The sequence below is a fragment of the Megalopta genalis genome, chromosome 8 (assembly GCF_051020955.1).
Source record: "Megalopta genalis isolate 19385.01 chromosome 8, iyMegGena1_principal, whole genome shotgun sequence".
Taxonomy (NCBI): domain Eukaryota; kingdom Metazoa; phylum Arthropoda; class Insecta; order Hymenoptera; family Halictidae; genus Megalopta; species Megalopta genalis.
In genome coordinates, this window is record NC_135020.1 from 11,615,908 (window position 1) to 11,875,379 (window position 259,472).

The 259,472-nt window shown below is 41.9% G+C and overlaps 3 protein-coding genes and 1 long non-coding RNA gene across 8 annotated transcripts; 3 read left to right on the plus strand and 1 right to left on the minus strand.

The window, feature by feature from the left end:
* The first annotated feature begins 22,430 nt into the window (after positions 1-22,430).
* On the plus strand, positions 22,431-29,035 carry LOC117227837 (cuticle protein 8-like). The gene is made up of 3 exons (XM_033483358.2): positions 22,431-22,575; positions 24,661-24,898; positions 28,761-29,035. Exons 1-3 carry the CDS (start codon positions 22,564-22,566, stop codon positions 28,901-28,903), a joined length of 393 nt encoding a protein of 130 aa, XP_033339249.2. The 5' UTR covers positions 22,431-22,563; the 3' UTR covers positions 28,904-29,035.
* Positions 29,036-71,306: 42,271 nt separating this feature from the next.
* Positions 71,307-79,238, plus strand: LOC117227798 (uncharacterized). 2 transcript variants are annotated; one of them, XR_004492142.2, is made up of 3 exons: positions 71,307-71,465; positions 78,227-78,345; positions 78,646-79,238. It is a non-coding gene; the product is annotated as an uncharacterized LOC117227798 (long non-coding RNA). The 2 variants fall into 2 exon arrangements; XR_013033968.1 differs by lacking the exon at positions 71,307-71,465 and adding an exon at positions 75,981-76,132.
* A 6,090-nt stretch (positions 79,239-85,328) lies between these two features.
* Positions 85,329-112,462, plus strand: LOC117227752 (odorant receptor 13a-like). 2 transcript variants are annotated; one of them, XM_076524129.1, is made up of 7 exons: positions 85,329-86,904; positions 88,374-88,780; positions 90,064-90,163; positions 90,235-90,336; positions 90,401-90,559; positions 91,237-91,835; positions 111,017-112,462. In XM_076524129.1, the coding sequence occupies exons 1-6, from the start codon at positions 86,611-86,613 to the stop codon at positions 91,303-91,305; spliced, it is 1,131 nt and encodes a 376-aa protein (XP_076380244.1). In that variant the 5' UTR covers positions 85,329-86,610; the 3' UTR covers positions 91,306-91,835; positions 111,017-112,462. The 2 variants fall into 2 exon arrangements, with proteins under 2 accessions (XP_076380244.1, XP_076380243.1); XM_076524128.1 differs by lacking the exon at positions 111,017-112,462 and adding an exon at positions 92,547-92,825.
* Positions 95,036-225,980, minus strand: LOC117227839 (uncharacterized). Of its 3 annotated transcripts, none has more exons than XM_076524102.1 (7): positions 223,564-225,980; positions 190,612-190,653; positions 142,646-142,736; positions 140,717-140,846; positions 100,110-100,284; positions 99,538-99,789; positions 95,036-98,085 (listed from the first exon to the last, which is right to left on the minus strand). In XM_076524102.1, the coding sequence occupies exons 1-7, from the start codon at positions 224,027-224,029 to the stop codon at positions 97,922-97,924; spliced, it is 1,320 nt and encodes a 439-aa protein (XP_076380217.1). In that variant the 5' UTR covers positions 224,030-225,980; the 3' UTR covers positions 95,036-97,921. The 3 variants fall into 3 exon arrangements, with proteins under 3 accessions (XP_076380217.1, XP_076380219.1, XP_076380218.1); XM_076524104.1 differs by having other exon boundaries at positions 99,538-99,714; positions 223,564-225,979; XM_076524103.1 differs by having other exon boundaries at positions 140,717-140,840; positions 223,564-225,978.
* Positions 225,981-259,472: the final 33,492 nt, after the last annotated feature.

Genomic DNA, 259,472 nt, shown 5'->3' on the forward strand with positions numbered 1-259,472 from the left:
AATTAACGTGTGTTGCTTTTTAACGATAAGCAGACTGTATTTATTTAGATTCTTTGCCATTTTTATTATAATGTGGATGCTTGGATCGAGAAATTTACTCGATTGTTTTCTACGATAGAATCTTTACAATTTCAATGCATTCAAAACAAAATTGTGAAAATGATCATTTCGACCTGTGCCAGAGTCATTTTTGACTCATGCTGATATTCGTCTAGCATATATTTACGGTCCTCTCCACTCTTGCTCGCCATGACTCCGACACAGTAGACGAAGGATTAACTACAATTTCTCTCACAGCTACGTTGATTAGCGCTTCTTCGTCCTTAATAATCTTCCCAATGGAACCGGGCAATTTTCGTATTTTGCAAGCTCCCGTTCACTTTCGTTCCTAGTTATCGATAACAGCAGAAAATCAACTTTTGTTCGGATTATAAAATAATAACGAATAACGGATTACAATAATATATTATAATCTGATTATAATAATAACGATTATAAAATAATAACGAATATCGAGTAGATTATGTACGATATCTTCATCGCGTGTCCGACTCGTTATAGTAGCTTAAGGAGAAATTAATACACGGGCTTAAGCAGAAATTAATACACTAGTATTCTCAATTTTTTTTTTGTGTTTAAATCTTACAACTATCGAAAACACACAGAATTCCGTCGTAAGCGCGTAAAATCAGCCGGTGAATCGCAAAAGACACGGAAGCAAATATTGGACGTATTTCGCAGAAGCTGCTCTAACGAGACCACAAGGATAAGATAAAAGATAAGAGCCGCGAGCTAAGCTTCGGTAAGCTCGTTTCTAACGCAGCGCCGGCCAACTGAAATTACTGATGGGCTTCCGACGTCAAGATAGGGCTTCCAGCTGTACGATGCCAAAGGTTCCGGTTACGTAAATCACATCCAAGTTCACTTTCCAGCCTTGTCCAGGCGATTCCTATCTTGAGTGGTTCGTTAGGTTCCCCATTCGTCAAGCGGCATTGAACGCGCGCGGCCCGCGGAGCTCTAATAAATCGCGAATCATTTTCGCGCGTCTGCTGGCCCCCGCGAGTCGCTCGGTTATTTTGTAATATGGCGGGCCGGACCGACCGAGTGTGTCATGCTTTTGGAAAGGCAGCTCGCAGAAACGAACGAGCTGTCCCCCGCTGACAAACAGCCTAACATTAAAATCTATACCTATTGACGGAGTTTTGACGCGGCGAAACGCCGAGCGCGTTATTTATCGCGATCTGGCCGGTATCGCGTCAGCCCGCGATACAAAACGATCCGTGTCTCGGCTGGCTCGACTCATTTTTACTCCCATTCGAGGGACCTTTAGGCTCGAACGTGTGGAACAGACCGGAAATGTCCAATTCGAAACTTTTGTTTCGCTTTTATTCTTGTCGAAACTTGTCCGCGTTTACTTTATATATATATATATATATATATATATATATATATATATATATATATACGTATATATATATAGAGAGAGAAAAAAATGTTTACGTTGTTTCGTTGCAGAATGGAGGTACAGTCCGTGACAAAAACGCGGCCCGATATCAGATTGCAAACATCGGAGGCAAACAAGCAAACGTTTCGAACATTTTGTAAACATCGAGAACGCCGACAAACCAAAAAACCAACACAAAAGTTTTCCATTGTTATGAATATAATGAAATCATCGGCACGACGAACAACCGCCGTTTCGAACAATATATTTCGCAGAAATACACGGACGTGCAATTATGCGAGGCACGTTGCATTTCGGTCGGGAAAATACAGTAAATTCTTCCTAATCGACGCAAAGCGAGCTCTGCGATTCGTTTTTTATAGTTACCGATCGTCAACAATTATCAAAACGAGCCGCAAAGCTGGAATGATTTTAACCTCCTCCTCTTCCTAAATTGTTGGTAGTTTTGTTTTCAAGCTGAGCGTCAATTAGAGAGAAATTACAGTATATCGATGACGATTTTATAATTTACAGTTTGGTATAGCGCATATTTTCTGTACAAAAAGCCTTCGACAGCGTTGTTTCTGCTTCTCGAAGAAACGATCCGCGTTCCGCACGTTCCCGTTCGATTGTACCGCCGCTGCAGCCTTAATGAACAATTAATTGTATCAAGAACGACACCGTTAGGAGCAAGGATATTCCTATCTACAGAGTAAACTACGGCTTCAATTAATTCCATGGAGACGCACTCCGTAGAATTGTATGGGATGACTTAGAAGGTGTCAATACAATTTGCGAAAATTAATCATTAACCCATTGCACTATAATTATATTCACAGTTACGTTGCTTAGCATCTCTTCTTCTTGATAATTTCCCTGGTAGAACGAGACAATTGTTCTTTCTTCTATGTTCACTTCAATTCCCAAATTTCGATGAGAAAAGAATCAAATTTTGTTTTGCTTTGGGGGAAATAAATAATATTCGTATTTAGCACATTATACAGAGTTTTCCCATAAATGTTTCTCAATCCGAAAATGGGAGATTCCTGAGATCATTTGAAGTAACTTTCTCCTTAGCGAAAATGCGATCCGCGCCTTAGTTTATGAGTTATTAGCGAAAAACGCTGACCAATGGGAGGCGAGCTCTGACTGACGCGGGCGGCCGAGCCAATCAACGGAGCTGGGCTCCGCGCGCTCGTTGGATCGACGAGTTCGCCTAGCGCGAGGCGACCGAGCCAATGCGCGGACGACCGAGCTCGCCTCTCATTGGTCAGCGTTTTTCGTTAATAACTCGTAAACGAAGCCGCGGATCGCATTTTCGCTAAGGACAAAGTTGCTTCAAATGACCTCAGGAATCACCTCTTCCCGGCTGTTATCATAATCATGGGACATTCTTCATCGCGTGTTTGACTCGTTATTATACCTCAAGGGGTGATAACAAAGCAGTCTCGAAGTAAAATGGAATAATAATCTGCCTCGTCTTCGCAGATCGGCAAATTTGTTACGCTGCCATGCGTCGGCGAGAAGTTCGTTTATAAATCGGAACAAATAATTCCGTCTTCTCGCGAAACCGTGCACTCAAAGTGTTACGCATTAAAACGACCTAAGCACTGATTAAACGGCTCCCGTTCCCGGCGAACAGCGCAATCGCCGTCGGGTAATAAACTTTTGAACGAGAATTTATTAAAACTTCGAACGTTGTAACGGACGAAGCCGCCGCCGAGCCTGCGGAACGGCGGCTGCTCGGCATCAGGGATTTACAATGTTGCATTTCCACGAAATTCTTTCGACGAGAACGCATAATCGGATCTACGAACGGAAGAACGGAAAGCGGGCGCGTTTACCATCTGTTATTCTTTTCGGAAGACACATGCCGGAATCTCCGCGTATGTTGTTCCCGCGCCGCGGTTGCCGTTCCCCGACTATTATGCGTGCGAAATAATTATAAGAAGCCCTAGGACGACTGTATAAAATCGAGTTAGGCGGTTTACTTTTTTCGTTACTTTCATTGCAGCTTCGCCCGCGGCCGCGCCGCGGTAATCCGCTTTCAGCCGACGTGCGTGCATAAATGGGACGAAAAACGCGGGGGGAAACAACCGAGCGCATGAGAAATTCATGAAAGTGAATCCGATGGCAAACAATATGGGCAAGCGAGTCGTGCAAAAGGTGAAAAGAAATGCTCGACAAATACGAGGGCGTTTTACTTTGTTTACCTTGGAGCAACTCCAAAATATGGGCCTCCGGTCTGTATAAAGGTGCGCACAGAAAGAGGATCATAATTCTTCGGGGCTAGGGAGGCACTCGGAGTGAATCGGCAAAACGGACTGCGCGATCTCTTTAACGAAGAACCGCGTGCAGAATGGGTTTCGTAACCGTCGTCGACCGTTTCGAGATGAATTAATTGGCGGGAACGACGTGTGTAAATACATTGAATTATAATGTATTGACGAATGCTACGGTAAACAGATAAATCGAGGCAATACCGAAAACAAATACACTAATCGAACTTTGTTAAATTATTCCTGAGACTCTCTCGGTTTTGGGATATCTGGATATGATGCGAAACTAAAAGCTCTTTTTGACCAATTCGTAATCAATGTGTAGATAATCAATGCGTAAATCAATCGTTCGTAATCAAAGCGTAGAGATCGTGTAAATTGAACGAATTCGACATCAATTTTGGCAAAACTGGTTTCGACGTTTGTAATGTATTTTTAGTAGGAAAACGCAAATCTGAGAATACCAAGTCGTACTAAGACACGATTCTTCGAGCCGCGCGACTCGTTTTTGTAGAAACTCGGAGCAGACGGCAAAAAAAGGCAGTGGCCAGCATGCCACTAATATGATGCTAGGATGATAACGATGACTCAACTTTTATATTTCTAATTTTTTGCTGCGATTCGAATGCAATTAGGAAGTCACATGACACGATTCGAAGGCAATTCAGAGGCCACATGCAACTATTCGAAGGCAATTAGGATGCCACATGCCACGATTCGAAGGCAATTCGGAGGCCACATGTCCACTATTCGAAGGCAATTAGGAGGCCACATGCCATGATTCGAAGGCAATTCGGAGGCCACATACAGTAATTTCTCCATAAATACGATTATTCGAGCCTTGTGTCTCGTTCTTATAGTAGTTGACAATCGGTTACTATAAAAAGATATCTCCTCTTCACAAATTGTCCATTTTTGTGCGAAATCAGAGCGTGAATTAGAGAAAAATTACTGTTCCACGATTCGAAGGCATTTCGGAGGCTACATGCCACGATTCTACCTAGCTCACACCCAAACTTAGCATCGACGTAACAATAAATCACATAGGCGTAGGACTATCACAAGAAAATTCGCAGCAACCCGAAGTTTCCGGCAGAAATTACTATAACAATTGCTAATTAAATTATTATTCCCCAATGCGTGTTCTAAATACAGTAAATTCTCTCTAATTGTCCCTCAGATTGCGCACAAAAATGGACAATTTTGGAAGAGGAGATACGATTATTCGAGCCTCGCGGCTCCTTTTCATAGTTTTTAACAATCTTGTAACTGTAACATCGACGTAGCAATAAATTACATAAGCGTAGCACAGAGAAATTCACAGCAACCCGAAATTTGTCATTTCCACGAGAAATTACAATAACCGCTGATCTAAACTGGCCGCAAGAAACATAGAAATCACTTGCACAAGCTTCCAGCCAATAGCATGCGAGAAATGCAATCTTGCGAGCGTATCTACGGAATAAAGACCGATAAATTTCAGTGGCTCGCTTGTTGTTACGAGCAACGTCTTGCTCTAGCCGGCGTAAAGCCCGGAATAAAAGAAACCGCGTTCCATCGGCCGGATAGCATAATCGTATCTCCACTCAATGTATTCCGAGGAACGAGCCCGGCCGCGCCGGATTCCGCGAAACAATAGAAGCTCGGAGCACCCTTGCGCCGTCTTCATTCCGGTCGTTATCATTATCCCCACGTGGTTCAATTGCCAGGCAATTCTCGGCCGCGGGAGTGGCGCCCGGGCTCTGCCCGAAAGGGCGACCGCTCGAAATCTCGAAAAATTAAAAACACCTGCTTCCGGGGAACGCGTTACAGTCTCCGTCGGAAGGAGCCCGGCCGGCATTACCGTCGCGCCGTAGTTTCGAGCCGAGGTCCCGAGGAGATCTCGAGCGACGAGTCGAGAAGCTCGTTGAAAAGGGAACCCGGGGAATCGTTAAACGGTGCCGGTGGACCGAGAACGACGACGACAACGACGACGACGACGACGGCGAGTGTCCGACGAGGGCGATCGCGGCGACCCTCGGCGCCTCCTCCGATCCTCGTCGCGCCCTTTCCGCCTCGCGCTTCCCTTTTTCCTTCGGAGCGGAAAATGGACGCGGAAGAGTTGCGGCAACGGCGCGGCGCGCGCGGTCGTCCGCGACGCCGGACTACGCGCGAGTATCAATTACACGGCCGCCCCCGCGCCGGAGTTTTCCGGAAATTCGCGTAGTAAGTCAAGCTCGGGGACACGGTGGAACTACCCCGGAGGGCGAACAATGCCCAGAGGTCGGCCGCTCTCGCATTTGCATATGAATTGGGGGAGCCCCAGGCGGCAACCTCCAGCTCGCCACCTCCACAACCGCTTGCATCAGCCGCAGAGCACCGTTGCATCCAGCCTCCCCGGCCGCTTTCTCCGGCAGCCCGGAGCTGGCGAATGCCTAGCCTGGACCTAGCCGGGGGCCACGGAAAGTGGTGGGTGCGCACCACCGGCAGGTGGTTAACGGTCGTCCGCTAGATAGTTCAAATTACCACGACGTCGCCGACGAGTGGATACTTTGCTCGGCCTTATGGTCCTCCTCCTTCCTTCCCCCCGGCCCCTTTCGGCCCGTCCTTAGCCTGTTTGTTCGGGGTTCTTGCGACAGCCCCGAGGCCATCGTCGGGCTTGCATTACTCGTGGTTAATTGAGCCGCGATTACTCCTCGCTTTCTTCCTTCTTTCGCCGACCCCTTCGTTGCCAGAGGATTTTCGGGGTCCAAACCGCCCGGACGGTTCACTTTGAATGGAGACGGTTACTTAAAGGGGCTCTCTATCCAGTCCCGACGACCCGACAAATTGATTTTTCTTTCCTCGTTTCGATCGTCGCCGGCTACGAATTGTCTCGATGCCTTCGGTTCGCGTTAACACGTTCCGTGCCGAGCTTTTTTTACTCGAATCTTCACACTTTGATATTTTACTAAAACTTGATGTATTACGTGCAATTATTAATTCTCGTACACATAACAACGTAACAAAAACTTATCAACGCCCATTCTTGCGGTGGAAATTGATTCTTCGGTTCTAAATTTCTTGTAAACAATTTGTTCAGTTCACTAAGTAAACATGCAAGCGTGTACCATCGATGGTACACGTGGCACGGAACGTGTTAATAATGTCGCACAGTGATTTTTTAGGGGCTTCGAACGCGTGGCTTGAGATACGTTTTACGTTGACTTTGTGATCCAGTTAGGCTTTGCTTAGTTAGGAGCTGTTGTACGTTTTTGATTGTATTTAGCAATTTTTTCGACGTATATTTTACGGGACTGCTTTTAGAGACTGATGAAACGTGTTTTATCGAATTCCAATCGAATTTTCAAATACTAGAGTTGGGCAAAAGTTTATTCGGATGATGGATAAAAGATAAAGACTCGACGAATGCAATTTTATTCAACTCTGTCGAGTAAAGATTTATCTAGATACAAATTTAATTCAATAAAATTTTACTCGGCATCATCGAATAAATATTCAGTCGAATATTTTATCTCAAGAAAATGTTATTTCAAGATAAAAATGCATCCGAATAAAATTTTATTCGAATAAGTTTTCATTTGAATATGAAATGATACAAAATAAAGTATTTTCTCATAATTTGCCGATTTATTTCTTCCGTATTGCTTCTTTAAATTATTGGAATAAAAAGTTATTCGAACAAAGAATTATTCGAATGAAGGATTATATTCAAATGAAGAATTATTCGAAGAAAGAATTATTCCAATAAAGAATCATTGGAATAAAGGAATATTCGAATAAATATGAAATAATTTGTGACTAATAATGACTAATAATATGTGAATATAATAATATAAAATAATATAATAATATAAAATGACTAATCATTCGAATAAAATATTCGATTCGAAGGAATTCATTCTAATAATTATCTTTAAATAACAATTCGAGAATAATGTCCAACTCTATCAGAAACTACGATAACAATGATTATACTCTGAATCTACCAAACATAATTTCATAATTTCCGAAAGTTTGTAATTTGTAAATAAAACTACTTAATAATTCATTTAAACTATTCGATAATTTCGTTTGGAGTCATCGTACAGAAAAATTCTACCTAGATTCCTATTAGCACGATACAGAAATTACAAAATATTAACAGAAATTAAGAAATTGTCTACCATTGTATCAAGGTATACAATTATTCTCGGATCGAAGTCATATTTTCATCGAAGAAAATGCGAATAGAAGGCGAAATGAATAACTCGTGGGTCTGTCAACGAATTTGAAGCGTCCTTTTCTAAAATACACCAAACACCCCTGAAATCATCCTATATATCCAAGGTAGAACCTGAAACACGTTTCATTCGTGAATAAATGCTTCGACAACTTTCTACAGCCGCACGAACGCGTCTACAGACGAGATTCTATGTCCCTTCGTGGGAGCATTTTATAGGATTATTTTCGCGCAGACAATTCGCGCAGTTTACCGCCCCATTTTGCAATGCTGTTTACCCCGGCAAGCTCGATCCTCGAGTTACATAAAGTCAGTTCGGATGCATTGTTTGCTGGCCGGGAGTGGGACGGCACCGGGAACCCCTGAATCCGAAACGAATTAGATTTGAAGCATGGAGGAGCGCGATAAGAGAGATGGCCGTTTCAGATACATTTATTTCCCCGGGACGCGACAGTACGTGCGTCGATAGCGAAACTTCGAACGGTCTTTGAAATATCCGTGGAACAGGATTCCGGTGACAGTGGCAGAGTAGCCCCGGTGACTTTAAACGTTGAACGCTTTTAGTGCCCGGTAAATTCAGTCGACCTGGTAATGGCTGAATTATCTCTGACAGCTTTGCGACACCTCTTAAAGCGAATGGATAATATTCCATTCCCGTGGACGCGGGGGGTTTCACGCTCGGTTGACAAGAAAATATATTAAACGCCGGATCTCTTTCTCGTCCGCGTTTTCTCTCCGTCGTGGATCGCCTGCGCGACGCCGTGCCGCCGTAGAACCGGGCTTCCATCGGGGAGCAGCGCCAGAAATCGCCGTTTTATAAAACTTTAATGAGTTCCCCGTGTCTTCTACACGCGCCGCGAACTTATTCCATCGTGCCTTCCGTGCCCGATACGTGCCGCGACGACCACTGTACCACACTGTTCGTCCTCTGTACAGGCGAATTCAATCTGCTCGTTCACGATCGCGCCGCTACGAAAATATAATATGCATAGAAAATGAGCGACAACGTTCGCGACGTTCGCTTTTGTACGCGTGGAATATCTATCGGCCGCTTCTAACAGGCTCTGCAAATTGTTCGCGGAATGACACTGGAGTGGGTATTACTGCGGACGCCCCAAATACTGTGGTATTTTATAGAAGTAATAACATCTGACATTTTAGAGCTTGCAATCTTCTAATAATTGATGTAATAATTTTTTATGTGCTTAATATTGATTATTTATTATATGCAAGTAACTGCAATCGTAGTTTTCATTCATTTATTGACTTCTGATATTCGGAAACTTGTGAAAACGTTGAGTCTTACGAAATATTATAATAAACTATTATAATATTATAAATAAATATAATATAAATATAATATATATAATATAATATAATATAATATAATATAATATAATATAATATAATATAATATAATATAATATAATATAATATAATATAATATAATATAATATAATATAATATAATATAATATAATATAATATAATATAATATAATATAATATAATATAATATAATATAATATAATATAATATAATATAATATAATATAATATAATATAATATAATATAATATAATATAAATATAATATAATATAATATAATATAATATAAATATAATATAATATAATATAATATAATATAAATATAATATAATATAATATAATATAATATAAATATAATCTAAATTAATATTATAATAAACTATTCATTTTAACGTTAGTTTTAGGTAAAGTAATCATTACTTTGATAAAAAATCGACGTACACTGTCACTGTCATCAATTCTCAAATATTATTTTCTAACACAGTATTTGGCGCAATTACACAATATACAGTAAATTCTCCCTAATCGACGCTCAGATTGCGCACAAAAATGGACAATTTGGGAAAAGATGGTACGATCAATCGAGCCTTGCGGCTCATTTTTATAGACGTCGAATGCCAACAATTATAAAAACGAGCCGCAACGCTCGAATAATGATATCTCCTCTTTCCAAATCGGAGCGTCAATCAGAGAGAGAATTTACTGTACTTCTCGAAAAAGTTTCCGCTTCGTTATTTTTAAGATCTTGAACATTTCCAACAACATTTAATAAACTACACATTACTTACATCTCGTAAATCGAAGCCGATCTGCATCAAAAGCGTAATATTCGAGCAGCAGCAGCAGTTCTTTGTCCTCTAGAAAATGATTAACAACGAAGAATTCCCCTTAGAGCAAAAGCGGTAATAATGAAACAGCAATCCCGTTAAAAATACATCGTAACTCCGGCGACATGGACGCCGGTGAGCGAAGAAGGACTTCTTTATTTTCCAAAAACAGAATCCAAAATACGTGTACAAACAGAAAGTCGCTCGCGAGGAGCCGACGTCTAAGGCAGATGGTTCACCTTAAGATCAGGAAGGGATAACTCGTGTACAAGCGTTGTCAGTGCGAAAGAAGCGTTCGCTGTCTTCTTGTCACCGTTACACCGGGCTCGCGAATCCGTGTGACGCGGGACCATGAAGTAAATACAAGAGCGGCAGAGGGTGCGCCTAAGCTCCTTCATGCATATGCACTCCTCGGCAGCCCTCCGAGTCGCGGAGAGCCGCTTTAAAGACGATACACGCTCGCGCGTCTCCGGAGACGTGCACCGGCGGAATATGCAGAGAAGAGTTTATCATTCATTATTCGAGCACACTCCCGCACATACCCGTGGAATCCTGACGGTGATTACGTCAGTGAACCGTTCCGTGTATCGCCGTGTTCCGGATTCGTGCTTATCGTGTTCCCGCGCCAATGAAAAGGAATATGTACAAACGCGATTATTCCGGAAACAGCAGCTCCGGATGTTTTACTTAAAACTGGAGAGATCACGTGTCTTCAGCAGCATTCGGGACGTTCTTGAACGTGGCGGTACGAGGCGCGGGTTTAGGGGAAGGGTTTCCGCAAACATAACTATTCTTGATCCGTGAAGTGCTGAAAATGAAACGTAGAAATTTTCGCAACATCTAAGTACTGTAAATTCTTCCGAATTGACGATCAGATTTTACAGTAAAAATTCTTTTTAATCGACGGTCAGATTTTATGATAAATTTTCTCTAATTGATGCTCAAATTTTAGAGTAAATTCTATCTAATTGACGCTCAAATTTGACAGTAAATTCTCTCTAATTGGCGCTCAAATTTGACAGTAAATTCTCCCCAATTGACGCTCAAATTTTACAGTAAATTCTGCCTAATTGACGCTCAAATTTGACAGTAAATTCTCCCCAATTGACGCTCAAATTTTACAGTAAATTCTGCCTAATTGACGCTCAAATTTGACAATAAATTCTCCCCAATTGACGCTCAAATTTTACAGTAAATTCTGCCTAATTGACGCTCAAACTTTACAGTAAATTCTCCCTAATTGGCGCTCAAATTTTACAGTAAATTCTCCCTAATTGGCGCTCAAATTTTACAGTAAATTCTCCCTAATTGAAGCTCAAATTTTACAGTAAATTTTCCCTAATTGACGCTCAAATTTTACAGTAAATTCTCTCTAATTGACGCTCAAATTTTACAGTACATTCTACCTAATTGACGCTCAAATTTTACAGTAAATTCTCCCCAATTGACGCTGAAATTTTGCAATAAATTCTCCCTAATAGTCGCTCAAATTTTGCAGTAAATTCTTTCTAATTGTCACTCAAATTTTACAGTATATATCCCAATATTATAGAAATAATGAAAAAAGAAATATACAAGTATAGTCCTTTTCTAGTTTTCGTCTAAATATCAATAAAAATGTGAAAGTTACTTCGAGCTTATAATTATTCACAGTGCTGTAATCTCTGTACAATACCTCTTTCTGCGAGACACCCTGTATACTTGAAAACAAAAAACATAACAAAACATCATATCTTTACACCTTAATATTAGAAACAATAGAAAATAAAAATAAACAGATATGACATTTTTTTAATTCTTCGTTCAGATATCGGTAACAATGTAAAAGTTATTTCGAGTTTATAATTATGCACACCACTGTGTCCGAAGTCCTTGGGCTTCGAAAATTCAGCTAAACGTGATTAGGTTTACAAGTCGAAAGCGGGTGACCAATATCCAGAAAAGGTTTGAAAATAACGATGTGGCAGGAACGGGCCCCGATCGTCGTAGGTAAGCAGTTTTACTCGGTGATGGCCAATTACGAAGATTTGATGGAGCCAGGTGTACAATCAGGACGATCACCGGCACTAAACGCTCCTAAATTACTGGAAACTCGGAATTACCACATTCAATAAGAAAGTTGGACGTTGGCATCCACACTCGCCGTTCCCAGGAGCGCGATCCGAAGTTCCCGTTTGTCTTGCCGAAGCCTCGCGGAATCCCGTATCGAATCACGAAAGGCAAACAAAGCGACCGATTAAATCCTAACGACATGCGCCGGATAAGGAGAAAGGTGTGCGAGCGCGCGGATATTTCTTCGCCGAAACGAAACTGCAGCTCCGTGAGCTCCGGATAGCGTCAGATCGCAGTCTCGAGAGAAAGAGAGAGAGAGAGAGGGGGAGAGAGGAAGAGGCTGTAAACAGCGGACGATAATCCGACCCGGTTGTCCGTAACTTCGAGCGCCGCCACGAAAACCAATTAACCCGATGGCTCCGGCATGACCCAGGCGCCGGGCACTCGGCCCGTAATCGGGACACTTGGAAAATTAGGATGGGTCCGGAAAATGTTTCGGCTCGTTAACGAGGCTGATACCGACCGGGGAAGGGGGCAAATCTGTAAACGGCACCCGCCACCTTGGATTCTGAAGGGGCAGGCTATCGCTGGAGATCATCCAGCTTCTCAATTACGCCACTGTTGGCTAGATGCTTCCGAATTTCCTTCGTTCTTCTAATTGTCTTCGCGAACGAATCGCGTTAGTACAATTTTGGCAATTATTAACTGTGTGAGGAGCGTATTAACGGTGACCTGTCCAGCAAACGAACACTTGACCTCCATGTTTCTTAAAATGATCTTTATCTTTGATCGGTATCTTTTTATTACATTTTTGTCGTTTTGCCTTGAAGTTTACATGACCCAGAAGACAATTCTAGTATATTTGAATAATTTTCTTTTATAATGTGATATAACATTGAATGAAAAACACTACTGAAACTAGCAGTGACTTAATAAAATGCTTCCGAATTTCCTTCGTTCTTCTAATTGTCCTCGCGAACAAATCGCGTTAATACAATTTTGGCAATTATTAACTGTGTGATAAGTGATTTAGTATTAATTATCGGTGACCTGTCCAGCAAACGAACACTTGACTTCCATGTTTCTTAAAATGATCTTTATCTTTGATCAGTATCTTTTTATTACATTTTTATCGTTTTGCCTTGAAGTTCACATGTCCCAGAAGACAATTCTAATATATTTGACTAATTTTCTTTTATAATGTGATATAACATTGAATGAAAAAAACTACTGAAACTAGCAGTGAATGAACTAGCAGTGACTTAATAAAATGCTTCCGAATTTCCTTCGTTCTTCTAATTGTCCTCGCGAACAAATCGCGTTAGTACAATTTTGGCAATTATTAACTGTGTGAGAAGCGTATTAACGGTGACCTGTCCAGCAAACGAACACTTGACCTCCATGTTTCTTAAAATGATCTTTATCTTTGATCGGTATCTTTTTATTACATTTTTGTCGTTTTGCCTTGAAGTTCATATGTCCCAGAAGACAATTCTAGTATATTTGACTAATTTTCTTTTATAATGTGATATAACATTGAATGAAAAACACTACTGAAACTAGCAGTGAATGAACTAGCAGTGACTTAATAAAATCGATCAATTTTTAGAGAATAATATCTCCAATACATCTGCAAGTGTCTAATAGAAAATTTTAATATAAAAAAAGTATGATAACCGTGACCTTTTTACATAATAAGAACAGGTGCTGGGAATGCTTACATCGAATCTTGCAGAAAAGTCGTTTCTTATTATAATTATACAGATTTACCGATTTACACTTTTCTTTTACTGTACCTTATAAAATACCTTAGAATTCTCCACGTTTTTTAATAGCTTAAAACAATAGAAGATCAGAGCAGCGAACGAAGAACTCACTGCGAAGACCACGTTAATTTAAACACGAATTTCATTATATCGACAATATGACAAACATATTCGCGGATGACATTTTAAGAACTTTCTTGCGCAGTCGATTTTGGATTGTGCCCGGTATTGCAAAACTTTTTTGACGAAGTGATCGATGCCGAGTGCCTGGAAAAAGTCGCAGTTCCAAAGAAATCTCCGGGAACTGCTGTCACCGGCGTCCACAAGAAGAAGTAAAACTAGCAACGCCGCGGCGCATACGCAACTACGTGCCAACTGCTGCTGCTGCTGCTTTCACTGGTTCTAACGCCTTGACAGCTGCATCAATCGCGTACGAGTGACGCGATTTCTTGTCCAGATGCAAAAATGAATATTCACGGTAATACATCAAGCGAGAAAAATTCTGTCGAGGTTCCTTCGCGTGCCAGAAGGTAAACAAATCGGACCCCGACTAATTATGACGAATCTGAATTCTCTCGTTCTTGTTCGAATAAATTGATCTGCGAGGCACGGTGACCTCTTATGGTGGTAAATTACCACTGGACGCGTTCTGAAGCCAAGAAATTTTGCACTCGGCACGGTGCGTGAAATACTGAAGCGAACTAAGCGAGTCAAATTTAAGATAGTAAGAAGTTGAAAGCATTTAACCCTTTGCCCTACGACCACGGCTGGGAGACGTGGTGGAAAATTCGAGTCAGAAATGATTATCACGTCTGAGAAACGTGGTCAGATAATCGGGCCAAAAATGATTATCACGGCTGAGAGACGTGGTAAAAAAACGGGCCATAAATGATTATCACGTCTGAGAGACGTGGTCAAAAAAACAGGCCAAAAATTATTATCACGTCTCAAAGACATGTTGAAAAGTCAAGCTAGAAATGATTATCACGTCTCAAAGACGTGTTGAAAAGTCGAGCTAGAAATGATTATCACGTCTCAGAGTCGTGGTAAAAAAATCGGACCAAAATTGATTATCACGTCTGAGAGACGTGGTAAAAAATGGGGACAGAAACGAATTATCACGTCTGAGAGACGTGGTAAAAGATTCAGGTCGGAAATGATTATCACGTCTGAGAGACGTGGTCAAAAAATCGGGCCAGAAATGAGAGCCTTAGTGCGTCCGTTAGGCTCGTGTTTCGTTTTTTTGTTTTTCGTCACTTAATTGTTTTATCTATTTATTTTAAACTAGAACTAGGACTATTTTTTTCCTATCAAGATTTACAAAAAAAATCTTCTAAATTTTCGTATAAGCTTAGATAAGAAAGAGTTAAAAAACGAGAGCTTTTTTTATTTCCTTTTGTCATTCTGAGCAACAGCAAAATTTTAAAAAAGCATTCCAGTTATGATCTAGCAAACTGGTCGCTCTGTCATCTGAAAAAAATTCAAATCGTTCAGTCCAGTCTAAAAATTTATTAACGGGTGTCACTGTAAATACTATTTACATTCCGTAAAACATGTGCGATTGGCACACAACTTCAGACGTTCCACGCAACCGTGAAAATACTCGGCGTGTGTGACCGACCTTGTCGTTGTCTGTGATACACGTTATTCAAACATAAATCGTAGGTCAAAGTATCAAGGATATCGAATCAGTTTCTAACCGAGACGATCGAAGAACAAAATTTATCGCCAGCTGTCCACAACTGCTGCGGATAACTTTAACTCGTCGCGAAGATCCACACTTTATCCGCAACCATGCGTTTCGCGAATGCATCGCGAAGATCGTGCTCGAAGAATTCTCGAACACGTTTCGAAGGAACGGCGACGTTTTTCGAGGAGGTTCCTTCCTTCTGGAATCCTCGATCTCCTCGATTTCCATAGAATCGCTCGGAAGCGAACTCCGGCCGAGTTCGTGGAGACGCGCCGCGCGGGCGGGCCGCGTTCCCGAATCATCGCATCAAAAGTCAGCGAGGAAGTTCCGTCAACCTCTTGGCAGGTCTGCCGGTGTCGGCTGGGTGAAGTTGCGCCGAGGGTGTTTCGGTTGTTTTGAGATTCGAGGCGGCTGCGGGGATGGAGGTCAAGGAGGTATCCTGGATAGCGCGTGCTTGCTCTCGTCCCTGAAGCAGGGGGATAGATCGTGACCTATAAATGGCGGGTCGGATGTCGACGCCCCGAGAGCTGCGTTCCTGGCTCCCAGGAACGTCCAAAAGAAACGGAGATTGGAACGGCGTGCTGGAAGGCGGGCGCCGGAGGAACACGGGCACGAGCTGCGGATGCGCTTTGAAATTCGCGGGCAAACAGAACTATTCGTCTTTATCTGGCTGAAACAATCTCCTTGGAATCCATCCCTGGGATGCCCGGCGCATAGTCGTCCTCGGGGGGTGGTTCCGGCGGGCCACGGTTCGGGATAAGTGGTTTTCGTTATCAGGGTCGTCCGACAGATCAAATTTATAACGCCGCTGATTATGCCGCACGTATGTTCGCGCGGCGGTGTCGGTGTGTCAACCCTGTCGACGGCTCAACTCGTAACGTCTTGTCGTTTTAACCCTAATCTTGTGCTTCGATCCCTAGGAAACAGTTCTTCTAGATCAATCGGATGCGATCGAACTGCTTTGCAGATCAGTTTTCTACGTCGGTCGATCGATCGAACGTTGAGTTTTGCGAGTATTCTAAAGAGATTTGATTTCTTTCATAACTGAGACTTGTGGTCAGCGCTTCTTCATGTTTAACGCTGGATTTACGGAGCACAAGAAACGGCTGTTTTAGATTAATTTATAACACTATTTGTAACACTAAGGTATTTATTCTGATTTTTAACGAGTGTTAGTGTAACATTTGCTGTAAGTAACATGTGAATTGAATAAATAACTTATAAATGTATCTTTACGATATGAATGATCGTAAATTAAACAATTAGTGAGCCGTCATTTTGACGGGTTTCGTAAATCCAGTGTTAATCATTTTCCTGATAAAACGAGACAATTTTTGTTTCATATATAATATGTCTTCAGTTCCTTTCGTTCCTAGATTTTGATAACAAAAACATTAAATTTTGTTTCGATTTGCCTTTTGTACTGCGAGGAATTGAAATTGTCCACGAGCAAATTTTGCTTTCTCTGAGTATCCATTTTCTCTTTACGCTTTCAATTCGACTGTTTTATCAATAATTTCGCATTATAAACAAATATGTGGAGGAAGAATTATATTGCTCCAAAAGTTTATTTCATTAATGTCTAATGGACACAACACAACATGTTATAATCCTCTATGGCTTTCTTAGCTTAATTTTATTTTTGGTAACAATTATTGCATTCAATATTATTATAAGTATATTATTATACTTATAATAATAAGTATAATAATAATTATTATACTATACTAATATCAATATTATTATAGTTATACATATATATATATATATACTATAGTTATACTATATAATACTATCCAACATAATAATATAATAATAATATAATTATATATAATAATATAATATAATATAATTATATATAATAATATAATATAATATAATAATATACTATAATAATATCAAATAATAATATCAATATTATTGTAATATTATTATAGTATAACAATTATTATATTTTTTGGATATTACGTCTTCATTTATTATGTACTCGATGCTTTATACGTTCAGCTCGATTATATAATACATATATCGATTATATTATATTAAATTTAATCCTGTTCTTCTATATTAATAAAATACTGTTGAGTTCGAATCATATTATGAGATCATTTAGCACATAACTCTAACAACAATATTACAATAATATCCTCTTCATTAATTCAATGAAGATCGATATTTCCTTGTTTCGAGTTAGAAAAAAAAATCCTTTTTTATACTCGTATACAAAATTCAACTACATATAGAAGATTCTCAATATTTTTCTACAGTAATAAATTTCCTGCTAATACAATTAAAAACCTTGGAAATAATAAAAACTATCGATGAAGGGTTTTTTTGAAGAACAGCATTTTTGTCCTTTTGGGGATCGATGAAGAAATCGCAGAAATTCGAAGTTCTTCGAATGATTATTACATGACCGACGTCGCCGTCAGACATTCGTAGGCAACGGCGTAATGCTCTAAAGAGATTTTGTACGACTTCATCTTGCTATTCGAATTATTCGAAAGCGGTTCAGCACTCAAAGAGATCTAGGGATCAACTTGGTACTAGAACAAGGATAACGCAACGTTAATCTCTAAACTTATCCCCGGGGTTTCAGACTCTCCCCTCTATCCCCCAACCACCACCCTCCCATCCCTCAGCATGATATTACTTAGGAATCATTGTGACGTGTACGTAGCGTAGCTCTCGCTCTTGTGCTTCGCGTCTAGGCTTACAGAGGTCGAAGCCAAACAAGCATAGCTGATTCGATGTCTACAAAGGAGATAATAATTAATATCGCCGTGCACGAAACACGGTTATTCAGCGAGATTTCTTGTTTTTCCATGTACTGTCTCGAGCGTCGGGTCGTTAGCTATTCGGATCTTTGGAATTATCTGATAATAAGTGAAACCAATCGATTCCCAATATTAATTAATATTGACCCTGCCCCAAGGACCGAGCCAAATAAGGACTATTGAGCAGCGATCGCTTCAGACGTATATTGAGCTCTCAGCAAAATTTCGATTAATTGAAATAGTTAGAGCGTTTACGTCGACTCGTGTTGTGGGAATTAAAATAATTCGATATGGAGTTTTCAGTGGAACAGAACCGATCTGCAATTCATGAAAAATATTTCAATCCCGTTGATAGCATAGAACCGTTTCCTCTATCTTACTAGAGAAAGATAGATCACTAGACGCCACTAAAGAGATAGTGGCGATCACTAGACGCCACTAAAAGTAACTGACGCGTATTGTTCTATAAGAATGATAACGCCGAATTTATTTAGACTTTTCGTCGTTTTTATTGTTATGTATGCACGAATTGAGAAATCTATTCAATCGTTTCCTATGGAAGAGTTATTATTAGATTGATGCCTATGAAATGCCGGATTTTTAAATTAATATATAAAACTGCATATCATTTTTCAAAAGCTGTTTATTTAATCAAAATATACTGCATTTGCTTCAATACATTTTTCCCAACGAGATTTTAACGCACAGATGCCTGTCTTAAAGAAATTCTGATCTTTAGAATCGATAAACTCTGATACGGAATTTTTCTGGTTGTCTTCATTTTCATACCGTTTGACCCGTAAAAACTGTTCCAAATGTTTAAAAGAATGAAAGTCGGTTGGCGAAAGATCCGGCGAATAAGCTGGCTGCTGCAAAATTTCATATTTTAATTCATTTAATCTCGCAATTGTTTTGTACGACGTGTGCGGCCGAGCGTTGTCGCGGAGAAGTATCGGGCCACGCCGATTAACAAGCGATGGGCGTATAATTTTCAATTTTTCGTGCATTTCATCGATATACCGGCAGTACTTTTCGACTGTAATTGTCTCCCCGGTTCGAATGAACGAGTAGCGAATTACTCCGGTCACATTCGTTTCCACCGATGCTTTCGGAGCATCATTTTTCACGGACGTTTTGGATCTTCCACGCGGTTCATTTTGTAGGAAAAAATCACCGGACCGAAAATTTTCGAACCAACGCTGCACTTTTCGATCGTTAATTCTCCCCGAACGCCTGGTTTATATCGCGCGCAGCTTTTGCAGCATTATTACCAAGTTTATACTCATCAAAACAAATTACACGAATATCGGTTGAATTCATATCCTTACGAAATTCAAAACGAATAACAAAATGGAACACTTTCGAGAAAATCTTCTTCGTTGAAATGTGACTCTGGCAATGGACGGTGCGACTATAAACGAGGTTACGCCGAAAACAAAAGCATAACGAAAACAGGGTGACAAACGTTCGCATGTAAAGACATTTCATATGCGCCAACCTATTGTAATATCAACGATTGTAAAATATAAAAAAAAAAGTGAAATTGTTCGAAATATCGCGTACGGTAAGCATAGCGATAAAAATTCAAATATTTTGCACGTGAACGCTTGACAATGGAGCCACCAAAGATGAAAGTTCGTGAAGAGGCGAGCGATCAAGAGCCGGTTGAGAAACGCAGTTTCTAATCATCGCGAATAGTCACGGTTTAAAGGGTACCGGTAAAACGATTTCAACGGTCTGAAGTAAGACAGGGCGTTTCGTGGAACGCGCGGCAGCCCCATTAAGCCGTTCGAGAAGAATTACCAATCAATGCGCGAGCGCGGAGTGTCAACAGATCGGTATCGAAGGGTGGCAAACCGTGTCCAGAGTAACCGTGGAGCCGTTCTGTTCCTTTTATTTCGCGGGAGTGTCGCCGGCAAATCTTATTTAAGGCAGATTTATCGCCGGCCCAGCCTTGAGAGATCGAGCTAGGATATTACGCTAGACCCGGATGCGCCATTCACAATGCGACTCCTCGACTCAAAAAGTGTCATAACTCAAAAGCCGAGCGCCTCTTCGAGCACTTCCGCCGCTCCAGCACATCGTGTGCCAGAATACCGTCCTCCCCCTCGGCCCCCCTTGGCTCGTTTCTACGGCCGCGGTAACCGTTTCCCGTTGCCGAACCGACCCCCCTCCCACTCCGGGTGGGGGGATCTCAACAGTTTTTGTTAATAACAGGATGGTATCAAAAATTCCCCGAATGATCTTTCTTCCGCGGCACTAACGCCTCGACGATTGGATTTCTTGGCGCGCGGGAGACGTCGAAGATCGAACGCGATCGCTTTTTGTTGATCGCCGACCTGGAAACTGATCGGGGAGTATTATTAAACGTCATTCCGCCATCGGGGACTATCCGAGAACCCGGATCCGTTGGCGTTACTCGTTCAGAATGTTCAACTTATTGCGCGCGCGCGCGCCTTTGTTTGATTTGCGGTCAATTCTGCTAGAGCGGTATTAGTTTAGGTATTTAGCACAGATGGAGTGCGGTTAAATTCTCTCTAATTTTCCTTGATGATCGTGTATCCGCTTCCCAAATTGTCTGTTTTTGTTTACAAGCTGAAGAAAAATTGGGAAGAATTTATTGTAGATTTTTATGTAAAGTGACATTTGTATGTATCAGTTGCTAAAAATAGAAACTAAAAAGCACGTTTCTCTTCTCAGCTCCTCTTTGACAAGATTTTTATCGCATTCTAAGAAAGGATAAATAATATAAATATATAAGTACGAAAGCTAGTGACACCGTACAAAAAAATGTATAAATTTCATATAAGAGAAGCATCAGGTTAAATGCTTAATATAATGCTATATATAGATATAGGAATTATTATATTTATATAAAAATTGTACATATAATAAAATTATAATATATATTATTATTATAACAATATAATATATAATATAATTATAATAATATGTATTATAATTATAACAATATAATATATAATATAATTATAATAATATATATTATAATTATAACAATATAATATATAATATAATTATAATAATATATATTATAATTATAACAATATAATATATAATATAATTATAATAATATATATTATAATTATAACAATATAATATATAATATAATTATATAACTCATATTTATTTAATATATAACTCTTATATATATCTACATAAGAAGCGTAGAAATAACACTATCAGATTGCAACAATATAATATATAATATAATTATATAACACATATTTATTTAATATATAATATATAATATATATTAATATATAGCTCTTATATATATATATATATATATATATCTATATAAGAAGTGTAGAAATAACACCACCAGATTGCAGAATTTACACACATAAAAAGAATTCAACAACAAAAAGATTAAAAAGATCGAATAGCTTACCGATTTAATTGTCCGGCATAGAGACGTAGTTAAACATACATCTCGGATGTAACAACGACACCGTGGTAATATTAGCAATATTACAGTGGAACTCTGTCGCAACTACGAATTCATAGCCGCTAATGTAAGCTACGTTGTACGCGAATTACTCCGTGTCGCCGATGTTGCCTCGGTTTACGGTGCCCGGCCCCGTTGTTTCGTTTGACAGTTCCGTTCTTAAGCGACATTGGTCTCGGGACGTAACTCGAGGGGAAATGAAGCGTAGGATCGCGGCTCTGGACCAGAGCATCCAGAAAGAAAGTCGAGGCTGAGAGCACAATCTGGCGAACCTATCGAGCGTGACGGAGCGGCGAGGATCGTGATCGATAATCGTGTGTCGTCCGGCCCCGAAGAAACCCGGGCGACGTTTCCTGCGCTCTATTTTTTTCCCCCCCTCCGTCCCATTCCGCAACGAACTCCATTAGAGACCGGGATTGGCTAATGCGCGCTCGAGCGAGGAACTCGCGACGCTTTTTGCCGGGTCGGACCGCTTGAATAATTGTGTTTTGCAACGTCTGCACCGTCGGGAAGTTCCGGGCACGGGTCCAAAGAAGAATTAAGCAGAGGGAAACTTTTAAAGTGGACCTATAAAAGGGGCGACCCGGCGCACGCTGATCGTTCAGTTTTCGGACGATCGTTAGTCCCGCGTCGATCCGATCGATTTTTGTTCACCCCCGCCGAAATTCCTCCGTGTCCCCGTGTCTCTCCGATCGGCCGTGGGCACCGCGGACTCCGCCGTCGACTAGTGAAATGGCGTTTAAAGTGAGTGTACATCACGCGATTGACCATTCCTCATTTTTCTCCGGGACCGGTGACACGTGGGACCCGGTGTTCCCGAGCGGCCGGATCGATCAATCGTTTCGTGCCATTTAATTATCGGCCGGCGCGCCCGCTCGCGAAATCGTTCTGTCCCGTTCCAACGGAGCCTCCATCGATTCTCCGCAACGTCGGTTAATCACAATCACTTCGCCGAATTACGTTTCTACTTCTCCGGGGAAATTTTTCGAAAAATTCCGCCGCCCACGAAAACGTTCCCCTAAGTCGGTGAAATCGAACCGGCCGCGCCGGAGCGGCGCGATAAAGAAACTGTTTCTGCGCGCCATTAATACCGGAGCACGCCGAGGATATATTACCTACGATTCATCTGTTTTACACGTCGATTCGCGGCGCGCTCGGTCCAGCGGAGAACTAACAAAAGCGCTGCCGATCTTTCTTAACGCTAAACCTACCGCGGTCGAAATGACCGATTTTTTATTTTACGATACTACAAACTTTCGTGACTTATTATTTTCCATCCTCCATATGTTAAAGAATCCTTGTTTAATCATTTATATGCTTAATTAAATCAGAGAATTGCAAAGACACTGAATAAATTCCGACCAGAGCGACGAACCTCGACTAACCTCGTTTTTGTAATGAAAACGAGCCGCAAGGCTCGAATAATCGTATCTCCTCTTCCACAAATTGTCCATTTTTGTGCGCAATCTGAGCGCGAATTAAGGAGAAATTACTGTACGTGGTAGGTACTAAGTACGTGATCGCGTCGAATCGTGTTATGTAGTCTTCGAATTGCCTTCGAATCGTATTATGTGGTCTTTGAATTGCCTTCGAATCGTGTCATGTAGTATTCGAACTGCCTTCGAATCGTATTATGTGGTCTTTGAATTGCCTTCGAATCGTGTCATGTAGTCATCGAATTGCCTGCGAATCATGTCATATGATCTTCGAATCGTGTCACGTGGTCTCCAAATTGCCTTCGAATCGTGTCATATGGTCTTCGAATCGCCTTCGAATCGTGTCATATGGCCTTCGAATCGCCTTCGAATCGTGTCACGTGGTCTCCGAATTCCCTTTGAATCGTGTCATATGGTCTTCGAATCCTCTTCGAATCATGTCATATGGTCTTCGAATCTTGTCATACGGTCTTCGAATCGCCTTCGAATCGTGTCATATGGTCTTTGAATCGCCTTCGAATAGTGGCATGTGGCCTCCAAATTGCCTTCGAATAGTGTCATATGGTCTTTGAATCGCCTTCGAATAGTGGCATGTGGCCTCCAAATTGCCTTCGAATAGTGTCACGTGGTCTCTGAATTGCCTTCGAATCGTGTCATATGGTCTTCGAATCGTCTTCGAATCATGTCATATGGTCATCGAATCGCCTTCGAATTGTGTCATACGGTCTTCGAATCGTGTCTTATGGTCTTTGAATCGCCTTCGAATAGTGGCATGTGGCCTCCAAATTGCCTTCGAATAGTGTCACGTGGCCTCTGAATTGCCTTCGAATCGTGGCATATGGCGTCCTAATTGCCTTCGAATAGTGTCACGTGGTCTCTGAATTGCCTTCGAATCGTGTCACGTGGTCTTCGAATCGTCTTCGAATCATGTCATATGGTCTTCGAATCGCCTTCGAATCGTGTCACGTGGTCTCCGAATCGCTTTCGAATCGCGTTATGTGGTCTTCGAATCGCGAATAGTTTCGGCGAACGGAAAGTGAAACGGAAGTGCGCTAAATTCAAGCTTGCATTTTAACCGGGGAGAGCATCGATGACCAATATCTGTTTCACTGGCAATCGATAACCGCGGTTCGGCCCCGGCAATTGCGCTATAAGCCACCGGTCGAGCAGTGTTTCTTTCCCCCATTTTCCCCGGGGATGATCACCGGGTGGGGGGGGGGGGATGCTCTCCAACTTCTAACGAGGGAAACACCAAACATTCCTCATATTTGACTCCGGAACGGGACGTTGCCGCAAAACACCTTCAGAGTTAACTCTCTATCCAAATACTCTGTCCCGGCTTAAATTCCGCACTCCATCGCGGTGCAAACAACTAATGAACTATTTCTCGCAGTTCATCCTGCCGATTCTGGCTTTGTCGGTTTTGCGGGCCGGCCGGGCCGATGCCGGACACGCGCATTCTTTCCAACACTTTTACGGGCCGGTGTTGGGCGACGCTGAAGAGATCACTTGGACGGATAAACACGGCAACCATCATCACAACTATGTCGCGCATCCTCACTACGAGTACTCGTACGGCGTGGACGACCATCATACCGGCGATTTTCACGGCCAGAAGGAGCACAGGGACGGTAAGCTTGACGCGCAGACAGAACTAACGCGTTTAGTGTCGATTGGAAGCGTTGTACTTAAGCGAGAAAAGTGAGTCAAGTTGATGTGACTTGGTAAGATTTGGGGTAAATGTTATGAAAATTTTATAGAAAATATTAACTCCGAAATGCATAGAAGAGCGCACCGAGAAATACAAGTTTTATTTATTAAAAATGTTGAGAAAATAAACTTGCCTCAAATGTAGCCAGGAATGATACATTGTTGTTCGGTTCCACAGGATGTCCCGTAATTGTATTAAGAGGTGATTCTTCAGGTCATTTGAAGCAACTTTTTCCTTTACAAAAATTTTTTCCGAGGCACCGTTAACGAGTTATTAACGAAAAACACTGGCCAATGAGAGGCAAGCTCGAGTAGGCGCGAGGCAGCTGAGCCAATTAGCGCAACTGAGGCTTCGACGGCTCATTGGCTCGGCCGCCTCGCGCCAACTGATTCTCGCCTCTCACTGGTCAGTGTTTTTCGTTAATAACTCGTAAACGAAGCCGCGGATTGAATTTTCGCTAAGGAAAAAGTTGTTTCAAATGACCTCAGGAATCAGCCCTTTCTAGGTATTAACATAATTGTGGGACACCCTGTATAAGAATTGACACTAAATCTACCGAGTGATAAAAATGATTGACTTACATTGCTGAATAAGAATTACAAAACCGTATTTATTGAGACCATCCGCAATTTTTGCACAGTGTGTGTGTTTGAATTAAAAAGTTTACTCAATCGTTTTCGGTCAGTGAATCATCATAACATCCATAAGTTTAAAATGAAAAATGTGAAACTGGTCATTTTCATCATGGTAGATTTACTGTTAATTTTCCTTTCTGAAAAAATCGCCGAAGTAAACGAAGGTAAAAATGAAGCAACGTGATTTCCGTTTACGAAAGTATGCTGTTAATGCTCCTTGTTCAAGTTTTAAAAGTCTTTCGCGTCTTTATTTTCTATGATTATGGTCGGCACTTCAAGATCGAAATGATTGAATCGTGCCACGTTTGTTGCACAGCGATCGAAACGATGTTCTGAATGATGAAGTACAACTCGACGGATTTTTCCAAGTCCCGACATTCTTCCACGCTGTCTACGAAATTGCTTTAATTGGGATCAGGACATGTCCTATGTTAATGATGCTCGGATGTCAAACAGTTGAGAAGCTAGTTTGCCGGGAGTAGGTACTTTGATTAGGATTAATCAGTTGACTGTGTCCGTAGGGAATGTAGTTGCTGTAGACCCAATCTACCAGTGCCTAAATATATGTACATACACTTCCAAGAACTTTTCGCTATTCGAGATAGGAATCGTATAAACTGTGGCGATGCATTAATTGCTCTTGTTGCAGTAAGAAATTGTTGCTCGCTGTTGTTCATCGAACTGCGAAAACGGTTTTCACAGCTTCGCAACAATTCGCGTATTGGCAAACAAATTCGAAAGATTCAAAATTCGTACGAAATTTGACGTTTTTCTACGGTCGTTTCAACGAATGTATTTATATACCATACTACATTATACTATAGTATATACTATATATTCTACTGTATATCGTAATACAATATATATACTACTATATGTAGTAGTTCAATATATACATATTACTATATATAGTAGTACAATATATATACTACTATACATAATAGTACAATATATATACTACTACACATAATAGTACAATATATATACTACTACACATATATATATATATATATACTACTATACATAGTAGTACAATTATATACTACTATACATATAGTAATACAATATATATATACTACTATACATATAGTAGTACAATATATATACTACTATATATACTGTATATACTATATATACTATACTTTTCTCCATTCATACATGTTTCAAAATTTGCATTCGCCACACATTTGCAATAATTCTCATTCTAATCAAAATTTCCACTTAAAGTTACCATTCACATTTCCTATAAACCGCAAGAAAAACAGAAAGAAAAATAACGAAATCGAAAATAGTTTTTCTATTGCCTGTAGCATTCTTGGCGTTTCCGTCTACGGTGAAATCACCGTTTCCATGTCGCATTTAGGAGCAAACCCAGCCAAAATGGCGGTAGTTTCTCTCCCCTTCCCGAGGCTGTCCGTGGTTGTCTCCGCCGACATTCATCGTTCACGAGTCTCTTGTCAAATTAGTTTAAGTTCCCTAACGGACTTAAGAAGGTCGTAACGTTATGGGGGAGAAGTAATTACGGGTCGCGGATCACGGTTTTCGCAGGGGCTTCCTGATTTAACCGCGTCTGATTGCGGCGCCATTGAAGAGCTAATATCAAAGCCGACTGCCCTGTTAGAAGCTCTTCCTGGAGCACGGCACGTAATGCGCACGCCGCGAAGAAACGCACCCGGTTCCGCTAATTATTCCTCGAGCCGGAATCCCGAGCCGTTCGAAACAATTTGGAATACCGTGTCGCAGTTGACGAATCCGTTCCGCTTTGCCATGTTAATCCGCTAACTAGCAGTGCGTCGACTGCGAAAGCCATTCGGTTCGGAGACATTTCGCGAAATTTCTAACTGTACCGATCGATGATTTACAGAAATTCTGACGACAAATATTAACACTTTATCGTCCGGTCGTGGTTGAGGCTGCCACTCAGTAAGGACTGGCTTAGTCGCGCGCGCATTTGCTCCCAGTACCGGCTAAATTTTCGCTATTCATTGTGTTGTGCTTATTCCTTTAAAAATAATAATAAATAATAATAATTATTATAATTATAATTCATAAGGATATGGGGAGGTCAGCATACAGGAGGTCAGCTACTAACAAAACAGTAAAGAAGCGAAAACCGTCGATAGCTAAAAGTCGATTAATAGGCTATCGGTCGATAAGCATTGGCAATCGAAAAGCCGATTAATAGGCTAGCGATCGATAAACATTGGCAATCGAAAAGCCGATAAATAGGCTAGCGGTCGATAAAGTGTTAATATACTTTCGAACATTCCGTCTGGTCGCAGACGTTCGTGGAGCCATTGTTGTTAACACTAGATTTAACCCTTTGCACTCGGAGCCATTTTAACTGTAAATCTAAAATCATTTCTCTGACTTGTTGTACTTTCATTTTACAAGAGAAAGTGCACTTTACGCGTACGAAATTGAATCTCGTGATTCATGCAACGGTTACACTTTCAATAATATTTAAAATCTAAACTTTGATAATATAAAAATTATCTTAGAACGTGACGTAACAATTTTAGTGGTGCCTCGGAGTTCACCACTCGAGAGTGCAAAGGGTTAATATAATATTTAATTTAACATAATATTTTAACCCGGCAAAATGACGGGTCACCAGTTGTTTAATTTACGATTATCCATATCGTAAAGATACATTTACGAGTTATTTGTTCAATTTATACGTTACTTACGGCAAATGTTACAACGTTAACTGTTAAAAACCAGAATCAATGTCTTATTGTTACATTTTATATACTAGTATGAAACAGCTGTTCTTTGTGCTTAGCGTTCGCGACGCGAGTTTTACTATTTATTGTTATTATTATTAATTATTCACCTTCCGCAACGCTGTTGCGAGACCGCGGCGTTGAGACACGCACACCGCGACAGTCCAAATAACAATTGCATGGTTTTCATAATACCAGAGTATAGCGTGTAATATCCGCGCGGCTGTGCGAACTTGTAGCCATTTATAATCACGGAGGATATTTATGTAAACCCTGTATATCGCGAACGATTACGATCGTTCTATAGTTTCGGAAATACGGGCTGGTCGTTCGGCCAGCGGACAATACCCGGTCGGTAATTAAGTTCTCATTCTGGTTTCGCGGGGATCGTGATGTCATCCGAGCCATTTATTCTGCGCAGGCAAAGAAGTCATCGGCGAGTACACGGTGAAAGAACCCGGCGGCAACGTCAGAACCGTGAAGTATCACGCTGGAAAAGACGGATTTTTCGCTCACGTCCATAACAGCAACGGGATCGTCCACGAAGGAGGCCACCACCATTAAAAAAAAAAAACAACCGCCGCGATGCTTTATTCATAACCAAAGATGTCTTGTTATGCACCTGTTGTTCTTGTTACGCGACGCTGATTGTTCTTGTTTTTGTTCTACTGATTAAAGAACTGTTTTAGTATTCAATACCGTCTTACGGTTTCTTGATTTTTTTATGCAGAGCCAATGCTCATTTCTTGATCCTCATGAAATATGGATGTCTTACCTCCGGATAGCGACGCGAACCCTTATCGCGGCCCTCGGAAACCACGGTCAAATGTCTACGACGGTTTAAGATCGTTCCGACCGATTCGCGCGTTCACTAAATGCCGATCTGATGCCTGTTATCGATTGCCGCGCTAGCTTTAACGTAATTAATACAAATTAATAAATACCGCGCAGATTAAATCCCTCATCGATCATATGCGCTATGAGGTTACTGTCACGACCGACGGGGTACAGTAATTTCTTCCGAATTTGTGCACAGGTCGCGCACAAAAGTGGAGAATTTGAGAAGAGGAGATACGATTATTGGAGCATTATGACTCGATTTTTATAGTTGTTGACGATCGGTGACTATAAAAACTCGAATATCGTATCTTCTTTTTCTCAAATTGTGGCACGTTGCCTCCGAATTGCCTTCGAATCGTATCACGTGGTCTCCGAATTGCCTTCGAATCGTGTCATATGGCCTCCGAATTGTCTTCGAATCGTGTCATGTGGTCTTCGAATTGCCACGCGAACAAACTGAGGGACAATTAGAAAGAATTTACTCTATTTAGAAAACGCATCGGGAAATAATAATTTAATTAGAAATTGTTACAGTAATTTCTCCCGGAAATGACAAATTTCGGGTTGCTGTGAATTTCCCTATGCTGGTCCTACGCCTACGTAATTTATAGCTACGTCGATGTTATGGTTATCGATTGTCAACAACTGTAAAAACGAGCCGCGAGGCTCGAATAATCGTATCCCCTCTTCGCAAATTTACAACTGAGGGACAATAAGAGAGAATTTACTGTATTTAGAAAACGCATCCGTAAACAATAATTTAATTAGAAATGGTTACAGCAATTTCTCCCGGAAATACCTAATTTCGGGTTGCTGTGAATTTCCCTGGTCTAATCCTACGCATATGTAATTTATAGCTACGTCGATGCTATGGTCATCGATTATCAATAACTATAAAAACGAGCCGCGAGGCTCGAATAATCGTATCCCCTCTTCCCAAATTGTCCATTTCTGTTTACAAATTGTGGGACAATTAGAGAGAATTTACTGTATTTAGAAAACGCATCCGGAAACAATAACTCAATTAGAAATTATTACAGCAATTTCTCCCAGAAATGCCAAATTTCGGGTTGCTGTGAATTTCCCTGGTCTAACCCTACTCCTATGTAATTTATTACTACGTCGATGTAATATGTCTTCTCTTCCCAAATCATCCAATTTTGTGCACAATCCGAGCGAAAAATCAGGGAGAAATTGCTGCGTAATAAATAATTGAAAATTGAAACTGGCAACGATTAAACCAAAGTCGAACTCAGCTTGCAAACGACATTGCCTATTCGCGTTACAAGCGTTTACACAGTCAATGAAACATTTAACCTTGCATTCGATGTTGTAATTACCATTTCGCTTCAGCTTCCGGTTGATTCTCGGTGGTGTTTGGTTGAATTACGAGCGAACGATCAACTCGGCGGTCTTTTTGAAAGCGAATCGAATCCGGAGTTAGCGAATGTCTTCCCGCCGAGTCGAAGCGCGACGAATAACTTGGCCCGCGAACGAACGACAGCGGGAATTCGAACCGCGGGCGACACGCAACGGGTGAATTATTAAGCGGACGTACAAAATTATAATCGCGATGCGGCGCGGCGCACGGTTCACTCGGCGATTTATTTAGCTTATCAAAGAACGATAAATTCCGCGGATCATTGACTTCCGCGGCACGGAGGAAGCGCGACCGTTGCAACAGTTTTGCGACGTGATCCAGGGAACAACAACGCCCCGGCCGCAGATTCAATTTATTACGCCCTGTAATAATATCACAGCCGGATATTGTCCATCCCAAATTACTTGCCGCTTAGCCGCGAAGAGATTCGATCGCATAGAATTCGCGGGCCGGGCAAATTGAAAATCGATGCGCCGTCGACCGGCGTGCCCCCGGCCTGTGATTTCACCGTTGTTTTTAACGAAAGTGACGTTTACAGATTGACAATCCGACCGTCAGGGGCATATGGATCTCCCCCGTGATTACGTATCCAGGCTTACCGGAAACAACGACGGAGTCCCTCCCCCTCCCCCCCTCCATCCCCCGAAATAGCTTTGCTCCCGATATCGATCGGACGCGTTCCGAAATTAATGAGCCCTCCAACTTGAGCCACGATCCTCTTGCGTGAAATTCGTTTGCTTGTCTACTGCCGACAAACTGGCTACCAACGGTGGTAGAATAAATATGACCCCGAGATGATTTTTATAGTCGACATTCAGGCCAACCAGGGACATCTCGCTGTCGTTTTCGAAGCGTCAACGAAAATTTGCATGTCTGAGAATTCGCAATAGTTCATGCATCTATTATAATATAGTAACTATTATATATATTATATATATTATATATTATTATATTGTATTGTATTGCATTGTATTGTATTTGTATTGTATTTGTATTGTATTTGTATTGTATTTGTATTGTATTTCTATTGTATTTCTATTGTATTTCTATTGTATTTCTATTGTATTTCTATTGTATTTCTATTGTATTTCTATTGTATTTCTATTGTATTTCTATTGTATTTCTATTGTATTTCTATTGTATTTCTATTGTATTTCTATTGTATTTCTATTGTCTTCCTATTATATTTGTATTATATTTGTATTGAATTAGTATTGTATTTGTATTGTATTTGTATTGTATTTGTATTGTATTTGTATTGAATTAGTATTGCATTAGTATTGTATTTGTATTGAATATGTACTGTATTTGCATTGTATTTGCATTGCATTTGCATTGCATTTGCATTGCATTTGTATTGCATTTGCATTGTATTTGCATTGTATTTGCATTGTATTTGTATTATATTATATATGTATATATACTATATATACATTATATTATTATATATATTATTTATTATATATATTATATATTATATATACATATGTGTATGTATAATTATATTATATTATATATAATATATATAATATCATATATATAAATATTACATAATAACTATTATATTATATATTCAAGAACAGAGCCTTTCTCCCGAAACATTTTTCTCGCGAAATTCTCCGCACGAAATAAATTGCACACGCTAGAACACATTAAAAAACATAAGCGTCTCGATAACTTGCACAAATCGCACCGTACGATTATCAGTTTATTTCTGTTTTTTTTCCATTTAGAAAGATTAGTATACTATAGGCAATGTCTATAAAATTTTATCGAGAAAATGCAATTCGTTGAAATGAAATGAAAAGAAAACAAGAAGCTCGCGTCATCTATATCTTTTCAATCTAAGCTCGTAACGAAAAAACTTGAACGATCTTTTATATTATTTACCGTATACACAATTGTCTGAACCGCGTTTCAGGAACGATAATGTCGCGCGAGCGGAAAGAGGCAGCCTAATCGGCCGGCAAAGTCGAAGAAAGACCGGACGCGGTTGGAATCGCGCTCATTACCGACACGCGAACCTAAACGTAGCGGATCGATCCACGGCCTACACCTGAGTGAGACGCACTTAATTGCATTCGTGCACAATGCCTTACGGCCGACAATGTGCCCCGCGCACGTGTACATCCGCGGCGGTGTCACCGGCGGCGCACTAATTTCGTTCCCGGGGAAACGCATTGTGCGCCGCCTTGTCCGCCGTACGTTTAGGATAAAATACGCGACAAAAGAATCGCCCGGGGGCTGCCGGATATCGAACCGCGTTTCGTTGACGTTTACAACCAGTGTTCCACGGTAGTCATGCATTCTGACGAAACTGTACCCCACTTTTAGCTTCTTTCCCGTGTTTTGTTTTTTGTTTGTTTTGTTTTCGCTTTTGTCGGGCTTGTTGTTGTTGTATTGATTTCACGAAAAATCTATCGGATCGTGATACTTTTCACGGAATCCGATTGCAAACCTGCGCGACGTGTGTCGAAATAATAATGCATACCGACAATTCGAGAAACTTTTAAACTATGACAGTTTGTCACTCTGTTCTGAATTTACTCTCAGTTATCTTTGTAATTCTTATTATTCTTCTTAATATCTCTATATAATAATATTATAATATTATGTATTATAATAATATTCTTCTTCTTCTATTCTTATTATTAGTATCTTTGTAATTCTCATTATTCTTCTTAATATTTCTATATAATAATATTATAATATTATGTATTATAATAATATTCTTCTTCTTCTATTCTTATTATTAGTATCTTTGTAATTCTTATTATTCTTCTTAATATTTCTATATAATAATATTATATAATATTATGTATTATAATAATATTCTTCTTCTTCTATTCTTATTATTAGTATCTTTGTAATTCTTATTATTCTTCTTAATATTTCTATATAATAATATTATATAATATTATGTATTATAATAATATTCTTCTTCTTCTATTCTTATATTATAACATTGTATATTATAATAATATTCTTCTTCTTCTATTCTTATATTATAACATTGTATATTATAATAATATTCTTCTTCTTCTATTCTTATTATTCTTCTTAATATTTCTATATAATAATATTATATAATATTATGTATTATAATATTCTTCTTATTCTATTCTTATTATTAGTATTTTTGTAATTCTTATTATTCTTCTTAATATCTATATATAATAATATTATAACATTGTATATTATAATAATATTCTTCTTCTTCTATTCTTATTATTATGTAATTCTTATTATTAAATTATCAAGAACAAGGATTTAACGTATACACTGGAGAATGGAAGAATATTTTGTGTTTATTTTATTATTATTTTGTTGTTATTGTTATTATTATATTTGCGCTGAGTTTTCGTAGAGAAATTGAAAGGGCATTTGGCCCGTCGACGCTAAATTAATTAAATAAATAATCTAACAAAGACTTGGCGTCTTCGCACACATCGAATGAAATATAAATATTGACATATTCAAAAGTTAAAATAAACTGATGATCTCTATTTTTTTCACGTGTACACGTGTAATTAATGTAATTAATTTACGTGTTTTGATCCGTGTTATTTTTAACACACGTGTACACGAGTAATAAAAAAATTAATTAATCAAATTTTGTTACAACACATGTTGTTCATAATTCTATTAAAAACCAACATATGTTTCGAAGAAAATTATTCAAGTTTTTCTGTATATAACAATAATAACAATAATAAAATAACAATAATATATGCACGTGTACACGTGTATTGAAAATTACACGGATCATTACACGTGTAAATTAAGTACACGTGTACATAAATTACACATAGCCGAAACCAATTGAAAATCAACTCGGTCAACTGAGATTATTTTTGTAATCGAGGCTTCCTTGATCGACGCATGCACTTGAATACGGGCCGGGGAGAGGAGGGAGGGGGTGGTAACGATGCGGAAAACGCAATCGCGTAAAATATAAATGTTTGCAGCGCCGGCTGGCCGATCGTAAACTGGGCCGAATATGGCAAGAGTAGGCGGTAATTTCCCGTGCAGATAAAGAACGACAGTAAAAGGTTGTCATTAAATTGGGAATTCGATTTTTGATGCCCGGTACTCGATCGACAGCCGCGTCCACCGGTCTCTTTATTATTCATTCTCGATTATTCCGGCGCATCGTTTCATTTCGTTTCGTTTCGTCGGCTGATATCGGAAACCATTTTACGATCAACCGGAAAAGCGAGCCGCATGGCGCACAGTGGATCTGCATCGACTGATATAGTCAGATTTGGTCGATTTACACTGTTTTCTAACAGTCCACATGGATTTTAAATGTTAAGAAATTCGACCGTTTGTTTCGAAAGTGGTGTAAGTCTGTTTAAAAAAAGAGAAATAAGTGAGTGTGCAAATTTAGTGAAAACTTTTCATTTATAACTACTTAATAATTAATATCTTGAAAAATGCCAATGCTTTGTTCAATTGGAAATTGACCGATAAAAGAAACTACATTTAATTACCATTAATCATGAAAGTGCTGTAAGTAAGTTTGTATTATCTTGGTTAACATTTTGTTACAATAAACCAATAAATAAAAGACTTCGCATAATAAGCTTAACCTTAAATTTCAGTTACCTTTCTAGTCCATTGGGATAAATATTTTCCACGAAATTCCGAAAAAGCTACACATTGTTGTGCATTTTTCCTATGAAAAGGAATTATTTATTTCACGTCTGAACAAACTGAAATAAACAATTATATACTAATGTTTACTCTTAACACTAGAAAGACTGAAACTTAGTATATACCTATATTGCCCAAAAGCAGTCAAAATGACTGCATTGTGAAAGAATAACTAATGTGTAAAGAAATTTGTTTAAAATTAATTTTTAATATTTTTTTACATTACGTACAGTTATATAACAGGTTATCAGTAAATATTAACAATAAAAAAAATTTAAGATACGAATAACAAGTACTACTTTAGCTTATCGAGCAACTGCAACTTATCTAGTATATGCCCAAATCGACAATTTATCACGTACTTGTATGTTATCATGGTAATCGAAATTGTTTATTATTTTAAAGGTAATCGAAAAGAATGAAAAATGTTATTTCAATACAGAGCCGAAATGGCCATACTAGAAATTTACTCAATTCAATAATAGGAGTTATTTGATTATTTTAAATTTCCCAAGCAGTCAAAACGACTGCTTTTGGGCAATATAGGTATAACACATATACAGCGTGTCCCAAAAATGTCTAGCAATTCGAAAGTGGCGGGTTCCTCAGGGCATTCGAAGCAACTCTTACCTTTACAAAAATTTTCTCCGAGGCTTCGTTTACGAGTTATTAACGGAAAACAGTGACCAATGAGAGGCGAGCTCAGCTGGCGCGAGGCGACCGAGCCAATGAGTGGAACTGGGTTTCGTGCGCTGGTTGACTGGGCCGCCTCGCGTTAGCCATACTCGATTCTTATTGGTCGCTGTTTTTCGTTAATAACTCGTTAACGGTGCCTCGGAGAACATTTTTGTAAAGGAAGAAGTTGCTTCAAATGATCCGAGGAACCCGCCATTTCCGGATTGCGAGACATTTTTGGGACAGCCTGTATATACCGGAAATGAAGGAGGTAACTACAATTATTAATAAACGCATTTATATGTCACAAAATTCTGAGAAATTGTATCATTATATACATAATTCTTTTTTCCAATTGCAATAAAAAAGCAGTCGAAACGACTTCCTCGGGCAATCTAGTGTTAACAACCATACGGTCCTGGCAAGGGTTAAATCGACGATTCGTTCGAGCGGAATATTTCGGCGACGACACGCTGGTACGCGAGAGCGTAACACTTCTTAATTCGCGCATTTAGCAAAACACTGATACCGAGGCCGGATGTTTCGGGAACTCTCCGGCGGGTTTTCATTAAAATAGCTTCCAGCCACTCCATGGGGATTACTCGTGAGCGCACACCGCGAACAGTATAGAAAACGAGCGGAGAAGTGGATAAGCTTCTTAGTCTCCGCGGCGCGGCGTAGCGCGGAGCGGAGCGGAGCGAAGAGGCGCGGCGCCGGCGAGAAAAAGGCCGGAAATTAACAAGAATTGAAAGATGCGCGGCATAATTCAGCGGGCGAGTCCGGAGAGGCAGGAGCATAATAGTCGCGGCCGAGGCAGCCCGAGCTAATGAACGAGTAATATAGCTTAATGATAATTTCGCGTCAGCAAAATAGCTGCCGGAGGGATAATGCCGTAATGGCATCGCGCTGAAACAGTGACTCCCCGAATTAATTACTCGTTACTATTTAGACGGGCCGCTGATACGGGAGGCTTTAATTATGAAGCATATTGTTTTTCTGCGTCACGGCTCGATCACGCTACAAAGCCTCCGCCGATGCATTGTTCGCGCATACACAGCGTCAAATTGCGACACAGGATTTCACCCATCGACTCGTATTCTTCTCGATACGAAAACCCGATCGTTCGGTTATTTCCGTAAGAATCGCGGTTATTATTCCGCGAAAGCGTTCCGCGAAACGTTGATCATTTTTGTGACAACGGCTTCGTTCGGTGCGCAGATTTGCTCTGCGTAAAAGCAGAAAATGACAACGGCGAGGGAAGTGAAAAATTACGAATTTAAATGCGCCACGAACGAGGATTAAAGCCGGTACGTACGTGCCATTTGCGCGCGACTTTCGCGAGAGTATCGAAGCTCTCTGTTCTGTGCTCTTTGCATTATTATAATCCGTGCGTGAACGTTATCGGAAAACGTGCGACCGGTTTGACACGGCATTCGCGCGCAACGACGAACATCGCGGCGATAGTTTCGCGAGGAATTTTACATGAAAATCTTGTCGGCGAACCGCGATCGAAACAAAAAACGTATAGAACACGGCGAAACCAATTTCTTCGCCTGGAATTACTTCGATTCGACGGCTTCTCGAGTTCCCCGGGATTCGCGTTGTTCCGCGATCTAAATAAACCGGCTGCGAAACTAATGGACAATCGTGGCCGATAATTAATAGTGTACGTCCGTATTTGAGGGCCCATTGAAATTGGTTACCATTGTTCCACGGGCGTCCTTTGTTTTATCGGTTCCTTCGGCAGGACGGTTTTCCTGGTCCGGTTATCGTTGGGACCTTAGGCGAACTTATCGATGAATCTTTATCGGTGTGTAGCCGCGTAGCCAGCCGGAAAGCCAATGAGATGGAAAGCAACGGAGAACGAGGGGGAATGAATGCCCGGCCGCGTCGTCGCGGACTTGCCAACCTATTAAAATTGAATATCGGAGAGGGAAACTAATTTCTTCTATCCCGTCGATAGTACGGCTGATACAATTACCGATTCTTATTCCAGCCTCGGCCGAGGACTCGGGAACTTTCCGAGTCGAGGATCGAGGTGAATCGAAACTCCCTCCTTCGAACTCCCTACTCGCTTCGGGCCACTCGCGAAAATTCTTATCGGGACTTTCTATTCCGCGATGCTCCGTTAGCGCGTCGCTCCTGTTCACCGAACGAATGAAAGTGCATCAACGCAAGTGCAATCAACGCGAGTCGTCCTTTAAGACTTCTCGAAACGGGTGTATCAGGTTCGAGACTCGAATTTTTAGTACGAGTTGATTGGTCTTCGACTTTTTTAAGAAGATCCGATAATATTGCACGATAATGTTGTAAATGTTAGTTGAGATTTCAATTTAATGCGAAGTGTAAATGAAGAATGGAAAATTGGCAAATTCTTGTTTCTAGATGGAAGAAGATATTAGAGATATACTTGATTTTTAATTGGTATTGGTAATTTATGATAGAATTTTGTTCACGGCTACGTTGATTAACCGCGATGCTCCGTTAACGCATCGCTCCTGTTCACCGAACGAATGAAAGTGCATCAACGCAAGTGCAATCAACGCGAGTCGTCCTGTAAGACTTCTCGAAACGGGTGTATCAGGTTCGAGACTCGAATTTTTAGTACGAGTCGATTGGTCTTCGACTTTTTTAAGAAGATTCGATAATATTGCGCGATAATGTTGTAAATGTTAGTTGAGCTTTTAATTTAATGCGGAGTGTAAATGAAGAATGGAAAATTAGCAAATTCTTGTGTTTCTAGATGGAAGAAGATATTAGAGATATACTTGATTTTTAATTGGTATTGGTAATTTATGATAGAATTTTGTTCACGGCTACGTTGATTAACCGCGATGCTCCGTTAACGCGTCGCTCCTGTTTACCGAACGAATGAAAGTGCATCAACGCAAGTGCAGTCAACGCGAGTCGTCCTGTAAGACTTCTCGAAACCGGTGTACCAGGTTCGAGACTCGAATTTTTAGTACGAGTCGATTGACCTTCGACTTTTTTAAGAAGATCCGATAATATTGCGCGATAATGTTGTAAATGTTAGTTGAGATTTCAATTTAATGCGGAGTGTAAATGAAGAATGGAAAATTGGCAAATTCTTGTTTCTAGAAGGAAAAATGCGTTTTTTTTTAGAAATATACTCGATTTTTAATTGCTATTGCTAATTTATGATAGAATTTCGTTCACGGCTGCGTTGATTAGCAAAATTCTTCGTTGACAATAATTTCCCCCTGATAGAACGAGACGATTTTTGTTTCGTGCATATCTTCATTAATTTTAGTTTCTGCAGTGCGTCAACGGAGAAAATCGAATTTTGTTTCGGTTCGTAATTTAACCCTTTGCACTCGGACGGTGACTCTGGGGCACCGCTAAAATTTGTTGGATCACGTTCCAAGTTTGTTTTTATATTAACAAACAGTTTAGATGTCAAAAATTGTTAAAAGTGCAACCGTTGCGCGAGTCACAAGACTCGATTTCGTACGCGTAAAATGCATTTTGTCAAGGTTGAATGAAAATACTGTGAAGCAGAAGAATTATTTTAGATTTACAGTTAAAATAGCTTCGAGTGCAAAGGATTAATTTCGATTCATAACATTCATAATTAGCGGCTCATATTTGATGTAAATATCTCGAAACGACGACGCTACATATCGTCATGCTAAAAGTCAGAAAACACATTAATAAATTAATTATTTATCACGTATCGCAAACTATAGCGAAACTGTATCCTAATCTTGCAAATCACGTGCAACAACGCGTATAAATCACCCAGATCTGCGAAAGGCATTTTTTAAATTTGTTGTTATAGGTTCAGATAAAAAAGTTAAAAAACGAGAGTTTTTATCATTTTTTTTTGTCACTCCAAGTAACAGCAAAATTTAAAAAAAAAGCTCTTTGATCACCGTCTGGTAGACTAACAGGCTCACCTAACTCTACTAGACTCACCTAAAAAAGTTCAAGTAATTTAGACCACTTTGAAAAAAGCTACCGCGTTTTAAAAGGCGCACGCTCAATTCTGTAACGAACTGTAGCTATATAAATAGAGTGGCCTATTTTATGCCTGTTATATCTTTTTATCTTTTTATCCTTTATATCCCCGTTAATAAAATGAAGTACTGTCGCATTCGAGCTGTGCGCCATCAGGATAAAACAGTAATGGAACACCGCGTTAAATGTACACCTCCGAAATGCCATTCGCTCCAGAATGCAAAACAAAACAAGAAAAAAAAAAGAAAAGAAAAGAGAGAAGCAGAGCCTTTGAGAAAAACTGGTTTCGACGGCGGATCGCCGAATCGAATGCATTCGTACAGAACGGCTTCTGTTAGGCGGCTTTCGTGCTTCCGGGAGCCGCGATGGGATCCGATGACACCATGGAGCACATTTTGGGCCGACTGTAGCGCCGTGCTTTTACGACGCCTTTTTGACGCGCGGGGATCGAACGTCAACCCTACCGGGGTTGTAAGGCCCGGGCTTCACTTGTTTGAAGACGCGTCGGTTTTGTAATGGTTATCGGTCCGATTGACCGATTTCGAATGAATGAGCGATTGAGTTCCCGAGTCGAATGAGTCTCCGGTTGCGACGAGTGAGTCTCCGAACGATTGAGACTGTTTGACGCACGAGTGAGACTCCGGGTCGAGAATATATCTTTTTGAAGGAGACTGTAAGAATAATAATACTGCTACTAATGATTCCTCGCTTCGACTGCTCGCGTTTTTTATACCTTTTTCCCCACTTGAGATTCTTGAAGGAACCTCCACCTCCATGCCGGGATGCACTGATTGGTTTTCTCGAAAATTACGATTTCCCAATCAGCGTCCTCCGAACGTTTTCGTCACCACCCTCTCGTACCGTCCTGCACGGGCCTTGTCTTGAAGAGGGGTGCGACGCGTAATTGCGTGGTTGGGGAGGTCCTCTGGGCCTTGAGATGTCATCCCCGCGACGGTTGGGACTAACTTTCCCAAGACGCGTTCAAAAATCTCAAGTGTTATTGCGGGAGGTTTTTTCGGGCCTTTTGGATTTACGACACGTCGCGATCATTAGAAAAGACGGAGACACTGCCCGGATGTTCGGCAGCTGCCAAAAAAGGTCTCCGTCTCCTCAGATGACCCACGCTTGTCCGTGCCATAAACCCTTCGCGAGAGAGGTCTGCGGGAGGTTCTACGTGACGGAACACCGACCATTTCTTTCACTCTAGTTCCCGAAACACCCGGCGAACAGGATTCCGCGCAGACAGGTCGCGCGGAGAACGAGTTTTCCTAGCCAATCGACATCTATCCCTCGCGAGAACGTTTCACGGAGAGGATAATTCGCGTCGCGGCGTTGACGGCTGCTGTTTTGAAATCCAGTTACGGCTTGTTGCCGGAGAGCAAACGGGTCCCGTCCTTTCCGGCCAAAAGCGAGAGGAAACGCCGGCTGTTTACCAGGAACAAGAGCCGGGCCCCGGTGCGGATTCCGCACGGTGCGGAATCCGGACGTTCAATTTCGGCCGCGATAAAGAAAATAATGCACGCGCGGCCAGAAACTCGGCCCGCGCGTCACTCTTTTCCTCTTCGTCCGCGTTGCGGAACATCGCCGGAACGTCGTTTCTCGGCGCGAATAGGCGGCTGTAAATCAGCTTAAACGAACCTACGAGGCTGATGCTCCGCCGGTAACCTTGTTCCTTAAGGTCAAAGGAGCACAAGCCAGCAGCCCGCGTGTGAAAGGGATTCGCGAAAATCCCGGACACACCCCCGGTAATTTACAGCGGCGGCCCCGCGCGTGCGAGGAAATATTTATTCGTAAATTCCATTTTGCTTTACCGAATCGCGTGTTGCGGCGTTAGATTGCGTGTCCGCGGCCGGCGCGCAATTTTTAAACATTAATTAAGATTAATACTCGCGCCCTGTTGCCGCTGTATCCTCTCTCGTGCAGCGTAATTTTCGCTGATAATATCCCTGTAAACAGTGCTCGAGCGCGTTGAATACGTGTCGCCATTATTCTTTAAACTGCGCAGAGAATGCTCTCTGTGCTCTCTGGCTGTTTGCTTTGTAAATAACGCGATCTGCAGATGAATATCTGCCGTGGAAGCTCAACGGAACAGGAAGAACCGTAGCTGCAAGCTTCTGAACGTTCGTTCATGTTTTTAGAACGATTTATTTGTCAAGAATCTGTCTGATTTTTAATTGGCCAGTTATTCGACGTTCGTGGAAAAATCTTTGTCTCTTGCGAATACGTACATCTGCCAAATTTCACCCATTACCTGCCGCAATTCAAAAATACATAAAAAAAATTAAATTCAGGTTATTAGTTTCAATATGAAGTTTACAATGATTTAAATGAAAAAATACTTTCATAGAGCACGTGATATGATCTCGCTATTGTAACGCCTGTATTTTATTTAAAAGTTGCAGTTTTTAATAGAAAACATTTTAAAAAAGTGTTCCAAAAATGGGATATTGGCGGATAATAAGTTAAATGCGAATCGATTTGTTGACCGTTCAGCTGTTGCTAAAATGTATCGTAAAAGATAAGAACGACAATTTGTTCACACTGTATACATTAACACTGTAATAATTATTTTTCATTTGTTCGTTTCATTTCGTCAAAACTTAAACAATATATCACATTTTCATATTTCTGTTTTCTAATATATAGAAATATATATTATATTATATTATGGATTTCTGTAATAATATATAATAATATAATAATATAATATATCTATTATAATATATATTATATATTTTTAATATATTATATTATATTCTGTTATATTATATTATATTATATATTATATTATATTCTGTTATATTATATTATATTATATATTATACTATATTATTTCTAATATAGAAATATACAAATATAGACTTTTTCGTGGTTTTTGTTGAAATATCAATGAAAAATGTAAAACTTGCTTTGAGTTTATAATTATACACAGCACTGCAAGTGATCTACTTTAACCGAGTCATCCTGTATATTTAAAAATAAAAAACTTAACAAAATATCACATTTGTATATTTCTATATTAGAAATAACAGAAGATAGAAACATACAAATATAATAATTTGTCAAATTTTCGTTTAGATGTCAGGAATAATGTAATACTTACTTTGAGTCTGCAATTATGCACACCACTGTATATACGTCATAACACAAAATATTGTCGTTTCTCCAACTGGCCTAACTGAAACCCTCGCGTTCCGGTAACGGGGTCCCCAGAGACCTTTCTATTTGATTGACAGTGACGAAGCTGCGCGTGTTGGTAGTGGAACAGCGATAGGAGTCGCGAGCACCAGCGGTCGCGAGCAATAGTGGTATGGGTCGCGAAAGACCCCGTCATCGTACAGCGGATGACCGTACTGCGAGGGCTATATGAAAATCTTGTGGAACGGTTCGCGTCAGAAATTGCACAATCGTAAAAAATGAAACCGATATTCACCCACGAATATCTCACTTTTTTAAACATTTTTAACCAAGCTATTTCTATCACATGGCTCAAATGACCCGTCCTCAAAATGTCATATATTTTATGATGTATTTTCATAACAAAAAGCATAGCATTTACTATTTTTGTTTAGTTTGTGACGTTGCAAAAATTGCAGCGTCCTCCCGAAGTCACAATAAGTCACAACTTATTCGATTAAAAATATGAGAAAAATAAGAGGGAAAAGAAAGAGAAAAAATAAGAGAAAGAGAGATAATAAATCGTCCCCTTTTGTCCTCTATGTACATTTAAAATATTCTCCTGTTCGCCATTTGTATCTGAGGATTTGCATCCGTCCGTAGTTTCGCATGAGTCATCATGTTCTACAAGGTGTTTGAGAAAAAGTGGTTCAAGCGATTCTTCAGCCAAACTATTTACATTTTCTAATCTTTTGAAATGTATTGAATTTCTCGACGTTCTTCGAGGACGATTCTTGAGATAAGAGTTATCAACGCAATAATGAAATAAAAAAGATTATGACGCAATAGCAAAAATGATCTTATCACAGAATCTGCTACGCGGGTCAAATAACGCGTCGCGGTAGGTAGGTCAAGTCGCATATATTTCTCGATAAAAAAGAACATTAACAAAAGCGAGATAAATATTGAAAAATACATTCAACGCAAATTACAATAGAAGCCGTAAAGTCAAACAGCGTTCTGACAACGATGTACAGTGGCCCACAAAAGTGTTCGGACACCTTTTAAAACGCAATACCTATTTCTAAACTGAACCAAATGATCTGAATTTTTTTAAGATGATAGAGCGACTCGTCTGCTAGACGATGACTGAAAAGCTTTTTTTTCAATTTTGCTATTACTTGCAATGAAAAGTAAAAATTAAAAATTTTCGTTTTTTTAGATTTTTTATCTGAGCCTATAACGAAAACTTAAAAAATTCCTTTCGTAGATCTCAGTGAACCCAGAGTCAAGTTGAACTATTTTAGAAACTGCAAATTTTTTATAGTTTTTTATAATTTCAAAATCGTGATAAAACCGCGATTTTCGCGATCTTTGATTTGTCGTAATTCATAAAAACGTGAACCGATTTCGATAAAATTTTGAACATGCATATCATTTGCCGAGATCTACGAAAGACATTTTTGAAACTTTCGTTACAGGCTCAGGTAAAAAAGTTAATAAACGAGAGATTTTTGTCTTTTTTGTCATTCCAAGCTGTAGCAAAATTAAAAAAAAGAAAAAAGAAGCATTTCGCTCATCGTCTAGCAGACTAGTTCCTCCATCCTCCAAAAAGAAATCCAGGACATCGAGTTCAGTTTTAAAATAATGATTGCGTTTCGAAAGGTGTACGAACACTTTTGTCGGCCACTGTATGCAAGAAAATCTGCCAGAAAGTTTACAAAAGGGTCATTTGGCCCGTCGCGGTAGGTTCAGCGTTAAGTGACTGCATACATTTTAACACCGGCCGGCTCGGCGTCTTCGTTAAGGCCCCGTTGTTCTCGAAAACAAAAGGGTTAAATAAAAATCATGATATCCAGGCTCGTAGATTCATTGAAAGACGTTCAGCGTCCCCATTCAAACGCGTCGCGAGAGACGTTCGCGGCGAGCCATTGTCCGCTGATAATTTCTATACCGAATCTTGTCGCGAGCCTCTCGTTGTCACACTTTCGTTGCCACTTTGGAATCCCATTTATTTAGCAATTCTTCGGCGCCCGGTGCCTGTCCCCTTCGCGTGTTTTTTCTTCTTTTTTTTAGCCGAGCACGAGCAGGGAACAGTGGAGCGAAGATTTGTTTATAATGGAATGAAACGCTTTATTGTCCTCGGCCGACGCGGAATGACGGAGCTATGAAAGTTACACGCAATTCATCGTCCCTTTTTGCGCCCGTAATTCCGCTCCATCTCCGTGAACTTCCCATTCCAATTCCGCCCGTTCCATTTTTTCTCTCCCTCGTCCTGATAGCGCGCGCCTCCACGTGACACGCTAATGCTATACATTTTTGTTAAAAGGTTTATCGTCTAGCTGAAACCTCGTTCCGCCTGAGCTTCGTTTTAAACTAGCCTCGCTACTAAAGCACACGGTCGACTGTCACAAAGTATGGAAAAACTATCTTTTAATTGGGTCCGAATTAAATCGGGTTAGAGCGTATCTCGAGCTAGAATCGAGATTCTTCTTACGTAATTTTATTCTTACGCAACTCGTCTTGTTCTCTGTTTACGTATTTCCGCAGGATTCTCTTTCATTTTCCACTTCATTTGCTTTCGAACTCGAACACTTGGCTGAAGTTAATAATTCAGATGTAGACAAAGCTTTTGTGAACATTTTAATGACATATTTGATAATGTTACGTTTGGGCCAGGGATAAATTTCAGTCTATTTCTGTGAGCTACGTAATATGTACATCGATCAATAAGAGTCGCCTGTTTCTACATCGAAGAATAATCGTCTCAATTTGTTGAGACGCTAGTCAACAAAATGTACAGATTTTCTGTTTTCAAAATGTCTGATTTTCGGTAGATTCACAAATAAATACCCGAAGGCGATGTGCAAGAATCTTGTTCACAATTTCAAACCAGTTGCTGTATAAATTTAAAATTGTTTCACTTAAAAATCACACACTAATCCTAATGTCCCAAAAAAGTCATTCGATTTTAACAATAGATTTACCGTGCACTGCGAGCAAGTATAAAAATAACAAGTTTATAAGAATAATAACAAGACTAAATTCCTATAAAATTCTCGCCACTTCCGTCATAATGTATGCTTGTGGATTATGGTATTTATTCAATTATTTCTTGCAGGGTTAGAACAATTTAGAGAAAATATATATATACAGGATGTCTCGCTGTTACAAAGCGATATCTCCATTATCGTTAATGATACGCGGAAATGCTTGAGGAACAAATTATTTGGTTCAAAGGGACACATGTTGTGATGGAAATAATTTTTTTGTAAAGGTCACATTTTTTGAGATTTCAAGGTCATCGATGTTTTTTCAAATGCGATTACATATTTCTATCATTACATCACGATAGCTAAGATCAAGACGAATCTAATAACCTATAGTACCATGACCTTCATGTGACCTTGGGTACAAAAAATAAAGAAATTTGTATATAGGTTTTTATAGATTTTTATAGATTTATAGAAAATATTTCAGAGCAAATATGCGAGACGAGTCATTGTTATCGACACAGTAGCATTAGGGTTAAAGAACGTATAGCGCCATTTCCGACTGACTCTCTAACCATCCATAGGCGTTTCCTCGTTGAACTCGCAGAACCGGCTAAAATGCCCCGATTAATTCTGCGAATTAGAAAAGCACTCGAACTGCAGCAGTCGCAGTTTTTCCGCCGGCGAATACAGATAAGCGACGTTTTGCTTTCTAAACGGTCCCCGAAATTTCCTGTACGTCCGCCGGACATTAGCATCGGGCTGCAGCTAATGAACGTTATTGAAACAGGGGGGCTGCAGCAGCAGCAGCGGAGGGGGGGTCCGGCTTTCAGTGATCGCAAACAGGAAGTTCCAATTAGCGTACGTGTGCACGGTACTTTCGCGGGGTCCAGTGAACCAGCGATTAATGGAGACTTTTTCACGTGACGTCCCAGTCGAAATAAATCCGATTGGCAGCTCCGATTCGGGGCAACGGCTGGACACAGGCTTTCGTTCTCGATCGATCGACCGACCATCTCCGAGATAGGTACGCTGATGACTTCCTGTCCAGTTCACCCGGGGGGGTTGGGGGGTGGAGTTGGAGGCATCGTCGTTTGACATAGTTACATCGCCCTGAATGTCAGCCAGGAATGTCTCTCATCTCGCCGGAAGAACGGCCAATGCAATTTCGTATACTTTCCGCGTCGAACAGACGAAAACTACGAACACCTGCCCGCCGCGGTTTCGCCCGCCCGCCCTTCCCGTTTCTCCTCCACCATTTTGAAATTCAATACGCTCCCGTTTTAAGAGCGGCCGCTTGTTCGACGTTCGTACGGTATGGTATTTTTCCATACTGGAAAAAGAGCATCGCGCGCCCCCCGCGTTCGCAGCCCTGCAACGTTGCCCGAGGAGTTACATCAACAAGGAAAATATTCGAAATCGACTGGCCGAATACGGAGTTTACCTATTTCATCCGTTCATTTCGCGCGAGGGGATAGCTGCATCGGAAACGGAAATCGTTCCGGGAATACGTGGAGGAACAGTTTCTTCATTCGATGTCGGTGGAAAAAAAAAACGAAAAATTTAAAAGCATTACATATTTCCCATGGGAGTTCGAAGGTATACGCGAGGAACAGATGCGAATTCTTCGTGCAAACATAGGCGATGCTACACCGGGCTTGTTAGAAAATACAAGCTTTTGCTCGGAGCTGCATTAAAAAGTTAGCTGTGGCGCGTTCCGAAAAGACACTAAATATCTCGATAAGAAACTATATACTATACTACACAGAAAATTATACTAAAACCACCCATTGGTTGAGCGTCTTATTAACCAGTTAGCAGTGGCGACTTCTTTTCAAAGCGCGCACCAATAAGTGTCGCGAGAATCAAGCGACGACGAGTATACTCGTCGAACACAGAGTAAGTGTCGCTGTCAAAATATTGGATCAAAAGGACGGTTTTGTTTTATAAAATTGACAATTTCATTAGTAATATTTACTTATTCGCTTAACATTAACAAATACCGCATACATAATAAACGAAAAACGCAGGAGAAATCAAATACTTATAAAAGTTGAAAATTCAAATTGCTGCTGTAGAGTGGTATTCGACGAAGCAAGGAACGATACGTAATGGCGCTTTGCGCGTCGAACGCCAACATCGTGACTCTTTTCTAATCTTATTTTTATAACAATGTAAACACCCTCGCGTAGGATCGGCCTCAAAATATTCTAAACACCTTGAAATTTGAGAATATGTTTTCGTTTTCGCTAAAATTACAATTTAAATAGCCAATGGTCGCTACTTTTTACGCGCGACGCGTATACTCGTCGTGACACAAAATACTGCCGCTTCTCCGTGACGAGTATACTCGTCGAACACGGCTAACCGGTTAATTGGTTCGTCCTACCGATCGCTTACCCGTGCACAGCGCGACGGTCGTCTCCATCAAGGTCGAATTCAGACCCACACCCTCAACTTTCGTCGTCGACCCGCTTCCTCGCCAGTCGTTTCGTAACATCGTGCGAAAACAGTGTTTCCCTCGACCTGGAACTGGTGGAATAAAAATCCATTTCTTTTCTCCTTTCTGGTTGTCACTGTTATTTTCAATATATCTTCGTCGGCTGCGTTAACACTTGATTTACGGAACCCGTCAAAATGGCGGGTTGTGGTTAATTGTTTAATTTACGATTATTCATATCGTAAAGATACATTGATGAGTTATTTATTCAATTTATATGTTAGTTGCGCGGCAAATGTTACAATAACGCGTGTTAAAAATCAGAATAGATGTATTATTGTTACTTTTATAAACTAATATAAAGCAGCTGTTTTTGTGCTCCGTAAATCTAGCGTTAAAAACGATACGTATATACATATGTATACATATTTGGACGTACGAAATACTGCTATTTCTCTATGACGAGTATACTCGTCGAACACAGCTAACTGATTAAGTACAATAAAAACTGATTTCAACCCTCGTTCGCTATCGTGCCAATTTAACACGATTTCCACGGATACTGAAGGAATAATCTGTTCCGTAGATTTATTTATTTATTTATTAGTTCTAAACAACGTGAATAATGTTGTTAAAGCATATCAATGTTAAAGCATATCTCACCTTACCATAATTTTGCCTCCACAAAGAAGGAATTTACGAAATTAATTAGACAATGTTCCACCTTATCTATTTGTTATGATTAGGTGAATTTAATACAAAAGGATAAATTATGGTGTGGAAATGGAGGACGGATGAATGTTGAACGTATTTCGAAACACCGATAATTAATTGATAGTTGACAACGCAGAGAAATAGTATCGAAACGAAATGTTGAATTTCGAGCATACATTTTACGTGTTACGAAACGAAAATAACGTATTCGTATGGACGGTGCTGCATCAGAACGTATGTACATAGCGATTGCCACAATTTTTGGGGCGAAAATTTAGAACTAACGTACGTTCAAACTGTCAGACTTTTAAACTGAAATGCAGGAAATAAATTCTACAACTTTTCTGATATAATATTTCATCCGTCATTTCGCGCGATTCCGCGGGCTATAAATGCGGTGGATTCTAATTAATATTAATAGATTATACGTATTATTCGCGTAAATGCGGCATTATTTTCAGCAGCATAATGTACGCGACGTATGCCGGACTAGAAACTTTTTCGCGACGCTATCAACAAACGCGTACGCCGTCACGTAAATTCCGTCGTCGTCGCGCGCGTATTCTCGTTGGACCGTGGAATCCTTTTAGAAAAATTTAATGTTTTCCACGTTGTTGTTAAGAACATCTTGGAAATGCTTTTCCAGCTCCGCTGTGTGAAAGAAGATTTTTGCCGGTCATTCTTTTTTCATTTCATAAACCGATGGACGTGCTTTAATTTAACATATCCTTTATACGGAAGACGGCTTTTAAGAAGAAAGGACGGTTGAAAAGATTTTAAAGCCAATACTCATAAAATTTAAATTTCAACCCACCGCGTCCATGAATTTAAAAAATGTATTCAACCACTGCCGGCCGCGATAATCTCCGCGCGTCGCTACAGTCGTAAAAGAAAATATATCCAGATAGGAATTGTACAGTTATTTTATTGGTTTTTACGGGGCCGCGCAGCGTACACCGTGTCCTTATTGTGCCGTCGTTAATATCGGAAATTTTTATAAGGATATTCCGGTGACTATAAGAATTAAAAGTAGATAGACGAGTCGACCTTTTTAAGCGAACACGTTTTTACCATCCGCGGATCTACGTTACATATTCGCCTCAACGTCATTTGACCTTAACACTTCGCCCGCAGGAAACGTATTAATAGGCTCGTGAATGGATGAACTTTCTTGTCGTATAATTAGACTGCGAAGCTCCTTCATGCAACATCAAGTTTTTCTGTTTCATACATTAATTGCAACGTACATGAGCTCCATACACAATTTCTTAATTTTTTTTTGTTAAATTCTTCGAATGCATTTATTTATATTATTTACGCATAGCAATCGATCTTATCTCGCAATTATCCACACACGCGTTCTGTTCGCAATTACTTGCATTTTAGAATCTACTAAATACCTGTTTTGTTAAATTCTGTTTACGCGTTCTGTTATATTCGAACAAACTGAATTTTACTGGAATTTCTAAACTACTAATAATACTAGATAATTTAAAAACTAGATTATTTATCAGACACTTAAGTATCGGGAAGAATGAGCGTAGCTTTGGAGTAATTTCCGGAGCAAGCTGCGTAGTTCTGATGTCGCCAATATGTCGGCGTTCGCAATTAAAGGATCAAAGTACCATCTATTATTTTAACTTTGCAGTTCCAATTTCATTAATCAAATTTATTTAGACCTTGCGAGAATATGTATTAAACAGAAAGAAGAACATCCGAAGAATTAACCCTATAGCGACCCCCTGGGGTTGCCAGCGACCCTGAAAAAAAGATTTATTTTTCTGCAAAATCTTTTTGCAATATTTTTTTGCAAAATTTCTCTCCTAAAACATCGAGGTTCTCCTTATCCTCCTAACCCACGCCGTAATTTATGAAGGAATAAACAAAAGTTATTCTTTTAAATTTTGTGTACCTCGAGTTTTTATTCTTTTCTCATATTTTGAAAATAATAAACAATATCTCAGTTATTAAGATGTTATTTTAAATAGCCATAATCCACGAGATTACACAATTGTGCCAAGAAACGGATGGGAGTCGCTCTAAAATTGGAAACGCTGTTTCACTGTTTCCAGTTGATTAAAACAATCAACAGAAAGTGTTACACGCACGTTCGTCTGACTTCCATTGGAATTGTATTTCAATTTTCCCGATAATTTTTCAAAATCCGCAGCGAGACGAAACAGCGCGAATATTGGCGCCGGGTGGGTCCCGCGCAAGAAATCAAAACCGGCGGAAACCGCGGAGGGCTAATCGAATCATAGTGGACAACGAACTATCGTGCAACGAAGAAGAGAATTTCCTAGCGGTATCATGATCCGCGCGGCACGAACCCGAAATACGTTCGTCGCTAATTGTGGGTTATACAGCGAGGAACGAGAGGAGCTAGATCGGGCTCGCGCGGGTTTAAATAAATTATGGCTGAGCAGACGGGACAGAAAATCGATCCGCGTAGAATGAAAACGCGTCGGGGCCCCGATCTCGTGCGTCCGCCCCGGCGAAAACTCTGCCTTCGATCGTCGAACAGTCGACGGAAACGAAACCGTTGCGAACAAAGGGAATCGGACTCACGGTGTCGTGATTGCGCCTCGCATTTATAACGGGCCGGGCTGCGATTTCTCGACTTTCGACTTATCGATCCGCCAGCCGACAGGTTTAATTTTCTCCCGGCGTCACGCTTGTCCTGTCTTGGGCCCCCGGACATCCCGTAAATACGTTAACGTCCCGCAGGACTACGATTTATTTATTTATTTTTTGCTTTTTTTTGTTTTCTCACAAACGACAAGCGTCCATTGATATTTTCAGCGCGGCACGATATTGGAAACAGAAAGCGACAGCGCTCTTTTGACGCCACCGTATCGCGTTCGGTTCGTGCGAATCATCAAGCTTTTTCTCTCAGAGTTTGTATGATCAAATCAAAAGTACGTGGACAAAGTAATTTTTCGTATGTTAAAAGACGCCACTGTACTCAATCGCAACGCTGAGTTCGATCGCGATTCATTAACTATCGCCGACAAAATAAATTTTGATAGATGAATGTATAATTTATGTTTTAGTACACAAAACTTTGATAAAAGCGCTGGTATTGTTTATAAAAATGTAGAGAATTTTGATAATGTAGCAGGAGGAATGCTGGGAAATAATTAGAGCATAACAGAAAGCAGAGGATTAGTATGCAAGAAGGAAAAACATTTTGTTTGCTTTTAGCATAACTAAAGTATTCGAATTTAAGTATAATAACAGTTCCTTAAATTGATTTGAAAAATACTGAATTCAGAGATTTATCATTTACGACTTTATTGCTATATATATTTTTATAATATAATAATAATATATATTTTAGGACACCCTGTACATATATACAAAATTATGGTATTCCCTTGAAACGAGGGATTCCTGAGATGTTTCGAAGCAACTTTTTCCTTTACAACAATTTTCTCCGAGGCATCGTTAACGAATTATTCATAAAAAACACTGACCAATGAGGAGCGAGTTCGCTCAGTGCTAGCCGACCGGGCCAACGAGCGGAACCGAGCTCCGTGCGCTCGTTGGCCCGGCCACCACGCGCCAGTCAAGCTCGCCTCTCATTGGTCACCGTTTCTCGTTAATAACTCGTAAACGAAGCCGCGGATTGCAATTTCGCTAAGGAAAAAGTTACTTCAAATGATCTCAGGAACCCCTCATTTCCCGGAAGTACCATAATTTCGGGACACCCCGTATATCTGGCACAGTATTTTCGTCGTTCGAATAACCGACAGAGTTCGGCCGGAAGTCTGTGTCGGCGCGGGAGAGAAACGTGATTCGACGGAACGACCACGATGGGACTACGTGGAACTAATGGCGGGATCCGAGTCGGGTCGCAAAGATTAAAGGAGCATCGAAAGGGCGGCGGGAATAGAACGAGGGTCGAAGTCCCGTCCGCAAAGTGAAACAAATTGCCGCGAACGAGGCTCGGCCCGCCGACACAGTCGTTGATTTTCCCCCCTAATTCCTCCGCAGAGGAGTCGAGCAACTTTTTAAACTCGATCTTCGATTCCCCCCGTCGATTTCGTTTCGAATAATCCGTGCCGCGGTGCGGTGCGGCGCGGCGCCGCGGCAAGATTTCGTCCCGTGCTTCGTTCCCGGGCACCGCAATTTTCCGCTGGACGGGCTCCGCCGTGAGAAAAAGGATCGTTAAAAGCGCGCGATTTAAGCGAACGCCCGGGACGAGGGAGGGACACTCCGCGGTCGCCTTCGAAATCTAGATCGTGAAACAGTTTAATTCCCGCTTTTCCGCCGACGAAAACCTCGATAAGGCAATTAAAACTTCCGCGGCGTTCTCGGGCGATAAGCAAACCCGCAAACGAACAGGTAAACGGAAAATTCAAGTACGTGTAACGACATGACCGACTTCGGAGACTGCAATCATTTCCATTCCTTTTGAAATAGTAATTATGGTAATAGTAATAATAAAGATAATAATAAAAATGAAAATAATAGTAATAATAAAAATAATAATAAAAATGAAAATAATAATAAAAATAATAATAATAATAAAAATGAAAGTAATAATAAAAATAATAATAATAATGATAATAGTAGTAGTAGTAGTATTAAAAATAATAAAAATGGAAGTAATAATAAAAATAATAATAATAATGATAATAGTAGTAGTAGTAGTATTAAAAATAATACAAATGAAAGTAATAATAAAAATAATAATAATAATGATAATAGTAGCAGTAGTAGTATTAAAAATAATAATAAAAAGTAAAAATAAAAATAAAAATAATAATGATAAGAGGAGTAGTAGTAGTAGTATTAAAAATAATAATAAAAAGTAAAAATAAAAAAAAATAAAAAAAGTAATAATAAAATAACAATAATACTAATAATAAAAAATAATAATAATTTATTACATCAATGAGATGGACGCTTTGTTACAGAGAACATTATAATAGCGAGCATACGAGACAAAAATAAAAAGACAGAAAAGTATTAGTAACAAAATACCAACGAACAGAAATAGCATCTAACTGTCTATCTAATTGTAACAATAATAAGAAGATGATAATGAAACTGTCGCTGCGAATATGAGATTTAAATCAGTACTAATATTAGTATTACAAATTCATAGAAACAAGACCAAGAATAAGGTGAAACCATGGAGTCATGTGCATGAGAATGATCATTTTATCAAAAGTTTCTGGAGCACACAGAAGTTTGTTGAAAAGTTCGTTGGCATTCCAGCGAGAATTTCTGTAAATGTTTGCACGGGCCAGCAAGAAGCAAGACCCGAATCCACTTTGGGAAATTACCCGTAGATCATAAGGATCGTTCGGCCGCGGAACGCCTATACGTTTACATCAAAAGCCCGTTCTTCTTCTTCTTCTTTTTCTTCTTCTGCTTCTTCTTCCACGACAATCGCCCGTTCTCCCGATGCAACGCATTTTTGCCAAGACCGCGTCAGGCCGGTCTGGATTATTTATTGTAAAGTACGAGCGGAGTCGGACTCCGTGTTATTCACCGTTTACGTAACAGTTCAATTTATCGATCTATCGATGCTGCCCGGCAGTAAAAGTGCCCGGTTCGTTTCAGACGAGGTGAAACAAGATTACTGACCCGCCGGTTCATCAACGAATTGCGATCGATTGTTGTCAAGACGAAGTGGATTGTATTTTTCAGAAATTGAACGTCTCGTGTCGTTGCGCTGCTCTTAATTGCTAATGAACTCGTTCTTTAAAAGCACAATTTTTGTGAACGTTACTTTATAAGCAGTATTTTCATAAAGATTACTTTTATAAGCACTATTTTTATAAGCACTATTTTCATAAGCTCTGTTTTTATAAGCTCTATTTTCATAAAGATTATTTTTATAAGCACTATTTTTATAAGTACTATTTTTATAAGCACTATTTTTATAAGCACTATTTTTATAAGTACTATTTTTATAAATATTATTTTTATTAGCACTATTTTTATAAGCACTATTTTCATAAAGATTATTTTGATAAGCTCTATTTTTATAAGCACTATTTTGATAAGCTCTATTTTTATAAGCACTATTTGTATAAGCATTATTTTTATAAGCACTATTTCTATAAAGATTATTTTTATAAGCACTATTTGTATAAACATTATTTTTATAAGCACTATTTCTATAAATACTATTTTTACAACCGCATTCAAACCTTCACAAACTTTCCAAGATTCTCTTTAAAGGTGTCTATATTATCGTATAGACTCTCTTGAAAGCTGGATAATGCGTTATTGTACAACTTTCGCGGCACCGTTGCAAAACAAATTCCTTATACGCGAGATGAGCTACGAAGTTGTCTTACGCGTTCTGAAAAGCATTCCGGGTGTTAGCCAGATGAATGGCATCCTTAAGACAACACGATGGGACTACTACCGCGGCACGATTTATCAGCCTTCATCACGAAGTATGGTCTGGCGACCGCAGATAAGGGCAAAGGTGGGAACCTCTTTTAGAATATTTCAGCGGACTCCGAATTTATTCATTGGAAGGTATATTTTTCGGACTCCCAGCCGTATTCGTCGTTCGACTCGAAATAAATTCGCGGTTTTACCAGTGCGAATATTACCATCGCCGATCTGCGGTCAGTGCGGTTTAACTATTACCGTCCATGCGCCGCTATTAACATTCCACGAGATCATTGAACTATAACCATCCTGTTCGTCTTCGCAGCGTTTTAAACGCTTCGGTGATTCGGCCATGGATCGAGAATTCTATCCTATTAATTTTTAATTCTTGCAATGGACGCAGATCATTTTTCCCAATACAGTAACGTCTCCCTAACTGACGCTTAGATCGTGCAGAAAAATGGACAATTTGGGATTATTCCGGCTTTGCACCATGTTTTTATAATCGTTGACAATCGGTAACTATGATATTGACGTAGCAATGAATTACATAGACGTAGGATCAGACCAGGGAAATTCACGGCAACCCGAAATTTGGCATTTCCGGGAGAAATTGCTGTAACAATTTATAATTCAGTTATTATTTCCCGATGCGTTTTCTAAGTACAGTAAATTCTCTCTAATTGCCCCGCAGTTTGTAAACCGAAATGGACAATTTGGGAAGAGGGGATGCGATTATTCGAGCCTCGCCGCTCGTTTTTATAGTTGTTGACAATCGGTAACTATAACATCGACGCAGCGATAAATTACATAGGCGTGGGACCAGCACCCGGAAATTCACAGCAACCCGAAATTTGGCTTTTCCCTGGAAAAATTACTGTACGAATTTATAATTAAGTTATAATTTCCCGATGCGTTTTCTAAATACTGTAAATTCTCTCTGATTGTCCCTCAGTTTGTCCCTCGCTATAAAAACAAGTCGCAAGTTCGAATTCGCAAGGCTCATCTTCCCACATCGTCCATTTTAAGTGGACAATCCGAGCGTCAATTAGGGAGACATTACTGTAGTATGAAATCTTATATTTTTTTATGCGAAAGAAGCGCATCGTTCAGTTCGAAATCAAATTGTAACCATAAACCGGGGAATAACGCGATGAACCGTGCCCATATTAATTATGTATCATCCTCCTGTTCCGTTCTTTCTCGCGGAACAAAATCTCTACGATAATCACCCGCGAATTCTCAACGACACAGCGCGATCGTTCGGACATTTCCGCACCATAATTATCCGACAAGGATTTAATTGCCGTTCGGGTTACGAGCTCCGAATCGCGCGATCTCCGACGGTGTACTTACTTATTATCGGGATCGCCGGAGCTCTTTTCCGAATATTGATAGATCGTTTCACGATCGTGACAAGCTTCATTCCGCTTACTTCCGAGGAACACGGTGTCCGTCTCCGATAACGATCCGATAATGCACCGGCGGTAGGAGAGGACCGAATCTAAGGCCGGAAGTTCGAGATCTTAATCTACTTTTAATATCCTGCGACTGAGAGGTCTTGGTAGCTGCTCGACGATCGCCCGGGATCAACGGCAAGGAATGGAAAAGTTTGTTCGCTCGAATGTCGCAACGAGACGCCGCCGGTCCTTCATTTTCTCACGGAGATTGCGCTGGAAAAGAAAGGAAAACGCGCGCGCCAACGGAAACCACATCCGACCCAACGGGAATCGCGGCTACAGGGAAAAAGGGTTTGTCATCGTGGCGAACCCGCTGAACCCTCGACTGTCCTCCCGGCTCGGGCTCGGTCACGCTGAATTTACCGAAATTCGTCTTACTCCGGCAAGTCAATCTCTTTCTCTCTGACCGTTCAATTTTTCCTCGGCCAATCGTCTCCGAATGATAAAGAAACGCTAAAGACGCTTCAAGAAGAAGACAAAGAAAATTTGGTATAAATTCGGTATATTTTCGATCCGGATGATATCAGAATTTCTCTGGTCGAGCGAAACTGTGTTCGTTCTTCAATGCTTCATGCACTCTTTGTAAAATAGTAATACTGTTTGCAAATTATTATTTTTTTTCAATTTAAATGGAAATATATTTTTCCAGTTGAAATGATTATTTTCACATGTGTGTCATTCCAATGCTGTAAATTAATTTCTTAACTTGTTTTCGCTTGAATGCCAAGAACAGTTTGATGCAATTCAATTCTATCTTGGTTGAAGCTCTTCTTCGTGCATTGAAACTGAAACATTCTTGCAAATTTAATAATATTTGTACTGTTTAACTTTTGACCTCCGAGGAATTATAAGCGTGGGTATTACTGCGGACGCCCCAAATACTGTGGTATTTTATAAAAGTAATAAAATCTGATATTTTATAGTGTGCAATCTTCTAATAATTAATGTAATAATTTTCTATGTGCTTAATATTGATAATTTATGACATACAAGTAACAGCAATCGCAGTTTTAATTCATTTATTGACTTTTGATATTCGGAAGCTTATGGAAACGTTGAGTCTTAGTTTATAATATTATAATAAACTATTATAATATTATAAATAAATATAATATAAATATAATAAATATAATATAAACATAATATAAATATAATATAAATATAATAAACATAATATAAACATAATATAAATATAATATAAATATAATAAACATAATATAAACATAATATAAATATAATATAAATATAATAAATATAATATAAACATAATATAAATATAATCTAAATTAATATTATAATAAACTATCCATTTTAGCGTTAGTTTTAGGTAAAGTAATCCTTACTATAATAAAAAAAATCGACGTACACTGTCCCTATCACATGTCCTCAAATATTATTTACTAACTCAGTATTTGGCGCATAGTTTTTTACTATGCGCGTACATTACTGCGGTGCTTTATACTGATCTGCGTACCTTAACCTATACAGTACAGTACTCGGTGAGCCGGTGCGAACACGCTTGATCGTACCTAAACCTAATTTGTAAAGTGCTGCAGTGAGAATATCTTGATCCTAGAAATTGCAGCTGTGTGTGTACATTTAAAAGAAAATAGGTTATGTCACTTTGACACGCAGTAATCGGAACGTCCGCAGTATTTGGCTCGCAGTAATAGATATATAACCGCAGCAATATATGCACAGGTATAGTTTCTTTACGTTACGGTTTTCAATGAAATTTGCGCTTTCATTAAATATTCAGTAAATATTCGAGTTAAAGAATAATATGTATGGCTCGAGTTGTCAATTTATTGTCGTAAAAGGTCTTATTTTCTCTGTAAAAATTCGCCTTCTTTGAAAAACCGCAGTAGTACCTACACTTACCCTCTGTGCGTTGCATTTATTTACTCTGTGTCGTACATGCTTCTGAGCAGAACGATTAACCCTTTGCACTCGAATCCTAATTGACGCAAAATTTGAAATAGTATTTCCGACCCACGATTTTTCCATTTTCATCTTTCGCTCCCATTTTCCATCTCACGCATGCAATATCGAATATCGTGACCCATGCAACAGTTACGCTTCCAACAGCTCTTTAAACGTAAACAAATTTAATTGATACAATTATTTCGAGACATAACAATTTCTAATGGTAGTCGCCGCTCGAGCGAGAATGGTTGAACGAAACGTATATATAAAACGGGACAGAAACGAAAATAGTCAAATAGAATTCTCCCTAATTATCGCGGCCCAGATATGAAGAGAGCGGCCACCATTCGAACACACCGTTGTCACGGAAACGGACAAAGCCCGGCTATAGTTCGCCGCTGGAAAGTCCCTTTTATACCGAATAGGATCACGCGCAATTTGTTCAATCGGGCGCGCAATTAAAACGCTACGCTATTTGTTCCGTCGATGATTCCACGATTAAGAGCAACGTTGACTAATTACGCGGGCGGAGCGGAAGCCGATCGAGCCTGTGATTAATTATCCCGGCTAATGAATTTCACGCAAATAAATAGAATAATGCAGTGACAAGTTCGATTTTATGACCGCTACACCTGGAAACAGCCGTGATATATCGTTCGAACAGCGATATTTAAATCGATACTCCCAACGACGCGTTCAGTTCGCGCAGCGCGGAACTAAATGAACTCGATGATTAAATACTTTCGATATCAAACAGATGCACGCGTATGGAAAGCCCGTTTGGTTGGTAATAGCGGAGTGGAGAAAACGGGAGGGAGGAGGGGGGGGGAGGGACGTTAACTTCGTTTCGGGATAAAGTTTATCGCGTTCGTTAACTTCATCGCCGATCCGGCCAGCCGATCGACCGCGTCCGATTTTTCTTCGGGAAATCGGCGCGGACGATTCGCCCGTTCTAAAAATACTTTAACCGAGAAATTCCGCGCGTACTCGTTCTAATTATTTTCTCGTTAAGGAGCTACTTATTGTTCGGGAGCGGCGTGCCCGGCGCTTACACGATTCCACGGTTAACGCGATAACCGCTCTGTATCCATTCCCTAGAAACTTTGCCCTTTACGATCCTTAATTTGAATGTAAGTCGATGGTCGCGATAAGTTCTTATTTAATTCCTGCCTGCTCGCCGCCGGCAATGGACATTTCCAGGATGAATTATTGTGTTCGCGGCGCACCTAATATTCGCGAAATAATGTCGCAGTTTATTAAGACTTCGTGCGCTTTTAAAAGCGGTTACCGCGTCCCGTATATTTTCGCGTCTGTGCGCAGAAATCGTGCAGATGTAAGCTGATAGTAGATCAATTTTAATTGTCTATTTATCAATTTTTTATTTTTTTTTAATTATTGTATATACAAGTAAATATATAAGTAAACATATAAATATGTATAATTAAAATTGATCAACTATCAGTTTACATCTTCATGATATATATATTGAATTATTTATACCTTTGAACATATATATGTTCAAAGGTAAATAATTCAATTTATATATATAAATTATAATAATAATAATTTAAATTATTATTATTATTAATAATTTCAAATTATAATAATAATAATTTAAATTATTATTATTATTAATAATTTAAAATTATAATAATAATATATATATATATATATATATATATATATAAATTGAATTATTTATACATTTGAACATAGATATATTGAGTTATTTATACCTTTGAACATATACATATATATTGAATTATTTATACATTTGAACATAGATATATTGAGTTATTTATACCTTTGAACGTATACATATATATTGAATTATTTATACCTATGAACATATATATATTGAATTATTTATACCTTTGAATTATACCTTAAACATATATATAATTGTTATACATGTTGAAAGTAATCGTTGTACAATATCATCGCAACAACACTAAATGTAAAATTGTTCGATTTATAAACAACGTTTCGACAAGCATCTTATCCTTGAGTTCGAGACTACGCAAAAATTTCATTTAAACTGATAACACATTTTTCTCATCGGGATGCGTGAAACAGGCTCGCCTTATAATCGTTGTTTCGAAGGCAGCTCTATGGCAACTGTAATTTCCAATTTAATTTCCGTTTAGCGGCCGCACAGCGAACGCCGGCTGAAATGATTTATAATGTAACAGGCACGACAGTTTTGGCAGTAGATCCGACGCGTTCATTAATTTATCAAACCGCGAGCTGGTGTTAATGAAGCGGCTAACGGAATAATAATAACCGATTTGAATTACAATGATCGTAATTAATGAATCACTGAGTGGGCATTAGCGGTAGGAATAGCTGCCGTCTAATACCGGGATTGAACCGCACGGTAACATTACCCCCACCCCCACCCGCCCCCCTCCCGACGATCCCTTCTTTCCGTCCCTATCATTAGGGAGAACCCTTTCGTTGATATAATTTCGGTAACAGGATACTTTCGCAGCGTTCAATTCGCACAATGTGCCGAATGCGCGGCGCAGCATCGCTATAATACGGTGCTCAATGACATTAATAATGGCTAACCGTGCCGAGCGCTAAAATTGACTGATATGGGGTGCCTTGTTAGGGTTGCAAGATTTAATTTACTTCAATTTACTAATTTATTTGAATAAATTATTTATTGAAATATTATGAATATTATAAAATATTATGAATATTATAAAATATTATGAATATTATAAAATATTATGAATATTATAAAATATTATAAAATATTATGAATATTATGAAATATTATAAATATTATAAATACTATAAAATATTATTAACATTAATTTACTAATTTATTTAAATTTAATAAATTAGTAGGTAAATTTAAATTATCTAACTTGCTTTAATTTTATTTAATTTACTTTTGTTATTAACATCCATCTGAATGAAATTTGTTTAACGATTTCCATTGAAGTTATATTCATAATCTTAATGAGATTGTAGAATAAAAATGTTAAAATCGATATCCACTCTTCGCTATCAGCGTGAGATATCAACTCGAATAAATCTGCTTAAAATCAACATAAAATCTGCATAAAATCTACTTAAAAAAATAACGACATTTCCAAATTCTGCCAGATTCACTTACGAAGTATTTTGATTTGCCAAATATTTCGCAAAAGCTTCCACACTTCCACGCTTTGAAGTTCAATGCAGAAATTCGTTTTCATATTTTCTTAAAAAAAAAAAATGAGATTTTAAGAATATATTCTTCAAAGGCACACACTGTTTCTATCAAATTGACGAAACCGCCGCGGTTCGGAGAAGTCTATAAAAACAGTATTTTCCAAATTAACCGCCGCAGAGAAGCTTCTGTCTCGCAGCGATACGAAAGTCCTCGGATTCTTTTTAAACATCGGCCTTTGGTCTAAAGCAAATCCTTAAGGCAAGTGCGGCGTGGAAAATTAATCGGATTAAAAAAATGCAGCTGCTTTTGTTCAAACAACTTAAACGTGCTTGAAAAAAAAGGTCGTATTGTTACCGCGAAATGTCTCGAGCAGGTACTCACGCGAGTAAGAGTATCAAAGGTTGTAATTGTTCTTACGGACGAGTGTTGGCTCACGTGTGCAGCAGATAGAGGAACACCGATGAAACAATCGTGGCATGAAGAGAGCGCCACAAAGAAACACGGCCGCGTATTTCCCTGCGGATTATTCGGCCGAGTGGAAATTAAATTAAGACGCGAGATCTCCCGGTGTCTTAAAGCATTTCGTTCGTTTCCGACAGCTCAGCGACGCCTTCGACCGAACTTGGGAATTTCGCTGGTCCGATGAACATTCAATTTTTTACTCGAGCCTTGCAAACGAGACGCGTCGAGCTTCGACAAACCTTGTACAGTAACATCTCTCTAATTGACGCACAGATTGTTCACAGAAATGGACACTTTTGGAAGAGGAGACACGATTATTCGAGCCTTGCAACTCGTTTTTATAGTTACCAATTGTCAACAATTATAAAAAAAATGAGCTGCAAGGCTCGAATAATCGTATCGCCTCTTCCCAAACTGTCCATTTTTCTGCACAATCTGAGCGTCAGTTAGGGGGGCATTACTGTAGTCGGTCGTCTCGAATCTTTCGTTAACGTTTTGCAGTACTTCGACGAGTCCGACACGTCATGAAAATTTCTAGAATTAACTTATCAAGTATACACTATTTATTTAAAGTATAATATATAAGTATTAACTTAATAAGTTAATAAGTTATATATATATATATATATATATATATATATATATATATATATATTATTCTAAATAACTTAATAAGTTAATAAGTTATATATATATATATATATAATCTCTTGTCATCAATATTTAATCATTCGAGTATATTTAGGCACACAATGAGCATCCATTTTCTTCCCAATCAAAGAAATTATTGTAAGGATATATATGTAAGGATCGAGAATACAAAATCTGCGCTTTAATATTAAATCTACCAAGTTGGTCGAAATGACCTAGTTTCACATTTTTTCTTTTCATGGTGTCAGAATTCTTTAATACTAGATAAAGACTCTTTCATAGAAAATGGTTAAATAAATATGTTTCTTAATACAAACATTTTCATTAGGGCTCGGTAAATTTAGTGTTCATTCTAGGTTTACGCAGCATTAAAAATAGACATTTTATATTACTTTATGAAAGTAAAAATAATACATTTGTTCATATTCTTAGCGATTTTGTAATATTCCTCCCGAGTTACAAAATTGAATCAAATTCATCTTAAATGTATCTTTACAATCTCAACTTTAATTAAATTAAAAAAGTTATTTCCAACAATGCCTCAAATAATGCTGTAGTTGAAAAAAGAATACATTGTTCAAACATTGTCTATTATACAAACACTAAACCTCTCGATAAGAAACTATACTATACTATACAGAAAATTATACTAAAACCACCCATTGGTTGAGCGTTTTATTAACCAGTTAGCAGTGGCGTCTCCTTTCCAAAGCGCGCACCAATAAGTGTCGCAAAAATCAAGCGACGACGAGTATACTCGTCGAACACAGAGTAAGTGTCGCTGTCAAAATATTGGATCAAAAGGACGGTTTTGTTTTATAAAATTGACAATTTCATTAGTAATATTTACTTATTCGCTTAACATTAACAAATACCGCATACATAATAAACGAAAAACGCAGGAGAAATCAAATACTTATAAAAGTTGAAAATTCAAATTGCTGCTGTAGAGTGGTATTCGACGGAACGATACGTAATGGCGCTTTGCGCGTCGAACGCCAACATCGTGACTCTTTTCTAATCTTATTTTTATAACAATGTAAACACCCTCGCGTAGGATCGGTCTCAAAATATTCTAAACATCTTGAAATTTGAGAATATGTTTTCGTTTTCGCTAAAATTACAATTTAAATAGCCAATGGTCGCTACTTTTTACGCGCGACGAGTATACTCGTCGTGACACAAAATACTGCCGCTTCTCCGTGACGAGTATACTCGTCGAACACGGCTAGCCGGTTAATTGATTCGTCCTACCGATCGTTTACCCGTGCACAGCGCGACGGTCGTCTCCATCAAGGTCGAATTCAGACCCACACCCTCAACTTTCGTCGTCGACCCGCTTTCTCGCCAGTCGTTTCGTAACATCGTGTGGAAACAGTGTTTCCCTCGTCCCGGAACTGGTGGTATAAAAATCCATTTCTTTCCTCCTTTCTGGTTGCCACTGTTATCTTCAACATATCTTCGTCGGCTGCATTAAGACCGATACCTACATACATATTTTTTGTATGTACATATAATATACGTATATATGTATACATATATACGTACATATTCCCTCTCTTTCCGCGCGTTTCCACTCCATGCATATTCATCCAGGGGCAAACTGGATTTTCTTGGCGGCGCGCGGAAGTTCCCGCGGCAGAACGGGACAAAACTTTTTTCCCTGATGAAAGGACGCTCATCGCCTATATTACGCTCTGATGCAAGACCCGTGTACGCAATTTCTCTCCCGCTGGATTCGAAACTTCCGCACCTGCCTCTCTCGCGACCTGACTAGTCTTGTCTCGCCTCACGGGCGTCCTCCTCCTCATCCGCCTCCTCTCCGTTCAACCAGCATTTTGCCCCGGATTCCCGACTCTTTCCATCTGTTCCGATAATGAAGATTTCCTGCGACGTCTCCAGAGATGCCGCGGCTTCCAGAAAGACCAAGATCGCCGACAGGTACCGCGGCCCCACGGCGCACTCCGCGAAAATTCCAAATAATAAAATAGAAAATAATTGAAACCGAACGTTTGAAGCGGAATTAAAGCGTTTAAAGTCAATTTCAAACGGAAAATGCAATCATTCAGAAGTTGGAAGTTTATTAAATCACGTGTATTTGTAAAAGTTCAGAGTTAAATTACGGTTAAATTACAGTTGAATTACAGTTGAATTACAGTTGAATTACAGTTGAATTACAGTTAAATTCAAGTCTTGGTTGCCCTGTACGGAACATTAGTGTTCACTGCATCAACAAGGAGAAAGATCATCATACAGAGTGTCCCAAAAATGTCTCGCAATCCGAGAATGGGAGGTTCCTGAGGTAATTTGAAGTAAGTTTGTCCTTGGCGAAAATGCAATCCACGGCTTTGTTTACGAGTTATTAACGAAAAAGAGTGACCAATGAGAGGAGAGATATGCTGGCGCAATGCGGCCGAGCCAATGAGCGGAACTGGGCTTCGTGCGCTCATTGGCTCGACCGCCAAGCGCTAGGCGAGCTCGCCTCTCATTGGTCAGTGTTTTTCGTTAATAATTCATAAACGAAGCCACGGGTTGCATTTTCGCAAAGGAAAAGGTTACTTCAAATGATCCCAGGAGCTTCTCATTTCCGATTTGCGAGACATTCTTGGGACACCCTGTGGAAAGCTTCGTGTAAAAAGAAGAAGCTGTTATGTATACTTTATATTAATAAATAAATTTTCGTAATGAAATTAGCGTATATCTTGCTTTCTCTTCGCCAATTCTCTATAATATGATATCATTTTCTTAAAAAAAAAAGGATACTGGAAATATATCCTAACGAATATAAATATAAATCCGGCGAGAAATTGATTTTTCGAATGCACGAACAAAGAGATTTGATGTCGGATGAAACACGATCCGAGTTCGTATTTCATCCGGCCACTAAACCTTTAATCGGCCGACAGTTAAAAGGCTATTTACTCGGAGCAACATTTTACCGATCCCTGTTTTCATCATGGTTAAGCTAAAGTCGATTGTGTCCTATCCATTTCCTCATCGATTACCGGAGACGTAACGAGATCGGGAGCTTCCGATAGAAGAAGGACGCCCAGATTAGGAAGACAGCGACACAAAGCGGAATAAGACGTTCCGTCTGTCCAGCATCTCGGCGCTGTTTTAATTTTCGCCCGGTTCGGCGAGAACGGGGCAGCAGGGTGACGAACGGCATCAATTTAACCGTCGCTGGATGCTGCGAGCAGTCGCGGAGGGTGCTCGAACGCTGAAATAGTCCGAGTAGGTCAGCATCGTGTGCCTATTAGGCAATTTGTAACGTGATTCCGACAGTAATTCGTCCAGGTACCTGCTCTAGAGCGTGTCTCGATAGAGAATCGATCGCGTACGACTTGATAATATTCAATCACGATTTACGACCCGATAGTTCGAGGATCTTAATATTCTAACAGTAACTTAACACGTTTGATGTGACTCGCGATTACGTTATACGCGCTCCCAGGACATCGGCGTAAAGTCTTATTAATCGTTTTCCAAGCCATATTCGCCGCAACTTCACGATCGTCGCTGTTCGCTCGTTAGGGTCGGACGATTCTGATCTACGGGCCCGTCGGATCGCAATTCCCAGGTTTGAAAATGATTTACTTATACATATTGCACTCATTTGCGATATAAAACGGTTGGATTTAAAATAAAAAATAATTTTATTTGTTTATACACAAGAGATATTTGTCGTATCCTTCAATGCGCATGTTTTCTTCGATTTGAAAAATTTCCGTACGTTGTTAGTAGCCAAATCGTGATTAATACATGGACCGAATGCTGATAATTATCAACCGAGATACGATTTTAAAGATAATAATATGACAGTGGATATTCCTTGCGCAAATAAAAGTATTTAGGCAGAGGGTATAGTGCGATATTTAGACAAATTTAGCCATTTTCCGTTTCTACGTACTGTAAAACGTTTCGATTTCTTCTTATTGGCATCCTAACGAGAATTTCTTGAAAACGTAACATTCCAAATGGTCCAGAGTTATAATAAATAAGAGGTTATAACAAGTGAATAAATCGAATCGATAAACAATACACATGTTAGCAAATATTTTTTAGTAAACATTTTCCTCACAATGAGGAAAATGTGACTCACTCTGCTATGTGATTCTAATACACTCAGATGTGTAACTTTAGGGTGTCCCAAAAATGTCTGAGAGGGTTCCTCAGGTCATTTGAAGAAACTTTTTCCTTGGCGAAAATGCAATCCGCGGCTTCGTTTACGAGTTATTAACGAAAAACGGCGACCAATGAGAGACGAGCTCGCTTAGCGCTACGCGGCCGAGCCAATGAGGGGAACTGGGCTTCGTACGCTCGTTGGCTGGGCGGCCGCCCCGCGCCAGCCAAGCTCGCCTCTCATTGGTCACTGTTTTTCGTTAATAACTCGGAAACGAAGCCGCGGATTGCATTTTCGCTAAGGAAAAAGTTACATCAATTCACCTCAGGAACATGCTAAAATGTATATCATATATACATATGTCAAAATGTTATAAACGCGATCGAAATAAATTATAAAGTTACTGTAGATTAACGTAACCTAACAATAAATTTGATCGGTAAACAAAACACGCGTTAGTTAACAATAACGCGCCGTGTTCGTCGCAATCAAAAAAATGTGACTTACGACACTATGCGATTCTGAAAGAAGTTAACACTAGATTTGCAGAGCACAAAAAAACAACTGTTTTATATTAGTTTATAAAAGTAACAATAAGACGTTAATTCTGATTTTCAACAAACGTCATTGTAACATTTGCCGTAAGTAACGTATAAATTGAATAAATAACTCATCGACGTACCTTTACGATATGAATGATCGTAAATGAAAAAATTAGTGACCCGCCATTTTCACGGGTTCCGTAACATCTATTATTAAGAACAAGAAATCAGCGCTGACGTAGAATGTTCATCGAAGGTGCTCCAATTATTTTGTCCCTTGGTAGGGCATTTTGCGCGTCCCGCGAAACGGAGCGCCCGATTTTCCTTTCTTACCGTGGAAACGCGAAACTGTTCGCGTGCAGTTTCCAGCGGGAAACGCGGCCGTGGCTGGGCCGGAACCGGGGCCGGCCGAGAACAAAAAGAAAATCGAGTTGACCGATTCGTCGGTTATTCCATTAACTTTGGTCAGTGAGCGGTAACGAAGCGAGGTTCGGTTCAGGGTGCAATGTAAATTGGCGACGAAATGGAAAAAAAAAGGAAGGAAATCGATCGACGGAGGGTCAGAGGGGCGGCGAGGGGGAGGGGGATGAGGGGGCGGAGTGGCCTGGCGGCGGTAGTCGGCGTGTGTATGGAATTCCCGTTGATGTCCTTTGAGCCTTCAGCGGCGGATGAGAAGCAAAAAGTGCTGGAAACAGGTGTATCCCGGCCGCAGTTCCTGTTTTTCACCGTCCCGTGGCCTCCTCGTCCAGCGGCCGGCTCGCAGCCATCGGTTGGCCTCTGTCGTTGCGACGGGTCACCGTTTTTCCTTTTCATTTGAAAGCGGGGCGCAGAAATCGTTTCGACGCTGTCGATGAGACGCGTTTGAACGTCAAAAAGCGTGACTTATCGCAGTTATGGACGCGCTTTCCCGGGCCGTTTCATTGCGCGCGGGACATTGATATTTCACCGACCGCGGAGAATATTCCTGAGGACGACAAAAGATCGCGCGCGTCCTTCGCGGAGAAATCTGCAGCACGATCGTTCTGTGTCCTCCGCGGGCTTGACGTTTTATTTGCGAGAGGATTTATGTTCGCTCGATGATCACCCCGGGAGCTGCTCCTAAGGAGATTCCGTGCATTCTTGCAGTATTTCTGATAGGAGCCTTGGCGCGGTATCGCGGACTGTTGACAGTGAAATCGATATCGTAGATTGGTACCGTAAATACCGGGGAATCGTCGAGCCCTGGTTTCACCGAACCGTGGAATTCAAGCGTTCCCCGCGTCTTATGACGAAATTGCTCTTTCGAAGGATCCGTGAACCGTCCGCGAGATCCCTGCCGGCCGTGGAACAATTACGTTCCCAATTAAATGGCAATAATCGGCGATGATGCATCGGCCGATCCATCCTTCCGCGACCGGGACTCGTACGGTAGAACGTAAGGGCGACTACGCTCGCCGAAGAGGATTCCTTTGTTTGACTTCAATTTCTCGAGAAATAGAACTAGACAAATATTTGCTCCGCAGTCTGGCCAGTCGAAGGATCTGAAACTCTAATAAAGTAATTGCGTGTGGGACGGAACGGTACACCGGACGGCTTGAGCGGATACAATCGGTGATGGCACAAATAATAAATGTATTGCGAGAGCGTATTGGTTACTTCGATTGCCGATATACTTCAACCCTTAAATGCGCGACTTTTTTTGTTTATGATTTCTATTTATCGAGCTTTACTAAAAAATTAGGGTATAGTAAGGGAAAAATAAGAAAGAAAATTAAGTAGAAAGAAATTTAATTATAAAATAGAAAAGCAAATTATATAATATCTTTAATAAATGAAGAAGAGAAAAATAAAGAAGAAAATTATGTCTTTAGGAAAATAGCTTTTTATTACAAAATATATATGTATTTGTAAAATAAGATAATATATATAATATATAGTAAAATACATTTTGTAATAAAAAACTATTTTCCTAAAGATATAATTTTCTTCTGTATTTTTCTCTTCTTCTTTTTTATTTTCCTAAAAATATAATTTTCTTCTTTATTTTTCTCTTTTTCATTTATTAAAGATATAATTTGCGTTTTTATTCTATAATAAATACACACGATGCATTTAAGGGTAAAAAAACGATTGTCACTGAAATGAATTGCATGCGTCCATTAGTATCGGTGACAAATACATTTATATCAGTAACTACAAACAACATTTTTAACGATATCTTTGTCGTTACGATTTTAATCAAACGAAAATGTTAATGCTTTATTTGTAAGAAATCGAGTGAGACGAATCTGTCCAGTCAGGGCTGAATTACAAAAAAAACCGTACGGTGACACCACCCGACGGCGAAACGCGGAACCTGCCCATCGCGGAACGCTCGCCAGCTATTACAGTTCTCGCAAGCCCAATTGATCCTTGCCGGTTCGGTCGTATGTCACCGTATTGTTTGCGGCAAGGAAAATATGGGCGGAGACTTCAATACCAAATAAGATGTGAGCGCGCATTTCTCTCCGAACGTCGCGCGATTAATTTGTGCCAGCCCGCTCGTATATCAGAACGAACGCATTCGACAAGAAACGCGCTTGCCATCGCGAACAAATTTTCGATTTTGCAATATGGATATTACGTGTTTATTTCGTTATTTATTTAACGCTGGAAATATCGAATCTAAATTATCGCATCGAAACTGCTTATTTCATAATTATTGAAATCACGTAGACGACTTTGCGGGAAATAATAACAAAATGTTAGCATGAATATCGTGTAATTCAAATTGAATTAAATATTTGCACGAAATCTCGATAATTGCTGTTCCCTTTATTTTCAGAATGCAATGTAAACCAATCAATTTTAGGGCTCGACAGTTTCCATGCGAGCAAGTTCTTCTAAAGTACAAAATATACTTGGATCAGTGAAAAAATAATTATAAATTTGCTCAGCTCATTTTTTGATATTTCTTATTATAGAATAAAATTGTTGTTACCATAGTATCACGGTGAAACGGAAAATCAATTGTCGAACCGAAGATAGAGAAATAAATTTACCGATTTATTTAGCTGTATAAATCGAAACGAAGATCGAGATGTACGTAACTATCGCTTTCGAATTTGATGGCTGAACGCGGCAATTATCCCTGCACCGCCCTAACGAACTCCAACGATGCGGGAAAATTGAATTTTCCTAAGCGCGAATGTTTGCAAATTATGATCAGCACCCGTCAGCGTGATTTACCCGTAGATTCGTGTACTCGGCTCGGAATAAAGGAGGAGCGGCACATGGGAGACGGAAAGGCACGTTCTCATTCATGACCGCTAATATATTTGCCTCGACTCGCCATTGATTCGCGGGAGACTGCACCTGTGCGCCGAACGTAGCCGAACGCGTGCTCGGCATACGCTTCAAATATGTTGTCTACCGCTGACAAAATACCCACACTACTCCGGCTGTCATACGCGATAAAGTCTGACGTAGAACCTCGATCCGTCAATCGCCTGTTTTATCGCGGCCCGCGATACATCTCCTCAAGATAATACCGGTGAAACAGGGAAGACAGGTAGAAGCTTTTCGCAGTCGTGCATCAGTCATCGCGTCGACAAAATGTTTCCGCGAACCGTTCTGCTGCTTCTACTTTCTTGCGTTGCCAGCAGTCTGGCGTTGGAGCTCGTGGTATGTGCATATTAACCTTTCCTTCTCTCTGCAAACTCGCGCCGAGTTGTTAACGCTACACCTGCCGGCGCCGCCAAATGATCGCTTTTTAGACCTCGTGCGATATTTTTAAATTTAATGTTTCCCCTTTTCCCATCGGCTTGGTGCACGAGCTATGTACACTTGTTTAAATATATTACATATATTATATATATTAATATATTATTATACATATATATTATTACATATATAAGATATATTATATATATATATATATATTATTGCATATGAAAGATATATTTATATATAAATATATTATTATATATATTATTACATATATAAGATATACTTATATATTAATATATTATTATATATATTATTACATATATAAGATATACTTATACATTAATATATTATTATATTTATATATTGTTACATACATAAGATATATTTACATATTGTATACACGCTTATATACTCAACTTAGCATACAAATCTATAATATGCAGGGTGTCCCAAAATTATTGTACAAGCGAGAAATGAGGGATTCCTGAGGCTATTTGAAGTAACTTTTCCCTCAGCGAAAATGAAATCCGCGGCTTCGTTTGCGAGTTATTAACGAAAAACGGTGTCCAATGAGAGGTGAGGCGCTAAGCAGTCGAGCCAACGAGCGCACGAGGTCCAGTTCCGCTCATTGGCTCGGTCGCTTCATCACAATGTCAATCATAATAACTCATTAACGAAACCGCGGATTGCATTTTCGCTAAGGAAAAAGTTACTTCAAATGACCTCAGGAATCACCCTTCATCGGATGTTAACATAATTATGGGACCCCCTGTACAGCTACTTAATTCTTCAATATCTATCTGTCTTCTTCCTTCGTTTTTTCTGATAATCTTACGTTCCTTGCCATTATCTATCGCGAGCGGCTTTACGACCACTCGAAAAATGTATGAACTTTTATAACGATATCTGCACTGAAATCACAAACTTATCATCGTTATTAGTTTTCCAAGGACACCGTTATCCGATTGCGTTTTAGGCACAAGTAGCACGCTTACGCGTAGCACGTTTATTATTCATACAAAAAAAAATAGTTAAAATTTCGCTGAAATTGTCGAGCGAGAATTTTCAATTAAATTCAAAAGTAAACTTTCAGTAATTTTGTTTGTGCTCATAACAGCGCGTTTGCTGTGCGTGATCCGTATGCGCGTCATGATCATATTTGTTCATATTTAAAACTAGAACTATCGTGTGCTGACGGTGAATCGTTTGTATTTTAAATATGCGAGACAATTTCCATAATTATCGAGAAAAGAATATTTTTAGTTTGTATTGCTTTAAACGGAGAAACTTGGAACGCGTCACTTCGATATTGTGAACTGTATACTTTATTATTAACTATGCCTTCAAGTTACGCAAGAAATACCAAGAAAATGCATACAATATTTATAGAACATAATTGACGTTAGACAATAATTTCTTCTTACGTTTAGCTTGAAATATATTTTTAATGCTATCTTGCAGAACGATTGTGAACAGTAAAAAAAGTGAGAAATAACCAATTGTCAGCAATTGTAAAAACGAGTCGCGAGGCTCGAATAATCGTGTCTCCTCTTCCTAAATTGTTCATTTTTGTGCACAATCTCAGCGTCAATTACGGAGAATTTACTGTACTCTCGTCGTAATAGAAAATGTTGCCATTTCTCCGTGACGAGTATACTCGTCAGAGATAGCTAACTGGTCAACCACTTAGCTGAGCCAATCGTGTCTCCTCTTCCCAAATTGCCCACTTTTGTGCACAATCTGAGCGTCAATTACGGAGAATTTACTGTACACTCGTCGTAACAGAAAATGTTGCCATTTCTTCGTGACGAGTATACTCGTCGAAGATAGCTAACTGGTCAATCACTTAGCCGAGCCAATCGTGTCTCCACTTCCCAAATTGTCCACTTTTGTGCACAACCTTTGCGTCAATTTCGGAGAATTTACTGTACACTCGTCGCAACAGAAAATGTTGCCATTTCTTCGTGACGAGTATACTCGTCAGAGATAGCTAACTGGTCAACCACTTAGCTGCGTCGATCGTGTCTCCTCTTCCCAAATTGTCCATTTTTGTGCACAACCTTTGCGTCAATTTCGGAGAATTTACTGTACACTCGTCGCAACAGAAAATGTTGCCATTTCTTCGCGACGAGTATACTCGTCGAAGATAGCTAACTGGTCAATCACTTAGCCGAGCCAATCGTGTCTCCTCTTCCCAAATTGTCCACTTTTGTGCACAATCTGAGCACAATTCTTCCAATTAGGAAGAATCTCTGTACACTCGTGACAGAAATGTTTACAATCCGAGCGTCAATTAGAAAGCATTTATCGTACTCACAATTATAAACCGGTCGCAGGTGAACGATAGACAGCGTTCTCAAACGCGCGGCAATTCGGCTCGCGAGTGGCGCGGCGTGAACGCATGAATTGCAAGGGAATCGGAAACGCGAGCGCAGACGTTTCCCGGTTAAGCGTGCCAGGCAACGGTCCCCCCGGCAATTGGCGTTAAATTCGCAGTCGGCGATACCGTAGGCCCCCGTTGGGCGTCGAACGGTTACGAGTGAACGAACTTTAAACCGGAAGTTGCCCCGTTTTCAACGGAACCCCGTAACAATCGTGCGACGAGTGCCAGCTCGGCGGCGGCGGCGGGCTCGTAAACTAGCCCGCGCGGAAAGTCTCCGTGTGCCGTCGCGCGATTAAGCTGTTTACGCGGCCGATACCGCGTTTTCGGCTCGAGCAATCCTAACGAAGCAAGTTGAACAATAAGCCGGTCCGCCGTAGAGAAGCCGGAGCCTGTCCGCGGAAACTTTTAATGAGAATCCTCGAATGGTGGGGGAGGGAGGGGGACAGAAGGTGGACGGATAAGTCGACGATTTCGTCCGTAGAATCAGCTCGATTCCGCTGGGGAGCTCGGCCCCGAAAAATCGGCGAGCACCGCGGCGAGAACGACTGGCCTCGCCGTCCAAAGGGATCGTGCCTTATCTGGCCGTGCCTTACTAGCTTGGCTACCGGAATCCGGGCTTCGGCCCTTCCGTCGCACCGCCACGGCAAACATTCCCCGGGGATTAAATTTCTTCGCGGAGTGGGGACGGCTTTCTTTTTGAAGAGCGCCGGCGAATCCACTTGTAGCACCGAGAGGACTCCTTGTTGATTCAATTAAGAATTTCTTCGGCGCTCTCTTCTCTCCCATGAAAATTCCGGCCGCTCTGTTTCTCCGTTGACAAGATTCTCCGGCCTCCCTTATCGCCGTAAAAAATGCAGATCCCTCGGCTTTATCCGCCTACGGGGCTTAAGGATTCGGCGGTTCTTTTTTCTTTCTTTTTTTACGGCCCGAACCGGAAGTCCCTCGTTCCTTCGGACGGATTCTCTCGCATGGTGTTCCCCATGTTCAGTCTCTTATTGTCGCGGAGGAGATTTCGCGTATCTCGGTATTATAAACGAGCACGATGGCCGAGTTTGATAGGGCGCGGCGGGACGCGAGCCTCGAAGAAAGCGAGCCTTGGTCCGCTTGATTTAAAGGGACCGAACCTCTTCTTCCTCCGTGTCGCGCGTTCGAGGGAATGACCGAAGTTTTCTCCGGTTTAATTAATTTCTTGCTCGTCGAGGGCGAACCGGCGAGCCGCCGGGATTTTGTTTGACTAGTTAGCTCTCTCGCGTTCGGTTAAACAGAACAATGGGCTGGTTGGTTCCCGTGTCGGGAACGAGGACGAAGGAGGAGAGGGCGAATACGCCGCGCTCCCGGGAAACACGCGCCCAAAACTGGATTATAAAGTTCTGTTGTGTTATCACTGCTTAAGGGATTAACGCCTCCTTGCACGGCGCCCGGCCGGAATCCTAATCAGCCGTGCTGCTGTTCGAAACGCAAGCCAGGTTGCCCGGTTCTCGGCGAGGAGAGAGAAAAAAAACGGCTACACGGAATACGTGCACGACCGGTCGTCGATCAATGATTCGGCTGTCTTTCGATTTGCTCGCCTCGTTCTTTGCGGCAAGGAGAGACCAGACTACAGGGTGTCCCGGAATTATTGTACAAGCGTTCCTGAGGTGATTTGGAGTAACTTTTTCCTTTACACAAATTTTCCCCGAGGCGTCGTTAACGAGTTATTAACGGGAAACGATTGACCAATGAGAGGCCAGCCTGGCTGACGCGCGGCGGTCGAGCCAACGAGCGCGCGAAGCCCAGTTCCGCTCATTGGCTCGGCCGCTTAGGAGCTCGTCCCTCATTGGTCACGGTTTTTCGTTAATAACTCGTAAACGAAGCCGCGGATTGCATTTTCGTTAAGGAAAAAGTTACTTCAAATCACCTCAGTAACTCCCCGTTTCCCGCTTGTACGATAATTTTCGGACACCCTGTAGATTGCGGATCAATACGCGATATTTCTGTACTGAAGAAAATTCTGTTTGGTATTTGATAATGCGGTGCGAAGCCTTGGTGCTCTTATCGATCGCCAATAGATCGTTTCAGTGATTAATCGTGCTTCGTTTCGAGTGATTAGTTGTGTTGTTACACTTGCAGCGGATTGTGTTTATACGAATCCAATTTTAACGATGCCTGGTTAACCGAATTCCATCCGGGACCGTGTCCCTTTGTTCATATGAATGTGGACGCCAATTAAATGAAAAATCAGTCAATGATGGGAGACGAGGTGAATTCTTGTTATATGAAAAATCTGATTCTGTGGAGCAACTCTCGGTAGATTCATATAAATGGAATTTTATCGTATTTGGTGAAAACACGTTGGACAGAAATGCATATAAGCGAATGGTGCATAAAATATTTAGTTGAATCGGGAAACCGGAAATTGAGAAGTTAATCCTCTGTTACAGTCCGAATTTTGTATGAATATAAAAACGTTTATGTATCCTTGAAACCGGGAAATAGCAATGTTTGCGTATAAATGAACAACGAATCAACTTCGAAGAGATTGAATGTTCTCCGATGCGTTGAGTAAAATTTAAAAATCCTGGTTTATAATCTTCTGCATTATTTTTGCACCGTTGTGGCTAAACATGAAATTAGGCTAAACGCATAGCTATTTAATTTCTGGAGTACATTAAGCCACAGGGGGTTGAATATTGTATTTCAATAACTGAATGTGGATCTCCTTGTTATATGATCATATAATTGTAACACAATATAGCATAATATTGTTATATATTGAATCATAATATGATTCTATACTGTCTTTATAAATCACTCTGGTGTACCTTAGTCGCAAATATTGTGTCAGTAGTCGATCTTTGAATAGAAAAAAATTAAGCAGTGCGAGTGTTGACACTTATGGAAGAAGGATCTATGTCGCGCGCAACGTTGATACAGGATGTGTTGACGTCACGTGCGTCCCGCTATTGACACTTACCGCACTGACACGTTATTCCTTCTTATCTCTCATATTTTTGTTTTTAGCCTTGCAGCCGTGAAATTTGGACTTTGTTTACAGTTCTTCTATCTTACGTCACACATTTCTTTTTTCTATTCTCTCTCTCTCTCTCTCTCGCTCTCTCTCAATCTCTTCAGTGGAGAAACCTAAAATTGAAAATTTATTATATTACATTATATATATATATATATATATATATATATATATATATATATATATATATATATATATATATATATATATGTTATATTTTTTTACATTATATTACATTATACTAGATTACGTTATATTATATTACATCATACTACATTATATTATATTACACTGCATTACATTATATTACATTGCATTATATTATATTACATTGCATTACATTATATTACACTGCATTACATTATATTACATTGCATTATATTATATTACACTGCATTACATTATATTACACTGCATTACACTATATTACACTGCATTACATTATATTACATTACATTACATTGCATAACATTACATTACATTACATTGCCTTACATTACGTTACATTGCATTATATTGCATTACATTACGTTACATTACGTTACATTACGTTACATTGCATTACATTGCATTACACTGCATGTTATTGCATTACATTACGTTACATTACGTTACATTGCGTTACATTGCATTACATTACATTACATTACGTTGCGTTACATTGCGTTACATACGTTACATGACGTTACATTACGTTACATTATATTACATTACATTACATTAAATTACATTACGTTACATTATATTACATTAAATTACATTACGTTACATTATATTACATTATATTACATTATATTATAGCTGTTTCGTTGTTGTAATAAAATAAGTGGGTCTATGTTTTTGGAGACTATCCGAACAACCTATTAAATACAGTATAAACAGCAATAATTGTAAACCACGTTGTCATAGAAACTCGAAAATATAACATAGCTTAACAATTAGCTTTCGTTCCACCGATCTTCTTTATCTTTGATATTTCGCTATTCGCAATTGTAACTAGTAACAAGAAGTGGATCGTTCGGCATGCCGTAGATAGCATGCATACCGTTTGCATATTGTTTGCTTAGCATACGAAAATGAATAAACGTAATGCTCACAAAAGTCGGCAAAAAAACATAACCGTAGAAAAGTCGCAGAGCAATTGCGTTCGCATTGAAAATAAAACATTGGACTACGTTGCGAACAATTGCTGCGAAAAGACTGCAATTCTCGATTACACACGGAAAGCCCATAAGAGCCGTTACAGTCTAAAGTTTCCTGCAGCTTATTCTCGTAGGTCTTAACAACACACATGCGCGAACTAATTCATTACAATGCATTTTACAGGAGACCACGACCGAAGCCGGCAAATTAACCTCGCTGTCCGAAGTGGAAATTCTTCTATCAATAGCAGCGTGCGCGTTCGCTTCCATCGCAGTTGTAATCGTGCCAACGATGCTTTATTAGTAAGTACACTTTTACGAAATTGTTTTCGCCTGTTCCTCCATTCTTATCGTTCTTGCCGTAAACGTTCGCAGCACGCAAAACAAAAAGTTACCGTAATACGGTACGCTTTGTGTTAACGAAATACCGTGCCCCGAGAAATGATAAGATTAGCAGCACATATCAGCCGTGCTTTGGTTCAGGCTTTACCGGATCAATCCGCATCGTACATAAAGAAAATCTTGTCGTCGATTTCAAAATCGTTCGATCGAATTGAAAATACGTGTATCGCAATCGTTCAAGCTTTTGCATTATCTTTCCAGCAAATTCTGCGGCGCACAATTGCAACACGAAGACGACTCGCAAGACCGAAAACGTTTATCGATTTAATTATGCGAAACCGTCGATCCGATCGTAGAAGAATCGCTTCTTCGTTGTAAGCTAAAAAATGCTGAGAGCGTTGCGTTATCGTTACGATGTGAATCTAGGCACTTTTAGAACACGACTTTCAACCGATTAGAAGCTTCGAGAATGATAATAAATATAAACGAGCTGTTTCAAGCGAAAATGTTGTAAGCCAATTTGTTTGCTAGGTTAATTTAATGTTATTAAATCACGTTTAATTTAATATCTCATTTGATTTCTCGTTATTATTCGAAGTTAAAGCTTGAAAGTGGCTTACGTAAAACAGTTGCCACGATTATTTGCGTTATCGCATTTTACGAAACTTTTCATTCATCCTCTGTTATCCAGAAATTAACTTTTTCAACTTACATCGTTTCTGCTTTGAACGGCTCGAGTATGAAATTCCATGAGAATCTACGGTCGTCCGACTCCCGTATTTAATTTACAATTAATTTACCTCGACTGACATTGATATTCGATGAATAAAGAAATACGCTTTTTTAACGTGCAATATCTTTTATTACTCTTTGAAACTCGACCTATCAAACTCTAGAGCATAGTTCCCGTGTTATTCCATCCCGTATCGGGTATACCGAAAACAACGTCACTGATAAAATCGAAATTTCACTGGCATCGACTGGAAAGTTTAACGTTAAATTCCGAAACAAGCAGCACGTACGATTATCAATTTCATTGGTGGTTTCGAGAGCGGAGAGTACAGCGGTCGTCTCTAACCATCGTTATACAAAACTTTCTAGCCCCGTTACCCGTGCATCGTAAAATGTTGGGGGAAATTCCTGCGGCACGGTATCCTCTGCGCAGACATTAATATCGCCGGGAATAAAGAGCGGCAAACCGATCGTACGAGTTTTTACGTCTGACAGTTAACGATTTAGACAGATTTTATAAACTTCTGGAGTTTCGGAATAACAAGAGCGTTGCTGTACGGTAATTTCGCCCAGAGATGTTCGGAGGTCGGGAATTGAAACCGGCAGATCTGAGAATAATAAGTCGCGACTGTTCGAGTCTCGCGGCTCGTTTTTATAGAAATTGAGGGCAGACGGCTAAAAAGGCAGTGGCCTGCGTGCTGATATAGATTATTATGAATACATAGTAATGCTAGGACGAGAACGATGACTTAACTTTTTTATTTCTAATTTCTTGCCACGGTTCGAAGGCAATTCGGAGGCCACGTGACACGATTCCAAGGCAATTCCGAGGACACGTGACACGATTCGAAGGCAATTCGGAGGTCACGTGACATGATTCAAAGGGAATTCCGAGGATAAGTGACACGATTCGAAAGCAATTCGGAGGCCACGTGACACGATTCAAAGGCAATTCCGAGAATAAGTGATACGATTCAAAGGCAATTCCGAGGATAAGTGACACGATTCAAAGGCAATTCGAAGGCCACATGACAGGATTCGAAGGGAATTCCGAGGACACATGACACGATTCCAAGTCAATTCCGAGGACACGTAACACGATTCGAAGGCAATTCGGAGGACACGTGACACGATTCGAAGGCAATTCGGAGGCCACGTGCCGCGATTCAAAGGCAATTCGAAGGCCACATGCCATGATTCAAAAATTCGGAGGCCACATTACACGATTCGAAAGCAATTCGAAGCCCACATGACACGATTCGAAGGCAATTCGGAGGCCACATACCACGATTCGACGGTCATGTACCTATTACCTACCACATACAGTAAATTTTCTCTAATTGACGCCCGATTTGTGCACAAAAATGGACAATTTGGGAGAATGAGATACGATTATTGTTATATAATTACTATTTTTATAATTGTTGGCGATCGGTAACTATAAAAACGAGCCGCAAGGCTCGAATAATCGTGTCCCCTCTTCCTAAATTGTCCATTTTTGTGCACGATCTGAGCGTCAGTAAGGGAGACATTACTGTAGTGACAAGGAAGACTAAATTAAGGTCAAATTAAATGAAAATATAATATTTAAAACTTAAATTCCTTATACAGAACTAAAAAGAATGTTTGTTTTTAATGAATCTATCTCCTTGTTATAGGAGGGTTTCGTGTACTAATTATTACGATTTTGTTTTCATTCATCTCGACTAATGTACGACTTCGACAGTGATGAAACGCGTTCGAAAGAACGAGTTTATAAACATTGCAATCGAAATGGTTGACGATGCAAGAGTCAATGTCCAAGAAGGCAACATTTTTATCGAACAAAACGTGCAAGTTAATCGATCAATGTGCGAACACGATAGAATAATAAATATAACCGTGCCATCGTTCGTTTAAAATGACCGACGAATTAAGTGGAATTTCTGTGTTATTTCTGATTCTGGTATTTGCGACACCGAGTTTGGTTTTCGGCCTCTATAAACGGGGGTAGGGAAAGCTCTGTGTGAAAATTTCTCGCGCGACACGTTGTTCAAATCGAATGAAAAATTCCAATCGACTCCGGTCAATTCGAAAGGCAGATGCCAAGCCATCCAAGAAATTGGGGACCGCGCGTCGACTCCAGTCAAAAATCAATTTCCGATGCGATTAAAGCCCCGCGGATGAGCAGCGTGTTGCGTATCGGGCCGGGTATCCGATGAAACGTATCGGCGATTCCGTTGTTCGCGTGACGTCCACGGCAAACAAACGAGTCGGAATGCGAACCGTTTCCACCCGCGCCGTACCCCGTAATAATATGATAAATTCAGCCGATCAATTTGCTTCGGCCCCCGCGGATATTCCATTAAACGAAACACCCGGTTTAGCGCAAATAAACGTTCCGCACAGTGACGGACGACCACCGCTGGCCCACGTTTTTACATCTGTGTCGCGCGATTCCCGCGCAGTTTGCGAATTATTATGCAGTAGTAGCGTTAATAATACGACGCCGCGTGGCCGTAGTTTGCACGGTACACACCGTTATTCGGCTACATAAATGCTGCGCGTGGTCCGGGCTGGTTCTAGATAATCAAGGAGAATTTACTTTTCGTCGCGCATATTGAAACCAAACCGTATCGACGAGCAGTCTACAAACACACACGCACACACATACGAAAAAAAGCCGAGCAGGACGTTGCGCTTTTCGGTTATGCCAACGGTATTTCGTATCGATATATCCGGGGTTTACACGTTCACGTAGTTATTATAATTACCTGACGATCTACACGAACGCCACGCGGAATGCAAACGCGTGCTAGCTTTATTCTTCCTTTATTACAATTGATTATTGTCGAGCTTAATTCGATGCCGAGCTAAACTCGTGATGAGAATTTCGAACGGAACTCGTTGAACGCGAATGTGGTGTCGTGAAAATAAAACTGCGGCTCGGCAGCCGATCAGTGTGGAAGTCTATCAAAATTCGAACGGCGGACTCCTGGGTCCGTTCGGACCCGGACTGGAAGAATTCATACCGCGAGTGTCAAATTTCTGACAGCTAATTTCAATTTTCACATGTTCCGACGAAACCAACGTATCTGAAATGAATACCGTAACGATCAACTTGGATACGATTCTTTTTTTTGACGCTGGCAATAATAGCTTGGAAATTTTAGATTTCAAAAAAAGATTTTCGAAGATGGCGGTAATATAAATTCCGAAAATTAGGATATGTCGTCCACGGATTTTCGTACTTGATTCTTAGTTAAACAAGCACGATGCTATAGTTATTTTGCTGCCTTTTAACACCCAAGAAATATAGTTCAAATATTATTTCAGTTTTTTCAAATGGCACCAAAATGGTACCAGCGGCATACAACAGATTCTTAGTTAAATAAGCACAATGCTATAGTTATTTTGCTGCCTTTTAACACCCAAGAAATATAGTACAAATATTATTTCAGTTTTTTCAAATGGCACAAAAATGGTACCACCGGCATACAACAGATTCTTAGTTAAATAAGCACAATGTTACAGTTAGTTTGCTGTCTCTTAACACCCAAGAAATATAGTTCAAATGTTATTTCAGTTTTTTCAAATGGCACCAAAATGGTACCACCGACGTACAACAGATTCTTAGTTAAATAAGCACAATGCTATAGTTATTTTGCTGCCTTTTAACACCCAAGAAATATAGTACAAATATTATTTCAGTTTTTTCAAATGGCACAAAAATGGTACCACCGGCATACAACAGATTCTTAGTTAAATAAGCACAATGTTACAGTTAGTTTGCTGTCTCTTAACACCCAAGAAATATAGTTCAAATGTTATTTCAGTTTTTTCAAATGGCACCAAAATGGTACCACCGACATACAACAGATTCTTAGTTAAATAAGCACGATGCTATAGTTAGTTTGCTGACTTTTAACACCCAAGAAATGGGCCGTTTATTTTGAAAGTGGCACAAGTCACTTTACCGTAATGAAAAGTGGTAATTTTTCAATGTTTATACGAAATTATTTATACTGAGAAAAATATCAGTATCCTGAGATAACAAATACAAGTAAATCTTCTCGAAAGTTAGCATCCATATTTTTAGACGTGTTAAAACGCAAACCCTTAAATATATCGACTTAAAAACAAAGTGACTTATGCCACTTTCAAAATAAACGGCACAAATATAGTTCAAATGTTATTTCAGCTTTTTCAAATGGCACCAATTAACCCCTTAACGCGCAGAAACGTATTAACACGGGCGTGCAAAACCGGCCAAAATGTGCAGACCCGTATATATACGGTCGGCGTCGCAACTTATGTTATGTTACCTATATTAATTGAAAAACAGTACGATGGGTACAAAATTCGATCTGCAATGCGATTCAATATTCACTATAATTATTTATCCACTATTTTTATTGAATTTTTAGTAATTTTTGCATTTTTTTTACGTATTTATTGAAATTAAGGTCCAAATATGTATTTTCTTAGATAAAAAAAATTGATTTTTTTTGGTCGGTTTTTTTTTTTTAAATTGTGCATTAAGGGGTTAAAACGGTATCACCGGCATACAACGGATAATTTTTGCCGCCGGACGGCATAGTGTTAAAATACACGAATACATTTAGTCCTCGCGATATAATCGCAGTTTAAACGCGAACTACTCCTTCGCGAAGCGCGAACTCGTCGTAACAGAAAATATTGCCGCAAGTATACTCGTCGGAAACAGGTAACCGGCGAACGGCAGCCATAAGCGCTTTTGATAGCAGTCGCGAACGGCGTTCGAAAAAAGGAAAAAAAAAACACAAACATATTCGTATCGTCGCCGGGCGAGTAATCGCATGCTCGATATGGTTTTCGGCGCGATCGAGCGCACCGAAACCGTGTCTCATAAATTCGCGGCTGTCGCCGGGCATGCGGTACGGCCAGGCGTGACAGTATAACTCGTGTACATAAAACTCTTATAGCGTGAATGGCGATATAAAGTTTAATACGGCCTCGAACTTTCGCGGATTATGATCGAGAAGGCTTGTCTCGCTGGCGCGGGCCGAGCGTTTCCCCGGCTACGCTCCGTCGCCGCGCGGCGCGGCGCGTCGCGGCATCGCAAATTCGAAACGTTTCTTTAAGGCATGAGGACATCGGGGCTTTTATAACCGGCGAGAAGCTTACTCAGGAATTTTAGAGCTACTCACCGCGCGGCTCTCTTCCGTGGAAGTTGTAACTCCCCGGCGTTCGTATATATGGAAAGTTCCAGCCTGTAATTTCACTCGGCGCCGTCGTCGGCCAACGTGAAAATACACCGTCGGTCGTTCCGCCGCGTCGTCGACGCAATGCGATTTTTAGTTTCCGATTTCGTCGTCGCATTGCGCGCGTGAATCGATCCCGTCCCTGTCTAGAATGGAAGAAACGATCTCGCAGATGATGATCCAGTGATCGTCCATCGTTTCTCTTCGCTTGATAATAGCGCGCGATATCGATCGCCAGTATGTTCCCGTTGAACGGTAAGCACAATTTTATCATCTGCCGACAATACAGTGCTCGAACGGATTGGCAGACAGTCACTTGGCGCTCTGTGTTTATCTAGCTGTTGACATTATTTAGTCTGCAAGATAAACACGCACGCTCGAATTAGGTTCGCCGAAACACGTTCACGCCGGCACACGATGCTTCGAGCATAAAGGCGTACGAGGCTGAAATCATAGATTTCGAATTTTTTAGTTTTATTTAATTTAAGGAGCAGGTATGATAATCATTTTTTATAGGTAATATAATATAATTAGTATAATAATAATAATATAATATAATTAATATAATAATAATAATAATAATATAATTAATATAATAATAATAGTAAAATATGATCAATATTATGGTAATATAATATAATTTTATAGGTAAGATTAACCGATTTGTACATGAATAATATACGGTTCTGATAATAAAGATTGGGATTTATTTAATTACTTATTTTTAAGATTGAAAATGTTAATTTTGAACGAAATATGTAGTGCATTTATTTTCCGACTCGTTAAATGATTCGAAAATTTCTCTGAAAAAAAGAAAAATAGGATAGAAAGCAGAATATTGGTAGATTGTCGTAAGATTTTTTTTTACGAAATTATAAGAATTAAATTTAAAAAAATTATATATATATATATATATATATATATATATATATATATATATATGTATGTATATATATAATTATGGTTTAATTATTTTGTACGAAAGTTTACTTTGAAGAAACTAAGGCAATAATTGTGTATTTGTGTGAATGTGTACATATGCGTGTATATATATGCGTGGAACGCAGTAAAAAATTTCATCGGAAGAATTTCTTGAAATTGTTACATTCTCCTTGATTTGTTAACATTGTTAAAAGGAGAATTACGTTCCTATTCGACTTCTGTCTTTTGCAATTCAGGCAGACAACTTTTACTGTGCACACAAATCCGCGGTGTAATAATTACAGTTTTATTTTGACAAAACAACATTCTATAATAACAACAGACACATTCTATAGACAATAACATTTTATAGACAAGATAACATTCAACAACGACGATGTAGAATTGTAATCTGTTCAAAAAATATTGTTGAAGTTATAAAAAAAGTTTAGAGCTTTTGTAGATGATCATAAAAAATGCAGCGAACAAAGCTGTGAAACAAGAATGCAGTTTTAAGCAGAAGAGTATAAATAGATATTTGGATTGAAAAATTGAATGACAGGAATGCCGAATCTTCAAAGCATCAAAGTAAATTCTTCCTAATTTAGCTTGTAAACAAAAATGAAGAATTTAGGAATTATTCGAGTCTTCCCGCTTTTATAAATGTTGACAATAAAATATTATAAAATATTATAAAATATTATAACTATAAAAACGAGCCGCGAGGCTCGAACGATCGTATCTCCTCTTCTCAAATTATCCATTTTCGTTAACAAACCGAACGAAAATTGCGGAGAATTTACTGTGATATTTTAACCGGTTTCCCTTCCGAAACAAAGACACCCCGCTCTCTCCCCTATTCTACACTTTCTCCGAGTGTATTTTACCCTATCGTTTCCCCGTTCGGTTTTCAGCTTCCGCCAACAATTCAGCGTTTCTACGTTTCTACACGCACCCGCGTACCCCGACAGATTGAAGCCGAGCACTTTGCAACACGCTATCGAGATTGCATGAGTTCTACAAACTCAAGCGGCCTGTTCTCACGGGGCAATAAAATTATTACAAGCACCGATGAATCCTGATTGCATAGCGCCGGCAAGCGCGGCTTAACTTATTCACACGGCGCAACGTTCGATGAAATCGACAAATGAACGAGTAGCAGAAGTTCGCGTCGATGGCGGTGGGGTCCATTACCATTTCACGAGGGGATGTTGATTCCGAGAAGTTACGTTCTCGTTACCGGAAGTAGACGCGTAATCTCGGCTTAACAGTCCGATCCGCGAGGATTGCATGGACATCGGCGAAAAGACGGCCGGACGACACTGTCCATCGTTTTCCCAGTTCGTTCGGCATGGGATTCCGCGTGACACCGAGAATTGCGATCGCTTTCACGAAAGCCAGCGTCGCTCTGACGTGCGCCTGGCCACCGTCGCTGAGTGCGACGAAAGCTGAACTTTTGTTCTTCAAGGTGCTGTGGTGTGCCGCGTTCACCAGCTCGATCGGACTACTTTTGCCGTTGTTCAACGCGATTTGTGAGTACTACAACGAGCCTATCATTCTCGGGAAGAATGTGAGCCTCTTTGCGGCTGTGGCGCAAGTGACTATTAAAATGGTAGTGTGTCGGTTGATGCAACAGCGGTTTCGGGTAAGTCACTCGGGCAGCGATGCGTTGGACCAGATATGGGCAACCAACGGGCTGCGATCCTGATATGAGTGGCTACTTTGTTTGATTTTGCTCCGATCCATGGTAGTAGAAAGCGTCGTTATATCAGGTTGGTGCATATGAAATGCCGGATTTTCTTTACATGCGAACGTTTGTCTCGCTGTTTTCGTTGTGCTTTTGTTTTCGGCATAAACTCGTTTATAGTCGCACCGTTCATTGCCAGAGTCACGTTTCAATAAAGAAGATTTTCACAAAAGTGTTCAATTTCGTTATTTGTTTTGAATTTCGTAAGGATATGAATTCAACCGATATTCGTGTACTTTGTTTTGATGAGTATAAACTTGGTAATAATGCTGCAAAAGCTGCGCGCGATATAAACCAGGCGTTCGGGGAGAATTAACGATCGAAAAGTGCAGCGTTGGTTCGAAAATTTTCGATCCGGTGATTTTTCCCTAGAAAATGAACCGCGTGGAAGACCCAAAACGTCTCTGAAAAATGATGCTCCGAAAGCATTGGTGGAAACGAATGTGACCGGAGTAATTCGCTACTCGTTCCTTCGAACCGAGGAGACAATTACAGCCGAAATGTACTGTCGGTACATCGATGAAACGCACGAAAAATTGAAAATTATACGCCCATCGCTTGTTAATCGGCGTGGCCCGATACTTCTCCGCGACAACGCTCGGCCGCACACGTAGTACAAAACAATTGCGAGATTAAATGAATTAAAATATGAAATTTTGCAGCAGCCAGCGTATTCGCCGGATCTTTCGCCAACCGACTTTCATTCTTTTAAACGTTTAGAACAGTTTTTACGGGCTAAACGGTATGAAAATGAAGACAGTCTGAAAAATACCGTATCAGAGTTTATTGATTCTAAAGATCAGAATTTTTCTTTAAGACAGGCATCTGTGCATTGAAATCTCGTTGGGAAAAGCGTATCGAAGCGAATGGAGCATATTTTGAATAAATAAATAGCTTTTGAAAGAAGATACGCGGTTTTATATGTTCACTTAAAAATCCGACGTTTCATACGCACCAACCTAATAATATAAATCAATCAAATACGAAGTAGCAATTTGTTTGACCGCTTTTAACACTGTGACCACCGTGTCACCCATATATGGGTGACAGAATTGTTTACCGAGATTTGACAATTCATTTTCACGCTATTTTACCTTCTCGATTTTATTACGATTCATGTAAGAATTGACGTCGTACAGAGAATTGAGATATAATTGACGTCATACAATTTAACTTTTCAATTTTAATTTGTCTCTAAATCAAATACCTCAAGTTTGAGAAAATTTTGAAGTCGATGACGTGGCAGACACAGTGCATATTCGTGACAATTTATTTTCTTGAATAATTTGAATTTTGTCGAATTAATTTGCCCATGTCTGCGTCAAATTGTCGAGAAAGAAACAGATTCGGAGAGAACGCGTTTTCAGAGATTGTTCTTCGATCTGGAGACATTCTGCAAACACGCGACGGAGGAAGAAAACGTTGTTCTCCAGCGTCACGTGGACCGATATAAGTATAGTCACGGAATTTACACGGCGTGCTGCTTTCTCACATCTATTTTCGTGATATGCGGCCCGTTGTACTCGCCCCAGGATTTCCCCACGCACGCAAAGTACCCTTTTCCAGTGGAACACCAGCCCGTCAGAGGTATTATTTTTCTCCATCAAGCGCTAGTCGGCTTCCAGGCTTCCGCCGGAATGGCGATCGATGCTCAGATTGCACTTTTACTGCGGTTCGCAACGGCCAGGTTCGAGATCCTGGGAACACAATTGGACAGAGCGAGGTCTGAAAGCGAATTCAATGCCTGCATAGAGAAACATACGAGACTTCTGAGGTAAATGATGCACCGGTCTTATTTTAGGCTTCCAACGCACGCCAATGTACTCGCAATGTACTTACAGACATTCGGGACCCGAACCGAAGGTCGGATGTCCGATACAGATATCTGAAAATAATACATTACATCGCGGTTTAGTTTATTTGTTACAGTACAAAGCTATCTAGTACAATGTACAATAATTTCTCCCGGAAATGCTGTATTTCGGGTTGCTGTGAGTTTCCCTGTGCTAGTCCTACGCCTATGTAATTTATTGAAAAGATACTGAAATATATATATATATATATATATATATATATATATATATATATATATATATATATATATATATATATATATAAATAATGTCAAATTGCTATTATATAATATATTATTATTATATACTATTATATTAATATAATATGATATATTATTTATACATATACTAAAAAAAGGTACTCTTATCAGGTATCGAAAAAGAAATTCAATTACCATAGGCCAAGGTAATTAAAAAATTAATCAATTAAAAGAAAAAAAAATATCAGTAGGCTACGGATCTTTATGCAAGATAAAAATGGTCTAAGTTCATTGTAAGACATAAGTTAAATGAAATTATCTTTCCCCTTCTAATAATTGCAATAAGTTAAATATAATGTAACAATTACTTTTAAATCTCTTAGAGTCTTTAATTTTGTGTATCTTACCTATTAAATAATGCATAAAATAATGCAGAAATAATAATGCATAATAATGCATAAATGTACAAAATCCGATGTCTAAATAGCATAAACTAGCTAAAGGTAGACCAAGTGGACCCCTTCACTTGGTCTCCCCACCAGAGGGTGGGAAATCGTAGGGAAAACCACCTCAACAAATTGATTTTGCGGTTTCCACTCGGAGCGATATTTCGCGATTAATACACTTGTAATTACTAATTGCTTGATATTTATAACAATTCCTCTTGCCAGCGGTATCGTTCTACTGCATTGTGCTACTCCATCATCTAATATTTTAATGAAAACAACTGATAGAAAACAACTGATCAAAGCATGAATTTCTCGAAGTGTTTAAAGATTTAACGTTCATTATTTTCAGCTGTTTATTATTTATAATAATTCTTTTTACTAGCAGGGTTCCCTCGACTGTTCTATCGTCGAACGTTTGTAATAAGAATAATCAGTGAAACTCGAAATACAGAGTGATTTTAAAACACGATCGTTTTGAGAAGTATTTACGTCGATTTCGTTGTATAATAATATAAATAATATTTACGTTCGATTTTCACGCCGAACAAATTTCAGGTACACAAAGAGTATATATACGGCTGTGAAGTTCATAGTCTTAGCCACTGCGATAACGACAAATCTCGCAGTAATTTTCGGCAGCCTAAACCTAATTACCGTAAGTAATTAGAAACTCGCGTGTGCGCTCGACTTTCGTGAATATTTATGCAAATACAAACCGTTGAACAGAGACAGCCGTTAACCTTGAAAATTTTATACGCCCTCGTCGTGGTCAGCGCCAGCGGAGAACTCTTCGTGTATTCCTGGTCGGCCGACAGTTTGGTACAACAGGTAATGAAGCAAACGTATCAAAAGTTACACTCCGATCTTATTGTTTATTTGTACCTTTGTGAAGACTACATATACCGGCACGAAAGCTTACGATACAGATTGGTTCCAACTTGATGCCAAATTACAAAAGAAGATCTACTTCATGATATTCAGGTCTCAGAAATGTGAAGCAATTCAAATAAGCGGTTTACTACCACAAATTTCATTGTCCTATTATGCAAAGGTAGGTCCTTAAAAAATTATGATGTAATATTTCACTGTTACTTCTCTATTTTTGTTAAAAGTTTTGAAACGGCAAATTATAGTCAGGGACAAATATAGACGGTGTCCCAGAAAGGTCTCGTAATCCGGAATTGGGGGGTTCCTGAGGTCATTTGATGTAACTTTTTCCTTAGCGAAAATGCAATCCGCGGCTTCGTTTACGAGTTATTAGCGAAACACGCTGACCAATAAGAGGCGAGCTCGGATGACGCGAGGCGGCCGAGCCAATGCGCGGAACTGAAGCTTCGACCGCTCATTGGTTCGGCCGCCTCGCGCTGGGAGAACTCGCAGAGCCAACGAGCGCGCGAAGCCCAGTTCCGCTGATTGGCTCGGCCGTCTAGCGGCAGCCGAGCTCGCCTCTCATTGGTGATCGATTTTCGTTAATAACTCGTAAACGAAGCCGCAGGTTGCATTTTCGCAAATAGAAAAGTTACTTCAAATGACCTCAGGAACTCTCCATTTCCGGATTACGAGATATTTTTTGGACACTTTGTATGTGAACACTTAAAACTGAACTAAACGAGTTGAATTTTTTTTTTTAGTGCATTGTCCAGTGTTAAAAATGATATATCGTAACGTAAATGTTTGTAATATGCGACTCGAATCATTCAATTAACAACTATTTTCATTTGTTTTCAGTTTCTGTCCACAGCATTTTCTTACTTCACCACGTTACGTATAATAGTTGAAAAATCCAGCATCAGTTGAGATTCCAATTGATATATAAATTTAGTATATTTTAAATTAAAAATATACAATCTATTAAATTTCATAAATTCAAATTAAATTTAGTTTAATTTACATGTTTGCCAGTCAAAAGATGTAAATTATGAAGAACAATGAATGATACAAAATTGAATTGCTAAATTTCATAAATACAGGTTTCTAATTGGTAGTCAAACCTGATTTACATAAGTTCGTTAATTCAACCGACCAATCGCACTGTTCGGTGAAGAATCAGAGGGTGTGCGACCAGGTCGGCACCAGAAACGAGGTACTATAAGCACAGTTCACATCCACCGGGATTTATGGAAACCACTAAGTCAGGTCTGAAATGCCGATATCACTAGCAGCCCCTGGTTTTCTATGCCCTCTACAGTCTAGAACGAGAAATGCTGGAACCGCATCGAATTAATCGATGAATCTTGCTCAGGCGGTAAATGCTGGAAATAAATAATTGACGAAATACATCTGTAATTTTTGCATTACGCCAGTAGTTCTCCCTGAAGCCCCGAAATGTAAGTACCAATCACTCAAACCATTTTTATTGATATAAAAATTATTTTTACAATTTCTGAGTGCGGCGAGAGGTAGTTTCAACCCTAATCGATATGGTAGAAAATGATAATAGGATAGTATATTCAATTAGAATATATATACATAATTATGAGTATATACTAAAGTATATATATATATAGAAAAATTTGAAACCTTAGACAAGATATAAAATATAATCTATTTGTAATTATATTATATATATATAATCTATTTGTAATTATATTTTATATCTTGTCTAAGGTTTCAAATTTCTGTAAATCGTTGTACTACAAACGAGGTTTAAGAGTAGATTATCACCATAAAATTTCGTGTTATTGCATCTGAAATATCGTCATCGTAGAAATAATGTCCACAGACTTAGGATCCGTACAGACATTGCATCTTATAGACTTTTCTGTTTCAATTTTTGGGGGCTCTAGAGCGCTCTTACCATTTCGTGTCGCGATCAGCATTACCGACAGTTCACGAAAAACAGGCACGTTAGGAAGAAGCGAATATACTGTATATTTCATTTCTGCTGTACTAAAAATTTCATGCATCATTCCTACATTTATTAAAGAAATACGATATAGTGTAATTATTTCTGTGGACAGTCGAGCAATTATTTCTACCAATTATATAAGTAGCGATGGTACATACATAGCAACAGTTTTATATACTTTTTGTTGCAGATGAGTGTATTTACAACGTTAATAAATTTATCAGTTTTACAGTGCACAATTTTGCATAAGTTTTATATCCTTGTCAGGCCCAGAAAACCACTTCGGATCGACTAGGGACTTTCACGAGAGGTTGGAGACTTAATAACACGAAATTTCTGAAATAGTGCATAAAACGTGCTGTATAACCTACCAAAGAATTGCTGTTTTCATCTAAGCAATTGGTCACTTTCTACGGGTGTCAATTTTATCAATAAACAATGAATTTTGAATAAACAAATATATAAAGAAGTTCCTACTTCGTTCATGGCTGTCAAATATCACTTGGTATAAATACTCAAAAAATTATTATAATTATTATAAATACTCAATGTGCGATAGCTTAAAGTAAGGCTCGGAATGAGACTGCACGCAACATCGATGCCACAAGGGCTACGCCTCTCGGCTCTCGTCGCAGCGTCTCGCTCCCCTTCGGTTCAGCTGACCTCAGGCGCGTACCGTAGTAACTATTCGTGGCGCATTAGGGCGACACTCGTATCTATAGATTTCCACATCACCCATATCTTTACTTTTACAACGATGAAGCAACGATGTCGTGAACTAATATAAGGAACACAATTAAATTCCTATAAATTAATTATCAATGAACGCAGCATAATAATATCATTTATGATTAGAAAATGGTAAGACAAAAAAATATATATAAATCCTCATACTTTGTTTAAAAATCATACAATACATTTATTACTTTATTAAATTTACTCTATTTTACAATATTAAAGAGTTCATAATTTGCAGCTGTTAGCTCGTTATCATCCTCGACACAAAACACATTAGAATTTGCAACATTTTGATACCAAATGCCCGGATCTCACTGCGAGGAGATTCCTGCTTTAGAGACTTTGGCTTTCAAGTCAGAAAATACAAACGAGGTATACCGAATACTCGATCCTCGCTAAGATACTAAAATTTCTTAAATGTTAGTAACGGTGAACGCGACACAGAAATGATAATGGGCTTCGGAATTCACCAATATGTGATAAAAATTGACAAAAATTCACATTGGAGACTAGATTTACTTCTATACCTCGTCTGTGCTTTATCTACTCTTATAAATCGTCTTTAGTCCTCTATTATCATATGCGCACATCTTTCGCACGATGTCTGCTTCACCACAGATGTCGCCATAGTACCAAATAGTGGAATCATTTGACAATTTGATACGACTTTCTTGCAGAAATAAATTCAGCATTTTGCAAATAATTTATCGGAAGACATTTTTTTCGACGTTTGAATGTTTCACGAATGCAATGTAAATATAACAAATCGAATGTAACGCGATAAAATTGTAGGAGCTGTTATCAAGGTTCGTTATAAATTCCGGACGGGAGAAATTATTTTTATATCGGCGTATCTAAAAATTCTAGCCCTGCGGTAATTAATAAACTTTTAATTATTTTTTCGCGCGTCAGAAGGTCTTCTGTGCCGGACGGCATTATCGTTTGAAAGCAACGGAAAATTTTCGCGATACATCGAAGCCCATTATTCATTTTTTAAATGAGAGTTATTAAGTACTGTTCGACGGGACCTCTGAAATATCCAAGGGCATCATTACACGTAATTGTTGGCTTTAATGAAACAAAGCCTTGTCACGGTGGTAATATTCGGTCGTTACGATTTTCTTTGTCTCTTCAAAAGAAACGTAAAATCACGGCTGCGATGGAAAAGTCCGTAATTTCAGCGTGGTTAAAGCAATTATAATTGACTCGAACATTTCTGTTACAACTGGGCTTCAAGAATTAAATTGTGAATTCTTCTTCCGGACCGTTACGCTCGAAATGTCGGATTTTTCTACGTAGATTATTTTGTTACATCGACTCGACATTTTTATCCAAGATCCGTCGAATCTAAAATACGTTTTTCGCTAAAAATATGTTCTTCAGTTGTAAGACAATTAAAAAATGATTGGACACGAAATTAGTGTTTCTCGGATTATGTTATTAAAGAAATAATAATTTCTAACAAAGCAATCCTGTCGTAGAACAAATAAAATTGTCCTACAATTTTGCGCGTGTGAAAATGAAAGAAGATAATAAATAGGAAGTATGTGTTTCACACACTGTGTTTTTCTACTATCAGCATAACAATTAAAAATTGCGGAATTTATACATCTGTTTCAAACACTGTGTTTTTCTACTATCGGCATAATAATTAAATTGCGGAATTTATACATCTATGCCGAATGACAGTAAGTGAACATCGAAACAGTAGACGAATCCTAAAAATGTATAATTATCTACTTATTTAAAGCTGTAAACTATTTGACTCCTGCTCTGTGCAATTATTAAAAAACTATATATATAAATTATGCCCAAAGATCCGCAGTTTAGTAAAAAGCTTCGAGATAAAAGTCTACCCTTCGGTCGATTTCATTCGGTTACTCTAATCAAATTCGGGCGACCAAAGGAGAAATGATGGGTGCGAGATACAAGGCCAACACATTGTCGTTTTGTTCAGAAACTTTATTTATTACATACACTAGCCGACTACTATGCATGCGTTTGGGGCACTCGGATATAGGGAGTTCGCTTGAGATCCGAAGCGCGTTCTTACTTCTGTGTTCGTATGTTTTGCGCGTTGTATTTTACCTCGTGGCTCTGTGTGTGTGTGTGTGCGCGCGTGTAACGCGCGTGTGCGTCTCGAGTGTGTGTGCGCTCATGCGCGCGCGCGCGTGTGTGTATCTCACAAAACAACATCTTGGTGTTCGTAAACCACGCGTCGTTTCACCGTTGCCTCCGCGGAGCATGAATGTGGTACCTCGTCCCGTAATTGATTCATTTAAATTATAGTGCTTTATGTTACGTGTTTATAGTCCAGTGTGTCCAAGGCGAACGAAACCTTCTGCCAGCCGGTCCATCCCCGGTTGATCGACGGGACAGCGTCCCCAAAAATAACGTGCAAAAGTGACGCAAAATCGGAAGCAAGACTCCTTGGATACTCGCGGCACAGACCTCGAACGCGAACCGCAAAAGGGATTCGTCCGACTTAGCGTGCCTCTCGTAACCACATATATTCGCATTTTATATTTTCTTATATATATTTATATTTATATATATATATATACTTTGTATTTATATATTTATATACAGTGAGCGGGAGAGCCGGGTAACGACGGCGTCGCGGTTGGACAGCTCGCTGTCCAAGCGGAACAATAAAAATTACAAATCTCCGGTAGCCTGTCGCCGTCGTTCTTAGGCACCGTGCCGACCCGTTCGCGAGACTGTCCAGAAAATCGCGGGGGGGGAGCAACGAGACACGCGCGAGATCAAAATATTTTTACCGTACAATTTCCTAAGGTTCTCTCAATTAAATCGCCGTGCTCGGGATCGAAATCAGATTGCCAGCCGCGACTTTGGAAGATTCTTTGCTCCCCCCGCCGTCCCACCGGTCCAGTTCTAAATTAACGTCGAGCTCTCCGTTCGGCCGTCGAGACGCCGTTACCCCGCGACCACCGCCTCACGTAGGTGTATCCGTAAATAAAGTATAATGCCTTAACGAACTAGAACTTAATACCGACATATTGCACATTTGACAACAGTTACGTTCTTTCTTTAAGTACTTGTGTGGGGGGTATAGGAGGTCTCCGCTAATAAACATTTCGCAGTAACACACCGCGTCTCGCCAGGTCGCGAGATCATTGCTCTCTCTCTCACACACACACTCTCTCTTCCTCAATCTCTCTCTCTTTTCCTCTCTCTTTCTTTCTCTCTTTCGCACGCAACTCTCACGCAAAATCATTCACGCCTTATCGACGAAATAAATCCAGGATTCTCGCGCGCGTTCCCGCGGTTCGCCGCGGGAAACGTCCGCGGAGAACGTCGTTCCGCAGCGTTCGACGCAAAGGCAGCGTCCTCGAGGTCGAGTTCGATGTGACATCTCTAATTCGTTTCTCGTCCCACATAATCCACGGTGTGATTCGTTTAATTAGTCGTTCGTTGCAAGTCGTTCGGTGGTCTAAAAGGTGCGAATCTTCAGTCGCGATCGCGATCGCGCTCGTCGCCTTCATCGCGCCGGAACGCAGGCTCGCGACGCCATTGCGTGAATATTTAACGTTTAGATCGGCACCCGTGCAACGGCGCCTTCGTGTCCGAGCTGCGACTGGAGCTGCGAGAGCGAAGACGAATAAGAACGTGTCACGCTTTGCTCTAGCTTGCTTCGCTCTAGCTAGCTTTGCTCTAGCTTGCTTCGCTCTAGCTAGCTTCGCTCTAGCTAGCTTCGCTCTAGCTTGCTTCGATCTAGCTAGCTTCGCTCTAGCTAGCTTCGATCTAGCTAGCTTCGCTCTAACTTGCTTCGCTCTAGCTTGCTTCGCTCTAGCTTGCTTCGCTCTAGCTTGCTTCGCTCTAGTGTGCTCCGCTCTAGCTAGCTTCGCTTTAGCTTACTTCGCTCGAGCTAGCTTCGCTTTAGCTTGCTTCGCTCTAGCTTGCTTCGCTCTAGTCTTCGTTTCGCTCCGACTCGTCGCGGCTCCGTCACGAACGCGCCCTCTAACGCGCGATACGGATTGCGTGCGGCGTGCTCGACGCAGGCACGCGGTCTATCAAAGCGGCTACAGCTTTCTAATTAGTTATCGGGTCTCCGCGGGTCTCCTCGGGACGCGAGAGGACACGGTTCGCGATTCGGAGAGGAGGTTCGAGCGGGCGGAGGCGGTATCCTCGGTCCGCGATCGATGATCCGCCCCATTCGTGCCGGCCGTCCGTAGGCCACCGTTTCGTTGATGAGGACCGACTACTACGAAGCGTGTGATTCTCGTTGCTCGTTCCGTTCCCCGTTCCCCGTACCCCGTTGCCCGGGGCTCGGGAACAAGAAACGCGAAACGCGAGAACAGCGTAGGCCCAGCGCGATACTCGCGATCGCTTCGATGACGCCAGCCCGATCATGGCGGCGTGTTCGTTGTGCATGTAGTGTGCGCCGTTTGTACATTACCGGTAGGCAGCTCCACCAGACTGTTCTCTTTTTTTTTACCCTGATTCAGTCTCCGAGATTCGAATTCTGCCACGCGACACCCTCCGAGGGCGGCACCCCGGCGATTATTCCCCGTCCGGCTCTCTCTCTGACGGTCCCCGTCCGGCCCGATCCGTCCGGCCCAATCCGCCATCCTCTTCGAGGACTCGAGAAGACTCGACGCGCGTTTCACGCATCCCGGTGGACGCAACATTCGTCGACTATCTCGACCGGGATCGGCGAAAGACGCTGAAGACGAGGACCGAGGGTTACAGGTGCCGAACCGGTCGCCGAGTCCGCCGCGGTTCCTCAGCCGGAAGCAGACTGTCTCAGGTATCGCGAACGTTTCCCAGGTTGGTCGGCTCGCGGGAAACGAGGCGAAACGGTGATTAAACCGAGGCGTGCAGCGTGCTCGTCTGAGGACCTGCTGGATACGCCGCGCTGGTCGGCGCCGCCGTTGGCTGCAGGCTCAGCTGGAGCTGGTGCTGCTGCGCTTTCGCCCTCAGACAGGCGATGCTCTCGTTCCTCAGCTGCTCCGTGTCTTGGACGATCCCTGTGGAATTCGAGATTTCCTCCGATTAACATGCTGCGCCCGAGCGGATTCGGTTTTTGGGGGCTTTTTGAAGCTGGTAGGCGTCGATGGGCTCGTCCGACTGCTTAGATTGTGCACGAAAATGAATAATTTGGGAAGAGGAGGTACGATTAGTCGAGCCTTGCGGCTCGTTTTTATCATTGTTGACGATCGGTAGCTATAAGAATTAACTGCAAGACTCGAATAATCGGATCACTCTTTTCCTAAATCGTCCATTTCTGTGGACAATCTGAGCGTCAATTGGAGAGACATTACTGTAGTTCGATGATCTTTGAGCGAAGCAATAGGAGTTTGTATTTGTATGTTAGAGTAATGTCTCTCTAATTGACGCTCAGATTGTCCACAAAAATTTAGGACAATTTAGGAAGAGGAGATACGATTATTCGATCTCTGCGGTTCATTTTTATGGTTACGAATTTTGTCAATTACTATAAAAACGAGCTGCATGGCTCCTCGAATAATCGTATCTCCTCTTCACAAATTGTCCATTTTTGTGGCGACAATTAGGGAGACATTACTGTAGTTTGGGTACTGATTTCTGACCACTGTGTATTTTGTGTAATCCGTCGCGAGTGCGTGAAACGTATTCATTTGTCGCGAAGACACGTTTTTTGAGCTTGGTGCACGAATTCAATGTTCTTGGTATTTACAGTAAATTCTCTCTAATTTTCTTTCAGCTTGTAGAGAAAAATGGACAATTTGGAGGAGGTACGATTATTCGAATTATTCGAAAGCTTGTTTATATAAGCGTTGACAATCGACAACTATGAAAATGAGCCGCGAGGCTCGAACAATATCGCATCTCCTCTTCTCAAATCGTCCATTTTTGTTTACAAGCTGAAGGAAAATTGGAGAAAATTTGCAATATTTCGAGAGTTGAATCAGCATTTTTTCGAAGATATTCCACTGACAAAAAAATGTTCGAATTTAACAAAAAGATGTCATATCATCGAACCATGGATTTCTATACGACATCAAATTTTCTGTCAAAGTGATTTAAACTGAAGCACTTTAAGTTTAAATATTATCTAAACTTAAATTTTACACTACTGTAAATGTTGTACAGTTCTCGTAATTGTTATACAGTTGTACAATTGTTATACAAAATGTTATACAGTAAATGTATTCTGTAAATGTTATACGATTCTTACATTCGTATTTTACACAAGTGCTCTCAATAATTGTCTAACTATCATCTGTGAAATTACTTTACATAATTTTCTACGTAAATCGTCATGATTCGGAACGTTTTAAAAGGACAGAGTAGATTTCCCACGGTTCTTCCGGAGAATAATCGTCCGAATCGAGATCGCCGTCGTTCGACGTCTACCAGTTCCATCAAATCGAACAAAAGTTTCCCTTCGTTTTCGGGGCACTTTTTACGAAATAGTTTTAATTGGCTAAAAATGTTACCTGACGAGGAGGAAGGTCCTATACCATCCTGGCTTTCTTGTCCGCTCTCCGAGCTAGTCGGTCCGCCTTGGTGATGGCTGTGATGGGGGCTGCTTCCGCTTCCGTTGTGGTCATTTCCACTGTCCTCGCCGCCAGACTTGAGATGCTCCGCCGCTTCGATTGACTTCCGGTGCATCCCTGCGGGGCCACAGTCAATCAGTTCTTGATTATTTTCGATATCTTGACTAAAGCTGCTCGTCTTAGATGATTGAGCTGATACAGACGAACAGAAAAATAAAATCGAGATTTGCTCCTCTCTGCTCTGCTTTCATTTTTCTTTTCTTTTTTCTTTCGTTTCTTTTTATCTTTTGCACGCGCGATCATTAAGCGTTTGCTGGCTCCGCGCGCCTTCGATCATTTTTCAGCCTTTTTAATCGACGCAAAGCCATAAACAGATCCGACATTTGCGTTCTCGCATGCAATTTCGTCGTGCAATTCGAAGACTTTGTCCGAGCTCGGGTGTTGGAAGTTAGCAAAACTGAATGCGAAAATCGTTTGGAACGCCGGGAAATAATATTGTTGACGGCCCTTACCCAACAACCACGGCGCCACCGACTCGTTCTCCTTGGCGCTTTTCAGGATGGTTTCTGGAAGCGGCAAGGAGTGTCGCACCATTGCTCCGTAGAGCCCGTACTCCGCCATTATGGTGCTCCTGCCCCAGCATTTCTCGGTTTTGCGCCATTTTGCTCTCCGGTTTTGAAACCACACCTGCGACAAAAGAAACAGAAACGTGAAATATTATGCCATCGGTTCAAGCCATCTCGATTTAAGAGCTAGAATTTCGACGCGTACAATTTTCGATACGAAATTAAAACGAAAACTGCTGGATGATCCGTGGCATTTCGCTTAATTTTGCGGTTTCAAATAAAGAGTGTCCTATAATTATGTTAATACTCGGAAAAGGATGATTTCTGAGGTGATTTGAAGCAACTTTTTCCTTTGCGAAAATGCGATCCGAAGCTTGGTTCACGAGTTATTAACGAAAAACAGTGACCAATGAGAGGCGAGCTCCGGCCGGCGCGAGGCGGCCGAGCCAATGCGCGGAACTGAGGCTTCGACCGCTCATTGGCTCGCCCGCCTCGCGTCAGCTAATCCTCGCCTCGTATTGGTCACTGTTTTTCGTGAATATCTCGATAACGATGCCTCGGAGAAAATTTTTGTAAAGGAAAAAGTTAGTTCAAATTACCTCAGGAATCACCCTTTCTGGGTATTAACATAATTATGGAACACCTTGTATTTTATAATTACATGGGGTTTATCAACGTGCGCTTCTTTCATGCGAATCTGTTAATCTCTTCAATTTCTTACGCAATGTTTTTGTTCGGTGGATTTCTAGGACCAATGTATGCCATGCCGTTACACGAAAAGAACCATGTTTCATCTTTTTCAACACGGAAAGTAGCGTGCTCGCAGCATCTCCGGCCACGGTCTCGACTCACTTGCCCATTTAATGATCATTGTCTCCTAATTGGAACGCAATGGCGTGCGATCGGTTACGTGCACGCGGTTCCATGCCCGCTCATAGTTAACTATTACGCCTAAACGATCACCTTGGGGCTCGTTATCCCGTTTTTCGCGGTTCGCCGTCCCGTTCGGCTATTTGTTAACGATTCTGATCATCGGACCACCTAGGGCGGCGGCGCGTGCCGCTTCCTTGGGACGCGTTCCGACCCCCTCAAACGAGTTTCAACTTTAACGAGCTCGATTTCCAAGTTTCCCGCGCCACGAACTAACGCTAAGTAAACCAATCGTAACCGTGAAATTGGTCATTGTTACGTCGATCTTCGTCACCCGAATCTTTAGCCGCTCGGCACGTCAGCGCGTCCCCGAATCGATATCCGCCGACACTTTGCGCAACATTTTTAGTAGAAAGTTCTGCCCGTTCTTCGGTATAAATTTCGCGTTATTCTGCATGTTTAAAAATTAGTTCGATGTACTTGCGTAAAATTCTATTGGATGTTATTTGAAGTAGGAGCTTTTTCCTTAACACGTTCCTGTACCATTTATGGTACACGTTAAATTTGACGTTCGGGCCACGTGTACCATAAATGGTACACGCAGATATATTTATTTAATGCGCTGAAAATGTATATTTTATGACAAATTTAATTCTAAAATATATTTCCATCAGAATGAGACATTACAAAAAATGCAGTGTAGAAGAAAGCACATAAATTTGTTTAATTGTTATATATACCATAATTAATAATTACATGTAATTATTATAATAATATTATTGATATATAATTAATATTATAATAATATTATTATAATATATTGATATATAATTAACATTATAATAATATTACTACAATAATATTATACTGATATATAATTAATATTATAATAATATTGTTATAATAATATTACTATAACAATATTATAATATTATAATATTACATTTTCAAAGCAAGAGATGCAGAAAAATGGCTTGTTCGAGCAATTGCTGAAAAAATTCGCTACCAGCTTTTTCTTTCGCCTTCCCTCGATTTTTACTAAACAAATTCGAATAGAACAGCTTCTTCTCACTAACCGAGAAAGTTCGATCTCACTGACTTTTACAATCTAAACAAGTTAATTACTTATGGATCGATGATGTAATGAAAATTGTGTGATAATATATCAATCTTTAGTCAAAACATCAAATGGCCTGAAGGACAAGTCGCGCGGGACGTGTTAACCCTTTGCTATACTTTGACGAGTCCGTCTCGATTTCCATTAATAATCCATTACCATTTCATGTAATTTCCATTAATAATAGTCAAAATAAAATTCTATTCCCGTGCCATCGCTCGAATAAATTCTTTTCAATCCAAAAAATTACTACAACATCGTATTCGTCGTAACTGCGAAAAGAATGATACGACAAGTTGTTAAAAATCGACACCGCGTCTTTCGACGTCGACGTGAAAATGCATCGCAAACCGTTTTTAGAAATTCGACCGTATCGATATTTATCGAACGCGTACACAACATCCAACAGCCTTCGCAAAAATCAATCGGCGCGGCTGGCCGCGCGGAAAGTTCGAAAGACGCGTTCAGTTACGAGCCTCGCAATTCCTCGAATGAAAATCTACGTAGAACCGACGGTCGCGCACGGCAGCGGGAAATTTCCCGTGCGCAGAAGGATCGTCCGCCCAATACCGGCATCGAAAACGTTTCGCAACAGTTTCGTTCGACAGCAGCCAATCCGTCACGCGCGGGCCCCGACTCCTTCCGGCGGCCGGTGTACGTGATCGTCCGAGGATGTTATTTAAAAAGGCCTGCACACGCATCATTTGCGAGACGTGTGCATCGAGCGGGACATGGCGGGCTGTGCGGGGCTGGTTGGAGGATGCGGTGGAGGATGAGGAGGAGGAGGTGGTGCGCGGCCGGAGGCCAGGGCGTGTACCAATTTGTAGCAACAATGCTAAAGTCACCGGCAGAATTGGAACGTAATTCGAGTGAATGGGAACCCGTTGCCCTGTCAATTTGCGCTGCCACCCCGAAATTATCTTCCTCCTAGCCATCGAACGGGCCCGGCCATGTTTTTTTTCCTGCCCCGGCAGCCGGCGCGGCCCCCGCTTCCCCCTGCGAGCGTGTGCGGAAAACGCTCGTGGGCAAACGCTCGGTCGCTCCGTCGCGACGCGGAGACAAAGAATTTTCATTTCGCTGCGCGCGGGACGAGCGTCGCTCCGTCGCGTCGCGTCGCCTCGCGCCGCGTTCGACGGATGAAAGAAGCTCGAATAGATCCTTCAATTTTCTGCGGGTTGAAATCTTTGACACCGTCAATCCGCTCCGGACCGGGGGATCGCGTAATCGAACGTAATAGTCCGTCGTCCCCGGGAGGACGGAGAGCAGACGCGTCGAATGCGGAGGAATGAAAAGGGAATTGGAGGCCGCGCGGCGCGCGTCGCGGAAATGGTAATGGTCCCGCGGAACCGAGAGAATCCTGCAGGAAATCTCGCATTGATCGAGGACAGCCGTTCCCTATTCACTGACGCGCAAATCATTCTGCCGATCATAAAGCTGTTACTCGATTTCTGTGCGAGCCCGCGAGAGCATCGTTCCCGCGCGCGACCATCGTTCCGCGAAGACGCGAAACGATGAAGACGAGCTTAAACGGACTTACAGTGCGCAAAGTGATTCTGGTTTACTGCAGTGTGTGCTTCCGTCACCCCGTTCCCTTCGCGCACGATGTACGCGACCGTCTTCGGCGAATCATTGTCCTTCGGGGAACATTTTCCTACGAGCTGGTTACTTCGTATTTTTCGCGATCGCGTTACCCTTCGCGTTCCCTTCGCAGAGTATTCTCTATATTTTTTACGCGCGACGGAGATTATTCGCGTACCTTCCTGGTCAAAGTTCAGAGTATCATTCGAAAGTGACTCAAATATTAGGATGATGTATGTGAAATGACGGATTTACTTTAGATGCGAACGTTTGTCTCGCTGTTTTCGTTGTGCTTTTGTTTTCGGCGTAACCTCGTTTATAATTGTCCATTGCCAGAGTCACGTTTCAACAAAGAAGATTTTCGCAAAAGTATTCAATTTCGATATTTGTTTTGAATTTCGTAAGGATATGAATTCAACCGATATTCGTGTACTTTGTTTAAATGAGTATAAACTTGGTAATAATGCTGCGAAAGCTGCGCGCGATATAAACCAGGCGTTCGGGGAGAATTAACGATCGAAAAGTGCAGCGTTGGTTCGAAAATTTTCGGTCCGGTGATCTTTTCCTACAAAATGAACCGCGTGGAAGACCCAAAACGTCTGTGAAAAATGATGCTCCGAAAGCATCGGTGGAAACGAATGTAACCGGAGTAATTCGCTACTCGTTCCTTCGAACCGGGGAGACAATTACAGCCGAAAAGTACTGCCGGTACATCGATGAAACGCACGAAAAATTGAAAATTATACGCCCATCGCTTGTTAATCGGCGTGGCCCGATACTTCTCCGCGACAACGCTCGGCCGCACACGTCGTACAAAACAATTGCGAGATTAAATGAATTAAAATATGAAATTTTGCAGCAGCCAGCTTATTCGCCGGATCTTTCGCCAACCGACTTTCATTCTTTTAAACGTTTAGAACAGTTTTTACGGGCTAAACGGTATGAAAATGAAGACAGTCTGAAAAATTCCGTATCAGAGTTTATTGATTCTAAAGATCAGAATTTTTCTTTAAGACAGGCATCTGTGCATTGAAATCTCGTTGGGAAAAGCGTATTGAAGCGAATGGAGCATATTTTGATTAAATAAATAGCTTTTGAAGGAAGATACGCGGTTTTATAGGTTCACTTAAAAATCCGACGTTTCATACGCACCAACCTAATAATATAAATTAGTCAAATATGAAGTAGCAATTTGTTTGGCCGCTTTTAACGCTGTGACCGCCGCGTCACTCATATATGGGTGATAGAATAGAGAATTGTTTACCGAGATTTGACAATCCATTTTCACGCTATTTTCCTTCTCGATTTTATTACGATTCATCTAGGAATTGACGTCATAGAACTTAACTCTTCAATTTTAATTTGACTGAATCAAGTTTTGCATAGCTTTCGAAAAAAGCAATGCAGTTTCATATAATCACGTAAAAATCCGACATTTCATAGCCATCAACCTAACAGTATCTAAATACACGAGACTTCGTCATAGCCACTTTCCTATACAAAAACGTTCCCCTACATCGACCATAGAGACTGCAGAAGAGCAATCTCAAGGATCACACGTTTGCATCGATCGCTCAAAGAAGAAAGAAAAAGTGACGATCGCCTTCGTCGCGTTGTGTCACGTTTCCGATGCGTTTCGATGCGTCGTTCGTAATCGGTGCCCTTTACCGACCAATAATGCCTCGAGCAAGTTTAGAGCATCCTTCAAGGATGACTCAACGAAGCTGCGCCTATGCCTCCAAATATTCCGATGAAACCAGGCTCGTACAAAGAAAATATCAATCGACGCTACTTCGAGATGCTCGTTTAAGACAATAACCATTTTCGTGGACAAAGAACAGATCGCATTCGAGCAGAAAGCGAGCAAGGATCATGCGTTTTCCCCAGTAAAACAAAGAAGCGGAAAGGCGAGGATGGTTCGGCGCGAGGGTCGCCCGACATCGGCTGAGAAAACAGTGCCCGGAAGTAGTATCGCACCCTTTCGCGAGCGAGTCTCGGCGAAACGAGACGAGAGGAATCCTATAGAGAGAGGCACGGGCTCGGAGTTGGTGAAAGCTCCGGGTCCATCGCCAATGAGTCCTTTATAGCTGCTCGGGATCGGAAATCGCGTACCGGGATTATCCTTCGGCATCCTGGAATAGCTTGCCAAGAGACGGAGACACCGAAGCACGTCTAACAGAACTGATATATAGGCGTCGCAGCGAACGGGGTTGGGGGCAGGGTGGCCGGAAGGGCAGGGTGCCGGGGGTGGATTGCAGCGGAGGAAGCAGCGGTAGCAGCAACGCGGAGGAAGAGGATCCTTTATGGTGGCGTTCGTCGACTCGAAGGAGCGAGAACTCCGACGGTGGGCTTCTCGCCCTCCTTCTCCGCCGCCTCCGTCTCCACCACCTTCTCCTCCTCCACCTTCTTCGCCACCCTCCTCCAATCCCTCCCCTCGTCCTACCCATTCTCCGGCCCGCCACCCCCTTTATTGGCACACCCGGTATAATAAGGAGTGAGTTTGTATTTAGTCGGCCATGCGCAGTACTGGCTGTTGGCGTATCATCGATCAGACCGGCGACTGACTATTGGACCAAAACAAGAGGATGAGAATGGGAATGGGAATAAAGAGAGAGGGACAGCCGATATATAAAGTGCGACGGGGAGAGGCGGGAAAGTCGGCTGGGGGGACGGAGAGGGAAATAGAAAGAGAGCGAAATGGAGGGAGAGAACGCGAGAACGAAAGAGAGTGAGAAAGAGAGAGAGAGAGAGAGAGAGACGCGTTCGGCGATACTTCGGCGAGGGAGGAGGGCGCAGGGGGCGAGAGAAAGAGACTCTGAAGCGAATATACACTAGCGGCGTCCAAGTTAGACGGGCTGGTGTTGGTGTATAGAGGAGATACGCGAGGCGCGGTAAAGAGAGGGTGATGTCGGGCCGAGGGGGGTGGCGACGAGGGGCCCGCGGGTAGCTTCCTATGGATTACCAATACACCGATACACGGGGAGACACGGTCGCGGAGTCAGGGATAGCCAGCGATCAGACGGAAGAGACGACGGTGACAGTGGTTGAATAAGGTGGAGGGGGTGGATAGGGGCTAGGTTAGCCGGGGGAGAAGGAGAAGCCGATGAGAACGGGGGGTAGGGGTAGCCGGGTGAGGGAAAAGGAAGACAGAGCGACGCGGGGATAAAGAGAGGACGCGAGGCGACGGCACCCACCTGCCTGCTTCTTGCTGCAACACTCGAGCTCGATGCCAGCACGATGTATTGAAACTGAGGCTTGAAGAGTTGCCGTCAGGTACTAGCAGGACGAGGGTCCTCGAAGGTCTACCTAACCGAAAGCTTTTTGATTTTTCCGCCGTGAAGAGAGGCAGCCCGCGGGAACCACCCCGCGACGATACAAGACCAGACACCACGGCGAGAGAGACGCGTACACACGCTAAGCTGCCGCGCCGCTGGTGGAAACGGGATAGAACGAAATTGCCAGCTAGACGCGAGACAACGAGACCGTTATTTTTCTCTTAGCAGCTCGACCGACATTGTCTTTCGCAATCCGAGCATTCCCGCCGGACGGACGAGCTAAGAACCCCGCGCGATCCATCGGCGAACACTTTTACCCTCCCCCCTCACCGATCGTGGATCGCTAACACCTATACACGACCGCGCGCAAGGTGATACTGTCCCGAGGATAATTGGAGATCTCGTTACTCCACACCGGTAACTTCAATTTACGATCGACCGATAATGAGATATCGAGTTCTGCCGCCCCTGCTGCCGCGCCTATCCCCTAACCGCCCGCGTCCGCCCGATCCGCGCCAACCCTCCGCGGTCGTCAAAGCTCGGCCCGATACCGGGACGTATTAGATGCCTGTTACGTGCTTATTAAACGGTTTTCTTCGCTCCCGCGATTTACCGTCTCGCACATCCCAGCGATTTACGACCGGCTCTTTATTAACTCCCGCGTCTCCGCGTTGGAACGATCGGTCTTTCAAACGCGCAGGTACCGTGACAAAGTATTTAGACTATTTTTAGTTGTTTGAACCAATTATCGCGAAGCAGAAAATCAAACACTTTATTTGCTTTTATTAAACGTATGCACGATTATATCGCACAGGCGTTTGGATCGTGAATCGATGTATCGGTTCGTTTCGATGTCGGATTTTGATCTTGGAACATTGCGACTAAAAAGAACGCTCGGTTTAATACAAGAATAAAAGAACTACAGTAATGTCTCCCTAATTGACGCCGAAATTGTGCACAAGAATGGACAATTTGGGAAGAGGGGATAAGATTATTCGAGCCCCACAGCTCTCGTTCTGTTTCTTCCGGAAATACCATATTTCGGGTTGCTGTGAATTTCTCTGTTCTAAGTCCTACGCCTGTGTAATTTATTGCTACGTCGGAGCTAAATACAAGATACAGTAAATTCTCCGTAATTGACGCTCAGATTGTGCACAAGAATGGACAATTTGGGAAGAGGAGATACACGATTATTCGAGTCCTGCAGCTCGTTCTCACAATTGTTGATGATCGGTAACTATAAAGAGGAGCTCGAATAATCGTATCTCGTCATTCCAAATTGTCCAATTAGAGAGAATTTACTGTGTTCAGAAAACGCATCGGGAAATAATCGCTTTATTATAAATTGTTACAATAATTTCTCCTGGAAATGCCAAATTTCGGGTTGCTGTGAATTTCCCTGTGCTGATCCTACGCCTTGCGGTTTGTTTTTACAGTCTCGAATTGTCGACAACCATAAGAACGATCTGCAGGGCTCGAATAATCGTATCTTCTCTTCCCAAATTGTCCATTTTTGGGCGCAATCTGTGCGTCAATTATAGAAAATTTACGGTAATACTATGTATTATTTAATATGTATATAATTTGTATTATTCACCTATGTAATCCGGTAATTTTAGCATCGACTTAACAATAAATTACATAGGCGTAGAACTAGCACAGGGAAATTCAGAGAAACCCGAAATTTGGCATTTCCGGGGGGAGAAATTACTGTATCTCGCGGATATTTTCTTATCGAACCATTTCCTATCGTAACTATTACTGTACAGTAATGTCTCCCTATCATTTTTGTGGACAATTCGGGAACAGGAGATACGATTATTCGAGTCCTGCAGCTGGTTTTTATAGTTGTTGACTATAGTTAGTTAAGTTAGTTATTCAAGCCTATAAAAACGAACCGCAAGGCTTAGAACCGGCACAGGGAAATTCACAGCAACCCGAAATTTGGCATTTCCAGAAGAAATTATTGTAACAATTTATAACACAATATGTAAATCGATCAATAACCATAAAAGAAACGAGCCACAAGGCTGGAACAATCGTATCACCTCTCTCCCAAAATTGTCCGTTCTTGCGGACAATCGGAGCGTCAATTAGAGAGACATTACCGTAATCGGAACGGTCGAATCGGATGCAAGAAATTTCCGCAGCATTTCAATAACTCGCGTCGCATTAGGAGCACACTCCCCGAGTTCCCGCAGTGTCGTATATTCGTACAGATCATTTAATGCGACGTCGGCTGATCACCGGGCCGAATAATGGTTACAGTTTCCCACAAGCCGGCTCGGGGAACCAGTAAGCCAATTAATTTGTTCGATAAGTAACGCGCGCGTGCGGCGGGGACCTGCGAGGCCGCGTTAACCCCCGGGAAACGCATCACTTGTTTGCCGCGTAATGCGAGGACAAGCATGGTCGGCCGGGCTGGTCGGTCATCGCAAATAGTTAGGTACGCCGGGAGATTCAGCCGCAGGGATGGACCCCATGCTGCGAAGTGGCACGCGCCGGAACATCATTAGGTGGGACACTTGCTGGACGAACGGCGACCACGAGGGTCCTGAACGTTAATCATGACTCGGCCCCCGAGAGGAAAAGAAATTCGCGAGTGAATTAATATCGACTAGAAGCCGACGGACGTCCTTCCGAGTTCGCCGTGTTCGGGGAACGGGGACATTCCGTGCTATTTAGCAGCGAGATTAAAGTTTGCTTCTGATAATGCGAATGAATTATTGAGGGGGAGAGACGAACGAGATATTGATTTTTTGTATATCGAAGTTGATGCGTATTGAGTATTATGCTAGCGAAAGAAACGAGGTCTTTGTAATCGATTCGGTTGCTCCAATGAGAATACCGATTTGAAGCAGTTCGTTGACACGTTGAACGCCGCGCCGAAAATTAGTGTCGCAGCGACACATGAGCCGTTTATTTTGAAAGTGGCATAAGTCACTTTGTTTTCAAGTCGATATATTTAAGGGTTTGCGTTTTTCAACACGTTTAACAGTATAAATAATTTCATATAAACATTAAAAAATCACCACTCTTTTCATTACGGTAGAGTGACTTATGCCACTTTCAAAATAAACGGCTCGTATGGGCGACACTAATTTTTCTACAATTTTTGAACATTCGTTTTCATTGTAATATATATTTGTACAAACTGAATTTGACTAGGATGTTTCGGATGCGAAAGAGTTCTAATGGCATCCATCTATGATAAGTATTAATTTTCTAATTTCGGTTTAATTAATTATATTGCTTCGACTTTGTGGGAATTTTAGCGGTCGATTGTCGGCGCCGAACGTGTTAATAATGTACAAAATAGTGTTCGATATTAACGCTTCGACGAAAGCCTCAGGAGTTTCATCGAATTCGATTGATTTGAAATTGCAAAGCGAAGTTATATGACATGAGTTACTTTTTTACGCACTCTTATCTCTTGCGAATCTTAATAGAATCGAGAAACTGGAACGGATTATATATATATATAATTCATTTTCACGCTATATATATATATAGCGTGAAAATGAATTTTTAAATAATTCTGTGACTCACGTATGAGTGACGCGACAGTCAAAGAGTTAAAATCATTGGCATGATCTTATCGGCTGAAGAAATCGATCTTATCGAATAAAATAACAACGAAAGACATTATCTTCTGCTGGTGTGGCTTCACTCAGTCGCCATTTTTTTAAGTTACTACAACATTATTCAATGCTGAATCAGTTGATTTTATGTTTTCAATAACGCAACGTCGTTCAAATTTTGTCGCGAGTTGTACGCAAGAATTGATTTCTTGCACTTGTTTGCATTGCATTTGCATGCACATCGAATATACTGTAGTACATTTGCTTACATAGCAGTTCAATTAATAGACGAAACGAATTTTCTAATCATTTCAATGACATAAACACGTGAAAAATAAATGATACATGTTTAAGAATCTGCTCGGAGTTAATGACAATATCTATTTTCGAAGACAACTGTAAATATGCATTTTGTCTTTTGTATGTTGCTAGGTGCAGGACCTCTTCCATCTAATTTGTTTTTGAGATTTGCCGTGACGCCGTGACACGGCGTGCGTACGACGTCGTCGCTGATTAATCTTCCAAAACGGCTTGACACCTCCTTCAATACCGCCTACTGATCAGTTGATTAACAGTGAATCGCGTGATTGGGGTGATCGATTGTGTGGTATAGGGGTTAATGGGGAATTCGATGAAGCTGCTCTGCCAGCTTTGCGGCGATATTGAAATACTATTAGACGTGGTTTACACCGGGAACCTCCATATTAACGCTGTGATCATTCTAACTTGTAACGTTTCTTAGAAATGTCCAGGAACAAATGCATATTAGAATGGCTTTTCTAATTGTTCGATCGTATCGCGCTGCCTGCGCGTTGCCAGTTTTATATCACAGCCAACATTATATCACAGCGAAAGGTCCTTCGTTATTGCGACGTACTCGACAGCTTCAACTTAACGATAATGCGCGAACCACATCGTTTGTCTGAGATATATAGTAATGTCTCTCTTATTGACGCCCAGATTGCGCACGAAAAAGGACAATTTGGGAAGAGAAAATATGATTATTCGAGCTTTGCGGTTTATTTTTATAGTTATAAATTGTCCACAATTATAAAAACGCAAGGCTCGAATAATCGTATCTCCTTTTCTCAAATTATCCAATTTAGTGGACAATCTGAGCGTCAGTAAGGGAGACATTACTGTATAGAGCTTAACCCTTTGCACTCGAAGCCATTTTAACTGTAAATCTAAAATGATTTTTCCGACCTACGCTGTCTCTATTTTATATGACAGAGCGCATTTTATGCGCGTGAAATTGAGTCTTCTGACTTATACGACAGTTTATACTTTTAACAATTTTTCAAATCTAAATTTTCTTCATGTAGGAATTATTTTGGAATGTGATATAAGCACTTTTTAGAGGTGCCTCGGGGTCACCACTCGAGCGCAAAGGGTTAATTTTGCTTGGACTTTCGATTTTGCACGATCCGAAGTGTATGAGCAACGTAGTAGCTTAAAATTGTTTCTATTATACTAATTACCATATCTGTTTTGTTCGTTGCATCCTATTATTCTTAAATGTAATATAAATGTATAAATAACCCATGAATTTCTATTTAAGGTTCATGACTAAATACATTCGCTTTACTGTATAGCGAATAAACTTCATCTGTGATTTGAAAGCTTATAACAAGAACATTTTGCTTGGATTAGAAATTATAAGCAATTTAGTAGTATAAAATTGCTCCTATCATACTAACCACCATGTCTGTTTTGATTGTTGAACCCAACATTGAACGTGTGCATGTATCCTATTATTCTTACAAACACGTAATATAAATGTATAAATAACCTATAAATTACTATTTAAGATTTATTAACTAGACTAAGTACATTGACGTTACTGTACAGCGAATAAAACTCATCTGAGATTTGAAAGCTTGTAATAAAAAAGAGATTTTGCCTGGTCTAAAAATTAGAGATAGAAATTTTGCGTGCGTTCTCGCAAGACCGATCTCGCTACAGAACAATTAGGTCACTTATCACGTATCTCGGTAAAAGGTAAGTTATAAACTTTTCGTGCCACAATTACAATCGAAAGTTTCAATTTAGAACGTAACGAAGCTACTCGCCGCTCCGATTAAGTCTCGAAACAGTCAATCGAAGGAGATCCGAAAGCGCATCGCCTGATCTCCTCGAAAAGCCGTGCGACCCCGAAAAGTCGTATCCCGGCAATTCCTTTCCCATTTTCCTTAAACGGGACGACCGCGGACACATTAATTAATCTCCCATGCGGCTCCCACACAGACGCGTTCCCCGTTCCCCTCCCCCTCCCCACGTCTCGCCACGGTTTTCAGCACGCAGACGCCGGGCTTCGATAGCGTTTCATCGGCGGCGAGGGCGTGGCGAAACTTCGGCCCATGTTTCTAACTTAATTCGGTTAGTCGAGATTTATATCCGCATCCAGCCTGTATCCTCTTGTTCTCGTTTCGCCCTCCTGTCCGCCCGGCGGCGACCACCCCCGCCTCCGCCGGCACCGCCAGATTTCGCCGCGGCGCAATGGGGTTTATTAGAATTTATAAGCGGTCCCGGTTGACAATCCAGCAACGCCCAAATTGCTGGATATTCCGCGAGCCCGATACCCGTCGCGGAGCGCCTTATTTATTCGCCACCCGTTGGACCGGTGGGCGCGGGGGGACACCCGAGATGCGCGTTATTGGTCAATTTTTGGGGTGGAACGCGGCCAGCCGGAATTCATCGCTTTGTTTGCCGCCGGTTTTACGAGCTCCGCCCGGCCTCCTTTCGCTCCCGAAAATCATCGACCTAAGAAACCGGCCCGGTCCCCGCTCGAAATTGCCGGCTGACGCGTAAGCGTCGCGTAATTTGTGGGATCTCGCATGCGGAAACCGGCGGACCACTGGCTGACACGGATACAAGAATGAATTGCGGGACCCGTGACGGCGCGGTTCGTGCCCTCGCCTCGCCTCGCCTCGCCTCGCCTTCGGATGGAACGGTGAACGTCCGCGTCGATTGCGAATTGACCGAACGTTCGCGTTTTTTGCTCGCGTTCGCGGACGATTGTTCTATGATACGCAATCCGTGGATGCTAGCGCCGACTCTTGGCTTCCGGGTCTGGCAACGTTTCAGCGATGGACGGCGATAATGAATTCGCTTCTTTATTAAGGGCCCGATTATGATCTCGTGGATCCGGTAACGGTGGAAAACGGAATTGCAGAGTTTGTAAGACTGTGAATATTGATTAGACTTTCTTCGAGCAAAATGCATGTGTGCAGCATGTCCGGAATGGAAGGGAGGAGAGGATGAAACGGAACAGCAACAGTTTTTTTTTTCTTGGGAAAGAGGCGCGAATGATTTTGTATCGTACGCATAATCCTGTGCACACGTTATGGTTTACGTTACGATGCTTGACGGATTTCTAACGTCGATGTTTCATTTCCGACGTTTCGATATCGACGTTCGATAGATTTTCTTGAAATTCTATATATTAGAACAATTAGGTTATTTATCATGTGTCGTCTCTCTAGGTGGAAAGTAAGTTATAAACTTTTCGTTCGATAATTACAATTGAAAGTTTCAATTCGAAATATAACGAAGTTATTCGCCACTCTGATTAAATCTCCAAACGGTCGATCAAAGGAGATCCAAAATCATATCGAAGGAAAAGCCTCGAAAAGCTGGAGAGTCTGAAAAGTATTGTAGGTTCCTGGCAATTCGACGTTCAATTCATTTTTGTATACTTTGATTTCAAAAATTAATGCAGTAAATTCTCCCTAATCTTTCTTCAGCTTGTGATCAAAAATGAACAATTCGGGAAGAGGAGATACGATTCTTCGATATTATTCTTTCACCTCGATTTTATAATTGTTGACAATCGGTAACTGTAAACACGAATCGCGAGGCTCGAATAATCGTGTCTCCTCTTCCCAAATTGTCCATTTTTGTTTACAAACTGAGGGACGATTAGAGAGAATAGAAAACGCATCGGGAAATAATAACTTAATTATAAATTCGTGAAGTAATTTCTCCCGGAAATGCCAAATTTCGGGTTGCTGTGAATTTCCGTGAGCTAGCCCTACGCCTATGTAATTTATTGCTACGTCGATATTATAGTTACCGATTTCTTGCCATAACGATTACTGGGTTGATTTCGCATATGTCGCTGCGGATATTATATAATTCAGAGGAATTTGAATTTTTCCAATCTTGATTCGAAGATTTTTTTGTAACTTTTAGAAGGAACGTTTGAAAGTCTCTATGAGATAGAGCTATTGCGTTTGTTTCTGCAGGTCTTGTTTCTACAGTTCTTTATCTCACACTGAAGTGTAAATATTAAATATTTACTCAATTATCATAAAATTAGATGCGTTAAGACAGATCACTTCTGCATAGAATAGAATGGAATACCTAAGTACACACACACATACAAGGATGAATAGAAATATTTCTTAATACGTGTTTATTCTTTCTTGCGATAATTAGATTGCAGAATAAAATGTTAATTACCAAATCCTAGTTGCCTGTTCATCTGCGATTTTTGTTTCTAAAATAATAAAACCATCTTATTTTTTATATTTCCTGATTTTATATTATAGTTACATGTTAAAACATGTATTTACAATTTCATTCTCATACGAATTACACAAAATAAATCTATCCATTGTTCTGACTTTCTGGAATAACGTCAATTCCGGAGACAGATCAACCCGTTGCCTCGCGATATCGTGTCACGTCTTTCCAATGTAATTAAAATTCTACTTACGTGGCCTCGATAGATGCAAATCTTTCTCTCAGGAACGACGAACAACCGAAAACTTCGAGTCATCGTAGCTGCGAGAAAGGTCGCGGGTTAAATTGCGACGACGAGTGACGGATAAGGGTTATTAATTGCGGCAATGTTCGCAGCGCCGCGACGTTAACCGATCGAAAATATTGCTGGTGGATTCGCGCTGCCCCTACCATGTTTTTCGCGTCCCATGGGAATGTTATGGGGCCGCGCGCCACTTGTCAGTGTCCGTTCAGACAGCGAGAAGTCAGAGAGGGCCACCCTCGGCCCGTGAAGATCATTTAATCATTTGACGACGAGCGATAGAAAATTCATGAGCTTGACGCCCGGCACCGGCCGCAACCCCATTATAAGGGTCGCAGGGTCCACCGGCTATGGGATTCGAGGATGCACCATAGGCCTGCTTTTATGTGCGAACGATCGGTCGCTTCTTACGACCGGATTATGAACGTTCCCCCGTCGCGGGCCCCCTCTCGAGCAGCCGGGGGATTGTTGGTCGCTGAATCACGCGTGGAAATCCTATAATTCGACTTTAATTCGATCTGTCGGCAATTATGACGGCGAGGGCGGCGGCGAAGGGCGGAGAGGGGGGGGGGGGCAGGTCGGGGGGATGACCCGGTTCCGCGCCCGGAAAGTAATCGCGCTCAACGTTTCGAACCTTTTCGATCAATTAGTTCGACAAAAACTCGTCGAATCCGATTATCCGGAAACGCGTGGCATTGCCGCGTAATTGCGCGCCATTATACGTAAAAATGCTGCGAGTCGAAAAAAAAAGAAGAAAAAAACAGAAGAGGACCGACCGAACGAAATTATGCGTCCCAGCGAGCCGGCGTCCGTGTTTTCGGGCCGATTCACCATTTAGGTTTACCGACCCGTTGAAAATTTCTTTTGATCAGCCGACGATGCGTATTTTTACCGGGATACGTAATTTGATTTTTATTTTGTTTCCACGGGAAAACCGTTCGCCGTTCGGGCTCCGCTTCTACTTCGATAGCGCTTGCCTTTTCTCGTCGATTATACGCGAACCGGGGATTATTGGAAATTACATGCGAATTACTTAATCGAGTAATTCGACTAGGCCGAGGCGAGTTAACTAGTACTGTAGCGGCACGTGATTACACACCTCTTTTTACGAACGTTCTGTTGTCCCGGCCCTCCGGTCATTGAAGCGGGCTCGCTCAATACTTTCAATTTATTTCGTGTTTTAATAAGGTTGGGAAAGCTTGGACGCGCATGTTGCCGACGTCGCGCGTTAACTATTTTGCCTCTGTTAACAACGGTTCGATCGTTTTTACATAATAGTATGTTATTTTATAGTAATTACTAGATTAGACGTGCACGGATCGCGAGTTTATTCTATTTCGGTTCGAAAAATTTGGATTTCGAAAGTAAGCATCTTTTTTACATGTGTCGCAGTTCTAGAATTATAATTCAATGGCGAATAATCGGTGATTTTTAAACGATCGATTAAATAGCAATAGTTATTTATACTTTTAATAGATGCGACACATTTTTTACTGCTTAAATACTATGCTCTGAACAATGCGAACAGTGCAAATTATTCTGCTTTAACCCTAATCCCCAACGAGACGTAAGCGTGATTAACGCGCTTTTTATGAGAACGACAAGACTGAAATTATTTGTACTGTATACAAGCTTCATTATCGCATACGCTTGGATTGATTCAATCATTTCCTACAAAAGAGTTCTTGCAATTTCAACGCAATGGAATAAAATACGTGAAATTGATCGTTTCGACCGGCTTGGTAGGTTTAGCGTTTAACTTGTCTTACTTTGCTTCAGTTTTTCGTTTTCGAAGAAAGAATTCTGCAAATCTATTCTTGATCCTTCTATGTTGCAAAAATACAGAATGAACGTGATTAAATAGCTGTAATTTCTACCTAATTCGCGCTCAAATTGCGCACCAAAATGGACAATTTAGAAAGAGATGATGCGATTATTCGAGCCATGGACCTCGTTTTTATAATTGTTGTCAATCGGCAACTATAAAAATGAGCCGCGAACAATCGTATCTCCTCCTCCCAAAATTGTCCATTTTTGTTCACATGCTGAAGGAAAATTAGGGAGAATTTACTGTAACCGTAAGTTCAGCGTTAGATTCTATAGCCCTTAAAATGTATTTTGCAGTATTACCCGGTTCTTTTTCTATTTAATTTAGTGTTTAAGGTCTCATCGGCTCTCTTAGGCTATTAGAAACCACGTTGGAGGAGTATGAAATTAAATAAAATTGTTTGGTCTGCGATTATAACAAATGGTGAAATTCAACGTCTTTTAGAAAGGCTAACACTCTTTTGCACGAAGCTGCTGTTTGTAGCACTTCTGGGAAATTTGACAAACGATATTCTACCCTTTTCTGTCTGTATTTTTCACGATTGCTCAAAATATGCTCCACAGAGCTTCGAACATTGCAGAGTTCGCATTGTGCACTTATATGAAATACAAACGTAAGAATTGTATAACATTTACAGAACTGTATAACATTTTGTATAACAATTGTGTAACTGTATAACAATTACAAGAACTGTATAAAATTCACAGTAGCATAAAATTTTGGTACTGTCTGTGCTTCGATTTAAGACAATCGAACCATTGACTCGGAAAACTCCCAGTCGTCGTCAGTCATTTCGACGGAAAATTCGATGTATAAAGATTCACGGTTCGATGATACGACATCTTTTTGATATATTCAAACTTCTTCGGCCCGTGGAACATCATCTGCACGTGCTGATTCAACTTTCGAAACACAGTAATTTCTCCCTAATTCGCGCTCAGATTGCGCACAAAAATGTACAATTTGGGAAGAAGAGGCACGATTATTCGAGCCTCGCGCGACTCGTTTGTATAGTTACCAATTGTCAACAACTATGAAAACGAGACGCAAGGCTCTAATAATCGTATCTCCTGTTCCCGATTTTAGGGAGAAATTAGGGAGAAATCACTGTAGCGCGCAACTGGCTCGGAGCAATTAGGGAAGAGGAGATACGATTATTCGAGCTTTGCGGCTCGTTTTCATAGTTATCGATTGTCAAGAACTATAAAAACGAGCTCGAATAACTATATTTCCTCTTCTCAAATTGTCCATTCTCTTGTGCGTCATGTTACAAAGCAGCGGGAAATGAGCAGATAATTGCACAGCTACTAAACATTGAAAATCGGCAGGATTATCAAATCCGTATCGACATTCGGTAAGATCATAAAATCTTTACAAACATTCTAGTTCAAGGGACCATCATCTTTCATCTTTTCCGAGAGAGAGAGAGAGAGAGAGAGAGAGAGAGAGAGAGAGAGAGAGAGGGAGAAAGGGCGCGAGAGTAAGAGAGCGCGAGAGAGAGCGAGAGCGAGAGTAAGAGTGCGCGAGAGAGAGAACGAGAGTAAGAGACCGCGCGCGAGAGAGAGAACAAGAGTAAGAGAGCGCGAGTGCAAAAGATTCCCGACGATCGAAAAACCTTCGACTTTCCAAAAACCTGAACAAACGTTGCCCGTCGAGGCCGGCTGCCTCGACTTGGCTCGTCCCCCTCGCCCCCTCGCGGGTGCCGGTGATCCGTTTCCAGAAGAGTGATACATTCGCGTCGGCGGTAAGGACGGTCGGGGGAAAGAAAGAGGAGAGGAATAGGAAGAGGAAAAACAGAAAACAGCTCTCTGCGAGAGGTTATATATTTTTTTGTGAAACGCACTCTTCGCTCGGCAACAAAGGTCGTAAGCTCGTCCGCGCGGCTCGCTCGCGGATGTGTCCTCGGCTCGTGGCTGGCAACGAAAAGCCGAGAAAGCTCGTTGGATTTTAGACGCAATCAATTTAGGCCCCGTCTTTGTGCGCGTGCGAACGAACGAACGCGGCCGCGCGACGCGCTCTCCGCGTTCCCGCGGTTTCGCCACGGCTCGGCTTGGCTTCGCCCGGCACGGCTCGCCCCGGCTCGGTGTGGGTGCAAGTAAAGCTCATCCGAGGACACTGCGCTCTCGAGTATTTAATGCGTTCCGTAGCTTTGTAACCCCCTCTGGCGCGTAACACACACACACACGCACACACACACACACGCGGAACCCCCCTCTGTGCGTGGCCTCTCTGCGCGAGTGTGCGCTTGTGCGCGTGCATTGCTTTCCTGTCGCGGCCGTGGCCATCGAAAAGACAAAATCAATAATTGGGCACGGACCGGGGCCACGAAATTTCCAGCCGACGACGATCCCGCGGGCGCTGGCCTACCGCTCGACGATCTTTCGGCTTTTCGACGGTTCTTTCGCCGCCGGATCATCGGAAAATATGGTGGACGCGTCGGGTCATCTTGCACGTCGCGCATCCATTTTTACTCTGCTCGACGCATTTTATGGGGACATTGCGGCAAGCTGTAGAAATAGCAAGAGAAATTGAATCTGCGCGACTGATTTTCTGTGGAGACGAGACGATCGAGGAGAACACTTTACAGTAATGCACTCCCTAATTGACGCTCGGATTGTCCACAGAAATGGACAATTTGGGAAGAGGAGACACGATTGTTCGAGCCTTGTGGCTCGTTTTTTATGGTTATCGATTGTCATACTGGGTAGGATGCGTTGCATTTGTACACGGCGAATCATCGTGTGCGAAGCGCGTATGCAGTTTTGACACCCGATGCCGCACGAGTTTCGTGAAGCAGAGCAATGCCGCTGAAAAAAAGGGTGGGATTACGAAGGAATTCTGTACTTTGTATTGCTTCCGAGTAGTCAAATAATTGCTGCAGACGTATACACTGTGCTCAATGGGATCAATTAAGCGATGCAATTCTTTTTTATCGTGATAGCGTCAGGCTGGATGTGGCGAAAAAAAAACGTGTAAAAAGAATTACACGAATAACACGAATGTCCAAATAATTCCAAATAATTGTATGTCCTAATTTGATAGTAACGGCATTACGTCTTCGCCGAAAAGTGGAAAAGAGATGTGGAAACGCCTCTCTGGTTACATATTTGTATACCATGAAAATGAGTTTTTAATATCGCGATAAAAAACGGCATCAACTTGTATGCAAAATAAAAACTGTTCGTTTTCATTGTTTCATTCTCCCTTGAATTATTTCGAGTTCAAAATAATGCAGTAGTGTTTCGAAATTCCTCAATTGTTTTTACTGTTTTTTATTCGATTTACTCATTCTTGGCATAAATGCACGATATCGGCAGTCTGCTTATCACTAATACGTTGTCGGGTTAGCCGATAAGGGTGTATTTGCAGGCGATGAAGGGTAAAGAACGTCGATCAGAGCGATGCGTATAAATACATTCTATTGTTTTATCTGGGAGAGCTTAAGCTAGAACAACGAACATATATATTGCCGATCTTGGACATGATACAGTAATGTCTCTCTAATTGACGCTCAGATTGTCCACAAAAATGGACAATTTAGGAAGAGGAGATACGATTATTCGAGCCTTGCGGTTCATTTTTATAGTCACGAATTGTCAACAACCATAAAAAAAACGAGCTGCGAGGCTCGAACAATCGTTTCTCCTCTTCCCAAATTATCCATTTTCGTGGACAATCTGAGCGACAATTAGGGAGACATTACTGTAATAAATCGTCTCCAGAATCATCCATCTTTATGAAGTCAAAACTTGGAAATTCTAACTTTGTGTTTCGTTACTCAAGAGGAACTTTCGAGTTCGCCATTTGTTATTTCAGTTCAAAATTTCAAATCAACTTTAGTATTATCAATTTATATTATCAATTTAGCAATCTATCCATCTGTATACAAGATAGTCAAACTAATTCTTTCTTGTTTGATTTAGCATTAATTTCGTCACAAAATTCTCATATTCAAAGTTCCATGGTTCAATTGATTTCCGTTTGTGGTAGTTGAATATTTATAGGAAAAAGTTCGAGCTGTCATTCGAACAAACTGAAACTCGAGATAAAATATTCCATCTTAAATGATGAAATAGCGTCTATACGATCATCAAATTTGAAATGCCGAAACACTTGCGTTCGGAGCTTAAATGTTTAAATATTCCTTTCGCAGGATTTAAAGTCATAGACAGAAACTTAGTTGTTCACATTGGATCACTATGCGTCAATTTGCCGGTTTTTTTTTACGTTGAAAGTATTTAAAGAAACACTTTTTATCCTATCCTTTCTACGTGCACTAATTCAATGTACTTTTTTTTTTTTGGTTATTATTGTCAATCGATGTGTCAAGTCTCGGTAATATCGGTCCAAAATTCTTGCCATCCGTTCCTCGATGAACCCGCGTATCTCATAAAGGATTTTACATTTAAATCAATGACTATCACATCCTTCTCTCCTTCGCTTGATCACATAATTTGAGATCGAAGTCACCGTTGACGCTCTCCACCGGATCCTCGACGGCTCAACAAAAAGAAAGATATTCGTAATCCGTTAACGATGGTTCGACGCGAAAATATTTATTTTGCCCGACCGAGAGGGCCTAATTTCAGCGCCGAGACCGTTGTTTACACAGCGTTAGCACGGCCTTTAGAACGTGTTAACGTCTTCCCTAGCCACTCGAACTGTGGAGTCCTTCTCAGCCTTTTATCCAGGATATCCACCTGTCGTGCCTGGCCGGCGGAGAATTGAGTTTTTCAGAAAACGATGCGACGAGATCTTCAGAACCGAACTAACAGGCAACCTTTCAGGAATCGTATAATTCCGCTCTGTCCGCTGGTAATTCCTCGAACAAACAAATTTTCGCTCCTCTCGGTTTTTGTCCTCTCGAAATATTATCCAAGGAACGCCGTTCTATTTTCTATAATTAATCGTTTCTCTGTTCGAACCCTGGGGATAAAAATGAAATAGTCAAACATTTCTACGAATATTCTTTTACCTATGATTACTCAATTATTTGTTGTAAATGTAGAAAGTAGATTGGAACTTTATTGTTTATTCGTCATCGGCGAATTTTATGCGTTTATGACAATAACTATTGCGTGAACTGCAAAACTCTGAAAGCATTGAAAGAATTTAAGGACACTGTAACATTATTTTCAACTTTTCATTAGAATAATTGAAGGAAAAATGGCACTTGCGCAATAGCAATTTATGCTTGTTACGATTAGATCGGACAAATTTTATTTTGCATGAAGGTAGTCATAAAGATCTGGTCATCAGAATTTAAACAGATTGAAGACAAAACTTTCTATAAATGTTCTTTTCTCTATAATTCATCAATCTTCTTTTCGATCGTAGCAATTAAAGACTCGATCGTTCACTGCAGTGTCGTGAAAACTTGAAGAAATCGTAAACAGACCTTACCATAAATTCTCCCAAATTTTCCTTAAGCTTGTAAACAAAAATGACCAATCTGGAAAGAGAAGATATGACTATTCGAGCCTTATGGCTCGTATTTATAGTTATCGAATGTATAAAAAAAGATGTCATAATATCATCGAACCGTGGATCTCTATACATCAAATTTTCCGTCGAAATGACTGACGACGACTGGGAGTTTTCCGTGTCAATGGTTCGAATGTCGTAAATTGAAGCACAGACAGTACCAAAATTTCACGCTACTGTGAATGTTGTACAGTTCTTGTAATTGTTATACAGTTACACAATTGTTATACAAAATGTTATACAGTTCTGTAAATGTTATACAATTCTTACGTTTGCATTTCACATAAGTGCACAATGCGAACTCTGCAATGTTCGAAACTCTGTGGAGCATATTTTGAGCAACCGTGAAAAATACAGACAGAAATGGGTAGAACATCGTTTGCCAAATTTCCCAGAAGTGCTACAAACAGCAGCTTCGTGCAAAAGAGTGTTAGCCTTTCTAAAAGACGTCGAACTTCACCATTTGGTATAATCGCAGACCAAACAATTTTATTTAATTTCATACTCCTCCAACGTGGTTTCTAATAGCCTAAGAGAGCCGATGAGACCTTAAACACTAAATGAAAAAGAAAAAGAACTAGGTGATACTGCAAAATACATTTTAAGGGCTATAGAATCTAACGATGATCTTACGGTCGCAGTAAATTCTCCCTAATTTTCCTTCAGCTTGTGAACAAAAATGGACAATTTTGGGAGGAGGAGATACGATTGTTTGCGGCTGATTTTTATAGTTGCCGATTGACAACAATTATAAAAACGAGGTGCATGGCTCGAATAATCGCATCTCCTCTTCCCAAATTGTCCATCTTTGTGCGCAATTTGAGCGCGAATTAGGGAGAAATTACAGTTATTTAACCACGTTCGTTCTGTATTTTTGCAACATAGAAAAATCAATTTGCAGAATTCTTTCTTCGAAAACGAAAAACTGAAGCAAAGTAAGACAAGTTAAACGCTAAACCTACCAAGCCGGTTGAAACGATCAATTTCACGTATTTTATTTCATTGCGTTGAAATTGCAAGAACTCTTTTGTAGGAAATGATTGAATCAATCCAAGCGTATGCGATAATGAAGCTTGTATACAGTACAAATAATTTCAGTCTTGTCGTTCTCATAACATACAACAATTAGAAAAACGAGCCGCGAGGCTCGAATAATCGCATCTCCTCTTCCCAAATTGTCCCTTTTTGTTTGCCAGCTGAATTGATCGGTGGCTCGCAGGCAATCAGAAGTCGAAGAAACCGTAGTCAAAGTATTTCCCGCGAAACTACTTTGTCCTATAATTAATCGATTCGCAGTGCTAATGCTCGAGATGAAAATAGACCCGGGATCATCATATCCGGTGGGGCGTCAGTTGTTAAGCGGACAATAAACGGGCATTTCCATGAATTCGCCGTAGGAATGGTAATATCGCAGCATAATTTATGTCGACTTACGACGCGGGCCGCCTATTAAACATAAACACAAGCAGCGGGAAAACTCGTCCGGTGAAAATTCGCGGGTCATTTGAGCCGTTTCCGCGCCATTACCCTTTCTTAGTCAGGCTTCTTTGCGGGAGAGGACGAGCCACGATGAACGGAGAACCTCAAGAAGAGATCGAAGTCGAGCGGAAGAGGGTTGAAGAGGCCGGGGGCTGGGGGCGGGGAGGGGGGCCGCGAACGTAACTCGATTCCTCGTTACTTTCTTCTCGGCGCGCCGCGCGCGGTACGGCGCGGGTAGATTATATCCTCGAAACGAGCCAAACTTTCAGCTCTCTCCTCCCTTTCTTCCTGTTCATCGCTTGAAACGACCGGCCCAGGACCCTCGCTCCTCGCATCCAGTGATTTCATTCGGTGCGAACACGATGGACCATGTGGTTGAGCCCGCGCCCGCGCGGCCAAGCAGACGCCGACGCCGACACCGACGCTCGACGCTCGACGCTCGACGCTCGACGCTCGACGACGTCTTCTTCGCTATTGTCACGGGCCATTTTGGTAGCGGTCGAGAGGGAGGAAGAGGCGAACCGTTTTGTGCTTGTCGTCTCGCCTCGTCTCGCCTCGCCTCGCCTCGCCGGTTAATGCGCCACTCCCGCAGCAACGAATTGCGCGCGGAAACGAGAGAATTAAAAATGAAAATTCGTAATGCCGCCGGGGATTATGCTTCATTTCGCCGATTACTTTCCTTCTTGAAGCACGAGCGCTTAATTTTCTGCTTGTCCTCGCGAACGACACGAGTGTCGCCCGAAGACATTTCTCGGCCGGCCCGCGGGCTGATCTTTCGCGATTCTCAGACACCTTTTGATACCTTAATCGGTCTAAATACGGCACCAACCTGTCACCATCCTCCACCTTCTACTCTTCCTCCTCCTCTTCGGACAGATAAGTAACGAGGATTCCCAGTCGGTTCTTGGTAATTTCGTTCACTGGCGAGATTTAGGTGGATCACGTGGTTGTTTCGAATAAGAATGTGAGGAACACGATGATTTTTTTATAGTGTCTGCTAACCCTGTGTTCGAACACCTTTTTAGACGTGATAACTTTTTTAAAAAGCAGACCAAATGGCTTGAATTTTTCTTTTTAATGTTAAAGCTACCGGTATAGTTCAAAACGCGATAACTTCTTTAAAACTGGGACAAATGAATTGGATTTTTTTTTAATTGTTAAAGCTATCGGTATAATTCAAAACGCAGTAACTTTTTTAAAACTGGACGAAATGACTTGGATTTTGTTTAAATGTTAAAGATACAGGTCTATTAGAAACGGACCGAAATATATTTTCATAATTTTGCTATCACTTGGAATGATCTTGAGAAAAAAATGATAAAGTAAAATTTTTATCTTTTTATGAAAATTTATGAACGGTTATGAAAATTCTTCGAAGTACATATTTCTTAACCCTGACATAGTTAAGGGAGAGAGAAAAAATGTTCACAGAATTTCAAACACGTATTTTTGTTCGAACAATGTTTTTTTATAAATATTGTATATTATACTTTTTCAAATTCCTAAATGTATGATTTAACGGTATTATACATACTGAATGATCTTTGGTACTACATGATTCTCCCTTAAGCAGACCTTAACCTCTTACCTAGGGTTAACATCATATAAATAATAAGTATAAATAAATAGAAAAAACAATGACAAAAATTCCCAGTGTTTTTATAATTTCTGTAATTTAAAAATCAAACATCTGGAACCAGTCGTTCGATCGGCAATGACAAAAGCCTCTGTTCATAAATTAATGCTGCATATTGCGCAGCTATCGGTGAAATAATAACACTTAACGGACGGGTTGCTTTTTTCTCTGTCCTTTTCGGTTTTGGAGCATTTTTTAACAGAATTAAATAAACATGTATGTACGATTTCAAAGCGTTGCAGTTTCATTAAATCGACGCCATTTCTGATGAAATTTTACAAAGTAATTTATTCACGTATCTAGTATTAATAATATATTAATAAAGTTAAAAAAAAATTAATAATAATAAATAATGAATAAATAACAAACTAAATAATAATAAATAATAATATAAAAAATAATATATTAGTAAACCCTTTGCACTGGAGTGGTGATTCTGAGGCACCATTAAAATTTGTTGTATCACGTTCTAAGATCATTTTTATATTAACAAAGTCTAAATACAAAAAATTATTAAGAGCTTAACTGTTATGTGAGTCACAAGAGACAATTTCGTATGCATAAAATGCACTTTGTCATATAAAACAAAAATACTGCATATCAGAAAAATTATTTTAGATTTACAATTAAAACAGCTCCGAGTGCAAGAAGTTAATAAAGCATTGATAAAAATTCCAGCAAAAATGTAAATCCACTTGTCCCGTCCTGAGAAGCCAGAATGGAAAACCGTAAACCCACGCGGCCCGCGTCCTAGGAAGCCAGAATAGGGAAACGTAAATTTACGTGCCGGTATATTTCAGTGTTAACGTTTCGAATTTCAGTAAAATCGTTCGAAAGTTGCAACGTCGAAACCGTCTTTGTTCCCGGTGACAACGTTCGCATCCGTCTTTCGCGGTCGTAAGAAAAAGTATCTCCGGTTTACTGCCGGCAGAATCTTCCACATAATTCAGCAGCGACAGCGGACTATTTTTCCGGCGGTGAACGTCCGACCAAAGTAATCGAGGAATCGAGTATCTTTGTCGAGCGGTATCGAGTTCGAAACGAGCCTCTTATCCGGTTTTACGAGCGATGCTTTACGCGGCCGGCGACTGCCGGCACGGCGACGTCCCTCCTCGGAAATTCTCGAAAGGAACGCCATTTTGTTGGGCGCAGCCGGTTGTTCTTCCGGGATCAGCCGCGCGGCAACGCATGTATTAATGAACGAGTACGCGAGGCCCTGCAGCATTTATGCACTTACGTTTTCCTGCGGCATTCTCGCGCGCGGAACGTTTTCTTTCTGTCATAACGCGCGCCACGAGAGAAACTTCGTTTCCCTAAAACGACCGAATACATCGCTCGGCGAATGTTCCGCGCCACTTTCAGAATACTCCATAAAGTGCGCGGAAATCCGTGCATGCTGGCAGAGTCGCTAAAAACTTTGTACCACTCAAATCGAAGACCGCGAAGAAGAATCGCCGAGGCATCGATCTAATATTTTCCTCGACCTCGCACTAACTTCCCGGCAAGTTCTTACTTACATTCTAAAACTATGCATAGATCTGGATGAATTATCGCTTGCATCTTGAATCAGAGACTGCAATAACTGCTCCTGCAATTTTTCAGACCCGTTCGAAGCTCGAAACAATAAGAAATCAGGATGAAAGATGTTACGCTGGTTACTGAAAAATCAGCCGGCGGCTGGTTAAAGTCTCGTTCTGAAAATCGATGCTTTTTCCGCAAACTCTATAAAGTGCGCGGAAATCCGTGCATGCTGTTAGAGTCGCTAAAAACTTCGTACCACTCAAATCGAAGACCGCGAAGAAGAATCGCCGAGGCATGGATCCAATATTTTCCTCGATCTCGCACGAACTTCCCGGCAAGTTCTTACTTATATCGTAAACCTGTGCATAGATCTGGATGAATTATCGCTTGCATCTTGAATCAGAGACTGCAATAATTGCTCCTGCAATTTTTCAGACCCGTTCGAAGCTCGAAACAATAAGAAATCAGGATGAAAGACGTCACGCAGGCCACGTTACTGAAAAACCAGCCGGCGGATGGTTAAAGCCTCGTTCTGAAGATCGATGCTCTTTCCGCGAACTTTCTAGCCGAGAAGAATGCTTGATAATTGAAGCTTCGCTATCAAAAACAACGAGCATCGCCAGGCCCCTTGCAATGTAGCAACCTCGAATTAAATGTCTGCAACGAGAGCCCAGCAGAATCGAGCGTAGAACAACCGCTGAATTCAACGGCGGATTGGATCCTGGTGGACGTTTCGGCTCGACGAAGTTCGAGTCGCAGGATCGCGTCATTGGGCCCAATAACTGAACCGCTTTCGTGCGTATCAAGGGGTCGAGCGATGATCGTGCACGATCGAATGAAAATGTCGAAGACGCGAGGCGGCTCGCGCTTCCCTACCTGGCAGCTTGTTCTAACGAATATCCTCATTGGCGCCCGGACTGAAGCGGGGACTGACAATGGGGCCCTGTTGTCAGGAAGGGGGCTTCCTTCAGTGGAACCTTTGTCATGGAACATACGTGGAATCGTCCGAGCCGAGAACCCTCGACAGAGAGAGAGAGAGAGAGAGAGAGAGAGAGAGAGAGAGAGAGAGAGAGAGAGAGAAAGAGCGCGCCCCGTGGATGACTTGCGACTCGCGAGCCGCGTTCTTCGCTACTTGAAGTCAAATTTTTTCTCCTGCGAGCAACAGCCAGCCGGCCGGCTGGCTTTCCATTCGCTCCTCTCCTTTCCTCTCGCAACAATTGTGTGAGCCACGTTAAAATTCTTCGCTAATGGGCTGCTTACCGCTCGGATACGCGTGTTGTTTTTTCGGACGAGCCCGTGGGAGTCTCGGCCCTCATTACCCGGATAACTTCAACCGGGAAACGTCTGTCCGATGCACCACGATGATTCCTTTTCCTCGAACTATGCAGTGCCTGCTGGCTCTCGCTTGCCACGCTGTTTGCTACCTGCGCGATCTAACCGAATTTCGACCAGCGGATTCGTATATTCGAGGGCTTCGACGCTATGTCGATCGAGTCGCCGAAATTACTGGCGATCCTTTGATTTTGCGAGCGTTGAAATTATCGAGGCTCGCGTTTCTCGGGAGTTATTCATTCAGTCGCGGTTTCGGTGTTTATTAGAAGCGTGGATTAGTTGTTGCAATTGTATGGTGATCGTAATTCGAAAGAAAATCCTGGGAGAAACGAAAATACATGGCCAAGAGCGTATGCTACTTTATTTATATATTTAGTGTTGTTGCAATTATAAGATGATTATATTCAAAGATTTATGGTGAGACGATCTTTTAGGAAGAGATGAATTCGAAAGAAAATCCTGGGAGAAACGAAAATACATGGCCAAGAGCGTATGCTACTTTATATATATATTTAGTTGTTGCAATTATAAGGTGATTGTATTCAAAGATTTATGGTGACGATATTTTAGGAAAAGATGCGAAAGAAAATCCTGGGAGAAACGAAAGTACATGGCCAAGGGCGTAGGCTATTTTATTTATTTAAAAGTAAGGTATAAAGTAGCAGTTTTTAGGGTTATTTTCTATTGTTGAATCTTGTGATAATAGCAGAAATATTCAAACATAACCCTTTGCACTCGCGTGGCGTCTCCGAGGCGCTATTAAAAACTGTTACGTCACGTTTCAAAATAATTTTATTAATCAAATTTGCTTATATTTAAAGGACTGTCGAAAGCGTAATCGTAGCATGAGTCACAAGATTCAATTTCATATGTTATATGTTATATAATATATTTGTATATCACATAATATTACATTATATAATAATATAATACAATAATATATCATATAATATAATATTATACACCAATAGTATTACCATGGTTCAGAAAAACTATATTAAATTTTGCGTTGATTTGGCTTCGAGTGCAAAGGATTGAGATCTCGCGTAAAATCCTCTCGAAATATTTCTTTGTTGAAATTCATTATCGAATCTAAAGAACAAATGACAAATGTACCTAAAGGATCATCAGATTTATACATTGAGAAAACTAAACGCCGCATGTAATAAACATGTTTTTACTCTCGAGATATTATCGCTTAAAGTTCTGATCGCAAATTACTAGCGTTTCCTTGTTTTTTTTTTATATATATTTCCGAGCCTGTCGAATTTGTTTTCATGTTTCTTTTCTCACAAATACGTGAACTTTACATTCTATTGTCCGTTTATCTCTTCGAGGCACAGAATTTCAGAAAATAAAATAGACAATAGTTCGCACAGAAATATTGCTCTTTAAACTAAACAAAATTATTCACAAAGGAATCATACAATATAAAAACACACCAAAAATAATTATAACAATAATACAATTCAATTTATTGTTACAGCGTGGGACTTAAATATTTTGAAATGGGCCTAAAAATGTTCCATCGTGCGTCAAAAAAGTGGGACATTTTTAATCCCAGCGAGCCTCAAAGAGTTAACGAGTAAAACTGAAGTATCGAAGAAACGAGTAAACCGAAATTTTCTTGAAATTGTGACATCATTCCGCGTAATTGTCGAAAAAGTAATGCGACGCCGAAACTCTTTCGAAACTCGTAATTCGCGCAGAGAGGCCGTTCGAAAACCAGCGACGTCTCTTCGACGCTTAAATTCACACCGGTGATCAATTCATGATCGGCCGGCCTCGTGCCCTTGACAATGCAAAATAGCAAGATTAATTCGTTTCGAGCCGGAGCACGCGAGCAATCCCCGGCGCGGGCCGGCCGGGGCGCGTTGACACAGTGTAACGTTGCACGCGCGGGGTTCCCTCGCAAATCAAGCCACAAAAGGCACGGTCGACGTTCGATAAATCCGGGCCGCGTATTACCGAATTAAAATCGTGTATTCCTCGCAGGATTAGCGCGAGGAATCGCAGCTGGATAGGCGCGGTGCGCGCGATGGCAACGTCCGCCCAGAATGCAGCCGACGATTTATTAAGCGGGTGCACGCGCGCCGGCGACGCCGACGCTGACGCCGACGCCAACGCCAACGCCGCCGCGAAAATTAAACAGTAATTGAACAGTGATTCGTGGTGTCATTTTGTCCAAAACACTTGGGCTAGGTGGGACCCCCTTCGGCGTGCACGAATATCGATCCCGATGAAAGGACGTGTGGCGGGGCAGCCTGTAATTTTCGCACCCCCCCGTAAGAAGCCGTAACCCTCCGGCCGCCGAAATTACGTCCGTTTGTGAGCGATTCCGCGCGCCAATCAGACGCAGCCTCATTTCGCGAGCATGAGAGCGATCGCGATAACGAGTAGTCAAGTCGATCGGTCTTTGCTGTTTCCTATAGAGGGTGGATTCGGGAATCAGCCGCCCTCTCTTTTCGGTGCCTCTTTCACCAAGAAACCCGCAGACGGTGTCGGCGCGACGTAAGATGAAATAGCGTGAGTTAAATATTGCGTACAACCGGGAACGGGGCGGTTTTTTTTTCTAATAACCAGGCGACAGATCTTTGCGCGAAATAATAATTTGACGGATCCGGTCACGTGACCGGAGAGCAGACCGGGCAAGAACCGAGTAAACATTGTTACCCGATCTAAATAAGTCTAAGAAGATGTATAAGTGTGAACTTCTCTTCTGTTATTGTTTTCTATTTATGTCTTGCGGATTTTATACATTTGTGGGGAAAACGTGTAAATGAAACGTGGAATAGCGAACAAGTTAGAAGAAACTAAAAATGCTAGAAATGCTAATCACGACTTATTGAAATTATTTGAGAGAGATTCTACTTGGCTCTTGAGTCTTGCGACTGATGCAGACAATTTTCATTTTGCATAATGATCAGTTATATAATTATCATTATTATGTTAACAGAACATTATTTATACATAAATTATCTATATATAAATCTGTATTTAAATTATTTAAATATAAATAGACAATCTCTATGTGATCATAATGATTCGTTATATAATTATTATTATTATATTAACAGAACATTATCTGTACATAAATGATCTATATATAAGTCTATATTTAAATTATTTATATATAAATAGACAAACTCTATATAAATAATATAATAACAATATAAATATAATATAACAATATAATAATAATCCTTTGATACATCGTTCCGATAAATCTATTGAAAATAGTCTCTCGTCACTGGAAAACCTACGCCAATGTCTTAACACTGAACCAAGCGTTTAGTTCGTCAAAATAGCCTATTTCACAATTGTTAGTTCAGAGTTACTGAAATTATGGAGACTCTTTCATCGAAAATAATCGAATCGAATTTCTCGATACAAACACACGTTATAATAAAAATAGCGTAAGCTCTATCTAAATTCAGTATTATCAATCTTACAAAGAAACGCGCGTTAACGACTTCTGGTGCTCGATAAGTTTAATGTTAACATTATCGAGCGTCCAATGAACGCAAAATTTTCTTACTCAATTTCTCTTGTTCTTCCTTAATTTGTAACGTTGAACGCGAACGACTTTTTACGTCGGCCTAGAGGCTTTTATTGAAAATCCGAGGGCGGCGGATAAGTGTAACGCTTCTCGCTTTTCTTTTTCGGGGCCGCAGAGGATGCGCCACCGATTTAATCATTCCGCCGAGAAAAATGTCAGAGCCCACGGACAGAATCGACTGCGGGGAAGCGTAATTATATTGTCGCACGCGCGAATCGCATGCACAATTACGCGAGCAACCAGACCGGGGGTCTGCCGAAGACATTTCGATTAACTTCGCCGCGGGAGCGTTCCGGCCTTTCTTTCTTCGCATTGTCGGCCTTGGACGTGTAACATATAAAGCTTTCGGAAACGCGTATCGAGAGGAAGGCTAAACGGGGAGAATAAAACGGCGCTGCGATCCGATCGAGACGATTTCGAAATCGTTTTGGATCTCGTCGAACAGCTACGGCGGGTTAATCTTAAATTTCTTCGTTCGTGTTTCTGTAAATGACGAGAAAGATCGACTGTAATATTTTACTATTTTACGTTAAAATTATCGGATGCATGCTGGAAAAATGATCGCACAGAGCGTCGGCGAATATTTTCGCGAATATAAAGCGCGCGAGTTCTCTGAACAACAGCGAATTTGAATAGCGAATAATAGAATTTTCTGTGACAGCGAATATCGGCGAAATTATAGCGCGATGACCGTGACAATCTCCCGCTGTCGGATGATCAAAAATCAAAGAATCGAGGAAGCATCTTAGATTCTAATCTCTGGATATCCCGAGAGCGCCGAGCATTGTCGCAGGGGCTGAATGCCGTAGGAAAATTCTCGTCCGCCTTTGCGCACGACTTTCGGAAGTTTCTCATTTCGCCGGGACTCGAAGAAATATTCTTTGTGTCCTGTCTGCTCTCAGAAGAAGTCGCTTTTCTTTCGGCTTTCCCTGCCGCGGACTCTTTTCAAGCTCTATGCCTTTGTCCGCCTCGAAATGAGAAAGCTTCTTAATACCAGAAATCAACGAGCGGCCTCGTCAAAGACGATATTCCATTCTCGTTGCTCGAACGGGGCCGTTCTACAAGGGCAAATCTTCCGTACAGCGTGTCTTCTTGTACCATCGCGGGCTCGATCCCGCGATGGTTAAACGTGTTTCCACGCTGACGCGGCATGCGGCGAACTCAACGAGCATAACTAATTAATTCGTTCGGACCGCAATCGTGTCTGACCCATTCGTTTAATCAAGTAATAACACTTCGGCACGCGAGGCTCGACAGGCGGCCACTGTCGAACCGGGCCCCGGTCGGAGGCGTTAATTCCGTTCGATGGCGGAAACAGACCTTTCCGGTCTTCTGTTTACGAAATTTCGACGCCAATGGGTCGCGCCACCGGCTCGAAGAAATCGTTTCGCCGGCCGATATCGCCGCGGAACTTTCGTAGAATCAATTCGACGATCGCTGTTGGCAAGCGAACGTGCATTTTGTTGAGAAATTTTGCCACGAAAATGCAGAGGATGATTTCGAATGAAAATCAAGAGTACAAGTGCATTAGAAATTTCATCATTTTCGCGTTTCTTTCTCGTAATATAAACTTTCGATTCGAAGATTTCGCTCTCCGCGACTGTCTGGTTACGAATGTTCACGCATTTATGGCATATTCAGATCTTCAAAATGCGGAAGAATTTATAGATCGACAAGATCTAATAGCATTTTTATTTTATTTATTTTAGTTTTCAATTTTTTAGCGCACGAACGACGCTTTTCTTCAATTCTGATTTTCGTGAAACAACGAATGAAGATAAGAATTTGTACAAAGAATCGCAGACTATTAACAACATTTTCAGGTACGTTAAATACCATGAATTACTCGGACAGACAGACTGCCTAATAATAAACGAGCAAGTCTGACAAATGCAACGATTGTTGTAACACTCCCATCATCCGTTTCAATCTAAGAATTACGAATATGTCCTCTTGCGAATAAATCGTCTGCTAAATCGATCCAGGAATTAATTTCCACTGTAAACGAAGAGCTCGAGGTTCTCCGAACAAAATGAAATTCTCGCACACTCCTGAGAATCTCTTTCTATAGACCGTCGATCCATGAAAATCCGCAGCCGGTTCGTAACGTTCTCGGCAGCTTTTTACAGTGCGGAGCAACGAAACGGAAGTCGTCCATTAAAGTTAACGAGCAGAAACAGAATGTTCGCACGGTAAGCGAACAGAACCGCGCCGAGGATGTCCAAAATTTCTGGAAGACCGCGGACGGGCGCGGCGCCGTTAGCGGAACGATCCTCGGAGAGAATCGTGTCCGTGCATAATCTCTGATCACGGGCGACGAATCTCAAAGACGGCGGCCGATAATCTGGCCGTGGGTGCGCTCGGGGAGCGCATCAACCACCTCAAAATGCCTCTAATCGATATGAAAACTGGCCGGCCCGGCGGCCTTGATGGCTGTGGGGTCTGCGAGCAGCGCGGGCGTGCGCGCGCCAAACAAAACAATGGGAAAAGCGTGTGGAACAAGCGGCAGAAAGGGCTACAAAGAAATTAGAAAAGAAATAGGGGGTTGAATCGGCGGCAACGGCGGCGGCGGCGGCGGTTCGGGGGCGCGCAGGCTGAAACGGAGCAAGAACGAAGAAAGCTCTATGGTGAGACGGAGGCCAGATCGAGAAGCGGAAGGAGATTCACGGCGGAACGAATCGGACAGAGACGACGAAGAAGGGCGAAGGAGTGGTGGAGGGATATAGGAGGAGGTGGAGGAGGAGGAGGAGGAAGAGAAGGCAGAGAGGAGTAGGTAGAGGAGGAGGACAAGGTGGGAGAGTGACGAGGCGGTCGGAGAAGGAAGGCATGGGAGTCAAGGGGAGTGGGAGTTGAAAGAAGAGGTAGAGAAAAGACGAAGAAAGCCGGCACTCCCACACAAAAATATCACCGTTAACGATTACCAACCCCTCTTTTCGCCCCGCGCTCGTTATATTGTGTCCCCGCCGCGCGCGCAAATTTAGAAACAAAAGACGGGTGGAAGGCGCGGCCTGATTGGCCGACCGGTCCGCGACTCGTCTCTCTCATTGGCCCGCGGGACCGCACCCATCCTGCAATGGCCGCTTTGTCGTTTCACGCCGCCGCTACACTCTCTCAATCTCTCTCTCTCTCTCTCTCTCTCTCTCTCTCTCTCTCACTCCCTCTCTGTCTCTCTCTCTCTCTTCCGATCTCTCTCCCCTCTCGCTCGTTCTTTCTCTCTCCCTCTACAGCGTCGCGTGTACGCGCCTGTACGCTTCAGCCACGAACCTTCAACAACCCCGTGAAGCGCGACTCAACCGAACGCCCTTACCCCTTCCTCCATACGTCCCTCTTTCGTTCGTTTCTCTTTCTCTCTCTCTCTCTCTCTTTCTCTCTTTCTCTGCCTCCCTCCCACCATCGCTCGTTCACGCTCCGTCTTTTTTCCACCGCCACGTTCCTCTACCTATAACACGGACCGGTCTTCGTCGCTCCCGTTCCCGTCGTTTCTTCGCCACCCCTGGTGTCGCTTCCTCTAGCGGTTCCTTTACCACCTTTGCTTCGCGGCCCACTTCCACCCTGAAACCCCTTTCACCACCCTCGAATTATATCAAAATATAATCAGCGGCCTGTGTGCGAGCGAGCTGGTCATTCATGGACGGAAACGCGCGACTGTTTTAGTGCCCGGCCACCCCCACGTGTCCACGCTTCTACGCATTGATTAGGGGTTGGCTCGGATGTCTTCGTTTCGCGCTTTCTCGACGTCCGGACGCGATACAGTAAATTCTCTCTAATTGACGCTTAAATTCTGCACGAAAACGGACAATTTCGGAGGAGAGGATACGATTATTCAAGTCTTCTTGCGCGCCTCGTTTTTATAGTTGTTGAGAATCGGTAATTATGAAAACGAGGCGCAGGATTCAAATCAATCGTATCTCCACTTCCCAAATTGTTCCAATTGTTGTCCTCTTTCCATTTTTGTGGATAATCTGAGCGTCAATGAGAGAGACGTTGCTGCAGTAGGATTATTCTTTTTTAACTTTTACAGTCACTTGTTATTGTTTACTGTTCTTCGGTGTTTATTTTGCTCATTCGAGCCTGCGCGTCTTCCGTTTGAAATATTCGGATTTTCTTGTAATAACTAATTGTTGTTCTTAAGTATGCGATGTCGCGTAGTCCTGCTCCGGCGAGATTAAAGCTTTCTCCAACTCTCCTTCGTCTTATTAGCGCTATTAGTATCGCTGACAGCGCTGCGAATATTTTTCTTCTACCAGATACGTTGCTGAACTAGCCATCGAACACAATTTACAATCAACTGATGCCATTAACACTTTAATAGGCGCACGTCTACGCAGTCAAACATCGCCAGGGGCCGGCAATATTTATGTAAATTCGTGAAATAATTCAACATCTGCGAACATACGCGTAAAACAAAACAAAGCAACAATAACAACACATTTAACGCAACAAATTTAATATTTTTCCTTCGTGTGATAATTACTAAAGCATCACACACATGTGTGAGCGGCCATTAAAGTGTTAATAAAGCTATAAGTATAGTTCTTTCTCGCCATAGGTTCAATCAACATGCTGATTTAGTAATTCAGCTGCTCCCGTCTACGTTTTCTAAGACCGCGGATTTCTCAGATTCGTGAGAGAAATCAGAAAATGTTCAGAGATTCGACAGGTTAAAGTGATCTAAATGAAACGATCTACAAAACTGGCAGTCGCATAAAGATCGCCGGACAATCGGAATCAGCGAATCCGTCGATCCTCTTTCCAATTCCTCCGCGCACCCGCTCGTCCACGTTCTCCGCGTACGCTCAAACGTCCCTCGCGCCGCGTCGCTATCGACCCAAATTTCCTATTTTACATCGCAAACGAACTTCCAGAGCCACGGGCGACGAATTAATCCATCTATCTCTCTGGCCCTGTTATTCCGCGTCTACTAGCGATTTTTCTCCGCAGACGATCTCAATATGCGAGGCCTCGGACCGCACACATGTCGTTCGAGCGACACACGGGCGTGAAACCCGGAAGGAGAGAGACGTAAAGAGAGAGAAAAAGAGAGAGAGAGAGAGAGAGAGGGAGCGTGGCCGGCGGCGGGGGCTGAAGGGTGAATCGCGATGAGAGGAAAAGGAACGGGGGTTGAAACGGGGCGAGGGGGAAGCTTGTCCCGGGTCCGCCATGCGGAAACCTATCTCAGGCTAGTACTCCACCGGTCCGCGGTAACTAACCGTCAGCCGGGAAAATTCTCCCTTTTATGGTCGCGCCTTTTGGTCCTGCCACTCTCCACCCCCAACAATGTGCCACCGGCGTACCCCTACCCCCTACCCCTTTCATGTGCGACTGTTCTTTCGTCGCTTTGCACGACGCTGTCGATAATTCTGCGCGATATCGCTGCGGAATCGAGCGAGCCTGCGGCCGACTCGTCGCGCGGAAACGGCTAGCAATTAGCAGGATCTTGCTGCGAGCTATCGTTTCTGAAGGAATCGGAGGAATCTGGAGGAAGCTATCGTTCCAAGGAAAAATCGGAGCAGCGTTTTTCACGTTTCGGATCCGCCGGCAAACACGACGGAGAACGGAGAGAGTATCGTCGAATCGAGCGGGAAACGTCTCCGGCGTTTCCTTGAAATCGCGCGGCGGTGACAAGATTATAAGCGGAAGGACGCGCGAAGCGGCGTGTCGCGGCGACATCATTATCGCATTCTTCGGTCATCAGATCATAATATTATCCGGATTGAAAGGGGGCGCGGCGCGTCAAATAATTCATTGTATTGCCGCCGCATAATTTCGCGGAAACGTAACTAGAGCCGTCCGCTCGCTAATTGATAATAATTCCGTTTGACGAACCGGCGGCCGTTAAATCTGTTTGCAAAAAGCATCCCTCGTTAATATAATTTTCGAACGGCGTTATCGGCGACAGAACAACGGGCGCTTTAATTGCGCCGGAATATATCGAAGCTTTATATTTCCGATGGATTTATGTAGCCCGGCGATCGTCGTGAAAAGAGCGTGTAACGTTGTTAATTCTCGTTAACGGGCGGAATTACCGGCCGGCCGGGGGCAGACGGTGGCTAGGGGGGCGGGCGGGGACATAACGGCGGATTGCGGGGTTTAATAGCGAATTATGCGTTTCGAGGCAGAGCCTGCCTCGGCAAAATGTCCGCCGACTATTCGCCGTAACAAAGGCTTCAGCGCGGCGAGAAAATCAGTCCGGCATTTTTGTTCGCGTTATGCAGAATCCTTCTTCGAGAATTCGCGCGCCCGACGATTCCCGGCGAACCGACACGCGGAAGGAATCGCATTGTGCGGCCGTTTGTTTAATAGGCGAACGCTGTCCCGTCATTCGCAAACAAGCATTTTCGAACGCGCGCGACGCGATTTACCGCGGAAAATGGACCCATTTAATCGTGTCTACCGCGCGATCTGCTCTCCGCCATTACGATTCGCCGGGAAATGAATTTAACAAACTGCAAGAGCCGTACGCGGTTGCGTACCACTCTGGCCTTCCATTCTTCAATCCATATTTTCGTCATAAACAGCGGAACGCGAGCGTTAAATTACGCGAGCACTCTCAATTGCGCCGGCTGCTGTGCTGCCGCTGCTGCTCGACTCTTTCGATACGTAAACTAATCGATTCAATTCGGTACGAGCTACTCAGTTTCTGCATTTTTTTTGTTCGAATTTGTCCGAATAGTTCGTCGCGCGAGATGTTCGTTGATACTTTAACGCGTTTTAATCGTATAATTGAATGTAAATGGATGGCTGCTGACATTTTCATAAAAGTCTTAGTATTAATACTTGTTGTCTATAGAATTGTCTGAAATGATTTCACGTGAATGGAGACAGTGTAACTGTTGAAAGGGATCAAATGTTGCGAGTAATAAATATATTGTTATTTGTCAATATTTTGTTAGAAATTATTCTCAAATTATCACAGATAATATATGTTCGATATTTAGATAGTATCGAGACAGTCTTAGACTCGATCCTTATGTGATTTAAAAATGTAAAGCAGACATTTTCTAACTTTATCCAAAATTATACCTTTTATGCTTGAACTAACTAACGAATAAAAATGAGGTCTCGATGAAACGAAGTAACAAGGTATTTAGTCTGAATAATTGCTGTTACGATTATTAATCATATAATATAACAATAATACAATCCTTACATGATATTTAAAAATATAGAATAGACTCTCTCTAACTTTAACAAAAATTATATCTTTCAAGCTTGAACTAATTAAAGAATAAAAATAAAGTCTCGAGTATTTAGTCTGAATAATTGCTATCGCAATAAATAATAATATAATATAATAATATAATCCTTATATGATTTAAAAATATAGAACATACATCCTCCAACTTTATTCAAAATTATGCCTTTTATGCTTGAACTAACTAAAAAATAAAAATAAAGTCTCGATCAAGCGAAATAACCAGGTATTTAGTTTGAATAATTGCCGTCACAATTAATAATAATATAGTATAACGATAATAAAAAAATATAGAATGGACACCCTCTAACTTTAACAAAAACTATACCTTTCAAGCTTGAACTAACTAAAGAATAAAAATGAAATCTCGATCAAGCGAAATAACAATGTATTTGGTCTGAATAATTGCTATCGCAATAAGTAATAATATAATATAATAATATAATCCTTAAATGAATTAAAAATATAGAAAACATACATCCTTCAAGTTGAACAAAAATTATACTTTTTATGCTTGAACCGAAGAATAAAAACGAGCTCTCGATGGAACAAAATAGCAAGGTATTTAGCCTGAATAATTACTGTCGCAATTAATACATACGCGTGGCGTTTAGTGTTTCCCGTGGCACGTTTAACGTGACATTTCACACATTGTCATGACAGTCAACGCGGGCATTTGTTTCTTCGCGAAATTCCGACAGCAACGTTGATCGATCGAAAATTTCAATGTAACTCTTTACCCGTGTAATCTCCAGCCCCGGTCTTCTACGAATATTCTATATTATAAATTATCAACTATATTCAATATCATCAATTCATATATCATCAATTATATTAAAAATTATCAACACTCCTCCACTCGATTATATGAACAGCCGAATAAATAAATCACAAATAACACGTAGTAACAAAGTAATATATAACAAGCCTGGTACAAACAGCCACCGAAGAAAAATGCCAAATATTGTACGAAACGCACGAATTTGATGGCAACGCGTTTGCTCGCTGCCAATTTCGGCGACGTATTTCTGTATCGCGTCTCGATAAATGATTCGCGGTTCCGATTAGACGGACTAATAAGTTCGACGACCCCATTGAACGAATTGGCGGGGCCGTGAATGGAGGGGGAGGGAAACGAAGAAAGTATCCTTTGACTGGTTCGATCGGTTCACGGGGGTTCGTGAGCGGGGAAACACGATACCTCTGAGTTGCGAATTTCACAAGGCGATGGTGGCGGCGGTGGTGGTGGTGGTGGAGGTGGAGGGTATCGGGCCTCTCTGATTCGTAGGTCGCGAGGTCGGGTTTCATAGGTCTTTTGATTTTCGCTCACCTGTATCCTGTCTTCGGGCAGATCGGTTCGGAGACTGAGCATCTCGCGAGCATAGACGTCAGGATAATGGGCCTCTTTGAACGCTGCCTCCAGCTCCTCCAGCTGTTGCGACGTGAAGATCGTCCTGGAGCAACAACCGTATGAACCTAGTTATATGCCATTACAGTTTTTCCCTTAAACCTAGCATACACTCGTGGATCAACCGACAGAACTTATATCGTTCGCATACCGAGACTTTACTCGAAGGATTTGGGACACTCGCGAGTATTTTCATCGAATATCTCTGGATATCTGGCTTAATTAGAACAAAATTAATTCAGTAAAGATCATGGATAGTCTTCTCGATGAGCATAGAAAACAAATTGGACTGACCGAAGTGTCTTCGTATCGATTGAGCTCGATCGAGATCGATAATTTTGCAGGTACTCGTTTGTCCAAAACGTTAAGTAAAAATGTATCTTAAGTCCCGCGAACGGCGAATCGAAACACCCGATCGAATCGATTCGAACGGGATAATTATATTTTTAACGATCATTCGAGCCGAGGTCCGCCCGTCTGGCACGCAATTATTGGCGAGCCGTGATTGCGTTCGGATTGTCTGTCACTTCAAAATAGCTGAAAACTCGTTACCAGTCGACTCGGCGATTACACGATGAAAAGTCTGAAATGATACACACAGGCTGTAGCACGTAACTGTCGCCACGGTTTGCCAAGTATATCCGGTAATCTTAACGTTCTACGCGCTGTAGATCGTTGTTCAGAATGTATAATTGAACGTGAAGTACTTTTCGATATTTATAAAATCCAGGTTCGCTTCGAGGTTACGGTGATCCATCGAACAATAGCTTTTACAATGTGTTATTGGTGTTACCAATAACTTATTTACAATAAGCTATTACTTATTTACAATAAGTTATTGGTAATAGTTTCTCTCATAGTCTTCTCTCTTCTAATTCAACTCTTTGGGGCACAGAATTTCAGAAAATGAAATAGATCCTTGTTATATAGAGATTGTATCGCGTTTTAAATTAAAGAAAATTAGTATATTTTTATTGACACTAGATTTACGGAGCACAAAAGACATCTGTTTTACACTAATTTATTAAAGTAACAATAGGACATTTATTCTGATTTTGAACGAGCGTTATTGTAACATTTGCCGCGAGTAACGTACATAAATTATATAAATATCTAATATAATAAGTAAAATAAACAACAGAACTAATAGAATAAATAGCATATCTTCGCGATATGAATAATCGTAAATTAAAAAATTATTGACCCGTCATTTTGACGTATTTCGCAAATCTAGTGTTAACAAAGGAATCGCATAAAATATAAAAACATAAAGAAATAATAACAATTCAATTCAATTTCTTGTTACAGGCTGAGACTCAAATAGTCCAACCGTGCCACATTAGGTTCATGAATGCATCTATTGCAATATTCCAAGGTGAATTAAAAAATGTCCCACCATGCATTACCGTGCATCAAAAAGATGGGACGTTTTGAATCCCGCCGTGTCCCAAAGAGTTAAACGATTGAAAATTTCTTCGTTAACGTTCGCACGACATTTTTCTGTCGGATCACCGGAACAGGATAAGATGGAATGTAGCGATGACAGTCGCGTGCCATACTCTGCGCAGACATGCGTGGGTGCAAAAAGACGTTCATTATTCGGAAGAAAGTGACTCGCGATTATTATCGACGATCAAGAGAATAACGATGACGGGATTCTAGAGAACGGTTATCAATCATTTGCTCGCGCGTCCGTCGCGCTGACTTGGGCGTTGTATCTCTTTATGGAATGGCGCGAGCTGGGTGCTAATGGCGGCGCTTGGTCGCGTGCTTCGAAGGCAGAAGGAACGCGCGGCGCAGCGGGAACAGTCACGGGAAATCTCACGGTTGAAGTTCGTGTGAGATACTCACCTATGACGGCGCTTCTTCTTCTTCTTTTTGCTGAAACCGGAGAGACCGTCGACCGTGAAATCCTTTCCTGAATCTATGTTGTGCCCCACTCCTGCAACAGAACAGTCCGCGTTAGTGGTTCTCTTATGCATCCTGCGCGAGGATTTAATTTTACGATCAGAATAGCTATTCTTTGCGAGGCAACGTCTTTGCGAGGATATTTATAGCGTGCAGCAGTGTGTTCCTTGAACTTCAGTGTCGAACGAATGCTATTTTATTGTTTATTTTATTAACAGAAAATACGCGAAGGTGGTAGGATTTGGTGGATTTTTTTAAATTAGTCATATTAATCTCGCTCGTTATGAATTATTTCGCAGCTACGGAAACGATCGGACTCTTGTATAACTTTGATCTTTATGTTTCGTATTTTAGCTAAATATATTCTGCTATATTTTAGCAAAATCGTTAACGATTATCACAACAATTACTTATTATTCAATAAGTAATAATAATCTTTATGTTCTGTATTTTAGCTAAATATATTCTACTATATTTTAGCAAAATCGTTAACGATTATTACAACAATTATTTATTATTCAATAAGTAATAATAATCTTTATGTTCTGTATTTTAGCTAAATATATTCTACTATATTTTAGCAAAATCGTTAACGATTATTACATCAATTACTTATTATTCAATAAGTAATAATAATCTTTAGTTACATATATTCTACTATATTTTAGCAAAATCGTTAAAAATTATTGCATCAATTACTTATTATCCGATATTATTAATTATTATTCGATGTCCGAACATTTTTGTGAAAATATTATGCTCTATCATATCATAATACATTTTTGCACTATGTTGTACATTTAGTTGAAATATATTCAACATGAAGATCAATACAGATATAAATATAATGATCCGAATATTTTTGTGGCCGACTGTAGGTTAATTAGCGATAATGTTCTGAATTATAACGGGACAAGTAAGAAGATTATTATCTATAATAAGAATTATTTCTTGTATATCCTAATTTACTTTCATTCCTGTAGACATTATCAACGGAAGAATCAAATTTTGTTTCAATTTAGAAGAAAAATGAATAACATTTATATCTAGCAAATTATTTACGAAACCTTTGCCATAAATCTGACTCGTTATTATAGCGCAAGCGGCACAAATACCGCTGGTTACAAATTTCATTAAAACTCGCTTCAAGTTCTTATTAACCCTAGAAAGATAACCATATGACAACGTACGTAAAAGATAACCATACGCTTCAGAGGCGCATGCTTTTCTAAGGCGTCAATTTTATACTAACAATGGATATTTATTTAAGTTAATCTAGTCATTTTAAAGGTTTGGCATTATTGTAAAAATAAAATGCATTTATATTATATTTTTTTATATTTTAAGTAATTTTAAACTTAAATCACTAGACCTCTATGAAAAATTAACAAAAATCAACAGTCTTCGCAGGCGCCTCTGCGACGTAGGTTATCTTTCTCGGGTTAACGATGTTACCACAATTATTTGTTATCGAGAAATCTTCACTTTCCATCGCGAAATGAACAACTCGATCCTTGCGCTTTTATAAAATATACAAATATTCGACGCGCCAGTGCGCAGTGCGTTCGTAACTTGTTACCAAATGGATTTGATCAATTGTTGATCTCTAATTTGAGTTGATCTCTAATCAAATTCAAAAACGGTTCGATTCATTTATAATCTCTATAACATCTTCCATAGTTGCCTCCCGCGGCTATATTGGACGCGATCAGCAAAACAATTACTCGGCCAGCGGATAAAAGTATCCTCAAAATTTTCTAACGAGCACCAACGTTCGGATCGCCACGCACAATCTTTCGATTAACGATAGCCGGTGGAAGTACAAATTGGTGTTCCGAGTTCATTTTATTTCAGTTTTCATCGGCGGCCGAATTTTTTCCCTTCATTTTCTATCGGGCTCCATTTCAGTTGTACTCCGAGAAAGCCAACGCAGGTGAAATAATAGAATATTATGCAGGGGCGTATCCTCTTTCGCGCAAAAATCCGTCGCTGACGGCCGGCAACGCTCCATCGGGCAGGCAGCTCATTATTTCATAGCACTGGCTGTAATTGATAATTACACACGCCGCTTTGTTCGGGCCGCTCAAACACCTCGCGGATCAAATTACCCATTATACCTGACTTGCCAATGAATCGAGACCACGCGTACATCCCACGCAAATTATGCTGGCCGGATCCACGCGTTTTCGCCTCATCAATCCTCTCTTCCATTTAATTCCAATTAAACATATTTTTTCGGGAAGTTAGCGATCGATCGAACCGGGGCTCGTTTGTCCCCGGAATATTTAGCTAGCCGATATGTTTATCGCAGGCCTTTTTAACGCAAATGAAACGGATTTAACCTAGCGTTAGACGCTCGGTCTGTGCGATCACTATGTTCACGCATCGCTACAAAAAAAAGGTTTCCGTAAAACAGCGCGGTTGCAACGTGTTTCCGTTTATTGCCTAGCGATGCGGGCGTCGTCGCCTCGTTCCCTTCCCAATATTTATTAGCGACGGTATTTTCTATTTTTCTCGCGTTCCTTTCTCCGCGCGTTGGCGTTCGTTATCGTCGCGTTTATAACACCAGAATGATAATAATTAAACTGCTAACCGAGAGGATACGAGGATACGCGATCGATGCGACCGGCGCAATTATATTATTTTTAATTGAATACGGAAGGAGGATTCTCTGCGTGCAAGCTTTGCCAATTTCAAGCGGCCATTTCGAGGCTTTAAATCGTGTTTCGCCACGTCGAATCTGTTTGACAGCGCCTGCGAGATTTCGATAAGAATATTTTTTAGCAATTTCTTTTTATTTCTTTGTAAATAGCAAAGCGGTTTATCGGCTATTTAACAGCGAGCTAACGTAGCTAGCTGTTAGAAAATTATGAATTAGGCAAGACGACTGCCATCCGATAGTTAACAGGCTACAATTTTCGCATTACGGGCGGGCCATCGCTGAGCAGATTTGTTATTCGACATCTCGGAGAAAATGGCTGGAATATTTATTACCGATGGCAGTCCATCGACCTCTGGTTCGAGAGAGTAGTCTCAAACAGCGCGGAAACATTGAAAGAAAATCTATCTGCCACGGCGTTCTTGGCATCGCGGCTCTGCTAGGATTTCCAACTGAGGAGTCTGTTTCTCTTCTCGGCGATCGTTTGGGTTACATCATAAGAAAGAGATCTTTTCACATTCTTGCTCGTTTCTTGTTCATTCTAAGGCAAGAATCAATTTAATATTTTGATTTCATGACCAGACTGCGGAACTCGATGCGCTCATGCCATGAGCGAATTTGTGGAATACCAGAATGCAATTTATATTAATGATCTAGATTTTTGGATCATTAAATTATTATTGTATTCACGATCTAAATTTTTAGATTATTAAATTATTATTGTATTAATGATTTAAATTTTTAGATCATTAAATTATTATTGTATTAATGATCAAAATTTTTAAACCATTAAATTATTGTTGTATTAACGATTTAAATTTTTAGATCATTAAATTATTATTGTATTAACGACCTAAATTTTTAGATTATGAAATTATTATTGTATTAATGATCTAAATTTTTAGATCATTAAATTATTGTTGTATTCACGATCTAAATTTTTAAATCATTAAATTATTGTTGTATTAACGATCTAAATTTTTAGATCATTAAATTATTATTGTATTAACGATCTAAATTTTTAGATCATTAAATTATTATTGTATTAAAGATCTAAATTTTTAGATTACTAAATTATTATTGTATTAAGGATCTAAATTTCTAGATCATCAAATTATTATTGTATTAACGATCTAACTTTTTAAATCATTAAATTATTATTGTATTAACGATCTAAATTTTTAAATCATTAAATTATTGTTGTATTAACGATCTAAATTTTCAGATCATGAAATTATTATTGTATTAACGATCTAACTTTTTAGATCATTAAATTATTATTACATTAATGATCTAAATCCCGAACATTTTATACAACAAATTTGTACCAATCGTAACCAGCAAACATGAGCTATTGCAGTAATTTAACAACGAATTCACAATTTAAGTAAAAACTGATATTTCCCAGACGTTTGAACTAACGGTTGGAAGAGAACAGGATATTTTTACCATGTTCCGGCTAAAAATGAAATTAGATCAAGAAACGTAATAAATCGGTAAGCGACTTCAAAGTTCCACAGAGATATAAGGAATAATTTAGAACGAATAGATCGTCCCTTTCATTTCAATCTAAAGAAATTTGCCGCTGGAGGAAGGAAATATTCTCGCTTATTCGGCGTTCTACAAAAAACCCTGCGAAAAAAAGCAGGAATTTGCGTGAACATCCGCGATCTATTTATGCCGGAAAAAATGTCGAGACAACTTCGAGCGTTGCCATCTTAATTCATCCCGAAGCGCAACGAATACAAATCTAATCTTTCCGCTTGTTACCCGGTTGTTTCTTGTGAAAATCGAGGAACCGCAAAATCCGAGTATCGCGAATTGTTGCGGAGCGACGCGCGTGCGTCGAATAAATGGTAATTTTCCGCGCGGAGCGAGCAGAGGGCGCGGCGATTTAGAAAGGCTCGGCTGGGCGAGCGGGCGGGCAGGACCCGTGGCCCGAAAATAATTATCAATTATAAATTAATTTCGAATTAACGAGCGAGAAACCGGCTCCGTGGCGCGCGCGCCACGCTCCACAATGAAACCCTCTCTCCCCGGGGCTAACTCGTTACTACAGTTGTTGCTTGCGCCGGCAATCGGCTGGTGCCGGCACTACCGGCGGCTAATTAACTATTAATTAAGAGCTTAATTCCAATTATACGTGTCCTTCGACTAATTGGACCCCGAAACGCATTTCTGACGTCACACGCGTGCGAGCACCGCGCCGTTTCGCTCGCTCGTCCTACTTCTTCGATGGAAATCATTTCTACGCCAGCCCGAGAGAGCCTGCCTCTACCTGCTTGCGTGCCTGCACGGCTGCATGCCTGCATGCCCGGACTAAACATTAGCCCGCACCACACCTGTGGCAGCGCGTGTGCACACTCGCGCGCCTGTTTAACGCACCTCGTGCTCGGTTGAACCTCGTCGAAGGGGCGACTAGACGTTGCGAGCCGATTGCGAAAAGCTCCGAGCCAGTTGCTAGCTACAGTGATTCCTCTCTAAATCCTCCCTAATTCTCCCTAATTTCTCCCTAAATTCGGGAACAGGATATACGATTATTCGAGCCTTGCGTCTCGTTTTCATAGTTGTTGACAATCGGTAACTATAAAAACGAGTCGCAAGGCTCGAATAATCGTTCGCCTCTTCCCAAATTGTACATTTTTGTGCGCAATCTGAGCGCGAATTAGGGAGAAATTACCGTGTTTCGAAAGTTGAATCAGCACGTGCAGATGATGTTCCACGGACCGAAGAAGTTTGAATGTATCAAAAAGATGTCGTATCATCGAACCGTGAATCTTTATACATCGAATTTTCCGTCGAAATGACCGACGTCGACTGGGAGTTTCCCGTGTCAATGGTTCGATTGTCTTAAATCGAAGCACAGACAGTACCAAAATTTCACGCAACTGTGAATGTTATACAGTTCTTGTAATTGTTATACAGTTACACAATTGTTATACAAAATGTTATACAGTTCTGTAAATGTTATACAATTCTTACGATTGCATTTCACATAAGTGCACAATGCGAACTCTGCAATGTTCGAAACTCTGTGGAGCATATTTTGAGCAACCGTGAAAAATACAGACAGAAAAGGGTAGAACATCGTTTGCCAAATTTCCCAGAAGTGCTACAAACAGCAGCTTCGTGCAAAAGAGTGTTAGCCTTTCTGAAAGACGTCGAACTTCACCATTTGGTATAATCGCAGACCAAATAATTTTATTTAATTTCATACTCCTCCAACGTGGTTTCTAATAGCCTAAGAGAGCCGATGAGACCTTAAACACTAAATTAAATAGAAAAGGAACCGGGTAATACTGCAAAATACATTTTAAGGACTATAGAATCTAACGTTGATCTTATGGTTACAGTAAATTCTCTCTAATTTTCCTTCAGCTTGTGAACGAAAATGGACAATTTGGGAAGAGGAGATACGATTGTCCGAGCCTCGCGGCTCATTTTTATAGTTGCCGATTCTCAACAATTATAGAAACGAGGTGCAAGGCTCGAATAATCGAATCTCCTCTTTTCGAATTGTCCATTTTTGTGCGCAATCAGAGCGCGAATTAGGGAGAAATTATTGTATTTGCACGATTTCTGAGACTTTGGAGTTTGTCACATCGCGCAAACCGAGTTCCATTATTTTTTCGGAGGACTGCACAGTGGGCAGGAAAAAACGAAGACCCTTGCTGCAGAAAATTAGGTGCATTTTTAACTAACTTGCAAGCGTTAAATTCTGACAGTAGAACGGAACCCCTATTTTCACCGTTTTTGTTCAACATGCAATCGTAAAGATCAGATAAGATTATTTGAAACTATGATCGAAATTATACGTATATGAACATCGAGATACTCGATGAAACGATCTGCTCGCGTTAGGAAAGGTCGCTTTCAGACAATTCTAATTTCACGAACTCTCTCTCTCTCTCTCTCTCTCTCTCCTTTCTCTCTCGCGTTGATCGTTCACGAAATACGAATCTCGTCGATCCATGTCGGTCGGGAACCGCAAGGTAGAGCAATGTTATTGTGTTAATTTCAATTGAACGGGACCCGCAGCAACGGAAAATTGTTCCCGTTTTGTGTTAATTGTCGGCGTAGCTCCGTGAATTCGAAGTTTCATTCAATCGGTAGAAACATGCTGTAAGTTGGCGAGAATAAAAGTTGCACAGTGTAAATTACTCTGCCGTGAAGAGGGAAGCGGGGTGCTCAGTTCGCGAGGAAATACGACCGAAGCTAGTTTTCCGACCGCGTGGGCGTCGAAAAAAGGCAAAGAAGCCCGAAAAAAGAGTGAAAAGAAGGGGAATTCCGGCGAATTTCGAGGCGAGCAGCTACGTTCTGCCACGGCAGAGGACACACGGCTCGCGAGAATGACGAACGCTGCCTTCTAAAAACCATTGTTTGTTCTTAGTTGTCCGTCAATGGTACGCGCGTCCCACCCCCCTCGCTCTTGTTTTCATTGTGCTTTCCTGCTTTTTGGACATGGTTCCTCCGTGCGAAAAGACCGAGGGCTTTGCTGCCATTGATAGCACTCATTGGAAGGTAATAGAACGAGGTAGAGTGCTTGCAATGATGACAACGATAACGATTTAGGTTTTACGCAAATGTGACAGAAATGGATAAAAGGAAATATAATAAAATCAATGGAATTCAAGAATATATATATCAGTTTCGGTCTGTTAAAAGTATGAAGAAAGGAAACATATTTTTATTTTGAACCAGTTTATTACAATTGAGCTAGAAATGTTTACTTTGCATAAAAATCAAGTTGCGGAACGAAGTAACTGTACTGTCGTCACTAGCAGTGATTATTAAAAAGTAATAAGACGAAGAATATAGTGCTGATACATTAACAATGATAATAATTCTTAGATTGCAAATTTTGTGCACTTTTGACAGAACTTGATAAGAGAAAATATATATAAATAAGAAAAATAGGTGCATTTGAAAATATGTATTAATTTCTATTCGTTGAAACTGTGAACAAAGGAAACGCATATTTATTTCATCACTGCAGTTTGTTGCAATTGAGGCAATAGAACATTTTCACTGCGCATAAAGATCAAGTTTTCGAGCAATGTAAATGTACCGCTGTAACGATGAATTGATATTCTAATAATTCGTCTGCGCGTTTAATGTAACAAATAATAATATTACTATAATAAAATATTATTATATATTATATATATAGTATATCAAGTAATAACTATATATATAATAACTTGATATTACTATAATAATATACTATACTATACTGTAATAATAATTACTATAATAATAACATTATTATTATATCCTCACGAGAACTGCGAAAATCATCGAACAACTTAAATTGAAAAATTATTTTCATCGTGGCCAATAATACTATACAAATTTCCCAGAAAGTAACGAATATCCATGTCTCTTCAGCGGACGAATGGTACTCGTTCATAAATTCGCAACGCTTAATAAGAAGCGGCGCGAGAAAAAGTATATGACATCTTCATCTCGGACGCTCCGAAAATACTGCAAGCACACTAATACCGTGCCAACGAAAAATTCACGCAGAGACTAATATAACGCCTTCCTCGTCCGCGAGAATTTTACAAACACTCTATCAGCTCCTCGGCGATCTGCGCGCGCCTCGAGGGGGTGGCGGAATTTCCGCGGGGCTCTCGCCAAGACGAAGAACTTAATGAGGAAGCGTCGGTGGCATTCAGCCGATTCAGGCGAGCTGCCGGCTTAATTTTATCCAACATTTCTTAGACACGCTGCGCTCTAAGCCGCGTCTTCTTCGGTTCGCTTATCAAATGACTCTCGCTCTATTTATCAGGGCGCGTTCCAAAAGCGAACGGTTAATCGAACAACAGAACGGGAACAAGAGCGGATAAGGAGATCGGCCGTGCACGGCCGATATGTTCTTCCGGTGTTCTCCGGATCCTCGGTCCTTGTTTTTTTTCGGCAAACATCGGCAGAGACCGACGCGGAAAATAAATATTTGAGGCTCGCGGAGACTCGAAGACAACACGCGGAACTCGCGCGATCCATTGTTCTTCGAGATCGTAGAGAGGCCTCTTTACGCCACCCCGGCTGCGCGTTGCTTTCTGTACCCGGGTTTTTAAGTACGCTTATTTACCGGGAACCGTCGCCACGATCCCCGAAGAACCCGATCGCGAATTGCGGGCGCTAATCAGCCGAGGGAAACCGAGCTGCCGGCGCGTTGCGAGACTCCACGCTCCACAATTTCGCATTGTTCGATAGGTTATGACCCTTGTAAGAAATGGCAGTCGTCAGGAAGCTAATGTCAGCTCTGGCCGCAGTTTATTAGATGTTCCGTGCTATTTGACGTTTATTAGATGCCACGGAATTTATTTAACGACGATTTACGAGCAGGCGAAAAGACGGGGAAAATGTTATCGGATTGGCAGGAAAGTGATTTCGGTATTTCAATGTTAAATAAAAGTCAATTTTTTCTATACGAAAAATGAGCTTCAATCGGTTCACCTTTTTGCAATCTCTCGTATAATTATGTGATGATTCGATTCAATTATGACTTTGATTTTCGTCAAGTTTAGACGGTCGACCATCGAAGGTTGGTCATCTTTAAGGGAAAAATCTTCGGAAGGATATTTTTTGAACCAATTCTGACTACATGCGTTTTAACTTAAGCAATCGACGCCATAAACTCGACATATCTCTTTACGAGCCTCGGCCGCTTTCTTGCCTCCATGAAAATAAAAAAGTAAAATGTGACGAAAATGTTAAAGTTTTGCACTCGATGTTAAAATTGACAGAAAATCATCAGTTGTAAACAAAACTGAATTTGTTTCTATAGTAACAATGTATCGGAAATGTTCATTTTTCCACTCGATGTTAATATTGACAGAAAACTATCAGTTGTAAACAAAACTGAATTTGTTTCCATAGTAACAATGTGTCGAAAATGTTCATTTTTGCACTCGATGTTAAAATTGACAGCAAACTATCAATTGTAAACAAAACTACACGGAATTTGTTTCTATATTAATCTAAACGTGTCAACTACCAAAACTGAGGACAAAAAAATTATAACATTAACCCTTTGCACTCGAGTGGGGACACCGAGGCGCCACTGAGATAGTTGCATCACGTTCCAAGATAACTTTTTATATTATCAAAGTTCAGACTTCAGAAATCTGAATTAAAAATGTAACCGTTATACAAGTCACAAAACTCAATTTCATATGCACGAAGTGCACTTTGTCGTACAAAAAGGATACACCAGAAGTCAGAAAAATTATTTTAGATTTACGGTGAAAATCGCTTCGAGTGCAACGGTTTAAAGAACGAACGTCAACGCGACCATAACGCGAACCGAAATTACATTCTCACCGTTCCAATATTTACGCACATAGTGCAAATAAAGATGCTAATCTAGCCGCCACTGTTTCACAACTAAAACCGCGGACAATCGCTGCGACTCGAAGAAAATTCGTGCGGAACGAATCACGGCATAAACGCCCGAACTTCCGGCCGATGCTTCTTCGGTGTCCGCTTCTCCCGCTTTCCGCTTTCCCGGCCAAAGCGAGAACAAGTTAATACATCTTCCTCGGCCGCGATCCCTCCAGAGGTCCGCCAAAATTTGAATTCTCTCCCTCGGGAGGAAGCGAATGCCTCGCCGAGCAATATTTTTCTCGCGGAAATGAGATACAGCAGACCGGCGCGCGGGGACCGCGTTCCTGTCGCATGATCACGGGAGAAAAGAACGCCTAAGATCGATCGCAAAACGGTCGTAATTCACCGCGCGGTTGTTTTCGTCGTCGCGGCACCCGTTGGCCGCGCGAGAATGATCGATATTAGACGCGACAGGAAGCGTCGCGATGGCCTAAGGAGGCGACTGTAACCGAATCGATTAATCAAATCCAGTTAGCTATTACGGGACCAACGGGGAAACGCGTTTGCCCTCTGGCCCGCCTGTGTTCGGGGTGCGTCCAGGACACGTCCCCGTCCCTCCCTCACCCCGCCCACCCCGCTGTAATTTCTCCGTCTCTTTCTCGCCTCTCACTAATTCGTCCTGGATCTAATCCGTTCGTAGTGCCCTCGAATATCGTGGGATGTCGCGACCTCCCTCGGGACCTAAGGCCAAGGGAGAGAGATACACGTCGTATTTGCGCATACAGCCACTTCAGAACCAATTGTTTTTAATCTCCTCGACGGGAGAACCCGCAAGATTAAGACCGGATTCGACGGTGTCGCGGCGGCTCGCACGCCTCGAGCACGGCTCAAATGATTTATTGGATTGAATGCGGGGCGTCGCGGGGAGGCGTTGATTGGACGATTTGCTCTTGATTGGCAAGGGATATCTTGAGGATCTGGCCATTGAAGTTGCCGTTCGGCAGCGGAGTACATACTACTATCTCGTTCGGGAGATTTACGGTTTAAATGATCGATCGACGGACGATCATCGGACGTGAAATTCTCGAGCTCTTCGATCGCGAGGAGAAGTTTGTGGAAACGAAGGTAGCTTGAGAAAAGTTGAAAATAGAATGAGAAGCATTTTCACAGCTGCTGCGATTCGGGTTTAATATAACATCTTGCGGTCGTTTCGACGAGTACGACTCGTGATCGAGGTTTCGAATAATAATCTGTTAAGTATGAATGTTATTACACTTGTTGAAGTCGGAATAAAATGCTAGGAACGCAATTAATGTAACTCGTCTTTTTCTTTTAAGAGATTGTTATGATCGACGAAGTTTTATTCGTTGCAATTGTGACAAAAATGGTGTGCAAGGGATGAAACCGCCCTCAAAAGTACAGCCATCGAAGCTACGAAACAATTAGGGAAACGGAAACACCAGGTTATTTATTGCAATATTAATTAATAATAATGATAATAATAATTCAGAGTAATTATTTATTACAATATCTAATGATTGTGGCAGCTCGTCAAAAATAAATAATACCGGATACAATATCTTTCGAGTGTTTATTATACTCTTCTGCATATAAAATCCAAAAGATCTATGAATTTCTTATCTTTTTATAATCTAGAGTAATCTGTAATTACTCGATAAGTGAGAGACTCCTGGATTTCGAGGTGGGATCTGCACGACCAATCAGAATCGCGCTTTTCTCGCTGCGCGTTCCAAGATCTCGCTTGAGATCTCTCTCTCTCTCTCTCTCTCTCTCTCTCTCTCTCTCTCTGTTTACAAAAGCAACAATTTTATTGTAACCGAGGACTATCTAAAATATTTGACGACGATGCCTCGTTCTTCATTGGAATCAATTGTTGAACCTGCAGGCACCTGCATAAAAACTCTAGAAAATTCAAGAATAATAGAAACATCGCTCTTCGGTTCCTCGAAGAGTTTTCGTAACTATTTAACCCTTTGCACTCGAATGGCGAGGGGTTAGGGGAATAGCAAAGGGTTAAATAGTTACGAAAACTCTTCGAGGAACCGAAGAGCGATGTTTCTATTATTCGTGAATTATCGTAATCATTCGTGAATCGCCAGACAAAAATTGTTACGCCATTTTTGAAAATAATTGTAACAGTATCAGATTCGTTTATACTTAAAAAAAACTAACAAAATTGCAATTACTGTACTTGCCAGCAGGCACAATTTCGTACGCACGAATCGTATAATAATAAAAAAATCGTACAATACCGTCGATCGGAAAGCATGTTTCGGATCTCGAATTAAAATAGCTTCGACCACAAAGGGTTAACTACCTCGAGCAAACATTATCTCCACTCCCACGCATAATTGCGATTACCGTACACCTGGATAATAAGAACTGACATAAGTTATCTCGTTACGGTCTCGCTGTCTCAATTCGAAAGGAGCCCAATAAAACACGACAATAATTATAAAGTAAGGAAAGTAACTCTGAGTTCAACCATCACTTTCCACCAAATTGTCTCCCACTGTTCCCTCCTTGACCACCGTCTACCCGGGTGCTTAACGCCAAAAATCAGCTTCCAGAAATATTTCCCTCTCGGAAGCGCGGCGCGGCGGCGGTCGTTTCTCCGCGGCAGGCATCAAGCGATGAAACCATACACCCGAAACACAAAGTCAAGCGTCGGAGCGGCGCGGAGCGGGTGCTCGCCCCAACCAATTTCCACACCCCCGTTCGCCGCGATCATCTTGCAGGCGGTGGCGGCGGTGGCAGTGGCGTCGCGGTAACCGCTCGCGGTGCACAATCACCCGACAAAGTATCCCGCCGCCCCCCCCGCCCCCGATCGGCGATTAAAGGAAGAAATCCGGCGGCATCAGAGAAAACTTTGTGGTCGCCTCTGGACCAGGAGCGCGGACTTTGTGCGTACACACATACACACGGTAAAGGAGTAAGAGAGTGCGAGAGAGAGAGAGAGAGAGAGAGAGAGAGAGAGGCACCGGGAGTAGCAAACCGGCTCTCGAAACACCCTCTCGCGCGAAAACAGTGGTAGTTTCCCCGCTAAATATATTCGCGCCATGCGTACGTACACTCGGAAACACGTCGGGGTTGTTTCAAGCGTGTGCTCGCACCGGCGAGTGTGCGAGCTTGCGCGCGAACGCGCGCGCACACGCTGCCGGAGTCGGCGATTACACGAAGATTCCATCGCGCGTCCTCCTCGCGACCGGTCGTTTACGCGAGTGTGTGTATATGTGCGCGCGGCTCGTCGAGAAGTCGAGGAAACTTGCTTGTGTGTGCATGCGTGTGTGTATGTGTGACGCGGCTGTGCGAGTACGAGCGCTCGTGGAGCATCGCGGAGAGGGTGGCGAGCGAGAGACGACGGTGGTGGTGGTGGTGGTGGTGGTGGTGGTGGTGGTTGCGAGTTGCTGTTCCTAAGCGAGGGTGTGCGCGATGCTGTCGGGTTCCAGGGTGGTTACACAGGGGTGGTTGCCATCGGTGTGTGTTGGTGGCAGGCCGGTTACCAGGCAACCGGCAATAAAGGAGCCTGGATAGCCAATGGCGGCTCTCAATACACCCCTTCGTCTAACACGGCTTGTTTTCCGTGCTTAAGAGCGAGACAGAAGGAGCTTTTGCTTTAGTAGCTGTTAAGACCTTAAACCCGTGGCCTTGCCTTGCCTTGCCTTGCCTTCGCTGGCTGACTGCCTTGCGCCAGACTGCTCGCACCTAATAGAAACCTCTTAGAACCCGCCGGCCCGTGTTTCTTCGATAATTGATATTCTAATCCTGCCCGATGCCGGCCGGGAACGCCCGAACCACGAGGAATCGCATTCACCGCACGGCCCTGAATTGTCTTCCGCGTTTCATTCGGATCGTGAAGGCGGGCCGACGAAACGTTGTGATCGACAGTGCGAGATTTGATCGAAGCGATCTTAATTAGTTGCGCGATTTTTGGCCCCTTCTCTACCGAACGATGTAATTAATCTATAGTAAATTCTCTATAATTGACGCTCAGATTGCAGACGAAAGTGGACAATATGAGAAGAAGAGATACGATTATTGGATTGTTTCGACAACTATAAGGAAGAGCTTGCTAAGTAGGAGAAACTAAGTAGGAGCATTTCGATTGTAATCAGTTTTTAGAGGAAAAAGAAATATGTATTTATTGTGCGCCTACATTGTCTTGAATACTTGAATATTAACGTCGAGAGAACATAATTGTGTTCCGACTTGAAAGATTTGAATAACATCCGTACCTAACAGATTATTACTAAAAATCTTCATCGGGAGTTGAACTCGTCAAAATATGGCAAGGGGTTAAAATTATCTTCGATCTAGCCAGTATCAATTTGGTTGATGAACTGTCTTTGCAATTTTAGTACAGGTCTCTGTTTCTGATATGCTGAAACTAAAATATTGCAGTAACGAGCGCGCGAACATGGATCTTCGAAGATCTTGTTATTTTTTTAAATCAGTTCGAATTAACTTCGTCTTAAGTAATAAATAAGTGAACAAAAAGTTGAACAAACTTCACACGATTGTTGAACCCTAAATATCACGATATTTAATTACTTACCTTCCCAATACAGAAAATTCTCCCTAATTTTCCTTCAGATTGTAAACAAAAATGGACAAATTGGGAAGAGAAGATACGATTATTCGATCCCTGCACCGCGTTTTCATAATTATTGACAATCGGCAAAAATGAGCCGCGAGATTCGAAAAATCGTACTTTCTATTCCCAAATTGTCCATTTTTGTGCACAATCTGAGCGCCAATTCGAGAGAATTTACTCTATTTGGATTTTGCTGGAGGCTGAACTTTGTTTCATGCGCTAGATATCGCAACGGAATTTGCTGATGGAACGATGGAAGGTAATCTTTCGGCTAGAATATTTCAGATTGAATTGTTAATTCGGTTCGTTTCAGTGTCGAACGTTTAGCATTTCCTGAGAGATTTATAATTTGGTGGCGATGTAACGTCGAGGAATTTAGAGCGATGGTCCGACCAAAGATATCTACTATGGTAGAAATTCCATTTGTCCGAACCTGTCAAGGGACAGCACGATTCAGATGACTATGGCGCTCGAATAATAGTTCGAATAGTTCTAGTGATTCTGGTTAGTCGGGATCAGACAGCTGCGGTTCGAACCGACGAGATCCTCCTCGATAGTTCGTCGATGCATCGTCAACCGATTGGTCCGACGATTTTTCAGTCGTAAATGTTTGAAGCAAGCGTATATAACATGAAATTTGTGCATGTATTATGCGCAGATTATTGTTCATTAAAAGCATGTACAGTGAGCAACGTTCGAATTTCAATCGATAAAAGTTCGACGAAAACAACATCGAATTTCCAAACAAGTCTTTGCCTTCCAGTTCTTTTCAATTTTCATCGTTTGCCAGATGACATTTTTCCACTTTAGTTAATTTGTAGTACTTACCACTTAGATTACAATAAAAAAAGTCAAACAAATGGTCTACTAAATATGAATGTTGCTCATTGATTCTAAATTGACATGTTTGATTCATTCGTTATGAAAATCTCGCAATGAAAATAAATGAAGATTTGTAGGAAACAAAAATTGACTCTCGTTCTATCGGAGAAATCTACTTCGTTCAATTTAAACAGACCCATATTCATCGCCTCGCATTCGTCATTGTTTTTCGCGAATAATTCGTAAACAAAGCCACGGATTGCATTTTCGCTAAGGAAAACGTTACATCAAATGACCTCAGGAACTCCTCATCTCTCAGAAATGCGATAATTTTGGGACACCCTGTGTATTCCACGGATCAGTAAAGTCATAACATTATAACCAAATAAGCGTTCCGTTATCCGAACAATTACGTTCGTTCAACCAGTTCGAATCGCAACACATCAACGAAAGACACTATAATAAAATTATAATAACTATAATGAAAACTATGATAAATCACGAAATACCTCAGAGTACCATTTGAAAGTTCAGATTCTTCGAAGTCAGTTCTAAAGAAAAGTACAGCAACAACGCCGCAAAAACAGAAATTCCACTTCACGAATCGATTAAACTACTTCGTCTTCGAAAAAAAGGATTCCGCCGATTGTTGGAAGCGTAACCAGGCCCAAGGGGGAGGAGGGCGAAAAATGCGAACAAAAAGTCCGAGCTAATAATACAGATAAGCAAACGCGGGCCGAACGTACTCGGCCCACAATCGCAAATTTTCCGCGCGCTGTTTGTTCAGTGTCCTCGACACCCTCCGCATCTGGTCCTGCGACCCGCAACTCGTCGAAATTGTGTCCAGCTGGACGCCGGACACGGACGGGACCGGGAGCTGGAAGCTCGCTGGAAGACCGTCCCGCGGCGCGGCGAAGGGGGCGAGCGGAACACACGAGGAGTTTACATCGAGCAAATGGAAACGCGCGAAGTGTTACGAGCTAGGAGGATGGCGAGGGTGGGTCGGAACGTCGTCACGTTGTTACACAGTGGCCCGTGTGTATGGTGTCCCAAGGGGAGGGCGAAGGTAGCACGTAGCACACCCCTGGGACGTCTTCCGCCGTCACTTGTCCGTATTAAACCAGGGTACTAATCTCGAAATTTAATTTGAAAATCTTTTCATGGCGCAGTTTCTCCCTCTCACCGCCATCTAGCCCTCTCTCTCTCTCTTTCTCTCTCTCTCTCTCTCTCTCTCGCTCTCTCTCTATCTCTCTTCAGCTCTCCGAGCTCGTCCCCTGGCCGTGCCCGCCTCTATGCACCGCGAAGACGTTTTAAACCCAGCGAATTACCCGGGCCTTTGTGCGTCGTAATTGAAAATTCGTTTCCGCCCCTTTTCGCGGACCGGAGAACGAACGGATAAATGCCCTTTCGTGGATTCATCGAGAAATTACCTCGTCGCCCGGTGAATGAGACGACTCGTCTTGGCCTCGCTCCGCGAGACGCGGTTTCCTCGCCTCCTCCTCCGTCGACGACGACGACGACGATTCCGGCTGCCATTTTATAAGGAGAACTACGTAAATGCGAGCCAGCCCGTGAAAGCAGCCGGATGATTAACGAGACAAATGCTAGTTTACCCGGCTGTTCCAGTGACGTTTCACCAGACCGAGTTAGGTTTGCGGCTGTACCAGACTGCTGCGGCATCGCGGACTGCTTCCGCTGCTGCAGAGATTTTACTATTAATCGATTCTATCTGGACTACGTTATTACGTTTTCGAAATTCCGCCGGAAAGTTATTTGGAAGCTCGGCGATATTCTTGATGGTTGTTGATATTTATAGTGTAATTATGGTGGATTTACAGTGGATTTCTGTGTAAAATTCGTGCTGATTACAAGACACTGGGGCGACTGGACATCGATTTCGTACTTGAATCGTTTCAATGGGTTCGATGTGATGCAACAACATTTTTAAATTCTTTCAATGTTATTCTATTAAATTTCTTTGCCCTCGAATGGCGACTCTGAGGCGTCGCTAGAAATTGTTATACTATTTTTCTAAATAATTGTAACAGTATCAGATTCGTTTATATTTTTAAAAAACTGTTAAAATTGCAAGCATTGTACTTGTCAATAAGCTCAAGTTCATGTGAATAAATCGTATGAAATCATGTAAAATGGAAATACTGTAGATCAGAAAACATTTCTTGGATTTCGAATTAAAATAGCTTCGACTGCAGAGGGTTAATTCGTATTCGATCTATCAAATTTTTGTCATAAATGCTGAAAATTCGCGGTCCAATTGGAACACGTGTGATACCACGTTCGAACAGATCCTTAATTAATCTAAACGTTTTAAAATGTTCCGATTCTGCTTGCGAAGATTTTGCGATGCGCATCCAATGATTTAAAAAGAACTCGAATAACACAAAATTACTTAACCTGAAAATTGTGTGCATACGCAAATTTTTAACCAAAAGTTAGATTAATACTCGAAATAGTAAAATGTTCAACAAATTCCAATCTCTTGAGCTGTAATTTCCAGGCAGGGTTGAAAAGTTATTTTTGGATCTTAACCCTTCGCGGACGAGGACTTTCTAAAGCATCAATAATACAATCCTCATAGAATTAGATTATCTATCGAAGACTTAAATAATGGGAAAAATGAATAATATATCTTGATCTACTTTTCTGTACATCATCGAATTACTTGCAACTTCTGAAACAAGATGCATAGTCCTGATGTCGTCAGTACGTCGACATTCGTCCTCAAAGGGTTAATCTCTATAAATTACACAAGATCCGTAAAAAAAATCTGAATAAACTATGTGAGCAAAAACCTACAGCGCGATTATATAAATAACGCTGTTTCTCATCCGCTCGATCCCATTCTTGTAAACAAAATATACGCTTCCCAGCATTGCTCGAAGCAGAGAGAACTATCTTTTTATACGAGCGATATTAATTTACACGGAGAAGATCCTTAGCAACTGGACTGCACGGCTTTTTAAGGGCCCCGGTAGAATGCCGGTGCACTTGAAAGATGCATCAGGCCGGGAATTATTTATCGAGCGCGTGAAACATGTAACGCGGTCGTTTACATAGCCGAAAGGGCGAATGGAGCGTATCCGAGTGCAGTCGATGCTTGGATACATCCCGGGGGATGTTTCGGTAGATTAGGGACCCTCAACGCCGGGTAGTTTTGCTGCGCCATGTAACACGCTGTAAAACACTTGTAACAGACCGGCGGCAGCTTAGGGTAAGCTGCTAATGCTTCCACGATGTTTTCGGGGTCGAATTAATTTGGCCGGTTCGATCGTTTACCCTCTGGAGAATCGACCGATTCGCTTCGTGTGTTTCGCATTGCTCCGCGCTTTTTATTCTCCTCGATACTCTCCTTTCTTTTTTTCACGTTAATTCGATACGTATCGATCCGTGTGCCCGTGGCCCATTCCGTGTGCGCGTACACGGCACGTGTACGACAGATCTGAAATTATGTAATTTCAGTGACGAGCTTTTTTTCAGCAGCGTTTCTGTCGTATTTTTTGTATTTTTGTTCGTTGCGGTAATTATATTTACTCTCTAAAATGTTCCGAGTTTATTAACCCTTTGCAGTCGAAGCCATTTTAACTTGAAATTCGAAATAGTTTTTTTTCCATTTTCTTCAAATTAGTGCATTTTATACTTGCGAAAGTGAATTTTGTGCTACACATTTTACAGTTTTCTTTGAATACAATCAAATTCGACAATGTTAAAATTACTTTGAAACATTATATTAACAATTTTTAATGCCGCCTCAGAGTCACCACCCGAGTGCAAAGGGTTAATGGAAATAAATACATCGTTGCGGACATTTGTACTTTAAATATTCTTGGTAGGTCATAAATAGAATTATTATGACAATAATAGCAATTTTTTCACTTTGCGCGTTTGTTTCTGTATTCTGTTCCGTTTTCTTCTTGTCTGTTCGACAGTGTCATCGCTTTCTGTTCCAAATTTGTAACAAAAAAGGGTTCGTCTCGTTAGAACATCGAAACAAATAAATAGATGAAAAATATTGCATGAAAACTCTGCGGACTTCAAGCATTTGTAATAAAAGTGACGAGAGCGAACGAAACATAAATGTCGCAAAACATTTAAGAATGCCATTATTTTATTTTTATTTTATTTCTCCTTTATTTTATTTCCATTTCATTTCTATTTTATTTTCGATTCGTGCAAATTCTGCAAATATCAAATCCATTTTATTTAACTTCGACCACCGTTTCGGACAATTTTGATTTTTTACAAAAATCCACCGTCTCTGTACACGAAGTAACGTAGCCGTTACACCAATCCATACTTCGCAGTCGATAAATCCGCGAAAGCGTTTCTCCGTTAAAACGACACGCCGCGAAAGAATCCGGCCTTCGGTTCCCGACCGAACTTCACAAAATCCTCGTCCGCGTTTTGCAATCCGTGAATATTTCCGCGCGCGTGCACCGGCGTGTACGCGTACAAAAGACAGCAATCGCGTCGAACGCGGTCCAGGATCGGGCAGAACCGCGATATTTTTCCCGGGAGGGGGAGGGGGGAGGAGATATCGGTTGAAAGTGTCTGAATGGAGGGCGATAATTATTTTGGCCACAGTTTTCGTGGCCCCGTCAGTGTTAACGAAGACGAATAATTAACGTTCAACGGGCGGGTCTCGTCGGCGCGACGTCGCGGTGGGCGGGCGGGCATTCTTCTAAGCATCAGGAATTACGTTGTTTCTCGTGCCGTCGATTCGCCCGGTATAATACGGCCGGTAATTAAGTTCTCGGTAAAACCAGCACCCGGGGGCCGGTTATTTCGCGGGAACCTCGGCCGGCTTAATCACGATCACCGCGAAACATGTTCCATCGATCCCGGATTCTCGCGATCGGAGGCCTGCCGGTACCCCTTGAGCGGCGATAATTAATGAATAGGACGAGGCCGTGGTAGGAAACGGAATCGCCGGATTAAGGGAGAAAGGGGCCGAGAGAAAGAGAGAAGAGGGAGAAGAGAGGGAGAGCGCGCGAGAGAGAGCGCGAGTGCAAAAACGCGAGAGTAAGAGAGCGCGAGTGCAAAAGCGCGAGAGAGAGCGCGAGTGCAAAAGCGCGAGAGTAACAGAGCGCGAGTGCAAAAGCGTGAGAGAGAGAGCGCGAGTGCAAAAGCGCGAGAGAGAGCGCGCGAGTGCAAAAGCGTGAGAGAGAGAGCGCGAGTGCAAAAGCGCGAGAGTAAGAGAGCGCGAGTGCAAAAGCGCGAGAGAGAGCGCGCGAGTGCAAAAGCGTGAGAGAGAGCGCGCGAGTGCAAAAGCGTGAGAGAGAGAGAGAGAGCGCGAGTGCAAAAGCGCGAGAGTAAGAGAGCGCGAGTGTAAAAGCGCGAGAGAGAGCGCGCGAGTGCAAAAGCGTGAGAGAGAGAGCGCGCGAGTGCAAAAGCGTGAGAGAGAGAGAGAGCGCGAGTGCAAAAGCGCGAGAGTAACAGAGCGCGAGTGTAAAAGCGTGAGAGAGAGCGCGCGAGTGCAAAAGCGCGAGAGAGAGCGCGCGAGTGCAAAAGCGTGAGAGAGAGCGCGCGAGTGCAAAAGCGTGAGAGAGAGAGAGAGAGCGCGAGTGCAAAAGCGCGAGAGTAAGAGAGCGCGAGTGTAAAAGCGCGAGAGAGAGCGCGCGAGTGCAAAAGCGTGAGAGAGAGAGAGAGAGAGCGCGCGAGTGCAAAAGCGTGAGAGAGAGAGAGAGAGCGCGAGTGCAAAAGCGTGACAGAGAGAGCGCGAGTGCAAAAGCGCGAGTGCAAAAGCTCGAGAGTAAGAGAGCGCGAGTGCAAAAGCGCGAGAGGAAGAGAGCGCGAGTGCAAAAGCGCGCGCGAGAGAGAGAAAGATGAGAGAGAGGAAGACGGAGAGAGAGGAAGACGGAATAACGAATTCGTGGGCGTATTTCTCGGAAGCGCGCGCTTCTCGACTCTTTCACCGTCGACTACCCGGGCTTCTTTTTGCTTTCGCACCTCGTGGTCAGGAACGTGTTTTCACGCGCGTCTCGAACCATTCTCCGTTGCGGCGCGGTGGCCATGCTCGTAATTCGACCCCTCTACGAATGGTGTGAATATTATGATGTCCGGGCATTCAGGTGCCAGCCGGGCACAATGGCCGAAGTGTTGATTGCCCGAAAACAACGCGTTTTTTTTACCACCGAGTCTCCGCACTTTGTTCGATGCTCTGTGTGCCACTGCTCCTCTTGTGGGATGCTCAAGGTCCACGTCGTCGTCGTCGTCGTCGTCGTCCTCGTCGTCGCCGCCGCTTGTCCGCCGAGCAACGAGAGCTCTATCGATTGCACCGGCCGGTTTCTTCGGGCTCCTCCTCGACGTAAACAGACGGGGAACGGAAACGAGGGACCTGGACCGCAGAATGGTCTGCTAAACGTTCGAGTCTAAGGACGAAGCTTCCAGCTAGATTGTGTGCCTATGTATCATGAATCGATGAGCGCTCGAAGATTCAGGCTTTTGGCTGTCTACAATGTGTGCAGGCAATATTAGAAAAGAAAGTAAAGATGCTCGGTATCGTCGAAGAACGTTTGGACAACTACAAAGGAACTGAAGAAGTTATGTCATAGTTAGGAGAAACCAGATTGTTTATAGCGAATTTGTATAGTAGCTTAAGAAGCCTGGATAAAGAAGATAATGCAAAAATGTAATGCAAGATTGTTGTATATATAATATGTTATCCCACGAACCCCGTTAATTGTTATTAAGCAGATGCGACATTAAATGAATGAAATTAATAACAAAATATATATGTGCAGATTTTAATTGCAAGAGTAGCTCAGTGCCGATCATTGTAACGCTGACAATGCTGCAGCTAACCAACGAGTCTATTGGATTCGCGAGAAACTAGGGTGCGGCGAAGAGTATTTTATTTATTTTATTATTATTTATTGACAATAGAGCCACTGGCTGGTACACTTTTGTCCTTTGCTGAAGAATCCAAGGTTTTAGTGTAATTTTCGTTCCAAATGAATCTCTCTCTTGCATTACCAATCGTCCAAAAAATTTTCTTCCAATATCACACCTCGCGAAAATATTGGTTAAAAAATGTCTGTTCATCTGCGAAGAGTTCAATTTCCTTGATCTAATCAATATGAGCTGTTCATTATGAGCTAGTCAATTCATTTGTTCAGTTCTAGATTTTGTTAGACGTTAAGGCTAACCCAACTTGACAGTGTCAAGAAATGGACCAAAAATTCCATTTGGAACTGACGAACACTTCATGACATAATTCCTCAAAAAAAGGTTCAAATTGGTTCGATTAAAGCGTAATCGTAACACTTTACGAAGAAAGAGCACAGTTCCAGATTGTTATAAATTCATCACGAGAAATCAGGACTCTCGGCCGCGCCCTGCAGGAGGTCGCGTCCATAATTCCCAGAAATTTTCCAGGACCGTTATTGAATCGCCGGGTATAATAGAACCAGCTCCGCAGAACCTGGTCGACGTCCCGGCAGGCTCTACCTGGCGCAAGCTCGGCTTGCAGCGGGCAGCGGAGCTTGGTTCAGCAGGAACGTCGGATGGCAGGGCGTCGCGGTGCCATTCACGCGTCCAATTAATACTGAAATTGCAGCTATCAGGCGGCGCATTAGGCACTTCCGTGTGATTAACGCGAGCGTTCCACGGGCGCGGAGCTTTCAAAGTCTCGAAAAGCCTCGAACCGGTTGAAAGGAAAGTATGGCATCGAGACAACGGTGCCTCTCTGCGAGTTCGCCGCCTCGCGTTTCGCTCCGGCTTCGCTAAATTACATTAAACACTCCAGGAGCGGGACCGTGGCGGCGCTCGCGCTCGATCTCATACGAAACGTATAATTACGTGTCCTCGCAGAAAATTCAAGAGGGTTAGAGGAGCCGTAGGACGCGGTTTTTAGCGAATCGCGCATCTCGCGGGCGCGAGGGACGAGAACAAGCGGCGGCGGGGGAGGAGGGAAACGGAGCGAAATAGCAAGGGTGAGAGCGAGATAGAGATAGAAAGAGAGAGAGAAAGAGAGAGAGAGAGAGGCGAATAGGAGAGCGGACGGAGCGAGCCGCCGCCTTGGCAATTCCCAAAATAAATTCACTTCCAGCACGTGTGCGGTGCAACTACGGGCCGTCCCTTATGTAATATACCGACAGAGAAAAAGACCGGGGGAATAGATGAACAGAGACATCTGACTAGCGAGAGATATCGCTAGACAGAGGGAGCCGTGGAAAGTGTCACGCACACATGGAAGCGCTAAAGGCTCGAAAGAGAGAAAGAAACTGTCGGTGGATAGTTACAGCCGGATGAATAGAGAGAAAGAGAGAGAGAGAGCGATGGCGGAGGAGAGGGCGCACACCCCCATAGCCTAGCTACCCCTTTCGACTGGGCAGTGCCGGCATAAGTCAGGAATTCCTGGCACGCGGTATATTGCGCGGGGGTGGAGGCCCGGCGGTTATAAGCTATAGTCTCCGGCGTGGCATGGCATGCACAGCCATTTACTTCATTATGTCATTAAGCTTAATGGCCCTGGCCCTAACACGGCTCTAGACTATAGCCACTTCTACAGTTCGTCCCCATTAACTCCTCTCTCTCACGACCTCGCCGCCGCCCTCCCACACCCACCGTACGCCTCCTGTCCACCCACCCACACACACCCGCCCGGCCTCCGGTTCTGCCTCCGCCCGCCCCGGCAGGCTCTACTCTCTCTCCTGTCTGCTGGCATCCTCGTGAAACCAGCCACGGGGGCTCGCAATGAGCATCGACTTTACGCCGATGACCGGCTGAAATTGCCGTTGCCGGCGGCATCCTGGAAAATTTACTCCGGCGACCACGCGGCCAGCCCGCCCCGCCGGGCACGTCGATTCCGAGAGGACCCGTTACTGCGAGTTTATTCCCGCGGACAGGGACGAAGAGGGCTGTGCTCCGCCACCCCGAGGGACGCTTCCAGCTCCGTGCGAAGACTGACAACGCTTTCATCCGACCGACGGCGCTCTGCTACTTTCTTTTTCATCTTCATCTCGGAATCAAGATCGAACGACGCTTTCTTGCCGCACGCTTTTTGCTTTTTGTTTCGGCTGGCTTCTTGTGGGCCTGCGTGATCCGAGACGATGATTGCTGGTTTTATGAACGATGGCTCTCGCTCGTTCGTGATCGGTGTACTTACTGACGCTCAAATTGTCCACGAAAATTGACGATTTGGAAAGAGGAGATACGATTGTTTGAGCTTCGCGGCTCGTTTTCATAGTTACCGATTGTCAACGACTACAAAAACGAGCCGCAAGGCTCGAATAATCGTATCTTTTCCTGCCAAATTGTCCATTTTTTCTGCACAATCTGAGCGTCAATTCGGGAGAACTTACGGTATTGTCTCGACTTTTCATTCGAAAAGTATTTTCTCTGTTTATCTGCTGGGAGTAATATCAATTATTATATTAACCCTTTGCACTCGAAGCCATTTTAACTGTAAATCTAAATGAATCTCTCTGACTTACGGTATTTCCATTTTACACGATAAAGTGCATTTTGAATATGAAATTGAGTCTCGTGACTCGTACAACAGTTAGACTTTCGACAATTTTTTTTATATCCAAGCTTCGATCATGTAAAAATAATGTTGGAATGCGACGTGACAATTTTCTGTAACGTTCTACATTGCAGCGAACTTGTAGTAAACTTTTCAGAATACAAGCTCAACGCTCCAAATCTGAGTTAATTTATAATTACCGATGAAAACAGTAATGTATAACAATCTTGATATTTTCAACGAAGAACGTGCAAAAATTACAAGGCTAACTTGAAAAAAGAGACATCGCTGTACATTGATTGACGCGAGCAGCTTCGCATTCGTTGCGCCCGACGACGATAATCACAGATTAACGTTGATTTATAGAATTTTCATTTGGTCGGCGTGAAGTTCTCTCATTCCACGGAGTGTCTTACGGTCATTGGACCGAGAGGGTTGGGAAGGAGATCGGCATCGAGACGGTTCACTCACCGGTCCCGATGCGAATTCCGGGTTCGCGCGAGCTCATTGTCGGGACGGATCCGCGGGAATAGATTTCACGCTGATGGCCCGATAAAATTGCCGGCAACATCGCGTAAAATTTACGGTATTCATAAGGCTAGCGCGATCATGTGCGTGGCAGCGGCGCCGAACCAGTTTCCTCCGTGCAACCCCTTTCCAAATCCGCGCTCGATGGAGACGCGAGGGTCGCAAACTTGTTACAGCACTGCTTGGGGTTCTAATAATTGGAGAGCGCCGGGCGTTCTGTCACTTCTGCCCAAAAATGAGGTGACTTATCCAGAACGGAGACAGACGACCGTTTAAATAACAATGAAATTTGTAATCGCGCTCACACACGCACACACACATCCTATAGAACCTATAGAACTTATTCTTTAAGTTGTTAATTTGTATCATTGCTAGACTCCGGATTTTATACAATTATGCAGTTAGGGTTAAATTGGGTAAATGAAATGAACAGTTATGACGACATCGGAAGAATTTATGAATTTTATTGTATTGTTTTGAATTTATCGAGACTATTAAACGAACAAGTGCATCTTTGTTCGAATCCTGTTCTGTATACCTAATGCAGACAAGTTTTATTGTACGTAAAAATCCGCATTCTAATTATTGCGTACTGAAAAATGTTCTAGGTACAGTGTCCCACAAAAGTGTTCGTACACCGTTTAAAATGCAATAACTTTTTTGAAACTGGACCAAGTAACTTGGATATTTTTTACATGATAGCAAGACTAATTAACTAGATGATGACTAAAATGCCTTTATTTAATTTTGCTATTACTTGGGATTACTAAAAAAAATAAATAAATACTCTCGTCTTTTTAACTTTTTTATCGAAGTCTGTAATAAAAATATAAAAAATGCCTCTCGCAGTTAAATTTTCAATTATGGAATCAGTTGACGTTGTCGAATTACGTTGTTAACAAATTAAAGGCGGCAAAAGTCGCAGTTTTATCATGACTTGGACCAAAAACTGGAAAGGCAATTTTTTATATTGTTATTACAGGCTCAGATAAAAAAGTTAAAAAACGAAAGTTTCTTATCTTTTATTTTGTCATCCCAAATAATAGCAAAATTAAAAAAAGGCATTTTGGTCATCATCTAGAAGATTATTCCCTTTATCATCTAAAACAAAAATTCAAGTCATTTAGTTGACTTTTAAAAAAGTTATTACGTTTTAGAAGATGTGGGAACGCTTTCGTGTGACACCGTTCATCTAATTAGGAAATGAAAATCCTGTAATTAGCAATTACTGTATACAGTATTTTATTTTGTAACAGTTCGGATCAATCTATTGCCGAAACGATTTTAAATCCACGCGTTTTCCGCCCGTTTCTATGTACGCGCTCAAAATTTCACATTAATTTGTTCCCTAATGAAAGACAAAACATAACATTCAGTATGGCCGCCGTTTTCCCTTCAGCGGATTGAAACGTGTTTCGTTAATAAACGATGTCGAACATGGCAGAAAACGCGCGTAAAATTGAACCGTTTGAGAGGAGGTCTTATTAATTTGCATAATTTCGCGTTTAGAGAGGGTCGTTCCTCGTTCGAATCGATTCAGTGACGCGGATTAACAACGCGGCGCTGGCACGCTTTGAAAATAGACCGGCTAAACATCGGGAATTAAATGAAAAGCTGGGGAGGGGGTGGGGGGCTACGCCCGGAAATTGTTTCGCGAATGAGTAATTTCATAATTATTCGCCGAGTGGCGGTCTGTGTTCGATTCAATAATACGGGCTACGCGAATCGCTCAATGACGCAATTAATTGTCCTACGACTGCGAAGAACTCCGCGGATCTTCGTGCGAATCGTATTTCGCGTTTCCGGTATTGATCGTTGGAGGATCCGCGGCCGATCGAATCGCGTCGGATTCCATCGAACTTGTCGTCATCGTCGTTATCGTCGTTGTCGTCGTCGTCGTTGGGAACGATTTCCATGGGGATCCGGCGTGAATCTTGTTTTAATTCGACCACGAGGACCGGCAGCCTGCTCGAGACACATGCAACGCTTCAGGAAAGTGTTGACTGCCGGCTGTTTTCGAAGTAACCCAATATTTTTGTAGCCGAACTACATATTTTGTTCGCTGGCGCCAGACAAACTTACGTCCGCACATGTCGACCTAAATTTAGTCGACGACACGCTGCTCCTCGCCCCTGTCCCGGCTGTCACCGCGAAACTTTTGTTGCCGAGTTCGCTCCATCGAAAGTTCCGAACACGTCCGTTCTCTATATTCTTGTCCTAATAGCGACACTGGACAGGAAATAATTAAGTAATCACCGGCGCCGCTCGCTCGCTCGCTCGCTCGCACGCCATTCGTAAATGAGCACCATGTTTTCGTACAAACTAATTTCGAACAACGTGACACGCAATAACCGCTCTTCCTTCGACGGTATTAATAACCGCCGGCTGAAGAGTGGACAGAGAAGATGACCGCGCTGCAATTTATACGATCTATCGTCTTGCACGATCGTAATGGATCGGTTTGATCAACTTTTCTCAGGAGTGTCTTACCGAGAAGTAAGATAAGTCGGATAAGTGTCGTTAGGTTCCTTCTTTTAAAAATATACTGCAACGAGAGTCTGAGGAGAGTTTAGTGATTTCTCTGCAATTCATCAATTTTCTTTTCGATCGTTCACTGCAGTCTCATGAGAACTTGAAGAAATCAGACGTTTTCACAAATACAGTAAGTTCTCCCGAATTTTCCTTCAGATTGTGCACAAAAATAGACAATTTGAGAAGCGCAGATACGATTATTCGAGCTTTGCACCTCGTTTTTATAATTTCTGACGATCAGTAACTATAAAAACGAGCAATAACCAGTTCCTAAATTGTCCATTTTTCTCTCTCCTTCTGTCCTCTGTCCAAATTGTCCATTTTTTCCACAATCTGAGCGTCAATTAGGGAGAATTTACTGCACCTCTAGACCATAATCTGGACCGAGAAATGTCCCGGCTCATAATTTTCATGCGAACGGCGCGAGGACTTGTAAAAATTCAGGGTGTCGTGTAAGGCAACGCGAAGAGTAATGGATTCCGATGGTAGAACACGAAGGAACGCGCAGGACAATGGAAGTAGTATACCGGCGAGGAGGGTGCGAGGAGGAACGAGGAACGTTCGAACGGTCTCGCGCGAAGTTCGGATTCGTAAATGGAGGCATTATTTGAAGCACCAGGAAGTTCTCTAATCTTGACAAAGGACGTCGACGGAGGAACGGAGACGAAGTGACTTAACGATCGGTCGGACAAACCTCCTCAACGTCTCGTTGATTCCCCTCAAGGTCGACGAGAAGAGTCTAATTGTCCCCTCCAGGAGAGAGACTTGGCAACCTTTCAAATTTCTTTGCTTACAAATTCATAAGGTACCCGGGAAATACACCTCCTTGAAGGAGATTTATTGAAATTAGTGCAATTAGCGGGCTCCGCCGGTTTCGGGGTACGGGGGCCGCGGCGACGTTTCGTAATATCGACCCTTGCATCGATTACTGTATTATTAACAACGTGATCTACTTCAATGCCCACTCGTTCGATCGAGAAACTAATTACGCGGGTACGAAGTATGATATTTTTAGGGGACGCGGCAGCATCCAGTCTCGTTCTGTAAAGAATGCAACGATACAAGATAGCATAGATCTACGAAACTCTGTTTGCAATTATAGTAAATTATTTCTAATTTTCCTTGAGCTTGTAAACAAAAATGGACAATTTGAGAAGAGGAGATACGATTTTCGAGCGCCATAGTCATCTGAATCGTGCTGTCCCTTGACAGGTTCGGACAAATGGAATTTCTACCATGGTAGATATCTTTGGTCGGACCATCGCTCTAAATTCCTCGACGTTACATCGCCACCAAATTATAAATCTCTCAGGAAATGCTAAACGTTCGACACTGAAACGAACCGAATTAACAATTCAATCTGAAATATTCTAGCCGAAAGATTACCTTCCATCGTTCCATCAGCAAATTCCGTTGCGATATCTAGCGCATGAAACAAAGTTCAGCCTGCAGCAAAATCCAAATAGAGTAAATTATCTCGAATTGACGCTCAGATTGTGCACAAAAATGGACAATTTGGGAATAGAAGGTACGATTTTTCGAGTCTCGCGGCTCATTTTTGCCGATTGTCAATAATTATGAAAACGCGGTGCAGGGATCGAATAATCGTATCTTCTCTTCCCAATTTGTTCATTTTTGTTTACAATCTGAAGGAAAATTAGGGAGAATTTTCTGTATTGGGAAGGTAAGTGATTAAATATCGTGATATTTAGGGTTCAACAATCGTGTGAAGTTTGTTCAACTTTTTGTTCATTTATTTATTACTTAAGACGATGTTACATACTTAAGAATTCTAATTCAATTATAGATTCAGAAATTGTTTCTTTATTTATACGCGGCCTTATTCACATATTTAAGCATTCGATGAAGTGTATATACAGTCCTGTTTATACGTATTAGATCGTTATACCTACACATAAAGAACGAAGTAAATTCGAACTGATTTTAAAAAATAACAAGATCTTCGAAGATCCATGTTCGTGCGTTCGTTACTGCAATATTTTAGTTTCAGCATATCAGAAACAGAGACCTGTACTAAATTGCAAAGACAGTTCATCAACCAAATTGATACTGGCTAGAGCGAAGATAATTTTAACCCCTTGCCATATTTTGACGAGTTCAACTCCCGATGAAGATTTTTAGTAATAATCTGTTAGGTACGGATGTTATTCTAATCTTTCAAGTCGGAATACAATTCTGTTCTCTCGACGTCAATATTCAAGTATTCAAGACATTGTAGGCGCGCAATAAATACATATTTCTTTTTCCTTTAAAAACTGATTACAATCGAAAAGCTCCTACTTAGCAAGCTCCTCCTTATAGTTGTCGAAACAATCCAATAATCGTATCCCTTCTTCCCATATCGTCCACTTTCGTCTGCAATCTGAGCGTCAATTAGGGAGAATTTACTGTAATTTAATTACATCGTTCGGTAGAGAAGGGACCAAAGATCGCGTCGATCAATAAATACATATTTCTTTCTCTTCTAAAAACTGATTACAATCGAAAAGCTCCTACTCGTTCTAATTCTGAAGAAAATAGTACAACAAGCGGTCAATAAATATTTTAAAGCATGACGATGACAATGTTTCAAAAAGCGATGTCTGCTCCAATAAAATGTAACTGTCCCTCTTTGTACAAATACTTCTGCCCGCGCTACGATGTAAACAGAACTGGATCGCCAGCAGAATCAGAACGATCGCGAGCCACCTCCATCAGCAGCAGGGGCAGGAAGTTCGTCGTCGATTCCGCAGGACAGAGCGGAGCGATGTCTTTAATTGAAAGGACGCGTGAACGGGCCGGTGGCGAGGCCTGCTAGGCTGTCTTTGAAAGGTAGAACCATAAGAAATTTAATCCAGAAGAGCTCTCACATCCTCAACACCCCGTTTCAAACCGGCACCATTGTCTTTCTCATTTCAACCGACCCATCGGCGCCGGTTCGAAAGAAAAACGCTCGCGTGTAACCCCCGTCGCGTCGCGGCCTCGCGACAAATCCGCTCGGCGGAGGTTGCTGCTGCCGGTATATCCGCGCGTTCCTTCGCCGTTAGTTCTTATCCGTCCTCTGTGTCTCTGCCGCGCGCCGAATCTCTCCGTCCCGTTCGCACCGCCGCGAACCGGAGCGGAGCCGAGCCGAGCCGAAAGAGGAGAAAGAGAGCGCGCGCCGGTCGTCGTCCCATCCACGGGGCTCCGACGCTCGCCCTCTTCCGCTCAATGGAACGCGCGCCCATCGTGGAAAATCGCACCGGTGAAAAGGTGTGAATCTCCGGCCCTCGAAAAAAAGGACGACAATGCCCGCTGCTGGCGTCGCACAATGACGCCTCTAAACCCACAATGTAGCCACTGTATCTGCAGGAACGAGCGAGCGAGCGAACGGCAGCGGCAGCAACGCCGGCGACAGCAGCAGCGAGAGGGCCTCTCCTCGCGCGCCACCCCCGCGACCTACCCCCTTTTCATCGGCACAATCCTGCCGCAAGGAGTCGAGGATGCCTGGATGTACTCGAAAGCACATTTTTCAGCCGCATAATATTTATTCGTCCGCTAGCCGTGTATCGCTTTAAAGTGGCGACGGGTGAGACCGAAAAATCCCGCGCCACCTCTGGGCGCCCCTCGGTCGGCGGACAAGGTGAAAGGGGGCGAAAGGGGTCCCCGGGCGACGGAGGATCCCAGGAAGAAAGGAGATCGATCGAATAGAAATTTCTACCGATCCCGCGAGCTGAGAAAAATAGAACTGTACCACGACTGCTGGTACTACCACCACCACCACGCCCATTCCTGTCAAAATATTTCCTGACGAGACGAATCAACCCCCTGTTTTCCTTTTCCCCTCCCCTGCACGACGGTTTCCTCCTGCCTCGCACCCGAGTTTCCATCCCATTCGAATCATTCTCGAACTGCACAACAACCGATCCCTCCCCGCCTTCCGAAAGGGTTACCTTCGAAATTTCTGCACGACCTGTGCGCGAGTGTGTGTGCGCGCGCGCGCGAGCCGAGCCTGTCGGTGTGTTAATCGGTGTGCCGTCGCATGCACGGCACTCGTGGCGCGGCACTGATCATTGTTCATTGTGCAGCGCCGGCCTCGCAGGACATGGCGTCCTGCCATTCGAGCCGCTTTTTGTCGGGACCAGCTGAGTCAAAATGGCCTCCGAACGGTGACGTCACGATTTCACGTGCTACGCACGCAATAGGTACACGCATCGATCCCGACTACTTCGGGGGCCGACCAATGGGTACCTAGGAAGCGTAATCGAGCCAAGACACGTAGCTCGTCGAAGAGGTACGTTTCGAGTCGAGGTTTCGTTCTGTTCTTCTTGTTCGTTTGGACTTCTCGGCGGTGCGGATTGATGACGTTGACGCTGGATCTACTCGTCGAGTGGTCCAGTGAGTCTTGACTGATGATTTTAAATAAATTCTCGCTAATCGACCCTCAGCTTGTAAATAAAAATGATAGAAACTATAAGAACTACTACACTGATAACTATATAAATAATAACTGTATAAGTAATGAACTACTAAAAACTAATAAATAATTCTCCTCATCCTAATCGATCCTCAGCTTGTAAATAAAAATGATAGAAACTATAAAAACTACTAATCTGATAATTATATAAATAATAACTGTATAAATAATAAACTATTAAAAATTAATAAATAATTCTTCTCTTCCTAATCGATCCTCAGCTTGTAAATAAAAATGATAGAAACTATAAAAACTACTAAACTGATAACTATATGAATAATAACTGTATAAGTAATAAACTACTAAAAACTAATAAATAGTCGTATCGCCTCTTCCCAAATTGTCCATTTTTGTTTCCAAGCTGAGGGTCAATTAGGGAGAATTTACTATAATATTTGATAAGAAAATGTTTCCAAAACTTTCCATCTTTATGTTTCGATTAGGTAAACTGGTATTTCGCGCGGAAAATGTTCTCCTTCCCTTGCAGAAAACGAAAGGTAAACGGAAATTTATCTCTCCCCTCGATAATTTAACCCTTTGCACTCGACCGGCGACTGTGAAGCGACGCTAGAAATTGCTACACTATTCTCGAAAGAGTTTTCACGTTATTAAATTTGTCTGTATTCGATAAATTGTCGAATAATAGAGAAGCTTTCTGTAAAGTAAGATAAAATAAAATATAAAACCGATCGTATCGAATGGAAATGCTGTAGGTTGAAAGAAACGTCTTCATTTTGGCATTAAAATAGTCTCGAGCGCAAAGGGTTGAGTTGTTTCAAGACAACGTTCTCATGTTCTTATATTCGTTTGATGTTTTTTTCCTCTTGCTGCTTTAACTAATCATTTGTCTCGTAAATGATCTTTCTGTGGATCTTTTGGTGAAAACAATATGTACCGCAGCAGCTGCGAAAAATAAGAACAATCATTTTATTCAGTTAAAAGTAATACGTGTATAAATACTCTTCGAGCCCTTTTAATCTTTCTGCTATGGTCAGTTATAGTTATCCATTTCTGCCACAAGTAAAACAGTGAGAATTTATGCATTGAATCAATGATTCACGTGGAGAACTTGTGAACATTGCTAATGAAATATGCAACCGACTTCAGAGATGATCGTACAATTTATTTTAAAATACGAGAAAAGCGATGGCTCTCTTAGTGTGACCACAGTATATAAATCATCGAAACTATTCCTGCCAATATTAATTACCGATAATTACCCAATCCTAAACGTGACTAACGTATATTGTTTTATAACAATGACAAGATTGGCTTTATTTCAACTTCCTCCGATTTTTATTATAATATATGCTCGAATGAAGAAGTTCACGTAAAGATCTCTGACAAAAACGTTTTTATAGTATCAGGAATTGTGAATGAAAAAATGAGAAACCAGTCATTTCGACTGGTTAAGTGACAATGTTAGTGTTAAGTAACAATAAATATTTCTAAGCTTAACAATCTTAGATTGTTGAATCACTATTATCGATTAAAAGTAAACGATTCATGATGCATTCATTTCAAAAACGCAATGCCCTTGTACAGAGAGATTTGGAAAGTTCTATTGTTTGCGTCTATTAAAAGAACCGCGCTATAATACTGTGTTATAAACAACAATAAATATTTCTAAGCTTAACAATCTTAGATTCTTGAATCACTATCGTCGATTAAAAGTAAACGATTCGTGATGGATTCATTTCAAAAACGCAATGCCCTTGTGCAGAGAGATTTGGAAAGTTCTATTGTTTGCGTCTATTAAAAGACCCGCTCTATAATACTGTGTTATAAACAACAATAAATATTTCTAAGCTTAACAATCTTAGATTCTTGAATCACTATCGTCGATTAAAAGTAAACGATTCATGATGCATTCATTTCAAAAACGCAATGCCCTTGTACAGAGAGATTTGGAAAGTTCTATTGTTTGCGTCTATTAAAAGAACCGCGCTATAATACTGTGTTATAAACAACAATAAATATTTCTAAGCTTAACAATCTTAGATTCTTGAATCACTATCGTCGATTAAAAGTAAACGATTCGTGATGGATTCATTTCAAAAACGCAATGCCCTTGTGCAGAGAGATTTGGAAAGTTCTATTGTTTGCGTCTATTAAAAGAACCGCGCTATAATACTGTGTTATAAACAACAATAAATATTTCCAAGCTTAACAATCTAAAATTGTTGAATCACTATCGTCGATTAAAAGTAAAGGATTGAAGATGCATTCATTTCACAAACGCAATGCCCTTGTGCAGAGAGATTTGGAAAGTTCTATTGTTTGCGTCTATTAAAAGAACCGCGCAATAATACTTTCATCGAAGCACCCTTTCACTGGGATCTGGCTCGCTGACCACAGCAACGACTTTAAGCTCGAACCGCGAATAGGCTGCCGCTAACGATCGAAACGGATAGGTCGATCCGCGAGGTCCTTTCGCGAAAGTGTCCGCCGCGAAATTCTCGATCCTATTATACGCGTCCAAGGATTTCCTTTCGCGCGCACGCGTTTCGCGTTAATTACAGTGCTAATGAGCTCCAGCGAGTAATCAAAGCAAATGTTTCATGACACGAGCGAGCAAACCGTTTGACGGCTTTGCCTTTCTGTCGTCTGGCCTTCGTTTGCCGGCCACCTTTTCCTTCGGGCTGCCTATTTCTGTCAGTTCGCTCTTCTGAAACTTCGTTTCCGCCATCGCGGTGTGCTCGCCGCCGTTTTTCGATCGCGTTTCCCATCGGAAGGAACGCCTAAGCCCTCCGCGGCGAGAGCCGGGGCTCTCCGTATTCCGCGCGTGTTCTCGCTCTCGCGGCACACCGGCGAGTTTTATTTCCGTTCGCACGCTCGGATCGGAATGCGATCCGCCGGTATGTTTTTTGATTACAATTCATCCGCCGTGTTTACCCTGCACCCGTTGCTACTGGCTCGCGCACAGACAAACCGCTGCTCCAGGCACTGACTGTTACTAATTAAGGGCGGTTTCAGTACGCGTGTTAATTCTTAATTAATATCTTTGTTGCCTCCTCCGACGTGGCAGCCCTCGGCACCCATTTCTCGCTCGCTCGTTCGTCTCTCCTTCTCGCGGCCTTTCTCTCACCCCCTGGCCACTCTCTCTCTCTCTCTCTCGCACCCTCTCGCGCCCCTTGCCCTCTCTCTCTCTCTCTCTCTCTCTCTCTCTCTCTCTCTGTTTCTATCGCACACTTTATTTTGCGCTTCTTCTCTCTCCACCACCATCACCACCATTCTCGCTTTTCCCTCCTTTTCCGACCAGCATCGACGCGTCTCTGTTCCACCTGTTTTTCATCCTTCTACTCTCCAGCCATCAGCCCCTCCCTCTCCTCCTCCACCTCATCGCCCCGTCCCTCTTTAGCGACACCCCAGCTACACATCGTCCACCCACTTCGCTTCTGGAGTCTCTCGAATGAAAGGAGATGTATGGGAACACACGCGCATCCGAGCCACTATGATAGGTACAATCGGTCACGAGTGACGAAAGAGAGGTGAAAAGAAAGGGAGAAAGGGAAACGGAGAAAGAAAGCGAGAAAGAAGCGCGCGGAGGAGTCCGGGCTCCTACGATTTACCGCTCTCCCGCGGAGGATCTCTTTCGCGAGAAGCCGAGGAATCGCTGGTTAACCTCTTTGTCCGCTCACCCTCGCGGCGAGAAGCAGGCGAACAATTCCGCGCGATCTGGTAAATTGTTTTTCGCTCTTTTCCGTCTCATAGACCGGGAGCTTGGAAAGCCACCGACTGAAACGATGTCGCTCGCTCGCCCGCTCGCGTGTTCGAGATCCCTGCCGCCGCTGAAATGACGCCAAGTCGATGCACTAGCTAGCCCCAATTTACGCTCCACTTCTGTGTCCTATTGCAATCCGGATTCTTTTCTTTTTCTTTTTTCTTTTTCTTTTTAGCGAAACGTCTCGTGTCTTGTCGTCGCGAAGACCATGATTTTTTCATTCGTTTGCTGATACTGTGCGGTTATGAAGTTTGTTGTTGGCTGTGGCGATTTTTCTGAAATTTATTCTACACGCGTTTGCACATTTGATGACGTATTTTGATCGGTTTGATCTGTTATATTGTAATAGTATGTATCTGTATAAGAGTTTTTTTTCGGAATCCAGTGTAACATATATTTATCATCGGAGATCAATACTTGAGGAAAATGATAACAATTTTTATGTATTTGTACGAACTGCAATATCATATTATTAGATATTATATATATTGCATATATGTTATATACATATACTGTATATTGTATTTGTATTTGTACATATTATATATATTGTATATTGTATTTGTATTTATATATTTTATATATTATATATATATATTGAATATTGTATGTATATTATATATGTATATGTATATGTTATATGAATATGTTATTATTATGTACATTAATTAATGAATGATTTGATCAGAGTCACAGTGAAGTAACTCACATTTTCTAAAAATTGTAACTTCTATTTTGAAATGTAATTTACACATGCCAAAATGTTAAAAAGACAGGCGAAGTAACTAAAAAAGATATTACAAATTAACTTAACTACAAATTAACCTTATCGATGAATTCGATCAGTAAACAATGCACACGTGAATAAACGATAACACTCGCAACGATGAAAATGCCACTCGAACAATCGATAAAAGACGCAAGCTAATGAAATAACAATGCCAATATTCGGTGTGGAAAAAATATAAATAAAATATAGCGCGTGGAAGGTATCGCGCATTGTGCGAGCGGATCATCGGGAACGATGACTTCCGTTTCACTGAGAGAGAGAGAGAGGGAGAGAGAGTTTTCGTGGTAAATAATCGAGTAGTTCGGATAAGAAGTCTCTCCCAGGCGATGGCAAATTCGAGACCCAAGGTTCGGTCCACGCTTGGAAAACTTTCTTCTGTTCGGTCAGGGGATTTCACCGGCAAATACTCTTCAATCGTAATAGCCAGCGGGGGCCCTCGAGATCTCGAACGAGCCTCGCGCGTACTATTTCGCGAATAGTCAACAACGTTCGACTCCGCATTGAGCGGTGGCGCTCTTTGAAATGGAGCCCTTTACGACAAAAATGTCTGTAAAGCTCCCGAGTCGAGCGGCTCTATTAATCAACCGCCGGTTCCTTCGTGCCTGAATGCACTTCGTTTTTCAGGGAGGAAAAATACTCTCCAGTTTTCCTTCTCCCTCCCCGCGCCGCCCCTCCCTGATTTTCATTCCGTTCCGTCTCGCCTTTGTCCTAGTTCTTTTTTTCTTCTTCTCTAGTTCCATTCGACGACTCTAATACGTACGCCGACGTCTCCCGATTATTTTCATTGGTCTTTAACTGTATCGGGGCGATCCCGATTCTTTTTTGCGGCGCATGAAACCGCCCCGTGATACCTGCAGCGATTGCTATTAATATTCGGAACAATTTCTGGAAGAGAAACACGTTCTTCACTGACTTGTATATATTTTACTTGTATGTATACATATTTATATTATTATATTTATATATATAGATATATAGATATATATATATATATATAGTAATATAAATATAATATAAATCTATATCTATATATCTATATATATATATAAATATAATAATATAAATATAATATGTATAAATTTATATCTATATATCTATATATATAAATCTAATAATATAAATATTATATCTATATATCTATATATATAAATCTAATAATATAAATATTATATATATATTATTGTTTTTTGTGACTGAAACATTCCAGATACTGAAAACAAAATTGGTACATTATCACTAGAATTACCAAACCAGTCAAAATGACTGCATACTGATTTTGTTCCATTACAATCCATGATATTATAAAAACATTTTCATCAGAAATTTTTACCCGAATTTTTCTTCGTTCAGGGATTATAATACAAATCGTAGGAACTTTAAATAAATTCAATCTTCTCGTTGTTATAAAACAATGTATATTAATTGCGTTTAGGGCTCGGTAGTTCTACTTTTAAAATAGTACTAAACGATGCAACGCGACTTTATCAAATAACAGATTATTAACACTAGATTTACGGAGCACAATAAGACATTTATTCTGATTTTGAACAAATGTCATTGTAACATTTGCCGTAAGTAACGTATATAAATCGAATAAATAGCTCATAAATGTACCTTTACGATACGAATAATCGTAAATTAAAAAACTAGCGACCCGTCATTTTGACGGGTTCCGTAAATCCAGTGTTAAAGGAGTTTATGTTCAAGCTCACATTTCACCGGTTCGCCTTCACACTGGCAAGACGGTCAGAGGTTTCATTATTCATTCGAGACTAGAGTGATTAGGTCAATCAGCAGCAAGAGAATGTACCGCAAGAAGTTGCGAGACGTTTCTGATCTTGTTTCGGCGGCGCGATGCAGAGGACAGAACCGAAGCAGAACGATCTAAGGCGTTTACAGAAGACGGTCCTTCCTCCGCTTTCCTCCGCCTTTCTCAATTTCGTGATTCCCTTCCGGTTTGTTGGGAGAAGCAGGCTTGTCTCGGCCGTTTCTTTTCACGGAGGAAATTTCCAGCGAACGGTGAAATCGATACAGCGGGAAATGAGGTGATTGGATCGGACACCGGAGATGCCTCGTAAAGGCTGAAGGATTCAGGAGGCACGAGATATTCCGACGACGGTGGTCCTGGGTTATTTATGTCGATACCAAAGGTTCGTAGATCATGCTGGCAATAAGGGAGTCTCCGAGGATTTCCGACGCGGTGACTTGCATTTCGCAAATGGAATCTGAGAACCCAGTTTCTGTTACAATTCCACAATATTCTATGCTTTCTAAATTATGCTGAGCTACGACCAAGACACTGTAATAATATTTACATAGTCTGTAACGACTATGTTGGTTATACAGTAAATTCTGCCCAATTTGCCGATTGTCAACAATTATAAAAACAAGGCTCAAATAATCGTATCTCCGCTTCCAAAATCGTCCATTTTTGTGCGCGATCTGAGCGCGAATTATATATATATATAAGGAAATATTACTGTACATTCAAAGAAGAAAGCATCAATTCGAGAGTTTGCAAATATATATTTAATACGCTAAATTCCAAAAGTGCTAGCAAGCAAATATATTTAGGAAAAAAAGCGTCGATTCAAGGGTTCGCAAGAGTATTTTTAATACAATACATTAAATTCTCCCTAATTGACGCTCAGCTTGTACACAAAAATAAACTATTTAGGAAGAGGAGATACGATTATTCGAGTCTCGTGGATCTTTTTTACAGTTGTTGACAATCGGTAACTATAAGACTGGCGTAGCAATAAATTACATAGACGTAGCACAGGGAAATTCACAGCAACCCGAAATTTTGCATTTCCAGGAAAAATTACTGTAACAATTTATAATGAAATTATTATTTCCCGATGCGTTTTCTAAATACAGTAAATTCTCTCTAATTGGACAATTTGGAATGAAGAGATACGATTATTCGAGCTCGTCTTTATAGTTACCGATTGTCAACAATTATAAAAACAAGCCACAAGGCTCAAATAATCGTATCTCCTCTTCCCAAATTTTTCATTTTTGTTTACAAGCTGAAGGAAAATTAGGGAGAATTTGCTATACTTACCAGCCGAAATAAATATTTTCTCCATCGATTGCAAAAATAATTTGAATTATTTTCAAATGATACGACCAAATTCTTATATTCTCCATTTGTCCAGCAATTTCTCCCGAATTCGCGCTCAGAAACGAAAAAAAATTAAAAAAATGATTATTCGAGGCTTGCGACTCGTTTTTATCGTTGTTCACAATCGGTAACTATAAAAACGAGTCGCAAGGCTCGATTAATCGTATCTCCGCTTCCAAAATCGTCCGTTCTTGTGCGCGATCTGAGCGCGAATTAGGGAGAAATTACTGTACTTTCGCTGGGAATTGCGCGAAATTGGGATTTCATATTACGCGAACGCGACAACCCAAGATTTTCCGTGAAAACGCGACTCGGAACGGTCTCGACGTCATAATTACTTCGAGGCGAAGACAATCGAACGAGTTAGACTCCGAATAATTAGGATCCATTGACGGCGATAATTCAATTCTTCGAGTGATTCGATCCGGTGAAAAAACGGGGTGAGATTTTCCGTGATTAATTCGATTACGTTGATCAGTCGGCCGTAATCGAGTTGCTGCACCCAATTGAGTGTCTTCCTGTTTCCGGACCATTGTCTCTGGTTAATTGTAATTTCAATTAATTCAAGTATTAGGCGGCTCGAGACGTGCAGCAACGTTCGAGACGGCGGCTCGCGATCACGCTCGGTGGAAATTTTCATTGCCAGGGAAAAATTTGCAGAACGGCCGGCGAACCGGCGAAATATTTTGCGAGAAGAAAAATTCACGTCTCGTTGCCCGCGAAGTTTAACTAACCGGAGGTCTACGCAACAATTCCATTCCACTGGCACTCGAGCACTGAATTTTCACGGGAACCGCTCCGCTGGAGACACTTTTCGCCCTTACATGCCGAAATCCATCTCGTTCAAAGAGAAAAATTTCCGGTACAATATTCGGCGCCCCTGTGTTACGTACCGTTGCCAGTTTCCCGGCAGATTTTTTCGATAGTGCTGCAACGCGCGTTGCACACAAACAGAACGATCACTATGAAAAAAAAAACAAGGTTTTTCGCGCAAAAGTATCGAAGCATGACCCGCAACGCAAAGCGTTCCGAAATTCGCAAGAACAGTTTAATCCCTCGCAGCGACGTTTCGAGTAATCGATAGCAGATCATTTTTTTATAGTGTCTTTGTATTTTTACAATTTTAAATATCATTATTTAAAATTGCTTCGACAGACGATAATTGTTCCTTTAAATGTTACACTGCGTTTGATAATCGCAATTCACTCGTACAGGACAATTTTAGCGAAGCACGCTAATTTCAACAACAGTGGAAATTGATCCAGAATTGTTTAATACCGGTAGAATAACATGGCGCAATATATTATTAACTAATAACTAACCAATCTATAATTGGTACTATAATTAACCGGCTATAAGCAACCAATCACAGTCAAATAATCGGTAGTCGGTTTAAAATTTAGACGGCAAAATAGAAAGAGCATCATCGAAACCACTCCACTATTCGTATCGATCATTAAATGGAAGAGGTACGTTAACCTAAACGTTAATAGACTCGTAATGAAAATTGCGTGTATAAACTATCTACTAAATACGAACGTTTCGATATTCGTGTCTTCTAAATTCAACCAAAATTTGATCATCCTGTTATCAAAATCAAGAATTTTACTCTGAGATCAAGATATTTAATAAAACCTCCGTACCAGAATTATCTGTTATATAAATACTTTTTACATGCAATCGGCTCAATTTATGGCAACCTATATGCAACCGATTTACCGCGCAAATTAATAAAGATAATATAGAGATAAAATCTTATAAATCAAAATAAAAAATCTTAAAATATTATAAAGACAAAATCTCGCATTGTGATTAAACAACCGTTGTAATATTTGGGTATTTATGTCACTCTTCTTAGCCTGGATAATCGAGGTTCTACTGTAGAGGAGATAAAAGTTGCCTCGTTCTGTTGCAGAAATTATTATAAACGAGATAGTGTTAACACTAGATTTACGGAACTCGTCAAAATGACGGGTCATTAATTGTTTAGTTTACGATTATTCGTGTCGTAAAGATACATTTATCAGTTATTTATTCAATTTATATGTTACGTATAGCAGATGTTACTTGTGTTGAAAATCAGAATAAACGTCTCATTGTTACTTTTATAAACCACTATAAAACAGCTGTCGTTTTCGTGCTCCGTGAATCTAGCGTTAATCAAGAGAGACAGCTGCGAAGAAAATAGTAGCGCAAGAAAATAGTTAAACATTCGCGATCCTCGAGGCCACGCATCAATGCGAGTGAAATAAACGCCGGAGTTAATAACCGGCCTGTCGAGGATCGTACGTTTGACGAAACGAGTAGCCGGCACTGACACGGGGCGAATTCTCCGATATTATGTTGGCAGGATCTGTTCTATTCCATTTTATAGCCGGGGTCGTCCCCGTCGTCGCGGAGGCCATTTTCTTCAGGGGCCACCGTGCAGTATAATTGACATCGCGTCAGCTCGTAAACCGAGGCTGAAGGAAAGTAGGGTACCCTCCTCGCGGAAAACAGGTCCTTCACAGAGAAGGCTCCCTTGCTCCGTGTTTCGCCGGGTCTCCAATTTTCCAGCCGGCTTTTCTGAGCGGAGCTAGTACCACCCCCGGGGGCCGTGCCAGTCTCCTTTTGCTCCCAGAATCCTCCGGTATTTTCCTTTGCCGGCAAATTGGACTATTACGGCGGCGTGTCCTCGCGAAAACCGCGTATTTTCTCTCTTCCTTCTGTCGGCCGTCCCTCTGCCCCCTTCTCGCCAACCCCGAGAAACCCTCCGACCCCCCCTCTTCCGCCGTCCCCTCCTCCCCCCCATTTCTCCGACTCGAAGGTACCCTTTTCCACGTCCCACGACACAGGTCCTCTTACCTAGCGGCTCAAAGTGGCGCGCAGTTGTTAAAACAACCAATTCTGTCGGAAAGCTGCTCGTTACGGACGCCTCTCGTCCTCCACGGAATCCTTCGTAATCCTGATGGCAAACCGTTCGTTTCCCTGCTGACGCAACGAAAACGCCGGCCAATAAAATCCCTCTATTCCGCGGCGCCGCGCTCACGGCGCGGCACCCACGTCCCATCGCTCTCGGTTTGATAAACGCAGTTTCCGTCTCGTCTTGCCCGTTTCGCGACGAATCGAGCTAGAAAATGACGGTTCAATCAATTATGCCCCGGCGTTCTCTGTTTAACGTTATCTTCCGGCTCGATTTTGTCTATCAGCTTCTTTACTCGACGATCGATTTAGTTCTGCCGCTTTTTATTCGAAACGCGTATCAAGAACTACAGTAACTTCTCTCTAATTCGCGCTCGGATTGCGCACAAAATTGGACAATTTGGGAAGAGGAGATACGTTTGTTCGAGCCTTGCGGCTCGTTTTTATGGTTGCTGATTATCAACAGTTATAAAAACGAGGTGCACGTCCCGCCGCTCTCGTTTTGATAAACGCAGTTTCCGTCTCGTTTTGCCCGTTTCGCGACGAACCGAGCTAGAAAATGACGGTTCAATCAATTATGCCCCGGCGTTCTCTGTTTAACGTTATCTTCCGGCTCGATTTTGTCTATCAGCTTCTTTACTCGACGATCGATTTAATTCTGCCGCTTTTTATTCGAAACGCGTATCAAGAACTACAGTAACTTCTCTCTAATTCGCGCTCGGATTGCGCACAAAATTGGACAATTTGGGAAGAGGAGATACGTTTGTTCGAGCCTTGCGGCTCGTTTTTATGGTTGCTGATTATCAACAGTTATAAAAACGAGGTGCACGTCCCGCCGCTCTCGGTTTGATAAACGCAGTTTCCGTCTCGTTTTGCCCGTTTCGCGACGAACCGAGCTAGAAAATGACGGTTCAATCAATTATGCCCCGGCGTTCTCTGTTTAACGTTATCTTCCGGCTCGATCTTGTCTATCAGCTTCCTTACTTGACGATCGATTTAGTTCTACCGCTTTTTATTCGAAAAATAATCAAGTATCAAGAACTACAGTAATTTTTCCCTAATTCGCGCTCGGATTGCACACAAAAATGGACAATTTGGGAAGAAAAGATATTCCAGAGATTATCCGAGCCTTGCGGCTCGTTTTCATGGTTGTCGATTATCAACAAAACGAAGTGCACGGCTCGAATAATCGTATCTCCTCTTCCCAAATTGTCCATTTTCTTTTTTTTTGCCCAATCAAAGCGCGAATTAGCGAGAAATTACTGGACCGTGGAAACTTCTATTTATATTTATTGTGATTGTTTTCTGCGATTTACTGGAATAAAATATTGCAATCTACAAGTTCTATATTCTTAGATGAAAACGCAAGATTTTGTTTTGCAGCAATACTGGCTAAGCAATCTTTGATTGATGGTTAAACGTCGACGATGATCGTAATTCACGTACTCGTGTAGGACAACTTTAGTGAAGCACAGTAATTTCTACAACAGTAGAAACTGATCCAGAATTGTTTAATACCGATAGAATAACGTGGCGCAATATATTATTAACTAATAATTAACCAATCTATAATTGCTATTATAATTAACCATCTATAATTAACAGGATGCTCTTAACACGAATGTATATAATGCACGCTGCGATCAGTGTAAAAAAGCAGTTCGACCAGCACGTCGTTTCATTTTATGCAGAAAATATAAAAGGAACATTTTCTAAATGTGTTTTTCTTTATTAACTACCCACTATTTTTTTATTGATTTATTACGATAGTGTCAATTTGACACACGAGGGTCACATTAATCTGGCAAATGACGGCCGAATGATGGTCAATACTCGAACGACGGACTCGGAGACAATTGGGACTCGAATCGTAAAAATTGATATTTTAATGTCAAATTTTTAACACCCAATTTCAATACTTAGACGTTTACATTTCCTACAGCAAATTCTGTAGAAAACTTAACATATCTAGGAGGAATACTACAAAAAACATGTTGACAAAAAAATTGATAAATAAAGTGATAAATAATCCTAAGTATGCCTAGTTATATTTTATCAGAAAGATCCGCCGTTCGAGGGTTAAATGAAATGAACAACATCCGCATCCAGCGTGAATCGATTCTGTTCAAAAGCTTGATAAATAAACGCGTATCTTACAACATGAAGGAAAAAGCCTAAAATTCTGTTATGTTATCGAAAATGATCGAAATGTTATCAGCAGTGACTAAATAGAACAAAAGCGTTCGTTCCACTTGCATGCCCGCGTTCTACCGAAGATTCCGTTCCTGGATTCGAGCGCAACGTCGAAACAGCTCCGCTGTGATCGACGATCCAGCGGGGCAGGAAGAGACTGCACACGACGCCGAAAATTCGTCCCTAATTGACGGTGTCTCGAACACAATTGCTCGAGTTCGAGGGATCCCCGTGCACCGTGAGGCGATTTAAAATTTAGCGTGGTAGGCGTGCACGCGGAATCGTGTTTCGGGAAAAGGAAAGTCTCCCGTTACCGATTAGCGTCCGACCAGGGGGAGAGGGTGTGGTCGTCGGCCCCGATTTCTCGAAATATTTTGACAAGAAACTTAATATCGCCGCCCCGCTCGACCCGGAAAACTTGAGACCACGCGAAATTATACACGGCTGCTCGTACCTGAACCGAAGAGACTCTCTCTCTCTCTCTCTCTCTCTCTCTCTCTCTCTCTCTCTCTCTCTCTCTCCCCCTCCGTGATCCTATTTCCACCGTTTCCCGACCGCGAACGCGCCACGGACGTCGAGGGTGCACGACAGGGAAAACTGCGTGACGTCGAGAGGAACGCGGCCCCGAGTGTGCCCGGCGCAGCGCCATTAGACGCGAAGGTCATCCACAGTAATCATTTTCAACCTGTCGTCCCTTGTTTCGAGCGACATCGCTTTGCGGGTCGGGCAGGCGGCGCTTAATGGCTCGGAAAAATCGGAATCATCGCCGGTATGAATACGTAATCAGTTTTTTCCGCTCATCCTTCCCCGCATGACGTCATCGCGCTCGAGATATAGAGGGTGTCCCAAAAATCTCACGCAATCTGAAAATGGCGGGTTCCTCGGATCATTTGAAGCAGCTTCTTCCTTTACGAAAGTTTTCTCCGAGGCACCGTTAACGAGTTATTAACGAAAAACAGTGACCAATGAGAGGCGAGCTCGGCTGGCGCGAGGCGATCGAGCCAATGAGCGGAACTGGGCTTCGTGCGCTGGTTGGCTGGACCGCCTCGCGTCAGCCGTACTCGATTCTTATTGGTCACTGTTTTTCGTTAATAACTCGTTAACGGTGCCTCGGAGAACATTTTCGTAAAGGAAGAAGTTGCTTCAAATGATCCGAGGAACCCGCTATTTCCAGATTGAGAGACATTTTTGGGACACCCTGTATATTATAACTCGGCGATGACCGACTGGGGCGAGCGTCGCGAGATTTCTCTCCCTGTTCGAACGCTGGCGTCCAGCGACGTCGAACGAACGCGGTCGAACAGCTTTAAACGCGGCGTTTCGCGCTGATTAATTCGCTCGAGTCGGTTTATCGCGTCGTCTACGACATTGTGTTAGAAACTCGGGGACCCGGTGCACCGGCGCCGCGAAGTAGTCCACTTTGACTGCTTCCGTGATTCGTGTGAAACTACTTTCGTCGCGTGAAATTCAGACGTGGTCGCGAATTCTTTGTTTCGTTTGCTCCTTACATGAATCTCGCGGACGATGAAATAGTAACAGCGGAACAAACTTTGCAATTATTGTTCAACGTATTTAACACTAGATTTGCGGAGCCCTTCGAAACGACGGGTTAATGATTTTTTGATTTTCGATCGTTCGTATCGTAAAGATACGTTTATGAGTTACTTAGTCAATTTATATGCGTTATTAACCCGTCAAAATGACGGGTCACTAATTCTTTAATTTACGATTATTCATATCGTAAAGGTTATTTATTCAATTTATATGTTTTTACGGCAAATTACTTGCGGCAAATGTTACAACAAAACTTGCTAAAAATCAGAATAAATGTCCTATTGTTGCTTTCATGAGCTCATATGAAACAGCTGTTCTTTTGCTCCGTAAATCTAGTGTCAAAAAGCCGATTGAACTGCATTTATTCAAGTATTTACAATACTTTAGTTATTACAACTTCTAGACTGCGTAATTTTATGTGCTCTGTCTAAGCTATAATAATTTAAACTCTACTATGCAAAATCGTCGAAAATCAAATTAAAGGAATCGTACTTCTTTCATGCATCATTTTAGCAAATTGCAGGTGAAAAGTCTATGGTATAATTTCTGCTAGCATTTAATATAGCAAATGTTTCTAAATATTCATCTACCGAATCTCAAAATGAGAATTTCTTCGCTGACGATTTTTATCAAGGATTTATATCGCGTTCGTGTAAATTCTATACAAAATTTAGGAGCTTTATTTAACAGAGCTTTTATTTTTACTTTATTTAATCAGCAGTAAAGGTCCGGCGACTTTGCTCCGCGTGTAACCAAAGATAACAGTTTCTTTGGGTTTAAAAGGGTCGACGGGGATTATAGTAAAGTACAGTATCGTTCGCGAGTACGTTGGATCCGTGATAAATATCAGGAGTAGACTGCGGCGACGAACTCGAGCGAAAAGCACGTCGTAACCGCTGCACGGTCGTTTGCGCGACTTTATGGATTCGTCCCGTAAAATTCTAAAAAGTGATCTTTCTCTCGCCGGATGAAATGGACGCAGTTCCTCGCTTCCGTGCGATGCCGCTGAAACGACTCATCGCAACGAATGAACACGACAATAGGATTTGCTCGCGGTCCCGTGCCAATAAATTTCAAGAAATTTGGAAATCACTGCACCTCTCTTATCTCTGTCGCATTAAACGTCGCCCGCGCTACGTTTGTTTACTTGAAATTGCATTTTATACACTGTTGGACATGGAATTCTTACCTGGACTAGGATTTGAGAAGGAGCCCTTCGACTGAGAGAATCCTGGAACAGAAAATGCAGTTTCTTTACTGTAGAATTTTTGATAATTGTCTCGCTTTTGGTGAGCGAATTTTTTCTGCGTTGTTCGACGCCAATGACGCACGGTGACAGCAGACATTTTTGGCGTAATTTTACGTAAGTCTGTGATTGTGTTGAATATTAGATAAAATAATAAACATAATAATATATAATACAAAAATATAATATATATTATATATATTATATATTATAAATATTATATATCATATTATATTATGAGTATTATAATATATATCATACATATTATAAATATTATAATATATATATATCATACATATTATAAATATTATAATATATATCATACATATTATAAATATTATGTATCATATTATATTATAAATATTATATATATTATATATATAATATAATAATAAATAAGATCGGCGCATCGCAGTAACAGCTTAATTAATTACTCAGATAACACGCCGTGAAAGAGTGATTAACATTTTCAGTGACGCGCAAGTGGTGTCATAAAATGGCGTGCGGATATTTCTATCATTTTCGACCGCGCAAACATCTCGGTCGGAGCGGCTGAAAAATTTTTAATTGACCACGAAAACAGTAACTCGCAATGCCCGGCTGGCAGCCCCGGCTCAAATTACATTTGCAAATATTCATCGCAATAATTATCCGTCGTTATAACGAATGCAGGCTCCGAAACAAATTGCATGGGGAGTAAAAAAAAAAAGGAACGGAAAAGCGTATATCGCGAAATGAAATTTCATCTAAAAATTAACTAGAATTCAGGGAAACGCGCTTCGAAGGGGGGTGGCGGTGGTGGCACGCGGGCTGCCTCGACGCTCGACCCTGATTAACGGCTCCGCGAAATTAACTCGACAATTATTTCATTAGCGCCTAGTAAGACATTTTTCATCCAGTCTCAATGGGCTTTCGGATCCGCGGAGAAAGAGCGAGAAGGATGGCGCGTGCGGCAGTAGGAGGGGGACACGTGTTCCCGTGCGCTATAGCTTGCGCCGAATGCACTACCCTTAATGACTCGACGAGAATTAACTGTAATTTAATTAATTAAAATCTCGCGTAAAAAAAGCGCCGGAGCTTCTGTCGCTCGCGGGACTAGACGTGACCCAGGTCACCTCGTTAGAATGATTATCAGGAGAACTCGAAACTATCTTTTACGCTCGCGAGTTAATTTCGAATCGATCTTCCACGCGTTCCACTGCGGGGATAATGAATATTTTAAGCAACGCACTTTACAAACGCCATCGCAGCCGCTACGGTTTTTCTAATAATTGATATCGTAAAATGCAATTTGCAAGACTTTTCTTCGTCATGGTGCCGTTGGAAGCAGTAAATTGACGCTAGATTTACGGAGCACAAAAGCAGCTGTTTTATATTTGTTAATAAAAGTAACAGTAAGATATTTATTCTGATTTTTCACAAGTGTTATTGTAACATATTGTAACATTTGTAATATATTGTAACATTATTGTGACGTATAAATTGAATAAATAACTCGTAAATGTAGCTTCACGATACGAATAATCGTAAATTAACAAATTAGTGACCCATCATTATGACGGGTTCCGTAAATCTAGTGTTAAAACAACAATAAGAGACCGTTGTTCATTCTTTACGTTTTTGCTCCAAAGAACAACGAAAAAGCAACAAATACTAAACTTTATGAAATTTTAACTATTCTTCGTTGTCTCAAGTTTAATGTTGATATCACAGATAATAAGGTTTCGCATGGATCAATTAATTTTCATTTTTGTCTCAAGAATATTCCGTTACCAGTACAAAACAAAAAACGATTTCGTTCATATCGATCAACGCTTCGCAATGTACAGTAATGTCTCCCTAATTGTCGCCCAAATTGTGCAAAAAAATGAATGGATTACACAAAATACACAGTCGTCAGAAATCAGTACCCAAAATACAGTAATGTCTCTCCAATTGACGCCACAAAAATGTACAATTTGTGAAGAGGAGATACGATTATTCGAGCCTTACGGCTCGTTTTTATAATTGTTGTCAATTGGTAACTATAAAAATTAACTGCAAGGCTCGAATAATCGTATCTTCTCTTCCAAAATTGTCCATTTTTGTGCACAATCTGAGCGTCAATTAGGGAGACATTATTGTAACTAGCTTACTACAGTAAATTCTCTACAATTGTCGCTCAGCTCGTAAACAAAACTGGACAATTTGGGAAGAGGAGATGCGATTATTCGAGCCTTGCGGCTCGTTTTTATAATTGTTGATAATTCGTAGCTATAAACTGTTAATATAATATAACTGTCAATCGGTAACCATAAAAATTAACTGCAAGGCTCGAATAATCGTATCTTCTCTTCCAAAATTGTCCATTTTTGTGCACAATCTGAGCGTCAATTAGGGAGACATTATTGTAACTAGCTTACTACAGTAAATTCTCTACAATTGTTGCTCAGCTCGTAAACAAAACTGGACAATTTGGGAAGAGGAGATGCGATTCTTCGAGCCTTGCGGCTCGTTTTTATAATTGTTCATAATTCGTAGCTATAAACTGTCAATATAATATAACTGTCAATCGGTAACCATAAAAATTAACTGCAAGGCACGAATAATCGCATCTTCTCTTCCAAAATTGTCCATTTTTGTGCACAATCTGAGCGTCAATTAGGGAGACTTCACTGTACCGAGTTCTAATTCATCGAAACAAACAGTCTCTGACAGAATCGTTCTTGGTCAATATTTCTCGAACATACAGTAATGTCTCCCTAATTGACGCTCAGATTGTGAAGAAAAATGGACAATTTTGGGGAGATATATATTATATATATAATATATATATATATATATATATTATTATTATTATTATATATATTATTGGGGAGATATATATTATATATAATTGTTGACAATTCGTATCTATAAAAACAAACCGCAAGGCTCGAATAAACATATCTCCTCTTCCCAAATTGTCCATTTCAGTGGACAATCTGAGCGTCAATTACAGAGACACTACTGTATTACCGCGCAAGATCAACGTTGGACAACAGAAATAACGCAACGAAACCACGTATCCGAGAAAAAATTGATTTCCCGACCGAGATCGGTAATAAACCGGCGGCGCAGCGTTTGCTCGTAGCGGGTTGCATCGATACCGTGTCACCGATAATTCGCCGGATAATAGGGAGTGTAACAAAAAGCGTGGTAAACGTCGCCGGTGCCGCGATCATTACGTTCCCATAATTTCCGCGCAACGGGTGACAAGCCCGCGAGGCATTCATCACGGCGAACAACAGCGATATTCGTAATTAGAGGCAATTTTGAAAACCTGCTGGTATCCTTGGTGGGCGCAGACGTTCGTTCGGTCTCACTCGTTAGCTCCGCCGCGGATTTAATTGCCCAGCGCGAGCACGACGCAACAAATCCGCCCGTTAATCGCGCGACCGGATTCTGAATCCACTTTGTGGACGTGGTTCCCCGGCTTGCCGACGTGTCTGTGCACGAATACACACGCGCCCGATCCCGTACACATATACGAGCACGGACACGCAAGCACACGCGCACCTACACGCGAGCCTGCACACGTACGGGCAGGGCTCGCGCAAAAAAAAGAAAAATACACGCGCACACGTAGGTGATATTTTTTAGCTCGTTTCCTGAAAAAGTCGACCGACGTCGTCCCGGTCGTCAGACAGCCGGATCCTTTCATGGGGCGTAAGCAGCACGCGGAATCACGTCTATTAAGACGTTCCGCCGTTTCCCGTCCTCTAATAAACTCGTCCAGCGTCGTAGCGACCGCGCGGGGGTTGAAAAACAGGGGTTGAAAAAGATTCCCGCATTTCTAAGAAGGTTAGGGTCTCGTTCCCGGTCGACGGAGCGATAAAGAGCGGGCCGGGCGGCTCGGCGCGCGGGCGTGCGAGACGCGAAGTTCGCGCTTTCCGGAACGTGGCCGGGCCATGCTCGTGTGTGGTTGTAGTTGTATAGTCGCAGTTGTAGTTGTAGTTTGCGTGGGCTGCCGGCTACCGGGAGCGGCGGGACTCCACCCTCAAACGACTTTAACGAGCCGCGCCGTCTTAAAATGGGGATGCCGAGCTTGCGCCGAGTTTGCGCGTTTGTTTGATAAATTAACCCAGAAAAGTATGCTCCAACGTCGGAACACTTAACAAGCCTTAGAACCGTGCCGCGGCGAATATGGAGCACGGTTTCGGCGATACCTTAATACAGATTCACGCGGCAAAAACGATTTCTCCGCCGGCTACGAGACCGAGCGGGAAGGGCAAGAGTGACGCCCGCTGACGTTTCGTTTCGATGCAGTCGTTCCCTTAATCGCGCGCCAAACTTTAGCTATATTTTATGTATACTCACCCAGTGGATATTTCTCCCTGATTCGCGCTCAGATTTCGCGCAAATATTGACGATCTGGGAAGAGGAGATACGATTATTCGTATATACGTTTTTGTAGTTACCGATTGTCAACGATTATAAGAACGTGTCGCAAGAGTCGAATAATCGTATCTCCTGTTTCCAAATCGTCGACAAAAATGATAGGGAGACATTACTGTACAGTAATGTTCGCACAGATTGTCCACAAAAATGGTCAATTTGGGAAGAGAAGATACGATTATTCGAGCCCTGCAGCTCGTTCTTATATAGTTGTTGACAATTCGAGACTATAAAAACGAACCGCAAGACGTAGGACCAACACAGGCAAATTCACAGCAACCCGAAATTTGGCATTTCCAGGAGAAATTGCTTAAAACGAGACGCAAGGCTCGAATAATCGTTTCCTTTCTACCCAAATTGTCCATCTTTGTGCGGAATCTGAGCGCAAATTAGGGAGAAATTACTGTGGTGACAAATGGAGAGTATAAAAATCTGGTCGTATTATTTGAAAATAATTTAAATTATTTTTGCAATCGATGGAGAAAATATTTATTTTGGCTGGTAAGTATAGTAAATTCTCCCTAATTTTCCTTCAGCTTGTGAACAAAAATGAAGAATTTGGGAAGATGAGATACGATTATTTGAGCCTTGCGGCTCGTTTTTATAGTTGTTGACAATCGGTAACTATAAAGACGAGCTCGAATAATCGTATCTCTTCATTCCAAATTGTCCAATTAAAGAGAATTTACTGTATTTAGAAAACGCATCGTGAAATGATAATTTCATTATAAATTGTTACAGTAATTTCTCCTATAAATGCCAAATTTCGAGTTACTGTGAATTTCCCTGTGCTACGCCTATGTAATTTATTGCTACGTCGGTGTTATAGTTACCGATTGTCAACAACTGTGAAAAAGATCCACGAGGCTCGAATAATCGTATCTTCTCTGCCTAAATAGTCCATTTTTGTGTACAAGCTGAGTGTCAATTAGAGAGAATTTACTGTAATGTATTAAAAATACTCTTGCAAATCCTTGCTAGCACTTTTGGAATTTAGCGTATTAAAAATATATTTGCAAACCCTCGAATTCATGCTTTCTTGTTTGAATTTACAGTAATTCTTCCTCAATTCGCGCTCAGATTGCACACAAAAATGGACAATTTCGGCAGACAAGATACGATTATTCGAGCCTTGCGTTTCGTTTTTATAGTTATTGACAATAGGTAACTATAGTTAGTGTTCTATCATAAACAAAAGAACAGAAATTCTGTCTTCATATTTAAATGGACTGTAAATTCGAAAAGAATGCAATTAACAGTTCCTGCCTGGTCATCAACAAACTGCGGATTTTTAGCATTTGGTAACTGCACTGCGGATTTTATGCATTTATGAGAGAAACGGTAACGTTAAATGCAAAATCGGAAGAACGTCGGGAGAGAATAAAATTACACGGGCGCGTTATTTTCAAATAATTAAAACTATCAAGAGAAAAGATACATTTTCTCAGCGAACTCTTATCTCTTAAAATTGCCGGAGAAAAACTTATATTGTGTCCAAATTATTTATATCTTGACTAAAGCGATCAAGTAAAGTTTAAAACAGCGTGAGAATTAGAAGAATTTATTAAAATTAAAGAAAGAAATGAATAACTATAGGGCCCCTTGGAATTTGTAGGCAGAAAATTTTCATTTCGCGTTAAGATCCGCGGTCTAATCTTTCGGACTTCCTAATTAAATAATGTCCTGCACACCAACGGACCAAAATTTCGAACGTTTCCAGAATCGATCGTCGAAAGTCTGCCGATCGTCGCCGAGTGTTCCGTGTTGAAATCCATCCGCAGTTGTTCACTTGAAGGTACAGGAACGAAACGCGTGTCATGGGGCATTATGATCCCCATCGGTGTTCCGCTTTTCCCCGGGTTCCTCCCTTCCCGGGAACGTGAAACTTAAACCCCAATCCGCGTCCACGGGTGAAAAGGTTTCAGATTTTTTGAAAACCCTGACAATACCGTCCACGGGCCGCGCCGCTGGTGACAAGACATGGGCCTCTCCATTGAGAAAAATCCACTTCCTAGGTCTCGTGTTACCCGGCGTATTTTGACAAGATCTCATTGTCGTCGCACGGCTAAGCCCTATTGACTCTATTATGGGCCTATTAGTATTATGGTGGGATTTGTGGTTACTCCTTGAAAGACGTCCTTGCCCGGTCCGCCCTCCTCCACGGGCCTCTTTCTTGCCCCCACCCTACCACCCCTCGAAACCGAACGCTTCCATTCAGGACACGCCACGGACGCGGATCCCCCGTGATCCGTTCAGCGTGCAATTTTCCTCGACGCAGAGTCGAGTCAGCGAGAGCGTCGATTACACGCTCGTTTCCGCCATTTGTCACCTGGATTTCACGGAGACGCGATCCCGTTCGACGACCGACACCTCCCGTCGCGTGCACGAAATTATACCATCGGGTTCCTTTCCGAGTTTGTTCCGTTCTGCTGCGGCATCGTCGGGCACGGTTTCGTTTCAAATCGAATTTCAACTTACTTAATAAATAGCCGATTCTCTCCCAATAGTTCGAGGATTTAGGGGAACATGTTTCCACGGAATTAAACGCCCCTAACAATTACCGTCGACGCGAGGAAAACGAAACGAACAAATCGCTCACAGTTGCCGCCTTACACGCGCTAATGCACATTCTATAGTAAAGTGTGTGTATCATTTTTGGTAGTGCATGATCCACTAGGAGAGTGGTTTTTATAATGCATACGATCGTGTTTGCTCATTGGTAGAAGAAGTGTTCTATTAATCGCAAGGGACAAAGAAAACTTTGAGAGAAGATTCTCGGTATTTTAAGATTTTTAGATTCCAATTAAACGGAACGAATCTTCTGAACAACTATAAGTACAGGTAAGTACTTCTATTACACGGCAGAACTTTTCTATTATCCCAATCAATTGCAAAACTAAAGGAAATTCTTTTTACGTATTCTCTAGCAAACTATTCGGACTAACATTTCAAAAAAAATCAAGCGATTTGGACCAATTTAGAACGAGTTGTTCTTTTTGAAAAGCTGTCGATATATATAGTAAATTCTCCCTAATTGACGCTCAGATTGTACACAAAAATGGACAATATGGAAAGATTGCTGGAATAATCGTATCTCCTCTTCCCAAATTGTCCATTTTTGTGCGCGATTTGAGCGCAAATTAGGGAGAAATTATTGTACATGAGACCCAGAGCTAGTACAAAAGTTCTGTAAACTTATTAAAAACAAATATTTTCTTTTCAAATTCCATATAAGAAACTTAACTTTTAAAAACGAAAAAAAACAAAAATATTATTTTTATTTAATGTAGCCTTAATTTAATCAATTTCTTTCTTTCTGTAACCTTGATTTAATAAATCACCTTCACTTTCTGAACCTTCTCCATTCAGACTTTTTGCACCTTCTATCCTCTTTAAAAAAATCTGTAATTTTATTTAGTTTGCTGGTTCTTACAAGGTCATTGTAGATTTCATGGTACCAAGATAGACAATTTTGCAGCTTTCTTTTGGATTTTCGGCTTCTTTCAACGGAAGGGTTTATATTTATATACCCTTAATTATAATAATTATATTTGTATGTAAAGGCACTATAGTTCGTTATTCCTTCCCGTCATTATTTTAAGGTAATTTAGTTTTTGAATATGAATATGAATACAGTAATGTCAACCTAACTGACGCTTGGATTGTACACAAAAATGGACAATTTGGGAAAAGGAGATACGATTATTCGAGCCTTGCGTCTCGTTTTTTACGGTCATTGACATTCGGTAAGTATAAAAACGAGGTACAAGCCTCGAATAATCGCATCTCCTCTTCCAAAATTGTCCATTTCTGTGGACAATCCGAGCGTCAATTAGAGAGACATTACTGTATGAGTATGAGTATGAGTATGAGTATGAGTATGAGTATGAGTATGAGTATGAGTATGAGTATGAATATGAATATGAATATAACAAAAATCATGTTATCCAATGTTACAGAAGTATGTGAAGTACAAAGGTTTTCGCAATTTTCCTATCGTGTTAGAGCGAAACCGTGTTATAGAATGCCATATTGTAGAAAGGCTACCTGTACTAAGTATGCAGATTATTGAGGTTTTCAGCTTCAATCCACACCCCTTCGATGAAATAATCACTAAGTACGAGCTACGTAAATTGCAACTATCTCCATCGAGAGAGCTTACTCGACACTCTGTCGCGCACAGAGGTCCACTTTTAACGCTAGAGCTACCTTTCGAGATTACTCGCTGCACAACGACTGTTTCTGATTTATCCATGCGCATGCTATAATAATAGTCCATCGAAATCCAGCTAAATGGGCTCCTGTAACTTCTATATAAGAGTACACAAGCCGTTCGGCAGGTCTACTGTTAAAGTGTACTCTGTTCGCGTTCCGGCTCAGCGATCACCGACCACAGATTTTAATTAATCAACCGAGCAGTAATAACAAATTATTGTGACTGGCCAGGCCACAGTATAGCCACTGGAGCACCGAGAGCAACACCCTCTCTCGCAGGGACTGTTGACGAAATGTAGCCGGATGAATTGCATCGCTGCCTTTCAATCGATGCATCCGGTCACGGTGTTCAACTTGTTCTTTCGCTTTGTTCTTTTAGACATTTCGAGATACTTTGTTTGATGATAACAAACTCCGTTGGCTAAACCGAATGGAATGATTCCGGAACGGAATCAAATGAATTGCATCAGTTTTCGAGCACAGTTCGTTCGAAATACAGAAAACATGTCTCGCAATACGGAAATGTGGGGTAGTTGAGGTCATTCCAAGTATCCTTTCCCTTTGCGAAAATGCAATCTGCGGCTTTGTTTACGAGTTATTAACGTAAAACGCTGACCAATGACAGGCGAGCTCGCCTAGCGCTTGGCGGCCGAGCCAATGAGCACACGAAGCTCAGTTCCGCTGATTGGCTCGGCCGCCTTGCGCCAGTATATCTCTCACCTCTCATTGGTCACGCTTTTTCGTTAATAACTCGTAAACAAAGCCGTGGATTTCATTTTCGCCAAGGACAAACTTACTTCAAATTGCCTCAGGAACCTCACATTCTTGGATTGCGAGACATTTTTCAGACACCCTGCAGTGTTCGTTCTGGAATAGTGTGACGAGAACTGTAGACCAAGGCTCCCGGGGCTCTGTAATCCTAGAGGAGGCGGATTAGGTAGTAGTTAGGCAGGTATGTCCCGCGGCCAATGATGCCCGCACTCACAAATAAGCCTCACCCTTCGCGTGGCTTCGGTCTTAGAAAGTCGTGGAGAGTGACCTGAACGAGAAAGATCAGCCGGGCAATGTCTCGCTTGCGAAGTGTAGCCTGTGTAAGCCCCGCCGGAGATCCTTCTGTCCCATTCTGTGACATTTAACCGAGGCACTTGACTCTTCTGGCCGCGCGAAACCGAGTTCTTCAAACGTCGGCACAGAGAGGTCATCGTTTTAGCGGAGCTTTTGATTTAACAGGCGAGTGCCGTAGAGCATGATGAAATACAGTTTCGAGACATTTGCAACGATTCGAGCACTTCTTTGTGTTATCTCTTTCGGCTGGTATTGATTGCTGGCTGCGAAGACGCTGTCTGTATGCAAAGCAGAGGATTCTTTCGTACATTCTTAATGGATGCGCACGAAAATAAGTATAATAATACAACTAATACACTAGGTGATATACTTCGTTACAATATAAAATAGTGAAGCTTATGAGGATCGTGCAGTGTATTCGCCTGGAGTAGTAATTAGTATTAGTATTCCGTAGTGAACGAGTTTATAGTGCGTGTAATGAATCGGATAATTATAACTATAGCAATGTCTCCCTAATTGACGCTCAGATTGTCCATAAAAATGTGACAATTTTGGAAGAGGAGATACGATTATTCGAGTCCTATTCGTTCTTATAGTTGTTGACGATCGATTTTGTTTAACTATACAGAGGAGCTCGAGTAATCGTATCTCGTCATTCCAAATTGTCTAATTAGAGAGAATTTACTGTATTTAGAAAACGCATCGGGAAACAATCATTTTATTATAAATTGTTACAGTAATTTCTCCTGGAAATGCCAAATTTCGAGTTGCTGTGAATTTCCCTGTGTTGGTCCTACGCCTTGCGGTTCATTTTTAGTCTCGAATTGTCAACAACTATAAGAACGAACTGCAGGGCTCGAATAATCGTGTCTTCTATTCTGAAATTGACCATTTTCGTGGACAATCTGTGCGTCAATTAGAGAGACATTACTGCACAGTAATGTCTCCCTAACATTTTTGTGGACGATTTGGGAAGAGGAGATACGATTATTCTTGCGGCACGTTTTTATAATTGTTGACATTTCGAGATTATAAAAACGAACCGCAAGACTCGGATAATCGTATCTCCTCTTCCTAAATTGTCCACTTTTGTGGAGGCTACCTCCAGGCTTGCCAGCATACAGATACCTTTCCCGTGACTACCTGATCCGTCCCGATTTGTATATACAGTAAATTACAGCAAATTCTCCCTAATTGTCGCTCAGATTGTACACAAGATGGACGAAGTTGAGAAAAGTAGATACGATTATTCGAGCCTCGCGTTTCTCTAGTTACCGATTGTCAACAACTATAACAACAATCCGAAGGCTCGTATAATCGTTCCTTCTCTTCCCATTGTCAATTGTTCCATCCGTATTTCTATTGTTTCTTAACCCTTAGTGCTCCGTTGGCTCAGGTACGGAGGCATCGCTCATTTGTTCAGTAATTCGCAGCATTAATTATTGACGGAGACGCGAATAATTAAATTCATACATTCTCTATAAACCTCTACGACACAATAAATATAAGAAAACGCGGTCGCATTTGCAACATCGAAAGATTTTAGTCGATCAACTCGTGGGAGATTTTCGTCCAGATAGAACAACAGTTTCTATATCAATCTTTGAAATCAGATTGAACAGAAAACTTCATGTAATCGAGAAAGATGCGAAGAGGGAGCATGACGTGTGTTCTAGAAATGATAAAAATCGGTGGCAGCCGTCAAAGCAGTGATTACTGTGACACTCGTTCAAGTGAACCCAGAATTCCCAAATAGGAAATTCCCAAATAGGGAATTGTTTTCAAAATTTCAACCCAAATTCTGTTGAATCTAACGTTGATCAAGATCGCTATCGATAAAACCAGTCGTCGATCAATACAAACGATTAATACGATCAGTGACCGACCGCGAACTATCGAGTTCAGCGGACCAGGACGCGACACATACACACACACACTCACACGCACAGAAGACACGGTGTGCGACGATAGAACTATCGTCGCGGCGAGTTTCCAAATTAGACGAAAGAACCGCGAGACGAGTAATTAGCCCTCGCGAGAACGGCTGGCTGCGGTCCCTGTGTGTTCTCGATGCCCCGGGGCCGGGTAACGAGCACTCGGTAATCGGCCCCGGTGACTCGACGACAAATAATTACCGGGCGTAAATAGCAAAAAGAAGGAGCTTCTACGCGGCGGCTGATGAAAAGAGAGCGGGTCGCGGCCGGGATAAAAACAAAAAAAAAAATAAGCTCTATCTCGAGATCGGTGTCGCGACGGTGTGTACGTCGCCCGTGCACATAGATAGATACGGATAGTCGTGTTCGGCACACGGTGTCTCGCGCGGAGACGCGGGCGAGCGCGCGCGCGCGCACGCACTCGTGGCTCCGAAGAGCTCCGAGCACGAGAGAAGCTACTACCTTCTCTCGTTTTCCAAGTCGCGAGAGCAAGCATCGCGGAATGAGCTGCTACTTAGAGAGAACGGGTGGAAACGCATTCACCGGCACGCAATCAAGTCTCCTCGTGGCTTGCCCGGCCGCTCTGTGTACGTATCTGTCCCTCTCTATGTGTGCGTGTGTGGACACCGAGCGTGCTTCTCGCCGGCGCGCGCGCGCGCGATCTCGCTCTCGCTCGCGCTCGCGTTCGCGTTCGCGCGCGTACGTACGCGCGTGTGAAGTCGCGCGTTCCCGTGCCCATTCATACACAGCGCCGGGCAAGATTTGCTTCGCGACACCTCTCCGGAGCGAGAAAGCGAGAAAGATCGGCGACCGGGACGGCGGGAGCGAGAGGCGAATGCGCGGGGCGACGACGCCGAGGGAAAGAAGAGCAAGAAGTCGGGGTGAGAGGAACGAGTAGAGAGGAACAGGGAGAGAGAGAGAGAGAGAGAGAGAGAGAGAGAGAGAGAGAGAGAACGAGTCTGAGAGAGAAAGGGAAAACGGAGGACTACGCGGCGCGTACCGTGTGTTTGAGGCGTGAATTCATGTATGCTCGCGAAGCACTCTTCACCGGGGACAATCGAGGTGTTGGACTGGAAATCCATACCAATTTGAGCGACTTACGGTCGTTCGCTTGAAAGCACGGTACACGCCACCGACGGTACACACGCATCGCGCGCACACAACCGCCCGGCCTGCATGCACGCGCGTTTACAAGCGCATCGAAGCCGAACCGAGCGAACGCGAGCGCGCGCGAGCCGCCGAACGGTTTCGGGGCTTCGACGTGTCCACCCTGAAAAATGGCACGCTGACACGTTCGATGCCCTCTCGATTGTACATGCGAGCGATACTGTTCTTCGTCGAAATCCAAAAATTTACTTCCATCGTGCTGGATTTTGGTGGATCATCAATTTTCGGGTTCAGGATTCGTTCGGTGGATAATTTACGTCGCCGATGCATGGAATCTTTGGCGAGCGAATCGCAGAGTATTAATCTGAATTATTAGTTGGGCTGAAGAGAAATTTGAGATCGAACGACGAGTGGAAATGTAGATGGTACAGTAAATTCTGCTTCATTTTTCTAAGGCTTGTGAGCAAAGGTGGACAATTTGGGAAGAGGAGATTATTTGGGCCTCGCGGTTACTTTTTATAGTTGCCTACTTTTTATAGTACTATAAAAACGAGGCGCAAGGCTCGGATAATTATATCTGCTTTTCTCAAATTGTCCGGTTTTGTTTAGAAGTTGATGAAAAATCGAGGAGAATTTAGTATTATTTATTATTCATGTTTTGCTCTATTATCACTAGATTTACGGAACCCGTAAAAATGACGCTAATTTTTTGATTTACGATTGCAATTCATATCGTGAAGATACACTTATGAGTTATTTATTCAATTTATATGTTGCTTACGACAAACGTTGCAATAACACTTTATAAAGATCAGAATAAGTGTTTCATTGTTACTTTTATAAACTAATATAAAACAGATGTTTTTTACGCTCCGTAAATCTAGTGTTAAACCTGCAAAGTGCACATTATATTCGATTTCGAAACACAGTTCTTGAAGACGATGATAATTTTGAAAATTTTGTACAGAATTCGAGTTCGCCCGAAATTCTCTTTCGCCTAATCATCGAAGAAGTGTTCGTGGTATTCGGTCGAAGTGTAACCAGTGTCCATTTATCCTTTCGGTTTGAAGAATGTCTGTGTACAGTGAATTCTATTTTTTTCTAATTTTCCTTCAATTTTCAGATAAAAATGGAGAATTTCGAAAGAGGAGATACGATTATTCGAGCATCGCAGCTAATTTTGTCAACGATTATAAAAACTGCAGATGCAAAACTCGAATAATCGTATCTTTCGAATCCCAAATTGTCCATTTTTGTTTGCAAGCTGAAGGAAAATTGGAAAAAATTTACTATATCCCTTAGTTTTTAATTGCTTTCGAAGTGAAAAGAGACCTTGATCGGTGACTCGTAGGCAATCGGAAGTCGAACAAACCAATTAATCGATTCACTGTGCTAATGCTAGAGGTGAAAATAGACCTGTACACCTCCAAAGACTGGATCAGTATGTGCACGATCATGATAAATGGAAGTTCAGTTGCAAAGAACGTATACGACGGTGATAGTAAAATAGATGGTCGATCTTTATGAACGCGCATGTTTCACTATCCCTGAGAATGGAAATAGCCACGCTTTCATATCTTTGGACAAGTATCCATCATTAGACTGCGGATTTTATGCACTTACAACCGACTATAAATGGTACCAAGTTTAGCGTTAATTATAGATGCTTTCCTATCGATATTGTCGATTGTATTAACTGTAAGCGTAATCATGAGTATGAGAACTTGGATCATGTTTCGTGGCAATGTCGACGATACGAGTCGCATAAAGCCAGTCTAATTAATGGCTTGCTTAAAATTACGTTCTTTCTACCCCTTAAAGCTGACATGTTCTTCATCGAACGAAACATTCACGCGTATCTTCTCCTTCTCGAAAGACTGCAATCTTTGCACATAATTTTGTTCAATTTTACAGAAATGTGTTCACACATTTCTTTCTCGTTTTCTCTAGTTTTCGATATAAAAAGAAATAACTGTTACCAAAACAGGAGATCTGATTCAAGTTTCACTGTTTCTGATCAATTTCACTGTTTATTCCACAATCTTTTCCACGTTAATTTCGACGTAACTGTAATTAGCCAGAATTCAAGTTTCAGTCAGAGTTAGATAAATGAAAAAAAAAAAACAAGAATTATACAATCTTCAGCGACACGTTGAATTCGCAACGAATCGCTGGCAAGCGCGTCGTTGCGTCGAGAATATCTAACATCATCGGTTACTAATCCCTGCATCCGTCGTCTCTGCCGTATGACTCGATAATTCAGATTGCCTATAAGTCTGCCTGGGTCGATCAAATTAGTAGACGACAGTCTTTGAGCGGAATCCTCTCGGTACGCTCGCAGCAGTTTAATCCGGCGAGGCGATTAGACCGAGCAGAGGTTCCCGCGAGTCTCGGAGCAGGTTAAACGGTTCGCTTCGTTGCTGTTTTCCGAAGGCAACAGACTCGGTGTACAGTTTGAAGGGTACACGTCGCGCGAAGTGGATCGAAACGCGACATATTAACTGACATATCCCGTACTATTATTCGCGGACAATGCCGTGCCGAGATTGAAGCGACGCTAGAGCGAAACGCGTATTCATCCGGAAGGGAATTAATGGCATCGAATCGCACAAAAGTGATCGCGCTCCCGACCGCGCCGCCCAAGTGGACGTTAATTAAGGAAACTAAGAAATTTTCGCGTGCGCAAGAATGGGGAAGTCCTCGTTATTGCGCGCGAGCACAATCGGGTCTTAGTATAAAACGGTCTGATCCAGACGTATAAACAGGTATCGTCATCCTCGACCGAGGCGAGAGTGCCAGTGTGTGAAAAGGGTGTCGAGGATGCATCAACGTTCCATTCGCAATTCAGGTGTCCCATTTGCGACTTTTTCACGTTTCTTCAGAGATCCATTTACCGCGTTTCACAGCCGCGAACTTCTAATTGAAATTTGTACGAACTTTAAAATTCTTTATTCATCCTTCGAATAGGCGATGCGCGCGGGTGAATGCGTGCCGCTCGCTCCCCCCCCTTCCCCCTACCCCGGCCGTGTCACGATTTTTTCAATATAAAAAGAAGACGAAGACGCGAAGAAGAAGGCTCGTTCAATGACCCTATCAGAATGATCTCGCGCGTCCTCCGTGTCCAAAGTCAACGATTCGGCATTGTCTCGACACTCGACCGCGCCGCGGCGACCGTAATCCGAAAGAAGAAAGCGACGCAGCGAGATTTACACTAGAATTTCTGAAGGGACCCCGGCGCACGGGGGGACAAAAGAGGCTCGTCGAGAGGAGCGTTATATTCGCCTTCTACTTTCCCGCCGGAGTGTGAAATTAGTTACATGCACGCCGGAGGAAAGAGACGTGATGCAGCATAGCGCCGAGACCGCGTAAGCGACTTGAAGCTGGAGAGGCCGTGGCGTATTTTCAATTACCCTGACCCACTGACGCACTGCTTTGACATGCAGCTTTAACCACCGTCGAGTCCGCGATACGTTCTATCCAGCCATCCACGGAAATCTCGGCGGTTCGCGCTGCGATCGGGATTTCGAACGTCGGCCCTTTATCGACCGACGAAGAAAGCGAACGAGCTATTTTTCGTGCTTCGGCCATCGTCCGCGCCCTAAAATCCGAGCACCCAAGTATATATCCGGCAGCGGCTGACATCCGAGTGAAAGTCAGAGCCGGTTCGGATCCTCGGTAACTTCAATTACGGTCAATTTCCCTTCATTTTCATCGAGCATCGAGCATCGATCGCCCGGACGGTTCTCGGACGCGACGCGACGCGGCGCGGCGCGGCGCGACGGGGAGATCCACTAATCGTCACCCACTAATTAGCGATCCTCTAACAAACTGGTAGTACCGCGATTGGCAGAAACGGTGGCCGGAAACTCTGCGGAATATCGGGGCGGAGAAACTTTCCCGGGAACTGTACGAGAGCCCTGGGCCACGGTAATGGACATAGTTTGCCGGTAATGTCCGAGACTAATTCCCGTGTTATTTCATTAACGTCCCGCAGCCTCCCGAGGGGTTAGGCAGCCAGCCTCGACCGCTACCATCGGCGTAACACACCACGCCGCCGACTACAACGACAGCCGAGGACTCGGGAGCCCCCCCGAAAGGGGCTTGTATTAGGCGCGTGTCAAAGGGTGAAAATTTACGAGGTGAGTAGTGGGCGCGAAAAGGCCGATTGATAGTCGCCTATCTATATACACGGCACGAGTAGGGTGCGCTCTGACTGCTGCCACGGCCCTGAACGAGCTCCGATCCCGTGCTCAGAAATAAATGCATAATGCAGAAGAAGTTTTTTGTTGGGCTCGCTTAATTGGCGTCCTCCAATTCTGATGAGCCTCGCATGTAACAAGACGGACTAATATTCGATACGTAGTTTTCTTCAACGATCATCGTTCGTAATTGGGCGGGGGACGGTGGTTATCCTGGAAATTGGGGCTGCGCATTGCAAATTGCAGCTGGGGGGAGCCTGACCAAATTTGAAAGATTCTTCGAAGAAGAACATCGCGCAGGAAAGTTGACGGAATTTTTAAAGATGACGCGAGCTACGAGCGATTTCTCCCTAATTCGCGCTCGGATTCAGCACGGAAATCGAGAATTTGTTCACAGAAATGGACAATCTGGGAAGTGGAGATACGATTATTCGAGTACTGCGTCTAGTTTTTTTATAGTTGTTGACAATCGGTGACTATAATCGTGTCTTCTCTTCCCAAATTGTACACTTTTTGTGCGCAATCTGAGCGCGAATTAGGGAGAAATCACTGTACTTATTTGTACATCAGTTTCGTCGCCTTCGAAGCAGGCCCCATTCGAGGCAAAAAACATACGACGACGCTTCACCCGGTCTTCGAAACAGTTCGGAAACGTTGAAGAAGGTATCGGCTCGTAACGCCTTCCCAGAGCTGATAAATTGAGTTTACGAAATGGGAAAATGTCGCGTGGGGGCATATTCGGTGAATACAGTGTTCGATCGACGACGCTTGTTGAATTTGTGGCAAAAAGCTCGCGAACCGAGGAGTATTATCGTGGTGCAAAATCTAAGAATTGCTTCGCTCTGATAACATTCTTTACAGTCCGTTTGTCTATCCGGAGGAATTCTGAATGAACAATACCATGATAATCGAAGAAAAAAGTGAGAATTGCTTTAATTTCTACCAATTACGACGTGTTTACGATAAAAATTCGATGCAAGAAACGATAGAAATGCACAAATTCAGATTAAGAACATTTTGCTCTATAGGTTTTTTCATTGTAAAAGTCGCAGAAAATATTTAAGATTGACTGACATAAATCCATTATTTGATGGATCACTATCAAACTCAGCATGACAACCGAGTTACACTGGTGCCTATTTAACAAAAAATTGTTTCAATAAATGTACCGTGAGTCATTTATTCTACACGATGTACATACAATGGCACACAAAAATGTTTACATACCTTTTAAAACGCGATAACTATTTTAAAACTGAATTAAATAACTTGAATTTTGTTTAGATGACAGAGGGTCTGGTTTACTGGACGATGACTGAAATGCTTTTTCTTTTTAATTTTACTATCGCTTGGAATGACAAGAAAATAAAAAAAGAGCGTTTCTAATTTTTCCTTTTCATTCCAAGTAATAGCAAAATAAAAAAAAAGAGCTTTTTAGCCACCGTCTAGTAGACTAGTTCCTCTATCGTCTAAAAGAATTCAAATCATTTAGTTCAGTTTTGAAAAAGTTATTACGTTTTAAAAGGTGTAGGAATACTTTCGTGAGCCACTGTACACTAGATGAGGCGCATAATCTGTATACTGCTTTTTTATCGGTTAATTTCAATATAAATCAAAGGAAGTTCGACTTGCACTATATTATATTATATTAATATAATATAATATATAAAATTTATATAATATATTATATAAATATAATATAATAATATAAATATATAATATAAAATAATATAATATAATATATAGTATAAAATAAAATAAAATAATATAATATAGTATAATATAAAATAAAATAAAATAATATAATATAGTATAATATAAAATAATATAAAATAATATAAAATAATGTAATATAATATAGTATAGTATAAAATAAAATAAAATAAAATAAAATAAAATAATATAATATAAAAAATCTGTGAGAAAGTAAAGTTTGCTCATCACAAAGATCATTGCGCAATGTTAGCATCCGCAGTGATTAACACGGATAGAATGAACTATGAACCGGCGGATTCGCCGGCACGCAGACATTCGTTAGCGGACTTTGTGTTGCGAGGAGAAAGAAAATTGCGTTCCGAATTTGTTACGCATTAACGAGACGATTTTTGTAGCGAACGCGTAACAACGTACCGCGGCGGCGAATCGACCAGAATTAGTTCAACTTTGCGGTTTGCAAAATTTTATTTGTTGTTGATTACCGTTGTGCGCGCCTCGGCAATCGCGCGTGTTCTAACTCGCGTACGAGAACGCAGAAGCGCGCAACGCACGCGTGCGTGCGTGCGTGCGTGCGTGTTGCCTTGAAATAATGCCTCGGAAAGTTTACGCTATGGTGAAACATGCTTACCCAGCCTGTTAGCGCGCATGACTTCCGCGGGGGTGGTAGATCGATACCGTTTGTCTGTCGATAATCGTGCCCGTCGACGGATTTTCCATTGAACAGCGGACACGGTGCAACGCACCGCGAAATTAAATAATTGAGTAACGATCACGCGTAGGCGATAGACACTACGATTTTCGACGTGCCGACGCGACGCGGCGCGGCGCGCCGCGGCGCTCCGCGTCGATCTTGCGCGCCCGTTTCCGGTCGTTCGTTTCGCTGTGAAACGCCGTGTTTGTTAACTAATTGCTACCAGGTAAGGGCTACGGTTTCACTGTTTCATACCAAATCAGACCACTCGGGAGAACCGTCTATTGTAACACAAATTGCTTTTATGTGTTATTTCCACAAAACGCTTCTCACTTTTCGCGAACACTGTGCAATGAAGTTGACATCATCGTTGGATTTTTTTAATCGTTCGCGAATCTGGGGCACCGCTGAAAACACCGTTGTAGACGCATTTTGAAGTAATTTTGTTTGTTTAGGTTCCAAAACAGCTGAATGTTTGAGCGTCGCATCGATCGCGAGGCTCGACTTTATGAGCATAGAATGTAATAAATTATATAACATGAAAATATTGTAGGTTAAAAAAATTATTTTAGATTCAAAGTTAAAGCAGCTTCGAGTGCAAAGGGTTAAACCATCTAGAATCTACAAATTCTTATTTCTGTGGATTATTATATATATAATATTGTATATATATAGATTATTATTATATATAATTATTGTATATATAATATAATATTATATATATAAATTATTATATATAATAATAATAATAATTATTATTATTAAATATGATTATATATATTATATATATTATTATATAAGCTCATATCGCCAACCAGAATATTCTTAACAATAAATATAGGACACAACGTCATAAATATTTAACAACGCAAACGTCACATTATGTCTCCGCAAAGTTCCCTAAGTTGTCCCTAGAGTATTAATTATCTGCAGATTTCTGTCACATGAAATAATTTTTAGAAGCTATCAATATCACTTAATATACGTACACAATATTTTCAGACGCTAAAAATGTTCGCACTCGTCTTGTTCGCACGAGCAGCGAATCGAGTAAAAACGTACGAGGTGTAAGTGACAAGTGGACCGTCGTATATCTGATACGTCGATGCGCGGAGCAAATCAATTTTCTTACTCGGATAGCCATTTCGTATTTTCCATTGGCAATCGGCCGGAAGATCGGGCACAGGGTGGAGATTTCCCCCGTGTTCCCCGGATTGGTTTGTTCGAGCGGATTACGCGATTAGACGATTAGTGGACGGAGGGTCGTATGATTGACACCGCGACCGGAGCGTAATGAGAGAAAATCATTTCTGACCGGTTCGAGAGAACGTTTGCGGTCAGCCGAACGATGGGAAAACGAGGGATACCTTCCGTTCCCGCACATGCTCGTCTCGCGCGATTCGTTCGGCTGGTTGAAATTGTACGAATCTCGTTGCACCGAACCGTCGAATATATATACTGTATAATAATTGCAGTAAAGTTGATAATTAACCGGAGTTGACGATAATAAACTCGTCGGTGGATTGTGGCCTTTCATTCGCGACGAACGTCAATGACGATCCGCGGTCGACGAAACACGTTTTATACAACGACGCGCGATGTTTGTGAACGCAGCGATGTTCAGCATGCCGCATAGAAAATGAAAATCTTCTAGGCATGATAAATGAGATTAGTGGAACAATGGGGACAAAACTGAGACAATTAGTTGGCGTAAATTAAAATAATTCTCGCGATAATTCTATGCGCGGAAACAACGTCATTTCTGTGACAGCTTTCACAGAGGAGAAATTCTAAGATTTTTTTATCTGCTTTTGTTGGAGAAACGCTTTTCACCGGCGTCGTTGAACAAGGATCCGCGGGTAGAACTAAGTAAGTCGAGGCACGCGAAGAGGGCACCAGTCGTAAAAGAGAGAGAGGAAGAGAGAGAAAGAGAAAGAAACAAGAAGAGGGTGAAAGGAAGAGAGGAAAAGAGAGAGTGTGCGAAAGAGAGGAAGAAAGAGAGTGAGAAAGAAAAAAAAGAGAGATAGAGAGAGAAAAAGAGAGAGAGAAAGATAGAGAGAGAAAGAGAGAGAGAGAGTGGAAGAAATAGAGAAAAAAAGAGAGAGTGGAAGAAATAGAGAAAAAGAGAGAGAGCGGAAGAAATAGAAAAAAAGAGAGAGAATGGAAGAAATAGAGAAAAAGAGAGAAAGAGAGAGAGAGAGAGAGAGAATGAGAGACAGACAGAAAGAAATCGAGAGAAAGAGAGAGAGAGAGAGAGAATGAGAGACAGAGAATATCACTGTGAGGGTGCGTGCAGGTGAATCGTGACGTGTTTAAAAAAAAAGAAAAAGGTGAAAAGAAAAAAGGAAGAAGGGGAAAAAATGAGGGAGGCGTCTCTCCGCGCCGAGAGTCTGAATTTTCCTACTTCTGACGGTGAGCACGCCCTGGCAGTGTTATCCAATTATTCTAAGTTGTTAAGGCGAGTTAGGGCGCTTAAGGGACTAAATTAAGACATTCCGCGCGACAAATCTCCCAAGAATCTCAATTAACTTCTCCCCGGGGGTGCCGGTACTTTAATTAACTGTTTAATTTCGTTTAATTTGCATTCGCAATTGCATAAGCCACCGAGCCAGCTGGCGGTCCTGCAATACTTTCGGGACAGATCAATTAACTGTCGCGGATGCATATTCGACACGTCTCTCGAAATCCGCTACGATTTTCGGACACATGCGAGTCAGTTGCCTTCCCAAGCAACGATATACTCCCACATAGTATAAAGTTCTTGCAACGAAGTTCTTCATTGCCAACACACATGTGAAAAATCGACTTCATTCGTGTAATTCGAAAAATTGCGTATACAGGAAACTTTTTACTTTTTCTTGTAACTTTTATATTAAGATGTATAGATGTAAGTACAGCGCGGATTTTTGTGCAAAATGAAAATTGTCCAAGTTAATCGCAGGAAACATAAAAATTCGATGAAAATGTCTTTTCATTTTTAATAATATTGTAATAAATTGAGAATAATTTAATAATACCTCTTACATCATTCCATTGTCTTTTTGTTTGGTATTTGGCCTAATCGTTTCCGTCACAAATGTATAAAATTCACAGTCAAAATAAAATTTCTCTAGTCGAAACAAGCACGAAGTTTTCACGAAATGTATCTTTCACGACGCTGGTAATAAAATACAGGCAAACGAAATATTTCTCAACGTATTTATTTCTCAAAAATTGTCTGAATTCGAGTGTTCTTAATAGAAATTTCTAGAAGCAACATAATCAGTTTCTAAACTAAACCCTACACCGCAGATTTTTACAATTCTAATTTCGCAACAACAACAACAACAATGAAGCAAACGATCATTTTCCCTCTCAAAAAATATCCCTTATCCCAAGTAGTCGAAATAGTCGATTGCAAATCTCGTAAATGCGCCGAAAAAATTCGCAGTCCACTAATTAAAACCATCTCGGACCCGAGCGAATTCTTCGGCGAGGGGAAGAAGAGAGCTTGCGGCGAGGAGTCGGCAAGATTTCGGCAGCGCTGATCGAATCCGAAGCGTCTCGCCGCTACAAAATGTCTTCCGTCTCGGCAAAGGATTGAAACCGCTCCGGGCGGTCTCCGGCTCGGCCCCGCGGTATCAATAGCTCGCGGCAAAGGGGTAATTTGAATTGCATCGGGTCTCTCGCGTGTACACGTGATCGCGCAAAATCGTGGCGCGTAAACGCGACGACGGCGCGGCGCGGCGCGGCTCGACGGTCCGATACCGCGGCGCGGGAGCGGAGGGCCTGTCGGCTGGGTGTTCTTGTTCGCGAGTCTCTTACCCGGGTCCGCAGCCACTTTCCCGGAAACAAAGCCCGGCGAATTCATAATCCGCTAATTTGTTCAAGATTTTTCGCTCGAGTGCCGTCGCTTGCTTTGTCGCGAATCCATCGTTGAGGCCGGGCGCGCGTGGGGGCTCGCGTTCAAGCCGCTTTGAAGTACTAATCAGTATCGACCTGCGCCTACAGGCCGCACCCCTTATCCAGTGCTTCCAGCATCGCCGTCCGCCCACCCCCAGCCCCCTCCTTCCAGCCGCGGGGAAGCGAGGAATTTCGCCCTTTTTTCCCTGTCGTTCCTCGACTTTCCGGACAGAAACCGTTCCGGCAGGGGCGTGACGGATCTGGATGAGAATCTTGTCGATCTTCGGCTCTCTCTCTCTCTCTCTCTCTCTCTCTCTCCACCGCGTTTCAACCCTTCCGATGTGCCAACAGGTCTGAGAAGACAGCCGAGACTGTGCTACCGCGTGGAATTCGGACGCGAATCTCGTCAATTTTTTTCGGCTGTTCAGTGGGTTTTAATCTTTCGTGCCGGAGGGCTTCTAGGGGTCTAATTTCGAGCTTTGAGTCGCGAGGGATGACGGCTTTCTTTCCTCCCTAGTCTAGCAACGATTGTACGCGCGACGACTAAGATCGTGCGATATTCTCATTTAACCAGTTAGAAGCTGAAATCTCTTTGTAAAGTGTCCAAGTTACTGTATTAAATTATAATATACTGTAATAATTATACTGTATATACCTTTTTTTTATATTTCGTTTACGTGCAACAATTTTATAAAACATATAATTTAATAATATCAATAGTATATCAAAGTGTAATATATGTTATAATATATGTAAGTAGTATAATATAATAGTATAATCAAAGTAGTAGTATACTATAGTATACTATATATAGTAGTAGTATACTATACAGTAGTATACTATAGTATACTATATATAGTAGTAGTATACTATATAGTAGTATACTATAGTATACTATATATAGTAGTAGTATACTATATATTATAGTAGTATATAGTAGTAGTATACTATATATTATAGTAGTATATAGTAGTAGTATACTATATAGTAGTATATAGCAGTATACTATAGTATACTATAATAGTTATAATAGTTAAATAGTATACTATTAATAGTTATAATATGGTAGTATAATCAAAGTAACAGTATAATATAGAATACTATATGTAGCATAATATAATAGTATAATCAAAGTGACAGTATAATATAGTATACTATACATAATATAATATAATAGTATAATCAAGGTGATAGTATAATATAGTATACTATATATGTATAGTATAATATAATAGTATAATCAAAGAAGTTCTGACTTCAGAATATTCAATCTTTGAAGATGTTGAAAGTCAAGTCCATTTTGTATGGCTTTGCATTTTCGCCAATAATATCCATTAAAATACTTTCTGTGTTATAGGTAATGTAGGCTTGACTTTTAACATCTTAAAAGATTGAATATTCTGAGGTCAGAATTTTTTCTTACTATGTACACGGTTGAATTCTACTTCGCCATACCTCGGGATCTCGGTAAAAGAATTGAACGATCAATAAGATTCCTGTCTTAATTCCACGACATCAGACCTCAATTCTTCTACGAATAATGGCCAAGACTGCGCGATATCAACTGTACATCAAAGTATAATATTATACAATATATACAATGGTCCACAAAAGTGTTCGTACACCTTTTAAAACGCAATAAGTATTTTAAAAATAGACTTAAGTGACTTGAATTTCTTTTATGGTAGTGGGACTAACCTACTTGACGATGATTAAAATGCCTTTTTTAAATTTCGCTATTATTTGAGATGATAAAAGAAAAGATAAAAACTCTCGTTTTTTAATTTTTTTATCTGAGCCTATAACGGAAATTTAGAAATATGCCTTTCGTAGATCTTGTTAACTTTCTTCGTTGTCATCATTCATTTTGTCAAGTAATAGCAAAATTAAAAAAAGGCATTTTAGTCATCGTCTAGTAGACTAGTCTCTCTAAAAAAAAATTCAAGTCACTCAGTCCCGTTTTAAAAAAGTTATTTCACTTTGAACAGTATACAAACACTTTCGTGAACCACTGTATACAAGTAGTATAACATAGCATACTACATATAGTACAACACAATAGTATAATCAAAGTACATATTCTCCTCAACTAGTCACAAAATCGTCGTAAACGACCGAGTAGAAGAACTCGATATATCCGGTGGTCGAATCGTGCACGCCGTGATCCGAAGATCGAGGAACCACGTTGAGCTCGCCCGGAACAAGTAGCAACGAAAAAGAATAGCAATCGCGAGGCCGCGGAGCGTCTGGCGCGCACCGTTCCAAGATCGTTTGCACTTTCCCCGTTCCTGGGATAAAAGGGGTACGGGGGAACAATGGCGTGCCGATTGTGCCACGTTTTACGGAATCGTTCGCAGAGATGTGTTACCGGGACGATACCGACCGGGCGGAGAAGGAAGAAGCCGGGGCGAGAAAAGCTCGGGAAAGAGAGAAACGGCGAGAGGGTGCGGAGCAACCGTGGCGTCGCGAGCGGAGGGAGAACGTACACAAAATCGCTTGGCGAGAGGAGAGACACGACCGAGCCGCGGCGAGAGAGGGCATAAACGAGGAACAACGCTGTCGCGTGGCCGTGTGCGAGGGTGTAACAGAGACGGAGAGGGAGTGCAAGAAAAGGACTGGACTGACGGGAGTGTGCAAGGAGACTTCCCAGGCGTTGATAGGCAATCTAGTTGATTGCCAACTTCAAACGAACCGAAAAAGCAGAGCCAGCCAAAGCGAGACGAGGAGAGAAAGAGCAGGGCAGGCCAAGAGAGAGAGAGAGAGAGAGAGAGAGAGAGAATGAAAGAGAGAGAGAGAAAGAGAGAATAAAAAAGAGAGAGAGAAGGAGACGAGACAGCGCGTAAACCGTTGGAAAGGCAAAGCCGCGACACCGAACCGGCGCGAATCTCGGAATTTTTAGACAATGCGATCGCAGCGGATCTCGCGTCGCCGTTCTTCTCTCATCCTGATACCGATTAACGTCGCGCCCGGCGAATCGATCATTCGTAGTTAAACACTCCGCCTTTTCCCTCCTTCTTCTCCGAGCGTGCCCCGAGCAGCCATTGTTGCGGTTTTCCGCGTGGACCGCGGAGTTCGGGAGTAAAACTGATTCAGAAATCGCGATTGTAGAAAACCTTTTGTTTACCGGTGATTTTTGTCATTCCCCGTGGCCGAATTGTTCCCGGTATTGACCTCCGAACTTCCACGGTTTTTCTTAGATCAGAACGAACAATCGAGGTCAGTCAAGCGTAACGCTGTCTCCAATTTCGAGTTGAAACGTGCTCGCTGAAGAATCCGCAAAAATCATAGATTGAATTTTTCCGCGCTGGTCGCAGGTACAGTTTCTAGACCGTGTTCGCGAATGTTGATAATTTTGATGCAGAAAATATTGCAACGATGGCGTTCTTTCAATTCTACCGACACTTTTACTCGTACGTTTCGGTTCGCGATTTCGGATTTTCCCAAGAAAATTAGCGATCTAAATACGATCTACTGTTAGATCGTCGACCCTATTAGACACTACTACCATCCTATTAGTCCGTCTCGCCTAATATTAACATAAACGCTCAATTATGATCCGTCCAGGAACATTGCAGCGGCACTGCAATTTCGTTCGTCAGCCCGGTTGCAAAATCAATGTTGATTGGCCCGGCGACAGCGAAATTTGTTAGGCCGGTGAAGTGTGCAAACAAGTTCCGAGGCTTCTTGCCCCGGATTTTGGCGCTGGAGGGTCCATTATGCGCGAAGAACAAAAGACCCGTGATCGACGAGCGAGCCAGACAGCCATACCAGCCCCGTTCCAACCCTGGCGGGTCCGTCGAATTAGCAGCGTGACGACGCGCAATCGATCCCACGGCGATCGATATAATTTATTATCGGGAGAGAATCGAGCAGTTGGCCGGCCTGCGCTCTCGTCTTTAAGTCTGGCCAAGATTTAAGACAAAAAAGGGACGAATGAAGTGCGCCAAATAAATGCTGTACTGTAAGACGAGGTGCCAGAGTGACGTTTGAATGGAAGGGCAGATCCTTTGTGCTGCGCCGGGAACCCGACACCCGAAAATCGTTCTCAAAATTCGTTGTGTCGGGCGAAATCCACGGCGAACTACGTTCGTCGTGACACTGTCGCGTTGATTCGCCACTTCGACGGAAAAATATCCGTTCGGTTTGCATCGCCGTTTATGAGCGCCTCGCGATGCTCGCGCCCTTTGCGACAAATGCGAGAAAATAATCTGCAAGGTATTTCGTATAATTATTCAAGTAATTAATGGACGAGAAAGAATCGCATTTAGACAATTATTGCGAGTAGCTTATATGAAAGAATAATTATTTGCGAAGAGGGTTGTCGTTGCAAAATTATTTTAACGATATCATCGAACACGGCGAGTGAAAATTGATTTATATCCGCAATTTTTCGACCGATTCGCCAACGTTTAGAAACAACCGGTCGAACAGTGAAACAGATTGATTCTCACGAGGCGAGCACCGACGCGTTCGGTCCGTGCAGGTTGAGAACAGTTTGCCGGAGTGCGGCCATTTTTACGTTTTGTCGAGGCTCTTTGTGTTTTGGTGAGACATTGCAGGTCTGCCCAACACTCAACTCATTATACCACTAATTATTCATAACGTTGGGGATTATTCTGACAAAAATATTCAATTCCCACAGTGCAGTCACCCCAGCCGCGTCGGAGGCCGCCCTCTTTCTTTTTCCCTCGCTCTTTCCCTCTCCGTCTCTCGTCTAACTGTCGCTAACACGCCGTGCCGGACGCGGATCGTTCAGTCGATTGTCCTCCTCCGTCGGCGTCTTCGCCGAACTATCGCGGCTCCCGATAATTAAACGTCCAATTTCCCGTTGGCCGGGTGTCGCGCGCGCCGCGATCAACCACCCATCGCAATCAGCCCAGCGGCGGGGGCTGTTCTGTCTCTCTCGCGACTGTTTGCCAGCGCAGCTCGATTCCACCGGCGGTCGTGAGACGGGGTCAGCTGTCGGCTGGGCCGCGTTTTTCCCCGCAGAAACGGCCCCGAAATCAGGCGAGCCACAATGGGCTTTTCGCGCGCTTACACGCGACAAAGGTGCGCGCGGCCCGTCGATTTTCGGTAACACGATCTTGAGTGGCTCTCTGTTAAACGATAGCCGTAAGTGGCACGTTAAGTGCTCGTTTCACGCCGGGGCGACGATACGCCTATTAATTTACTTCGCCGTTCCTGGCGCCGAGGGTCGTTCGTTCAGACGAGTCGGAAGATTGAAACGCAATCCCGGTGATTGCCGATCAATGCGTTATTACGGCGTGTATCGGTGCGTCGTCGTTAGTCCTGTCTGATTCCGGTACCTTGAACAGAGGCTTGAAACGACGGCGAAACGTTGCTGAAGCCTTTCGACGTTCCTGTTCGTTTCAAGGATGTTTTAGGATCGTTGAACGAAGCCTCTGAACGATTCGGAATAATCTTGTCTGCGATTAATCTTGCGTTACGAGCAAAAGATTGCGCGTTAACGAGTGCGAACGGAATTAGATATTTCGTCGAAAGAAGCGCTCGGAATTGGAACGCATGGAACGACGGAGGTTTAGTTACGTCTGTGTATTACTGTGTACAAAGTGTGAATTGTCCAAATAGGATCTCGTATAATGTGCACGCTTGACCCTTTGACGTGCCATTTTCTTCGCAGTTGCTGCGATTAGGAACTTTTCGATTGCAATCGTTTCTTTGAAAGGAAAGAAAATCGATGCTTATCGCGTGCCTAAATGGCACTTCACGCGTTTCAAACTTTTGTTCAAAATTTTGATAAAATCTGTATCAGCAGTTCTAGACGAATAGAGTAAATATTTCCGACGTTATGTCAGTTTATTATGTCATTGACGCGTACAGAAATTCAGCGAGTGCGAAGAACTAAAAGAAAAAGAAACGAAATACTTCACGTGATAACTGCATATTATAAATTAGAATCAGAGGAGCTAAAGTGGCGCAGTTCTCGATGCAACAACTATCATCGTATGCATACGATGTTCCGTTGGAAAAAGCTCGCTCGCTTTTATCACGTGAAAACTTGGACGCTTAACCCTTTGCACTCGAAGCTATTTTAAGCGTGAATCTAAAATAATTTCTCCGACTTGTAGTATTTTCATTTTGTATGACAAAGTGCATTTTGTGCATATGAAATTGTGTCTTTTGTTATATTAACTTTGTTAGTATAAAAATGATCTTAGAAAGTGGTATAACAAATTCTAGTGGTGCCTCACCACTCGAGCGCAAAGGGTTAAATATCGATGACAAGGGATACGATTAATTTGATTGCAATTTTAAAGGACAGAGCACATCTACACTCGATAAATTATTCTTAGAAATTTAACCATGACGAGTCGGGCTGGTCGAAGCACGGGAAGGGGTTAAAGTTGGTCCTTCGGTTTCACCATTTTCCAAGCTTCCGCTCGACCGTGCCATTTTCTATCTCGAAGATCCGTTGCGCGAGAACGAGGCTAACGCGTTCGTCGCAACTCGACGCACTCGCTGAAAATTGCAACTGTTTCTACCATCGAGTATCATTGTTGTTGCCGTGGAACGCGTAGCTACGCGGCTTCGACGGGAATTACGGAGGTGAACTGAACATCCCCGGGTTTCACGGGTAACATTCAAAGAACCGCTTCGAAACTTTCTGGCTGCGGTGTATATTTTAATTGGTTTCTCGAGGGCTTTATTCGCGGCCGGTCGCGAGCCGCGGCTGCAAAGGAGTTCTAAAAAGGAGTCGCGCGGGGGGCGTGTAGGCGGCTAAGACCGGCCGTTTGAAAAGTTCAGGTCACTTTCATTGTAAATTTCGCCGTCTAGATGCGCGGGGTTAACGACTCGCCGGATCCGACCGCAGAGCCGCAGAGCCGCAGCCCGACCCGCCCGACCCGAGCCGACCCGCGATCCTTGTTCCCCCCGTGAACAGGGTCCGTTTTTCTTCTTAGGCGGCCGCGAGCCAAGATGTAGGTCTTAACGAACGTGTAAGATTGAAAGAAGTGGTTGCTCGTTACTCGACGACAATACCGGCTACGGTTTGTGTAAAATTAATTATTAATTCTTCTTCGGCCAGCGGGGCCCGATGAAAGAAACAGTTAGGAGGCTCCGTTCGCGGAATAAATGGTACGGTTCTAATTGTCGCGGCACAATGGGGGCCACGTCTCGCGAGTGAAACGACGTGACGGAGGAAACAATGTCATCTTAATCGTCATCTATAAATAAGCGGGGCGAGGTTTAATGATAATGACGGCGTCACACGTAGCCGCGGCTCGCCTCGTCTCGCCTCGCCGCGCCTCGTCTCGCCACGCCACGGCGATACGCCATTCGCTGGAAAGAAGCAATGAGAAAATTTGCGGCATAAACGATTCGCCGTCGACAGAGCCGGCCTTTTCTTCCGGGTAGAACGTTAATAAGAGTTTAACGCGTTGCCTTTTCTGCGGCACGGTGCTCCCCGACGTGTCGGAGCTCTGTATCAGCGAATCGGAAATTAATTCGTTGAACGACGTCGCTCTCTTTACGGTGCTATTGAATATAGCGAAAACAATGGTCCTGTTTCCATCGACCGGTGAAAAATTACAACTTGCAAATCACGGGGATCGCGATGCGCGCATCTCTCGATTCGGGGATGCAGAAGAAGAGACCGTCGAAGCGCTCTCACGGCGTCGTTTCTAGAGACGAGTTCCATGTTTCTATTTTCCGTGTTTCTGCGAAGAAATTCGTCGACGCTAATTTCGGAGATCTCAGAAAGAAAGAAATTCCGAAGGCACCGTTGGAGTGCCGGGCGCAAGCAGGAAGCGTTCAATGCTCGCCTGAAAGGAACTTGGATTGCCCTTGGATTGAAAGGAAAGGATTGAACGCTTCTCTCGGTTTCACACCCTGCGTGTCGGGCCCGATCCCAACTCTAGAAACAACGTCAGCCAAAAAACATTCGCCCCGGGTATTGCGTGCCAGCGAGTACTATTTCATGCTAGGACTACAATCGCGCTACGCGATATAACCATTCCATTCCCTCTGACCGTGTTCCAATGTCGATCTACCAAATCAGAGTCGCGTATACTTTTTCTATCTAATGATTTTCTTATGATTTTCACGGTGATTGGCATAATCATTGTTACTGGTAAATTGATCGGCGTCGTTCGATACGCCGTCTCTTAATTCGTTCGAACGTCTGCTAAAATTCTTGTTCTTGTTGATACGCGATGCATTTCTAAATTCGTTCGAACGGCTGCTGAAATTCTTGTTTCCGTTGCGCGAGATTATTGGGAACGAAAGTAGGCCAGTGTAGATTGTTTGTTCATTTATTACATTTAGGATTCTTCGTTCGGAAAATCGAGTCGAAATTATTTGTACGATTGATATTTTTCTATGTCCGTGTACACACGTCGGTGTTCATCCCTTAAAATCAACGTAATTAAACCAAATACATTAACACTTCGCGATTCGAACTGTTCCATCTCTTTCATTACAAGATCTGCTGCATCATCGATTCGATCGTTACACCGCCGATATTTATGCGACTATTGAATTTACAAATATCCATGATACTATAAATCAGATTAAAAACGAACAATAATCTCTGTTTTATCCATCTCGATAAAGAGCACGTTTGTTAACGAAACAAACAACCTTTCATTATTCTTGTTTCCATTAGGATTCGCACGAAGATCCATAATCTATCGATTATAATACCGATGTATGCAAATTGATTATTTATTTATTATTACATTACTGGCCTAATTGAAACAGTTAGAAATGCGACGACTGATATTATATACGTGGAAATTGCAGCATTAATAATAAATGTAACGTGGATCAATGAAATAAGGGACCATCGATCCATCGACTATATCCAATGAATTGAAAGCAATTGTAATTTGATAAAGATGCTTGTGAGTTTACTTAACACCAGTATACCAGTACAGCAGTCTAACTCGAGATAACACCCCCGCTCTGATCTGTTTCAGAAGAAAGCAAGGAGTCACTGTGACCCGTGACCTGCCAGCATTAGGTGTCGATCGATCCAATTCAATTATCGTCACCGCGTTGTCCCATAAGTTCTCTTCTCAATATGCCTAACTCTTCTTAATATGCTTGCTTAATATCGCAAGACAGCTTTTCAGGCTTTCCAGTTAATCTTTAATTCCGTCCTAAATTCCCGTTCAAACTCATCCGAACTTATTCAAACGCGTTATTGGCTCGTTAAACTCGACATCGCTCTACCAATCAGAGCTGATCCTAAAACCATAAGAACGTTCGCTGGACAAAACCCGCGCAACAATCGTCGCGGCAGCCTAAACAGATTCAAAAATTAAATTTCAGCTAAACTGAGACTAAGAATCGCGTTATTTAGAAGAAGAAAGCGTCGAAAGAACGAGAGAAACGTCTCTAGACTTGCTACAAAGCTCTAAAAGATTCGACTTTCTGTCGTGGCAAGAACTGCCCCGAACCCCCCGTCGTTTCTCCTTTCGCTCGGATCGAGCCGCAGCAACTATTCTCTCGTGGCTTTCCTCTTCCCTAAATGAATTAGAAAAGACGACTCCCGATTACTGTGGTCGCAAAGTAAACCTCGCCGCGGCTCGCAACGCTCGCCGCGAGGCAGCCGTAACGACCGTTCCGCGTTCGCATAAATTCGCCGTACCCTTTGCTAAACGAACGTCTGGGACGCTACCAAAGAGAACTGATCGGGCTATCAACTCACCATGGGGTGGTGTGTGCTGATTCGGACTGTGCTGATGATGATTCACGGTGACGGCGGTGCCCGGAAGTACGTGCTGCGCGTGTGCCGCCGGATGCACGTTGACGCCGGCAGGCGAGGCCGGAAGTTGTCCCGGTTGATGTACCTGATGATGAGGTACATGGTGCGCGGGGTGGGGGTGGGGCGGCGGCAGGAAGGCAGCGGCGACGGCCGCCTGCGCATTCAGGTAGGCCATCCTGGAGGCCGTGAGGTTGCCCAGATTCCCAAGATTCCCCAGATTGCCCAGATGGTTCGTCAGGCTGGGCATGTAGTCCCATAGCTTGTGATGAGGCGCCGTTGGCGCGTACGAGACCGCCGAGACGCCGGCCGGCGGCGACGCCTGGGGTGAACCGCGATCGGTGCCGCTTCCGTTTCCGGCGCCGTTCAGGCCCAGCAGCTCCTGGATCGCGAACGGCGATCGCTGCGGCATCTTTGTACTATCGTCGTGGGATCCGGCACGCTTAAAACAACATCCTCCCGCGTTCACGATGTCCCGGTGGTGAATTTCGCTGTGTATCGACGGGATCCGATCCGCCGCTTCTCTCCGCCGCGAAAAGATTTCTCGGCGTCGCGGATCGTTTCGCGTTCGCGCGACTGCTCCTCCGCGGGCGACGCTTATTAGGAACTATATGGGGCGCGGCGGCGAGAACAATGAGGATTCTGCGTATTCGTTGATCGATTCGGGGGTGTGTTCGATGCACGGGGACGATGATCGGCGGCCGACGATCGATCGACGCGAGGAAACAGCGAAACAGCGTTTCGAGCGGCTAGGCCCTGGCATTACTGTCGACGCGCCATCCGACGGTTTGCTGCGAGCGATAGCGACGCTTCCGATGTCCTCCCGCGGCCAGCTTCCGTTTCTCCGGACTGGCGATGATTTCGACGTAGGCCCGTCGCAGAGCGTCCCTCGGCCCGATCGGCTTGCAAAAATATACGAGAGCTAGTTCGCGCTGCTGAGCGGAGCAAGACACGGCGCTCGTTTGGACACCCGCCGGCGGCCCTAGGTGTCCTCATAGATCTCCATCATCGGGGAACGAACACCTCGGATCGGCGTGATCGTTAAGCGGCGTAGATTAATATAGTGCTTACTGTGTCGTGCCCTCGATCGATCTTCGTTGTATAGAGCGAGAAGCTCGCGTTCCGCCGCGACGAGAATGGCAAGCGGAGCTCGGCTGCTGGCTGTCGCGGCGAGCGACGGCAACACGAGCGACGACTCCGGGAACAAACCAGGCTCCCTGTTCCTCCGCCGATCGAGCAAACACCCCCTTTTCTCCGTTTCGCTTTCACACTGGAGAACACAATTCTACTGTCTATCAACTACGCGTCTCTAACATTCGCACTGTTTCTCCCCCGGTCCTGAAGACTGTCTTCTTCGTTGAACGGATGCTTTCGTTGTGATCAGGTACAGATATTCCCGCGTTCCACGGCCGCCACCGGGTACAGTTGCTCGGCGAACCCGTTCCGACGACAACTAGAACATTATCTCTGCCCGGGAATTCTATTCAGGGGAACGATAGCACGTGACGGGCTCATTCACCGAACAAAACTCTCCCCGGAGCTCAGCGATGCGCGCGGAGATTCGTGGAACCGCTTCCTTTCATTCTACTCGCGCGGGGATCGAATTTCAAGGGCAACAGAGTCTTCTCCTGGCACGGCGCTGCCACCTCCGGGAAGCCACTGGCGCAGCCTGGCCGATCTTCTTCTTCTCCTCCGCCTCCTCCTCCTCCTCCTCCTCCGCCTCCGCTGCCGCCGGGGATTACGGATCCACGTCGGTATCAGCTAACTCGGCCCATTAGCCAGCTATAGGTCCGGCGATCGTCCTCTTTTCCGTTTCACTGTGACTCCCGCTCGACGGTCTTCATGGGTACTGAACACCGCGGGAACTTCGTTCGCGTAGCACACGTCACCGGATCCGTCGGACCCGCCGACCCCGCGGTTTCTCGACGCCGGGTATCCTATAATAGCGCGCGGCCGATGATCGGACCGCGTGGACACCGATTATTTCCCGATGATGATTCCTCGAACCTCCGGCGCTCGCTGCGCGCGACCTGGCCAAAAGCACCTTGGTCGGCGGTACCTTTCGGAACGAGGATACGAGGATCTGCGACGGCGTACGACGGCGAACAACGGCGTGGCGTGTGTCCAACTTTGCTCGGGGCTCTGTCCCGGTACGGATGATGTCTGTCTGTCTGTCGTCGTGGCGCAACTGTGTCGTCGTCGCGGCGATGGGCAACTGAGCTGTCGAGCAGCACGGGGTTGCTCGACTGCGCGACGACCAACGAAGAAGGGAAACCCCCGGGGGCGGTTGGTGCGCCGCCACACGCACCCACACACGCACACACCCCGTCGCGGAGGGTGGCGTTTACCCGACCCACACACCACCTCCGAGCGCCGCTCGGCCCCCTCCCCCTGCGATCCCTTCCCCTTAGGCACGCCGCCGACTGCCTCCCTTTCTGCCCGATGCAGAACGCAAACCCCACCACCGCCGCACGGACTCTTCTTTTCTGCACTCGTCGACCCCTCGGCGACAAAGGCGCCTCCGCTACTTTGCGCGCCGACAGTGGCCGTCTCGCTTCGCGGATTGGTCGGTTTTTTGAGACGGCCAGCCGGGTAGACATAGCCCTAGTTACCAGCCGGAAGGTGGGGTCTAGCGATGTCGACGCCTCGAACGGCTACGCCTACGACAGACCGGTTCACCACGGGGAAAAGATACCGTGCCGCGCGGCGACGAGAATCCCGCGGAACGGGGACCTCCGATCCTCGATCGGAGGATAACGAATTGCGTGGTCGTCTTCGCAACAGTTCGATATCGGCGTTGTGCAATTTTTTTAGCGTTTTTATGGGGGTTATCTCGTCAACGAGAGCGTCCCTTTCGGAGATGTTGCTACTTCGCGTATCGAAATAATAGGAAAATCGAAGCTTGTACCCTGTATCTCGCAAAAATTGGACAATTTTTAGCAGTATTGCTACGATATGCCGTACAAAATAATAAGAAAGATACAATAGAATTTATAACGTCGTGCGAGATAACGGGGGAAATCGAAGCTTGTACTCTATATCTCGCAAAACTTGGACAATTTTTAGCAATCTTGTTACGATATGCCGTCCAAAAAAATAATAAAAATGCAATAGAATTTATAACGTCGTATAATAGTAAAATAAACGAAGAAATGTAGTCCGTTCGCAGAGAACTGTTACCCTAAAGAGAAACAACACCGAAAACGAAATTCCTACAAGCGATATCAAAGGTTCGATAATCGTGAAATGCCAAATGGGATGCTAGAAAATGGGTAAAATTTTCGTAGAGATCTGTTCCGCGTCGGTAACAGTCGTTCAGCGGCAACAGCGGTGCTCGTAGAGGATCATTCTCGCAGGAATTGTGGCACAGTGAAACCGGCTTTCGCCCAGAGCCTTTATTACCGGAGTGGGAGTGGTCTCGGGGTCGGCCAATCAGAAAGCGCCACTTTCAACCCTCATTGGCCGGGACGTAAATCGATTTATCACTCAACCCGTCTGCGTCCGACAGGGGAAACACGCCCTTAAGGCCGTCCGGCTTAAGGTCGACTCTTCTCGGTTCCCTCTCGCGACGCTCAACACCGCCAATTCCGCTCGGGGAAAGGTGGTGGCGGCGTCGCCGGCGTCGATGGTGGTGGCGGGGCCCAGTGGCGGGGGTGACTCGGCCCGAACGAAAGCAGAAAGGGTGTGGAAACTCCTGATCTCCGGCGGCGAGTGTTCCGATAGTGTCGGAGGGAATTTTTTCGAAATGCTCCCGCGCCTGGATCCGCGTTTCGAAATTGAGCCATTTTCCGAAACGAGGCTTTTCCTTCGCTCCCATCCCCCTCCCCTAGCCGTCGCGATGCCTATCCGCCTATTCATCCGCCTCGACGGTGAGCACATTCTTCCTCCTGGACATCCTATATCTTCTTCTCGTTTCCATGATCCCGCTTCTTCGTGTCTCTTGTCTACGGCAAGAAGAAAATTGTCTTCGATGGGAACCCGGGATTGGACAATGAGCGACGCCGAGGATGGGTCGCGAGCTGTTTCCTTCGTTCTTACGAGAAATCGGGCTCTCCGAACCGCTATTCGCTGGGAAACAGAAGAGGACGATTGCGATCCTCCGAGACAAAACTCCGTTCTGTCAGGCTGGCCGAATGGTTCGCGCGCGGTTCGCCGTTAATGCGCGTCTTTCGTCCGTCAACGAACCGCAAAAAATTGTTCAGCCGACCTAATAAATCCTTATAAATTCTAAGAAATTCCGTAGGTAATCGTTTCTCCATCAGATACGATTTCGAAGGAACGAATTCAATCTTTCGTGTTAGAAAATGTCTCTTGTTTCGAGTTCATTACGTGTCGTTTCTAGTTGAACGGACGTTAATTTTCCGGCTGACGGGAGGAAAATCATCGGGATCGAACGGCTAAAAGGTGGAACGAATGCTAAAAAGGGCGCGGAATCAAGAACTCGACCGAACGCACCGCTCGGATACTTATTTGATGATTTTTTTCCCGCGGAAGAAGGAGAACCGTCGCGCGCATTTATCATTCGCATTTTCAGATGAAAAGCGCCACGATACGTGTACATTTGCGCCTGTCCAACATTTGCCAGCAATAACTCCAAAGAAGCATAATACCCGTAGCTGGGATAGTCTTTTTATCGGCTAAAAAAAAACTCGCGCAGCTTTCCACTACGAAGGGAAAAAGGTGGGAGACAGAAGGGGGATTTTGTGCGCGGAGCTTTGTTTCAGTAAAATATCTCGGAGCTCCTGCGTTCATCTTCTCGGCCAAGGAAAAGTATAAGAGCAGCCTCTTCATTTCCAACCCTTTCCCCGTTTGTTACTTGTATCAAGAAATTAATGAACGTTTCGAGCCACGCTTTATTGGACAAAGTTCCTTTCAATATAGACAATGATGAAATTTCTTGATACGCCGCCGCCGTTCGCTGGGCTTTTTAATCAAGCTTCCCCAGAGTTTAATTCTGTTTCGATGCAACTCCTTCGCTGGCAGAAATATCGTATTTTTTTGGCAAGGTTAGTTAGTAAGATACGATTTTAATGTTAAAGCATCTTTGGTTTTTCCTATTTAGTATTTAGATACTAGGTGTAATTAAACGTTTGTCGAACGAAGGGAAACGAATTCTGCGGTCTCAAGAATTTGGTTTTGTCAATTTCGTTTACAAATTATCAGAAATAAGTCTTGACACGAAAATAGAAAATACTAAGTGTAATTAAACGATCGTCGAACGAAGAGAAAAGAATTCTGCGGTTTCAAGAATTTGGTTTTGTCAATTTCGTTTACAAATTATCAGAAATAAGTCTTGACACGAAAATAGAAAATACTAAGTGTAATTAAACGATCGTCGAACGAAGAGAAAAGAATTTTGCGGTTTCAAGAATTTGGTTTTGTCAATTTCGTTTACAAATTATCAGAAATAAGTCTTTACACGAAAATAGAAAATACTAAGTGTAATTAAACGATCGTCGAACGAAGAGAAAAGAATTTTGCGGTTTCAAGAATTTGGTTTTGTCAATTTCGTTTACAAATTATCAGAAACAAGCCCTGACACGAAAATAGAAAATACTAAGTGTAATTAAACGTTTGTCAAACGAAGAGAAAAGAACTTTGCGGTCTCAAGAATTTGGCTTTAACAATCCCGTTTACATATATCAGCGCTATAATATCAGAAACGCGAATTAAAACAATATACAATGTACGTGTACTATTTTTACCGATTCGTAAAGAATGCAACATTAAATTACAATCGACAAAATTCCTCGCAATAACCGAGTTCTCGTACACAACCGAATTTGATCGCACTTCCTCGATCGTAGCAAACAATCTCGATAGAAATAACTAGCTCGACTAACAACAATAAATAAACAACTCGACCGAAAATTCAATTATCCCGTATTTTACGCGCTCTATAATCTTTCGCATCCCTGTACTCGCGTCAGAATTCGATACGCGTCGGGGATTACGAATAAATTGGTCCAATAAAGCTGTAAAACGAAAACGAACAAAAACTGCAGGACGCGACTTCCAGTGGAACTATTTTCGAGCATCGCAGGCGGATCGAGCGGGATCCCGTCAGCCAACAAACCGCTCCTAGACTCCAGAAATAAAACGGAAGATCGCAAAGTAATCCGTTAACGTGTCGTCAATCACGAGGCCCTCGGATCCACGCGAGGATCGTTTCCCGATCGTGTAACTCGCGAGCCTTCGTTCGCGGCAAAAAACACATCTGTGGCAGGCGTTAAGTAGCGCGGGTTTCGAAAACCTGGCGGATCCCTCAAATTGCAATTACTGGCGTCGCGCGCGGGGAATATTCGACGGGTTACGAGGGAAACCGCTCGAAGCCGGCGCGAATCTCGGCCGTTTTCTGCCGGCCCGGGGAACCGCGGGGTGTCAGACACCGCAGATTAAGTCTTTCTCTGGTTCTTAACTGAACGGATTGTTGCACTTCACTAAATTCACCGCATTGTACCGTGCATGGTGGCCGCGCGAGGGCGAGGCACCAGCACAGAAGCGCAAATATCTTCATCGGACCAGATCGCGCGAGGTTTTAAGCCTCCTTCAGCGGGATTCCAGCCGAGCCGAGCCGACCGGCAGCCCTGGCTTCCTCGAGAGATCGACGATTTTTCACCCCTCCACGCGGGAACAGCGATAATTTGCAATATTTGCTATGCCGGAACGAAAACCACGCGATACCGCCTCGACGAGTTCCTGCGATCCTCAAACGTCAGCCGGTGAATCCGAAACCGCGGGATCGTCGTATCGACGCTCGTTAATTCTCGAACCTCGCCGCGAAGGACGCCTGTCGACCGTTTCTCTTAATTATGTAATAAATCGCGTCCCCCGATAAATAATGACGCAGCTAGCGCACCGAAAATTTCAACGATTTTTAAATATGCCTGCGGCTATTTTGTCGACGAGGTTCCCCGATCGCGATAAATTAATTGCGGGGTTTGTTTGCTGGAATGGGACGTTCGTCGAATTCGAATTAATTCTATTTTCGGTGAAATACGTTGTGAGGCTGCTATAGAAGAAACTGTTATTGGATATCTTTGGGCAAATTAATATTTTGGTACGTTTGTGCACAGCGAAATTGAAATAAATAATTTGCACACGTTGCTGTAAATTTTATTCGATTTGTTATAACGTTGTTCTACTCGAGAGATCAGAAATGCAATAGACGCATCGAATCTGTGGTCTTGACAAGTTTCTTTGTATTTAATTAATTCTCATCCTTTTTAATTCTAATTCTTCTTAATTCTAATTTTCAGTGTCTGTTGAGTAACAGTTACATGAAACTATAATGTATGTTACATGAAATAAATATTTTGTACACGTTGCTGTAAATTTTATTCAATTTGTTATAACGTTATTCTATACTCGAGAGATCAGAAATGCAATAGACGCATCAAATCTGTGGTCTTGACAAGTTTCTTTGTATTTAATTAATTCTCATCCTTTTTAATTCTAATTCTTCTTAATTCTAATTTTCAGTATCTGTTGAGTAACAGTTACACGAAACTATAATGTATGTTACATGAAATAAATATTTTGCATACGTTGCTGCAAAGACGAGGATTTTGTTCGATTTGTTATAACACTATTCTAATTGAGAGATCAAAAATGCAATAGATGCATCGAATCAGTAGTCTTGATAAGTTTCTTTGTATTTAATTAATTCTCTCTCTCTCACACACACACACACACACACACACACACACACACATCCTTTTTAATTTTAATTCTTCTTAATTCTAATTTTCAGTATCTGCTGAGTAACAGTTACACGAAACTATAATGTACTGTTTAATGAGAAGTGAATCTTCAGAATATATTATCATCACACCAATCCCGAATTTTCGACTTTAATCGTTATACCATGAAAGCAATTGTTTCATTACTCCGCAAGTTTTAAGAATGCTGTTGATAAATCCAGAGTGCAGTGCTAACGCGAAATCTTCAACGTTCGCAGTAGTATCTAAAAACAAACATTTTTAAAATTTACTCGAAACGTATTTATTCTATTTAACATTTACGTATAATGCTAATGCTAGAGGCAGATTTATGTAAAAATATTGTTCCTACGCGACGAATCAACAAGATTAAGATAAATATAAATATAAAAATGTCACAAATGCATATCGACGATTGTCCTACCTTATTTTTAAACAATTTTTTAGTCAGCGGAAGTAATTTTCCTTATACTTTGTACAAAGAACCCACGAAAACGAGAATTACGGATAAAAATTCGCAGCTCGTTTAAGAATCATTAAGAAAATCAACGAATAGATCGAATTGAAACAGAGAAGAACGCAGCGCATATTAATCGCAAACATCTGTCCTCGACCCTCAAGATAACGTTCCTACGCGGCGCAGCTTGATTAACACAGTTCCGGAGAGCATCCAGAACGAATTTGCAGCGTCGAAATGCAACAAAGCTGCAGCGAGGGGGGCGGTAGGGGGGTGCGGGGTACCATATTGCAGCCTTATTATTTCGGAAAACTCGCTGGCACCGAAACGGTAGCTTTCGGACGGCAGGTACACGGTAATATCGCGAAATTTCGAGGTACCCGGAGCATTGCTACTAATTTCATATTTCCCGGCTACGCTCGTCTCCAATTTCCTCTCGTACGGGATAAATGATCTCGACTACTATCGTAATTAGATAAATTAACAGAGCGTGAGTTGAGGCGGCGTGTGCCCGCGCGCCGCGGCGCACATGCACGCGCTCCCAACGAGAGAGCGGTTTGAGGTCTAGTTATCCGGAACTAGGATCGCTGCATAGTGCATCGACTAATTGTAAATAGCGCGCGGGGCCACGCGAAATAAATACTTGTTTGCGGGCTAACCAAAGGAATTTAATCAATTCGCGACGCACGTCTCTGCCCGGGACAATACGTATCCCCGTTTCTGCTCTTCCGACGTTTCTCCATTTTCCTTTCTCGTCACGCCGCTTCCTTCTTTCCTTTTTTCCCTCGCGAGCTCCTAAACGAACCGGACAAACGGTTATCGGATGGTTCCTTCATGCAATTCGCTCATTTTTTGATAACACAGACGATTTTTTCTGGGAAAAGGATCGGCGAGGATGATCGCGAGGATGAAGAATTAAGCCTTTGCACTCGAGTGGTGACTCTGGAGCGCCACTAAAATTGTTACATCAGGTTAGAAAATAATATTTACATTATCAAAGCTTAGGTATAAAAAGATAGTTAACAAGTAAGATAGTTGTACGAGTCGCAAGACTCGATTTCATATCCATGAAATACACTTTATCGTATAAAATGGAAATACTATAAGTCAGAAAAGTTAATTGAGATGTACAATTAAAATGGCTTCGAGTGCGTATACAGATCTTTTACACGTTTTCCTGTTTTTGTGTGTAATTAATGGCGAAATTCTCCCTCATATTGACGGTTAAATTGTAAACAGAAATGGACAATTGGGAAGAGGAGATATCGGAAGGGGGGATTCGAGCTTTGCGGCCAGTTTTTACAGTTGTTAACAATCGGTAATTATAGAAACGAACAACGAGGTTCGGATAATTATATCTCTTCTTCACAAATTGTCTGTTTTTGTGCACGATATGAGCGTCAATTAGGAAGAATTCACTGTAATCGTATATCCTCTTCCCAAATTGTCCATTTTTGTGCACAAACCGAACGTCAATTAAGGAAAATTCACTATGCTGGAACTAAAATATTGCAGTAACGAACGCACGAACATGGATCTTGGACGATCTTGTTATTTTTTAAAATCAGTTCAAATCAACTTCGTTCTTTATGTGTAGTTATAATAATCTGATACATATAAACAGAACTGTATATCCACTTCATCGAATGCTTAAATATGTGAATAAGGCCGCGGATAAATAAAGAAACAATCTCTGAATTTACAATTAAGTTAGAATTCTTAAATATGCAACATAAACGATAAATAAATGAACGAAAAGTTGGAAAAGTTTCAGATCATTGCTGAACCATAAATATCAGCAACTGTATCATGATATTTAATCATTTATCTTCCCAATACAGTAAATTCTCCCTAATTTTCCGTCAGCTTGTAAACAAAAATGGACGATTTGAGAAGAGGAGAGCCTCGCGGCTCGTTTTTACAGTTACCGATTGTCAACAAGTATAAAAACGAACCGCAAGGCTGGAATAATCGTACCTCGTCTTCCCAAATTGTCCATTTTTGTTTCCAAGCTGAGCGTTAATTAGGGAGAATTTACTGTAGTAAGAAAATTCTGATCTCAGAATATTCAATGTTTTAAGATGTTGAAAGTCAAGTCCATTTTGTATGGCTTTGCATTTTCGCCAGTATTGGCAACTATGAAAATGAGCCGCGAGGCTCGAATAATATCGTTCTCCTCTTCTAAAATTGTCCACTTTTGTTTACAGGCCGAAGGAAAATTGAGGAGAATTTACTGTACTTGTGTAGTTTCATGCTAGCCTTTTTATGCCAGCCTTATTTTGCTACAATTATAAAAACGAACCGCAAGTCTGGAATAATCGTATCTCCTCTTCCCAAATTATCCATTGTTGTGTACAATCTGAGCGTCAATTAGGGCGAATTCACTGTATCGGTCGAATTTTTCATTATCATACACAAATTTGAGGAATCAAATAGAATTGCAGTATCGGTACCAATATTCTTTCTGGACCAAAAACGAGATCAAACTCTGCTCTGATCAGTCGATCATTTTCTTAACACTTTGACTGCCGCGTCAACCATCTAACGAATTTCGTAAAATCAAAGCATTTGATTCGATCAAATCACAATTGAGAAGTTGAGTTATACGACATTCGACTACACTTTCGATATTCTCACGAATTTACGAAGATACGATAGATTGAAGCTGCGAGTTCATTTCAGATCCGAGCAAATAACTCCGTCGTTCACACGACAGCCAAGACGGTTAAAATGTTATCAAATTTCACGAATGCGTAGTTCTATTTTATGCACAATGCTTCGTACACACGCGAAAATGCAATTAGTAGATCGTTCTGATTTCACGAAGTCTAATTATTCACGATAATATAAGAACAATTCAAAAAAGTCCACGCGCATCACGAAAGGCAGCAGCTCGGAGTATCGTGTTCCACCGACTCGAGTAAACATCTTGGAATTAAGTAGCAGATCTCCGAATAGTTTCAGCGGACGAGAACAGAAGTTGGATCGCGGGGCCAGCTTCTCAGCAATTTTTACGCGAAGCGGTCCATAAGCGACTCGTCGGGAGGCTTTCGCCGACAACACGTCGAAAAATAAAGGAACTCGCTCGAAAGGGGGGGAATAGAGCAGGGAGCCTGATCGATGCAAAATGCCCTTAAACGAATTTCTCAAACCCGATTTCCCGGAAGAGGCCCACTTCCATCGTCGATAAACTGTGCCCATCGTCGCGGCCGCGTTGCCTGCCTACGGGTCTCGGGACGAAACGATCTCATTGCTCCGGGAATCCTCTTTTCGCGAACATTTTCGCCGAGTCCTGCAAAATTGTTAATCCGAAGCTTTTCCAATTACACGGCCCGTCCTCGTTCTCGGCCGCTTCTTCAACCTTATCCCCCCATCCGCCCCCTCGCCTCGCCCCTTCGCAGCATCGGCGAAACCCCCTCCGCAGCCCCGCGCCCCTCTCTCACTCTTTCGGCTCTTTGTAAGCGAAAATACTCAATTCGGACGTTAAATTCAATTACAGCATTCCTGATTAATCCTAAGTATCCTTTTCCGAAGGAAGAGACCGGCTCTCCTCGCTTCCTATCGGCCGCCTTGCTATCCCTCCGTGAAGATTCTCCGTCGAACGAGCTGGATCTCTTTCGGCTTAGCCCGGTCCTTCGGTTGAATAACTGTTGCGAACGGTATGACGCCATTAAAATCTGCTGAGACCGGTACAGGTGGACCACGGTGGACGAGATCGCGCGCATAGGGATTATTAACGATGGATACGGAAACTCCGTGCTGATCGCGAACAAGTCGGCAATTATCGGGAACCTTGGCCCAAGTCGACTCGGTGGCGGTTCCTAGCGAGTGTCGCCTCGGACTCTCGGCAGCGAAGAAAGTATTAATCTCTCGCCGAGGAATCCCCGATGTCGAAATTTCGAGGCGAATGGATCCGCGGGGTACGCATTGTCGCGTTTCCGTGCGACGAGTAGAATTTTTGTTCGGCGGAGAGATTACTTGTTGCGTATCATGCGGTATTAATATTGCAGTATGAATCAGCCAGTATGAACATTGTCTGCTGTGTCTTGACTGAATGTGAGTAATGTTTAATATCTAATATTGATTAATATTTACTTAATTTATACGTGTAATTTATATGATATTGTATCAGCGATTCGTTAGGATTTCGGTGAGAGTAGATCACATTCGACGAGTGTTGTAATGCTTGTGAACGAAGGTTTGCGGGAGAAGCTGCCGCATTTTATTAGTATTTTTCCGACTCGAAGTTGAAAAGGTTAACGAATCTTCCGTTTGCGCGATTGATAAACTTCGGACCATTATCCGTGAACTAAAACTTCTCCGCATCCGTGAAATAAAAATTGCGTTCCTGCGTGCATTATTTGAATCGGTTGATAACAGGATATCGATATCTTGGAATTCGTAATAATTTCAGTATGTTTTACAAATAATGTAACGAGTAATTTTCTTGTTTCTCGTGCCATTCGCATTTCACGTATTTAAATATGCCGCGAATGCATGAAATGCGTTATTCGTTATATTTTGTTTACGTTGGGTGTCGAATTTGTAATGTTTGTTTACGAGGGACTATTTACTTGATAGAAAATATGTAATTGACGCGCGTGTCGACAGCAGACAGAAACTAGACGAGAACTCAATACGCTTCTGTTTGCCAATAGTATTACTAATATTGTTTATTAAGAGAATTAATTGCGGATGATCGTAATGGGAATGGGCTTGTGATAGCAACTTTTAAGTATCAATTTTTTCAAAACTGAATCAAGTGACTGGAATTTTTTTAGACGATTTTAGCTTTTCCTTAATTTTGCTATTACTTGGAATGAGAAGACAAACATAAAACCATCGTTTTTTTTAACTATTTTATCTGAGCCTATAACGAGAATTTAAAAAATACGTTTTGTAGATCTCGATAACTTATAAGCGTGCTGAAGATTTGATTGCGTGCTTTTAAAATTTCGTTGCAGGCTCAGATAAAAAAGTTAAAAAGACGAAAGATTTTTATTTTTTTGTCATTTCAAGTAATAGCAAAAATTTAAAAAAAAGTCATTTCAATAATCGTCTAGTAGATTAGTCTGCAGTCTACTAGACTAATCAGTCTTAGCTGTATCATCAAAAAGAACAAAATTCGAGTCATTTAATTTGATTTTAAAACAGTTACTGCGTTTTAAAAGATTTAAACGATTTCTTTACGCGTGGAGAACGATTATGTTCACTAATTTCGATGGAAGCTGTGGTCCGTACCCGCGAACTTATTTATCAATCAAACATGGATTTCGTGACGCATTAGCTGATGCGATACACTCGTGATTAGTTCTCGCCTGGGCAACTTCGCTTCGAGTAACTATGAGGCGACACAATGATACTGAGTCAACGGGAATCGAATTCGGGATAAGTTTGCTCGCATAGTGGCTGCTATTTTGTCTCAATTGAACCGTTACATATTTTATTTATATATCACTCTGTCCGTATTTGCTACATTTAGATCAATTTCTAAATCATCTGTTCCCCATTTTTCGGTCGCGTTCAACGAAAACACCGTAAAATATGAAAATGAAATGGCGATTCAATGTAGATAAGATTAAACTTGCTCCATTTCTCTTTTAAATCCATTATTCTGATTATAAATCAAGATATCGTTTATCCTTGTTGTAAGGATATTTTCATGTTTCTATATCGTATAGAGGCGAGACTTAGAATATCTGAAAAGGAATTCTTTTCCTGAAATGATCAATGAAATTTTGTAAAATATTTAGCTTTGTTATCGAAGAACATCTCGTCTAGGACTATTTATAATTCTGGAACGAGAATAGTTCTATTATTATCTACTATTCTCTTATTAATATTATTATTATATTCTCTTATTAAATTCTATTATTAAATTCTATTATTAATGTAATGCACCAAACACCAATAACACTAGATTTACGGGACCCGTCAAAATGACGCGGGTCACTAATTTTGCAATTTACGATTATTCATATCGTAAAGATACATTTATGAGCTATTTATTCAATTTATATGTTACTTACGGCAAACGTCACAATAACACTTGTTAAAAATCAGAATAAATGTCTTATTGTTACTTTTATATATAAAAGTATATTATATATATTTATATATTTTATATATAAAACTTAATATAAAACAGCTGTTTCTTGTGCTCCGTAAATCTAGCGATAAACACTTTTTAATAGAATGAATAAACTACGCCACTGTGGAAGAGCATTCTGGATTCAGAATCAAATATCTCAAAACTTGTCGAGTTCATGAAGTCCACAAAATATAAGTCCAAAAACAATAAACGATGTAATTAACCAGACAGTTCAAATATTCGGACAACAGTATAGAACGCAATAACAACGAACAAAAAAGCTGATTAAAGTAAAACGAAACGAAAGGGAATATTTCTCATAGAAGAATATTCCACCGAACGAGAGACGACGACTTCGCGAAGTTTCAATGTCGGAACGGAATCGTTCGCTCGAATTCACCGGCAATCCCGCGTTCACCGAATCGAAAATGACAGAGGCATTTCGTTCGGTTAATCCGTTGCTTCTTCCGTTGCATCGAGAAGGCCATATTACGCGCGCACTAATCTAATAATTTATTAACGGTTGCCGGTGTTTCGTGGTATTCGGAGGGAAGGAACGCAGACCACCCAGGGCTCGTCAGCAAGACGACAAGATAATTCCTAGCTCTCAAAAAAGTCAGCCAGTCATCGCCTCTAACTGGTAGTCCTTCTCTTAATCTTCGTTCCATGAGCCCTCGAGTATCCGCGACCACTCGAGCTTCTCACAATGCTCCGGTCGGCGCCGTGGATATCTCATTCTTAGTTCTCTGGATAGATGCGTTGCATTAAACGCGTCTAAATGACGAGCGGAAGTGCATTCTCTTGCGCGGAGCGGAGGTGCATCGTGATCCGGGGGAGACTGCGCTGCCAAGAAAATGCGCGCGTTCTATTCAGGGAGATCAATGATGATGCTACAGCTTTATCGGAAACGAATTAGAACATCGAACACTTTCAAGCCCTCGAAATTACGAATTCGTCGATCGCAATTTTTACGTTTCCGAAAAGACGAAAAATACCGGTGAAAGAAGTCACATCAAAATTCATACAAAAATCAACCTCGTCGCCGTGACGTCGATAAAACGACACACTTTTATTCTGTTCAGTTGTGTATTCAGCGTAGTTTATTGTTAACAATTTGTGCAACATCTGGGCTGCGGCTAAACTTTTTCTCTGATTCGTTGAAAATATCTTTGTTCCTCTTTGTGTTTAATGTCGCATCGACTGCAAGTTCATTAGCGACAGATTCTGTGCAATTCTGTGTCAAATTATTAAATTGTTAAATTGTTCTATTACATTTTTTGGTACAGTTGGGCATCCCTCGGATAGTTCAAGGTGTCTATGACATGGTCTTCAGAGGTCGGAGACGTTTTTGGGCGGATTTCATAGTTTCATTTCTGTGAGTTAAATCTGTTGCATTCGCACAGTAAATGGGCAGTTATTAAATGGTAAAATTGTTGATATAAGTCAAATTTTTCTAGCAGATATTCATGGGTAATCCTTGAGTGTACAGTTCTAAATTTTCATAAAATTATCCTATCTTTCTTGGCGAGGCTTCGGGTTGATTGAAAGAAGTCCTGTAATTATGTCATGTATCTTCGTACGGTTGGTCGAGTTCCATATCTCGTTCCATTTCTGCTTTTCGATTTTGTAAATTGTTATAAGGAGATCTGCGTACGAAATTCAGCTCTTATATTCGACGTGAACTGTGATTATTGCGTCTTCGACGATGAGGTCAGCTCTCTCATTTCCGATTATGCTTTGGTGGGATGGAAGTCAGCTGAGAATTATGCGTCTGAGTTTTTCATCTCGTAGAAACAAATAATTTCTCACACTCCGTTATCCATACGGACTTTATGAGCGCAATTGAAGCTACAAAAAGCATAACAAAAGGCTAGCATGAAACTACACAAGTACAATAAATTCTCCCCAATTTTCTTTCGGCCTGTAAACAAAAGTGGACAATTTTGGAAGAGGAGATACGATTTTATTCGAACCTCGCGGCTCATTTTCATAGTTGCCAATACTGGCGAAAATGCAAAGCCATACAAAATGGACCTGACTTTCAACATCTTAAAACATTGAATATTCTGAGGTCAGAATGTTCTTACTACAGTAAATTCTCCCTAATTAACGCTCAGCTTGGAAACAAAAATGGACAATTTGGGAAGACGAGGTACGATTATTCCAGCTTTGCGGTTCGTTTCTATAATTGTTGATAATCGGTAACTGTAAAAACGAGCCGCGAGGCTCTCCTTTTCTCAAATCGTCCATTTTTGTTTACAAGCTGAAGGAAAATTAGGGAGTATTTACTGTATTGGGAAGATAAATGATTAAATATCATGATACAGTTGCTGATATTTATGGTTCAGCAATGATCTGAAACTTTTCCAACTTTTCGTTCATTTATTTATCGTTTATGTTGCATATTTAAGAATTCTAACTTAATTGTAAATTCAGAGATTGTTTCTTTATTTATCCGCGGCCTTATTCACATATTTAAGCACTCGATGAAGTGGATATACAGTTCTGTTTACATGTATCAGATTATTATACCTACATGTAAAGAACGAAGTTGATTTGAACTGATTTAAAAAAATAACAAGATCGTCCAAGATCCATGTTCGTGCGTTCGTTACTAGAATATCTTAATTTTAGCATATCAGGAACAAAGATCTGTACAAAACTTACAAAGCCAGCTCCAAATTGGTGCTGAAACCTCGACAGAAGTTACTAATTCTAGGACTATAAGATTCGCATTGCAGAATCGTTGCGAGAAAACGTTGCTAGCAGTTTGCTAGTTGTTAATTGCTTTTGAACAGCGTTCAGAAAATTGAAAACAGTACCTCTTCTATATATTGCAGCTCTCTTTCTCAATTAAAAAATCCGCAAAAGCCAGGATACATCCAGGGAATCCATCTTTACGGCAGTTACACGTCGCAATTACGAAGCTCCGAGCGACTGTCCCAGCAGCCCACTAATTGTCCCCGCGGTTTCGCAAGCGCAGTCCACCGATGGCGAGCCGAAGTTTCGAAAATCTAGTTGATTTTTCCAAAATCTCTGGTGATTTTTTAAGTTCGCTGTACGGGCAACAGATGGCAGCATGAATCTAGTCGGTAATTCTGAACGTGCTGCCGTCTGCGCGCCGGGAATCGAACTGAATCCCGGTCAATTCTTTTCCCCCTTTCCGGAGGGAAATAATGCTCCCGAGACATCCTCGGGAGCGGCTCACCATTTTGCGGGGCCGTCTGCGCTCGGCGTCGCATCGCGAAGATCGGCGCCGCGACGCCGTTGCGCACGGCTTTACAATACCCGTCAAATTACACGGGCACGGCCCTTTGTGCCCGGAAACACTCGCAGGACACACGCTTCCGTTGCCTCGAGCCGGAACGTTCACTCTTCGGGAACAAAAATCGCGATTTGCATCCCTTCAATGTTCGGCAAATGAATATTGTTCGTAGCGCGGCCAGCGACGTTGCTGGTCCGACTTTTCTCTTTTTTTTTTTTTAGGTAAACTCGGCGAATTTTTGTCGGTCGTTGACGCCGGAAGAACCGACTCTTCTGCCCCCCTTCCCCCATTGATGGTCCGTAAAAAATCATCGAGCTGTTGTTATTAGTTTACCGTGCGATTTTTTCGATGGATTAATGTCTCAGTTTCGATTTTTAGGAATTCTTGTTGAAACGTGAGCAGACGCACGGAACGAAGATTGTGCTTCTCAGCGAACTTGGGGCCGTATAGAAATTTCTTTCATTCTCGTTAAATGCTCTGAAATGTATTATAATGTTTCTACTATTTTTAATTTTATCCAATTCTTGTACATTATTAATTTAATTATTGTAAATCGTTGAAACGTGAACAGACGCACGAAATGAAAATTGTGCTCGTTCCATTTCAGCGAACTTGGGGCCGTATAGAAATTTCTTTCATTCTCGTTGAATGCTCTGAAATGTATTATAATGTTTCTACTATTTTTAATTTTATCCAATTCCCGTACATTATTAATTTAATTATTGTAAATTCAGAAAACCCACAATTTAGTCACAAGATCGAGAATTTCTTGAACGTCAATTTGATAGAATTTCGCTTTGCTCGGAAGAAGATCGTCTGGAATGTAATTTGTTGAAATTTAAGTAGCCGATGATTTATATTAAACAACAAAGTGTTGTTTGACGTCGAGCGGTTCGTCGCATCTGCGTGCGAAACTGCTGTAAGAATTTCAGTCGTCGAATGTAGCTGTTTAAGTGTCCATTAAAACACGGCAGGCTTGTGAAAAAAGATAAAAATTCTGACGAAATTGCTGCTACATGATTTTGATATGTTACATGCTTCAATTTATTTCGAAGAATATTCATCGAGTTTTATTGCTGGAATTAACGATGCTTCTCGTCGCATGGACGACTCTTTACGGAAACATAGTTTCGTAGTTTATATCACGCGATCTTTGACATTAGGTCTGATCTGACTAAGGCAACATTTTTCATTTCTTATTTCATTATAATTCGTTTGCTGGCAAAGTGTCTAGATTTAAGACTCTCGAGGACTGTAATATACTCGTGCACCGAGTTACGAGAACGTTTGAAGCCTTTGTTCCTGAAAAAAAGCATTTCGGTCTCGAAACGAGTGCTTTCCCTTTATTATCATTTCTTTCGCAAGTCACCAAATATTTAACGCCCGCGCCATTACCGAGTGCAAGATTATTATTATTATTATTAACGCATCGCTAATATTATTTAACGATGCAGTTATCGATTTTACGCGGCATACAATTTTAACCGAATGTAGAATAAAATAAACATAAAGTATCCTACGGGGGAAAATGTTAAAATATGTTACACTCGACGAATCATCGATCGCTCATTGAAAATAATTGCGATAAATGGAGGCAGACTGACAAAAACATCGACGTACATTTTATAACGTACGAAGTTGACGCGGATTTTGATTATAACCGAATATAAGAGCAGATTCTTTTTACCGTATTTTTTGCTGGAATAGTTTCTTGGTCTGTGTAGAAAGTTCTGTTATCATCGATAGCTTTTTATTTATTATATTAGTTTCAGTTTGCCGTACGTTTCAGCCCTTTTTGAACTCAATTTTTATCTATTGTAGTTTCTGATAAGCATTTTATTTTACTGTAAATTTTATGTATTTATTACGAAGCGAAATTTAAAACAACAAAAATAATAAAAGAATTCTAGAAATTGTTTCATATATTATTTTTTTACAAGAACTACGGTAGACTCTCGATTAACGGAATCTCTGTTATTTGAATTATTCATTATTCAACAACGTTTGACATGCAAACCGTTCAAACTAAGGTAACTTATACAGAACGTAATTTATTGTACAAGTCTCGGTGAGAACTTAGTTTCATAACAATACCAATATAACGATTTCTTTTCATTTAATATGTTATGTATCCAATATCAACTTCAGGAAGTTCTTTAAAATAAATTTAACTTAATTCATGGAGGCGAGACTAGAAAGTTAAAAAATTTATCATAGTGGATGCTACCTGAGCCATTCCGCATTCTAAAAATTCTAGTAAAATTCAACATATTTGAATATGTCACGATAAAATGGATCTCTAAATACTGACAGAGATTAATTTAACCCTTACGTGGCCCACGTTGCATATACCGTGTTAATGCAAGTGGTGAAAAACAACCACGAAGCTGTTAATGCTATTTTAAACGAGATTCGTCCAAGGATTAATTAATTAATTCTAAACCTATACTGAACCGGACAAAATGAACGGTCATAAAAAAAACAGAATTTTTATATTCAAATTATCGAAATTACAAATACTCTATCTTAAAAACGATGGAATAAATACCTTCGACCAAGCTTACATAACGATAAAAACTACGAAAAGTATTTAGCTCTAAATGCTGAAAAGCACTTAGCTCTTTGCGGACGATTTTCAAAAATTTTAAAAACATTTTCCTTGGAGAACTAAATTGTATATCAAAGACTGAAATTAATCAAACTGACCTGCTGTCGTCTAGATAAGCAAATCATACGTTCGCGACTACTCGAACAAGATATTTATCCCTGATATCGTCAATACATCGACATCCGTCCTTGAAAGGTTAGAGCTCCACAGGTTTACTGAACAACAAACATTCTCGAACACCAATTAGAATAATTTCTCCCTAATTTGGAAGAGGAATTTTGGAAGATGAGATACGATAATTCGAGCCTTGTGGCTCGTTTCTATAGTTACCAACAACTATAAAAACGCGAGGCTCGATTAATCGTACCTTCTCTTCCCAAATTGTCCATGTTTTGTGCACAATCTGAGTGTCAATTAGGGAGAATTTACTGTAGTAAGAAAATTCTCTGACTCCAGAATATTCAATGTTTTAAGATGTGAAAAGTCAAGTCCATTTTGTATGGCTTTGAATTGTCGTCAATGATGTCCATTAAAATATTTTCTGTGTTGCAGATATAATGTGGACTTGAATTTTACCATCTTAAAAGATTGAATATTCCGAGCTCAGAATTTTCTTACTAGAGTAAATGCTCCCTAATTGACGCTAAGCTTAGAAATAAAAATCGACAATTTGGGAAGAGGAAGTATGCTTATTCCAGCCTTGAAGCTCGTTTTTATAATTCTTGACAATCGATAACTATAAAAACGAGTCGCGAGACTCGATCAATATCGTATCTCCTCTTCCAAAATTGTCCACTTTTGTTTACAAGCCGAAGGAAAATTGGGAAGAATTTATTACACTTATATATATTTTCATTCGCGCTCAGATTGCGCCCATAATTGGGCAATTTAGGATCCTCGCGGCTCGTTTCTACAGTTCCCGACCACCAACAATTATAAAAACGACTCGCGAGGCTCGAATAATCGTATCTCCTCTTCCCAAATAGTCCATTTTCGTGCGCAATCCGAGCGCGAATTAGGGAGACATCACCGTACAACCGTGAATCATGTCCGACGCACTCGACGGTTAAATGAGCAAAGTTCGCGAACAAAAAAAAGAAGAAGAATTTCGCGTTTCAGACGCTGCCGGTTCGTTCGTTTTCCACGAGAACAATTGCCGGTGGGCGTAATGGATCCAGCTCGAGGTCCAGGGAGCGCGGGTCGCGCGAGCCCATTTCCCTTCTATTTTTCAATAGAGAAAGCCCGCGCGGCGTTGGCCGGTGGTGGCAGCCGCCAGGTGAAATCGGAGCGAGTTAATCCTTTGATCGGCGGAGCAGCTCCGGGGTTCTCGCGATCGCGGCTCCGTGACGGAATCGGCCCGTGAAACGCGCGCCTCCCAAGATGAATATTCTGGAAGTTTTATCAAAGTTCGAGGAGGATCGCTCGCCCGCCCACGCGCACCATATCACGGGGCTGCCCTTAATGGTGCACCGGATACGGCTTCAAAAGGAATTACGTAATGCGACTTTTTCGACGGGCTGATCGCGAATAACGCGGCGGGCCGACTACGCAGACGACGAAAGGCGAGAGCGCGAGCCCTCGTTAAATATTAAACTTTAAGGATCGCTTTTCCACGGACGAGGCTCTATGTCGACTTTGCACACCAATACACCGGCGGACAAAATCTCTCTCTCTCTCTCTCTCTCTCTCTTACACTCTCTCGTTCTCTCTCTCTCTCTCTCTCTCTATCTCTCTTTCTCTCTCACTCTCACTCTTTCCCTGTTTCTTCCATCGCGAAGGAGAACAGCCGTTGCGTGAACGGAGGGACACGGGCCGCGGGTCTTTCCTTCTCGTTTCTCTCGTAACGACATCGCGCGATCGCTCGAAACGAGACATTTGAGAGATTATGCCAATCCGGCGTGTAAACCGCCTCCCAGCCCAGGAAATACTTATGAGTTTCTGCCGCGAGAGATCCGCTCGTTCTTCCCCCTTCTTTCCCTCTCCTCTCCCACCGCTTCTCCTTTTTTTCTCTCGCCGTGACAATCTTTCTTCTCGTCCCATCTCCCATCTCCCATCTCCCCCCCACCCGCCGCGAGTCGTCTTTCTCGCCATCGTGAAAGAGAAATTAACGCGCGTCGACTTACCGGGCGAGGCGAGGGTGTGCGACCCGCGGTTACCAGCTCGCCGTCCACCTAGGGCCTACAGACACGATGGGGATTTGGTTGTCCTAACTGATTGAAGTGCATTGTCACAATATCGCGGTGATCCTTCCACGGATTTCGTTACTTGTTGCGGGTGCGCGGACCCGAGGATTGTCTCAGGATTAACTGACTGCAGGATTTCACTGCCACCGGAGATAGGGAAATAGCGGTGGACGACAGGCTGCAGACGGTCAACGATGACGAAGGCCGCGTCATTGTTCGATAACGGTATGATAAAGATTTTGGGAAATTTTAGGGAAATAGCGGCGGACGATAGGCTGCAGACGGTCGACGATGACGTCGGCCTCGTTTTTGTTCGATAACGCTATGATAGAGATTTTTAGACATTTTTGTCGTTGTATTTACGGCGCTGCGAGACTGAATTAATTTTAATTTATTGGTTCGTTAATATCGCGCTCTTTAAGAAAGATTCATTGGAAGGTTCATCGAGTGATTGGTATAATAATCAATCAAAATATTTCAAGAGAAATTCTCTTGAATACGAGATGGCGGATTTGCTCCGATATTTGCGATATTGCTTCTGCGGATTTTTATCGCAAACCTTAGCGATGTTGATTTTATAATAGAATCAAAATATATATTTATTTGAGTGAATTTTGTGAGTGAAATAGCTATTTGCAAGGGAATACTTGTGTGTGGAAACATTTTATTGTTATTTTCTTGAGAATTTGAGTTATCTCGAGAACGTTGAAGGAAGAGATCCAATTTGTGTACAAAAGCTAAATCAATGTACCCAAATATGAATGTACGAGAAATATTGTCTTATGTTCAAAACAAATTTGGAATTAACTTCAGCTGTGCAGTAATAGCGCAATATTGTGAATCAAAGGATAAAACATTGAATTCGAGATAGTCCACTCTTAACGAGCACAATTCAATTCTCAATTTGAACGAATCACAGGACACATTTACATGTATAGTAATGTCTCTCTAATTGACGCTTAGATTGTGCACAAAAATGGACAGTTTGAGAAGAGGAGATGCGATTATTCGAGCTTTGTAGTTTGTTTTTATAGTAACGAATTGTCAACGATTATAAAAACGAATCGCAAGGCTCGGATAATCGTGTCTCCTCTTCCCAAATTGTCCATTTCTGTGGACAATCCGAGCGTCAATTAGAGAGACATTACTGTAGCATATTCTGCAATATGCCGCAAAATAATAATAAATAATGGAATAAATAGTGGAATAAAATGAAATATCACAAAAATTCTGAAATGCGTTCTAAATGCAATAAAATGCGTTCCAAATGGCGGGCGATACATTTGTTGACGAAAAGTCATTTTAAAACGATTAATATAAATTCACGATTCCATCAAACCAGGCGATACAAATTTCGCTTTCCACGCGTCGCCTTTCCAACCATCGCCAAATTAATTTCGAGCAATTTGAAGATAGCCTTGTCCCGGATTTGTAGCGACGTTCGTTGTCCTGGAGTTTTTGTCGAATTTCCCGTACGACGAGAGGCGAGAATCACCGCGGCCGCACCGTCGAATTGGCCCGATTTGGCGTCCGTGTCAAATCTCGGTCTGAGCACGTCCGGTATTGGCCATAGATCGTCACGTCATTCGCTCATTATACGATCCAATTAGAGCACGACTGCGATACGGCAACAGTTGCAGGCCCTTCCGTCCATATAATTAGCCCTATTCGGAGACAACGCGTTCCCATGGCCGCCTCCGGGCTCGGACGGGTCGGAATCATTCGATGCCCGATTCCTTGACAGTCACGATTTCTCATTTGTTAAATCGTCGCCCCGGTTTATGCACGGATCACGCCCTTCGTAAATTCGCCCCGACACTCGCCGGTATCGAAAATCGGCACGAAAATCCGGACCCGGCTGGCCGGGAAACTTAAACAGAGCGTTGGGCCGTGTGTCGGCTCTTTACGTTTCGTCGCGTAATTTACCACATAATTCCGAGATAATCGCATCGTGTGCGAAGGGGAAACGCTGCTTTTTCCTGCAGCAGCCTGATAATTTCTCGTTTTTTTTGCGCGAGCTGGCTGCGTGGCGATCGAATCCGAGACCATTGGATCGGCGAATGCTGTAGCGAAAACGAAGATGCGAACGATGATTTAATTAATTCGAATATTATTAGTATGCGCGAGTGATACGAACTATGTCAACGATGATAAAATTGTCTTTTTATTCTCAGTTCAGCGATCTTTATATCGCTAATCCGATTAATCGATTAATCTGAATATTGTAAGTGTGCGCAAGTGATACGAACTATGTCAACGATGATAAAATTGTCTTTTTATTCTCAGTTCAGCGATCTTTATATCGCTAATCTGATTAATCGATTAATCTGAATATTGTAAGTGTGCGCAAGTGATACGAACTATGTCAACGATGATAAAATTGTCTTTTTATTCTCAGTTCAGCGATCTTTATATCGCTAATCCGATTAATCGATTAATCTGAATATTGTAAGTATGCGCAAGTGATACGAACTATGTCAACGACGATAAAATTGTCTTTTTATTCTCAGTTCAGCGATCTTTATATCGCTAATCCGATTAATCGATTAATCTGAATATTGTAAGTATGCGCAAGTGATACGAACTACGTCAACGACGATAAAATTGTCTTTTTATTTCAAATTAAGCGAAAGTTCTTTTTAATATTCGAGAAGAATGATGTTGCCGACGAAGCATGTGTTTCACGACATGTTTCAGAAATATTGTCAGAAAATAACGAATGATAAGAACCTTCATGCGAATCCCCTTTTTCGTATTCACTATATCATTACTATTTCATTTGACCGAGAGACTCGTAATGACGCAAATGATGTACGAATTGGGCAAACGTCACTGATCAGTGTCAATATATAGGCATACCTTAGTATTATACACGTTTGCGCGTATTTGTAAACATTCGAAAATCCATGGTCACACACAAGCACGCGCAAGCAACGAATCGTTGCATTCCAGAATGTGTAAACATTGTCATAACACGAAATGTTGCCACTTCTTCGCGACGAGTATACTCGCTAAAAACAGGTATACTAGTTAAGAAGGATATATACTTTGATATTCTTTATTAACGCCAGATTTACGGGGCACAAGAAACAGCTGTTTTATATTAGTTATAATATATAGTTATATATAGCTGTAATGTATAGTTATATATAGTTATAATATATAGTTATATATCGTTATAATATATAGTTATGTATAGTTATAATATATAGTTATACATAGTCATAATATATAGTTATATATATAGCCATAATATATAATTATATTTAGTTATAATATATAGTTATATATAGCTATAATACATAGTTATAATATAAATTGAATAAACAACTCATAAATGTATAACGATATGAATAATCATAAATTAAAAAATCAATGACCCGTCATTTTAACGGGATCCATAAATCTAGCGTTAAATCAAATATTTTACAAAACTGTTGTGCAAACCGTGAAAGAAATCAAACGTACACAGTATAATTACAGTAACCCGCACCCTTCTCAAAAAGATGGAAACAGCCACCTGGCTGAAAAGCGACTGAAACCCTTCGACGTTTTCGTTCGATTCAAATCGAACAAAGTACACTCAGAAGTTTCCCATTACACCCATATCTCGCACATCGTCGCCTAATTTCGAGACAAATAGTTCCTCCCATAACAGGCGATTCGACATGAACGGGAACCGTAGGCACCAATTTCCCGGGCGAACGCGGCTCGAAAGCAGGGATCACGACTTCGCGTCCGCAATTAAAGAATCGTCGCGCGCATTGTCTACGACCTACGCGACGACATGATCGCGCGGCGCAGCGCAATTAACGCGCGGCTCGCGCGGAGGAAAAGCGCGTCTCGCGCGCGCGTTACAGATTTAGTCGGCGATTTTTCCCCAATTGTGTTCGTCCGTTCCGTTCCGTTCCGTTCGTTTCTAACAAACCACCGACGGCAATCTTCGACCCTCCCGCGGAGCGAGGCCCCGCTCCAATCGTTTTCCCTCCCCGACAGCAAGAACAAGAAAAACGAAAACGCGAAAGAGTACGCAGTAACGCATTTACTTCTCGTTTCGGCGCGTTTCACGAAGCGCGCTCGAACGAGAGAGCATAGGCGGGCGGGTGCGCGCGGGGGAGGAGGGGGGCGCGCCGCGAGGGGAGGAAAAGATAGAGGAAGAGAAGAAGAAAAAAAAGGAGAGCGGCGTCCCGAAGCCGCGATATTATTCTCATTGCGCCCATCGAACGCGTACAGTCGGTGGGCGCGCATAAAAAAGAGCCGGCCATAATGATTCGCGTAACGATTTCGGTTTATTTTCCCGTGGCTACACATCGAAATATCTAATGGGACGACGCGTACCACCACCGTCCTCCGCTCCCTCCCCTCCCCCTCGCCCCCTCCGGTTCGGTTGGAACGCTCTCATTACCGCATCTCGTTCTTTTCTCTTCGGCATTTTAATTGCAGCAATGGGCCCGCGCCACCGCTAAGAAATAATTATGCCTGCCCGTGGCTGCTGCCGCCAGGTACCAACACCCACGCAAGACCATCCGCCACCAATCCACCAACACACCGGGGAACAATTTCTCGCCCCTGTGTACTTTTTCGGACCTTCCCCCGGCGCGGCGCAAGGGGTGCCGGGAACCCCCTAGGAGAACCGCGTTTCTTGTTTGCTGCGCGACCCCCGGTCGTCGCCACGATGGTATCACGCGTGCCACGCCCCCTTAACAACGAAATTACAGCAGCCATGTTTGGCTGAAGATCAAAGTCCCCGGAGCCAGGTGCGAACCAACGTGCTCCGCTACGCTTCCAGGCTCGATTGCTCGGGAAAAAGCCCGAATGCACCGGAACGATTCCCCGGTTCCCCTACTCCTGCCCACTGTACGCCTCGATCCCACCCTCGAAGGCCTCCTCTTCGGCACCCCTTCTTCCTTCTTCTTTCTTTCTTTTTTTTTCATTTCTTTTTCTTTTTCGAGGATTTTCTGAGAAGTTTGCCCGAGAGACTTTGATGGCCGAGTGCGGGGATAATTGAAAGGATAATTTGGACAGCGGTGGGCCTCCGTGGATCTCCTTCTTTCTGCTCCTTTTTCTTGCTAATGGACCCGCGAATTTCCACGCCTTCCCGGCTCCTCGGTTTCATTGCGACGTATTCTTTAATCTACGATATTTTATTCCTCGATCTGCAACGATTTTTGCGAACTGTTCGCACGTGTTTAACCGTTTGAGTCAGAAACAGCGCGATCGCGATCAAACTTTAGTGACGCACGTGCATCGCATAGCTGCTTTTTTCATCTTTTCTTTCGTTTTGTTTTGTTTGTCGGTCTCGACGAGCGCTATCATGCCGCTTGGTTCTCTTCGCAATCGATTAACCCTTTGTACTCGAAGCTGTTTTAATTATAAATATAGAATCGTTTTTCTAACTTATAGTATTTCTATCGTACGCGACAAAATGCATTTTATGCGCATGAAATTAACTCTTAGGACTCGCGCAATAATTGCACTCTTAGCAATCTTTTGAATCGAAACTTTGTTAGTATGAAAATTATCTTGAAACGTGGTGTAACAAATTTTAGCGGTGCCTCGGAGTCGCCACTCTAGAGCAAAGGGTTAAGACAAGCGCTGTCATGCCGCTTGGTTCTCTTCGCAAACAATTAACCCTTTGTATTCGAAGCTGTTTTAACTATAAATATAAAATCGTTTTTCTAACTTACAGTATTTCTATTATACGCGACAAAATGCATTTTATGCGCATGAAATTGACGTTTAGGATTCGCGCAATAATTGCACTCTTAGCAATCTTTTGAATCGAAACTTTGTTAATATGAAAATTATCTTGGAACGTGGTGTAACAAATTTTAGCGGTGCTTCGGAGTCGCCACTCTAGAGCAAAGGGTTAAGACAAGCGCTGTCATGCCGCTTGGTTCTCTTCGCAATCGATTAACCCTTTGTACTCGAAGCTGTTTTAACTATAAATATAGAATCGTTTTTCTAACTTATAGTATTTCTATCATACGCGACAAAATGCATTTTATGTGCATGAAATTGACGCTTAGGACTCGCGCAATAATTGCACTCTCAGCAATCTTTTGAATCGAAACTTTGTTAATATAAAAATTATCTTAAAACGTGGTACAACAAATTTTAGCGGTACCTCGGAGTCGCCACTCTAGAGCAAAGGGTCAAGACAAGCGCTGCCACGCTGTTCGGCATTTTTCGACCGTGTTTTCTGAATTATCCCTCGGACTCGAACGGTTAATTATCGGTTTCCATGTCGCTGGGAAATTTTTGTCGGCGATTCTAGTTAGTCGAGAACGGTATTCAAAATAAATTCTCTCTAATTGTCCCTCAGCTTTTGAACAGAACTGGGTAATTTGAGAGGAGTCGCAGACTCGAATAATCGAGTCTGCTCTTCTTAAATTGTCCATTTTTGTTCACAAGCCGAGGGACAATTGCGGAGAATTTATTATACTGTGTTCTGAAAATGTCCTTCGCAGAGAATTTATTATACGCTAAAATGTCGGTTAAATGTATAATAAAACTATTCTCAAAATGTCGTCGCAGCTTGCAGTCTCGTTCATCTCCGTCGTAATTGTTTCGAAGAGATATTCATTAAATACTCTTCCAAAAGCGATTAACCCCGACATCGAACTGAAAGTCTTCAAAATACCGGCCACGGACGAAAACCTAACGTTAATTAACGCTGACAGACACGCTTCCGCACGCTAGTTTATCCTTTCAAAGTTCCTATTTGTTCTTAATCATCGAGCTTGCCGCGGCTCACGCGTCAGCGTTCCAACAGCGAGATCGCAATTAATTATATTACGATTACACAATAGGAAAGAGAAACACGACCGCTTCGAGGCCCGAAGCGACCCATGTCTTGTCCAAAGTATCGCTGCTCCGAACGAGGCTATAATTCGTTGGCGGATCGCTTAATACGGAGAAACCGGGCCAGGTTACAGTGATAATTGTAATTTAACGGCGTGAAATGCCACGTCAATCTCGACGTGGCCGGCCGGCCATATGGGAGACGAACGCGGACTCGCTTCAGAAAATCGATCGGCGATCGATGCTCGCCGGCGATCGAGACGAGGACGCTGGAGAAGGTGTGTGGTAACGATGCGTCGCAACACAGGCCCGCCGAGACATAATTACGGCCGACTACTTGATTAGTCATTTAAAGGCGATCGGAGGAGTTGTCGGCCCGCTGACGGGCTCTTCCTGTTTTCTATTTTCAGAGGAGCCACGCTCTCGGCGCTCAAGCTTTTTCGTCTCGGGATTAGAAAGTGGAAGACGTTTGAATAGGTTCGCGCGATGAAGGGCCAGGAGATCCAGCGCGGTGCCGGATGATACAGCTTTCTTATTATTCGGCCGATCGGCAAATTGTTCCGAGGGATTCGTTCGCTGAACGAACCCTTTGTCCCCGGTGACGTATCGATGGAACAGCGCGCGCGCGCGCGGGGGTTTCGTTAAAAACGATCATCGAAAGCTGTTCGAATGTTGCACTGGAAACCGACGAAATTAAGGCTGAATTGTCTTCCGTGTGTCGTGAAATCTTTTTTGTCGTGTGCAGTAATTCGTTTGTTCGCGTTCGCGCGGAAATTCTTGGGCGTTGCTTGAACGTTTGATTCACGCAGCACGAAAAACAGCTGTTCCGTGTTAGTTTATTAAAGTGACGATGAGACATTCGTGCTGATTTTTAACAAGTGTTGTCGTAACGTTTGCTGTAAGTAATTTGCCGTAAAAATATGTAAATTGATTTGACCTTTTTTATCGATGACATTAGATTTAAGTTTAATAAATAATCTTTAGGATATGAATAATCGTAGATTAAAAAGTTAGTGATACGTCATTTTGACGGGTTAATAACGCGATCTTTCCGCGATTTCTAGGTTTCGTCAATTATTTTATTCAAACGTGAATAAAAATGTATACTATATATATTATAATATTATATATATATATATATATATATATATATATATATATATATATATATATATAATATTATAATATTTATATATATTTAATATTATATTATAATATTTTGAAGCAAAAAATACTGATTTTTTCGATGAAAATGTTTTTTGTGACATGAATGAAGTAGAGATTCCATTAATGTTCATTTTTTGATCTGTTTTCTGTTACTCGAGTAACCTTCAAATTCCAAATTCGTAGACTATATTAAAATTATACTTTTCAAAATGATTTCATTGTCCAAAAAATACGCACGAATTTCAAGTTCTTTTACATATCATTTTGCCTGCGTTATAAAATCACGCAGTTATACACTGAATCTTCCAATCGAAGCTCGCAAGCTTCGATAAAAACTCGTCGATGTTTCCGAAAGTTCTTATAAAAATCTGTCGTTAATCTCTACCGAAGAGAAACAACGAAAAACGATTGTTAAACACGAAGTCGATAATATGTTGATCAACAGAGTCGACGATCTTGCCACGATTTTCATTCCCTAGAAGAAAAAGTTTTCCCTTAAAACAGTCCAGCGCGGTTCGCGCGAAACTCGCGGAAAGAAGGCACCGGAGGGAGCCCGACAATCCTCTGGTTAGTATATCGCGGTTTAGAATCTTGGACGACGCGTGTCTCGAGATGCTCGAAGTGGTTAAGAAGTAGTCTGCCGCTTTTGGCACTTCTCGGCATTTTCTTGGCCCTCGTGAAACGGAGGCTTTCCACGGATTTTTCAGCGTGGCCCGAGGCTATCGAAGATGCAACAGGCCTCTACTAACAAACCCGGTGAATCTTCTGGCACTTCGGCTCTAGTGGCCTTGACACGTGTAGTGTCATACATGGAAGCACGCTAGTTAGGCTAGTAACACTCCTTCCGACCCCGCTTTACGGTAGAGGATGTGTCTGACGATGAGAAGAATGCAAAGTCGGGAGGGAAGTTTCCGCAAACGTGGGAGCACGGACCTCTCGAGAATCGGCAGCTTCGTTGTCTCTTTCGGCAGGTTCGCCGTGTTCAACCTTCGGGGATGGAAACTGACGTTCGTCTAGACGCTATTGGGGTCCCGATACGCGCAGCCAATCAATCTTTGTATCGGATAAACGCGCGATTATATCGTATCTATTCGAATTTTATTGACGAAAGTCGAGAGTCAATGTTGCTGTTCGACGGAATTTAATGTGCTTATTTATACTGTAGATTTTTATGCACTCGTGACGTGTACGGATTTGTAAAGGAAAAGAATATTTCGTCGATATTAATGTTTGTGTTAAATAAGTACAAATATTCATTTTTGAGGAATAGTAAGACGACTTTCGTCAATTAAATGAAACATATTAATGCACGATTATTTGTATCGTAAAGATATATTTTTGAGTTATTTATGCAATTTATATGTTGCTTACGGCAAATGTTACAATAATACTTGTCCAAAATCAGAATAAACGTCTTATTGTTATCTTTTTTAAAAATAACAATAAGACGTTTTACTACTAGATTTACTTCGTAAATCTAGTGTTAATAATAACTAGACCACAGATTTTGTGCATTCAAAATAAAAACGACTGGATGAAATTTAAAAGAATGAAAACATTGTGAAAAAATTTATAAACATATATGTATTATTTTCAACTCACTAAAATTATAGAAGATGGAAAGACATTTTTACTTGACTCATGTTCGTTGGAGTCAACGGAGATGATTTTCATTTCGCATACAGGACCGCAACCTAATAACAACTATTCGTTAATATTTGAATGTTTCATATACTTTAAATAATATATCTGCATCCAGTAAGTGTTCATTGCATAGATCAACGATCTATAGATTACATAGAAGATAGAAACGTAGCATAAATTCTTAAGAATAAAGGCACACGTATAGTCTGCTAATAATTCCATAAACAGCAATTTTTCCCTAATTTTCCTTCAGCTTGTAAACAAAGAAATAACCTTGCTCCTCGTTTTTGTATTGCAAATATAAAAATGAGTCGCTAGGCTCGAATAATCGTGTCACCTCTCCCAAAATTGTCCATTTCTGTTCACAAGCTGAAGAAAAATCAGGAAGAATTTACTATAGATATCGCAAAAAGAATTATACAAAACATAACCTAAATCTAGGCTTCAATTCGCACGACTTTAAGACGCAATTCCTTTCTTAGTCCACGAATACTACCCCCGCCCGGCCCCCCGACGTCAACTTATGAATTCAGTTACTCAATCCACGCTTCCTAAACGCGAGACGCTCGTCAGGATCTTCGAAGGTCCTCGACTCTTCCACCCCCTTTCTGACAGAGCAGCGATTTTTTCCAAGTGTCGCGACCAGGTCTAGAGGGAAAATTGTTTGTACGCCTCCCAGCGTTGTGTACCCCCCCGAGATTTCGAAAAAAATGCAGTGGTGACCTGCCACGACAGTCGTAACGCGACGGTTCCACCGAGGGGGTGGAGGATCTCGCCGAGGGTTGCGTAGGCGGGGGAGGAACGGCGCGGCGAGGCGGACGGGGAGGGGGGCACCGGAGCCGTATGAATATTAATGTGCTGAAACAGCTAAACACAAGGAGCAAGAGGACCCTTCGACGCCCGCTATCTATTAATCCTCAGCCTGCAATCTGCATCGATGCGGCGAGCCCACGTGGTCCTCGTCCGCGTTATCTGGAACGATATTACGTGGACAGGGGGAGCGAGGAGGGGGGAGCAGGTGGAAAATTCGTTACGGTATTACTTCTATCCCCGGTCAAGTGGTCGATCGGAATTTATAGGTTTGTTAAAACCAAGGATGTGGTGGAAGTAATGGCGAACCCGACCCTCGAACGATCTTCATCGATGCTTCCGCGAAGTTTCATTATCCGTCCAGCAGCATCTGGAGGATCGCTCGATATTACCGAGTGATTCGAACATGAGTTGTCACAGTACTTCGCAACAATCGTCTTGAACATTTTCTGTATATTCTTCTTGATGTACGAGCTGCAGATTTCTACGGTTTTTAGGTATATGATTATTAATTAATTTAGATTCGTGGCAAATGTGTGCTGGAATACGGTGCTTAAAGGCTGCAAGTTTAGCGAATCGTTGAACAAATTTTTGATATTGAGATAAGAATTGACGAAGCTTGATTGTTTGCAAATCTTTCTTTAAATTCCTTAAATTCTTTTCAAATCACTTTTAGTGAAGATTAGCTGTTATGTATCGTGACAAATGTTATCAAGCAATGACATTTCGGAGCATTGACTGAGGTTTATTTAAGGGTCTCCAGATTTTGCTGTTAGACTGTCAGAACAAAATCAGTAGTTTTAGTACATTAGCAGGAAGAAACAAATAAAATTTGTGATATTGATATAAGAATTGGCGAAGCTCGATTCGTTGTAAATCTTTCTTTAAAAATTCTATAAATTCCTTTCAAATCAATTTGAGTGAAAATTAGTTCTTATATATCGTGACAAATGTTATTATCAAGCAATGACATTTCGGAGCATTGAGACTGAGGGTTATTTAAGGGCCTTCAGATTTTGTTATTACACTGTCAGAACCGAATCAGTAATTTGAGTACATTAGCAGGGAAAAACAAATAAAATTTTTGATATTGACATAAGAATTAACGAAGCTCGATTCCTTGTAAAGCTTTCCTCAGATTTTTCTTAAATTCCTTTCAAATCAATTTCAGTACAAATTAGCTCTTATGTATCGTGACAAATGTTATCAAGCGATAACATTTCGGAGCATTGACTGAGGTTTATTTAAGGGTCTTCAGATTTTGCTATTACACTGTCAGAACCGAATCAGTAATTTTAGTACATTAGCAGGAAAAAACAAATAAAATTTTTGATATTGACATAAGCATTGGCGAAGCTCGATTCTTTGTAAAGCTTTCTTCAAATTCCTTAAATTCCTTTCAAATCAATTTCAGTAGAAATTAGCTCTTATGTATCATGACAAATGTTGTTATCAAGCAATGACATTTAGGATCATTGACTGAAATTTATTTAAGGGTCTTCAGATTTTGCAGCTACAATGTCAGAACCAAAGACATTGTTACATATTCTTTCGAACCGAATTTTACAGGACCGAAGCTGTTTCAAATGCCCAAACCCTCCGCAATTTATTTCTAATCGTGTAAGTAATTCGCTTAATAACTTAGCTGCATCACAGTAATATGTGTAAGTACTATCGACAGATAGTAGCCGCCATTGTCACATCCCCAAGTCTCCGTGACAAACCGAAGTTGCGTGCGTCACTAAAATTTATTTTCTCGACGCCAGGAATCACGACCGGCACCGAAAGTAGACGAATCAAAGGGATCCGCAAAGTCTCGTCGCGGTAAATCATCGCTTCATCAGAGACAGCTATGGAATCGGAGTCCGTCTGTATGGTCGGCCGAAAAGAACTGACCCTCGGGGGTAGAAGGGGGTTGGTAAGTCACGTGTGCGCGTCTGAACAGCGAAGTAAGGTAGAAATTAAGGAAGGAAAGAAGGAAGGAAGGAAGGGGGAAGAGAAGAAAGGAAGGAGGAAAGCAAGCAAAGAAGGAAAGAAGGAAGAAAGAAAGAGAACAGAAGGAAGGAAAGGAAGAAGAAAGGAAGGAAGGGAAAAGGGAAAGAGGGAAAGAAGGAAAGAAGGAAAGACGCAAGCAAGCGAAGAAGGAAAGAAGGAAGGGAGGAGGAAAGGAAGCAAGCGAGGAAGGAAAGAAAGAAGGAAGGAAGGAAGGAAGGAAGGAAGAAAGGATAGAAGAAGAAAGAAAGAAAGGGAGGGGGTTAAAGTAAAGGAAGAAGCACAGCGTCGCAAGGGTGAAATGGAAAAATATTTTTCCATTTTAGCTCTCGTGGACGTGCCGAGGGTGGCTCCCGCTCTTTTCTTCATCTATTACGCGCGTTACACTCGAACCAAGCGAGATCGAAAGAAGAAACGTCGGAAGAGGACAGAGCGTTCGCACTTACGTGTATTTTATGCATTCGAACGCGGATGCAGCCCGCTTCGCGCCGGAGGGAGGGAGGGGGGGAGACGAACGGGGAGGCAGTAGGAGGCGAAGGCGGACGAGGAAGAGGTGGAGGTGGAGGAGGAGGAAGAGAGGTCTGGCACCGGGGCGGAGAGGGTGGCCGGGGATGGTCGACGGCGGAAGGGAAGGGGGCTACGGGGGGCAGGGGTTGGGAAGGGAGGGCAGCTGGAGCTATCAAGAGGCTACATATAAAATCATAAGGCACGACGGCCACGCCCACCACCCCGCGGCTTCGCCAATCGCCGGTGACTGCATTTAAATCGCAACCCCTCGGTGCATTGTCGACTTTTTTTCCGCGGGCGGGCTGTGACTCGCCCCTGAATATATATCCCGCAGGCTGTGCCAACACCAGGAATATTCATATTCCTATTCCTGTTGCCCGCTACAAGCCGTCGCGCACACATCGCGTGCAACCACCACAGACTCACCCTCTCCTGCTAACCACCCCCCCGTCCCCCCGCGGCAGTCCGCCCCACTGGGCCCGCCAGCACCCCTCGTCCCGCCATCCGTCCTTCCGCTCGCTATCCCCTTTCCAAGCTACCCCTCGGCGTCCTCCTCCCGCGCGCCGGGGATCCCGCTCTCCCCACCCGAGCCACCACCTTCCGTCT

Coding starts and splice junctions, on each gene's coding strand:
- LOC117227837 (XM_033483358.2), top strand. Junction 24,899..28,760: donor CCAGAAGGAGCACAGGGACG/GTAAGCTTGACG, acceptor TATTCTGCGCAG/GCAAAGAAGTCATCGGCGAG.
- LOC117227752 (XM_076524129.1), top strand. CDS start 86,611: ATGGGATTCCGCGTGACACCGAGAATTGCGATCGCTTTCACGAAAGCC. Junction 86,905..88,373: donor TGATGCAACAGCGGTTTCGG/GTAAGTCACTCG, acceptor ACGCGTTTTCAG/AGATTGTTCTTCGATCTGGA. Junction 90,337..90,400: donor CCGACAGTTTGGTACAACAG/GTAATGAAGCAA, acceptor ACCTTTGTGAAG/ACTACATATACCGGCACGAA.
- LOC117227839 (XM_076524102.1), bottom strand. CDS start 224,029: ATGCCGCAGCGATCGCCGTTCGCGATCCAGGAGCTGCTGGGCCTGAAC. Junction 140,847..142,645: donor AAGAAGAAGCGCCGTCATAG/GTGAGTATCTCA, acceptor ATACGGTTGTTG/CTCCAGGACGATCTTCACGT. Junction 100,285..140,716: donor TGCCCGAAGACAGGATACAG/GTGAGCGAAAAT, acceptor CTTTTGTCGCAG/GTGTGGTTTCAAAACCGGAG.